Raw genomic sequence first — 206421 nt, 5'->3', positions numbered from 1 at the left:
TGCGGAAGGTGTTGGTTCACCCCTAATGCATGATGCACGGCCTCTCCAAAATGCACATCCCATCGGCTCTCAGCATCTGCAGTGTTATAAAGCAGTTCAGAAGAGAAAGGGAAGAATAACTTCTCCAAATGTAACTAGAGAGAGAAGTTTGAGAGAGCCCTGGATATAATTACCTGAGCTGGAGTCCAGCCAGGAGAATGCTGAGCTAAGGAACAGTAAAGTCTTGACTCTGCACAAGGGACCCAGACAAATTTAAAAGAAACTGCAATAACAGAAGTGGGATTTGAGCATCTGGGAAGACGTTTGAAAGAGTGAATGACTACAAACTAAGGCCTCTGGGGAGTCTGATAGGAAACAAAAGGAGCAAAATCAAGAACAGAGTCTATTGGAGACATAAGTGGCACTGACTGTCTTACTCCCAGTCAGTTCTAGCTGGTAAAACTGTATTTTGTACATGACCTAAGAGAAGTAACTTCCCTAAATTCATTTAACTCTCCGCTGAAGCCAAACTACATGAACAAGAATGAAAATAAGACAAGTTCCCTCTGTTGGGTTCTTAAATAGCGATGAATAAGAACTGAGTCAGACCTGATAAATATGGTAAATCTTTAACGTAACACCAGATTAATTAGCCATCTTTACATGGTGCAGGAAGGCTCATGCAGGAAGAAGGATTTCTTTCTGCTGGACTGCTCCCCAGCCAAGGAGACCTGGTCTCAGCCTGGAAGGATTTTACCTTTCATCCCAAATTCCTTAAAGGGTAGTTATTCTAGCACTTGGCCACTGTTTCTTGCCAGCACTGGTATCAAACAAGCCTTCAAATTTTCCTTCATTCACACTCTTTTACAAAGTCTTCACAGCTGCAGAACCAGCAAACAGATGTGCCCGACAGAAGGATGGTAAGGGGTGTGCTATCGACTACCTTTCATTTTAAGGCGCTCTTCTGTTTTTCTTTGTATTTGCTGGGAGCTAAAAGCATGCTCAGGCAGCTACCATTGATCAGACCCTGCACAAAGCTTTTTGGTGCTTCTGGACTGTTCTCATTCAGGCACTCTGAATGGTTTATAAGGTCTGTCAAGGAGAAGTGGTTTAAAAAGGAATGTAAATTAAAAAGCGCAGAGCTGACGGATGAGAGCAGGGAAAGTGGTCCAGGAGGCAATGTGAAAAAATGGAAAAAAGAAGAAAGAAAAAAAAAAAAGAAAAGGAGGGGCTGGAGGGAAGGTGGCACTTGAGGAAATCCAAGTTGGGTAGCATCCGGGATTTGAAACAGCGTTCTTCCCACTGGCAGGTCTTTTCTTACTTTCCCTTAGCTCTTTCTTTTTTTCACATTCTTTTTCCCCCAGCTTATTTGTGTTATGCCAAGAGGCTTATTTGTCTTTCCTGGCTTATTTGTAGTGCATCTGGATTTAGGCATCCTGATAAATCAGTTCCTCTGAAGACTGTGATCTAAAAATGAATGTTGGGATGGATTTTGAGCTAATTTAAACTGATATACGTCTGACAAAGTGAGATTTAACCATGCAAAATTCTACTGCTTGAGCAAGTGCATAAACAATGAACATTATTCCCCTTCACTGTGTCAGAAAAAGAAATCATCTGCTCCTTCCAAAGAGATTATTTTAAATTTGAAACACGTACCTATAAATGTCTGTATTTTGCAGTTTTGAAAATCTAAGCATGGAAATGTATTATGCTAACATATATCACACTTCAAGAGATTGTTTTCCACTGAGCACATTATTTTTGAGAAGTGGTAAACCTGTCATTAGTTTTATCTGCCTGAATGTATTGGTTTAATTGTGTTTTATTTGTTTCTATAATATCATGTGTGCTTACTGTGCTCTAGCAGACAAATGTAAGCAGGGGTCAGAGTGCAAGCTCAGACAACAGTCTGCAATTTTCAGCACCCTGCAGGATTTGGCATTTCATTAGTATTTTTTGGTTTTGTTTTATTTTATTATTAAACGCAGAACAAGAGCACCATAGAACTGATTCATCTTGGTCACTGTTCTTATACGACTGGCTCAGAATTGAAAAAATATATTTTAGAGACAGCTTTGCTTCTGATCTTAGGAAAGGCGCTGATGGGAATTAGTTAGGCTCTGCTACTTAAAAAAAAGACAGATAATTATAATCCAATTTTTAATCATGCTGCCTTTGAAAGCAAAACAAAATCAGCAATAACCTGAAATCACGTCCCTTGCCACTTTTCACTTTAGTCAGAGGATGCCCGATTCCCACTGATGCCAAGAGCATCACTCCATGTTGAGAGATGAGCTCCGGTGAATTTTGCTGCAGCAGCTACAGAAGTCACTGCCCCAGGCCTCCCACCCTGCTGCTTTGCTGGAGGCTGCCGCCACCCGAGCGACATTGGCAGAAAAGAGCAGGTCACAGTTTCTTCATGGAAAGCCTGGTCGTCTACTTAACATTCACCTCGACTGGGTTTTTAAACTGGTATTTGCACCGGTTGCCCTGTGGAGGTGGAAGCACACGCTTCCTGCTGCACGCCCATGCTAATGGAAACCTCTGTTAGAGGGACGGGGTGGCTGAGGGCCACCCTGATGTCAGACAAGGTCCTGGGGACAGCTCACGCTGCTTTGCCACCAGCTGGGCAGTTTGAGCAGAAAGGACAGAGGATGAGCAACCCATGGACACCAGGCTGTAAAACTGCTTACAAAATGGGACAAATGATGGGGATAAGCAGAAAAAGGGTTGTGCTTTTATTGTCATGTGCGTGAGGGCCAAGTGCCACCACACCGGTGGTGCTTAGGCCTTTCATTGTCTCTGAAGACACAAGAATTACACTTGGAGTGAAGTGCAAGGACACGGTGGCCCTCACCGGATCTACCACCTACCATTAGAATTAAAAGCTATCATCAACTTTAAACATTTGGACTTCAAAGGCACAGGCTTGCCAGCCCTAAATAACTGATAGTTCCTGTCCTGTAGTCCAACGGAGACCCAATGTTTAGACATCTAATGCCTTATTTCATTATTCACCATAACCCTGACTAGAAGCAAAATACATTTGTCCAGCAAACTGTGCGCAGTCGCTCTGGGAACTGCTGAGCTCCTGCCTTTCTGGTGTGCTGTTGAAAATCAAATTACATAGCTTTAGCAAGAGAACTATAATTAGGGTCAATGGAAAACTGTGGGTAGGATAATATTGTGGATTCTGCAATTTTTGTCATGTTGCTCCATAATATGCTAGAAGCCAGTAGTTTTATCGCTCCACAGTGCATTAGCACTGTCAGTGAAACATCCCCTGCTTCCTGACGTGGAACTGGCCCTTCTGTGAGCATGTTGCCAAGGCTGGCATCCATTCACAGTAATCTGCAACTGTGCTCCTCCTGGAGTCGATGGCAGAGCTCCGGTTAACTTGTGAAGGAGCTGGGCAGGCCTGGGCAGGGAAAACAGGGATGGGATGAGGAAGATGATAGAGCAGAGCTGAGGGGAAAAGAGGGCATGCCATCGTGTTTCATAATCTCTCCAGTTATCGCTGGATCTCATACTGATATCACCAGGAGGTTTGTTCATAGATTAAAATTATGTTGCAACTAAAATTTGATTAGTACTTACTTTCCTGTTCTCCACCACACTCAGGAAATCACTCCTCTAGGCTACTGCTGCTTCTGCCTCTGGGCTCTTGAGTTCATCCTTTTCCTCTTCAGATTTTTTTTCCTTATCCCTCATCCCCCCTGCACATCTTTCTTCCAGACTTTTCGCGATCTTGCCTCTTGGGGGGCTTTGTTCTCTCCCCCTCCACCATTCCAACCCCAAGATAATCAGCTGTGGGCAGGCTAATGACTGCGATGTGCCGTTGCTGGCCCTTTCAGCCAGGAGAATACACCTCCTGAGATCACTTTTTCAGGATGTCAGGAAACTCGGGCTAATGTTACAAGACTGATATCATAGTTGACAGGCTGCCCAGAATAAAGTTTTTATCAAATAATAATAAAAAAAAATAATAATCAAGCTTTAGCTCTTGTGACTATTGAGGTGGTCTGAAGACGTAATACAGGTTCAAAGAATTACAAAGATAATGCAAGATCCAGGCTCAAGCTTCGTTCTGTGTGACAGAAGAGGGAAATAAAAACGAAGGGGAAAAAAAGTGAGCTAATTGTGAGAAAGAAGCGCAGAAACAGAGCAGGTGGGAAGGAAAACAGGGATGGAGAAATACAGAATGCTCTCATTTTACTGGAAAAGTACAAAAAAACCCCCAAACTAAAAAGAAATAGAAGCCTAAGGAGTGAAGAAGGAAAAAAAAAAAAAAAAAAGGAGGAAGAGGACACAGATCAGTGAGATAAGCTGGCGACTGGTTGAATTCAATTTGAGCACTGCAGCAAAAAGTTCCAGCTATGGAATTACACTCTGGATTCTTCAGATTGCAAAATTGTCCTGAAGACACTAGGTCTCCTCTGTGCTTACACAACACCCACCAACTTAGGGACTACCACCACATGAATACTTACTAATGCTAATAATAAAAGACTGAAGTAATTCTTGTGCGCCCGATGACTTGGAGGAACTTCTGCATGAGGCAGCAGAAATAAAGACAGTATAAAAATGGAAATGGAAGTGATCAAAGCAAATGAGCAATTGTTGAGCTCCATCCAGTTCTTGTATTCTTGTATTTCCTGTTTTCTGAATACACTGACTTTACAAGTTCCCTTCAAACTAGTTTATGTGTGTATATACATACACACACTCACATACACACACACACACACACACACATATAAAATAATTTCTTAGCCTTCTAGGAAAGGAAAGTTGATGTCCTTTCACATGTTACCAGATTTAGTTCCCTTTGTATCCTTGGAAGGGCTGGAATTCCAGATCCACAGATTGAAGCAGAGCTCCACGGACAACTCTTACTATGTAGAAGTGTATCATCCTCCGTGCAGGCTGCAAGGAGACAAGGCATTCACTTTTTTAGTGGATCTCAGTAGGAAAACCAGAAAAATACTGCAGGTCAGAAATGCTGGGTTCTGTCCCAGATTCTGGGAGGAACACACCTAGGCACAGAGTCAGCTCTTAACGCAGCTCCTTCTTACAGTCCCAGTTCCTGCCCCTCCTAGCCTAACCTCTCTTTGGCTCCATCCCTGTTTCTCAGTCTCCTTTCAGCTTCGCGTTTTAGTCCTCACCATTGCCACGTTCCAGCTGTCAGGAGCTAATTCTAGTCCTCGCCCCAGGCTCCCCTGCTTCCAAGCTCCACAGGTCGGTGCCTGGTACTCCAGGTATGCCCTGGTACCTCGCCACGGGGCTGCTCCCCCCGTTCTCCCACCCAGCTCTCTGTTACCCCACACAAGTCTGATTCGAGCGTGTCCTTTCTTGACTGAACGAGGGCAAAGCAATTTTCAGAGGTTTGGCCAAAGGCTCATGGTACGTACAGCAAAAGGTGCCTCCTTGATACCGGTGTTCATCACCCCTTCCTTCTTCAGAGCGAGGATGGGCTGGGGTTTCTGCAGAAAAGCATGTGAATATTTTTAAGGCAAAACGGTATCTTCTTTCTGGCCTGGGACACTTTGGCTAGAATTATCCAAAAGTATTCAGGTGAGGTGGGTACCCAGCACAGTAACTTTCAGCCATCATAGTTAGCACTTGCTAATATTATTATACTGCAATTCAGCTAGAAAACAGCGACTTAAACAGAGAGTGTGAAAAACCCAGCCACAGGAAGCCTTATCTATATTACCCATAATGTCTACTTCACAAAATAGCTACGTCTACTTTGAAAACTGCTACCGAAGAACTCAGTCCACCTTAAACACATGCACAGTCTCTCTCAGCCTTCCTAGGAGGGGGAAATTGTTACCACAGAGGCAGAAAGGGAGGCACAGATGCATTGGAGGGTGGTTTCGGAGTACCACGGGGGAACAGGCGTCAACTGATTTAACAGATTAAGAGTAACTGAAGCATAGTGTGTGCGTTACAGGGGTGCTAGGAAAGCGGCCAGCAGCGAGGTCTTCTTGAGCTCTACACAGAGAGAGACAAACATTTCTTTTCCCAGAGTTGTCCACGACCTAGGATACGGTTTGCTGCTCTATCAGTTATGCCAACAGTTAATTCGTGTGTGACAGAGCCCAACCTACTCAAAGATCCTTATGACTTGCAGGATCATGGCTTAAAAAATTAAGTTGAAAATTAACTCATGACAGTTTTTTGCTGACTTCACCTCACCAGCTTATTTATCACTTAGCACATGACCGTGGCTGTCGCTGATTTACATATGAAACATAAGAGAGGTTTTTTTCCCAGATCCTGACGTCCGAAGGCATTGCGTGTGTACATAAAATGTATATAAAAGAGAGGAGCTCCATTTTCCAAGTGTGAAAAGAAAATTGTTTTAACTTGAGACAGACGTCATTGGCATACCTTTCCCTTTGTTCCCAAACATGGTAAAGAGCAATAAAGTTGTTTGTGGACTATAATGTGACGTCACATAAGAATGCACAGTTCTCTTTTTTTTATGCATATATGTATATAACAATCTCAGTGTGGGCATCCAAAGAATTAATGGTTATGAAATCCTGAGCGACAGCAATGTATAAAAGGTAAATGACACATAGCAAAGGAATCTCCCTTCAAATCACATAGCACATGAAACCATTCTGGACTGTGACAGCTACACCACTAGATTTTTTCCATGTTTATCCCAAGTAGCTTAGTAAGCATATCATGCGTGCCATGCACTACGTCTGTGTACCAAAATACAGAGCATGATGACCCCAAGCAATGTCTGTAGCGCTTGTAAGCTTGTCGGAAGGGGGGACTGGCTGATGTTGCTGCTGCTGTGAAGTATTTCTTTTAATTATTTTTTGAGAGAGAAGTGACAGATATAGCTCTCATTCTACTACAGCTATTCAGCTGTTACTTTGGTGGAATTATACCTGTATAAATATCTTATAAAAAGAGGTAGGAGTTGTGCACATGTGAGCTAATGAGACTTCAGAAAAGGTTGTCAAGAAGGGCACAAGGCATATCTATTATTTTCGATTCAGAGTCAACCCATTTATCTTTTCTGCTTGCTAAAAAGGGCAATTTCAGGGTTTTTCTGGTGACTGAAAAAAAAAGTAATGCTAGATGCAGGCTTCCTTCTGTCCCATATGTCTTAAGTGTACAAAGCTTTTTTTAGAGAATAGCTTTCTTTCAGGGCAAACCAGTTCTTACTAAAAATACTTCTTATGAGATCAGATAAAATGAGAGGAATGTTGCTGGCAGATCCTGGTGCCTTATTTACAAAAAATAAGGCTAAATCAGCCTAATCCCGGCCTAAAATACAAGGAGAGGGCTGAAGAACCTTCCCTGTTCCCCAGGGCCGTGGCTGATGGCCTGAGAGCTATTTCGGTGGTTGTGGTCAGAGGATGCAAAGGGCCCATAGGGACACCCCTGCTCTAGCCTTAACCCCGGGGCTGGCCCACAGAGACGGATACAGCCACGTGCTGTGGGTTTTGAAAAGGTGTAGGGACAATCTGCATGCCCATCCGGGGACCTGCAGCCACAAAGCACAACAGCATCGCTTAGACTAGTAGGGCCTACCTAGATATGCATCTGTTTAATTTTAAAAATTCACGTCTAGCTATGACAGAGCTAGAAATACAGCAAGGGCTGGCGACATGCATGGAGATGATTCTCCCTCCAGTAGGTCTTGAGGTGGCATCTGGTATGAAAGTAACACTTTGACGGCATTTTAGTATTAATGTCCTCTTGGCTTTGAACTTCACAGTTCTGTCTCCTCTTCCTTCATCCAATGTCTTCTCTCAAGCCTCTAGCACTGAATAGGGCCAGCCCCCCCTCCCCCCCCCAATTTCTGGTGGTGTGTATTATTTTCAATCTTTGTAGCCCATCACTGAGGTAGACAGCAAGCCCCTGAGGCAGGGGCTTGTGTCATCTATTAAAACCCAAAAGCTCAGTAATTATTTATGATTCATTTGTGGGATGGGATGCCAGTATTTGCTTACATTATTTAATTACATATACGGACCACCCTGTTGAGCAGACAGAAAGACCGGTACCATCAGGAAAAATGAAGGTGATTTTGCAGATTGCATGTGTCGTCAAATGCCTACGTCAGTAGACAAATCTACTGCACGTGTACGTTCAAATTAAGCCAAAGCACACTAGTTGCCTTTTAGTTGCTTAAATATTTGTTCACACAAAGCATTGTGACTTGCTTATCCACACAATTACGTGAGACGTATCAAACTAGCTTACGTGTAACTGTGTGGTCTGGTTTTACATCTAGCTTTCTTTAGTCTTCATTTAAGAGCAGAACTGAAAGGTCTGAGAGGGGTTGGGGTCTTTTTCTCCCAATAATGCATTTCCTTATAAAGAATTCATTAACTTACTGTGGTGAAAAACTGTCCCTCCATCAGGTTAATTTTATTTTCGAACTAGAAGAATCCCAGGATCCAGTTGTTCATTTATAATTCAGCACTAAGCTAAAGAAATGGGAGCAGAAAATGCACAGTTGTAAATCACGCGAGCAGCCACAGAACAACATAAAGCCGAGCAGCCATTTTAGGTCTTGGGTTGCTTTATGCCCTTTCCACATAATGAAGCCTGTTAAACAAATCCTTATGGGAATCATTCATAAGGTTTGCGTTTTGTACATGAAATTCCAAGTACAAGAGATTAATTTTGCAAACTGAATAGCTTGAGTTCTGTAAAAATTAGTTCAAGGCACTTTTTTTTTTTTTTTTAAAGGCTTCTCACTTTCTAGGTGTAACAATAGTATTATCCTTTTAATAAAATGTAAACCCATTCTCCCTGGAAAAAAAAGAAAGAGATTTCAGTGGGATTATTTCAGTCAGAAGGAATAATGTTGGCAAACACAATTCCTGGTGTATTTTATTCAGAAAGATTCCTAGATAGCTAGATACATGGACTGCATCCTACCTTCTCCTCTGTAACAGAAACCTCTGAAAGAAACAAACTGCTGCCATTTCATTTCAGTCTTCAAAGTGAAGCCCGAGCAGTGGAGTAGAGGCTCTACCTGGTAAACGTGTAATTCTAGCCCACTTTTTTTCCTAATGCTTTGCTGATGAATTTACCACTCTTTCTCTTCCCAAAATTTGCTTGTGGATAGATGTATTATTTTTCTCAGTGAGAAATAAACCAGGTGTCCATTCAACCCAAAGGCTGTGCATTCATTATTTCTATTTAAGTCAATTAGAATGGTGCAGATGCCTCTTCTATTTGATGATTTGCTTCCAGAGAAAGATTAGAGAATTAATTAAAATACACAATCTAATTGACCTGAAATCATAAGATTTTGTTTCTAGGAAACAACTTATGAATACAGATGAATCTAAAGTTGTGCATTTATAGCTAAGTATAGAACCTATCATTTCAAGCTGCTCCACCAAAGTTTGAGCGTGAGATTAGTTTTCAGACGGCGAGTCTAATTTAATTTCAGAATGGAGAGTACAGCTTAAGATTCCCAACACCCAGAGACCTTGGTGGGGGCGTGGGGGGGGGAAACATGTGATTTTGGTTTCAGTTAATTTTAGATTTATTTCTGTTTATGAGATGAGTTGTCTATTTCTAAAGTGTTTTCATTTTGGCAGACTCCTCAAATGAAAGGCTTATTTCGAGACGTTTCCTATTGAGTAACTGGTGTTGCTGCTGCTGAGAGGCAAAGGAAGACACACAATGCTGAAGGGAACGTATGGCAGTGTCATGGTAATGACAGGCATGAAACCAAAGACTGCCAATATCTTTCCTTCCATCACAGAGGAGCTTAACAGGCAGCGCAGAGGGAGAGCACAGCATATAGCATTAGCAGATCTAGCCCTCCAACCTTTTGGGTGAGCTCTACCAGCCCATGTATTCTGAACACGGATTATGATTTGTGTTTCATGCGATCATTGCTTCTAACCCTTTCCTTTTCTTGTAAAAAGACTCACAGTCAGCTTTGCAAATCATCTGGTTTTGGAGAGCATAGGTGAACACAGCTGGGGTTAAACCATGACAGCAAGGATTCTTTATCATTTATTTCCACTGTGCTAAAGCCACCAGAAGCCAGCAAAGCAGAATTCTGCACGATACTCCCATTTGGACAAAGTGACAGTTAAGTGAAATAGCGGCAAAATTCTGTCTTTTGAGGTGAATATTCAAAAATCTTGGCATTTTGCTGAATTCTAGAAAACCACTGTTCCCAACTAAGCATTTGGTTCTGTCTTTGCCTCCTAACAACCACCGTTGTGGAATTACTCTGTAGTTTCTGCACCCATCTAAAGCTCTTATCCAATTTGACTGCTGTAATAGTAAATGCAATATTAAACAAAGGGTTTCTTTAAGTAACAACAGGAGAAGAGACAATAAAGATGCAATACTGGACAGTTCCGATGAATCTTCTTTTAATTGCCTTGTGGTTGTTCTGCTCTTACATTTGAGTCCTTTGAATACACTTAGACAAGCCTTGCCCTGGTTCTTACAGTCATCAGAACTCCCTCGTAGGGTTGCAGTAGCTGGATAGAAATCATTAAATGAGTGAGGTCAGCATCTCAGGAGAGTATGTCTGCAGAACTTGATAGGTAAAAACTAGGTTATGGGAAGTTCTTAGCTTTTGAGGAAAGCCTGTTGTAAAAGGTTTTAGCAAATGTACGTAGTAGGAACAGAAACACACATGTGGCTGCTAGAGAGCCCTCACAGAAACGAGTACAATGTGCAAAAGGTGATTGTCAGAGAATTTGGGGGAGAAATGCTTACGAAGCTGAGCTATTTTGTGACTTACAGCTAACCTCACAAAATTCTTAGAGGAACCAAATCTGCAAGGCAGTCTCTTGTGTGCTTATTTAGTGTAATTAATTAATGCATTTGAACTGCTTTTTTTGGTGCAAAGGCATCTTGATTACAGCATAACGTTCAGATGTAACTGATGTAGAAGGTCTTAATGTAAATGAAAATACACTCTGCTGTGTTTGAAACCAGAGGGAAGAGGAAATGCCCTGTTGTTAAGGCCACGTATGATGTGGGTCAGAGTCTCATCTGATTTGCATATGCTAAAGGTCCAACTCACAGAGAAAGCAACATGCTGAGATACTTGGGCAGCATATAAACCAGCATTACGTTGTCATGGGCGAGACCGTAATGCAAAGATAACGAGGATAATTTGCTTCTTTCTATGAATCACAAGATCCATTCCAGAATTTGCCTGAAAATACTACAAATGAAGAGCTTTGTGGAGTAAGGTCATTGACTGAGCTGTGCTTAAGCAGAGCTCCTGGGTCCAAGACCTTTTTACAGCCTGTACCAGGTTGACCTTCCTGAAAAAATCAGCCACTTTGGGCTTTCCTCAGTGATCCATATGCAAGCAGAGGCAAGAACACCTCTTTGTTAGTTAACACATAAGTGCAATCAATATTTGTTTACTAGAGTTGAAATTTCCTACACCTCCATGCAAGTCACAGATGACGATTCAAATGCTTTTAGTCTCATTCCGCTCAGGTTTGAAGGCATCACTTCTAGTCATGGTCTTTGACCTAATATGACCTGATTCACTTATGACATGTCCTTAGGATTCCGTTGGCTAGTTCATCTTCTGGGCTTTAGCTAGCTCCCCTCCCTTCCCAAGCATAGCCTGCAGCAGCTTCCAGCCTGCTCCGAGTCACCACATGCGTGGTCAACCCAAAAGAACCGTTAGAAGCAGGAATCCCTGCACTTTGGTGGGATGGGGGGCACATCTCTCCTTTCAGCTGTCCTCCAAATGCACCATCTATTCCAGATTGTGGAGAAGCAAGTGAAGTGAACAATGATTTTTGTCAAATGAACCTTGTAATATATCTTTTTTTAAAACTACTTTTGAGATGATTAAATGCTGATTAATTCCCACAGGGTTTTTTTAGTATTGTAACCTCACCACCTCTTTGCTAAAATAACACTTCTTTTCCTGCTCTTATTCTCAGCCATTGCTTCAAAGGAACACAGAAGGATTTCCCTTGCTGCCCAGTTTTAGGAAGAGGCTTGCAAATCTTGCATTGCATCTCATTCAGTTCTGCATTTTTCACCCTATCAGTCACCTCTTGTGGAAAGGGACAGACTTCTCATCTTTCTAGCATTTTTTGTCTGAGCTTGTTCTCTCACCACCACATCGGTTTGTGTTACTGACGATTTTATAAATACACCAACCCTATCAGGTGCTAATGGTTATAGTTGCTATCAGCTTAGGGTGGTTCTAACCCATGAACAGGTAAGAGATGGAAAGCTTTTTCTTTCTTTGCAGATATGCCAGTATCCTAGTTGGACGGTTGTTTTAATAACAATAATTTCAAACATTACGAAGCTGGCACTTGCCCTTCACTCACTGGTGTAGTCACAGCAGAATGAATGGTTCATTGTTGTAAGAGTCATTTCACTGCACAAAGCAACCTCTATTCACAATTAGGAGGTTAGAAATGTTCAGCCAGTCGTGACAATTAAATAAAATGATTGTCTGAGCATCCCTTAGGGTTATAAATCAGTCTGTCTTCTCACAATTGATGCTACCTGTTTTTTATCCACAGAATATTTTAGAGTGACAACAACCCTAGTGGAAATAGTGCCGTGAAAGGTGATTTCTGTTTCCATGTTCAAAGCAGTTGACTGCACCTGGAATAAAGACATTAGTTTTGTGCCCAGGACTAGAAAAGCTGGAGACAGCTTAGAACAAAGCTACAAAACGATAGTGGGGGCTTTTGAGAAACTGAGCTATGGGAACATCAACAAGTCTTGTTTAGTGACATAGAGCAGTTTATGTTTTAGGAATATATAGATGTCTGACAAAGCCCATGATAACATTTACAGCTATTTAGAAGAGAAAAATACATGGAAGGTAGAATATACCTAAGTATAGTAAGCCTAAGAGAAACAAGGAGAGTTTTACAAAGAAAAACTTCCCAGCAGTGAAATGTACTCCAGATAATATAAGGATGTTTTTTAAACAAAACTCTGAAAAAAGTCTAGTGAGAACATTTCTTCATTGTTTTTTTCTACCTCTATTTATTTATGTTCTCCAGAAGAGCAATGCTTTCTTACTAGCCGGTTCGACACCCCAGCATTCAGCAAGCATTTGAAAAAGTCTATATTCCTATGAAAACCTTTATTTTTTGAACATAGACTCTCCAGCAGTACTTTTTAATGAGCGGTGTGCTTGGAAAGCAGTCAGTTGACCATAGTATGCAAGTTCCTAACTGCACCATTGCCAGTCAGCGGCGAACAATCGGTATGAGTTGTTTAGAAAGAATTGTGACATAGGAAATAGGGTACAAGATGGTTCTGTTCTGTCTGAGGTTGGAAGGAGCAGGAGAAAATCCATCACTGTTTATGTGGTTGTATTTGTGAAACATGGGGGCTGAAGTAACAGAGGAAATGGAGAATGAATACTCATCAGAGAGAGTGATTATTGTTAGATACAGATCCCTAGTCCTGGAAGCGTGACTTAGGGCCAATTGCAAGGAATTCCTTCTCATTGATTTTATAGAACATATCTTAATTTTGAAATTGTTGCTAGCTAGTTATAGTAATAATAATGGCATGTGTTAGTGTTGTAATCTCTTAAGAGCTCATTTCTTCACGTCTTTTTATAGAAACATTAATTCATTTGGCAAACATTTTTGTGATGTTCTTTCTAAAATACTGAGGAAGAATATTTTTGCAACTGCTGCTTTGTATATTTTGGGTCTCATGCATGATTTATCACTTACTAAATTTGAAATCCAAATTATGGAGTTGGCTATAGCTATTGCCAGAAAGCAAGATCTGCAGTGCTGGAAAGGACTAAAGAGGTTATCATCATCTTACTAAGCTTCTACCTTTATTGGAACAATATTTGGATTGTAAGTGACTTCCAGCTTTGCAGTACACAGGTGCTCACTCACAATAGCAGAAGTGTTGTCATTCATCTATAATCAGGGCATTATTTTTACTGTAAGTTATTCCAACTTTGCAGTCAGTGGAAACTAACCAGCTATAGTAAAAGTGTTGTCATTCATCTATAACTGGGACAGTACTTCTATCGTAAGTTATTCCAACTTTGCAGTGAATGGAAACGAACCAGCAATAGTAAGCATGTTGTCAGTCATTTAAAATAGAATGGAAGAGAAAGGAGAAAGATGGTCAAAAGACAGAACATATTTGCAATGGAGTCAGAATAGAATATTCACAGGGTTTCACAACATGTTTTGCAGTTGTTTGGGGTTTGGGGCTATTGTGTCTATTGAAGATCAATTAAATCAGACATTTGGTACAGGCTTCCAGCTGAAAGGCTACACCACCTCCTTTGGCATCTGTCTACCTAAACTTGGACAGAACGAAGGGGTATATGTGAAGTGAACACAGTGTGGTAAAGTCAAATCACTGCCAGTGTTGGGGCCAAGAAGTAAGATGAGCAGTTGCTTGCAGAGCTCAATGTAGTTTCAGCTAGAATGTACCAAGTTAACTAATACCAGCTAACTAAGTATTTTAAAGCTAGCTCAGTTATGGAAGACTGAAGTGTAGACATCTCCTTAGAGTAATAGCTCTTTTAGGCAAGAAGCCTGTCCTTTTTTTATGCTACAAGTGCACTGTAGGCACTTAACAATTATTAATAATAAATAATTAATAATGGCCCAAATCCTTGGCTGTGGTTGTGGAACTTAAAACATAACTCATCTGGAGTTGTAAGATGGCTCAAAACAATCTTAACCAGATCCTGGGCCAGCTTTGTGCCTGGACTTTCCTCCAGCATAAGATAAAGCAGCAGAGTACAATTTGTTCTAAGACATTAGCAAGGGAGAGCAAGGAACATAATGAATAAATTTTATTGGTAATGCATAAGAAGAATGCAGGCTGGTGGCAAATAAGACCATTAGGGGATAAGAGTATAAAATTAGATGGAAAGAAAGAGATGAGATTGGTTTATCGCAGTGGTCCTAAATCAACATGTCATCTCAAAACCCACAAAAGTCAGCAACTGGGTGGAGGTGAATGAAAGACAAGGGTCGAAACAATAATCATAATTTAGCTAAGCATCAGAAAAGCATTTTTACACTTAATACACAATGCATCAATTTACACTTGATAGACAATACTTACACAAAAAAGAGACTTCAGCCCTCACTGAATAGCCTGCAGCACAATACTAAATTCTTTTAATGATAAATCCAGGGGAAAAAAGCAAACCATTTTTATTCAAGGAATTTTCACTTAAATATTTGAGTCTACTGGGAACAGGCTAAAGACACATACCATACTCCAGACTCATGTCTACAGAGGCTTGTGGTTAGGTTTGCTGATGCTATTTGAAGTATGAGGGGCACTATTAGGAACCTTGGTGGAAAGATGCACAGTGGAAAGCTTCAGCTGTTGTTTTCATTCCTCTTCAGAGGTGCTTGATGGAAGATCTATGAATTGTTTACTTGTGTAACAAGGAATAGGGTATGCTGGCAGGAAAACCGAGCTTCGCATTCAGGAATCAAAGGTCTGTGTTTGATAACAAAAAATTTGATTCCTTTCCTGGTGATGTTGTTTTGCCTTTTTTACAACAAAACAAAAATGTTATTCCACTAAGAAAAGACCTTGCTGGCTATTGTTGTGGTTATCTGCTGAGTCATGCCAATAATTGTTTGTTTTAGCATTCTTAAAGAATTGTAGAGATAGTTTGCTTCCCCTCCCACAGAAGCTGGTTGAGAAATGCTGCGTAATTTCATAAATAAAATAAAGCCAAAGAGTTCTTGGTTGAAAGCGTTTCCTTTAATGGTCTGCTATGCGACACTTCAGCAGTTGGCTGACTCATGGCAACCTGAAATTGAAAATGACTTGGAGGTGAGGGAAAGAAAGAAGAGGCCAGGAAGAGTTATACTAGCCAGCATATTTTAACTGTCTATAGAGTAGTCTGATCCTCACCTTGTTCAACTAACCATGACCTCATGGAATTGGTTCAGGTGTCAGCTCTGTGTCTGGTCGAGAGCAGAAGATGTATTTAGGAGATTAACGTAATCAGTGATAAGAATAATATATTAAATTACTTATTTCACTTCTGTGTTGATAATCTTAAATGCTAACAGCAGCACACTGTCTGAGGCATTTTCTTTTAGTCCACCATTTTTGGAAAGCCCTTCGCTACCGCCAGAGAGAAAGCTCCAGCTTTGCTTTTGCAATTCTCTCACTTCTATTACATAGTAAATTGTATTTTCTTTCTCTCACTTCCATTATATAGTAAATTGCATTTTCTTTCTATAGTAGTTCTATGGAAAATTATCCAAACAAGTGAAATAAAAAATCTTTTCCTACATAGTCGAAAACCAGACTCTAGACACATTAAGTAAAAAGAACAATAACCTTCAAAAAACCAAAACCATCAGAAAAACCCACTTCCCCCGCTCCAGAAACCTCTCCAACTGTGTATCCTGCATTATGCTATTTGCAGATCATCAGAGAAGGCCAAAGTCATCTTGCCTAAGTGCTGCTGTCCTAGGACACTGCCTGTAGTAAGACACATGAAGATCTCAGCTACTTGTTACTCTTAAATACAAAACCGACTTTCCAAAGAAACAAAGACCGCAAAGTGGGAGATTGTTTCAGGGAAGACGGGGGAAATCTCGCTGTGAGAGGAAGGATAACTTTGCTTTTTGAAGATTTTGGATTCCCTGACTGACTCCAGAACATTAGTCATGCATCCTCCTCATGACCCTGTATTAAGGGTGATCCATGCTTATGAGATGCAATGAACCCGGCTGGGTTTGCTCAGGAGTAGCCTGCCAAGCCTCTTGTATCTGGCTGATACTAAACAGAAACACATTCTCTTCTGGTTTATGCCTGGGTGAGCTGTTCCTCCAGCGTTCAAAAAGCCTTCATTAGTTGTGTTATTTGGAGAGGAGACACACCGTACTCCTCAACCTGAGCTGGCTTAAGACATTGGAAACATCTGAATGCCAGTCCTCCGTGGCAGCTGAGCAGCAGGAAATGCAAGAGGGAGGATACGAAGCGGCTTTGGGGTATTCTGAGCTGTTTGGATCCGGAGGAGGGAGGGCACGAACACAGTCCTCCGACACAGATTTGAAGAGCCATTAGGTGGCTCTGCCTTGTAAATTGTCAGGGGCCTCAGGTTATTATCGTGACACCAGCAGCTATGAAGGCTTTCTGACACATTGCTTTTGTCGTTGCCAGAAGAAGGGAGAGCGGTGGGAGGTGATGCAGAGGGCATTTACACCCACGCTGTGCCGCTGGAGGATCCCGTCAGCGAGAAGGATAACGGCAGAATCACACAAAATAACTTGGATACATTGAACGATTAGAGCTTGGGAACACACGGGCCTGCTGCAAGAGATTACAGATTTCTCAATGCATAATTCAGTATCATAAACATGTACATGACACTAACTCATTCTTCTGCTAGACTACTTTAATTTCTTGACAAAAACGTCACTAAATTGACCTGGAAAGAAAAAGGCACTCAACATTTATCATTGATTTGTGCCCTAAATCATTTTGGCTCCCCTCCTTCTTGTGTAACTGCTAATATGAGCTACTGCAGATTTAGTATTTTGTTACAGATTAATTCAATGGGATTTTTGACTAAACTAGCGTCCAGAATGACTTTGCACTTGGTGACATCTGTGATGCCAGCATGCAAAATGATTCTTCTGGCATTTTTACAAATTCTATTGTACCACAGAGTATGTCCTGAGAAATCCAGCTATGACCATATCTGATTTGGCTAAGAACACCAAGTAATATAACACAAATAACGATAATAGTTATTTTGCGGGACTAACAGCTTCTGGCTATTGTCATTCCCTCTCAGGCAGACTTGCAGCCCAGACATCCTTTCAGTGTTTTTTGCATACCCGTCACAGCCAAACCTCTTTTAGATTTGACTAATATGACCAAACAGTTGTATCAGAACAGTCACATTATGATCCTAATTTCTTCTGGTATAGGACAAGTGGGATCTTAGAACACATTTCTTCTTCCAACTGTCTCTGCCATTCCTTCTACTGATATAGCTGCTGAAGCCCGTTAGATATATATTTTAGATATATCTATTTAGATACACAGATGTATTGGTTACATATAGATCTTAACATTTATATTTGGCTGCCTTCAAGATACTTTTCACTGTCAGAATGGCTTCCTTTTCAAACCTTTTATTTGGAGGATTTTCTGGTGATAGGAAGTCCAGGTCTTAGAAAGTCTGTGATGCTTTAAGAACTGAGGTCCAGTGTCAAGTTGTTAAGAGTCCTTGGTATTTGCTGGAAACAACTGAGGTAAATTTATTTACCAGACTCATTTGCGTCCCCTTTTTCAGTCTGCATTTACATTGTTGTCAAAGGTACACACTTAATTTTTAAGAGTGTGATGCTGCTTCTCTTCTGATTACTCATCTGCATTTTGTGATTCACCTCTACTGCAACATTTTCATTGACATCATCCCTATGCCAGTAAAAACATGTTAACATTCTTACTAAACTGTTATTCATGAGCTTCAGTTTCAAAGCCTGTCCTTCTTCCCTGGTTTAGTATTTTCTAACAATTGACCATTTTTCTCATTGACTGGGTCCTCTCTCACCGTGTTCCTGACACCATTAATTGGTGGTGGATGACCCTGCCTCAGACACCACACTGATCAGGGAAGATGTTGTATGCATAGCATCAAATAACTGAGGTTCATGGTAAAAACCCTTAGATGTGCGAAGCCCAGATCAGAAATGCATAAAGATATTTTTTTTTTAAATTATTTACCTTTTTATATCTCACAGTCTAGAAATTTTTAAAGTATATGTATTTGTTTCTCACGCACAACACATTTTTAACAACTAAACCCTAGAAAACACGGGTACTTGTTAGGGAAGAATGAAATCAGAGAGGCAGAAGCACTAAGATGCCTCAACGTCATTGGAAATCGCAAAGATCCTTGCTCATCGCTTCTGTTAATGGAGACAAGGGGAACGGGCATTGGGAGCTTGTCAGAGAGGAGCTGAGCAGGAGCTGGCTTAAAGTTCGGCATGCCGTGTGCCGGATCCCCGGGGAGTGGGAAAGGCCAATGTAAACCTGTGCACAGAATAGGCGTGGGGCTGGCGAAAGATGCAAAGCTGAAGTGAGACCCCTGCACCCCCGAAAGCACGCCTCAGGCCCCGGGCTCCGCGGGGCGGCGGGGAGCGGAGGCCCCACGCAGACCCGCAGCCGTTCACCTGCGGACACAGGGCGGTGCAGGGGGCGCGTCTGCTCCCCACGCACAGGCTGCGGCGGGGCGGCTGCCCAGAGCCGGGCACTCGGGCCGGCGGAGGCCGTGCCGGGGGGCTGCGGGGCCGGGCCGGGGCTCTGCTGGTGCAGCCCCTCACGGCCGGCCTCGGCGAGCCCCAAGCCCCTAGAGGCGCCCGGCTCCGCCGGCCGGGACGCAGCTTCCCCGCCCGCCGCCTCCCCCGGGTCACGGCGCGGGCCCCGCTGCCGGCACTCCCGGCTGGGCGCACCCGAGGCGGACCCGGTTCCGTCTTCCCGAGGGGCGGGCCCGGGAGCAGGTTCTTCCCGCGGTGCCGTGCCGTGCCCCGCCTGCCCCCCGGCCCGGCCCCGCAGGACAATGGCCCGGGGCCGCCAGGGCAGGAGCTGCCGGGGCGGCCGCTTCCTCTCAGGGCGAGCTGAGGAGCCTCTCCCGCCGCCTCACCTGCGGACGGCCCGGCCCCCCGCCCGCCCCCACGCGGGCCCGCCGAGCCCCATTCAGTCGCACGGGCGGCAGCGCGGCGGTGGGCGCGGCTTCCGCGGGCCGCCCCTTCCTCCCGCCCCCCCGCCGCCTCCCCTGCGCGCCGCCGCCGCGCCCCCCGCCCGCCGCCGCTCCCTCAGCCCCGCCGGTGTCTCCGGCCGCCCCCGCGCTCCCCCCGCCCGCCCATTCTCCTCCTCCTCCTCCTCCCCCCCCCCCCCCCCTTCCCGCGCGTTGGTTCGCTCCTCCCCGCCCCTTTCTCCCCCACCTCTCTCGTCCCCTCCCACCCCCCGGCTCCCCGCGGTGGTCTGGCCCGGCCCGGCGGCGGAGGGAGCGGCGGAGACGGGCGGGGAGGCGCTGGCGGCCGGGGCTCTCGCTGTCCGTTGACGCGCCGGCCCCTGCGGAGCGGCGAGGAGCCGAGCGGGGCGGGGGAAACAGCGGAGCGACCGAGGAAGCGGGAGCGGCTCGCCGACCCCCGGCAGCACCATGAGGTGAGGGGCCGGCCCCGGGAGCGGGCGGGCTGGCGGGGGGGGGGGCTGCTCCGTGTCTCCCGCCTCTAACGGTCCACAGCCGTGAGCGGGGGGGTGGGCGCGCTCGGCCGGCGGAGGGGGAGGGGGCCGGACTGAGGGGAGCCCCGCGGTGGGGGAGGGGCCCATTGTTAGTGGCGGGTGGGGGAGGGGCGGCCCCGCCGTCCCCGTCCCCCGCGGCGGCGAAGTTGCGCTCGCGGGGCGGCAGCGGGGCCCGGGCCGGGGGGGGGGGGGGGGCGGCCCCGCTTCGGCGCCTCCCCCGGACTGGCCGCTGCGGTTCGCGCCGGCCGGCGGGAGCGCGGGTCGCCGGTCTCCTTTCTTTCTCTCCCGGTGTTGGTGTGGTGTATTTTTTTTTTTTTTTCCTCCTTCCCTTTCCCGTTAAGGCGCGTGTTGCATTGCAGCAGCAGCTGGGCTTTTCCCTGTGTAATCAATAACGAGGCGCCGGGGGCGGGCGGGGGGGGATCCCCCTCTCGGCAGCCGGGGAAGTGTCGCGTTCGGAGGTGTCGGATGTAAACACTGAGGTGGACGCGGCGGGGGACCGGGGCCGGGGGGTGCCCCCCTGCCCGCCTGCCGGGGACTCCCGCGCCCGCCGCCTCATTCATTTGAAGGCGATTTTCTGCCTCACTGGCCCGTCCCCCCTGCCCCCCCCCCCCCCCCCCCAGCTCCGTTTAGCGCCTGTTCCGTTTCCATAATCTCCTTGCTGGATTGCTGCAGGACCCGGTGGGAAACGCGGCTCGGTGGCCCGGGCGCTGCTCGGGCTCTGGGGGACGTAGTGCTCCCTGTAGGCCTGTCCCTCGGCTAAACCCCGGGGGAGCCCAGCTACTCCCTCCGCCCCCCCGCCGCGGAAGATACTCTGCCTTGCAGTTGGATTTGAACCTTCTTTGTCTTAAAGATGACCGTAAGTCGTGAGTGAGGTCCTTCTGGAGCATGGGTCGGCAAGGTGTGTATGATGAACATCAGCAAATTCCTCTCCCGCATAAAACTAATGAGCCCTTAGAATTTGCTGTAAATTACAGGAAAATCGTAATTACGTTATTTTTTTTTTTTTAACTTTAAGGGTTCCCCCCGCCTGACGTGTGTGTGCCTTCAGTGGAAAGGGTAGCCTTGCAGCGGGAAGCATGGGAACAGTCTCCCTGCTGTTTTGTTTAGAATTGTGTTCCTGTATTTCCCTCTAGTTTTCTTTGTTAACTGTGGGTATTCATGTCCGACGTTATTTTAAGGTTTCCTTTGTCTTGTGATAATTTATTTTCACATATTCGTGTTGCTCATGTAGAATTCAGATACCCTGCAAATAAAAAGTTACAACTTGGAAAACTTACACTTTGTATCCAGAACCTTTAAACAGAGGTGATTTTGTTGTGTGTTTTTTGTTTGGTTTTGTTTTTTTAATTATCTTGACAGTCTTCAGCACAATGACTGCTGTTAATCTAGCAAGAGCTGGCATAAATATTTGGAGAAGCCCGGTAGAAATTTGGTTTTCTTAATAGCAAAAAGTACTTTGATTGTGTGGGTGATGCTGAGTGAAGTAAGCTATACAGCAAAACTGCTCTTTCACTGATGTAACTGTATGCGTGCTAGGACTTTTGCCAGCTTGGAGGGAGCACAAATATTTCTCTTAACCAGCATAACAGGAAAGTGCCTAGGTTGAACCTACCCTTAGGTTGCTTATTTAGATGTTTGAATAGTTGACTTGAAGCAGTTAGTAAATACAGGCAGATGACTGAGTTATAGGTCTGAAACTTCTTACCTGCTTATGAGTGCAGAGCCTTAAGCTAGTAAGAGGGAAATGTAGTTGCAAGTTGGATGGTCGCTCTGTGAATGGTCATTGGGTATTTCAGAGAAGTCTGACTTTTGAGAACGCTTGGTTCCAAGCCTTTTGAAAAAACAAGCAAAGTGGACCAATTAAACTACACAGTCTAAGAAAATGATGTGGTTAAAGAAGTATTTTCTCTCTATAGAGGCACTTAAGTTGACTCAGTTTTATTTAATTGGTCTGACTCCAGTACAATGGCAAGCTTTCACTGCATGCTTGCTCTTTGGACTTGTTTAGACTACTATTGATGGTATATTCCTGAAACATGTTTAAACAATATCTTCACGCTGTATGTTGTTTAGGCAGTGTCTTTTATTGTGTATTTGCTGGTCAAGACAAGTTGTGATGGGGGAGGAGTGACAAGGTGGATGGGACAAGTGATCAGCGTTTATATATAGTTCCGCTGTGTGCAAGTGGTGGTAAATCTTAGCAGTTAATACTAAAACCATACCTTAGATATGATGTTGATGGTCTCTTGGAATGCATAAACTGCATTCTGCCATTGCTGCTCTGCAGGTTAAGTATGCAGTTGGTGCTCCAAAGAATAGAAAAATAAATAAATAGAAGTAATTTTGAGATGAGCTGGGGGGGGGGGGAGCCCTCAGTTTCTGTTCTGTCATTTGGCACATACATGTGTGAGAGTCTATTCTTCAGCTGTCATGAGCCTGAACTAATTCTGATGATTCCATATTAAGATCTCTCATCTTGTCTGGATGATTAGCTGGTCAGTTATTGAAGAGCAAACTGGTTTTCCTTATGTCAAATAAAACTAAACATTGTAAAGAGCATCTTCTTATTCTAAAAGAATCAGCAGTTCAGTAAGACACAAACATCAGCAGTACACAATAATTAATTCTTGCAGAAGTCCGTTTTGTATTTGAATTAAAATTATATGCTATTTGAGTAGCATCTGTTAGGGGTTTTAGGTTCCTGGTAGACTTTGAATATTAAATATCCCACTTAAATGGTCTAACCCTAAGTATGAAGTTACTTGGTTCAGGAGCCAGCTTGAATAGGGCTTGTGTGTGTATCTCCCCCCACTGTAGGTAAACAGTTGATTCCCCTGAACACCTGTTGCTCTTACTGTGTTGTGGTTAGCTAAGTATTACTCTTAATACAATTTCCTGAATGCACTTACTTCATAATAGGTATCCAGGAGTAGTCATATTCAGAGAGGTTTCCATTTACTAGCTGACTTGAATATGGTGGTGGGGAGAAGGTAGCCAAGATCTAGGTAACAACACAGTTTGGTGCTCCAGTTCTAGTAATGGCGTAACCTCATCGTATTTGTACAAGAACACGTGTGAACAGACTTTTATTGAAGCATATGTTGAAATCTCTATTGCAGAAGCTGATAAACATAACTACTGCTGGAGCTGGGACTCCACAGTGAAGGTTAACTGAATTATCTTAGATTTTTATTTTTTTTGGTATCTAGCTCATTTTGTATGCTAACTCCAATAAAAATAAATGAGCTTTCCAAGATACTGACTTTTTTTTTTAATCAAACTGTACAGCCTTCTCTTGGGATTACTACATCCATTTCTTTGTGTGGGAAAGAATTGTTTTTCATTAGTGTGCTAGTCAGAAAGCAGACCGCTTAGTCTGGTTTCATTACTCAAGTTGCAGAAACCAGGAAAGAAACAGTATTTTTCTGACTTTTAAATTCTAGTATTTCCAGAGTCCGGTATATTCATTTGTGTTTATGATGTACACAGTTGTGCTACAATTCACACATATGCATATCATATGTGTGAATGTTCACTCTCTATTTAGATATAGCAAGCAGCTAAATTATTACAGATTTTGCCTTTTTAGAAAATCGTGTCATATCCTTATGTGTGTGTTCAAGGTAGAAAGATAGCTGAATTGGTGGTCTCTAAACCATATTAAAATTTGTGCGTACTTACATTCAGCGGCTTTTCTGCTCAAGTGTGTTGCTTTAGAATGTAATTCATGTTACCATCTAAAAGTCAATGTATTTTGTGCCTGAGTTAGTAAGCCTTCATTATATTTTAAACATTGTGCTGAGAAATCCGATACCATACTCAATGATTTTTAATGTCTTCAATACATGAGTGAAAGCCCATGGCAGAAGTAGCAAAATGTGTACCTTCATTAGGACTAGGAATTCTTGAAGGAACCCACACACGTTTCCTAGGGTTTCCAGAAAAGCGGGTATACAAGAGCATTGTATTATTAATGACAGTAGTATAGTTCAGTCTACTGCAATAACTGCAGTTATTTAAGGTAGTAAAATACCAGAGTAGCAAAGCCATTAGTTACAATGGTGGCATTAACTTGTGTACATCAATATGTAGGGTAGCACTTTGGAATTGCGCCTTTACTTTAGTTTTAATACTTGCATGAATAGCATATTTGAAGCAGAAAGCTTAATTTAGTTGAGAAATATTTGACAAAATGTTGGAAGTGCAGGCATGCAGTTAAATTAGACTGGATACGCATAACTGCAACCGATACAGTTCCTAAAATTGTTCATTAAAATTGGTGGTGTAGGCAGGGTTGGTTTTTCTTCTTTTTCAGGTGGATACAAGAATTTAGGTTACTTTCCTTGTTCTTAAGTAAACTAACAGATGGACTGAGTCATCTGTCTGATAGAAGTACAGTCTTTAGCTAGCACTTTATTTGTGACAGTTGCAAGTAGTTTTAGGACGGGTTGTTTCTGCCCACCTGACATGGAATCTGACAACTGTTTTGCCCTCAAGGTCTCTGGATAGTTCAGTGAATTATTTCAATAGTAAAAGTGTAAGTCTTTAAAATATTACTGTGTGAATGGAGGATGCAAGAATCAGAATATTTTATTTTATTTTATTTTTTTTTTAAGAAAAAGCTATTTATGACCATCTTAGCAATTATGTTGTCAGCCTCTAAAAATTAGAAACAGTCTGGGAGTGTGTATAATTCAGGAATGCTCTCTGGAAGGGTATGTACAAGTTTTTTCTTGACTCTGATTCAGGGCTTTGTGTTGTTTGTTGTTGGAGGTCAGAAAATAAGACCGAGTTAGTGTCCTACTTCAGACCACGGTAGCATAAAAGCCTTTTTTTCTACACTTCCATAAAAAGGAGAGGAGTTATTCTTCCAGCACCTGTTTTGGCGGGTGCTTTGCTAGCACGCTTATGCCCGAAGTGAGGTATTTCTGCGCTGCCTCAGGCATGTGATTGGAAATACTGTGTAACGAGGACTGCTTGCCATGCCAGTTTCTGCATTTCATGCAGAACTGTTATAGAAGTAGGTTATTGAACCACTGGATAGTCATTTGCTTTCATTACTAGAGAGTGAATGTATTTTGTGAAACAGATATTATTGCCGCCTTTACTTTGACCTTTCATCTAGAATTGCTCTTGACAGTTCATGCCTGCTTCCACTCAGCAGTGTAGAAATACATGTGCCAGCTCTCTAAACATCCAGACATGTTTGGGTTTTAAGAGTGCTGTGGTGTTGAGGGAAAGCAGAAGATATGTGCTTTTTATGTTTGATTAAAAAGAAATACAGAAATTTGACTTTTAATAGTAGCTAAACGTAAATCTAGCAGAGACAGAAGTCATGCAAGCCTTGTTGAACAGCTTCAATGTATTTTAATTTTTCATGGTGCCTGCCTCACTGCCTCACCCCACCCCTGCTTTCCCTGCCAGTCCTTGTGAATTCTGTAAAACTACCTCGTGTTCTTGGGCTGTTGACATCTCTCTTGGGATTAATATGAGAGAGCAAAGCCACTTTTGTATCTGTCAGTATTTAAACCTGCCAGATGAAGAGCCAGTGTTGTGTCCCTCCTGTCCCTCCCCTGCCCTAACGTCCCATGTACTGTCACAAACCTGGAAAAGAGCAAGGCTTGTTGAAGAACATACAGAATCTATTTTTTTCCCTTTCAGAAATGGCTGCACTACCTTATTTTAACTTTCAAATTTTCTAACTTAAGAAATAAAAACATATGTCTAAGTAGCTGAGTCTGAAGTAATTTTGCCTCATTTTGAAATGTTCCCTAACAATGCAGGTTTTAGAGGAAAACATTGAGTTTTATTTCAGATACTCCCAATTAATTGTTGTAATAATTCATATGCCTCTCTCCTGTTGGTTATTACAAGTCTCCTTTACCATAGCTGTTTCATGACTGATGTTTAAAAAGTTCCAAAAAAGAATGTGAAAATCATGCTTGCCACCTTTTGACAGTGTTATGCATGTGCCGTTCCTAATATTACGGTTCTGTAGACACTTACGGGCAGCTGATGGAATTGCTTCTTGGGAGATGATGTGACATTTTTCTGGGTTTACTGCCCAAATGCCGGTGACAGCCGGGTGGAGGAAACGGAGCTGTTCAATGTGACGCGAGATGAATTGTTGATCTACTTTGGATTAGTCTTTCCAGTTGAACTGCTAGTAGCAAGCACATGTTCCAGGAATCAATGCACAAGTTAATGTGAGGAGTTCAAGTAAGATTCTCTTGCTCTCTGTGAGTAGAGGTTGTTAAAAGAAAACATGGTCAATAGGCAAAAAAATACCTGTTCTTAGTTTTTCACGTATTGAAAATTCTCCTGGTGAAGCTGGCTTCTATAAAAGAAGAATAGTAAAACCTGTTTCAGTTTAGTCCAAAACTAGTATGCTTCTTTGCTAAGTGTATAGGTTGGTGTTATGGGTTCTGTTCTTTTTTTTTTTTCTTTTCTGTTTTTTAAATTATGGTAAAGAAAGGTGCTGACACCCAGTGAAGTATGAGGGAGAGCAGTGGAAACTGATTGCACTCCAGAGGGTGATACAAAAATGCTACTTTGCTGGACTGGTGTGCTGCCAGAAATAACTGTCTAAACTCCTAGTTCGCAGCACAAACAAGATTGGAAGGATTTTGTATCAAATGTTCTCTTATTCTTTTGTTATTTTTCACAAATCTGAAACTTCTTTTCTGTTTCCTGAATCAGATTACAAAGCAGTCTATACTTATTGCAGGTTCCATAAGGAAGGTCAGGTAAGGTGGTTGTGTTTAAAAGAGAAAAAGTTTTAAAATTTGGAATTCAGTAGAACAGTAATGGAACAGGATTAATCATTGGTATAGCTAAAGCCTCTATTGTGCCTTAGTTGCAGTTTTATAGCAACTAGAGAGATACTTTGATTTTCTTTCAAGAGGAAATCAATTTCTATGTATGTGTCATTCTCCTTAAAGCAATTTCCAAAAATATAGTTAAACACTTAAAATGGTTTTTTTAGGCGATGGACTGCTGGCACTGTATTGCAGGTTTCTGTACTGTGGTACCAGGTTTTTAACTGAAGCAGTGAAGTGCATGCAATTAAGGGAGTGTGTTACTGTGGTCTCCTCTAGCTACTGGTAAAAGCTTTTATATTTCAGTTGTGTAGACCAGTATATGTCTTCATCCATGGTCATATCTGCTAGAAATATCTTCCACCGAAGTTGCATTTTTTTTCTTATTGGATGGGATTGAAAATGCAAATACTAAATGGGAAGATGATTCAGATTCTGTTGCAGTTCATGTATTTCCAACAAAACTTTCAATACTGCTGTATTAGTGGTATTTTTACTGGCATTGGTGGAAAGAGGTGGTTGGTATTTTTAGGTTCCATTCAGCTTTCTGGTTGGCTTTGCAAATCTGACTTAAGCATATGCTCTGAGTAAATCTGGGCCTTGGACCTGGTAGTGTTGCTGCTTAAAATTGCTAGCTCTTGAAATAGCTTTTGTTAAATGTAAGTGGTTTTCAGGTACCAAGCTTCCAACTCTAGGGTAGCAAGAAGTTTTCTTTTCTAGCTACTGTAGATGTTAATGCCAGTAATGCATTACAGTGAACAATGTACACTGCTACTTAATTTGAAAACTTGTTTTCTCTGTATGTTTTCCTGTTCTATAAATCTTTTCCCTTTTTTGCTTTCTTTTAAAAGCTTGGAGTCATTTATAAACAGTGCATAGTGATGTGTACACCTTTTATTTCCTCTCCTGTCTTGAACACTTGTTGGTATTTGAGGAAAGTGTACGATCCTTTTGGCAAACCTCAGTCCGTTAAACAGTGCTGACTCGTATAAAAGTACTGTCTAAGTTAACGGAACAATTTTTTTTTCCTTAAGATTGAACACAGTGAAGCTTTAGTAGAAAACTTGTACTGTGTTCTTGAATGCATTTACAAAACCCATTTTTAGAAAACTGCGGTTCGCTACTGTGGACTAAGTTAAATGGACTTTATGACTTGAGAATAAACATTGTTATCTATTGTCTGAAATAGATGTTGTGGCCAGACTGACAAAATCATGAAACCTAATCCAAATGAACATAATTATGGCAGAGATAATAAATCAAAGTAGTAAATGACAGCACTGGTATGAATATAATCAGTGCTGAAGCTCAGCATTTGTATATGTAGGTCTAGTCACTGAACGTATTACTTAAGAGCGGGTGTAGTTCAGTTGTAGTTACATATTACTCTAGCAAAAATGTTGAATTTACTTGGAAACTACTTTTTTTTTTTCTTCCAGTTCAGAATATTCCTACTTCAATAGAAGCCTCTGAATATAGTCAGAACTCGAGAAGCTACTATTGTATTTTAAATTATTGTTATACACTGAGGTATTTAGTTGAATCACTGCCGGAGTAGAACGAGGAGGATGGTGCAAGGAAGTAGGTGATACTTTGTGTCTCCATTTGTGTGTGTATGTATATGAAATAAGCACTTTTTCAACACAGGACTCCCTTCCTAGTCGGATGTGAACCATCTGATCTGAAACGTAAGTATGGAGACAGTAGTCACAATTATGGTAGTCACTGCTTTTCTGTTAGTTAGAGCCTGCTGTCTGAGTGAAGATGAGCAAGACCTACCCAGTTCTTTTGACCAAGAGAAGACCGAGGAGATAGAATCATAGAATGGTTTAGGTTGGAAGGGACCTTCAAGATCATCTAGTTCCAAGCCCCCTGCCATGCCAGGGACGCCTTCCACTACACCAGGTTGCTCCCAGCCCCGTCCAGCCTTGCCTTGAACACCCCCAGGGATGGGGCACCCACAGCTGCTCTGGGCAACCTGTTTCAGTGCCCCACCACCCTCACAGTGAAGGATTTCTTCCTAACAGCTCATCTTAATCTACCCTCTCTGTCATGTCGCTACAGGTCCTACTAATAAAGTTGGTCCCCATCTTTCTTGTAAGTCCCGGTTAGGGTCCTGGAAGGCCGATATAAGGTCTCACTGGAGCCTTCTCTTCTCCAGGCTGAACAACCCCAACTCCCTCAGCCTGTCTTCACAGGAGAGGTGCTCCAGCCCTCATCATCTTTGTGGCCTCCTCTGGACTGGCTCCAACAGGTCCATGTCCTTCTTGGGCCCCCAGAGCTGAACACAGCACTGCAGGGGTGGGGGTCTTGAGAGAGCAGAAGGGGAGAATGGCCTCCCTTGACCTGCTGGCTCACTGCTTTTGATGCGGCCCAGGGTACAGTTGGTTTTCTGGGCTGCAGCGGCACATTGCATGGGTCATGTTGAGCTTTTTGGTTCACCAGCACCCCCCCAAGTCCTTCTCCTGAGGGCTGCTCTCAATCCATTCTCCACCCATCCTGTATTGATACTGGGGGTTGCCCTGGCCCACGTGCAGGACCTTGCGGTTGGCCTTGTTGAATTTCAGGTAGGTTCATCTTAGAAAGCTAGCAGGGAATCCACGTCTAATCATGAGTAGAAGGAAAAGCAGATGAATAGCCAGAGCACTTTAGGAAGTTGTTGCTAATAAACTTAAACAGAAGTTGAATCTGGTAATTCAGCTGTTTGTTCAGTGTTATGTGTTTTGGAGAGTAATTGAGAATGAGTTTTTTTGTAGCATTTCAGTAGTCTTGTTGGGTTTTTAGCCACCGAGTTGGAAATGCAAGTAGTGGGTTTCAGACAAAAATTTGGCTTGAGACTGAGGAAGACAACCAAAGCATCAAATACATAGAAAAAGTAAATTAAAAAATTCAGCACACCTAAAATCTTGTGCTGTAATCTTAAGGATGCTGGTAGTAACTACTGTTCTCGTTTCCACAGTAGTGTGATGAGTCTAATAGCCCTTAAGTGATTAGCTCAGTTAACTGCATCATATGTTGAAATTAGTCTCGAGAATTGTTACTGCTGAACTTTAGTCTGACCTTACAACTTAAGGTGTGAGGTAAGGATTCAGGGACTTATTTTGTGTTTTGGCAATATCTTCAAGTAGGCTTTTCCTAAAGTTTGGAAGAATAGCAATCTTGGGCTTCTCGGTTTGGCATGCTATAAAGGCAGCTTTGAAACCAGAGGGTATCTGTATATCTTTACTTGCTGTACATTTCTTACTCACTAATAGAACAGTTCTTGTTCATGTAATTGCCACCGTTTCTAATAGTAGCTAAATCCACAAATGGATGGCAGTAAGGTAAACAGAGGGTGCTTGCAGGTATGAACTATTGTTGCTGTGGCTGTGTTGCTCTAAGACTATAAACAAGACAAATGTTTATAAGGAGAGAGGCAGTATCTTTTATTAGATCAACTGCAGCAGTGATGGGGAACAGGACACGGGCAAGCATTCAGACATTCAAGTACTGAGTTCCTGAGAAAGTTATTCAATTCTTTGGAGACACCATGTGGAGATTTTGTACTGTGTGGATTGTTACAGGCACGTTGCAGATAAAGGTAAATGTTGCTGTGTGGTTTATTTCTTATAGGTAGCCCCTATTTTTGGAGTCTGACCAAGTAGCAATATTTGGCATAATCCTTATTTCAAGGAATAAGGAATTAGGTGCTTCAAAACAGGTAAGCAGCTATAAGATACTATTTAAATTACCATTTGTTTTTGCATTACTCTGCAAAGATGATGTCTGCATAAAAGAAGGGGAGGTTGCATTGCGAGAAAAATGTCAAAAAAGTAAATCTCTAAGAATACTTTTCAAATGTTACTGTTCCTGTGTAAAGTGTGAAGGTGTATTTTCCTTTGAAGCCATCTGACTGCTGGGAATCACTGGGGGGGGGGGAAAAATGCTCAGTTCCATGTTTGAGAAGCCCATCTGTGATAATTTTGTTGGGACATGGTATTGGTCAGTAGTGTGGCTTGTGTATAGTAAATCTGTAAGATGCAGATAAAAGTGGGTTGCATTGAAAGGGTTACATCTCTAGACATGACTAATGCTTAATAATACTTAATAGTAGGATTTTATTTTTGCCTTGTTGAAGTCCTCGTTTAGCCATCACAGGACAGAAGAGTGTACAGTTAAGCCATTTCTGAATACTTTGAATATCTTGCCTTTGATTTGTGTGTGTCCACTTCTTAGGGCAGATGGATGCAAAACAAGCAACCTCTCCTCTTGCACATCTCCCTGCCCCAACAATGTGAAGAAAACACTTTCTGATACAAGCCGTTAACCTCAGTGTGCTGCCTGTGTGTGAGGGTGTTCACCTGTTAGGATTCCCAATATTTGATGCACAGTCTGCACTTACGATCAAGTGTCTTGATGATTTCTGTCTGGGCCGTTCTGTGGTTCACTAGTTGTGAATAAAGAGGGAGAGAAGTGACTGGTATGAGAAATGCTTACCTGTTTTGAGTTGGGAAGTGTTTGTGAGCTTGTTTGTTAACAGTATGCTTACTGTTATCTAGGGCTTATATAGTAAGGCCTTCAGAACTTTTTTCCTTAACTTGTTCTTCTGAGTAAATTGTGCCTGTTTTGTAGGTGGTGTTAGGATGAAGACTGAGCTGTTAGTGTAACTCGGGAATGCTTTCAGGTTTGGTGATTTATATAGTGGCAATCTCAGTATTCAACATCCTGTATATTTGAAATTGTGCATATTTTCCTTCTGAAGTGAACTGAGCTCCCTGTCTTCAAGTGTGTCTGCAGTTGGGGTGGGTGTAGGAGTGGACTCACCCCAAAGCAGAGTCATTAGATATTTTGGTACCGTGGTCTTATCTGGGAGCAGGGTGTGTGTGTGTTTAAAAACTACTAAGAAACAAAAAATTGAGAGGATTCTCCCCAGTTTGGTTTTGCATATTTCATATCACTTACGATATATCAGTGTATCTATTTCCCAGCCAGCTGAGTGATCATAATTTTCCCATTTGGGGAAGGGGGAGAAATTTTATGCAATTCATACTGTCTTGCAAAAGGCTGTCTCTCCCATGTCAAGGAACACAATTTAGATGTCCACACATAGTTTAGCTTCAAAATTCGTAACAGATCTTAAATTCAAAGTAGTTTGGGTTGGTACTCTTCTTGTAAAACAAAACCAGCCCCCCAGACAAACACGCAGAACACAAACATAACAAAACAATTTAGAAATAAAGCCATAGGCTTTTCTTCTAGAATTTTAGAGCTTTATTTTTTTACATAGTATGACAAAAATCTTGTATAAAATAATGAAAGCTTTCCACAGTTAAGAATGGGAATTTTATGCATCTAAGAACTTTTTCTTGGCTGTTTCTATCAAATTAAAATGTTGCTGTCCATTTGCACTGTAGCAATGAATTTTCTCTCAGCAGCACCATACCCTACAACCACTTAAATATACAGAATCATTTTAATGTAAAACAGGGCAAGTGTTGGACAATAGCATCTTTGGTTAGCTTGGTGATGAGGGTAATGTTTATGCCGTGGATATTCTGTTTCTCAGGAAGTCTGGGGTTAATTGAAGCTTGGCAAGTTAAAAAAAAAAGTTCCATATTGTTTTTCTGCAGTAGATTCCTGTTGCTATGCAACAAACAGAATGTCACTTGGTACAGGATATATTAAATTTGTATTCCCGGCACATCCCTCTGCACGTTCATTTTATACTTTAACAGGAGGGTATGGTTCTGACTTCCTGTAGGACTGTAGTATGAAGTATATATTTGGGTTTCTATTCTGGTGCCCGCTGTAGCTGCGGTGACGTCAGCGTACTTGCAGAGCCTTTCTTTGTTTTCAGATGGATGGGACACCTGTGCCACACAACCAGACAAAAAGGGGGTGGTGGTTATCTTCCCCGAGGTGGGATGGTATTGCCAAGCAACACATTAAGACTTCAAAAGGGATAAATTTGTTGTATGGAAAAAAGTCTTAAGCTAAAAATTCTGAAAAACCTTTAAATGTGATGCAGAGAAAGTTAATGCAGATGGCACTATGTGAATCTTTAAACCAAAAGACCCAGGTAATTTTTAATGATTAGAATTGACTTTGATATTTGAATTATTGTTGATACCTCCCCTCCCAACCTCCCTGTTCCCCCCAGTGCTAAAACCAACCAGTATCAGCATCCAAACTCTGCACTTGCTCTCGATGGATTCTGGAATAAATGTTTAGGGCATGTTTGGGAAAATTACCTTCTGTGGCTCTGGAACCAGTAATTAAGTAACGGACAAATGACAACATTTGGTAAGGCATTATTTTATAATCTAGTTAGACTTCTGTAGTGGAAAAGAAGGCAGAAATATTATTTGAAATCTAGAAGGATGTTAGTTTGATCTTTGCTTCAAAGGCTGTCATGCGATATGGATAACTGAAATAGAGAAACTTGAAAGCTGTGGATTTTTAATGCTGTACTTTTAAGAATAAAACGCGTGCATTGTGTCTTATGTGCCGTGACGCTTATCCTGGATAATGATCAGTCATATTCAAGTAGTCCTGTGAATTTTATTGTGGATTTCAAACGGCAACTTAAGAAAATCTATGCTAGTTAGGTACTAAAATTAAGCAGGTACTTTTTTAAGAAATTTAAGAAATTAAGTTAGGTACTAAAATTAGCAGGTCAAATACTGTTGCTGTTTCTGTTCTTAGACAATAGCATATTTCAGTTTAACATCTCTTTAAACTGTCACTCTGAAGCTGATTTGTACATAGCTGGGTTTTTTTAAATGTTACTGTAAATTTACTTAATGTGTGGCTTCTCAATAAAGCAGAAGTCAAAAGGAAGAGTCAAAATGAAGTTAGAAAAGATTTGAAGTATCTCTCAGTACTGTTCTCTTGCTCACTTTGCCAAGGGGATGCCTTTAATGTATAAAGCATCATTAAAGGAGCAAACAGCTTTTAGTAATACCATTTTCTTTCTTGTATTCTGCTGCTTAATTCAGAGCTCAGTGCCAGAGCCTTGTGTGCCTGTTCTCAAGCAGACCCAATGAAAAACGTTTCTCTGTGTACACAAAGAGAACCTAATGCAACCTTAAGAAACAGTTATGGCGTTCTGTATTTGGTGAACTCAGACCTGAGCTCTGTTACAGAGAAATGATTTAAAGACGTGGATGGGGATGATTGGGGGCTTTCTGCTTTCTCTTTTGAGAAGATGAATCTTTGCTTCTGTTGCAGCACTGTTTGGCGAGGATGAGAATACTGCCTGTGGCTTTCAATGCCATGACGACTTGTTTTAATGGTATCTTTTGGCACAGGAAACAATAGGAATTTGTAAAACCACATTCTGCCTCCCTCCTCAGGAAGAGAAGGCAATTTAATTGTGAAGCTAATGGTTTTATCTGTAACTTTAATGAAATGAACTTATTTTAATGTGTAGAATGGAAAAGTTCTAGAATATGCATAGGGAATTGGGAAATTTGAGATGCAAGTTAAAAGTAGTCTGTTGTTAGGCTACTTGGATAAATCTTCAAGGAACTCAAAAGTAGAAAATAGATGTTCTAAAAACATTCTGGTTGTAGGACAAAGAGCATCTGAAAGTTAAATGCTTTAAAATACTGATAAATTCATTTTTATGTTCTATTTGTCTAAACTATCCCTCCACTTTTAGGTAACTGAACTCTAAATCCAACTATATTGTTGCAGGAGTAATCTCTTAGTTTCTGTTAATCGTGTAGCCCACCCTCTCCTTTTTCCTCTAAGTCTGGTAACAGCTATAATTTTGCTGACAGCATTCAGGGCTAAAGAAAATCTCCACAGAGATTTTCCAAGGTAACTTTGGGATGGAGAGGCAAATGATAGAGAGCAAAGATGAACTGGTAGAAGAAATGCTGTTTAAAGTATTTTTTTCCTTTTGTTTGCACTGATCTTTACTTTTTTACTTTGAGGGGTTTGTACTGTTATACATTAATGTATAACGGAGTAGCAATGGAAAATGAGCAAAAAAGATGGAGCAAGTAAAGCAACAATCAATTTGCGTGTTAATGGTTGCCAGATGAAAATAATCAGTGTATGGGTACTGCATACTATCTTCATTCTTCTTATTATTTTTTTAAACTCATCTGCTCTGCTGCAATAAATAGGGCTATTACAAAACAGGCAGCTTTTCATATGTATCATTTTCTCCCCAAAGTTAAAAATAAATTGGGGCAAATCCTGTAGATCTGATACAAGTAGTCCAGCTGTTTAGCTGTTGAAAACAAATGAATACATCTTTGTGTACATGTGCTTAGTCACACTAGCCTACCAGCTCTTGGTCATTAATTAATACCTGTATGCATACACTATATGCAGAATTATGTAAAAAGGGTGTTGAAGCATGTGAATGATTATGTGCTATTTTTCCTTCCTTACAATAGAGGCTGGATTCTAGTTTGCAGAAAGAATTTGACTGTGGTTTTAAGGCTGCTTTTTGGTTTTGGTTTTAGGTTCTTTCTGTGTTGCAGAGGTTGGAAAGTCTCTAATGAATAGAAGGGTAGGGAACTGCTTGAAGAGCAGGTGATTTCATGGTCTCAGCTCAGTGTTTTCTGCAAGAGCTGACGGCTTTTTATTTTTCAAAGAGTTTCTGTCCTTTGGTTCTGGGGTGTTGTTCAGAGTTGTCAGGGATGTTCATTAGCTATGCCCCAACTTGTTTTCTTGTTGACTAACTTAAGACTGTGGGCCTGATCTGTCAAAACATTAAATTATTCAGTATATACCTTAATCCTTCAAAACACAGGGAACATTATATGGCCACTGAAGACAAAGGGCCCTCGATCATCGTGGATTAAATGATCAGCATCAGAAGGTGTGGTACACCAGTTATTGTGCTTCAGCTCTCCAATGGAGGAAAAAACTTGCCATCTGTTTCTCCTTTAATTTCCAACTTTTTCTAATTTCTTAAAAATAAGCATGTTCAAGTTTGAAGCTCTCAAATGCTGTATTTTGACACCGCTTAAACTGCAAAATCTTCTCAATTTGGTATTCAGAACAAGTTTTGGTTAATGTGCAAAAAACATCGCTACACATTGAAGAAACCTATTGGCTGTTCATTTACCCCTCAGTTCATCTAAGCCAGAGATAGTTTGAGAAAAAAGGTGGGAGGAGTGAGAGGAGTAAGTATATAACCAAGACTTTTTAATGGTTGTACAAGCATAAGTCACTCCTTCCTCTCATAAATAAGCAACCAGAACTATTAGTTGTTCTTAACTCTTGTACTGGTTTTTAACTCCGAAGGTTATATTTTTTTAAACCATATTACAGTGTAATTTCTGGTGTTCTTTAAAAATTGAAATAATAAGCCAAATATAATGTGCCATGATATTTGAAATACTGATAGATTTGGAACAGCTAGATTCTTAACAGCATGTGCTACCAACTCCTGGCGGTACTTGTCCTGCTGGTAGAGCATGCATGTGAAGGAGACAGAAACTGTGATTACAACAGTGTGTGCTTACCAGAGAGGAACGCTGTAACGCCAGGAATCTACCTGCTGATCATACTGTGCTTAACCAGAGTTGCTAACTTCAACCAAACTAAGATCCATCAATATTTATCTGTTGGGTTTTATGATAGGACTAGGAAGATCCTTGATGCCTAGCTCACTGTTCTAGTGTTTGGTGTGGATTTAGACCATGTGGCTTTTCCTGAAGATGCTCTGTCTTGGTCTGTGTTGATCTCTGCTTTACTGTATAACTAAAAGACATGTAACGTTTCCCTGTCTTATATATGGGAGAGTCCATGTAATTGACTCCTTTTAGATACTCGGGGGTGCAGCTGCTCTGTAACGAATGATGTAATGGGTTACTTCTATGTCTTTCTGCTACATGGCAGATGCAGGCCTGGTTATTAAGGAGGGAGATGTTCTAGTACCCTCTGAGCAGCAAGGAACAGGTTTTCAAGATAACTGTACATTCTCTCTGGCTGTATCTTGGGAGGCTCTGGGGGAAAATGATGCCAGGAAGCAGTCTGGGCAGACAGATTTTTCTTGCAGACTCTGTTCTGTAGACTGCAGTTTGGGCACATCAGTTAAATGTATCTTTAATCTGAGATGGTATTGCCTCTATTGGGAAACTTACTCCCATTCTGATTTATCCTTGGAGTTTTTGTTTCACTATGTGATTTAAATAGTTCTTTCTGTATATTAAGGATTCTGTACTCATTATCTGTGGACAGTGGAGGATAGTTTATTCTCTTGAAGCTACCTCTAGTGTACATGAGGCTGTCTTAGGTTTCTCCTAAGTCTTTTCAAGATTAAAATCACCACTTTCATTAATTTTTCACTGTGGGCTGTTTGCTTTTTTTAGACCTCTTTCAGTTGTTACTCTCCCCTTGGTCTACATCATTTGGAAGCCAAGGCTGATTGTTGTCTGGTCTGTCCCGTACTGATTTACATCTCTTCATTGGAATATATCTAAATGTAGACCTGAACTTTTTTTCTCTCTAGTCACTTTTCTGGTGTTTATTCAGAATTCTTCTGGGGGTCTGTCCTCTCTGGTGATAGCAAGCATACTTGTCCATCTCTTTACGGTTCTGCTGCAGCACAGGCATTGAGAAACCACACTCAATAAGTTTTCTCTGAATGTGGCATTGATAGCTGCTATCTGAATACAGTTTTCAAAACTCCTTTGCTCTCCTTAGAGTAATTTTTGCATATATCTTTCTTATGAAAATGCCCTGTAAATTCTGTCAAGAACCAAGTTGTACTACAGCATTTGCCTGTTCCCTATGGTAATTGGCATAGGACTCCAGAAGACCTAGAGGAAATAGAACTTGCTTGACATGATTAGTTATTAAATAATGTTGAAGGTGTATTTGTTATCTGTTAGCAGGTTTTTACTAGTTTGTGCTGCTGGTTTTGTTAGGATTCAAGTTATACATAGCATTTTATAAACTTGACAGCTTGCTTCCTTCCCCATTCAGAACCTCGCATCCGCTCTGAGAGATAACCACTGGGCCACAGGCTTCTGCAAATCTGATTGACATCCCTCCATGGTCTGAGGTTCTGAACACTAGCTGAGAATACAGTGGTGGTAAATTCAGAGAAAATTTTGCGGAGCCTCCCCTCAGCTTGGAATGGAATCTGTTCAGTGTAAGCCCAACAACTGCAGTCTCCTGAAAACTGAGACTTGTAGCTATGACATTCAAGAGTTTTCTCATGGGGAAAAAATCCATACTAAATGCAGACACAAAGTATACAAAAATGTCATCTGTTGTGGTTGAAGCTTGCAAATTTTTACGCAGTTGAAAACGTGAGCTTTGTAAAAAGCAGCATGGAGCAATCTGTTGCTAGCATCACTAATAGTATTTGCAGAGAAAAGACTAAAAGATAAAGAGTGAAAATGGTACGCGATTGCCTGGTAATGTTCAAGGCATCGTCTCAAGAAGGATTACCCTCTTTGGGATCCAAGCAGGGTGTAACAGTTCATGGGGTATGATGTTGGGCTACTGATAATAACCTAAAAGAGGGGAGGAGGTTGGTTATGCAGGAATAACCCACTTTGTACCATAAACTTGTTTTGCTATAGTTACACAACTGCAGTATGCTTCAGATTTTGTTCCCTTACCTGTGTGTTGCAGGTGCCTGATTAAAATCTTTTCAGTTTGACCCAGGCTGTTGCTCGCTGCAGTGGATTGTAGCAGAGTAGTGAATCTAAAATGCTTGAACTTTGTATGACTTTCAGGAGAAATACAGGTTTTCGTCAGAATGAGGTATATTGTCGTAACAGGAATCTACATAGTTTAAAAATCTTCAAGGAAGTCTGACAGGGAGCATTTTGTGACTTACAGTCAGTATGTTCTTCTCCTACAGTACAAGTTAATTTGTTTTTAGAGCAGAAGTGTTTTACTTGTAAATAAATCACTGAAGCTGTTTTGTTTTGTACCATGGGAGTTAATTTTGCTGAGATGTAATTAGCAGTAGTCGTGGCTTCTGCACCTTGCAAAAATACTACCTGAGAAGACAGGCACAGTTTGCTGCCTTTGTACATGGCTTATTTGTGTTCCACAGCAGCCTGACAGTGTTGGAAATACTGCTACACAGTGTTATCAAATACTAATTTTCTGTGTAGCTAGTTGGTGCACTTAGGGGATAAGCTGTTAAACTGGTAATCATGTATTACTTCTAGAAACTAGCTGATTTGTCATTAAAAATTGTCAATATGACCACTTCTGTCTGCAAAATGGCTCAGAAACGTAGAAGCCTTTTCATTTTGCTTTTCTTTTGTGTTGCAACAAGCTTCTATTTGCCGTTACGGTCTTTTCATGGAGTTCCTTTAATCTACTGTATACTGCAAAGTACCTTTAGGTTTGTGAGTAACTTCATGCTGCTTGTCTCGCTGTCGGATGTTAGGCTTAAAACGCTTCATAGATAATATGGAAGAACAGATCAGAAGGGGAATGGGAGTGAGGAGAGCGTCCAGTCTTATTATCTAGCTCTGGTGACTGCAAGTACAGAAAGAATTTAATTTACCATACTAAGTTAAAATCCAGAGTGCAAGCTAAGTGACCGTTTTTCTTAGCCGTACCATCATGTTCCTTTCGAAAAATGAGTGCCTGCTTTTCACTCTCACCTGTACGTCTTCACCAGCGGGGCCAGAAAAGGCGCAAATGAAAATCTGAAATAGATACTTGCATTTTAAACCTCTGCCAGTGGAGTTCTTAATGAAACAAATGCTTTCTCTGTTCGCTTGGCAGTCGGTGTCTTTCTGTTAGCTGAACCTGCCAAGTGTGCTTTCCAGATGATTACTGTAGGGTTACACATATCTGTAGATGGGATGATCAGGAGAACATCCACAAGGCCATCTTTATAGCTTGGGTTTGTAGCCCAGAGGTTGTAGAGCCGCTACCAAAAAATTTAATAAAGAGGATTTGATTTGTAGTGGAGTTTTCCAACTTGTGTTAATGCACATAGCTATTCTCCTTGTTTTCCGTGTTTTACTTCAATAACTTAGCTCAGTTTGGAGTGTTGGAACTTAATTATGCTTGGTCAAAATAAATGTTGTTTATGAAGCTTATCTGATCTGTGCTTTGTCTAAACTTCAGTAAAAGCTGATGAGTGATGCCCAGTGCTTGCTAAAATTGTAGTTCATTGCAAGCTTTGTGGAAATCAGAAGCAGAATCCTATTTTTTGTCTAAAACTGTAGATCTACTTTTTTGCCATTATTTTTGTCTTTAAAATTTTTGAAGTTAATTGGACATTATTTTTTTGTAATGTGACATAAAACTATTTTTAAAAATGCTCTTTTATTCTTACAAAGATCTTTTTTCTTTTTTTATCTGTGATTGGGATTAACTGGACAAACTTCAGTTGAACTACTAATCCTAAATTTAGTTTGCATTTTGTACATTTTTTTATGTGTCTGGTTTGCAAAATGGCTTCTTGTCTAAAATGGAAGCTTTTGTTTCCTAGCTTTAGAATGTCTTGATCTACAGTTTTAGGCAAGGCTTGGTCAGCTCAGACCACTTTAGAATCTATTCACTTAAGCTCATCTTCAGCAATTATTTAAAAAGCCATTTAAAAAAGTGGCTGCAGGCTACAGAAGCCCCAAGATATTTCCCCAGTTTGGGGAGGACTTTGCTGACAGCCTGTGTACTCCGTGTGACCATGGCAAAAAATGCTGGGATTATTTGCAGCTCTGTTTGATGCGTGGAATGCACCGCATCTATTGTTAGCTCTCCAGCTGAAGCAATAGCAGGAGCTGTTTTTCTTTTTTGACATTGTCTAGCCAGACCTGCTGCACTGCTGTACTGGTCTTGAGTAGTGACCGGTGATAATATTGGCAGACTTCCCATCAGGAGCCGTGGGGAGCTGAGATGTGGGAGAGCATAACTTATGTGCCTGGTTTTGCTTTTACATTCTTAAGATGACTACAGGCAGTATATCTCTAGAAGCCTATAAAGTTCACTGTGTTCAGCTTTCCTGTTCAGAGTCTTTTGGAAGTCTAAACGCCCTTCCTGGATAATTCCTTACCATGGAGATTAAAAGCTCTGTGTTTGTGATAGTAATGAGGACAACATTGTTCACATCTAGCCTGTAAGTGCAATAGCGTCACTAACCCACATAATGCATGCTTCTTTGCTGTTGCCTGTTGCAGAAGCCATCATTTATCTTTTTTTTTTCTTTTCCCTCTTCCCCCCCCCCCCCCCCAGCATAAAATTTGGATACTGAACTCTTCACAGTTGTTTTTGGTTTTGGGTTTGATTTTCTGTGGAGCACACAGATGTGTTCATTGTCTCAAATTCAGTCTTAGTCTGCATTGTACTTCAGTGTGGTGTCTTTTTATATTTGTTACATCTGATAACATGCTATTAAAGGGGCATATAGCAATGCTTTTGTGATGTTGCCTGATTAACTAGCGAACAGGGCTTTTAAAGACTTGGTTTAGGTTGATTGGTTTCTTATGAAATATTACATAAGAATATATCGAAAGTAGTGTAGCAGCAGATCTCCTATGGAATCATGCAAATAGTTTTAAAAGCTGTTATCTCGAAAATTGATGTCAGATTTAAAAATGAAAGCTTGCAAAGATTTCCCCAGTGTTGATCTTTGGGCAGTGTGGCTGTATATTTAAACTAGGACTTCCTTCTGACTACTAAAAACAATAGAAAATGACTCTTAATCTAAATGACTTTGCTTCCTATCTTAGATTTAACTCCCTTGATAACAAAACAAAGAAAACAGGATGTGTAGTTCAAACAAGAGAAATTTCAGAGTTCTAGGATTCCCTGCTGGTGGAAGGAGTTAGGTTTTGTGTGGACTAGAGAGATTTCAGTATTAGAGTAGCATTAAAAATTAGAGAAGTGTCCTGTTGGGGCAGACCAGCGGTTTATCTAGTCCCGTACCCTGTCCTGGAGAGTAGCAGTAGGAGAAGCTGCTTGGAAAAAACCTACCTGCAGCCACTTAGTGATCCCTTTTCCTCCCCCTCTGCTGACACCTTAGAATCCATTGTCTGTTTCTACATGTTTTGGAACATGCCTGTTGAGCCCTTCCCCTGCCCCCCCCAAGAACCCATTATCCCTGAAATCTTCTAATCTCTTTTTTTAGCCTGCTGATTTTACCTGCCTCCATAACTTCCCATAGCAACAAAGTCCAGAAATTCAGTGTTTTTGTATGTAATTTATTAACTTTTAGGGTGGTAGGGATTGATGTTAAGTCAAATAAAAATTCTAAATTTGGCAGCTGGCTTCACTTTTCCTTCTCATTGTGAGTTCTGCTTCTGTTAAGCAATCTGTTTTATGGTATGTAGTACAGTATAGTAAATATATTTCTTTGCAAGTGAAACGAACAGGAGGAGCAGTCGTGTTGCTTGTGCTACTCTAAGGCCAAGAGGGCATTGTTCTTGTTCCTCAGCATGGATTAAGTTGATACACAGATGAAGTACTTCAGACTATCCAAATAGCACCTTCCAATTTATTCCTTTTAGCAAAGAAAGGTCTGCACTAGTAAGGAGAGATCTTTCTAAACATTTTGACAATTTTTTGACAGGTTACTTTAGTGATTGCTCTAGCAGTTTGTAATATTTTTATGAAACCATTTCTATAAAAGTATTCTTTGAGTATGTAGCACAGAGGCAGTACATGTTGCGTAATTTTTTATGGCTGGAGGGAAGAGCTTGAAAATTGTACAACTCCTGTGTGTGATGTACAGTATGCAAGAACAAGGCTTCCTTGCAGCTATTGCTTCAGGTCACTGTCCTGCTGTACCTCATTTGTTACTCATATTACAGGTCAGTACAGCTTTGCTTGTTTTTCTTTCTTTGTTTCTCTATTTTTTTTTTAACTATAGCTAGGTAACTGTATTTAGAACAAAATACATTAAACAGAAATCGTATGACACAGAAGAATGTTATATTTGCAAGCTTAGTAGTAATGCAGAAATGCTGGTACGAAGTCTTTCTAAAACTTTAAATTTACAGAACCCTTGTATGTCAGGAGAAAAGTCAGTAGATTTTTATGATGTGGTAGTATCGATTGACTGTTCCACATTCCTTTTGTCTATCTTCTTGTTATGAGAGTTGTAAAACCAAGCTGGAGAAAACGTGGTGACCTCAGAAGATAGTTATGGTGGCAGCACTCTATATAGTGTGACTTCGATAGAAGTGTTTTCCTTGACACTTGAGGGTTTCAGTGTAAGCATTTATTGCCTGGAACACCCAACCCCCACCTACTTTACTGTGTCATGGTTAAAACGTAGTGAAATGCTTCAAGTTACTCATAAGTTGTATGCTGGCTATGATATCCTTGTGGCTTATATTTGTGGGTTGGCATATTTTGTCTATCATCAATGTTAGGGTTACTCTGGGAATTTTAACAAATTTCTGGGTTTTTTTTTTATATATTTTTTAAGTCTTAATCTGACACTAGTGAAGGTTCTGGGCTTGATTTCTCTCTTACATCCTCCATTATGAACAGGAGTAGCACTTAAGTGACAGAAGGTGGCAATTCTGTGGGCTTTGGATATTGAAGAGGTTAACAGTCTGATGTTGAAGTACATACAAGAAATTGATTTGTCCTGGGGAATCTGAACTGCTGTTTACAAAAGTTCATGTCTAGTATACACAGAAGGTATATTTACTTTCAGCAATATTTTTTTTTGTCTGACAATTGCGGCCTGTAAAGAGTGAACGTAGCTGTATGTAAGAAGACATAGTTGTGTTCTAGTTCATTCAAAATTCTGTTAAATTTCCATGTCAGGACCAAAAGTTGTCTATTTACACTTGTAAAGCTCCTGTTGAAAGAAGCGGAGGTTATGTAATTTAAATTTAGGCCAAACTAGGTTCTTCTGGATGTTTTGCAACAGTGAATGATGCAGAAAAGGCCTTATTTATCTTGTATGTTAGAATTACAAAGGGGTAGCACCTAGTAAGAATGTAGGCTGACCACAATGAGGTGCCTTTATAAATAGCTTGCACAGAACTCCATATTAAGGTGGGTAACTTTTTTAATACATAAAAATTCTGCCTTATGTTTCCTTTAAGAACTGTTGTGAACTTAATGAATTATCTCTTTGATCCAGTTAAGGTGCCAGACTTTGTAGTTAACTATTTTCTTTCTCTGCAGTATTTTTGCAGGCAGCTAGCTGCAAAAATTAGAGTGTACTTTGCTGTTTTCAATGTAACTTCTTTTCATGTTTGTTTTTTTTCCCCTAGGAAATTCAACTTCTTGACTGAGAAGGTGTTCAAAGTTTGACTGATTTGATTTCTTTTTTTTTTTTTAAATAAATGAATGGGCTGTAGATTTTTTTTGGATAATTGTTTTTATAGACATATATAATAATGTTACTTAGATTAAAGTACAAAAAACTTGAAATTCTGCAATAAATTGGAATTGATACTAAAGTTGTAGTGACAACAAATTGGTAATGAAATTCTGTGTATAGCAACTTGCTATTATTATTTAATCATTTGGTTTGAGTTTTATCACAGCAGTAACCAAATTTGAATATTGATGAAGGGTGGACATGATTCTGGCTGCTCTCACCCCATACACCTTGCAGAGAACAGCATTTCTTGGCTGTTGTAATTCTACATCAGTGTAGAGAAAAGAAACTGAACAGGAAGTGTTAAGCAAGAAGAAATATTTTTTTCTGATAAAAATAAAAATGATGGGATTGTTTATTAAGTGTAAGTATAGAGATTTCAGGTGAATTAAATCCAGGCTACATCAGCTAAACTAAACCTAGACCACAGTACTAATCATTACAGTACGTGTTAATTTAACGCTATGGCTGCCTCTTCAGAGAAGGCGCTGGTGTATTGAAATTCTCCTTTGTAAGCGTTCTTAGCTGTAACAGCAGGCTCTGGTTATCAGCTGGAGAAGGGGTCTGTAGGGAGCTTTTGGCACACACAAAAAAAAAGCTTCACCTCCCTGTCAGGAGTTTCAGCAGATTCTGCAATAATGCACTGCTTCAGTAGACACCACTTAAAACAGTGCAAAATATGGTGAAATGATAGAGTCAATGCTTTGGCTTCTTCTGATAGTGAAGGAGCTTCAGAGACATCGGAAACAGAGTCTTTAAGGTATATGGTTTATGTATGGGAATTTACGGAAAGTTGTTTTAAACAGCCACAGATCATCAAGCATGTGGGACTTTGTAAGGCAGTGTTTTTGTGGCCAAAATTGTATGGTTTGTAAGACTGGAGACTGCTTAAGAATAATAAGTGATGTTATGGTTATGGTATCAAAAAGTATTTGAAGTACTTAAAAGTTTGGGGAGAGAGAATTTTCTTTATTTCTTCAAATTAAAGATATGTTTTTTTCCATTAGAGCTATGGTCATGTAAACTCAGACAGTATTCACTGATTCAAGCTAAAAATTGGTATGTGAAAAATGAGGACCTGTTGCCTTTCTGATTGTGCTTTGAGTCAAATGATGTGCATAGGGCAGGAATTGGAGCAGGCATTCTGAAAACAGACCTTGTGTACCTTCTAACGGGGTTTTTTTAATCCCGTTTGTTAAAAATGTAATCTTTATATATGCTAAAGTCAAAACTTTTAAAACCATAAATTTCCTCTATGTGTTTTGATGACTGCAAATGTTGCTGATCTATAGGCAAAATTTAAGTCTGTCTAAGCTTCCATTAACGAGTATTTCTAAAAATGTGAGTTTATATACAAAAGGGGAGCAGGGATAGCAGTAACCTGCTTCTGGGACAAAGAACATCCATGCAAACTTTCCTACACCATTTTCTTTGTTTTGTTGCAGCAGATTCAGACCAATCTATTACAAAAAGCAGAAAAGGAGGTTCTGTGTTTACTTTTCATCCTTTATACATATTTATGCATCTAGCATGAAAGGTTGTTCACAGTGCTTTGGAGAGCAAATGGCTTATTTCAGAAGCAGCAACAAATACCACAAACCTGAAATGCTCAAACTTTTTTTAGGAAGAGTGAGTTAATAGTTGTTTAACCTTCAGCGGTCAGTTGTTTGGATCTAATTATCAGAGTTGTGGCAGTGTGTTAGGATTTATCCAGATACGGTAGGATTACAGAGGAGAACTGATGCCTAGTTTCTCAGGGACATTGATAAGATTGATTGCTCAGGCATTTGTTGTTACTTATTGCTATGGCAGTAGTAGCAGCTAGAGGATAAACATCTGAAATTATTGATAACTGAAATGAAATGAGACTTAAAAATATGGTCAGCAGCATCTGAGAAGCTAATGCATGTATGCCTCTGCGGCTGTGCTGCAGAGGTGGTGTAACCTCTTCTTAAGGTGGTGAACAGATAGTACCATAGTTGTCATTGCCAGGCACCTGCAGATGCTTGTGCTGACTAACATCCCAGGACTTCTAGAACAACTCAAGTGCATTTTAGTATCAACATTGACAGTTCGCTGCATGTGAAGAGAAGCTCTACATGCTCAGGACTTTTGGAACCATCTGTACCCCAAAACTTTTAGAAGCAGATGAAGATCCAGACTGTCTGAGGGAAAAACATGTATTTTCTTATCCGCTGTAACAAGTACCATTTGAGTAACCACAGCGGAATGAGTTCCACCAGGCACCTTCATAATCTGAAACAACTGAAACCTAATTTTGTTTTTAGTGTAGTTCTACTTATTAGTTTTATTATATGAATTGTTGGGATCTGCAGCTAAGAGTCTGTTCCTAGACAGTTCAGGGATTAGTTATTTCATATTAAGGAAAATTATTGCTAAAGGTTAATTGGTTCTAGGAATGATGTTGATTATTCATCCTCACTCTTCTTTTTTGCCAGTCGCCCATAATTTGTGAGGACCATCTCTAAGGATATATTATAATGTCATGTGGAGTTTCTCCTGGTTCTCAGAACAGTAATGTAAATGCCTCTTATGTGAAGGTAAAGGAAGGATATCTGGTTTGTTTTTTCCTCCCAAAGAAGTAATCTCTACATATATGCTACCATACATAATATTTGAAACTTGGAATTTATCTCTCAACTTCCCTGAAATCTTTAGGACAAATGCTGCTTTTTGACCTTGAAAACATACAATTTAGTCTGTCCATCAGCAGATGGGAAACATTTTGATTAGGACCATTATTATGCAAGTACTGCCCTAATTTTTTTGAGGGGGGTTGTGTTGGGTTGGTTGTCAGCAGCCCTGAAAGTCTTTGGTATGTCTTTTGGAAGCCTTGTCTCTAAGGAGGTGGAACATTCTGCTTTAACCGTAAAGGGCTCATTCTTTAATTTGTTATCCTGGGACTCGGAATTAATCATGTGCCAACTCATAATTTACCAGGAACATTTCTAGACATGACTGCATTTGAGGGACTGTTTATCCTGGGCAGATATGCCAAATACAAATCAATTGGAGAAGGGTGAGAACAAACCAGTTAAGAACACTTACAAGGATATAAAGCTCTGTCCCACTTGTGTTGATGAGGTATTCTGAATTCAGTGTGTATTTTTCAAGACGACCCCTTTCCATTTCCTAAACTACTACTGTGTGAGCATTTAGATCCTTGCTTACATGTTTGTTACATGTAGTTTTGTCTCAAATGTTAAAGGAAGCTGGGTTATTCTGGGCATCTGTGTTTTTTACTGCCACAGAAATTGAAGGCTGTGATGCAGAGGCTCAGATGACACAGCATGGTGTTTTGGTCCACTGGCTGGTGCTGTAATTGCCGATTAGTTGAGCCGTAGCTTCAGATCCTAATGAAATTATGCATGCTCCTTGGGTGTTGTGCAGATGTGGGACCAGAGCCATGGTCTGGGAACATATGAGCCAGATTAATTTGGCTGATTGATTCTTACTCCATGCCTTCCGAAACAGCATCCTGTTGATCTGAAGATGGTAAAATCGGTACCTACGGAGTGCTGCAATACATTCGGTAACTCTGCTGGATCTTGACCTTACTTTGCATAAAGCCAGTGGTGGTCTTTTCTGTGGCAGGGTTCCTCTGCAGCAGATAGCTGAGTGTGCTGGGGCGGCGAAGTCTCTGCCTGGCATTGACAGGCATTGCTGCACAGGGGGGATCCGTACAGCTGGGTTCTGTCCCCTCCCCATGGAGGTGTCAGAAAGGGGTGCATGCTACTGCTGCCTAGAAGTGTGCTCCGGCACTGGCAAGGCTCAAGGGCTGCCTACACACAGGGACACTTCTAAACCACTGAGTTAACCAAGAATCAAATAAACTTCTCTTGACATGTCTAACTTTGTCAGGATCTTCCATGAGATTTCACAGCGTTTCTAAATAGTCTCTTCTAGTATTTAATTTCTGTAGCTGTTAGCTGTTAGGGGAATTTTCCTATTACTCGTTCTTATTTATGGTGGTTGTTGTTAGTTCCCAGGTTTTCTCCCCTGCACTGAGTGGTTAGCTGTTTTATTTTGTAATTCCCATGTCTTTTTTGATGCATTTCTGCCTTCTGAAGTGTTTTCCCAATTTGTATGTCAGCTGTAGTTCAAAGCATACTTTTTGCTCATGGTTTTAGAAAGCTAATCCATGTTACTTCTTCCTTATCCTTTAGTTTTTACACCTACCTCCATTTTACTAATTTATATAGTAATGTTTTAAATACCAAAACCATATACTTAGTGTGCAGTGCTTTTATTTATTTGCCCCCCCCCCCCCCTTCTTTTTATGCCCCAGAGTAAGTTGGGTAGTGATGAAAGGTAGTGTCCGTCTATTCTATGTGGTCTTTTGTCTTTCCTGGTAGCAAGGTGATACTTTGCTTATAGTCTTGTATGTGCCTGAGCTACCTGAGCCAGATTATCACAAACGGTTCCCAAATGACCCCTAACAGTTAAATGCTTTTTTTTCCCACATGCACTATTTCATGATACTATTTGGATTGTTTTGGCTAAGCCAGTGTTAACATCTCTAGACCTTACAGTATGAATGCTGGTTACTTAATGGAGGTGAAGAAACTGTTTTATACACCTATTTTTTATTCCCTATTGGCTTCATATATAGAAGACTTAATTCGTACTATCATGAGTCTGCTCCATAAACTGAACCTCTTTCCCTGTCTTTCCCTGACACCACAGTAGTCTGGGTTGTTCAGGATGCTGCTTCACCCCTTTGAAGGCTTTTCTAACTGTTTCTTTAGGTGAAGTAAATGCTGGTGCTTATGGTGGGTCCCACAGTATGCTGTGCTTTTTGAGGAATTGTGAATAGTACATGGTTCATACCTAGAATTTTCCAGTTGCTTTGTATGCTCACTTAAAATGTGTTGACTACTTTTCTGACTGTTGTTAAGCAGGAAGAGGTAAGACTGCAGCTTGGTGCTTGTTACTCTATTTTTTAATGTGGATATTTTCTTTAAATTGACTGTCAAAGTTTTGGGCTTTTTGTTTGGTTTTGGTTTGGTTTGTTTGGGGTTTTTTGAGGATTCTTGTTCCTGTGAACATCTGTTTGTGTGCCTACTTGATTGAACAGGTATTAGTTGTTCAATAACACTGCCTGAAGTCCCTGCTAGTGGAGGGAGCTGTGTTGCCATACCAGGATTTAAATAAACTTTGAATCCTGCTTTCAGTGCAGATGATGCTGTTAGTCTGACCGAGTACCATAAGGAAAACAGCTACTGATGTTCAAACTACTGTATTTAACAAGGCCTGGATTTGATTAGAGTGCCTAGGTCACTGGCAGCCTTTGATCACTGGAATAAAAGCTGAAGTAACTGGTTTCTAAACCAAACCAGAACTTTGGATTATTCAGTGGATTGTGCTGATGGGGTAGCTAGCCAGTTTGCTGGAGCTCCTTTTCTCCTGCCGTCCAAAATAGCCTTTCTGTAGCTTTTTTTCACTCATTGCTGGCAATCAGAACCTTGAGTCCCCCTCCTTGTTTTTGCTTCTTGTGAATCCCATTTGTCTCAATTATAATTTTGTAAAAAAACCCAAACCCAAACCATGAAGCAGTTCTGAGGCAACTTGTGTGAGGATGCAGAAGCATAACAGCTGCATGGATAGCACATGCTTCTAATAATTTATGCTTACATTATCCTCGCTGGCATGCTGGTAGATGGATTCGGAAGTAGTGTGCAGTCTGACAAAATATGATTAGCCTGCACTTATTGGTACACATAGTGTCTGGGAAACCCTGATGTAAGTCTTGAAAGGCTTTATCTCAACAGCCTTGCTTGACAGCCTTAAGGAGGTTTTTTTCCAAAACAAATGACATGCAGCCCTGAGGTGCTTCATAGATGCGATGAATGCTGTTCTTTGTACATTAGAGGACAGAGAACAAGGAGTTTACCTCTTTGCTTTTAAAGATCATGATAACATTTAAAAACAAAACAAAACCCTCTCAACTAATGTGCTGATATAGGAGAAAACAAGGTCATAATGGAAAAAAGTTTAAAGTATGTAATTTCTGAAGTCTATAATAAGCTTGTTAGTGTTTTCTGGAACATTACCTTTTAAATTTATGCATGCAGAAGTGTAAACTTAAGTTCTGTTGACTTTGTTTCATGTGACATTAACTGAATTTTATTGTTACATTTCATCATGTGCCTTTTAAGAAGCGGGTCTCAACAATTGAATGTACATAAATGGAAAATGGGTTATACAATATCAGGGACCAGCTAACTGAACTGTGGTTGTAGCCTATGCCCACGTATGGCATAAAACTGATAAAAATCCCTTTTCTCTGTGTCTGCCCACTTTAAGTTTGGTAGTGCAGTCTGCCTGTTCTTGTTTGCTTACCTTAAGTTTGCAGCTGATTGCATAGTGTATTTCAGAATATGTATGCCTAGGTAGTCTGAAAATGCAGTATTGTGTTTAGCCCCTTGGTTTGTACGTTACTTACCTCAAAGAGTGCATTTGTGGCGCAGGTAACGACAGGAGATGGAACTAAGTCTCATCGTGTGTGTAGCTGGTGTTACCAAACTGATGTGTGCTCTATGGCATAGTATATGACTGTAGGTTGAGTTAAACACCCCCCTTCCCCCCAAAACAAACCAACCAACCCCACCAAAAAAACCAAAACCCAAATGAAGAACCCCAAACTACCTCAAATCTCTTTCTTTGCAAGCAGAAAATAAAGACCCTGGTTAGAGAGTAGGATTCCCAAAGCTTCTGTTAAGAGGGAAGATGCAAGACACTCCCTGTGTGGTTTAAAGATTAAACTTCTGAGTGTACCTTTTGTAAGGGTGTTGTGACACTGGAAAAACCCAGTAATAGTAAATAGTGTAAATAGCAGAACTTTGTCCTGTGGCATGAAGCTTGGGATATCTTAGCGCTGAAATGACTATCGTAGACAGTAACATAATATATTAAAATGGTGACTAAAATAATGCAAGATTGCCTGGAAAACATGTTTTTTAAAATGAAGTTACAGCTGGAAAGATAATACAGTGGTTGGATTGTTGATCTAGAGTAATGAAAGCCATGCTAAATTTCTAGCTCCGTGACAGCCATCTTGTACAATGAAAGAGGCCCATGGGATGCCAGCTGGATTGTGCTGCTTTTATACTTTAAAATAGCATTTTCCAATAATTACTGCTGGATTAGCTGAACTAGTGAAAATCCCTGTTCAGATAAAGCTTTCTGGCACTTGCAGTTAGCACAAACCTAAACAATGGATATGCTGATAAGGAGTCTTAATTTTCCAGCGTGAGCAAAATCGTTCTTCAACTCACCTTTGAGTTAGTTATTCCACTAAATAATGTATTAGCACAAATAATCAGTGACTACAGAATTATGCTTTTAAATATTCTTTTTCCGGTTGGAGCTTACAAATTTTTTTTTTTGTAGTTGGAAAGAAGTGATTAGTATAGGTCTCTATCTTTTTCTTCCTCTGATGTGTTTTTAATACTTTTAATATTAAAACTGCACAATTAAAGGCTTAAATGGCTAGAGCTGCTGTTCTGTTTGGGCTGTTTGTAGTGGCGCTTTCTAGACTGAATTTTTGCTTTCAATTTAATGAGAAATATTTGCTTATGTAGAAACTTAGGTAAGGAAAGATTAGAAAAATTAAGTACGAAGTAGTAGTAACCTGTGCACTACTTTCAGTTCAAATACTGGGCTTTCAGTGTGAGATAAGGGTATAGTAAGTTACACTCCTTAAAAAGGAGGATAGAGGATAACTGACATGATTATAACTGATATTACAAGAAAGCATCTTAACATCTCTTCCAGTTTTTATAGTAATGTTTTACAGTAATGTAATAAATGCATTCTTATTAGATTAGGGTTTTTTTAATCTTATGTTTGTTTTTAAAACTTTATTTTCCTGTTTTTCTAGTAAAGGAAGCCAGTAACTACTTTTCTCCCTGCCCTAAAAGGAAAAAAATGTTTTTGTCAGAACTTTCAGGGACTTTCCAAGTAGTGCTGATAATACCATTGTGTATATGAGACTTATACGATGGATATTTTTTTTTATACAATGCATTATGTATACATTATAACATACACAAATACAAAAATCTGTAGGTTTTTTTCTTTAGAGGAACGTTGTCTGCAGATTTAGCCCACTCTGGAGTCAAATCATGTTCCCAAATACTAATAAAAATTCAGATGTAAAGGTTTGGATTTGTTGAATGATTATTTGTGCTTGTCCATGTGGATATAATTAAGTAAGGTATGAATTGTCATGTCTGTGAAAGTTTTAAAATGAAAGAACTCTTGTGAAATACAATCTCTTTTTGCTGCTATCACCAGTAAATATGATGCAGTTTGTTCTAAAACGTGGGGGTAGAGGTAGGTGGTATTGTAATTGAGCAGAAGTTCTCCAGGTGAACACAGATATATCCCTATTATTGTAGATCTTAGTGTTTAACAGGTTAGTGTATTTAAGATTGAAGTTATTGTGAAGTGGAGGTGATGTTCCAGTCTTAAAATTCAAGTTTTCTCATGAAACATGAGCGTTTGCAAAGCAGAGGGAACTGGGGAGACAGCTGAATTGCCTAGGAATTGAGATCAGGAAACCAAGGCAAACACAGTTTCTTTACTGTTTAACTTGGTAACTTTTTCTGGTGTGAAGGCAGATCTCTATGACAAGATTTAAGAAGCTAACAAAACATCTAAAATGGGGAAAATTGCAAGTATTGTGATCTTAGACAATAATTACATTGTCAAGAGGTTTGAAATACTGAAGAGTTAGTCTCTGCAAAAACAGTGTATAATGTCATGATTATACAATGATATGATATATATAATTTATACAATTATATATGATCAGGACGATCCATTTTATAGCTTATGAACTTGCATCATAATTTAGTCATTTCATGTATGTGTTGATTGCTGTGTTATTTTCACAGCGTAACCATTTTTGTAGAGTTTTGATAACACCTATTTCAGAGAGGCAAGATACGTTGATAAATAGTTCTTGTTTTAATCATTGAGATGACAATTCAGATGTCCATTTGTACTAGCTACTCTGCGTGGATAAAACCCCTTCAAACAAGTGTTTTGACCACACTGCTGCAATGGTACACTTTAAGGGCTGTGTGTTTACTGCCACTTCACGCTAGCCGCTTAATTTTTACGGCAAGAGATGCATGAAATAGCTGATGTGAGAAAATCGAATAGCTTCTACTCAATGGTTCATGGTGCATCTAGCTCATCTCTTTTTCTAGGACAGAATGTTAGTTGTAATGAATGCACAAATGTTAATTATTAACTAGATTGAATTAGTTACTGCAGTCGTCTGTTAGTGTTCAAAGTTAAAAGTGGGTCACCGAGACTCAAAACACTTCTGCAGTGAATTCTAGCATTGATTTTTGTATTTCTGCTCCTGCTGTTTTTTGGTTACTAGTTTGGAGAGGAAGAGTAGAACACTTCAAGCCTTGTGCGTATAGCCTCGTTAACGTAAAGGTAATCTGCCCCTTCTGTTAGGTTTACAGTAGCACATACATTACAGGACAGAATCATCTGAATCACTCCACCAGCTGAAAAAGGATTTTCTTTTTAAATCAAGCATGGGTACCATAAAACAGTGGTAGAATTTTCAGATCAAATCACCTTTACTACCTTGTCATCAAAATCATTAACCGATGAAGCCAAACTTCAGACTTTGTTAAATGTGTAATTTTTTACTGTTTGTTGTTAAAGAGCGTTGTATGAAGGATATTCAGAGGAAAAATGTCCACAGATCGGAATGATTATAGGTTAATTTAAGCTGCGTTTAATAGAAGAATATATGAAAGTGGGTTTATACCTAGGGGACTAGATTTTAAAGACAAGCCCTAGTACACTGAGGGAAGTGTATTAGTGAAAATTGCTGGAGGAGGAATTGGGGTGGGGATGTGAGGTGGATCAGGACTTTTTTCAAGTTGGAGGCTAAAATCTTGACTGACTTGCAGTCAAACTTGGAAGAAGGGCTTCTGCAATAGCTGTGTAATCACTTCAAGAAAGATACTACGTTACTAATAAGTAGGGCATAGCAGGAGTGAAAAAATAATCGCTTGTTTAAAGTGATATTTAGAGATTAAATGATGTGGGAAAGAAATCAGTTATTCAAAGTAAGGCTGAATTGGACTTGCCAAAAAGTAATTTGGATCAAAGAAGAGAAGAGTGAAAGAAAAAATGTGCTATTCAGTGAGTAAATGCAGTAGCTTGGCATGAAAGTTGAATTCATTTTTTAATAGAGGTGATAACTTTGACTGTGTTCAAAGGGAAATGTAAATAAACTGTAATTGAAGTGGAAGCAGAATGCTTCCAGGTTGTGTCAACTTGATGATGATAACCTCTCCTTGAATTGTGGTGGAATTTGTACGTGGAAACCCGTGCTCAGAAAGAGGAGTAGAGCTCTGCTGTAGGTAGGTGTGTAAGTGGAAATTTAGTATTCCTTTGTTTTACAGATTATGGTAAATGTCTGTCCTGAATACAGAACATGAGGATGTGCATTAGGTCTTCCTTTACAAGGAAGCAGTTGTAGCTAGAGTAAATTTTTCCAGATCAGTGCTTGTTTACTACGCTGTCACTGGTCTTTGGTTGCTTAAGAATTTATTTGGTTTAGAGTTGCTTGAATAATGCCTATAACTTTGCCTTATCTTGGAGCCCTCGGAAACGAGGACAAGATTTTCAAGAGGTGTGTTTATATTTGAAGTATTTTGTAGTACAGACTCGTTATTTCAGAAATTCATTAATCAGTCTTACGTGCTTTGTTGGGAGGAGAGTATGCAAGAAATAAGGCTTGTTGCACAGCAGGTTACGCCTTTTTGTCTTGTTGACCAACCGTAGGTAATTTTACCACGATGCTTTTCGCTTTTTGTTGTCTCAGAAACAGAAACTTAGTATTCAATAATTACTTAACTTGAATTTAGCCTAATTTTTTCTACTACAACTCATTTAGTGTTATCAGTTACTCTTAACGCTAATATTTCCTAGGGTTTTTTTTAAGGTGATTTTCGTGTATGATACTAAATCTAAAAATGTGAAGTGTGTGTATTGAAAATCTCTCACACATACACGCATACATGGAACTGGCGTGAGTATTAGAACAGTTCACTGTGCTGCTGTGGTAAAGTGCCACGTTAGGAAACTTACTTGTCTTAAGTCTTTGAAGAAGAGAATATCGTTGCCTCTTGCATATGCTTTAGAATACACGCATTGCTTTCTGAAGAATAGTAAGATGGAGTAGAATAAATATGGCAGAAGACTAAGCTTTTAGCAATACATTTATTTTAGGGAAGAAGGTATTTCAAGTGGAGAAAATTGAGGGATTGCTTTGTCTCTACTGCTTTTTGTGAAGAATAGAAAATAGTTTTGTGCTAGATACAGTATACCTTTTCAGAATATTAAGATTACTGACATGACGGATACTTCTCTGATTTTGTAGATGCTTATAAAAATGTTAGTTTCAAGTTACTGAAACAAATAGTTTACTACCCTGGTCGTTTCTTCTAATTTTAGAAAGGTTTTAGAAAATGCTGTTAGTCTTTGGGAAGAATCTTTGTCCTCATCATAAGCACATCTGTAGTGTTTAGTTAGTGTCATCTAGCCTCATCACTTGGAAACTGAGTTGCGAGTAGGATGCTCTCTACTTTTGAGGTATTCACTGGGCTGGTTGGTTGCATGGTAGAAAGGTGTTTGGGATGCTTATCAGGCACTGCTGTTCAAACTAAAAACTGAGTTTAGGTGTATTTAGTGGAAGGTGGCCTCGGTGAGCAAGGGGTGTGTGTGCTGACTCACCAGGCACAGTATTTGTGAGCACTGAGGTATTTAGTTGCACAATATTATGGTGATGAAGCCAGGGTTTTTAATTGGAGATGCAGGTTTTTTCTTCATTTAAAAAGAGTTAATAATAACTTTTCAGTATCTCAGTATTGTAAAAAGGTACGCTGACACCTCTTTTCTGCAGTGCTTAGTAGGTGTTGGCTGCTGTGTCAAAGAAATCGCCATGTATAAGGCTAGTATAAGTGTGTTTGGTTTAGAACGTTTCTGTGTCTTTCCTGTGAACTTAATGGTAATGCTGTGCCCTATGAGCCCCTTCTGTGTGAAAACACAGACTAGCCATTGCCAGTTTTTACAGTTCTTTTTCTGGCAGGCCATAAATCAGGTGAGTGTTTGAAGCAGGCAGAAAAAGAATACTATACTTTGAAGTGGGCCTTCTATTGTCTATTGTTTTTACATCGGGGGAGAGGCACCTCTCTAGGTAGTATTTTCTCCGTGCAAATAAGATGGGTGCCTGCCTGCAGTCTGTGCCTCCAGTGCTTCTGCCTTAGGCTGTGCAGCTTGATTCAGGGCCGGTGCAGAACGGTGCAGCTTGTCTTGCTGCTGGTCATGTGTGGTGAGGTGGAGATGGGTGAGACGGGGAAGCAGTGACACCGGTGAGGAGCCAGGAACCAGTGGGTTTGGTTATGAGGAGACGTGGTCTCGCCTGGAGGAGTGAGAATGGTACCTGTCTGGGATTAGGGGGTTTGAGGAGTCAGTTTTGTTAACCAAGGGCAACGGAGTGAGTGAAGTAAGGGCAATTGCTGCGGCAAGAAAATATAAAGAAGAGGGAGGGAGACAGGAGAGAGGAGGTGAAAGTGTGAGGTGGTTGCAGCAGGTGGCACGCTGAAAAGGGAAGGTATCGCATGAGGACAGAAGGAAAGGGAAGATGTGAAGAGCTTTAGCATACAGGAAAGCTGGATGATCTAGTCAGTGTTCTCTTGGAGGAGGGAGACCAGTAATACCGCCATCAGCCTTGAGAGGTGTTTGTCTCCTCTTTTCTGGAAAAAAAACAAAACAAAACAAAAACCCTCACACGAAAGGGGATTCTAGCAACTCCTTTAACTGTCCTGGAGCATAACTACAGTTAAAATTAATTTCTTCTATTATGTGACCAAAATTTATTCTTAAAGCTTTTTTCTTCTTCCTTTTCTTGTACATGGAAAACAATTCATTACCTACTTCATTTAAAACTACGCTTTACTTTTTTTGTGCCTCGCTGCAGTGCGAGTACTGATTTTGATTCCTGTCTATGCATCTGATGGGTGCTTAAAAACGGGGGGTGAGGAGGTCACGGTAGGGTTTTGTAAGTATTGCATGTAAGATGTTTGGAGTAATCCTTCCGCTTTGCTCTGAGCAGTGGCCCAGTTGAAGTAACATGCTCAGATTGTTCTCTCTCTCACTTTGCTATGCCTCTGATAGTTTCATGGAGTGTTTTGGTTTTCTTAACAGTAGAAAGAATGATGAGAAGTTTTGGAAGAGCTACAAATTGGTGAAGACTGAAAACTTAGTTGGTTTGATCTAGAAAGGAAGATATATTGAGGGGTTTGCATTCTCCTGGATTTCTTGCTTACCAAATCCTTGAGTTCAGTGGTTTCTGTTTTGCTCTCCCTTATTCCATCCATAGTTCAGAACTGTAATGTTTTGTTTTTCTTTCACAATCAATTTCAGCCAGTTACTCTGTTAATCATAAGAATCTAAAATAGCTTAGTAAAACAGTATTTTAAATATACAGACATTTATTTTGTAGTACATGTTAATGATATAAATACTATATCGTTTACTTAAACCTCTTACTTTTAGACATTGAACATTAGAAATACTACTACTGTTGAAGATCTTTATAGGCTACAGAAGGAGAGGCTGGTTGAAACTAAATGTGAAAAGCATGTTGTTACTTTTGGGAAGAACATTCCAATAAAATGAGATACTAAGGCAGTAATTGTCATAAATAAGGTACTTACGTCTGCAATTTGGTAGGATCTTCTGAAAGGAATTTTACTTCTTCTAGAGCCATGGAATAATTTAGGCAAGGTGGGAGTTTTTGGAGTTAATCTGCTCCAGTCCCCTGCTTGGAAAGGGCCATCCTCTAATTTAGGTTGGGTTGCTCAGGGCCTTGTCCAGCTGAATTTTGAATTCTCCAAGGATGGAGATTCCACAGCTCCTCTGGGTAGCCTGTCCCAGTGTTTTGCTGCTCTCTTGGTGCAACTTTTTCTTATCTGGTTGAAAGGATCTTTTCTGCCACTACTGACTCCTGAGAAATTCACTAGTAATAGCTGACCAGTCAGACATCAAACTGCTTACTGCAACCCTTTGTTGAGCCTCTGGCTCCCTGAACCTTGGTTCTTGCAGTGTTGGAGGATGGTTCTTGCAGTGTTGGAGGATGATCACGACATTTGTGTTTTCCCAGCTGTCAGGAACATGTCTTGGTCACCTTGTAAAAGATACTAGAGTCACCACCTAGCTGCCTCCACCCTTGTTGAGTGCATACTGGTCAGTTCAATAGAGAGACTGTATCCAGTGTATCAAACAGGAGCCCCTAACTTCATTTTCCTCTACTGCAGGTAGTAAGTAGTATGTTAGTACTCATGCAGACCTGGGAAGTCTGAGAAGAAAACTTGCCAGCAGAGATGAAGGCAAAGACATGTAGCCTTCTCTGTGTCCTTTGCTAGATGACCTGTCTCGTTCCTGCAGTGGACCCATGTTTTCTGTGATTAATTCACGTTAATGTCAACTTGGTGGTTTAAAAACAAGTGTGCAATTAACAAAGTAAGATTTTTACTTCCGTGTTTTTTCAGGTGAAATTCAGTTTCAGAAAGAAGTTTTGCACAAGAATCTTTCTTGTAATGAACTGTGAATTGTATATTCATATATTAACACCGGGGCTGTAATGTCTTAATCAGGGATCAGCCACATTCCCTTTACACAGCTCTCTACATCAGAGGCAGCCATTATATTGAATAGGTAATGTGAAAATACTACTATCTTGCTATTCCAGGAGGAGCTGGCCATTCTTTATCTGAAAGTAAAATGAGTTACATGATCCACAGCGATGGTAATGTAATGACGGGTTCTGTTGCAGTGTGTGTTTGGGAACTAAGATTGCCTGGGAAGTCAAGACTCGGAAGCTGTGATTTGTACCATGTGTCGAAAGCTTAAGAAATAACATAATAAGGTCACTTTTTGTTAAAACTTGTATAGAAGATAGGAAATGTATGTTAAGTGGTTTTTCACAGGAAATCATCAACTGTCAGTCTAGTTGCTGAAGATGATGATCTGCGTGCCCACTTAAAAAGGCTTTCCACAGTATGACTGGGCTCACATTCATGGGATTGTAGCAAGGACAGCAACAAATGATCAACAATAGACTATTTGTAGGAAAGAAGTCGTGTATCTGGTTAGCTTTTGGCCCTGGCCTTTAAGACTTCTAACTTTTAAGTTAAAAGATTTGAACTCCTAAATCTGCCATGATTGTTCCTGTTCAGTAAAGGTACCAATTTTATAGCTGTTAACTTTGCTCAGTTCCAGCGTACCTTGGTGCTTACAAATGGGTTCGTTCCCAGAGTGTGCTGTAGAGCTTAGTTTGTCTACCTTTTGGCAAAGCTAATGGAAAAAGAGAAACTGAATTTTGATAAAAAAATATCTGTCTGGAGATGGATGGAAGATCATGGTAGGAATCTTTAACTCTGTTTTACTGTTGAGTAAAATCACCATCCAGGCACAGCGTTAGACTTACTGTGGCAAAACCTTTGGCTTGCAATGCCACCGTATCGAATCTGCATTGAGGAAATGTAATCTATTTAAATTACTGCATAGATTCTGCGTAACCTTTTAGTATAAGTGAAGTAGTAAATGCCCTTGAGAAATATGTTTGAAGAATCAGTGGAAAAATGGATTTAATTTTAACAATGTAGTATTTTAAGGAAAAATATCTAGATAAATTACCAAAAATGCCGTGTCTAAGAGAACACCCTGTATAAGAGGATAAAAGAAACCAAGAATACGGAAGAGTGCATGAAGGAAGCATAAATTGGGTTATCTTATTTCATGGTTCTATGAAGTCTAAATGTTTAAAGACTTTTATTTTACCAATATAAAAATAATGGCTAGAAAGATATTCCCACACCACCATCCCCCAGCCCCCTGTCCAGATGAATTATAACTAAATAGCCATCCTCTGTGTAGTTCTGGGGTTTTTTCCCTCCAAAACATCTGTTGGAAAAAGGTATTTAATGAATCATGATGATTTTTTTCCTGTATTAAAAATCTAGACAATTCTAAAAGAAACTGGGAGAATTGCTGTTGTCACTTGCAGGTTGCTTCATTGAAAATCTGATCTCAAAGCTAAATAATGAAGGTTTTTAGTAAGTTATTTCCATGAAGTTATCGCCAGATTTTTATACAAGGCAAGGAACAAATCTTCTGTGTAAAATTCCAGTATATCCAAGCTCTTACTTCTTCATCTTATAACTTTGAATTTTAGGTAAACCTCGTATTTTTTTTGATGGCAAGCTTTGGGCAAACTTTGAACAAACTTTATAATGTCTGATTCTTCAAAGCGAATTCTTTACTGAGATTTAAAACCTCATAAACCTCATGTTTTGTTGTAAGCATCCAAAGTGTTGTCTGTACCAAGGCTGAGCATGCTTTTTTGGATATGTGTAACATATTAATGCTGTGGGTTTTCAAATCCGAATTGTTTAAAAGGAAAACCTTGAATGTGAAGTGCAAGTGGTGAAAAATTGTTCCTCTTAGACAGAAAAATAGATAAATATCTGGATAGTACAGTAATACAAACAAGTAAAGGAAAAAAATTCAAGCTTAGCAGGTAACCTATGGAAAACTAGGTGATGGAGGTGAAGTCCTGAGTTAGATCATGGGTTTTTTTAGATAATAGTTTTGAGCATGTTTAGTTTTATAGAGCAATGTGTACTATGGAAGATAAAAGTAAAGAATTTTATTGTTCCTTTTCAAAAAAGAAAGACGGCAAATGGTCATTCCTTTTGTCTGATGAAGTAATTGCTTAAAAAACACCCCTTCCTTTGTGCTGTAAACTATTTTAGTTTCTGTTCCTGGTTGAAAACTGATACCTGGTTTTGGGTAATCATAGAATCTCTTTAGTTTTTTGAGAAGCGAATCCTTGTACTGGTTAAGTAGTTCCTTGCCTGAAATTTATATGTGCTAGGTATCTTAGTATCATCTTCAATTTGAGATGAAAATTGGAAGGTTGACTTCAGAGACCATTTATGAATTTAAGATTAGGATGGAGACTGTAACTAAATATGATTAATCACATATAATAATATATTAATAACATATTGTTGCATATTTTATATACCAGTTAGCAATCATTAGTGTAGCTAGCTTCATGTTATTCAAAATCCATGGTTTTCAGCCTGCTATTATTAATTCCTATCAATCCTTTGTTTTTTTAAGGTTTGTTTCTGTAGCGTGGGTTTTTCTTGGCTTAACTGTTGTCATATTCTCTCTTAAATATCCCTGATTCCCTTTAAGGGAATGGGTGAATTTTTATGTGAATCAGTGTATGACAGTTCTAGAGACAATATTGAATTGCCAACTCAAAATTACTTTGTCCAATGTATGAAATACTCTTACATTAAATATGTCCTGTGAAACAATGTTGGAAAAAAAAATATCCTGGGGTTATAAATTGGTAATTTTATGTGAAAAGCAGGCTTCCATTTGACATCAAGCTGTTCTAAATAAATATTTCTTTTTCTGCCTGAGTGTCCTGCAGTGCTTTCCTTCACCTGTTGGATATTCACCTGCTGCTGTGGACTGAGCTACAATAGCAAATTGTGAAGGAACAGATTTATAGCAACAAGAGAAATTTATTCTTTAACTTGCACTTGCTCCAAGAGCAGACTGCTCTTAAATTAATGTTAAATGTTTTTATACATGAGATGAAAGCAGTTTTCTTTGTGGAAGGTGCTCACTGAGTAAAGAAATTATGGCTTCAATAAACTGTACCAGCTAAAGCCCTGGAATGGTGTGTTGCAGAATTCTGTGCTGAAAGTGAAGAACCTTTCCTAATCCCAGTGTTTAGATTGTTTCCCCTGCTCCTTGGCACTAGCAGTTTTTATTTCTAGTTGGGACTTTCCCATGCAGGATTTCACTCTGGTTTTTGATGTTGCAGCTAATCTGTATTCTGAGTAATTCACGAGAAGAAAAAGTGGGAGAGATGAATGAATCTCTCAGTTAGCAATCAAAAGTTTTCTAGGCACAGGCAAATACTAACTCGCTAGCAGGAGAGCTGTTAGTGAAGCAATCTGGAACTACTCCCTCCGCATTCACCTCCTGTTTGAACAGCGACTCTTTTGAGTTTGACAGGCTAGAAGAAATCAGCAACCACTCTTGTCCTCAGGGGGTTGTAGTGCCCAGAGAAGAATCTGCATGAAAACCAGTCAGGTAAATCAGCGGGTTTCAACTCGGTCTTTTTCTAAAACCTGAATAGCAAGTAAATTCTGTACTAGCTGAAGCGTTGGAGTGGGCAAGCTGCATTGTTTGGAGTTGGATACATTAGCATAGCACGGCGTAGTTCCTTCTGCTTTACCAAGCACATAATGTTCCTGTGCAGCAGCCTATTCACCTAGGTTTAGAAATGAAGAAAAAGTTGAGGTTCTTAGCTTTCAACTGAGGATGAGTTACAGAAAATTAATTTATTGTAAAACCTATGTTAAACCTTGCCTGAGCCCAAATGGATTATTTTTTTATGTCCTGTTGATGGTGTGGATGCTGGTCTAGTGGAAAGGAGGAGATGGTAACTGTTGTACTGGGCTTCCTCTGAGATTTGGTTTTTGCCTAAAGTGCAAAAGTTCAAGAAAATGAATAAAAATTAAAGCAGTAGTTTTAGGAGTTAAAAACTTGTGACACAAAGTTGTTCATCACCCACCCATCCCACCCCCGCCAACAAATCCAAACCCCATCCCCTAGTCCCAAAAATAAACATTAATCTGTGTAGTTCAGTCTGGTTCTCAACAGACCATAATGTGAGGAGCATAGTTGCAGGCACTGGAAACATTTTTATGTTCACATTTAAGATGCTGACAAGTAGCTTAACGATTGAGTTAAGCCAAATGAGCAGCTTAGAATGCATGACAACTTTGTCTACAAAGTGTCTGGTTTAGGTAATAGAAAGGGTGGTACAGTACACAGTATGTTGTAGGTTTTTTTTGGGGGGGGTGGGGTTGGGTTTTTTTAATAGTGAGGTTGAGAACACACATTTTCACTGTGATGTGCCAGTCGGGGTTCAGGAACAAGCAGGGAAAATCATCTTACAAAACATCACCACCAAGATACAAAACTTGATATCTGGACCAGCATTTATCTGCTTTTTAAAAAAAATGTATATTTTTAGGTGTTATTATTGGAAACGTTTGGAGTTTCTTTCTATCTTTGTGCCACGTGGTCTGAAAATCCTGAACAGGCGTTTGATGAATCAGCGTCTCTTTCCATTCCTTCTGCCCCACAAAAACTGCACATTTAAGAGCATGTTGTTATGTTTCTGTAAATTGAGAACATAGCAAAAAACCCACCCCTGAATCATAAGAAGAAACGGTAGCAGGATAAGGCTTTTTAAAAACCCTCATTGTTACATCACTGACAAAAATGCTGAAGGTTGAGAATCAGAACAATCACAGCTTTCCCTTGCTCTTGTTAGTATATTTAAATGATCTTTTCTGTGGCTGCGATTGTGCTATTTTCCATATGAATTTGATCATTTAAGTCTGTTTATCCTTTTTAGTTCTTGAGGGAGGAAAACCAAACATCCACTTTTTGCGGAGAGAAAAAAAAAAAAGGCTTAGGTCAGCAGACTGTATATTGGTGTCACTGTGCATTGAGCTTAAGAACTTGGGACGTGAAAGAATGAATGCATTCCATCTGGGCGAAAGAATGGTGTCTGTTAGGGTTCAGTTTGCTATGGTTTTTGAGCTTTCTGTATGATCTCATCACTGGAGGAGGAAAGCATATTCTCCCATAAGAATAATCTTATGATTCATTACTACTGTGGGTTTTTTGTGTGAGCCTTTTGAGTGCCAGACCCTCCCCCTACTCTTCCACCCCAAATAAAAACCAACCACCCTGTCTTTGGCTTTATATGGTATTGCTGTAGGTGGACTGATCAAGAATAATGGTTGGCTTTAACAATCAGAGCCTTACACGTTTGTCTAAAGAACTCCTAACGTATACCTATCCAGATATTTGTCAAGCTTTATGTTTTGGGAAGACAGCTTGTACACTTTGTTTCCTAAGGTTTGGTAAGCATTGTTTTGCCTGAATGTTTCAGTTTATGAATTTTCCATTTTCTGTGTATAATTCCATACATATAATTTGGTACGTTTACTTGGGAGAGAATGATTTCTTAATTTTTCTTAGTTAATATTTAGGCTGTTGCTTTAGTTCCCCAACCCACTGCCCTAATAAGTTAGTGATCAGTTCTTTGAGCAGCTGTGTGTTTTGGCAGTAGCATTTGAAGCTGGAGATGGATCCTTTTGCTTACTCTCCTGCATCCTCTAAAGAGCTCTTACACTGAGAAGGTGCAGGCTAATCCAAGTGTAATGCTTTCTGGAACTGTTACACCAGTACAGCGCACCAGAAAAAGGAAAATGTATAGACAGGCAAGTAAACCCTGTCAGATGCGTTTGAAGACCTAATGACATGGCAAATAGATGAAGACACTTCATCTTTTCTCTTGCAACATGACAGTGGACTATTTATTTATTTATTTCCCACTAGTACTAAAGTAAACTGACCTTAAAAAAAACAAAACAAAACAAAAACAAACACACCAACAACCAAAAAAAGCTTTTCTATCAGACCAAAGTGATTCTGGTGTGGTGAATGAAGTCATCCTAGCATCTTACAGTCAGTTCCTGCAGTCTGAGGGACATGTGTGTTACAGAAAACCCTGTGGACTGTGAAGAGTTCATGTATAAGTACTGAGATCAGTGAAGACCTGCTTCCTGTTAAAGTACAGCAGGGAAGTGTCATGAGCTTGAAAAGCAAGAAATACAATAAATAATACTGTTCTAATTCACTTGACTCTTGTTCCTTTGAACTGATAAGTTCATCTGTATTTGTAGAGGAGTACAGAGGGCACTGGCTCGGGTTCTGGTGACTGTATGTTAAACTCAGCGTTTCCCTAGAAGGCAAATCACAGAAAGAAAACTAAACCTTGAGTTTTGTTAGACCCGTCAAAGATAGTCATGAGCTAACAGCATAGATTTTCAATTTGGTATGTAGCCCTTCGAAGTTAATGGAGTTCAGGTATGCCTCTTACTTTTTAGAAGTGATGATTTTTTTGAGACTTACTTTATGGTGTCTTAATTGCTGTAATGTACTATATTCAAATATTAAATAATCATTGAAGGGCAGACCTAAAGATGGACGTCTTTGCTGAAGCTTGTGCCTCTATGCTTTTCTTCAAAACAAAATGTAATCACTTCAGAGTGCAAAACTTTGTTTTACAAAGAGAAAGAAATAGAATTAATCTCCCTACATCTAGTAATGTGCAATTGTTGAACCCTGGAAAAAGGCTAGCACACGGTAATGGTTGGATTTGTTTCTGATAGGGATAGCTTGTTTTTCTCCATCTTACTGCTGCAGTCTGATAAAGTGATGGGTGGTGGGGAGCCTTGGCAGGAGGGGAGTATGTCACCTTCCAATTGGTACCTGGATATGAAAATTACAGACTTGGGACATGAAAATTTTAGTTATAAGATATGTGTGAAGTGAAGGGAGAAGGCTTATTGTGTAATGAGTGAATAGGTTGACTGGAAATTGTTTGTATTTGTCATTTTTGAAGTATGTGAATCATCTTGTATCTTTATATGGGTAACAATAATCCCCTGCTATTAAGAAAATTCTTTTATTTTAAATGGAGCATGAAACATTTGAGATCTAGACTTGTGTAATATTTTCAGTTATAAGGCATAGCCCAAGAAGTAGAACTAAAAATAGTTTTAACAGTTGTTAAAGAAAAGCTAGAAATTCTACTCAAGGTCATCTTATTTGTGCTTAGGAATTGTGCCACTTGAATACCAATTAGTTCTAAAATGAGTAGGTTGTGGGTTTTTTTTTCTTGTTCTGTTAAATAAAATCATGTAAAAACTTCTATAAAACTTAGGCTTGTGAAAGGACTATGGTAGGGCAAAGAGTGAGAATGGTCTGAATAAGAACGTCTGAACTTTGATGGTCTGTCCTACTAATTGAGTCTTCTGATCCCAGTACCATTACTTAATCACACTCTGGTTCTGCCTGCATTGTAATTGGAACATATTAGCTTATACTCATAGTCTCAATTTTTAATAGAATCTAAATTATTATTTTTTTAATCTGACACATGATGGAGAGGAAGTGATTTTTTGGCAAGAACTCTGCAAACCACATGGCTCTGCTTCCAGATCAGTATCCAGATCCTGTCTCCTAAGGTTTCTCATGCTTGTGATTGATCTGAAGTGAAATGTAGCAGAATTTGTTGTGGGTTCTGAAATTTTCCAAGTTTTCTATAGTACTGTTAAGCATTTTAGAAAAACCATTACTGTTTGTGAACAGTACAGAATGTTTCTGGGTTTGAACTTGAAGATAGTTGTATGCCTTAACACTCTAAGAATAAAGAAATCCAGTAGGCTTTTGCATTGTCCCCTTCTCAGGTGAGGGAACCTTCTTATTTACTTGTGGCATGTTTTTAATGGGACTGTGAAACACCTGAAACTGTAATTAATTTTATTTTCTTTGCATCTAATCTTTCTTCATGGATCAGATGTGGTCCTTTTGGTCTAAACTGTAAACTATGCTTAGAAAGGAAGCAATGGGTGTATACGTATCTCTATATATTACAGGTTTGCTATCTCTATATTGAACTAATTTGTGGCTAGAAAAAGGGTGGTCTGATTAGAAATTGTTATCCCATTCTGATCTAGTTGTTGAATAGGTGGTGAGACTAGAACACCTGCGTTTTTAAAATTAAGAATATATTTCCTCATCTGATCTTGAATCACATGTGTAAGAGACACGATCTCGGTATTCTGCCTTCGCCCCTAGCCTTGAAAAGCATCCCAGCGTTGAGTGCTTTTGTCATTGTTGGAGTGCCATGGAAAGTGTGATAGAAATTGATGCTATGTTTGCTCAAAAAAAAAAGTATGTATTGAGAATTAAAACATCTGGATACACTTCTGAATTTTCTTGTGCTGCGAGGTGAAAATAAGATACTGGGAAACTCAGTGTGGTCTTTTAAAAAAAAAAAAAATCACAAGAAACACCCCACCCGTGCCCCCCAACCAACTGACAACAAGCCACAAAAAAAGAACCAAGAAAGATGGGGGGGGGGGGGGGAGTAGTCATTTCCCTCCTTCATAAAATATGAAGAAATATTTCATTGTACTTCCTTTTGTAATTGGTGAAGAATGCATGTCTCTTCAGCCGTCTCAGTTTTCCAACTGGCAGGCTACATTCCTTGCAAGCCAGGCATCATGTGCTTTCTATAATGTTGGATGTGCTGGAGTGGTATGTTCAGAGAATTTGACTTACTGATAAGAAATCATTCCTTTCTATTTTTATTTCTTGTCTGCATCTGGACATATTTCCCGTAAAGACAATTTGTGTACTGTTTCCCTCTCCTAATAAATAGTGTGCTCATGGTATGTTCTGCTTTCCTGTGTTTCTAATATGATGATGTTCACGATACGTTCCCTTTTAACTTCAGGCTGTACCTTAGTTTCCAGATGACTGCCATAATCAGGATTAGCTGCTGACAGCAATCTCCTGATGAAATTGCACTTTTCAGTGATCAATATAACCTTTTCTCAGGGAGAAAATGTTACATCTAGGTGTCAACTGTTGTAAAATATGTCAAAACCAAGAAGCATTTCATTTATGAGCAGGTGAATTTTTTGTGCTGAACTTGATTGTGTGTGTGTCTGTTTTCTTTAATAGTCGTTTAAAGGACCCAGGGTCTTCCAGTCCTCTTTTATTGCAGTAGTTGCCACTGAAAAATGTCAACTGTGTGAAGCTAGGGCAACTCTAGACTCTTTATTCTTCAGTCTTTGCAGAAAAAATGGTGTATGGCTATAGCATTTCATAAAAATTCATGGTTGGCGTTGAAGAGAAAGAAGGGGGGGGAAGAACCTGCAGCGGGGAAAAATGCAAAAAAAGGGAAAATATCTCTTCTTGATTCCTTTCATTCTGTTTGTCTTGACCACAACTTTTCAGGATGAACACCTTTAAGCAAAATGTCAGTGCTAGGGGTTTTGTATTTAGAAAGGTGAATGTTTCAGTAAGTTGCAAGGAATATTGCTTTAACAATTTGAGTGGGGATCTTTTTAAATGTTAACCAAAAAGATGGTGGTTTGCCATAAGTAATTTTATGTTCTACTCCAAAATACTTGTATTTTAACAGTGAGCAGAGTATCTGCCAAGCACGGGCTGCTGTAATGGTTTATGATGATGCCAATAAGAAATGGGTACCAGCTGGTGGATCAACTGGATTCAGCCGAGTTCATATATATCATCACACAGGCAACAACACATTCAGAGTAGTGGGCAGGAAGATTCAGGATCATCAGGTAAGCAAACCTCTGAAAATTTGGCATACGTATCTTAAGCTATTTTTGTGATTCCTTTTAAGAGTAAGGAATAAGTCTTCAGTAACATTGTGGGAGCTGTAAATAATAAATTTAATTTTCTTTTTAACCAAAGTAGCAAAACTGTGTTATGGCTTTTTCCTCATAAACGAAGCACTTTACATACTCCAAGGTGATGTAGTTCTTGTGCACTCTTGTACCATTCCTTTCTACAGATAGATAGGTGTAAAGGCTGGTGGTTTACGCAGAAGTCATCTGATTCTCTTTAAGGCAAGGTAGCTACCCAAAAACGTTCCTTCTTCCCTACTGTGTGCTGTTGGCTGTGGTCTGTGTAGGTACCAGCAGTTCTTTTGCAGCCCCTTTCTGTTTTATGAAAAGTTGGATGCATATCTCACTTCCCCGGATCATTTCATTTAAAAAACCTCCTGACATTTGATAATGTTGATCATTACCACTTCGAGAGACTGAGAAGGGAACAACAGGGGTTACATCTTAGTTTCCTTGTTGAAGTTCTTAAATCTTGATTAAATGGCAAATTTAGCACTCTGTCCTGAAATGTGCTCTGCCTTGTGATAGTTGGGGTGGGTTAAAAATCTAATATTTTTGTTTGAGGAAAGCGTCTGTATCTATTTCCTTCTCTCCCAGCATTTCATAGAATACTTTTGGTTTGTTTTTTGTTCATTTCTCACACACCTGAAGCATAGACTGATAATCTCCCATGTGTTCTGTTATTAAACACTTACTCCAAGTAACAAATGGTCTCTGTGCATTCATCTGAGAATAAACATGTGGGGGTTTTCTCCCATTATTCAGTGGAAAAAGGTGAGGATATAGTTATCCAAGTGCAGTGGGATCCTCTTAGTGGATGGCTTGTAAGAAATGGTCATCCTACTAGCCAGAAATTATCACCTTTTGTGTGAGCCATAGCAATCTTGCAGAACGGTACCTTGTGATGCATAGTAGAAGTCTGTGTAAACTGCTGCTGAAAGCACTGCAAACTAGGGGTGCAGCACCCACGGGGAAGGTGATAACTTGGGTTAAAAAAATTAAATTCTAACAAGTATTCTTTTAAGTTAATGGAAAACTGAGTTTCTGAAATGCAAATGCATATTCATGTCAAGTACTCTGCTACTAAGTCAGAACTGTTGATATTAGTACATTGCTGTTATAAAACATCACTTGCATCTTTTGAAACAAGAACGCATAAGCTGTAAAAGTTGATACAAAATATCTCATTAGTCCCCTTGTGTATTCTCAGCACTGATTTCATGGGGCTTTGGAATTAAAATTAAAATGGTTATGTGCTTCAGCATTTGATTTTACAGATTATGGGCTTGAATTAGCTGACGTGGTTAAGGAAAAAAAAGTTATATAAAGCTAAAGCTTGTTTATAATTGTTGTTTAATCACATAATTATTTTTTTTATTTTAATGATTATAGGTGGTAATAAATTGTGCCATTCCGAAAGGGCTGAAATACAATCAGGCTACACAGACCTTCCACCAGTGGCGTGATGCTAGGCAGGTGTACGGTCTGAATTTTGGCAGCAAGGAAGATGCCAATGTCTTCGCAAGTGCCATGATGCATGCCTTAGAAGTATTAAATTCACAGGAAGCTGGTAAGACTCTCTCAACTTTTTTTTTTTTTTTTTAAAGACTGTTCAAATACAGGGATGGAAAAAATTCAAATGTTTATGCTTAGAAGTCAGTAAGTCTTGTTTCTAATCATTCAGCCTCTGGCCAGTTTAATTATTTGGGTGTTTTGTCTACCTAATTACTGTTTCTTAATAGTGATTCTCAACTTGACTGCCACCTGTGTAAATACAATTCCTAACAAGTAAATGGATTTTCATGTTATCTATTACATAGAGATACTTGCTGACTTAGCACCTTTTTTTTTAAGGAAGCAAAACCAAAACACTGCACCAAGAAACTCCTCATACCTCTTGATCAGGGCATTTTTCAGAATTTCTAGAGACATCCAGTGTTCAACATGTGTATTGGTGTTTTTGCTTCTCACTGAGTACCTGTTTATTGTGAGAACATTAGGTTTATTCCCTCCGAACTTTGTAATTCATGTCGTCCTCTTTGGCAGTTCTTACCATAGAGTTTTCTAGCTTGGAGACCTTGGATCCAGGGGCAACATTCTGATGAGCACACATAATTTAGATAACAGGTCCGTCATTTAATTTGGTTGGAGAACAGGGTGACATAGAGGGTTTAAAACATCGGTGGAAAAATCAGTGGCTTTGTTTTCAGGTGATACCTGTAATATATTCTAGATAGGCTCTACAGCAAATTGATCAGTATAACACTGGGCCGCACACAGAGTGAGTTTTTAATTTAAAAGACTAAAAGAGACTTCTGTGTTCTTGTAACCAAATAGAATTCTTTTGTCCTCATTAAACTTTAAAGATTGCCTGTGTAACAAGAGAGAGAGTACTTGTGTGCCAGTTTTCTTTTCTGCTGTGTAGAAGAGAGGCTGTAGATGACCTTACTAGGGCTGTCTCAACAACAGCAAAAAAGGGGTGACTTTATCAAGTTGCTTTTCAATCTGATAGTTGTTTCAAGGCTTACCTTTTGAAACTAAGCTATCTAGACCAAGGATATAGGCTAGACCACTGCATTCTGCAGTGCTTGTGCTGTTTTATGCAGCATGAGGCTAAAATAGAAGGAGTAGCTAAAGGCATACAGTTTTTTTGCCAGCTAAAATAATCCAGTTGTGTATCCCATCCTCCTACCTCTCAGTTGGATATTTTCTCTTCTAAATCCCTCAGTTCTCCTTTCCCAAAGGGTTGCTTGATTGTAAACATCTCATGTATTCTGTTCTATCTCCTGACCAACATGTGGGAACACATGAAGCGTTGGTTTCTACTCAATTGATATCATGTCAGGCCTTTTCAGACTTTATAATACCCACAGGATTGAGGTGTTTATGTTGTTTCCCCATTACCTGTACTTGAAGAGTTTGGTATAACATGTTTCAAACAAGTGCGTGTGTGTATATATGCATATATATATTTTCTTTATTTCATTTAACTCCTCTTAATGCTAAAACTGAGCTACTGGAGAGGCTGAAATGACATAGGCAGGCATGACAGTGCTAATTTTTTAATTGGTCAGTGTGCTTGTTTTTTAATTTCATGGATTATTGTGATTTGTCTAATGACTAGTTCTTTTTATGCGAATTATATGTGGGCTAACAGCTATGTTGTTATATTCTTCAGTAGTAGAAACTTTGAGCTAATATGCCACTTCAGTTTGTAAAGACTTGGATAAAACTAAAATGGTGTTTAGGGGTTTCTTATATGCAGCTTTAGTAATACAGAACATCATTCGAACAGTAGCCTAGAATGAGCGTAATTCCAGAGGAGCAAACAAAGTAACTCTTTCCTGTTGCATCACTTCAGTAATTTCTTAGATGGGGAGGGGAGCTGAGTTTTGCAATGAGTCTAAAAATCACTGTACTTAAAAATCAGTCCTCTGCTCATTCCATATCATGAATTGTTCCAGATCATTCTGCTGGTAGTCTCTTCATTGATCTCTGAAGTCACCCTTAAGTTTGAGTTGGTATGCTTCCTTCAATTTAATACCAATTAATCTCTGATGATCGAGGGGTTGTTTCGTCTTCAGATGGATTTTTGTGTGACTCCTGAAGCGAGTTGAATGTGACGGTAATATGTTCTGGTTGCTGGCTACAGTCTACCTGGTTTGTTCTTAAGAGCTTTGAGATATAGGTCTGACTGACGAGGACATGAATTAATAAGGTTTGTAATGAGGTTTGATAGTGACTGGTTGTAACCTGTAAGTTTTCTGAATTGTAAGATAGTTGCTTTGTTTCTCCTTCCTGTGATTTGACTTGGTAGTAGTAGATACAAGTTAAAATGCATTAGTCACAAACTAATGGTGCACACCATCCGCAGAGGAGATACTGTCAGTTGAGGAGGACTCTGGCTGCTTAAGATTTGCTCTCACTTAACTTTTTCACAAACAGCTCTAGCTTCCATCAAGATGAAATAAAAAACAAAGCTTGATGTTGTCAGTGTTGCCTCAGCAGATGTCTGAAGATAAGTAGCTTTGCACTGATGCTTGTAAAAAAAATTCGTGATTATGCATATGGAATTGCTTTGTAAGCCTGTTACCATTTCCAGACAATGTTTATAAAGATAAATGGTCATAATGTATCTGTGTTAGAATATTGTCAACAAGTGTTCCTAATTTTTATCAGCTGGGAGGTTTGTCAGTGTGTATTAATTTTTCTGACCTGTATCAGTTTAAGAAGTAAAAAAAATAAAGTATCTTTCTGAACATACCTGCTTCAGTAATGCAAGTAGGATACTAAGTAGCTTGCAGTTTAGAAACAAACGAATTGGGCTTTTTGCTTAAAGTTTTAATTTCCTAAAAGTGTAGCTAGAAATTAATTCTTGGTGGTGGCTTTGTGGTGTTTTGGGTTTTTTTTCCCCCTAGCATCTCTGACATAGCTGAATATTTATTTTGACAAGTCACTGGCTCTGAGGCTGTAATATTAACTCTTCATTTTAGGAAATAGATGGCAACTGGGTCCATCCCCATCCTGTCCTGTCCCCCCCCCCCCCCCCTTTTTTTTAATAAACAAGCCTTTTTTAAAAGGAATTTGTGCTAGTATGTGAAGATCAATATATTATACTTTTGATAGTTTTGTTACTTTGAATTTATCTGCAAGACTTTTAAAAATTTGTAACACATGCAGTCCTAGTTGGTGTACTAATGAAACTGCTTCAGAAGTCTGCACCTGAAGAGGACAACTTGTCTCTAACAATTTATGTAAATTGCTCGGTTTCCTAGTATATCTAAACCAGCATATAGCATCTCCAACTCAAGTAAAATAAATCCTATATAGATACCTCCCTTTTACTCTAGGATTGCTTAGAATTAAATTTAGAATTAGTTTAGGATTAAAGTTTGATTATTGCAGTATCATTATTTTCTGCTGTGTTCTCTCATTTTGGCAATTTCTTTTATTAGCTTGGTTATTTTAAGTTGTATGTTATTGATAAAAGGAAAGCAGATTTAATGTTAGTAAAGCATACTGTTCAGAAACTCATAAACCTGTAGGCAATTTTTTTAAACTTTATGCAAAGGTTTACAGAAATCTAAATGCTTCTGAGGAGTATTAAAGATTATTTTGTGGACATCCTTTTGGCAAGTCAGCTGTTACTTATGCCACTCTTTAAAAAAAAAAAATATTATCCTTCTCTTGCATGTATTTGAAAAATGTCATTGATCTTTGCTTGCAGTTGGCATCCTCAGCTGTTCTGCTGGCTTAATTTGAGGTTGTTTAATTTAGGCTCTCCCTCTAGTGGATCTAGAGAAGCCAAGGGGTGCCTGTATGGCTGAGCACTCAGCAACGGGCTTTTTGTCGATCTGATGAGTTCAGAATGCAAAGTGAAAGTACTTGGAGTAAAGCCTTTACTGCAACTGGCATTTTTCTTCTAAAAAAACAGTACAGGTTTATCTCGAAGAACTCTGAAGTACTGGCTACCTTGTCAGTGAAGCTGTTTGAAATACCCTGCATGTCTAGTGTCTTGGGGGTTTTTTCTCCTCCTGATTTACAGTGCTGCTCATGTAATCATCCTGATTTATTTTATGCTTAAACTCGGTTTATTTAAATCAATGTAAAAGTCAGTGTTTTCGCTCTGCTCTGGTTCAAATGACTGCATTAGCTAGTAGCTATTCACCCAGGCCCTATTTTCCTGCTGGCTAGTTGAACAGATTGTAGACCACATGCAAATCCAGAAGAGAAAGACAGCAACACAGGGCTGCGCTTTTGCCTGGAATTTTAAGGTATACTACTAATGCTGCAAGTTCCTGCCCTATACTGGTTTAGAAGATGGATTAAAAATGAACTAAGATTTGTTTCTGGCACTCATTAGGGAAAATTTTGGAAGACTTATTCATTTAATTAAATAATTGTCTGAGGTGGTCAAAAGTTTACACCTTCATCAAATTACAAGTATGCATCATTAGTTTAAGAGGTCATTTGAAGAGGAGTTCTGGCTTTAAGGCTGTGTGCAGTGTGTTCAGATATTCAGTAATTGGTCTTAATTGTCTGAAGACGACTGCTTTCTGCAAAGGTTTTGCATTGCATTATGAAGAAAATTTTCACATCTGCATTAAACAGAGTTCAGTGTTGCAATCAAAGTGACTCTGGAATGAGAGAAAAGCCTCAATGAAGGGAAATTGGATGGCTGAGAAAATTCTCTGATGTGTGAGAAAATGGATTATTCCTTTGAAGGAATAAGGGCAAGTAAGGGATGTGTGTGTTGGGCAAGGGGAGGAACAAAGGGGTACCACATTCAGTTTTGCTGCAAAAAGTACCTTCTAGTTCAGGGGGAACTGGCATTCTTTCATGTGGCAGCAGTATTCAGCCTCAAGAAAGCCTTGCTTAGAGAATAAAAAACTTAAGTATGAGATTTGTATATGTGTAATATGCATTTGAGGAGGTACTTTGAGTTGTTCATTGCAGAAAATGAAAGTGGCAAAAGAACTGAAGGATGTAATGCAACCGTAAACAAGCCTATTCTAATTCTTTCTAACAGAATTACATGTATGTAAGATTCATGGTGGGTTTTATACCAATCTTTAACAGTTCTGTATTGGTTCCCAAGAAGATTTTGGGATATTTTGGGTATAGAGGCAAGGGATAGGAATGGCTTCAGTGAAGCTGTGCTAATACTGCTTTCGATGACACTTTAATTAATAGGAAAATGGGGAGGAGGAAAAAGAAACAGAGGGGTTTTTTGTTTCCAGCGTCTCTTTATTTTGTTAGTCTAATCTTGGAAGAAAAACTGGAGGTTGAAGTTCTTTGAAATTATTGGGACCCCTAGAAGTTAGGTTGTCCAGTTATTAAATAATTAGACCTTCACGGGGAAAAGGTGCATGCTTTCTCCACAGCTGTATACTGATGTGCAGTCATTTCTCTTACAGCAGAGATGGTTCATTAAATCCTTGCTGATAGGAGAATGCTTTTACTTGTATGATAGATTGAATAATTTAGTATCTTTGGGAAATGTAAACAAACAAAAATGGGGGTTGCTTGACTGGAATATGTGTAGAGACTATAGGAGGCTGAAGAGAGAAATGTATATGCAGGGCTGGGGGTGGGGGTGGGGGTGGATCTCAGATGTTTCTCCTCATGCTGTTTTGGTTCACATCATGCTAAAACTTGTTTTGTGAGAAGAATTTTTCTACTGTGATGAAGTAATTATGCTATACCTGTACTGCTGGCAAACCTCTGGAGCAGGGTGTCAGCACCCCCGTCAGAACTGGAGTAACGTGATGCGGTATTATTACCTGTGTTGTCAGAAGTTAATATCTCGGGTAATAACTCTGATTTTGCTAGCGAGTTTTTTCTTCTTTTAAAAGTGAGATTGATTAAAGATTTTTTTTTTTTTTTTCAGTTACTAGATTTTTTAATAGCTAATCCTGATCAACTAGTCCTGGTTTATATGCCAAAATACTGACCTGAGAGAAGTCCTGTTTATTGGATATAATATTTCCATTTTAATTGCACATAAGATCATTGAAAGCATCATCAGTGTTATACTTGTGGTATTTGGAAGTGAAGGGGGTTGCTAAGTTTTCAGAGTTATACTCACTTTTAAAGTTTGCCTGTGTGGTATTACTGATTTATGTGATTCTTCAGAATTAGTATTGTATCAGGTGAAAGCATTGAAGTTTGGGTGGGCAACCCAAAGAATTTCAGTAAAATTTGGTAGTTGGTCTTAACTGCATGGCAAACATACACAGAAGTACATTAATTTTGTGGTTAAAGTTTTGAAGTTTTGCTTAATAAACGCTGGGGAATGTTAATACATTTTTCTCTTGAGGGTTCATATTGTTTTACAAATATTACCAGTAGAAGTTGTAGCTATATTAAATCTGCTGCCTTTTGAGAGCAGGATGTTGTCATAAAATCATGAACATAATTGTGGAAATACAACTTTGCTGGAAAGGCTCATTTCTGTAGTATCGTATGCAAATAGTGACAGTCATAATCTACAACATTGCTATTAAAACGAATTTTGGCAGAACTGGAGAAAAAAGCATAAATATTCTGCGGTATATGGTATTGATACACTTCCTATACTTGCTTTTTTTAAGACTGTGATACTGTAGATTAATTAAGTAACCACACGACTGTACTGCTGAAGCATTGTCTCCATCCCCCCTGTATAAAAGGACTGCAGAGAGAAACTTCAAACCTGCTTGCTTCGGGTCACACGGCAAGTTGTGCTGAGCCCAAGCCTAGCTACCCAGGGTATCAGCACTCTGTTTCCAAGGCTCTGCTGGCATTGATAGGAGGCTTATCTCAACTTAAATCCAAAAGTATTCTAATATTTTTGTTATTCTTGTCCCCTTTTATTACCTTGATCAGGTAAAAGTGCTTGTGCAGTGAAATGGAAAGCATTTACTTTCAGTATAGAAGATGCAACATAATACCCACTCTGCCAAAATAAGTGATGAGTAAATTCAGTCAGCTGAAGATACTTAAAAAATGGTAGCTGTGTATGGAAAAGCAGATACTTGAAAGAAAGAGAAGGCTTAGCTGGAAGATGATTCATTCCAATAGAAGTACTAGAGAAAAGTTCTGTCAGTTCTTAATGACCTAATTTTTTACCATCTTGGTCTTGCATGTAAATCCATAATCAGGTCTCAAGGAAGGTGCTGTTTTGCTTCTGCTCGAAGCTAGTTAGCAAGTCTCCCCAGAATTTCTTCTGTAATGTCCTGGAGCCGGACAGGCTGTGAATGGGACGGCAAGGAGCTGGAGACAAGTGAAAAGCCACTTCAACATAATAATTTTTCTCATTACTTCCTAACATAGATCTCTGAAAAAGCCTGCTTTCCACTCATTGTGAAAACCTTGAAGTATTCAGTAGAACACTTCTTTAAAAGTTCTTATATTCTATCATGTACATCTTTTTGCTGTGGTTTTGAACTCTTGCCTGGGGTCTGTTCTTTGCTTAGCAAAGGTGTACTCAGAAACTGTACTTGATGAAAATGTTTTCTAAAGATTATAATTAGTCAGTACACTTTATAGCGTATGCCTGTATAAATTAACTTGATGTCTGCTTTCAGTCCGTTCTTCCTTTGGAAAGTCAGTCATATTTTTATTTGAATATCAGACTGTATAATTAGAATGTTGCTTAGTTTTGATGCTGATTACTGAGAAATGAAAGAGTGGGAATTCTTAATTATGGAGTTGTTTATATGAACTGTTTCTCTGGGGGAAGAAATGAGATCTTCACCTCAAACTAAAATTCTCATGTGTGATAGTTGATCAACTTTTTCTAAAGGTACTAGATTTTAAAAAAAAATTAGATTTGTGTCTTTTAATGCTGTACTCTGAACAGTACAGTAATTGCAGGAGTGGGGGTTTTTTGTGCGTGTTTTGGCTTTCTTGAACCGTAGGGCATGTGGGGTTCTCAGGAAGATTTCATGTGACCCTGACTGCCAGCAGTCCTCAAAAAAACCACTTTGCCGATCCTTAGGTTGCCAGCTCCCAAGCAAACCTGTCCAGCCAAATAAAAAATATGCACTGTAACTCATTGCATAACCGGTAGTACATGTATTGCTCCAGTCTTGAACAGTGGATCCTTGGGGGTTTTTATGGCCACTACCTCATAGGAACGTGGGGTCTTCAGTGTCAGCCAGGTGCTATGTCAACACTGTTAGCATAAGGCAGGTGACATAGAAAGAAGTGGGGTGGAGACTTCGGTGTGAAACTCCAAAGCAGACAATTGAATTGAAAGACTGAAGGCACTGATGAACCAAAAGACACCAAGGGAGGAGAAACCACTTGTTTCCATTCCAGCTGGCTAATTATACTTACACAGGGTTGTGTAACCTGGAATTAATTCAATACAATATGTTACATTGTCCAACAATAAACAGGAATTAATTCAGCACCTGAATGGAGATAGAGAGGTAAGAAGTCAGTTGGAGGTGAAAGTTAAGGAGTCTGATAAACTGCAGCTCTGGTTGTGGTTTAAAAAGGTGGTGTTGGGAATGCTTAATTTGGTTCAAGCGGCCCCCAGCAATCTGGTGGCACTTTAAGCTATGCTAGCATAGTTGTCTGTGACACTGGGTGAAGAACCAGGACTGGTTCTGATCTTGCTGGTGGAAACACTTCTTGCAGGCTTTTTTCCCCCTGGGATTTTTAGTGCATTGGATTTCCAGTCCATCTCTTGCCACATAGTTGTCTGAACTGTCATAAGAGGAAGGGTGATGCAAAGGTGAGAATGAGCTGAAAAACAGAAAGCATTGAAACTGGAGCGGCTGCTGAACAAATTAGTGTGAAATAATATCCTCTGTCTGAGTGTGCTGTGGAGTGCACCATCTGTGCTTTCTTTAGAAAAAGAAAGATGTTATGTTTTCCTTAAAACTCAGACTGAATATACCATTCGGCCTCATCTTACTTGGCTTGTACCGGTCTCTGAAGATGAAGTGATCCTGTAGAAGGATCAGACTTCTTTTCCAGGCAGTATCTGTGAATAATTCTCTTGGGGGTTGATGTTTCTGAAGTATCTTGAAATGTTCAAAAGCCTCTGAGAGTGTTTTTTATTAACTAGCTCCTGCTTATTTATTTATTACACCACCTGTCCCACTATCAGACAGTTGTATTTTAGCAGTGAAGCGGTGGTCTTGGCTTGCTGTAATGAATGTTAGAGGGTAACATACTTTTCCACCTGGTATATACCTTTAACTTGCCAATGGCCATTAGCATAGGGGTTGTTGGGCATCTGTGCTTGCAGAGAGGAATTTGTCAGAGAACAGGCCACATGACTTGGTAGCTGAACCTTTATTTCTTGAAAGCCTTCAGCATACTCGGGAGGTTGTGTTGCCTTATGGCAAAAATGTGTGAGGAGTACTAGAACCGTGTCGGTTGTTAACAGCTCCCTTGCATATATAGCTGTGACAGAAGCACGTAACTTACTGGAGGAGGTTGGCCAGGTTACACCAGCATGGCTTGCTGACGGTTGCATTCTGCAGAATTGATGGAGAACGTGGCTTTCTGACAGTGCACTAGAACAAAGTTTGAGGCTGTGAGAACGGGCTTTCTGAGGGTTAGGCTGGTTGGAATAGCCAGTGCAAGTGAAGGTAGGTAGTTTCCAGTGATGCTAGCAAAAGAAAGAGTTAGGGGGACGCTAGTAGAAAGGTTGTAGGGTGGTGGTCAGCACTCAGCTACTGCAGCGTGATAATACCTTGTTGAAAAAAACCTGTTAAATACTTTTAAATTAAATGCGTGGAAGTTTGACGTTTTCAGTACAAAATAGTTCCAGTTGGTAAATGGCCATAGTATGACCATTTATTTTTATTTTTGTTCTTTTTTATCTATTTTTAGATCAATGTTTTTCATACTGAGAAACGGCAGATCTGAGGAAAGGGGGTACATTAGATGTGGCAAGTGGTAGTAGTATATAGCACTGCTGGATGGTGTCTGCTTGTAAAAGCCCATGAAAGGATGCAGCATGGTGCAGCCAGCAAATACCCTGGCTGCTTGGGAGCTGCAGTCATGCCTTAATGGGCATAAACACCTTCCACCTGTCACACAGGGGAGATGACAGAGGAGGACATAGGACTTCGGAAGTTTTAAAGTAGAAGAGTTTTCCAGATGAGCAATGTGACAGATGTTTCTACTTACTGATAATTATTATCATTGCAATTGAATCTTTTGCATTAAAAATAATACAGATCTATATGTGGGTATCTCTTGGAGATACTCCAAGCAAAAATAGTACATCCAGGACAACATTTTGTACTTGGGTACAAGGACTGAATGTTTGGTGAAAAGAATCAGTAAGGAGGATGCAACCTCTATAGCACACTTCCTGCTTTTATCTTCTAGAATTAAGTTTTCACATTACTTTTTAACTGTAGGGTGCAGTAGGTAGTATACACTTCTGTAATTTTCAGGATTCATTGTTTTTATGACCAGAGTAGAAACAATACAATGTTGTTTAGAGTAAATGAACCTTTCTGTATAGCCTTTAAACAGGGCAGTCTCCTGTCCTCGTTGTCTTAGTATGTCACACATGGTCCCTTCATACTTTTGGACGACTTTAACAAGTTCAGATGGCAAACGAATTTTACATTTTGATATTTGAGATGGGAGAGATCTCGTTACAACTCCATCACTCTTAACTAGTTTGGTGGAATCTCAGCAAGAAGTTACTGTTTTGATTTGGGACCTTTTCAGAACCTGATAATTTTTTTGTTTTTTTTTTTTTTTAATTCTGCTTGCTTATAAAGTCCATAATCTAAAAATCTATCTGTAGTCTAAATTTCCTGGTTTACTGCCCATTTTTACAGAAACAGTGCATTTGTGATCTAATCAATTCCATACTTCTTTGTCCTTCACTTCTGCTAGTTCTTTTTAAATAATGTTGTGCTGTAGATATATTTGTGAGAATATTGGAAAAGCCTCTTTGTTTTTAGAGGATGTATATACATTTATTTGAAAGGTGTATAATTTAGAATTGTCCATCAGTAAAAGTCGAAGATGAATTTGTGTGTCGTTCTCTTTTGCATTTCTTGAGCTTAGCAGAATGCAGTTTGTACATTGGTTATATGCCTCTCTCTGTTCTGTTGGACACAATACCTTCCTATCCAAAAAGGGAGGTCTTTGATTCAAGTTGACGAGCTAAACTCTGAGTAAATCACGGTGTGACCTGTAGAAACATACTTTATCTTCCTTCTCTTGATATGGTGATAAGCTTCTGATGTTTTTTCTCCTGTTCTTCTTTCTTTTCTTTTCTTTTCTTTCCCCCATTTCCAGTGTTCTATTTAGGTGAGTGTTTTAATTTTTTGAGCCTTTTTTGTTCCTCCAAAAGTACTTGTTCATTGTTTTAAGAAAATCTCAGACTTGGAGCGCTTTTCAGAGCTTTTGTCAAGTTCCATCATATATAAAGTTTATTTTGGTTTCTGTGAAACTTTTTCATCCATGTGAAATAAAACCATTCTGTAAATACATAAGGTAACATTTGTTGCAGTTTTTATTTGCTGTATGATGTTGTTGAGCTTGTTTGGCTTAAAAAGCAGAAGTAAACCATTCTTACGTGATGGCTGGTCTTTTCCCTTGATTTTGTGCTTTCTTGTATAGTAAGGGTTCAACTCAATAATTTATGATCTGTCTTCGCTTTTAGGTCCTACATTGCCTCGGCAGAATTCACAGCTCCCCTCTCAAGTACAAAATGGACCATCACAAGAAGAACTGGAAATCCAGAGGAGGTATGGTATTAAAAGCAAACAGCTGTTCAATTAAAGAATGTAGTCCTCACTAATGATGAGAAATTAAATGTCAAGCACTTAAAATTACTCTGTTGCATTAGGCCAGCATTTGTGTGCCTGCAGCTTTCCTGTGTAACAACTTGGTAGCTAGATCCCTTTTCCTGATCTCCACCCCTTCAAACAATGCAATTGCTATTGGCCTGTCATGAAAGAGTTGAAGATGAGTTGGGAAGCCTTAGAAGATTTCACTGCTGTAATTTTCAGCCAGACTAATTAATTTTCCAGTGGCTGTTGTGTCTTCAGTTTTTGACACATGCTTATGAAAGCAGCAAGGAAGGGAGGAAGTTTTAACCTTTAGAAGTAGAGAATTAAATCATCATGGAGAAGGACAGTTTTTCTTCCTGAATGTGGACGCACTAGATCAAAATACTGTATTGAAAAGCTTGTCCACCTTTGTACTCTATTAGTTCTTTAGCAATGAAACCTTAATTTTCTGCCTTTAGTGTATAAATTTATGGAACGTTCAGTAGTTTAACTTTCAGCTGTAGCAATACTAATTATATCTGTGCTGCCCTCAGGGAGTAGTCCATGTTCCCCTGACCAGTGGCGTTCCTCCAAGCTAAGCTGTTCCCTTCAATGTGAAGCCACTGTACTCTGTCCCATGCCCTGTGGGATATTTTTCTGACCCATAGCATTTTTAACACGTGAGGTTTTTCAGTTTCTATTGCTACATATCGATTATGTGCCCAGGTTCTGAGGACAAACTTTCTAGTTGCTGTATTCCTGCTTTCGTTGTGTGGCGGTATGAGTTACTGCTGTAGGCTGAGTGTCTGGGATATGGGTACGTGAAATGGCAAAGTCTTCTAGGATAGCACCATCAGACTGGGTTAAGTGAAAACAGCAAGACCTTGGGCTGTTTCAAGTATGCTGCCAGTGGTGCAATCCTGGATTATTTTACCATCAAAATACTCCCAAGGAGATTAGCTGTTCCCTTTCAGCAGGGATGCTGGGAGTGATTTAGGTCACATGCAGTACAGATGCAGGGAACAGGCTCCTTGAATAAATAGAAAGTGGTCCAGATTGATGGTGTATATGCATTTAATAGCTTTCAGTGGTAACTGAAAAAAATATTTTAATACATTGGATCTAGTTGGGACTGACATTTTCTCTATTTTGCATTTAGTTCCTTTATGCAGAGGTGAGCAGAACCAGATTGCTAATGTTGGGATAACTCATAGATCTGACAAACTAGTAATACATATTGAACAAAGATTTGGCATAAAAATTGATCGTATTTGTCCATCTCTTTTCTGCAGTGTGTTCTTAAATCTGAGCAGGGATCACTTTATTTGAAGGTTCCCTTGTTTAAAAACAAATAGCAAGAAGCTCATTACAAATCTGCCTGTTTGATGTGTTTATGTGCAAGTCTGCCGTCATGATAAAGGTCTTTTATGTCACTTCTTTTGACAGACTTTTAAAAAGCTTTTTTCTTTTGATATTTTTTCTGTTCCACAGTAGTGGCTTTTAATATGTTTATTTCCCATCTGTTCCTTTAGAAGCCTGCATTAATTGAAACTTAGAATGCTGAAATACTTTTCAGAGAAGCATTGTAGGTAGAAGTCGCTTCAGAAAAAAGTGCTGCCCTGTATTAAGTGCTCTGCAAGTCTCTTGAAATTTTTGTGTGTAGAGGGCATATTGGCATTCTTATAATTTCACTTTCTCCTTTGATCAGTCTGCTCTGCTTGTTTTCATCTAACGTAACGCCCTCTTCGAAGCCTGGTCCTGGTTTTAGTTTGTTTTTCCCCTACAAAAGGACAGCGAACTGGAATGAGTTGTTTACTCATGTTGCTAGCCAGATTGTCTGTGGAAAGACTATTTCTGTTGTGTCATTAAGCCTAAGAAGAACATGTAATTCCGTTAAAACGTTTCACAAATGCGTCTCTGGTATCTTTACTACTGTAACTGTATGGTTATAATACAGTTCAATTAACTTCAAGCCAGAACTTCTCTTCTGTAGTAACTGTCTTTCAGTTCTCAGACTGTAATAACGATAGTCTTAATACCATAATGTAGAGAGTAAGTAAATAGTTGGGAAGAAAAGGCTTAGGAATATATTACCACTAATACATCTACAAGTGACATTTCCACTCTCACTAAAGGGTAAAGGCAGTGTGGGCAGAACTGAATGCTGTGGGGAACGGTAAGACTACAGGGAATGCAAAAGAAGGGAATAAATGTTACTGTGTAGGAAGGAACACGGGGCCTGTAACGGATCGGTGGAAAGGCAGGCTTTGCTGAGTCTGCCCATGAAATGTGTCTCCGGGGTGGGGGTTTTGTGTAAGATGTGGCTTGGTAATAGTTGTCTTTAAGTGCTGGTCTCATAGCCCTCCCCTTAGGTGTACCTGGATTCAGTAATGTTTGACAGACTGCCACTTAAAGTTCAGGAAATTTATTTTTTTAAAAAAAATTATTCTAAGCCTGAGAAAAATGTGTTTACATAAAAACCAAAGTTGAAAAAGGCACTCTATGGAGGTCATCTAGTCCAACCCTTTGCTCAAAGCAGGACTGATTTCAAAGGTAAATTATGTGGCTTGTAGCTTCAGGGCTTTCCTAGGCACAAATGGAAATGTTTCTTCTGAAGTGTTTCACCAAAGGAGTGACTGGTGAAGAATGATATGTTAAAGAGAGATCTGATGTTTTCTTTCGCTTTTATAATCAGTGTTCAAGAATCTTGGGAAGATGGGGAACTAAAGAAATAAATCAAATCATTGCCAACTAAAGTGTACTATTTTGGTTTAGAGATTTTTCTCTATTTTAGAAAGGATTTAGATGCCTTACATTTTGTGTAAAAGTGCTAAAGTAGTAATACTCCTCTTTTATTTTGCTGCAGAGCTTGTTACTTGAATATTTGCATCGTTTACTGTGCAGTGAAACAATCTGTAAAATCACTAGGACCAGATGTACAGTCTGAAACACTGAGGTTTTTAGGAGCCAAGATCACACAGGTGGTGATCAATGAAATAATTTTTTCTGGTGAATTGGTAACTTTGTTGCTGTCTCGAGAAACCTTAACACATGGTATATGCTTTCCTTCTCAGTGAGTACTTGAAGATAACTGTAATTTTCCTTAACTTGCACTCATTTTAAGTACAGTAATAACAAGCTTAGAAACACTTCAGCTTCCATTTCCAATTCTCAAAAATGAAGGGATTTTTTTGTTATATGGATTATTTTTCATTTTGTCAGAGCGGTAGTCAGGCAGTGTTTATAAATTCCACTGATTGTTTGATAATGAGCCAACTTAATTTGACATATGTATTTGTTAACTTCAGTTACTTAATGTCAAATACCATTTTTAAATATAAGATTAGTTCATGGCATGCCTGTGTGTACTACTCGTGCATGTAAATTTACCTTCTCTTCCAGCCATGACAAATATATTGCCAGAAATATGAGTCACTGAGTTGGTATCTAATATGACACTTGGGAATTTAATGAGTTAATGTTTATAAATAACTTCAAAATCAACACTGCTTTATAAATAAAGAGACCAAGAACACCAGAAACAGAGAAAGCATATAGATTGTAAAGAATAATGAAGGTATACAAGCCACCTGTTGTCCTTCATGGACGTAGCGGACCAAAACTTGACAGACTTCTGTCGTAAGTACTCGAGAGTGTTAGAAGTTTGCAAAATGCAGGTGGAATATTAGGGGGGTTTGTAATTGTTAAATATTTCAAGTTTGCTTACACTTGTGGTTTATTTCGTGGATTGGGATGATACCATTAAAGAAAACTTGGTGTGTGACTGTGCTAGAAAGTAGTATTGATACGGTGTGGTTTTCATTGTATCTTTTGGAAGGCTTCTTAGTTTTAGATAGTGCAAATTCAGAGGCTGACAAGGGTAGGAGTTACGCAGTTATTTAAGCAGGAATGCTTTTTATTTCACAGAGTAAAAGTATTTTTTCTGAGATTTGGCTAATTTAATTTTTTAGCTATGGTACAATAAACCATATTCTCCCCCCCCCCCCCATCAGTAATTATTACATACATAATTCCTGAACTGTTTTTGAAAATGTGTGGAAAAACTGACAGAAAAAAACCCTGCATCACACAATTCAGTAGCAATGTAGCTACAGTAATTTAAAGGAAGGAACGTTTGCCCGTGACTTTCTGTCCCTGGTAGCCTGGTTTCTACCGACCTCCCACAGCCTGCGACCTTTCCATAGTTAGTGGCCAGATGTAATGTTTCCAGTTTTCCTTTGCTTTTGAAATTGTGCCGTTAATCCAACAGTTTATTTTGAGGAAGCAGGGTTTCTTTGAAAGCATGTGGATTGATTATAACTAAGCAAACAGTTCTAGTCTGTATCTAGAGATACGCCTGTAAATATGGTACAGCAGTTGGCTTTTTGGTTTAGGATGTAAAAGTGCTCAGTAGAATACGGTCATATTGATTGTTTTGTGTGCTGTGTTACAAAATCTGCATGAAGGTCTCATCCCAGAGACGTGGTTTAGATGGAATCAAAGGGGTTTTTTAATGCCTAAGCTAAGGGTTTCCAGCAGATCAAAGTTAGATCAGTGTAAACTTTTGAAGTTGAGCTTGCTGAGGTAGTTTCGTGGGACAGCCTGCAGCCTCTTGGATGTTTCTAGCATCTGCATTGCATACTAGAACAGGAGACACGGGGAGCCAGAAGCAAAAAGACCCATCAGTCAGTGTTGTTTGTCTCATTCTAAAGACTTAGTGGTTTTTTTACTTGACCTCATAGTTTCTGGAAAACAAAGTTCTGGTATAATAATGACCTTTTTTTTTTTTAAGTGCCTCTCCTTTTCTTTCCATTCAGAGTTTCTTCCCATTCACAGTAAAGTTTTCCTTAGTTTTGTCAAGTCGAGCTTTCAGAGGGTTAATAACTGGCTTTATGGAGAGGTAATGGGTGCCGGCAGATGCTGGGTAACAGTGACATGTTTAGCAGGCTGGGAAGAGCACTCTTCCGTTAAGCAGCCTTGATTACATTGGCAAAATTGCTTTGAAATCTTAACCTTTCTGCAAAATTTCATTTCTGTGGGGTTTTTTTCTGTTTAATGCAACACACGAAATTTGGATTAGAAACATTTCTACAGTTTTCCAGGTTTCTGGTTATTGTGGTGCGCTTTTATGAAATTAGTTCTGTCCTGACCGCACTCACTGGAATATACCATGGAGAGGGAGTTGCCAATGAAACTAGTGTTTTCTGCTACTGAAATTCTTACTTTTTTTCTAAAATTTTATGTGCACGTATGACTGCCTGCAATCTGCCATCTGCCAGAAAAGTTCCAGTGTTCTGTTAGTTTACATAATATATTGAAAAGATCAAGGTGAGGAAAACTAGGCTTGATGAGATTTGATCAAAGAGCACTAATAGATCCCTTTGTTAGAACTGCTGTATCTAATAACCTTTAGGTTTATGATTGCCTCTTCATGTCTTTATCATGGTGACTGGTTACTAGTTTTTGCTTGATACCTTGTTCTTTTAGCTTTTTATTTTCAACTAATGCAGGTTGAACTTAGAAAAGCTTGTTAGACCTTAAATCCCTTTCAATCAAGGAAATGAGAGCCTGTTAGTTTGATTTTGGTAATGTGAAAAGATTTAGACTACTTTTGAAGGAAAGAGTAATTAACCAGGTAAAACATAGCACAGTAAACTGTACCTAGATTATTTTTTTTTTTTGCCAAAGCAGAAAGGCTGTTTATGTGGTATTCCTGGGCTTTAGTAAAGCATTTGACAGATACCAAGAGGGAATTTCCTAGTTAGGGTGGAAGGGAAGAGATTGCTGTGGATGTGTGAAGAGCATAAGAGCAGGCGGTTCCTCCTGCGTCAGTGGGGCTGGGAACAATCAAATTTTATTTGGTGTTTTGCTGAACAAAGCAAGTCCTTGCTGCTGATGCAAGTTGAGATACACGCATACGAAGGAGAACGGGGGAGTTGAATGATGTTGCAGATTTTGATGACCAAAATGGAATGAGAAATAATAGGTAGCAGGTGTCCTGGTTTTAAGCATCTTCAGGGGAAAAGCCATCAACCTGTAGACCAAATACTGGTGTTCAGGATGTCTTAATACTAGATTACGGGGAAAAGCAAATTGACAGTGGAAGTGTTATACCATGGGAAATGGCTAGTATGACTAATTTGCTTAGTGTTTCAAAAGCGTGGTACATGTAATCAGTTAAATGCCGTTCTAATTTTGCATTAAATTAGCTGTAACGTGTTCTTTGATACAAATTTTTTAAAAAGACATTATTTGAAATAGTCTCACCTTTCACTACTGCGTAAAGAACTGGAGGGCCACCTCTGTTGAAGCTGGAAGTAATTGTCAGTGCCAGAGCATATACATAAACTCACTTCACAAACCTCTTGCCTTTTGAACTTTTGCAGATCTTCAAAGTGTCTGTTTCTTGCTCATTTTATCAAGTTGACTAGCTCTTGTCTGGGTTTCTCTGAAACGAGGTACAGTATGCTCAGGTAGAAGCTGTTGGGACCATCTAGCACTTGAAAAAAACCAAAGCTAACTTGGTGAGAGTTTTAGTAAGAGCATATAGCAAGAATTCAGTTTAGATGATGCAAAGTGAAGTTCATGCAACTGAGAGCACTTAGGAAGATATGAACAGGTTAATTATTGATCACTTCTGCTGAAGTTATGTTGTTATGAGGTTATGTGAATCAAGTGTACTTTTTATTCATTAAGATTCTCGGTCTCAATGGAGGCTGCCTGTGTTTGATGGAAATTTGCAACCTGTATTGACATTATTTAGATTGTTTTCTCTTTGTAACTGAATCAAGAACTTTGAGGGGTGGGTGGTGGTGGTGGTGTCTGTTCATTCCATGGTACATAAGTATTAATGTGTAGGCCCTTTGGTTACGTATTCAGTAGATATACTTGACCATACAAGAGAATGAGCTCTGTGGTAAAGGCTGAATTTTTGAATGATGAATAAATATTTAATATTAGAGATGGAAGAGCAAGTTTGACATTGATATTCAGTTTTTATTATTCAGATAAGCTCCTGAAAATTTGAGGTGCCATAGCACACGCACCTTTTCCTTTTCTGAACTTGTGCAGAAGATGATCAGAGAGGATTAAGGCATTAAACTCCAACTGGCAGCTGAGTTCAAAACAGCATGTTATAGCACTTTTCAGTTTTGGGTTTTTTTTTCCCCTCCCATAAACAGTTTTGACAGTGATAAAGTAGGTTGACTGTATTTAGTTAAATTGATGCCCGTGGAGTGCGTGCCATTCCTTGCAGTCACAAGGTAGCTGCTCTTCTGTAGACGACAACGTGCTTCAGATGGAGCTGAGGTCACCCTGCATCTGGTGCTGGTGCCTCTAGCTCAGCTACACATTGTGTAGCCTGTTTGCAGCCAGCTGCTCTGTTTGTTGCAGTGACTCAGTGGTGGGAGGAGGAGAGCCGTCATGTGAGATGTATTCTAGTGAGTAGTGACTGTTGGATTAGATAATGCTATCTGTGCCCACATGCTGGGGCATGGAAGAGTGGTGCAAGTGCTCAGGGCAGCCCTGAAAGCCTAGGCAGACTGAGGCACCAGGACTGGAATACTACAGGCATTTTCTCATAGCGCTACTCGTTGCAATGCAACTTTAAAAACTGGTGACTGTATTTTAATGTGTGAACTTACTTTTAATATTTATTTAATTGGTAAGCGTAAGTTTAATAGCCAGACCAACAACACAGTTTGAACAACTCCATTGGTTTGGATTGATGAATCCAGATGTAATTATAGTTGCTATTATACACTTACCTTCAGATCTTTGACACGGTAGCGTTATTCCTAGATTTCTTCTTTGTGCTGGGTTATAAAACTTAATTTTATTTTTAAAAAAAGTGATGCACAGAATGAAAGATGCAGACGTTGTTGAATACTTTCGTATCATCACATTTGGTTTCTTATACAGAATGTCATAATGGTAACTTGCAGAATAGTTAGTGCAAAATATATTACTGTAACACTTTAAGCTAGCAGCAGTCTAGCAACCTTTGTGTTGCCTTTTGGGTGTCATCCTTTTGTCTGTCTTCCACCATCCCACTACTGTTTGTTTTAGAATAGGTAACAGCATAAGCAAGAAACTATTTTTCAAAAAAAGCCAAGAACACCATGTGAGAGACAGACCTGAAAATCTCCCCTCAAGAGAATCTCTTTTGTGATTTTTAATTCCATGTTATTTTTTTAGTGGCTCAAGTGATGTTTTTTGGTTCCTCTTTCAATATACTCATTAGTGATTTTTTTTCTCCTTCCTTTGTGATGGTGTATCTTTGAGCAGACAAAACAAGGTTAATATTCCTATTGATCTTTGAGTGATTCGATGCCCTGCTTTGACACTTAAGTTTTTCAGCCAAGAAAGAACGGAATATGACATTGGTGTGTTCATAAATGATGACTAACAGCTGTCAGATACTATGTATTATCTGCCTGCAGCTGATCAATGCAGTAATTACTTCAGTCAGGTCTGTTCCTCAAGGTACTTTTTCTGCAGGCTTTGTCTTGCATCTTTGTCTTCTACAGTGAGTTTTAAAGTTAAATACTTCAAACGAGTTTCTGTTCGTCTTGGAATGTCTATCAGCTCAGTGCCTGTTGAATTTGGATATGACACATAGATGCTTTTGTCTGTACTGATCATGGAAATACCTCCATCTTTAATGCATCTGGCTTCATGACAAGAAGCCTTTTGGGTTTGTGGCTGAATTCTGTTATTCAGTTGATATATGGTCGTCTTGGTGCGGTTTCCTATCATCTTTTCAGGAAAAAAATTAATGGCTTGATCTCACATCCAAGAGAAAAGCAAGTCAGTGTTAGAATTCTGAAGATTTATGTGAATGTACTGAGAATCTTCACTTGGGGAAACAAGGTGACCTGCCAGAGCAGACAGCTATTTGCTTTTGCAGACGGTTTCAGCAATGAATTTGTTAACTTTCAGGGTTTTTTTCTCTTGGTGCCCTTGTCACAGCACTCTGTTTTTTGACACTGAGAGCTGCTTAATGCTGAGGCATACTTTCTCTGGTGGAATGACAGTCTTTCTACAGAGACACTTGCAGTAACTCTTCTGCAGACGACCAAGGTACAGGCTTAAATGTGAGTAAGTGCTCCAGAAAAGGACAGGTTATCTCTGGCTGCTATGCCTGCTCTGACAGAATATTGTTTTACCAGTAAACATTGAAGTTTCTTGACCTAGTTGAGATCTTTGTTTTCCCTTCAGCCCATGTAGTAATGGCCATATTTTAAGAGAATTTTTTGAGGTTTCAGTTCTTCAGATTAACTGTGTCTTTAGCAACCAGAGGATCTCTGTCAGTCATTCACCTCCAAGAGCAGAAGCTAAAACAACCGCCTATTTCTTCCCATTTGCCTCCCACCTCCAAAACAACAGATCTAAAGGGAATGGATAGTATTAATTTGGGATGGCTTCCTTGTTGCCTGGCTGGCCAACAACACTTGTTGAACGTAGTGGTGTAACTTGCTAGAGGCATAATAGAAAATGATCCCTCTCTACCTGTGGTATTGGCTCATTTCATGTAACATCAAGAGCTGAGACAGTAGCACTCTTGAATTGTTACACCCTTTTATGATCTGATTCAGAACAAACTAGGAAGGCTTTGTGTGTACCTGGGAAAATTAACTGCAAATCTGGTTTCTTGTCGTCATGTATGAGAAATTCTAAACATTTCACTCACAGAGCGTGGTTTGGTGGTTGTTTTTTTTTTTTTCAGCAGGGATGCAACAGTGTGTACTTAACTCTGCTCATATTTTTTTTTCTTCTTGTGTTATTTCCAAGAATGTGGTCATGCTCCTGATTCTTGGCTGCTCAAAAAACTGCAGGATTAATGCTGATAGTTAAGTCACAAGTTAGTATTACAAATATGATTCTTTCTTCATCCTCTGACAATACCTCCTCATACCTTCTTAACTGCACAAAAGTGTAAGGGCAGGAGGGGAAATAATTTTAAAAGCTGCAGTATTAAATTGCAATATTTTTGTTGCAGTATTGAACCCACACACACACCCAAAACACTCAAAAGAAATTTCCTAAAATACTTTTAGCATGAAACAAATTAAAATCCAGAAGGTTTCACTAATAGGATATGTGATAAAGCTAGCAGCTATTCTGAAGTTGACTCTTTGAGTCTAAACCCATGTCTTACTGCCTTGAGTATGACTGACGTGCTGTACAGTTTTATAGCAGTCTCAGCTGTTCAATGTAAATTAACTCTTAAATTCTAGTAATCCATACTTTTAAAATAATTAGACTCACTTTGCTTTAACATAATGAGCATTTCACTATAAGCCAGCTTTCTGGGGCATTTTCAGTATGTCTAGCTCTTTCAAAAGTTGACTCTTATGTACTGGGCTTTCTAAGGCAGAAAGATTTTCATGTATTGCTTTCACAATGGTCTTGAACATTCCCATGCTTTAGAACATGCTTTAATTGATGTGTAATGACTCTTCTTAATCTACTAATGCTTTTGCATAATATAATTTTGATCTCTAACAAAATTTTAAAATAAAATCACATTATCTAATGCTAACTAAACAAAACCAGAGGGATTTATTGCAAACAAATTTATCCTTTTTTTGATAAACACATTAAGTTCTCAATCTTTTTTAAGCTACAGCTCTAACACTTGTTAAGCTGTAGTTCTTTCTTAGTTTACAAAATTCATCCTTGCTCATTAAGTTGTGTTAAAGCAACTCGATTGTGTTATGGGCATACTGATCTTTTGACCTGTGTCACTTTTGGCTTTCTATTGGAAAGGATTGTTAAAATGACTGTAAAAATGTAGTGGGTTGTGGTTGTGTGGGTTTTGTTTGGGTTTGTTTGCTTTTCCTTGTTGACAAAGGGATGCTTCAGCAATATATAATGAGAATAAGCTTAAAATTATTCTCGGCAGTGGTGTATTTAATCTCCTGTATCTTACTGCATGGAGATTTCGTATAAGATAAATGTTTGGAAGGTATTTTGCTGCCCTCTCTTGGTAGAGCGTTTGCATTGTAAGCAAAGTGCTCAACTTGTTCATAGTTTTTATTTGCACGTATCAAAAAATTCTGGTTTTGTTCCTTTATTTCCTTAAGAAATAGAAAATGAGGGTTCATTTACAAAAATACAACGTTAAATACTGAGTCACTTGATATTTATTTAGTAATGAGAACTTTTTTAATTCAGGCCCTGTGTAGGTTAAAGTGGTTATCTCACTACAGTCTTTTATCTGTGTCTTAGCAGGTGGCCAATACAGTTTATGTTGATTGACTGAAGTATTTTTTGCTTCAGATTAAATTTAAAGCATACAAACACTTAGGTACATTTTGTTATGACAGGTGGGTATTGTGTCTCTCTGTGGGTCTTGGAGGAGGAGAAAACCCTCCAAAAGTCTCACATATTTATTGACACATATTAGGAGAACTGGGAAGTCCCAAGCAAACAGTTTGATTTAGGTATATGTCATGGTTTAACCTCAACTGGTAACTAAGTACCATGCAGCTGCTTGCTCACCATCCTGTCCCACCCCCCGCAGTGCAACGGGGAGGAGAATTGGAAACAGATAAAACCCATGGGTTGAGTTAAGAACAATTAAATAATTGCAATAAAATATAATAATACCAGTAGTTGTGGTGAAAGGGGGGGGGGGGGGCAGGAAGAGACCAAACAAGTGATGCACAGTACAGTCGCTCGCCACCCGCTGACCGATGCCCAGCCCGTCCCTGTGCAGTGGTCAGCAGCCCCCGGCCAACTCCCCCCAGTTTATACACTGAGCGCGATGCTCTATGGTGTGGAATATCCCTCTGGCTAGTTCGGGTCAGCTGTCCTGGCTCTGCTCCCTCCCGGCTGCTTGTGCGTCTGCTCACTGGCAGGGATGGGAAACTTGAAGAGTCTTTGATTTAGAGTAAGCACTACTTAGCAACAACTAAAGCCATCAGTGTGTTATCAACGTTATTGTCACACTAAATCCAGAACACAGCACTGTTCCAGCTACTGAGAAGAAAACTTAGCCTGTCCCAGCTGTGAAATTAGGGCAGTATACATCTTGGGCTTTAGCTAAAATTGCAGGTAATTACATGCCATATATAGAGAGTATATATTTATGTACACTCCCACCCCCAATTCCCCCTGTATGTCATACATATGTATAGACATATGTGCACTTAACGCCTCTCAATAGTTAGAAGAGCTTTAGGTAAAACTCTTCTGGGCCAGGGCAAACACCTGAAATACTTCCTTCTGCTACTCTCCCATCCTCTGGGCATTTTTGGTTCAATGGCTTCTTGTGCATGATGCAATTTCTGTCTTCTAAATGAGCTCCCATGATTTGCTTTTTTGTGTTTTGGGGTTGGTTTGTTATTGTTTTGTTTTTCTGCTGGGGGCTTTTTGCTGCTTTTCTTTTGAATCGCTTTGGCAAGGCGTTCCATAGCTCATCTGCTTGATGCGCAGAGGTGTTCTTTTGTTTTGAGCTTTGCTGTCATTAGTTGCACCAAATCTTTCTTCCCACCTGTTGTGTTAGGATGTCCTCATCACTCAGAATTTTATAGACCTCCAGTTGCCTTGTCCAGAATGCAGAATTCCAGCTTCTTTAGTTTGTTTTTTTTTTAATGGAAAGTGTTTGGTACATTAGTTCATAGCATTGCTGCTCTTTGAACCTTTTCAGTTCTGCTATTTTCCCCATTTTGAGCTGGGAACAGAGAATATGGGGTTTGTGAAACAAGGTGATGGTATTTCCTATACTGTTCTGTAATCCCTCCTAATGTGTAGCATCTGGATTATGTTTTTGAACAGAACACGTCAGTGAATGAATGTTGTCATAGACTGTCATAACCCTAATAGCTCACTCCTGAGTCAGTAGTCCACTTGAAGTCCAGCATTTCATCTATGAATTCCGCAGATTTTCCTCTCTCCCCTACATCACTTCAGTTATATCTCAGTTGGATTTTTTTATTGCCTAGTTACTTGGAATTAGAAGATCCATCAGTACTTCTTCATAGTCTGCCATCTCATCCTTGCAATCCTAAATAACTTAGTATTAAGGAGCTTAGTCAAGAGCACCTTGCTGTTTCTTTTCCAGGTTGCTTATGAAGATATGAAATGGCACAGCTTTTGGTATGGCTTATTGCAGAACTGCTTTGGTGACGCTGCTCTTACGCTAGAAGTGACCTATATTGAGGTTCTATTTCTGTAAAGAAGTGAAGAACTTAAGAAAAAGAAAATTTAAATATCTGGCAGCTGCTTCATGTGTTGTTAAACCCAGTGAATTGATACTTTCTTGTTTTATAAACTAAATATAACACGAAATGTTTATAACCTCAAATGCCTTATCTACACTCTAGTTTTAGGATCAATAGCGTGTACATTTCTAGGTAGAATATGTGTATTACTGGCATATGAATGAAAAAGAACGAACAACAGAAAGCTGCTTTGGGGTCTGTAAATGTTGACTTTTGTTCTGAATGGCCTTTTAGCTACAAACATATGTGCATCCACCTCTCCTTTACAAAAAAAGAGCCTAAGATGACCAAGCTGAAGTTAACCATGATGAAACACTGCTTTCCTCTAATAATAGATTTTATCTGAGGGAAAAAGAACACAAAACTAATTTTGTATAACACAGAGCAAGCAAAAATGTAATACCAAAGATCTTTTTAATATCTCTTTTGGGGCTTAAATTTTTGTGGGTTTTATTGTATTCTCTTGATACTTTGTAGAAATCTTCTACTGATTCCAAATATGTATCAGTCAATTACCAGACTTTTTGGTGGACTTCAGAAGCTAAAAACCCAAACATTTAGCAAGCTGAGTTGCAGCCCTGATTGCTTAGTGACTGTCATTACAGCTTTTTTATATGGGAGAGCAGGAACTGAAGGGAGAACTGATGCAGGAGCAGAATTAATTTGCTGCTTCTGGGGATACTGGGTAAGAAGTTCAGTAGGAAAAAGTCCTTTTGCTGTATATAACCAGAGCTTAATTGCTTATAGCAATTATGAAATTTCAGTATCTTACCAGTACTGGGTTGGGTTTTTTTTTTTTTCATAAACGAAAAATATTGGCCTGAAAGAGGATGGACTTCAGTAGTAACATTGCATGGGCTGGAGTTTCCAGTTCTGCCACTATTTTCTGGATGCGAATGGGAGTGAAATAGCTGGTTCCCTTCATTTTCAGACTTCAGATTTATATGGCTCTAAGCATATAGTATAGAATTACCTGTGACCTTTTCAAATAAGATTGCCCAGTGGCAGTCTATAGAAAACACATACCTCGTGCCTTAGGATGTCAAAATTTAGGTCTCCTTTTTGCTTTATAGTTAAAAGCTGGCTGTGCTTTGTATTTGTTGAGAAGCTATCTTCGGTTTGCATGTGAAGCTTGACAGGAAAAAAAATGGCTGTGCACTTCATATACTAGTTTTCCTTTTTAAATGTCATGGGTTTTTTTTGAAAATCAGAATTCAAACAGGATGATAACTAACTGCATTTTCAGTGAAATGTACTGACAGGAACATACTGGCCACCGCTTTGAGGAGGATGTGCTGATTTTTGTGTTAGTAGTGAGTTCCCCAAAGAGATAAAAAAGCTTTGAATAATCAAAAAATGTATTTTAGCCAACTTAGAAACATGTTTCTTTTTCTAAATACAACTTAAAAGAAACCCCAAAACTAAAGAAAATAGAAACCAAGTTGAGGAATAAAAGCAAAAGGGTTGTTTACAGCCTTTCCCACTGTATTATAGCAGGAAAGTCTGTCCTTTCAGCCAGCCTAGTGGCTTTGGCAGCAAATTTTGCATGATTCCTTCTTACTCTTAGAAGTTCTTTATATTTTCTTTGCCTGGCTTTTACTTGTTTTCCTCCTTTCCACATCTTCCTCCTCTTTGCTTTCCTTTGCAAAGACTCCCATGAGATGGAAACTCTTCAGCTCCCTGCACTGTTTCCTTGGCTGCTGCCCCCTGGTTTTTTTTCTGACCTGTCCTGTTTTCTCCTGCCATCAGGGTGTTCCCATCTTGATACCAGTTAAGTTATGTGTGCATGTAGTATTATGCAGGTGGAGAGGGACATGTGTACCTTTTGATGCTTCTGTAAAATTTGAATAAATACTAGCTGACTCTAGTTCATCCAAAAAATGTAATTTGTTTGAGGATGGTCTTTTTCAATGAGTATTTGTGTTACTGTTATTTCACTGTACTTTTATTCGCTGCCTTGAGTATAAAATACCATGCAAAGAACTAATGTAACTCCATATCCTGAACTGGGAAGATTGTATCAGTCAGTAAGTTATCAACAGCAGCTTTCTATTCTTACCTCTTGAAAGCTGTCTCAGAACGTTAAATTAGTTAAGAGGAAATTGGATATATGATTCTTTTTACTGTAAACATAATAAAACTATTATCCAGCTCAGAAAAATGACATGTAGAGTTAAGAGTTTTTTGTAGGTACAAATGCTGTGCTTTTGTTCTTGCTGGTGCAGAGATTGTTGATTAGTTTCTCTTCTTGTCCTCTAACGGTTGCTTGATATTTCTGGTTTTCACTTTGCAGCTTAGTCTTTTTCCTTTTTTCACGATTGTAGACAGTTGCAAGAGCAACAGAGGCAAAAGGAGCTGGAACGGGAAAGGCTGGATCGCGAAAGAATGGAACGGGAGAGGCTGGAGAGAGAGAGGCTAGAAAGGGAAAGACTTGAAAGAGAGCGCCTAGAACAGGAGCAACTGGAGAGAGAACGGCAAGAAAGGGAACGGCAAGAGCGCCTAGAAAGGGAGAGACAAGAGAAGGAGAGGCAGGATCGAGAAAGACTTGAACGACTTGAACGGGAAAGGCAAGAAAGAGAACGGCAAGAACAGTTGGAAAGGGAACAATTGGAATGGGAGAGAGAGAGAAGAATTGCAAATGCTGGTAAGAATTTCAAAACCGAGTGTATTCAAGTACCAGACTACTCTTTATGTGTTTGGGTGATGGAGTGGGAGAAGCAACAAAGGGTAGTGAGTACAGTTGTGTAACAACAGTCAGTATTGCAGGCTTCTGGAATTGCTGCTTTTTCTTTCTTTTTTTTTTTTTTTTTTTTTTTTTTTTTATGGCAAGAAGTCCCTAGAGCTTTGACTTTCCTGTCATTATTTTTCATTAACTCTGAAATAATTTTTTTGGCACTACTTGCTCACTCCATTGCTTGAAGAACTTGAATCGTATTGGGCACGTCCAACATTGGTTAAAGTATGATGAGTTAAAATTTCTAAATGTCATATCATTGTTTGCTCTATTGAACAAGATGTATTCTAATTACGCAGTTTGGGGGGAAAAGCTGCAACCTAAACATATCAGGTGGAGTGTGTGCATGTAGAAGGTATGTAACTATATAAGGCAAAGTAATAGTGCGAGAAATGCCTTTCAGTATGAAGTCTTGCTTAATTTATCATTGTAGTAACATTTCAGTGAAATGTATTGTATGTATTTGTAGGTAAGATAATGCACTGCCTGCGGAAATGTGTCCAGTGATAACTGAAAGCTTTCTCATTTTGGTAATACCATGGAACATTAGTCAAGCACTTGGTTGTTCTGTAATAACAAACTCAATTTATGTAAGTCAGGTCATGGTAAAAGTCAAGGAATACTATGTAAGAGCTAGTCATTTTAGAGCAGAGGATTTTTGGTCTTTTTATTCCCAGTACTTTGAAGTTTGCGATGGAGCTTTTTCTGGGGAAGAGAAAGATGATATTTGCTGCCTATGGTATGAGGTTTTTTTCATGGAGTTGAAACAAATGTTAAGATCACTACACTTGCTTGCAGTTTGCAACCAAACAAGAAGATAAAAGCTGATAAAAGTCTGATTAATCAACGCTATATCTAATCCATCTCAGAGATGGGGTTTGAGAAAACTTACTGCAGAACGTACTTGTAAATTCAAATGTTGGCACAAAAATAGTTGTTAAAATTTTAAAGCAGCTGTGGATAATATGTAAAACTTTCCTAACAGTATTTTCACTTGTGCCTAATCCTCTGGTACTAACTATAGTCTACATTTATACATTTTGTTTGAATGCTGGTTTTGTTGCTTCATTAGCTCCCTTTTTCTCTTTCTCCTTTTTTTATCCTGCCTTTGCTGCTGCTTTCCATCTTCTGTCCAGCTCCATCTTTCGACAGCTCCCCGTATAGCACTCCACTTCCTGAATACTCCAGTTGCCAGCCTCCTTCAGCACCTCCTCCATCATATGCAAAAGCAGTCTCGGCACCAATGTCAGAGGCCACACCGGAGTATGCTGTAGTGACTTCTGCACCACCGACTTCCACTCCCCCTACACCGCCTCTAAGGCACTCTGCATCACGTTTTGCTACATCTTTAGGCTCAGCTTTCCACCCTGTTCTCCCCCATTACGCTACGGTTCCTCGTCCGCTGAACAAAAGTTCTCGGCCCCCTTCTCCTGTCAATGCCCTGGCGACTTTGCCTCCAAATACAAAGCCTGCTGCCTGGTCCGCGCCCAGTTTTGCCCCCCTTCCCCCGTCTCCTCCAGTAATGATAAGCAGTCCACCAGGCAAAGCTACTGGTCCAAGACCTGTCCTCCCAGTGTCAGCTTCTAATCCAGTGACCCAAATGTCCACGTCTCCTACGGCTCCTAACGGGCTTCCTGAAAACCTGGCTTATCCGGTTCCTTCACCTTCTACCTCAGGTCCAACTCCGCCTCCGCCACCTCCTCCCCCCCTACTGCCTTCCTTTCCGCCTCTGTCACTGTCTGGACCTCAAGCTTCTCCTTCTCCCAACTCCCCGAATGCCTCGACTCCCTCATCCAAGCCTAGTGTTCTCCCTTCTCCCTCTGCAGCTACCCCTGCCTCTGTTGAGAACTCTCTAAACTCTGTGCTGGGAGACTCCTCTGCTTCTGAGCCAGTCTTGCAGGCAGCCTCTCAGCCGATTGAACCTACGACCCAGCAGGGTAAGGCTTTCTGTTATTGCTACTAATGCACTAATCAGGAATGCAGTCGAAACCAATTGGTATCAAAGCCCGTAACTGCCCTGAAGAATTAATACAATGCTTCCAAAGTTGCAGTGATCTTAATACCACAAGGAAATACCATTTGGAAAACTGGGGTAAGGGAAACTTTAAAGCTCCGTGGGTAACAGCTGGCGTTCCGTGGCCTGTCGTAAGTAAAATTCAGATTTCCTAAGCTCTCACCTGTTGAGAACAGAGCTCGTTGAATACTAGCTTGGTAAATCTTGCACTGTTAGTTTATTTGGAGCAGGCAGCATTGTTAGTTTCCTAATGGCAGCCAACATGGAGGAACATATATGTGGCTTTGGACATGTGAGTGACCTTAAGTGAGGAATGATCTGAACCACTTTGACGCTCTGTTTAGTTTCAGATTTAGAAAGTAGTATGTAACACCTACAGCATTTCTTTCTTGGACGGTGGTTGTATTTCGATACACGGCTGTACACGTGCATATATGTAGAGGCAAGTCTTCCTGTGGTAGTCTACCAGCGTAGCAGAAAAGACTTTAGAAAAAAAAAAAGTTTGGTTAAGCAGGTGACAGTCTTAATGAACACTCTACAAATAGGATGGAAATGTGTTTTATGTGGGTGTCAATGTCTTTGTTAACCTGAATCCTGCTTTTATACTGATTTAGTAGACATAAGTCTTAGTCCGTAAGTCTGCAGTAGGGCAGCTAAAGGTTTGGGCAGAGGGGCTCCTGGGGGATGAGCAGGCAGCGGCTTCATCGCACACAAGCCATGCAGAGTAGATCCTGTTTATACCTTCTTGTCTTCAGTGAAGGCGTGAGCTACTCTGGGATGGAGTGGAAAGAGGGTGGCCTCACCGGTATCAGCGTGGAATATAAGTGTGCGCTTGGGTGGTGAGTGACGTCAGGAGAGTTAAAAAGGCTTTTTTAGATTTACACAGTGCTTAGCGGAGTAGGAAGCCAGGAAGACTCATGTATGCAGTTCCTGCCTGTGGACATTGTTTAAGGTAGTTGTGCAGCATTTTTAGTAGCTTATGGCAGTTTGGGCGAAGCAGGGGGGAGGATGTGTGGGGCTGTTTTCTTAGTCACAATTTCTTAAACTGTTCCTATAATAACAACACGGTGATCATCAGAATATTCTTTCTTCAGAACACATTTTGTGTTGCATATCAATGTGAATTTAAAGCGTTATAGGAATCATAGATTAAAAAAATAGAAGAGCTTGTTCCTATCCGCTTAAAATACGTCAGTCTTCTAACTCACTAATTAGTGTTTTTCTTAAATTATTGGAGTTGATTCCTGGAATGTTTTTAAGAGGAAGGTTTTTTATACACCTTAGAAATTAGCATTGAAACTCAAACAATTCAAGGGTTCATATATTTGGGTGGAGTGTTAAATGCTCGTTAGTACAGTTTAGAGTCATGCTGTGTTTAGCACCGTTTGGACACACAGTATTGTTGCTGTGCGGTATGACACTCGTGCCTTACTTGGCTCTCTGTAAAAGTTTTGCCTGTTTCCCGGTGTAAGATTCTTCTTGGTTGCAGCACAGAACCTGACTGGAGGGGTTTTGTATGTAAATGTCTCTGAAACTGTTTGATCTCTCATAGCACGCTATGTAATATTTTCAGTGGATTTAATAAGAATGCTTCTCTCCTCCTGAAACTTGCCGTGTTTTCTTGCCTATAATAAGGACCCTTACCAGTATTAGCGTCTCATACACTGAGCAAAAGAACCAGTATTTCAATGGAAAGAAGATTTCCTTTTCTAAATCCTTAATAGGCTATTTGTTTTCTTTTTGATACTAGGTGTTGTCCAAGGGCCACCTGCACCTCCTCCCCCACCCCCCCTACCCCCTGGCCCAGCTCAGTCTTCAGTAGCAGCCCCACCTCCTCCTGGCCCACCACCACCACCTCCGCTTCCACCTTCAGGGCCGCCACCGCCACCACCACCACCTCCTCCACTTCCTAGCCAAGCTCCTCCTGTTCCCCTTCCGCCTCCTGCTCCCCCCCTCCCTGCCTCTGGATTTTCAGTGGGATTTGTGCCCGAAGAAAATCGCCCTTTAACTGGACTTGCAGCTGCACTTGCTGGAGCCAAACTTAGGAAAGTCTCACGGGTAAATACAACTCTTGTTTCTTTTCACAATTCCTGTTTCTAAATCCTGCATTCCTGAACTGCTTGTAATTTTTGTTCAAGATGAATAGCAGTATCAAGACTTTTGGGGTACACTTAATTCATTAATAAAAAAGCTTTACAGGATGTACTACCAGCCCATCACATTCTTTATACAGTTTTTTCTTTCTCATGTGAACTTTGCTTCTTCCATGAAGTCGGCTATCATTTTATTTGCACTTCTGCTGTTATTTTGTGTATTATGAAGGGTGAAGACTCCTCCAGTTCAAGTGGAGGAGGAGGAGGCTCTGCTTCATCTAAAACAGACGGTGGCCGTGGAAATGGACCACTTCCCTTGGGAGGCAGTGGGTTGATGGAAGAAATGAGTGCCCTGCTGGCCAGGAGGTAAGGAGCTGTTTCTACTATGCTCCAGCTGCTTAGTCATCATAGAGGTAGGATTTTGGGTGCCAGTTTGCAGCTGGCTAAGGATCAAATAAACATCGGCTTGCTCATGTGGTTGCTTTGTGAAGTTGATAAACTGGCTATTCATAAAATGTTTACTTGAGTGTAACTCAGTACTTCTGTGTAAGTCTTTGTGCTGCAGTAGGGGAGGGGGTATAGACTTCATGAGGAGAAAGAATTACACGCTTGCTTTGGTGGGAGGGCTTTGTCCCTGAAAATATTTTGAAAGTACTTTTTAAAATGCTAGTTTTCAATTATCTAACTGTCTTTAATGACACTAAACAACATTTTCACATCTTAAAGCCGTGATGATCTTGGTAACTTTTGCCTCTGCTTATAGGAGAAGAATTGCTGAAAAGGGATCAACAGAATCAGAGCAGAAAGAAGATAAAACTGTGAGTTGAGAAATATTATATACTTTACAATATTCAGTACTAGATTATGAGAGAGATTCTAATGGTGTACATGAGAGTATATTTATACTTTACTCTCTCTGTATATATATATACACACACATAACCACCACTTTGTGAAGTGCCTAGTGCATGCACATTTTCTACATACAATTGAGCAGAACCATGTAAATCTATATAAAAAGTGAAATAAATATGTAAACAGTTGAGATTAATCTGTTAGATTCACAAGAGTCAAAGGTGGTGTTTTTTTCTCTCCCTCCTCCCCCCTTCTCCCCCCTTCTCCCTCTCTCCTCCCTTTTAATCAGGAAGAATCAGAGTCTTCAGCTTCTAAGGTTTCTTCAACAAGCACACCTGGTAAGTAGCACAGGTTTGTGAACTCTGACTCTGATGCTGTGCTGAATTTTGGAGCCTCCTGCTCCTGCCATGATTACAGCCCAGCATTTTGCTGTAGAATGGTTCCTGGTGCAGAAATGTTTCAGAAGATGGCAGATAAAATGAACGTTCACTGGAACACTGCACTCTGTATAGGGTCCTCCTGTGTCGAGCCCATGGGGCTGATGCATAGAAAGCAGTTGGTAGGGAATGTGAAAGCAAGTTGTCTCAGTCGTTGCAGGACACAAGTTGGGACAGAAGTTTATTTCCTTCAAAGCAGATGTACAAGACTGTCAGGCAGAAACAGTTGCCCCTTCCAGGTATTTTAGCAAAGATTCCCTCACGTGCCACGGTCCTTTCTGGATCACTGTAAGTGCATGGAGCAGAAATGCTTTAGCCATCGTTCCTCTGCCGCGGTGTGCTGGGGGCAGTTTGCAGCTGCGTGGCCCACACTTTTCCTGCGGTCAGTAAGGAAAGTTTACATCTCACTGGTTCTGTAGTTGGCCAGGAGGTATTGTCAGCACGCGTACGTATTCATACTGAAAACGCTTGTGCTTACAAGGACTCAAGTGATGCTCCAGACTTTCTTTTCCTGTCCTCAGTAGTACCTTCTTGTACTGCCTTAGCTTCCCTGGCCAGCTCTCGCTATGTGCGTAAACAAGGGGGAGGATGTAGCATATAACCTGCAGTTTGCCATCCCAAAAGGTACTGGGATGGTATGTACCAAAAGGTACAGATGTATGACCCTTGGATAATGTTGCTCTTTCAGCTAGATCAGAATTATCACATGGTCCTTGAGCAAGTGGCAGCCTTAGCAAAAATTCCTTAATTTTGCAGATACAGCTAAAACAACTGCTATGGCAGAACAAGTCTTGAAGCATGGTATATCAAATTAAGCTTCACCTTAAAACAACTTACTACTAGCCCTGGCAGCCTGTAGTTGGCTGGGTCACAGGCTGTGCTAGCAGACTTGTGCAGTTCAGACCCTGTTGTTACTATCTAGCTGCGTCCCAGCGAATTCGTGGTCAGTATGGGACTCTGAAAGGTCATTTCTGTGGCTCAGGTTGCCCAGCTTAGCAGAACTGAGCAACCAAACAAATCCCAAATCTGAAATAGAGACCGATAAGGTCGGTGGCACACTGAAATCCTGAGTAAGTGGTGATAGCGAGTAATAACAATTCACACTATGGGAAGATTGAACGTGTACACATTGTAAGGAATGAAAACCTGGTCGATCCGTAAGGAACGAAGCATTATGGTGACAGGTATGTCCTGAGGAAGGCCTCAGGTGAGACCGCTAAAGGTGCTGGTGATGGTGGGGGATGTCATTCACCATGCAAGAACACAAACCAAACAGTCCTTAACTGAATCGTTTGCCTTGTTTGGGCTGTGGTTTCTGTCTGTGTGCTGTTGACAAGCCAAGCTGCTCAATAAAGCTAGCTTTCACGTGTGTCTGGGTCACTGTAATAAACTCATGATGTATAGTCAAAGTTTATTGGAGAAGTTTCTAAGCAGAACTGAAAGCAGGGCCCGTAATGGAAAGTGAAGGCTTTTTAAGCTTGACTGTAGGTTAGACCCTTGTGCCCATAGACTAGGCCCAGCGTGTAACGAAGCGCTTGTCCGTAGAGTCTAAGCTGGCCAGCTGGGAGAGGAGATGCACAATCAAACTTTACCTAGTGTCACAGGTGGTAAGTAAGCTACGATCTCTTCTGGATCCCAGGGCAGTGTACCTTTAGTTTTGAATCTGTATTATTTTGGAAGGGAAAAGTGATGTTTTGCAACTTTAAAAGTATCTTTTTGGGGACTAGGCTTTGGAAAATAGACACCTTGTTGCTGAGAGGTATTCTAGTTGTGTGAGGTTGTATCATCCCTGCTGTCACTTTGTTGAAATCAAGGCTGAATTAATTTTATGTAACTCATTAACAGCTCAGGAAAGCTCCCTAGTTTAAAAACATCTTCCCCCAGTATTTGAAGCGGACTATATTGGGTTATAATTCCAGAATTCCACGTTTCACAACTGAAGCAATCAGGTACATGAAATGTAGACAGACTTTTTCCCAGTTGGATTAGGAATCAAATGGCGTTTACATCATCTAGAACAAAAGTGAGACTTTAGGATGCTATCCCAACATAAACGGTAGTATGATCAAAAATAAGATGGACACAACTTACTTGTAGTTTAATATCAAAGAACTAATGCAATGTAGTACCAAAAAGACCCCAAGACCAACAGCTGACTTAAGTTGCCATGTAATTGGAAGTTTCCTCACATAAATTACACACAAGTAGAAAAAGACAGGTTTTAATCTTCTCTCTGTGTTTTTCAGAACTAACAAGAAAGCCTTGGGAAAGAACAAATACAGTGAATGGAAGCAAGTCACCTGTTATCTCCAGGTACTCCCTTCTATACCAGATACCTTTTCCTTACATTTGCTGTTGTTGCTCATGCTGCTAAAGCTACTGGACTAAAATAGCAAATATCACTTTAATAGTATTAAAAGCGAAATGTATGGGTTTAAATTTACTGCTGTGGAACTGCTCTTGGCAGGTTTAATTAGGAATCAAGAGTTGCTTTTGGAGAATGCTACTAATTGAAATTTTTGATAATAAAGTCAAAAGTAAAACCCCAAAAGATTTCTTAACAATTGCTGATGTGTAACTCCAATTATTAAGGTGTATGTTTGCCTACAGCAGTAATTAATTCTTTCTATTTCCTTATATTTTAATGTCTGAAATTTCTTGCAAGGGAAGACCAAATTCAGTGCTGTGACTCCTATATTCAGTAGCAAACCTAGTGGATAGGTTTTGTCCTCTCCATTTCTGTACTGTGCATAGAATGGTTGTCTAGATACTTAAGCCACCTTGGTAGGATTTGATTCTTTGATAATTCTTGGGAGCTGTCTCACACCAATCCAAGGACTTCCATCCTAGAGAAATGTGACAAGTATTAAACATCCTTCACTGCATTAACCGATCTTTGGTAACTTGTCAGCTGGAACTTTGGTAGGCAGCGAGTGTTTCAGTAGACATTTCAGTAATGCAAAAGAGTGAAATGGCTGCTTTAGCAATTCTTCTTTTATTTTTCGAGGTACATTTAAGTGCCATTCACCTTAAGCAGAAGGCTTGTGGTTCATATTAGAATTACTGTATATTCTATGTACAGAGGTTAAAGGATTCTGACCTGTGATAATTTGTCACAGTTACCCGAAGTTCTTGAAAGAACATGTTAAACTTGAGGGTGCTGTGTTGGAAATTTCTTGAATTCTCCTTAAAATTCTGGCCTGTTGGATACAGCTACACAAGATTTGGTGATAAGAGAAGAAAAACCAATTATTCTCTAAGTGGCAGGACGGGTGGTTGAGGTTGCCATTGAGGTCTTCAGTTCTGAAATGCAACACTAAGCACTCTCAGCAGGTACCAGTATCCTTGTCTGCCGTTCAACTGAGTCCAGGAGCTTAAAATATCTGCAGCCTTCATTCTGGTTCTTTGCTTTGGTTTTTGTCAAAAAGCAGGTGACGTTGGTGGCCATGTCCTCTCTGCTATACTGTCAGCGTAGCAAAATACTGCTTTACCTTTAGCCTTGACTTCCCCCAGCTTCGTCCACTTCCCTCACTCCCCAGTAGGTCTTACCTGATTTAACCAACATCTCTCTGTTTTCAAGGAGCTTGAGGTATTGATACGTGACATTGAGGGGGAACCTGTCACGGAAATAATTTGTGTAAGGAATCCTAAAGAGCATTTTAGATTTCATATTAAGACAGCTGTTGACCTGGCCCTTTGGCTATAGATACTCTATGGATAAGCAATTGAAGAAAGGAAAGCGAAAGCCTTAATAAATAGGGCAGCCCTTCATATCAGACCCCTTTGGGGAGTCTGGGATGTCCTTAAGTCTTCATTCTACCTGTCCCTACAGCCAGAGCTTCCTGTAAATGGGTTTGTGCATTCTATTTCATTGATCTTGTTTCAGCAGGTGAAATTTAAAGATTTCTGAGGTCTGTTTAAACATGTTTTCTGAGACTTTGAGGCATACAGGAGTACAGAGGAGTTTTGAGACTTAATTGAGACCATCTCTCCATCAAGCCTTTGTCTTCAACCATCCAATGGAAAATGTTGATAGAATTCAGGTTGATGAGGGCCTCACTGGCTGTATACTTGAAAAGGACTTCCAAAATAAGAATTCAGTGTTGATCAAACATCAGTATTATTTTCCAGTGTGGCCGTATCCTGCTGGAAGGTGTCATAACATACATTTTAAGACTGCTGGTACAGTTTTCTAGTCAACGTTGACAGTTTGCCCTGCCAGGATGAGGGTTGTGTCATGGACCAAGAAAGAAACAGTATTAGTAGAAGTCTCTCTTGACTGTCCCTTACATTTTCCTTAATTCCCTACAGTTGCCAAGCGTATCTTGCAAGCAGCTTGTTAAAGTAACTTTCTTTGAGTTAAAGCGTGCTGCTGTTTGAAACATTAATACTGTTTGTCAAAAGGGGATCTCTTTCGCCTGGTAGGGACTGGGAACCTGCTTCTGAGCTCTACAGAGAGGATACGAGTCATTAACAGGGACTAAACAAAGTGTACCTAAGAAACTGGCAAGGAAGCAAAATTTTCTTTTCAGAGCTTCCAAACAGGTAGACAATGAAGGAGTTGTTAATTCAGAATGAATGTTCTAAGTATTTAAAAATAACTAGGGTCCTGGTTAAAATCAGGCTTTTTTTGGCAGCAGACTTGGAAAAGACTGAAGCTGTGTGCCTTTAGTATTTCTTGAAATGTTCAGGTAGAACCCTTGGAACTCAACTAGTGGAACTCCGTGGTATTTGAGGTACTAAAACTGAACAAATTAAGGCCTATTATAGCTTGTTAAGGTAGTGTTTCTCCCCTTCGTAGACGGGAATCTCCATGGAAAAACCTGCTTGGTTCTGAAAACAGGTTCTATGATTCATTAAACAGGTATCATCCTGTTGGGATTTGAGACTTTGTAATAACCATTTTGACCAGTTCAGGGTTGGACTTTTTCTACATGGATTGGTAATCACCACATGCACCACCAGGTTCCTCTTCACATGTTGTTTGTCCAGTTGAGCCCATTTTTGGACTGGTTAGAAGCAGATGGTGTCAAAGCCAAATTGAGATGGCTTAAGAACCCGCTATGAATTTGTATTAAGTACTGGTTTTCTGGCAGTCACCACCTGCAAAGGTACAAATTCCTGTTGGATACGCAGGGATTTAGTGAACCACTTGCAGTGTTTTGAGAAGCAGGTTTTCAAAACTGTAGGTTTACATACACAGGAATAACAATTTTCCAATTAATTTTCCAATTAATTTTCACATCTGCTTTTCACAATTTAAGTAAAGATAACAAACAGATTTTGCCTGACACAAACATCAGAAAGGAAAAAAAAAAACCCAGCCCACAAAAGGACTTGTTAAACATAAATTAGTGGTTCTGTTGGGAACATATTCATAAGTTAGAATTGACATCATGTGTATTTTAAGCTGTAGATCTCAGTTTTGCTCTCTGAAGTGGTAGTCATAATAAAGTGCTGACATTGGAAGCCTTCAGCTTTGAAGAGCTTTCCACAGGTGAACGTGTTACAGAGCCCCTTGGAATTACCGAGTCCAGTTCCAGCCTTGTCTTTCATGAAGGTGTTAATTGTGGTGACTACTTAATCCTTTGTATGAAAAGTTCCCCTGATAGCTACTTATCTTGGGTGGTGTATTCTGCATGTTGGCATGAATAAAACCTTTATCTTGCATGCTTGATTTAAGGTGTTTTAGGGACTGTCGAGGTTGCCTCGCTGCCCTGTTAGGCAATGCTATGAAAAACCACACGGGAGAGCCATTTAGCCACCTTGGGATCGAATGGCTAGGATTTTCTAAATTTCAGTAGTTAAAGGTTTTCTTAATGGCAACTGCGTTCACCATTAATCTTTCTTCCAAGCAAGCTGAAGAAGTAAAAATAGGGTAATTTTGCAGGGAAGACAGCTAGATTTGCCTGAGATTAGAATTTAGCTAGTTTACAGATTGCAGTGTCTCATATGTGAATGAAGATTGTCTTGCATTTTGGAAAGCAAAAATGGAATACATTCTTAAGACTGAGTGGTGGAGTTTATAAAGAGGCTTTTCTGTTCAGATTTTTGACAGATAGCAGGAATATATAGTATATGATTGCTAGAGCTGTCTTTTTATTCTAAAGATCTGAAACAAAAGAAACATTAAGTAGTCTGTCTGTGGAGAGCTTTTCTTTAAAGTATTGAAATATTAGACATAAAAAATTTTATTAAAATATTAAAGTATGCTCTTGCTTGGGTTCTTCCATTAAGGCAGCTAGTAGGTGCCTTAACTGCCAGGAGCTGCATTTGAGAGGACACTGATTCTGTTTTCAGTCGTGTTGGGTAAAGGCTGTAATGCCGTAGTGTACGGGAACAAAGCGATAGTCAGTGGAAATGATCAGAAACTTTAGATGGAGAATTTGGGGAAAACTCAAGCTGTTCTGCTTGGAGTAAGTCTGTGTTCACAGTTTGAGGTGTAAACTGCAAGTAACGCTTTAAGTATCAGGTAGGTAATGAAGCAGCCATTGCCAAAGATCTCAGCTTGATGAATGTTTCAGAGCAAGGAGTTCTTTCATAACGAGCTAAGCACTGCCTGTATCGAAATAGTTGTGAAAGATCCTGAACTGTGGTTTGTCTTCATAGCATTAGTGCACGCTGCAGATTTTCTGGTGGTTGCAAGGCAAATTCTATTTTCCAGCTTATTCCACTATCCAGTTCTTGAGTATTTTGTTTTCTGTCTTACTCGGTGGATCATGTATTTCATTTCGGTGTGTTTCAAGCAGTAATAATTTTAGCAATTTCTCTCTTGAAACTTGCATTTAAGCAGCTGTAGACTTGCATCTAAACAGCTGTAACAACTCAGTATTGTGATCTCAAGTGAAGAACCGGTAACAACACGGGATGTTTCTGCACCTCTCTGCTTTGATGCAAAGTCTGGCAGCAGAGGGACAGTTAATACAGTCCCTTCTGACTATTCGGCATGGTTAACTGCTGTCAGGTTTTCCCTAAATGGGTGCCACAAGGCTTGAAATAACTAACTTGTCAATACGTAGAAATAGTTGTGAAGCATTGAAAAAATTGTCAAGAGGTTTCTACCAGGTGCGCTGGAGTTACTGCCTTTTGAAAAGATGGATAGGCTGGGGTGTACCGATTTATAACGGCCTGTCCCAGAAGGAATCATTAGCGATTAATATATATATATATATATATAAAGGTTTTCAGGAATTTTTTTGAATGTGCCAGGCTCTTCAATGACACAGGCATGCCCCATTACATTTAGGGGCTGGGGGAGCAAAAATAGGCAATTTGTGTCCCTTGTTGTTTCTTAACGTTTTTCACACTAGGGACCTACAAGAGGTAAAGGCATCTGCTGGAGAGCACAAACCTGAGAAAGTTCCTGTAGTATCAAAATGACGTTTTGGTGGTATGCCCTTTTCTGTTGAGTGTTTTCCTTCACTTAGCAAGTATGAAAATAGTCCTGTCAGATTATAAAAGTCATCAAAACAATCCAGTATGAGACTCATTCAGTTCATACTGAACAAAGTATAATCCAGTAATTTCTTCATGGATGAGCTGCTGTCTTGTAAGGGAAGATGCGTGGAGGCTGAAGGCAGTGATTTTGTAAAAACAGGCCAATGAAGAAATACATATAGGTTCACTATTCTTTTTCTTCCGAGTGAGAGCACAACTTACTTTTTTTGTTAGCTAAATTAAAAGTACATAAATGGAAAGCCTAAAGCAATGGGTATACTGCTTGTCCCTCACACATTCTGCTTTATTCTGATAAAAGATAGTTTTATGCTGTATATCTGAGAGAAGGCAGAAGTGCAGAACTGTGCCATTCCTACTGGTTTGTCTTTTTTTGTTCCTTACCGCCTTCCATTGTAATAAATGAGGCTGCACCTTCAGGCAACAAATCCAGAAAAATGGAGTGTTTAATGAATTCCTGCTTTGTAAGAATTTAGAAGTGAGACACTGAGTTTAGGTCAGGCTTTCTTGTTCAGTGATGCCACGCACACACAAGGGCGATGAAATAGGGCCCAGTTTAGTCTGTTAATACCCTGCCCTTCCTTAACATTAGCGTACTGTGGTAACCCTAAACATCGGGGAAACCTCTTGACATGGAGTGTCAGCAGTTTCATCCACAGCCTCTTTTTGGCTTAACATTTTATAGAGTAACGGAGAGAGAATGTTAGCCAGGATGTGAAAAGCAACTAAGAATAGCAGAACATTCCTCCCTCTGTGGCCCACACCACCTGTAGTCCATCCCTGCTTTGAAAGAACCATTTTTGTGTTCCCACAGTTAGCATCTAGGTTCTGTCTCTGCTCATACCTGTAGGTGTGCAAGGCCCTGCGGGAGTGTAGTAAGTGCATGAGTCTGAGTTACACCTTGTATAAGCAGAAGGGATCAGAACAAAGAAGTGAGAAGGTAGACAGCCCACTTCTTCTGGAACGTGTGTTAAAAATGCAAGATGATGTGGTAAGCAAGTTTTTGGTATCTTGAGAGAGTATTACATAAGCAAGCATTGAACATGACATAGTCAAAACCACTAGAACTTTCTCTCAAGTGTATTCCTATAAATCTTGCAGCTGTTGCTTATTTGCTTTCGTTAGCTTTAGAAAGCAGTTGATGGAATAATTTAAGTGGGAAGGGAGTTAGATAAGGCTGCTCAGCCGTGTCCTGTCAGATGTTGAAAATCTGCCAGGGTGATTCCACAGCATTCACACAGGTAGAGCATCAACACGTAGTCACTAGCAGGAGTGTTTCTTTGAGAGGGCCTCTTTTGTAATGAGCAAGCGGTTGAAGAGGGAGAAGGGAAAGCACGTTTGAAGGTGTTCAGCTTTTCATGCCTATGACGAAAAAATCGGAAACCACTGACAGTGAAATCTGTCTGCTACTTGAAAGGTTTTTGTTTTGAACTAATAACTTATTCTTATGGAAATTAATATTTTCCAGTGTGTGGAAAATGTTCCTTCTTGTTGCTTTCTACTGTGTGGTGTTTTGGGTCTGCCTGATATTCCCACCCTCCCACTCGCAACGTTTCTTTTTTTTTTGCATTCTGATTCTTTACTATGATCTCAATAGATGAATGTTAGCAAGTTTGGCGGGGAAGTCCTATGTGCCCTGTAATAATGAGTGACCAGTAATTCATGGGTCTGTTTTTGTACTGCAGACCAAAATCTACACCAACGGGGCAACCCAGTGCCAATGGAGTACAGTCAGAAGGTCTGGATTATGACAGATTGAAGCAGGTATGTATGCAAGGCTTTCGTTAGAAAACTTGGGTATAAGGACCTGTAGCTGTCCGGTGTGTGGTTTTAACTGTTTGGTTAACTAGTTCCAAATTTAAATAATGATTTTGTAATTATTAGTCATTCTTTTTCCCCAGACATGTTTGAGTATTCTGACGAGCTGTAAGTGTAGGATGGCAGCTTGCACAGCCCCATTACTTTCTCACAGAAGCTTGTTCCTGCTTTCGCATGAGTAGGGTGTCGGTACCATCTATAGATGGAACTGGCAAAGTGGTTTGCCTGGAAGACCTTCCCCAGACAAACAAGCCCTCAGACCAGTGTTAGCAGAGCAGGTATCACCGTGTTTTAATAGCAGGTGTGACCATCCGTGGTCATGAGTTCGGTGGTGAAAGAGCATCCAGTGATACCACCTTCTGTGTAGCTGTCCTGGCGAAGAGCAGAGGAGCAGCTGGGAAGGGAAGGCGTCAGCAACTGCATTTTCTTGGATGAGGACAAGACATAACGGGATGCTTTGGAAATTGTTCGGTAACAGTTACCTGTAGGTGATGGGCCTTTGTCAAGTACACTTGCCGAACAGACAAACTGGTGCCACCAGAGGCTCGGCACGGGATCTCTTGTGACTTGTATGAAGACAGGAGCTGTTGGTTAGGAGCACTAGTGATCTGTAGACTGAGCAGACGTTCCACGTTCTTAAGAACAGGAGCCCCAGAGGAGCAAGTGAGTGTAAGGTATTCGTGTTCCTCTGACTCCTGAGAAGTCCCCGGCTGCTGAGGAGGCCCCAAGATGGAAGGAGGCCCCTTTGCTGCTGCTGTAGGTGCTTTCAGTACAGGTGTCCTTTTGATGGCAGTCGTTGCCTGAGTCGTTGGGCTGATGCTGGCCTGAGCAGACTTGTGTAAGGTCTTTGGAGTTGTCCACGTGCAAGAACGCTACCGTGTGGTTTTGCCTTGTTGTGCTTCGTGGTGCATCTGGTAATGTTAAGGGAACCGCGAAGCCAGTGTGCGGCAGGGAGGCCATATTCCTGTGCGTGAGCCCATTTCAGCATGCTGTTGCTGGTGTAGGTGGCCACCTTGAAGAGGGGTGGTGTGATGGGGGTAGCTGGCCTGCTGGTGGCTTGCTGAGTGACGCTTGGGCAAAAGTGATTTTGGGGAGTGATGTGCTTTCGCTGTTGCCGGGGGGGCTCTGCCTTCGGGAGTCTGTAGAGTGGTGGTTGGTTGTACAGCGAGTGGGTTCCAGGCTTGGTGGGTTCGGGGGGTGGGTGGTTGTAGGGCCGTGGCGGTGGTGTCGGCAGCAGTGGGGTTTAGTGGTGTGGATTGTGGAGCTGCCGGTGAAGGATCTCCCTCAAGTGCTGTTTTGATGAATGGGTTGGTCCCCGAGTGGAGAGGGAGGTTCTGGAGAGTGGGTTGCAGCTTGGTGGTTGGATCTAGAGCAGGTTCCAACTCTGTGGTTGGCTCCTGGAGCGTGATCCCGCCCAGTGACTGGTTCTGGATTGGGTTCCTGCTTAGGAGTCACTTCTGGAGTGGGTCTGGCTCTGTGGGTGGTTCTAGATCAGGTTCTGGCTTGGTGTGTGGTTCTACAGTGGGTTCTGGCCTGGTGGGTGGTTCTGGAGCATGTGGTGGGTGGTTCTAGAATCTAGTTCAGGGGGTACTCCTGGCATCTCCGGAGGGTTTGCGGTACTCTTGCTACAGCTTCCATGAAATGCTGCTGCTGAGCGTAGTCTGGCTGCCTTTATTTTTCCCTTCTGTCTTTTTTTTTCTCTTCTTTTTTTTTTTTTCCCCTGGTGTACAGGTGCTTTTTGTTTTTTCTTTCTTCTCTGTTGTTCTTTTGAGTTGAAGACACAGAGGATGGGGATTCTCTCATCCCATAGAGCACAGCTCTCCCAAGTTTCCAGCACACTGACTCTTGCTGCCTCTGATAAAACTCTTTTCTCTGGAGGCAAAATAGTCTCACACTCTATTTCTGCTGGACCCATGGCAAGCTCTTGTTTGCCACCGCCCTTCCCGGCAGCTGGTGGCCACACTCCTGCTCCAAGGCTTCTTGCTGTTTGTCCAAAAGTCTTGTCTAAGACTTGGTGAATCGGGAGACCTGCCTCTGCAGCTTTGGTACATGCTCTTAGGCCAGGAATGGCTTTGGGCAGGGAAGGTGTGTCCATGCATGTGTCTTCCACCAGCAGCTCGTAAAGGACTCAGCAAGCACGCTGGGGTTGCAAACAGCACGCTAACCCCAAAGCTGAGAAAGAAACAGCTGAGATCTGCTGGGTGAGTTTCCTGCTGCCTGAAGATCTGGCCAGGAGGGGATGGTCTCCTGTGCAGAAACAGACCCTGCCCCCACCCTGCTTGTAAAAGCATCGTCACCAAGTCATCAGCTAATGTGGCTTAGACAAAAGGATGGAGAAAACAGCAAGTGGGGGGTGGCACTTCACTCCAGCACCTTCATTCCTTCACGTTCCACTTGGTAACTGGGAATACCTTGATAACTTGATATCCACACACCCCCTTTTTTTCCCCTGTGAATATTTTCTTGGGTTGCGGTTTTTAATTAGCTACTTCTTGCTTTCCACATCACACTTCATCTGTAGGAAAGCTCTCTTATCTGAAAGGGATGTGCCAAGTATTTTTCTTTTTCTTTTTCTTTTTTTATTTAACAATGACATTAGTGTAGCATTCTAACTTCAGTATGTCCCTTCTCTCATAAGTTCTACAGGAATCAATTTGTAGGACTTCTGCAGAAGGTTTTTTCTTCATTGTACCTGCAGTGAGAATGTTTTAGGGATGCTTTAGGTTTTGGGGATTAATTTGGAAGCTAAAGAGCAAGTTATGCATTTCAGAAGGGTTAAAGGTTGGAGGAATTTCAGATTTCTCTCTGCAGAAAACTACAGGTGGTAAAACTAATCTATTATTTATGCTCTGACACCATAGGACATTTTAGATGAAATGAGGAAGGAGTTAACGAAATTAAAGGAAGAACTCATTGATGGTAGGTACCAATTTTTTTGCTGCTGCTGTTTACAGTAAGTATCTGCAGGTGCACAGCAATGTAAATATGTGTTTTGCCTGAGAATGGTGCACTGGTGTCACTTTGTTCTTAGTCTGGCGGCATACTTCCATTTGTGCCAGACCTGCTCTGATCGATAGGCTTCAATGTTTTCTCTCCTGTGTGTTTTGTTTTAATAGAGTATTGACACCAGCTAGCCCCTTTTAAAAGTGGTTGAAGAGTTGCTGTATTGGAGGGATTTGCAGAAAAAGGAGGGGGGGAAAGTTGCATTAAACGGATACCACTGCTGGTAAAATATCAGTTGTCATCAGCTGATGTCGTAGAAGGAGCTGGCTGCTTTGGGGCTACGGAGAGCGCAGGGTTTTCCCCTGTGTTTTGACTGTGCTCTGTACCACAGCCCTTTAGAACGGAACAATGCAAACAAGGAAGGGCCCTGAGGCTGCTCTTGAAACAAATAAAAAAAAAATTAAAATAAATGAGCCCACACACATGCTCCTTGATAATCCTAGTGGTAGTAATAGTCATCAGGTAAGGTCGTAGACTCGCAGAACTGAAAAATAAGATACTGATAAAAATTTAAGAGGAGGATGGAGGGTACTGCCTGGTTGAGAATGCCATTTGTCTGAAGCCACGTGAAGCTGTCTTACGCGCAAGTTATGTTACGGAGCAGGGTGAGCTGCCCTTAAGGGCTCAGTTGTGTATTTGGGCTTTCTGCCTTGACTTTGACTATTTGATTTGTTAATATCTCTCTCTTTCTTTCCAGCTATCAGGCAGGAGCTCAGCAAGTCGAATACTGCATAGAAAGACTAGTACTAAGCCGATGTGACTCTTTAACTTGGTATAAAACTGACTACGTTTTGTGAGCTGTTAGAAGAAAACGGAGACAGACAAACACTTGGAAGGAGGGAGAAACAACCTATTCTGAAAAGCTTCAGACACGTCACTCCGGTGATATGCTATTCCCCTCCTAGTTTGCAGCTTTTTTCTGACCTTTACAGCAGGGTGGAAAAGACTCATAAAGTTACTGTAATGATTATGCAGAAATTCCTACACCTATCAGACGAGATCACAGTGCTTTGAAGTCTACTCATGTCAAGATAAAATTGCACATGTTTCAGAATTTGTTGTTAAGACAAAAAACAGGGAAAAGCTTGGGAAGGCTTTTCAGAGAGGTTTTCTTTATTAATGAAGGAGTTAGCAAGTTATACTGTTGTACTTCAAATGTATCTCAGGTTTGTCTTCCTATCATATCTGATATTTCCATGAATAATTTAAAAGATCAGATGTGTAGAAGTTCAGTTCACAAAACATGGAACAATTAGAAACGCGTGCTTTTAAAGGGCAATATTTGTAAGTGAATGACCTAGACAGTGATGACATATCAAGATTTTGGAATTTTATGATAGGAAGCCTCTCTAGTTAGCCTTCATGCAATTTTATAGGAAAATAAAAAAAGCAAATACAGTCCAGAGTTTAAAGATGTAGATGCCTTCCTACATTGTTACGATGCTTTACCAAATCTAAGACTTCTACATAATGCGAATCAGCAGTCAAATGTAAATCATTAGTATGTTGTAGATTTACAGTAGATTTTGGGGCTTTTTTTAGATTTATGCATGTGGACATTTTTGTAATGTAACACAACACAGCCAGCTTTTTAATTAAAAGAAAAATTGCATGTCACAGAGTAGCCTTTTCATTTGTAAGGCTTAATTTATGCCCAGAAAGATGCGGGATGAGGGAGGGGGAAGGTGACACATTTTTATTACTTTCTACACTTTTCCTTCATCTTACATGCATGTGTAATAATGAGGAAAACATGACTTTTTATCAGTAACCATGTTAATGGAACCAGGTACTTAGTCCTTTTGTATCTTTTTTCAGTTTTCTATTTGAAATTCAGTACTACTTCCATAATGGTTCTGAAACTCCCATGGGAACCTCACTCATTTCTCGGTGAGAGAACAAACGTGTAGGCATCCGAGTTACTGAGGATGCCCCTATGTAAGTGCATTGTCCTTTACCATTTTATCATGGTCCTCTGCTTCACTCTTTTGAGACTCCTTTTTTGATTGTTTAATGAAACGGGACAGCAGTTAGCTACCTTAGAATGACAGAGCATCAGGTCACAGTAAATGGCCCCATCTCCTAATTTATCTGCCACCCTCCTTCCAAAAAATACAAAACCAACAAAAAAACCCCCCACAGCTCCACACAACCCAAACCCTGAAAAACAGCAGTGGTGTATACCATTGGTTTTGGTCAACAGCTAGCGAATCATTTGTAGGGGAGATGCCACCTTTCTGTTTCCCAGGGTTTTCAGATTTTATGCTTGTACGTAATTTTTTTCCATTTTTTTTTTAACGTGGTACAGTTCAGTGGGATAGAAATTCTGTGAACTGGATCTTTAGTACTTCGGACAAAGAGTATGGATCAAAATCTTCCCTTTTCCTTTGCACTGTCAATTTTTCTGAGCCGTAACAGTGCCATGTTTGCTTTGGGGTCTGTGCTGACCCAAAAGAAAAGTTTACTTACAACTTTTGGAGAGATTAATGTTTCAGCTTAAAAGTATATGCAGCTCCATTCGTAGGACAAATGCTTTTAATACCATACTGTCTCAAGTGCTGAATACCAAAGCAAAACAGCACTTACAGCTTTGGAAAGGCTTCAGTGGGGAAATTTTTCTCCACTTCCAACATTTCCTGTTTCTATAGGTTCAGATTTTAAAGAGAACACTACAGTGGAAATGCTACTTAACTCCATTTATTAATTTTTTTAAAAGAAAGAAGAAACATTTTTCTGCATGCATTTATTGAAGGCATTAAAACCAATCCATAGTAAGCTTGTCAAGTACTGGTTTTCTGAAAACAAGAGGAGGCATTTTCATCTTTGTTGATGTAACTTTTTGTTTTACATGGACTTTTTAAGCATTAAGGACGTTTACCCTTGTCAGAAATCATGTTGGATTTGTTTCTAGGAGAGTTCAGGAGTAGCATAGTGGAATAGCGTGAATGGGTGTAAGTGGTCCAAAATTAAAGGCTGAACTACTAGATTGTGCAAGGAACTGGCTTATGCACTAAACGTTTTGTGCCTTGGTCTACAATTAACATGATTTCTGTTTAAAAGAAAAAGGAACAGATGTCGTCTTTTGTGCTGCTTCTACGTACATACTTTCTGTAATCCCAAACTGCCGAATTGGTTCTTTCCAGAAAATCGGATTGAATTAAAGATTACTGTAGACATTTCCTGTCCTACTGACAGTTGCACCGTTTCCAGAGATTTCAGTATTGAAAATGAACTGCAGAAGCTAAGATTTATTTTGCTTACTGGTTACTAAGTTCTTTAAAAACCATATTGTGGTGGTTCTGTGCTTTTGTACAATGGATGTCTTAAGCTGAGGCAGTTTAAGGGATCCTTTCTCATGCCAGGAAGGCTTTGCTTTCCTCAACACTGTGATCTGACCTGTGATAAACCTGCACTATAGACAAGTGGCTACCAAGTCAACTGCAAACCAACTGAATGTAAAAATCTTAGTGCTGGTGCTGAAATCTCTTCAGATAGTCATAATGATTTCCAGTTCATTGTTTTAAAAAAGTTACCGAGCATCAAGTGTCAATCAAAGACTGAAGATGATCACTAATGAATGTTGACTTTTCATGCATTTAGGTTTACCTTCTTTTTAGTTCCTCAGTTCATTCTCTGCTATTTTTATCATATTGTGTCATTTTAAATTTCTTACATGCTAACGTTTTGTTTGAGCGAATGAAATAAAATTGCAATATATACATGTTGCCACCATTTATTTCTGGAGCTTCATAGAAGACTCTGGGGTTTACTACTAGAATTCCTAACATTTTTAATGACTGTGATCATTCCTTACTCCTTGATTCCACCCCTCCTTTCTGTTTCTCCATCAGAAAATTCAGTAGAGAAAAATAAAGACTTACCTTACAAAGAATGTAATTGCAGGGACTGTGTAACATTCACGAATGGTAACTGCTGTACGTAAATTAAAATCCATTTTAAACATACAATTTGATTTATATTCTCACATGGCATACGCTTTGGTTTCTGTATCCATGGAGGACTTGAAAGGGAGGGAGGAGGAAAGACTGGAGGCAAAATAACTGCAGTTAGTCCAACTTTTGCTGCTCTTATGTTCATGAATTATTTTCAATACTCGTAATAAAGAAAACCTACCATGAAAGGTTAATGTAGCTTTCTGTACACTAAGGACACTTTTGCTCAATTTGTCTTACAGCAGAATATTGAGAGTAGCTGTTCAAATGTCCTTGACTTAGCATCCTGAAAGCTGTACTTCTCTACTGTTGTTGGTTTTTGTTCAGAGGGATAATGGGATAATCCTGCTTTTGGCAAACCATTGGACCTAGTGCCAATTTTGGCACCAAACTTAATGAGTTACAAAGGGTTTTTTAAAATAAAATTATCACTAGATTCTAAAATGGTCTGCTATTATTGGGGTAGTGGTTAGGCAACAAGTATGAACTTTTCTGGTTTGAATTTCTGAGCAGTGCTACTAAGCGTGCCCGTCAGTGTCCAGAGATGAACGGTACCTGCTTTTTAAAGTTGTGTATGACAGAAGTGGGAAGGTGGTGGCGGTTGATCAAACTGGTGATTATCCGTACTTTACAGAGGCTCTTCTGAAAACATTTACTCAAGCTCAGTTCCACTGCGAAGTACGACTTGCCAGCATGTCTCTTACAACTCGTCGTACAAAGCTTTGCAAAATCAAGAGTCTCTCTGGTGTTGGTCGGTGAACAAGGCTGGGCTGATGGGGAGCAAGGAAGAAGCTTCCCACCCCGGCGTAGTACCCCACACTGACAGTTCTTGGGGGGACTAAATTTTCCTGACTGTGTGGGCTATTGCTGGGCTGGGGTTGGCAGAGAGGGTGAAAAGGGAAGGAAGGAGTTGGTGATCTCCGTGGCATCAGGGCCAGTGCAAAGTACTTGAAGAACAGGCTAAAGTTCACTTAAATCATTTGTCTTAGGGGGTGATTTTCCGGTGTGAAAAAGCTGAGGATTGTTTAATGCTCGGTTACAATGTTATCTAGGACAGTCTTAATGGAGAGAGAAGTACTAAGTCTGTTAAATCAACTCTTAGAATATATATTTACACATTCAAAAGACTGTATCTCTGAGTCAGCCCATACGAATGCCTGACAGGAGTTAATAGAGACGGTCACCAAAGCCTGTTGAAATTGATATGTCAGAAAATATATTAAAGTTGATTTAGGGTTATAATCTCAAGAAAATGTGTAGTTGGACTTGGCAAAGTGCCCACGATAGGGAATATATAGGAGGTATAGTTCTGGATGTTGGGAAGGCTCAGCAAAACCGTGGTCACAGCACTAGTGTCTGCGTGTTGCCTCATACCGGCACCTTGGTTCATTGCACAGGGGATTCTTCAGGTACTTGGTTGTCACGGTGATGCTGAAAGTCAAGGAGCTTTGTCAAATTACCTCCATTTTAATGAGCTCTTGCTCATTATATAAATGTGTCTATTTCACAGAGCTCAGTGTCCTGAATCTTGCTCGGTGAGTATTCTTTATCTGCTGTCCTACCCTGATAAACTGCTAAATGGCAAAGATGTGGAGCAACTGCTGCAGGTAAGCTGTATTGCTGCTCTGGCTGTTGCAGCTGTTGGCTGACACTTTCTCTGTTGAGGTGCTTAATTTTGCCGTCACTATTCAGTGAAGTGGACTGCCTTCTCCCCCCTTCCCAGCCTATATCAGAGCTGTTAACTGGTGCGATTTCACTTTCTTTGTGACTGCAGGTCTCTTCTGCAACTGCCTAAACACAGTAGAGTTGGAAGTGACCTCCCATCATCGTCCTATGCTGACCATCTTAAGTGGCATTTTTTTATCACCAGCCAGCTGGAGCCACTCAAGTCCCTACCTACTCTCTGAACAACTTTCAACTCCGCAATAAAATTCTTTATGCTAACTGTGCTCTAAGTGTGCCGACCTATAGCCTGGTTTTCTTTGCAGAGCCTCTAGGAGTTGGTCTGCAAGCTGCCGACACGGGCAGAGAAAAACAGAACGGTAGCAGGGAAGTGGGTGTAAGAAGAGAAAGCGTAAGGGAGTTCTGGTAGTGTTCAGTGTAGGCTGATACCTGCAGGGAAGAAATAAGTGCAGCTGCAAAAGGCCTGGAAATTCACAAACAGGTTTCGAACCCCATCCGGATGCTGCTGGAATCAGCAAGTTGAGGTAGTCAGCAGAGGTGGCTTTCTGAGCTATCTGAAGGCTCCTTGCTCATTTAAAATACATGTTAAAAAAAATAATAATTACCTTGGTGTTGAAGGTGAGTTATCTGCTGGTTGACATTTTTCTCCAAAGGGGAGTCTGATCCTGATGGAGTTGGTCCATCAAGGGACTTCACAGGGTAAGTGAAAAATCCTTTTCCTTGTTCAGAGCGATCATAGGAACGCAGTCCTGAGGAGTGCTGGCTGATGCTGCGGGGTGCCTGCGATGCTGGAAAGGCGCCGGCATTCGTGAAAGACTGTTGGCAAGTATGCTGGTCTCAGCAGCAGATCTTCAAGAATAACTAGAACGATCTGCATTAGTGCAATGCTCCTCATACCCTGACCTGAAGGGCAAAGCTTCGCGTTTTGCGTATGTTGTGGCCTCCAAATGTTATTTTCAGATGTTTGCCCGTGTTGGATTGTCAGAGGTGAGAATCTTTCTATATCCTACTGTTACGCTACATGTTACTGGTTGTATGGGAATAGAGCTCTTGGTTACGGGGCCACTTCATGCGTTCAACCTCCCAAAAGTGACTTTTGAAGTAGGAGTTAGTCACTTAGCTGAAATTAGCACTGTTACGTGCTCTGATGGAGTGCATGTAAAGAGGAGGTGAACATCGCATCCAGAAGTGGGAAAGCTGAGGAGCTCGGTCTTGTCAGACCCCGGAAGCTCAGGTGCATCGGAGCTGCAGTGCCTAATAAATACTCGGTGCCCAAAGGGAGAGCGCTGCTCGCTAGGGATGCGTGGGCTCAGGCTTTGGTGGTCAGGAGGCCTTATTCCAGCAAAACATGAGCTTCTAGTTCTTTACTCTGATGGCCTGTATTACTTGGCAAATGCATTTCCATCTCGTTCCACTTGTGTCGTACATGGTGAGCTGCTGCTTGCTGTAATAATTTATCATGAGTCAGCAAGATGCTGTGTGCTCTTGTCCTAGGGTGAGCTGTCTGACCTGGTGTAATGGGAGCACATCTGACGGGTCACCTCGAGATAGAGATCTCCAGAGATGAGCTTAGGGGTGGGAATGCAGTAGGTGCACCCTGAGGGAAGGTAGGTAAAGAAATCACAAGCCCACAGCAGTGGTAGGCAAATGAGAGGACTCCAGAAGAGAGGGTTTCTCACGGCCAAAAATGCAAGTTCCTTCCTTGAAAATGAAAGAACAGAGTTGCAAAAGACTTTGAAGATGGCAACACGTTTAGCGTGGTCAAAGTAACGAATGTCGGTTGGAGCATCTGTGTTTCATGTGTTCCCAAGCCTTGCGTGTGAGGAAAACCAAAGATGATGTTAATAATTGTTAATAATCAAGGGGAGGGGAATGAGGATTTCATAAAAGTACTGCCTTTTCTTGCTGTGTTACTACTTCTCCCTTACATGCTTTTATTTTTTCATTAAAAGCATAGAAACATAAGGTGAAATACACAACTGAGGTCGTGCCTTTTAGGTACTTGACTAAGGTAAAGAGGAGGTCAGGTCTGAAACGCTGCTCCCCAAGCGCAGAGCTGCGCAGCGTTACAGCTTGAGGTCTGAATGTTGCGCGGGCAGACCCAGCGCAGCCTTGAGTGCAGCCAGGGTCTGCGCCAGCAGTAAAGTCTTGGCTTTTTCATTGCATAATAAATTGTTAATTATACTTTATGTATCTGCTGAAGGACAACTTCATTGCCATTAAGTCCTTGGTCTTCTGGGGAAAAAAACATGCTTTCGTCAGTCAGTCGGCCTGCAACCTTTAGAGTAAATAAGCCATTATATATTTACCCTCTTCATTATTCTAAAGGCAGTAGGATTTGTGCTTTGTTTAATTTTTGTCAATGGCAAATGTTTCTTAATGCTCTCAGCTATCACAAATAAAAATGATGCACATCTTCAAGCCCCCGAGTAGTCTCAGCTTCTCTGAAGTCAGTACACATGGTATTAGTTGGGTGGGTTTAGTCTGAAATGCTTCCGGCCATCAGATGTAATTGTCCTGTATTTATACAACCTAGTGAATATTGCCCAGCAGATTTTATGCATCTATGAAAAATTTAAGCAATAAAACAAAACTGAACTACAGGAAACTTTTTTTTTTTTTACTGGAGGTTGGGAATCCTGCTTCTAATACCATTGGGTGTAACAGAATGGCTCATAATTGCTTACTTCTCATCTATCTGCTCCGGAACAGCACGCCTTTCATGTATGGTGTTGCATGTTATCGGTGTCCTAGTAACTTGACATATTATTTTTATGACTACGCTAATAGCAACTGTAATGTGCTGTGCGTAAAGAATAAAAGGCATTTGGCAGTATTTCTAAAATGATTTGCAAAAATAACTCACATGCAGATATTGAATAAATAAATAGCAATTACTGACAAGTGACGTTTCCTTTTTGAGTAAGGAGCTGGACAGCATCGTCAGCTGGTGCAGTTTGGAGCTGGTGTTACAAGGTGGTGCAGCCGTTACAAGTGTCAGGAGATTTTTCTGAGCTCTGCTACTGAGTTTCAGTAGTACAGAATTTGCTAGAGGTAAGGAAAACAGCTGTTAATGGAGAAGTTCCTCATTCATAATTCAGAAATGGCTTAGATGTCTGCTTTAAAAGGAGCAAAAATGAAAATGTTCCAGTAACAAGTTATCTGAGAGTCTCCTTGTTTGGTTTTTTTAGATGTCATTGCCAAGGCTAATGTTCCCAGAAGGGAAACTTCAGTGCAGTGCTGCAAAGATGCATCATAGCTGGGTTGAGATTCTGTATTGCAAGGAGTGACTTAAAAAAAAAATGCTCCTTTTGTATTTTATGAACTGCATATAGATTTCAAGTTTCTGTTTAAATTCAGTTCATCCTCTTGGAAAAAATGTTGGTTTGGAAAGTGAGGGAAGCTGGTATTACAAGTTTCTTGGTGACAATGGATTAACTGTTCTTTTCCTCCTCTTGTCCATGCTTTCCTGGTTAGAAGAGGTGTTATTTTGATGCGTTTCTAGCAATGGATTACAGATTTTTCTGATACTATGAAAAGGTTATTGAAGTGCTTTGAGAGAGGGCAGAATCCAGAAAAGTCTCTGTGATGGCTTTTAACAAAAAGATTTAGATGCTCCATGTGTAGAACAATGAGGAAAATCAAAATAGATTTGTTTGATCATCATCAGTTTCATCTAGGGGACATCTCACAGTGCAGCTGAAGTGTTGCTGAGCCGTTAATTGAACTGTTCCCTTCAAAAGCTGGAGAACAACTTCCTTCAGGTGTTTTTAGTCTTAAAATAGCTTCAGAAAAGGCAGGGGATGACTGTTCAGCTGTGGTCTTTTTAGGCTTAAATTAATCTTTAAAGGTAAGACACACGGATATGGATTCATGGGCTTCCTCCAGGCTTCCCAAAATCTTCTCGCTCATCTTGACTGTTGACCAAGGTTGTCCTCTCCTACCACGAACGTGGCAGAGCCTGAGCTGGGATTTTGAGGCAGGAGCAAGGCATTTTAGTTTCTCCAGCCTCTTTATATATATATTATTTTTTTTTTAATTTTGATTTTTTACCTGCTTTGTTTCTGCTAGCTGATCTGGCAGCTGGTCAGCCCCAACTGCCAGGAGATGGGAATAACCTCTAACCTCATTGTGATCGGGCCTGAGTTTATACCTTGTGAAGCAAACCTTAACCTTCCTCCCAAAACCTTAGGCCTCCAGATGCCTGATAAAATGCTAAATGTGAAAAACGCTTTCTTTCCTTTGTGAACTTTTATGTCCTTTGTCATGTATATTCATCACATGGAGCTTATTTCAGGAAAATACGAATTATTTGCCCCATACTACTGAGGGAACAACTCCAATTTAACGAAAAGAAGGATCTAAAAGCTGAAATACTGCTGCATTTTTGCAGAGGTTGCAGTAGGAAGTAATTATAATAGTCGTTCTGGTACCACCATACGGAGCTCATCAGCTGTTCTTAAACCTGCCATCATCCAGCAGTTTGAAACAGTACAGCCAAGTTTAACAAAACCCTGTTTATGGCAGCTGCAGAGACTAACTCTGTAAGCCTGAAGGCATTTTTATTAAAGCTATAAAGGCTTTTTCATAGTTAAAAGGCATTTTTTGCAAAGTACGTCTTAAATTAGTCAGCTGTGGCTTTGTCAACTTAAATTCTGTGCTGCAGTTGTTGTCTGACCTCACCTAGGAAACAGTATTGTGTCAAGGATGCACAATATGGATTCTGGATTGTGCTTCAGGCTTTGGCACAGCATCCTTCCCCAAGCTACAGCAAGCTGGTTATGCTTAGTATTTCTGTTGCCTTGACTTCTGTAATTGGACAAAAGCAGCTACAGCACCTAACAGTTTTGCTGGTGATGGTGAGCAGTATTACTAGACTGCTGGTTGGACTCTGTTTTCATGGTTACTCTAACCTTGTCACGTACGAGAAAATAGAAATTGGATGTGGCTGGTTTCTGTGCCAGCTCTTCCTCCGAACTGCTTGTGTTACACACAATCTCGGTGTTTGGCTGCAAAGAAAACTCACAAAGTGTGAGCAGAGAGCTGGCAGGGAGGGCAGAGTGTCTAGTGTGATGCTGAGGGTGAACTGCCCCTTTCACGTCAGCATTTTGCCCTTGTCGCCTGCTTGACGGTGAGGGTTGCAGGGATCTCATTTGGTGCCAAAAGACATCACTTCAAGACTAGTAGTTTTGAAGTGTAGGAGCAGAAATCTTTGTAGCCATTGGTTATATATTTGAAATGTTTCTGGAAGTGCAAACAAGGATTCATACAGGTTTGTACAAAGAAAGGGGTCTTTGACTCAAGAGTTGAGAGACACTTCTACAGTATGACCATATATACAAGCTTCAGAGGCCCCTGCCTGCCCCTGCCTGCCTCTCCCAAGAGCCCTGATCCTCGGGGGGATCTTACTGCTCCCTAGAACTACCCGAAAGGAGGTTGTAGATCGGTGGGGGTAGGTCTGTTCTCCCAGATAAAAATCATCAGGACAAGGGGAAATAGCCTCAAGTTCCAAGGCCCTTGCCACCTGCAGCTATGGGGGAAGGGGGAGGAGGCAGGTGATGTGGACTATGACACTCTTTGCCATTTAAACAAGTAGAAAAAAATACCTGAGGACACAGTAGAAACACCCAAGGATTTACTCCTGTATCGGGAATGCAATTTAAAAATAAAAGCCTGTGAAATACACCCCCCACCCACCCCCCAAGAATGCTCAAACTGGAGTGTTACTAATGTGACTGTATATTAACGAGCAAATGATTATTTGCTGTGAAATCACCCAGCAAAGGCAGCAGCTGGAGTAAATTGCAGGGCGGTTCCACTCCAGATACAATGCCCAATATTGTGCTGTGTCATGGGAAACATGTAAAAGAGCTGAAGCCAATGAAGAGGAAAAATATGGTCTGTGGGAACAGAGGTATTGATTGTAATGGGGGGCTGTGTGTGTATGTGTTTACACCCTGTGAGCTTCAGCAAAAAATACAATGGGCCAATTAGGAGATGTTCTTGCATATGATCCTTGTTCCCAAACACACCAGATTCTGTTTAAAATGAAAAAAAAAAACAAACCCAAAAAAAACCTGTACGAAGATCTTTCCAGGATCTCGGGATATGATGGAATTGATGAAATGGCAGTCTGCGCGGAACACGGAGAATCAAAAGTATCACTGACAAAGCTGGAGTGATACAGGGCTTGGGAAAAAAAGTCATCAGTGGCAGAGACAATGTCATGGAACAGTAACTGGGAAGCATTGATGGAAATGTTTGGGAGTTGAGGAAAGGGTTGTACCTGCCTGGGGGTGAGCCAGAGGAAAGAAAGGGAGGTTCTGTCCTCCCAGCTGATGTGCAGCTGCTGGGACAGCAAGTATGGCTCCTCCCTGCCAAGGGGCAGGTGGTGTTGGTCAGCACAGTTCTTCATTTTCAGAACAAGCCCTGGAGTAAGGGCTGGCGATTTCAGTGCCTTTTTAATCCTTCTGTTTAAGGTGGCTAACTTCTTACTAGCAGTTCCTCTTGACTACTTGCATCTATGTTTGTAATCTTACTTTCTTTTCCTGATTATAAGTAAAAGTAGAATATTGCACTTCAGTTCAAATGCCTTTATGCTTTTGGGAGGACCTTTTTGAGCGCCTGTTACCCTGCAGAGGCGATGATGTGGTGTTGAACTACTCTCTGGTTTCTGCATTGCCCCCAGAATTGTGAAGTAGGGTATTTCCACTTGTGGGATTGTTATTCCTAATGAAGGTTAATTGCTGTTAATAATGTGGGGTTCCCAGAAAAGAAACAGCTGACTTCGAGAAGCAGGATTAAAGTTTAGGACTGGCTATTGGAAGAGTCACCTCTTAGTTTGTAAAATAAACAAGTCATAGAAAGATCGATGTGAGAAGCATGACGCTTTACAGTCCTCTTGTAAATCTCCCCCGTAGAACAGCAGCACTGTAACAGCAGTAAAAGTGTATGGAAAAAGAGGCTTTTCTAAGGCATGGCAGCATTCTTGAAGAAAACATTAACATCATTGAAGCTTCATGGCCCCTTTGTCTTGCGGTGTGCATTTGATAGGTTCCAGATTGATATTTGAATGTAAATGATTGCTTAAAGCTCTGCCTGTACCAGCTGATTTCGGTAACACAGTCTGCATATGAAAAGAGGGTTGAAAAAGGACTGAAGGAGTTGCAGACACATCAGAATAGCTTTGATCCACAAAAGATGCTGAAATTATTAAAACGTGTGATTGTAAGTATTCAAAAAGTAATTTCATTTTAAAAGAGAAAAAAAACTATTGTGGATTTGAAGAGAACAAACAATTTCCTTGAATGAGGTTATATGCTTAGTTAGTAAGGAGGAAGAGATCAAGATTGTATCTTAATGATGCTCTGAGAGTGTCCCACAAGACCACAAAAGGGAGTTAAAAGTGTAGCCCAGAGCTCGCTACTGTTACAGTAATGGCTCAGACTGGTTTGGAGGAAGAAAGGAAGAAGATGTTGCAAGGAGATTTATTTCCCTGCCCAAATGGAGAGAGAACAAGGTGTGCTGTCAAGTGGAATCCAGATGAACATCTGTCCTTGACTAGCTGCTTTGAGTAATTTTAAATAAATGAACGAGGGTTCAGAGTAAGTCTGATAAATTGAAGAGGTGACCTAAAATCTAAGTATGACATTCAGTGCAGATGAACTGCAGAATACTTCCATGCAAGAGAGGCACACAGACAGGGTTGTGTTACGTTCACCTCACGCGGTGGGTGGGGGGTTGAGCTGCATGGGATGCTGCGGGAAAAACAGGGAGTAAGCCGGGTGTCACAACCAGTGATGATGTAGTATTTGTTGCAAGACAAAACAAAGACCCCTGTGAAATAATTGAGAGGTATTGTAAAGCGTAATGCGTGGGTGGCATGAGTAGTATTTGCTCCACCTTACCTGGAATGGGGGAGGAGGGGAATAAATTAGTTAAATTAAGTCAAGAGGTAAGAGAGGTGGGAAAGCTAGAACAACCTCCATGGAAAATCAGAAAGAACTGGATATGTTGATTCTAGAAAAGTCAACTGAGAAGGCACACTGGTCTTTCAATATGCGAAGTTTCTTTATAAACATATGAAGATCCATGTTCTCCATGGTTGCTTTCAGTAAGATCATCATCTTCATTAGATGCAATGAAGACCTAGGTTACTAAGAAATATCTTAATTTAAAATAACGTTAATTTAATTTCTTCTTGATGGGTTTTTTCATGTATAAGTCTTACTTAACTTAAGCCCACAATTACAATGGCTTCCACTTTTTTTCAAGAGCAGAAAAGATGCAGATGAGTGGACTTCATGTTTCTGGACAGCAAGACTTAATCTGCATGTTTAGTCTGCTTTGCCCGTGGCCCAAAATTAACATTGAGCATGCACAAATACTAGGTTGTATTACAAAAGGAGCAGTTAAGATGTCAAGTGATGATGGCAGAGCACCAGCATATACCAGTAATTGGTAGGGGGAAAGGGGAAGAGGTCTGCATCTGCTGCTTCAGTTCTGTCAAATGTGCATGCAGTTGGTGCAAATTAGTCATGCTTCCACTCAAGTGCATTCATACTTCGAAGTAATTCTATTGAAGGATTCTTCCATTTCTTTTGTTTTATTACAGTGATTGAATGGCTCTTGATCTCGGCCCTTGGTGTTATGCTCGGGTAGAATTTTCCGATTCACAAAAATAATCATCTTTCAAACAATCAACCAGAAAAAAACCCCATGCATTTTACCTTCTAAGAAAAATCTGACAGTGATACCATTGTATTTCTAAAAGCTGACCCAAAAACTTGCTGCTAAAACTGTAATTAAAAAAAAAAAAAAAAAGGAGAAAGAAATCTTGGTTCTGCAGTTTGAGTTATGTTATTTCCTGGCATGAGGCAACAAGCTCATGTGACGTAAACATACAGTTAATCTAAGTTCACAGAAAATTGCCTTTTGGAGAGCTGCTGATCCTGCCGGTGTGTTCAGAATGGAGATGTACAAGTGGCACCATCCCATGGCCAGTGGAGTTTGAGGCTGGTAGGGCAAAAAGGCTTTGGTAAGGTAGTAAAGCTAAGAGTTGTTGCTGATAGGAGCCTGGAAATACCGTTTAGCTGAGCATTGGTGCTAATCCACAGTGGTGTGTGTTGTGGAGCTCTGCATCCTCAGCACCTTGATGCAGAACAGATGCCATCTGCGATCTCCCTAACAGTCTGCTCTGTCTGCAGAGAGACAGGGGATTACCTCGGGAGCGGTGCTGAGGCATCCTCTTTTCCCAGGTGTGATGGGAAGAAATCACTACCTCTTGGGAACAGGTCAGGAGTGTTAACTCCCAAGGGTAGTGCTGAGAGCCCTAAAGGAAACCTACAGCTTCAGGAATGATTGGAACCATCTCAATATTCACACCCAGATTAGACCTTCAACTCTAAGCTGCTCAGCCTAGATAATAGTTGATGGAGAGAAACCAGCATCTCTAGAGGCTCTCTCAGGCTGTGGCTTGACAATACAGGGCCATTGGGGCCATAGTTGCTCAAGGATCTCTTCCTTTTGGCTCTTTCTCTCCCAAGGAATTTGTTCCAGTCCCCTGACTGCTGCACAGCTGGTGGTTTGGATGCTATTGTAAGTAGGTTTCTGTCCTTCAACTTGAGATCAGTGAGACCACACAGGAAGACAGAGACTCATTAAACAAGGAGTGGACTCCTGTGGATGTGCCTCCTTCCCCTAGGGCATCATGAGTGGAGAAATTCCCTTCCAAGAAACCCAGAAGCCCAGGGGAGACTTTGTCGCCCCTGGGAGGAGAGTGCTTTTCTCCTGTGTTCCCCTCCATCTCTCCAGAAGCTGGTGGGCTTCTTTAGTTCATAGGATGTCCAGGAACCATGTAAATGCCATGTTTTTTGTTTAAGAGTCTGCCTTGTTCCTACTGCCCCTTCTAAGTAAAGCCATTATAGATGTGTTTTCTTGCCTTCCTGTGCATACCACAGCTGTCTTCAGAAGTGGTAATACCTTAACTGTTGTTCTGCGATTTGAAGGTCCACCTCCATCTCACTCAACCGTTCTTATACACGACCCACCGTATGTGATCTCCCTCCCACCTTCTCCATGTCACCTTTGTAACCATAAGTTTCATTTAAAAAAATAATCCCAAGATCCTCAGGCAACTGTGGGAGGTCAGGGTGTGGTGTTGTGCCTGCCTTGCTGCTTTGGTGAGCTGCTGCTTGGATAAGTCATAAGCCGCCACTGTCGGGCCCCAGCATGGTGTGTTGAGCCTTATCAGGTGTCTCAGGCTGCCTAACTGGCAGCTGGTCTTCTATCTCTGAGTAACTGTCTCTAGCTAATGTAAGCCAAGAAAAGCAGATGGGTTCTTCCACTGGTTCCCCACAGCCTCTTCACGGACAGACATGTGTTGTCTGGCCAGTTTTCCAGTAATAGCACTGCTCTTTCCTTGTCTGAAAAGTGTATGGATGTTCAGAAACTGAGCACCAAACAGAGACCAGACCAAGAAAACATTCCAACTGAGGTGGAGCCTGATCTTCCCTGAACATGGCTGCTGGTGCTGGCTGATTGCTGCCTTTCAATGCCTCTGCCCAGCCAGGCTTCTTCTATCAAGAAGCAACGGTTTATGGTGAAACTTCAAAAAGAAAACCCAAGCCCTTTTCTAGTCCCTTCCTTATGGACTCCATAAGGAGCATCTCTGCTTCAGCACCAGCAGGTCTCTGCGGGTTCAGGCAGTGCAGACTGCGGGCAGGATGCTCCAAGTGTGGCTGTTGCTTGAGGTTTCTGTCGTGCCCCTCAGTATCTGCCAGGGTGGGTTACAGCCAGTGAGTGATCAGTATCTGCCCCGTCCAGCCTTTCTGCTTCCATCAAGCAATACTTTCATGGTTTGCAATGCTGTGGGTTTGTTTCTGTGCTAACCCAAGGAAACTCAGTCCTCTGGGAGGAAAGGTGGTGGTGCAGGGTTTGGGGGATTTTATTCCAATGACCAGCTTCTGATTTAAGTGATTCTGTGAAGTTGCTGGGTAGGTACCAAGACATACCAAGGAAAGAAAAGTCTTCATCTTGACTCGTCCATGTATTTTATAACACCTTTCCTGTAGTGGCATCTGCTGGCAAGGTTTACAGCTGCAGCGTTTTCGGTGATAATAGATGGGCTAGCTGGGTACTCGTGCAGGCGCTAAAGAATGTCTTACTGACCTATTTAAAATGCAATATCAAGGACATTTAAAGCTCTGAGTAAGTAGGCTTGACCTTACAGCTGACCCCGGTTTGAGCCAGAGGTTGGATGAGGCACTCTTTGGGTTTGTTCCAGCTAGAATTTCTCTGTAATTCACTTTACAAGTTTAATTCTTTGCTTTAAATATCATGGAGTAAACTCACTGATTTTTTTTTATTTATTTATTTATTTTAAGGATTTGTTTTCCCTGAGTCAGTGTCAGTCCTAGAACATCTCAGCCCTGCTGAAGTCACCTGTCTTTGTGGTCTAGCACAGATGAAAAATAGCTGAACCACGTGAACATGTTTCCCTAGTCAGGTCCGGTAATTTCAGTATTTTTCACTGGGACGCTGTCAAAGCAAGCAGCATGTCCTCAGCAAGGAGCAATGCAAGCAAAAGGAGATATCTGAAGAACACCAAGCACATCTTCAGCTGCATGTGTGTTTCCCTGGCGCTCATCCATATGTGTGCAGCCTCTCAGAGGTTAAAGTCATTGATGCGGATGCATAGAAGAGAGAACGGGTGTAATGCAAAATCACTCTTGAACCAACGCTGCTGTGAAAACCCGTCAAATAACCATGCAAGTTTGGAGAATTGTATTTCACCACTGGGCACTTGGCTTATTTTAACTGCTGAAAGAAGATACTTTTTAGACTAACGTTCAGTGATTTAAGCTAAAGAAGCAAAACTCTGCTTTGTGCTCCCCAAAGGCTCCCACCAGAAAAGATACAGGGTTATCTGAATTTCACATGTCATGAGAAAGGACACAACATCTGCTTTTTAAACATAGAAGGGATTCACTCTTCTGGAGGTAACGTAAAAAGATACATTCAGTTAAACATTCCTTCATATACAATGTCGGTGATAAACGAGAAGCAGTTGTGTCCGTAGCTGTTTTATCATAAAATTCAAAGCAGCACTGTCTGATGCTGATGTCTTTTGAAGACCCAAATGTGCGCACTGCATATTTTATCTAAAATGGCATTAAATGTATTATGTATAATAAAGCAATTGGAAAAAAAAAAATCCACTGGGAAAATTTTAACTTGGCATGGTAGACCTGCACAGACACTCTTTAGGTTCACTGTTTCAGATCAGTATAGCAAATATATACATAAATTTTATAATTATATTAGTGAAAGACTAAATTAGCTAGATGGGCCTTCTGCTGTACTGCATAATAATTTGGCAAGTAAACATACCGTTGGTGAATAAATCAAAGCCGTCATAAAAATGCTGTTTACCTTTTATCTGTGGAGTTGCAAGAGCCATTTGTACATGTAATTTATTCTCTACAGCAGGAAACGATAAAGACATTATACAGCAAAGAGCTGACAAAGCTTTGTGAAACCTGTTGCACGTGGTCTTGGTGATACATAAATGAAACGGTTTCCTGTGTTATGTTTCAAAGCTGCAGCAGCATAAACCCTGCACAACTCAGACTATTTTAACAGACCAGAATTTGATCCTAAGTAGCGTCTGAGTTTTTTATTGAGGTAACTCAGTAGGACTGATGCTCTGATATAGTATATTACACTTTGGGGACGTTACGCCAGGATCTGTTTTGGAACAGAGGAACAAAGAACATAAAGGAGCCTAATGTTGACCTAAATGATCCAATATTTTATTTTAAACTAACTCTTGCTCTACCGTCTGGGCATTTGATTCCTGACAGCTTACTGAAACTTCATTTGTTTTTGACAAAAATCCTTGCTGCATGGCAAGCACTTCAGCACTAAACACGGAGAAATTAACGGGCTGACTGTGGCAGCACACAGGAAACGATCTGAAGCACAGAAACCATGCTGCTGGGACAGCAAGCTATGTACTCTGCCAAAGGCTTTCATCTGCTAGAGCGTCAAAAAAAAAAAACCCAAAAAAAAAAACCACCAACCCACCCAAAACCCAAATAAAAGCCCTGGCCGTTTCCTCCCCACCTTTCAGATGCTACCAGCTTGTCTTGGGAGCGAGCAAGAGCTGAATGAAGTTGGAAACGCCGCTGCAAACCTTTGCACCGCGTCCCAAGCATGGGCATCTGCTTGGCACAGCCTCACAAACCCCAGCTAAATCGTTTCTTTCCGAAAAGGGCTTGACTCCGCATTGTGTCTGGCTCCACCTGGAAAACTAAACTGGTGCTTTACATGAACTCTTACTGAACCTGAATCGCAGTTTCCATATTCAACATCTCTTCTGCTTTCAGTAGTGAAGTCCTTTTTAATCTGGGTCCTGTGGAAGACGGTCTGACTTCGCACAGGCCAGCAGCCCAGGTGCAGAAACAGTGTGGGAGTCCTGGGTGTATAGCTGGTGCCCATGCGCAGGTTAGCGGTGCGTTTGTTACGTCCAGTGTCCTGCCCAGGTTCCACACATGCTGTGATAGGGAACGATCTGAATTTTATCCAACTGACTGAACTCGAACCAGAGATTTTTTTAAGTTTAATTTAATTTTATTTTTTAAATTGCATAATACTTTGGACGGGAAAAAAGCCCTGTTGCTGGGAAGATCCTGCCCTCGTTGTTGGAATTGTAAGAATTTAAATACATGGCATCAAAGTGCATGCTGCTTATTTTGAGGGAGGGGAGGAAAGCAAGCAGTAAATGACCATAAATCTACAGAGGACTGTAGGTGTTTCTCCACACAGAAAGTCTATAGGGATGCCATTATTGTCTGTTCCTTTTTTATAAGGTAAGTACTGCAAACAGCCGATGCTTGTTTTCTGCATGTTTGTCTAGGAGTATCCACTGTAAATGGAATATGATGAAAGCTGATGGGCTTCAGAATTTAGCATAAAATGCTGCATCTCACCCTGAAATCAGAACATGCACAACTTGCTACCAAGTGCAGTTGATGAGGCCACAGGTGTAACGTTAAAGCGATGCTACTAGTTTTTTTATATATAACTTCCAGTATGTTAAAACTTTCCATTTTCTGAAGACTGTCAATACTTTAAAAATCTCCTATAAAGTATACGTTTCAATAATCAAGTTTTAAATCATCATTCTGCCCCTTGGGTCTAAGATTCAATCACAGCACTAGCAACACAAAAATGGTCTACAGAAAATCTCACTTTTGAACATGTTCAGAACTTTATATAATTTCATATTTTAAAATATTTCTAGTGAAATTGAGGTCTGAAGTGATATAGCTCCATTCCATACATGAGGCACTGTGCTGGGGCGGGGGGGGGGAGGGTGTCTGTTGGTAGTCTGAATTGGGCCTAACCCTGACTGTATAGATTATAGCTGAGGTTGAACTGGAATTAAAAGAAATGCCATTTTGATTCCCTCCTATCTGAGTTGATCTTTCTATTCCTTGAAGCATATTTCAAAAACCCGCTTGTTATCTTCCTCAGAGTTACCGTATCCATTATTGTTCTTATCTATACGTTCAGTTGATTATGGGACTGCCTTCTGAGCCTGTCATCGCTGTCACTACTTCATAATGCACGTAATTACTTCTCTGTGGGCTGCCAGACCTGCTAATGATGCTGCGTCGGCTGTTGCTGCTGCAAGAGGCGAGGACTGTGCGCTCACTTCTGCGGACAGTGATTGAAGCTGCAGCACGGCTGGTAAGAGCAATGTAGGTCAGAGCAACCTCAGGATCACTTTGTTAGGGGCATTAATGGTGGCTGGGGTTTCTCCATTGAGTTCACAACAACTCACTCTGTTAGTGCCCTTGGAGTCTCCTGGACTTTCAGAAAATTTGTATTTTATACAACATTTATACGGTAGCTTTTGACTTGTGCGTCACTTGCAGCTTCTGATGAGATCTGCTCCCTTGGGGTCCCCAAGGTTGGTGGTTTTATGAATTCTCTCCAGATTAAAACTTATCTGCTTGTTCACAGTGCAATGCTCAGAACTGGATGCTCTTTCCTGATGAAAGAGCGTATCCAATTAGTACCTCTGATTTACCAGGCAAAGCAGCTTTCCCAGCTTTCTGCCTTATCTGGAAGCTGACAGTGAATCTAGTAAGCACAAAATCAATCTTTTCCGTGCTGCTCAGTGTCTTCATATGTGAATTAGCCTATGTGCAAATAGCAACTTTCATAATGCTGAACTCACAGATAAAAATCAAGATCTCTTATTACTGCAGCTTGAAATCAGTCTTGTTAAATGGTAGAGAAATATTTTTGCATTTCAGTTTATTAAACTCACATTGCAGAAGTGTAATATGGTTAATAACATACCAGTGCTGTGGCACAGCAAGTGCAGTCTTTGCTCTTGGAGGCAGCATCAGGTACAGGTCACAAAATGGGGAAGGAAGAGACCACAAAAGAAGCATCAGATCAAGAGATTAAGTTATTTCCCACGAACAAGGGTGGGGAGGGAGAGACAGCAGGTATGGGAACTGCCTCAGTCTCAAGATTTTTATTTTGCACAGACTCTTTAAAACCAACATCAAGTAAATCAGGCCTGGGTTTACTTGGGTAAGTGGGGCATAAGCCCAAGAATGCCATCTAAAGGAGGCCAGGACAAGGTCACAGCTGCATGCTGGGGAAGACAGCACAGCTCCTGGCCACCAAACACACCTGTGTACGCAGGCGCACACACACACACACACACACTCATGCTCTCTCTGTACTACTCACCTCACTGTCTCTCACCCTGTTTTCATTAGATGGGGGCACCCGCAGGCTCCTGGCTTTGAAATTGAGCTCAGGGATGCACTGGGAGCCACTGTGGGGAGGGTATCCTGGGCTACACCTTGGCGGCCGCCACATCAAGCTGCTTTGTAACGTAGTGTTGCCTTCTCAGCCAATGAACCTTGGGTGATCTGCCAGCGACTGCAAGAAAAACACAAAGGAGAATGAAGAAATGTGAGCCTTTTGTTCAGAACTCTGTATCTTGAAGCAGTGGCTTGTACTTCCATTGAAAACTGGGGAAAAAAAGTTGAATACAGTGAGATATAAGCAAAGTCTAGCAAGTTGCTGGAGAGTACTGTATTTTTTTCCCCTCCCCCCTAGGAAAAGTCAGGGATAGAGGCTTTACAGGCCATTTTTATTACAGATAATTGGCATGCTAATTGCAATGTTTTTAATACACATCTAGTGTAAGAGTTCAGAGCCTACACTGATTGCTTTGCTTTCCTGAGGTCTAATTGCAGCGCCTCAAACCAGAAACCTCGCGTTCACAGTGCATGCTCTAACATGCATTTACCACAGGGAAATGGTCCCTTGCGCTCTGAGTGCATTTTCCTCTCTGGTTTTGTATGTGAGGTTGCTGTGGAGGAGTGCTGCTCAGGACTTTTGTGGATAAAAACATGATTTACCTTGAACTCTCTCAGTGCTGTGTGGTATTTTGACATAGAGGACTGTTAATGGTGCAAAAACTTTCCTTCCCACGGCTCTGAGGTTTACAGGTTGGCTTCATGCATACACACGTGAAATGCTGTTTCAGCTGTTTGGTTTTTTTGTTGGGTTTTTTGTTTTTTTTTTTTGAGGGGAGTGAATCCAAGAACAGAGGGAGCACACCCCTCGGCCAACCTGCTGCTTCATGTGCCCTGAAGGCTACTGCGGACATTGGGGTTGGAGACAAACCCCCTTGGAGCCCATCTCTTGTCCCCAGGTACATCTTTTAAAAAAGCAAACTCTGTGGCTGTTTTAACACTGAGAAGTACCCTTTAGATAATAATATATCTGTAACACTGGCACAGGGCAACCTTTTTTAACTCATGCCAGGACTGTAGTTATCAGCTTGTTAGATGTGCAATACAAATAAACCCTAATTTTCAGCTAGAATGTGGAAAAATAGGTTTACCAAGTATTATCCCCCTGTGTGTGTGTCTGTCTCAAGGGTGGCTTGAGATGGCATTCAGATGGCTTCCTCAAAGCAGAGAAGAAAGAAATACACGTATTGAGAGTATGGTAGATGCAGGGTTCAGAAAGCATATTGTGCAGTCATCTCACTCTGGTTCAGATAAAATGTAAATTCTGCAGTCACTGAATTGTGTGGGTTTATCCAGTGATAGACATTTTCCTGCAAGGATTAGTAATGAAAGCTTTTTGGAGGGAGAGTTGGAATGGCCACTGAACCTGTAACAGACTGAATTTGCTGCTGCAATTTCAATAGGCAAAATTTACAGGAAACTTTGTGTAAGCACTAGATAAAAATAATTTATCAAGCTCGTGAATCAAAGCCTTTTTTTTTTTTTTAAGTCAGAACAATTCCTGGGGTTGTCAAGATACCAGGACAAGTAAACTGTGGCATAAATGTTTTTCTTTCTTCTGCCTCCCTGAAAGATATTTTCAAAGGGGCCTCAGAAAGCACAGGAGAGGAAGAGTTGGCTGCAGCAGTGGGAAGACGCCTGCTCAGCTGGATCCTAACATCCTCCCCCATGCCCAGTGAGTCCTCAGCTCAGAGCCATCAGTTCGGGCTTGCAAATCACTCCCCTTGGTCTACCAAAAGCCCCGTAACAATGTGCTTCTGCAGAGTCCTCCAGTTTGGTTGGGCTGAAAACTGTGGAGGTGACTTAGTTGTCATTGTCCACTACAGGATGTTCTTTTGGGAAGGAGCACAACACTGCACTCATGCAGACTGGACTGCCACGCATGCTAGTGCTTTGCATCGCCCATCACTTGTCAGAGGGCTTAAGTACAGAAGGGTGTAAAGGGACAGCTGAGAGGAGTAGCTTTGAATGAAGGAAAGGGAAGAAACCAGGATAACTTCTCTAAGCCTTTTTTTTATGCTGTGAACACTGTGTTGGCTGTTCATCCCTAAAATAAGCTCCTGGCCTGGAGTAGCTAACGTCCACAGGGAGCCAGTCAGCATGGCGGGACTTCAGTGTAAGCACTTAAAGTAGATAGGTGAGGGGGCTGTTGGTATCTACCTCAGTAATAATCACACATAAACTATAGCATTTGAGATATGTACTCCACAGGAATGTGAAATTATAGTAACACCAGTGAGGCATGGAGTAGCCCAAAGCCTTGGTGTCCTATCAGATACAGTTAATGCTCCTGTGTTTCTTGCCAGCACAACAGGAAGGACACCACCTTCCATCAGTTTAGATGACGGTCTTATTCTCATTACTGAAAAAAGAATCTTCCATAATGATCTCTGTATTTGTTGTTTTTACCCCTATTTTGTTCTATATCATATATACCAGACAGCAAATACATCATAGATTAGATGGTATAGACTAACTAGACTGTAAGGGTACTACAGCTGTGAATAACCTAGCCGCATTTTGTACAAAAGATGTATAATTCACTGTAGAGTTTCTCCTCTCTGCCTTGTCCCATTTCCCACCACCCCACCCCCCATACAATCCTGCAGTAAACCTGAGACCATAAGGTGAAGATCAGAGGCAGCTCACCGTGATCTTAGTGTCAGTGGTTTCTTTGAGAACATTTCTAAAAGGTATTTTAACTGAGAAGTAACAGGCTGCATTGAGGAAAAACAAATCTCTTGTTAACGTGTGGAGCCTCCAGGCCCTAAACAGATGGTCCCGAATCCAAGCCCCTCAATACTTCAGTGTGGAAACTAGTCTGTATGTTTGCGGTGTGGCTGCAGTAATGCTGCTCTGGGGGTGGCACAGTGCTGCTTCTTCCCTCCTGATGTCCCCTGCTGTGCCACGCCGCCAAGCACTTACACCCCGAGCCAAGCACTTACACCCCGAGCGTGAAGCAAAAAAACCCCGGGGTTTGTTTTCCTCCCCACATGAAGCTACACCGATCCAAGCACAACATCAAAGCTCAGCTCCACTCCTCTGCCACTAATGTGGATGTTAGGCAAGTTTGTCTACTTTGTTATGGGATAAAGAGGCGTGGGAAGAAATTTGCAGACGAGCAACAAAACGAGGAAAACTGCTTAAAAACTAAAAGCTTGAAGTGCTTTTCTTTCTTCCTTCTTTCTTTTTCCCTTCCTTTTTGTGTGTTATTTTAGACCTGCACTGTGGCACATTCTCAGATGGGTTAAATTGCAGCAGCTTAGGAGAAAGGACTGCTGAAGACCGTATCTCAGAATCGGCCTTGCCACAGCAGCTGCTGAGGATGCCTGCAGTACAATACTTTTCCTGTCTGAGGAGAAAAACAATAAGGCCCACACACGTTGCTTCTGGAAATGCTTGTTTATAGGTAAAATTTTTACACGTTGAATGTGCTGAAACTATAAACTAAGATTTTAACGGTGTTGTGTAGATTTCAAGCAAAAAGTCCTTTCCAGAATTGCAGAGAAAGCTCATTGCTGGCTTTACCAAGTAGAAGTTTTATTATAAAATTTCTGAAGTGTTTCTATTATGCATATATTATAAACGGGATTTTAGATTACAAATGCTGTAATTATAAATTATAAAATTGTGCATAATTACATGGTTATTAATTCTATATTGATTATATATTATGGGTTAGTGCAATATATAGTCCATATATGTTTGCACTTAAAAATTTCTTATGTATTTATAAACAGTTTCTTACATGTTTATAAGCCTGTAATCTCCGATTTGTTTAGCATCATTTGTTAACTATCAAGTTGAAGAAGACTTCTCTCTAGTGTACGACTCAGTTCCTCCCTGGCCCTTTGGGAGGTGTGAAACCGTTTATTTGCAGGCACACGAAAAGCAGTACTGCAAAGCCAAAATGGAACAGCTCAGCACATGTGCCACCTCTACTGTGCTAATAAAATATAAGGTAAAAGAAATAGGATAAGTAGGCATAAGTCTGTAGAGACTAGCAGGGCTCTCATTTTGCAAAGGAAAGTCAGTGGAAATCACTGGTGCTGATTTATTGAGAACTGGGGAGTGAAGAGGGAAGAAAACCCAAGCCAGGCTCACTTTTGCAGTTAAGAGCTGATGTTAACTCTTCCTCCCGGAAGGTCTAAACACCTACAGTTAATGAACAAAGCAACTGAATAAATGCAAAGAGGCCAAACAAGTTAGCAGTTAACATTTTTTTTGTCTCCTGAGAGGCTGCATAACAATAACTAGGGGATAGACTGGGGTGTGGGGAGGGTCTTGGTGCTTTGAAAAGCGGAAATTCCCCTCTCCCAGCGAAGGAAATGTGCTGCCCTTGAGCAGGCTCAAGAAGCAGTTGGCAGCTGTGTGCAGGAAGAGAAAATCATCTCATCTTGAACTTGAAAGCAAAACCCAGCTTCAAGGGAACGCTAGAGCAGCAGCACCATTGGCAAGGTTTACGGTTTGGGTGACCTATACAGTTTCTTCATCAAAATGTAAACATGTAGGTAAGAAAGCATTTAGAGAAAGGCCTTTCCCTGAGGTTTCCTTTTGAAGCAATATAAGAAGCCTCCCCAGATTCTGTGCGTTTATCAATTAGACTTTCTTAGATTGAGGGCTGCAGGGGGCAGGTGGAACTGCGAGCGAGGCTGGTTCAGTAGCTGTCTATAAACAGGCTTTAGTGGCCTGAACATTTAAGACGTTTCCGGATACCTTGAGTAGGAAAGTTTTTTCCCATCCCACCCTACTCGAAGCCTCTGTGAGCCACTGGAACTACTGAAAAAGATGTTTTCACATCAGCTGATGCTGGTTTTATGCTTTTCTGTTTGCATAGACAAAAAAAAATATCTCCTCTTTAAACTTGAAAATGTTTTAAAACCTCAGCTTTGAAGCAAGGCTTGAGGATGCAGTGCTGACCTCCTGATTTCTGTTTAGCCTTGCCTACAGCCTGTCTGCTTCAGCCTGCAAAAGCAGCCCCAGCTTTTTTGGCCATCAGTAGCTGCTCCATGACTCCATCTGGGGTTTGTTTTTTTTTTCTCCCTCTCTCGGGTGAAAGCTCACGCAGTGTCTCAGTGCTGAAGCGGCAGGCAAACACGGGGCAGTTGCTGCACCTCCACAGAGCCTGAACTCGGCTAGTACAGGAAATTGCTTTACAGCCAGCTGCCTGGCACCACCACAGCTTCACCAAAAGGCCAGCGCAATGCCGGCAAAGGTCGCAACAGGGGAAATGTGCTCCGAGTAATGTTTTTATATATAGCAGAGAGGAAAGGAACAGAGAAGTAAGAAAGCAAATTGGTTATTTTTTAGATTGCGGTGTGGTTTTCAGTCTTGGTTCCCCAGTCGCCTTCGCACTGCAAGGTCCTCCTGCCACGTGCCATGTGCTTTCATCAGGAGTATGTGTGTGTTTAAGATGAGTAATGCTAACACTTCACAGGAATAACCTCTGAGCCACACAACAACAGCTTCATCTTAGAGAAATGAAGTGAGAAAAAGGGAAAACAAGCACTGCTCAGTTTTACACACTGCTGAGGTCTGTGGGTCTTCTAGTACGTGGGTTTGGGCACCACTGTGGCTCTGGATGTCATAGCAGGAGGGATCCATCCAGACCAGGTCAGTAATGGAGTAATTTTGAAGGGAAAGCATGCTTTAAAAGTAAATAGAGTCATGTTGCCTGTTGGCATAAATGTAAAGCACATGGGAACATGAAACATCTTTGGTTTTGTGGACAGAGAGGGTGCTTTCAGGTCAGGTTTTTAGTAAGGTGCATTTTTGGCCAGCGAAACAACTGCTTGCTCCAGCAGTGAGACTCTTGTATCTGGCAGGAGGGAAGCAATTTCATGCAGTTTAGTATCAGGTACCTGAATATATATATATATATATATATATATATATATATATTATTCAACACTGTATTCAGCAACAAGGAATCTTAAACCAGAATCCTGCCATCTACTGCCCACAAAAATGCCAGATGTGTTGTGTGCACAGCAGTATAATTCTGGCCTTAAAAACCTCGTCAAAGCCCTCTGGGACTGGTCAGCTCTGCACAGGCTGGGAAAAATATTTGTGAGCTGCCTGAATTGCCCTACCGGAACTATGAAACATTAACGTACTGATGTCTTGCAGCAGCGCTAGCTTTCTATGAGAACAAAGTGTAGTTTCCTTTTGTGTGCTGAACAAATAAACATTGCGTGGGAATTAGTCATAACAGAAAAACTACTTTCTTTTTAAAATATCTGAGTCACTTGTTTCGGAACACTGACCCATTTATTGCTTGGGAATGCCCGTGATTTCTATCTGAACCTTGAAAATTAGCGAGGTACCCATGGAGGGAACAGATGACTATTCCAATAACACCAGCAATGATTCTGCATTTAAAATGTAGCATAGATGAAGTGTCAGAAAACTGGCAATCTGCCTAAGGCCAGAATTAATTATGAATTCAGTTTTCAGTATAGTTTAGGCTAGAAATCATCCTAATTATCCTTCCTGCTTTAATTAAATGACATGTCTGCCATTAGCCTCTGATTCCCATAACTCCTGGTTTGGACTCAGCTCATCCTGCCTGGCGAATGGGAGAAATGGAGACAAATGGGGGAGAGAGACAAAGAGAAGACTTGGAAATATGCAACTGTCTTTGCCACTTATCTGTCTGCAGGTACTGGCTCACTGAAATTTTTCATGTTAAGTCTTTCACCTTTTGTGTTCCAGCTGTTAGCTGCTAACTGCTTAACCAAGAACCTGGAGATGAATTTGTTGTCATATTATAAATGATCCACATATAAAGTGATGGCCAGAGTACAGACAGATTTTTAAAATGTAGGGAAGGAAAGTAAGAGAGATTCATGGAAATGAATAATGCAAATTCTGCCCTGAAGGGTTCTGATTAATTTACTGAAATTACTTCTAATGAAACTAACTTTATGTTGGTATTGTTTGTAACAAGAATTTGAAAAGTTGAGCAATGAACAATACCTAGGGAGGATCACACATACACATTGAAGCTGTGCTGTAATACTACTAATACTTCTGAAAATGCATAACTCGATGAATATTGATGAATATATGCTAGTTGGTTTTTAGAAATCTTTTCTCAAGAAAGAATGCCACATCTGAATGAATCTTCCATTTTTTGTTTGTTTCTTGCCAGGATCTGTTTAAACCCTCGACCTTCATAAAACACAGTGGAAAAATTTAGTACATGTATATATTTTAACTTGTTAATAGCAATATAGCTGTTGAAGTTCAAAGAGTTAATTAACATTTAAATGACTGTATTTTTTTAAAAAAATTAAACAGGACTAGTTGAACAGGTTTAATCAAAGAAGTCAATTTAATTGACAGTAGATATGCAGCAATACCAGCTCCTAAAGCCAAAGTCTGTGAGCTCATCTTTTGTGAGATGCATCAAGGTGATTTATTCATTCATCATTTCTGGTTTGGGCCTGCATGCTTTAGTACTTTCCCCACGCCCCCACCCCCCACCCCGAAATAAGACGACAAAAGGTGTGAAGCTAGCAGGAGCACCACATATAAGAGACTGAATATGAGCGCCATGTTAAATAAAATAAATTTTTTTTATGTCTGCTCTGGTAAGAAACTTATCATCTATTCTATATATCCCAGCATTAGAAATATGTTACAAATATTTGTCAAAATTTACCTGAATTACATTCCTTAAATATTCCCCCTAGAAATACAGTGCTTTCCCTTTTAAAAACTCAATTAAGACCATTACAGTGAACTTTTAATACAGTTTTTCAAACTGGCCATGGGTACGATATTCTACCTTGATGCAGGGACTTGTGTGCAGCTGGCCTGGCCCAGCCTGCAGCCCCGCTGCTGATCCCTGCTGGGCTGAGCAGCAGCGAGCAGCTCTGCTGCTTGTTCACTCTGGACCAGCAGTGTATGGCCCTCTTCAGCTTGTATTGCAAAGCCTCTTAGACACTAGTTTCAGCTACTGCAGGGAGCTGTGCATACTGCCAGCCACAGGCATAAAAATCATGAATTGGTTATAAAAATAAGGCTGTAGAGCTCACATTTTTGTTCACTCTTTATACATATACATATATGTATATATTATATACATATATATGTATATATTATATACATGTATATATGTATACGCACATTTGACACGTGTTATTTGTTTGGGTTGTCACTTCAAAGCCTTTGGGTTCTGTCTGTTTTGCATTTGCCACAGGTTTTGTTTGGGTTTTTTTCCCCCAGATACCAGAGTGCCTTCATGATTCAGGGGTGTAATGTTAACATGCTATACCTGGATACTGAGGCCAAGTTTCTCCCTTTGTCCAGGGCAGGTTGTCACACAGGAACCAGGGGAAGGTATGTACAGCATCTGCAATGCTGCAGAGATCCCAGGTGGCTAGTGTCAGCTGAAGTCACTCTTGCTCTGTAACTTCTTTCTGAAGACTAGAGGACACTGGCTCATACGCCAGAAGCCTTCTGTGAAACTGCTTGTGAGTCAGGGGGCACCTAGGAGGCGAGTGGCTTTCCTTTGTATTTTAAAGTAATAAAGTCTCTATATTCCTCTAGAATTAAAACCACTTTCTGCTTAAATGTTTACAATTCTTTAATGCACATACCTCTGATATGTCTTACAAATACTTGGAAATATTGCAACCTGTGTTTTCCTTAAGCCTTCAGAAAATCAACTGTTTCAAGGGCTTACTGCTGGAGTAATTTAACAGTTGTGCTGCCAAAAATGGAAAGGTAAGCGGCCCAGCAGAAGATACAGTAGCCAAAACTCTTATCTCAAGACCCATTGCTTGGAGAATTGCATCAACTTCCCTTAGTCAATAATGAGTCTTATTTATAAATTCACATACAATACAGAAAGGAAGCTGATTGCACTATTCTGGAGATCAAAGTTTCAGTGTGTTTCTTTCTCCTTCTCCTGTTTAGAGTACTTAAGTCAGTTTGCATGTATCTGTATCCCTCTCCTTATTGCTGAGCCTAGCACGGTTGATAGGCTCGGACATTTTTTTTAAAGCTGTTTCTAAAGATAAACTTTTGAAAAAATTCCCAGAATGCAAGTGCTCAACTTAATTTACCCAGAGCTGTACTGTTTGTTAGCAGGCTATTCCTTTATAGGGTGTTTTAAGTTCCAATTTGATGTATCATAAAGTAATATATAATGAGAAACTACTTCTTTGGTCATCAAGGGTGGAATTCCTGCCTTACTGAGATCCGTACAAACAAAACCTCTATTGATTTAGTTCAATGAAATTCAGAGGTTAATCCCAAATCCTCAGCTCCTTTTTTTAAGAACCATTCTTTGAGGGAGAAAATATGAATAAAAGTACATATACTAATCAAAACAATCCCCAAAGTGCCTGATCACTCTCTCATTCTTTAATCTTCACAACAGCTTTAAAAAGTCGATGGTCCTTAGTTTTTCAATGGCAGTTTGAGAAGCAGAGAGGAGGCTTTTTTTGTCAATGTGCAGAACTCAGCCTGTCTTTTTTCCCAAGTTAAGCTTTGTGATCTAAAATAGACACTGCATACGTTCACCACCATCTACTTGGCTACAGTAGACAACTGCTTGGCTGCACGTTGTGAAGAGAGCTGCCAGCTAGATTTCTTCTTCTCATGCAAACAGTAAAGGTATTCTCACTAGATGGGCTAGGATGCTTTGATCATATATAATACTAGAGAAAAGGAGAAAGAGAAAACATACAGTGTGTATATATATACACACACACCCCAGTAGCCTATATAGTATATGCATATATAATATATACATACAGTACACGTGTGTGTATATATATGTACATGGGTTTTTTTAACAGACTAAAAAAACTCACTACTACCCAACACCTTACTATGAGTCTTACGGGTGTTTTCTTTCACCGAAGCGAAGGGCTAATCAGGAGAGGAAATAGAAGCAGATTACCCCACCCACCTCTGAAGCCTCTGCTAAAGCCATTTATCATAACGTTTCCCAGCCTTCTTGGGTTGGCAACTTTATAGGAGGACTCGTTTTTGCTACCTTTTTACGGCACCTATAAAAAATAATGGTAAAATAAACCCGAAGTAATAAAAATACTTGTCTTAAGCCCAGAGATGGCTAGCTATGGTATGGATACATGGGAGTTCCCCAGACAGCTAGGCTGTTAGATCAAGCTGTGGTACTGAAAAAGATCAACTTTGACCAGAAGTGTTATATTTCAGAGCTAAACAAATTTAGGAGAGTTCACGGCCTGCTCTTCTGGCTGCAGTGTGTCAAGGTTGCATTTCCTGAATATTAGTTTGTGAATTTAAAGTGGGTTTAATTCTGTGAAAGATAAATACTGGTATCAGAATTTTTTTAAACATTTATATTTTTAAAAAAATCAAAATCTGCATCTTACTGCATTAAAAGAGGTAAGTAGATGGACAGAAACAGTAAGAACTTTATTTGGCTGATCAATGAGAATTTAGTTAATTTTTTGGTCTTTATACTCTATTGGAATGAGAATACTTCTGAGATGGGATTTATTTTACTTGTTAGGCACAAACATACTCGTGTAAAATGATAAATAGGAAGAGAAAAAATGCAAGGTAGACATTGACTATGCCAACATTATTATGTAACAATAAAAAAAAAAGGGCAAAGGATTTGTAGTGAAATTGAATGTTTCAGAAAGTGTTTACAGATCATTAATTAAAAGAAGACAGGTTGGATATAACCTGAATTTAGTTCCATAGACTTGACTTATCTGAGGGCTCTACTGTGAGACCTGAGATTTCATATGGCATTGAGCAAGTATACGGTTATAAGTCTCCAGATGTGTTAGCTTAAATATCAGTACACACAATAATGCCCGTAATTCATAATATCACAGGCAGCAATAATCTGGTTAATAACAATTCAGGGGACTAGAATGGTCACCAGTTTTTGTCTTGGGATATACAGTTCAGAACTGGTGACCATTTGAGTCCCCTGAATTGTTATTAACTATTAACTAGAGTTAATATCCCAGTATTTTTTAACATATCTTCTATTAAATTAAAGATAATTTAGTATCTTGGGACACTAAACTCAGTGGCTCCAGTCTCAGAGGGGTTCAGAGTTTGGTGGGAGGTCCTCTGTAAAGCAAACCTGTTCTCCCAATGCCAGTCAGTACAACTGAACTTCCCAGGACTACCTAATTATATTAACACCATGCAACTAAGCATAGCCTGTAGAGGCCTTTCCAGCTATTAATTACAGCCATTTGAGACTTCGGTCCTGCAGAAAATCTCCAATTCCACTTTCACAACACTCAGATGTTACACTCAGATTATTCATATTAAATATCTACATAGCCAACTATATTTTCTCTAACACTTCAGCACTTTTTATTGCCAAGTGTGTGTCCTGAGGAGACTTGAGAATCATAACCTACATCTGAAGTATTTTTTCCTGGCCCTTGCTGGAAGAGAGTAAAGTAATCCCATTCTTGGTTATCAGCGCTGTTTTCCACCATCCTCCTGAGCCTTGTCAGAGTTAACACTCACTGCCCAGTGCTTTTCTAATGGCTTCTTCCCAAATCCTGCCCCTCTTTCTGTCTCCATGCGAAGAGTATTTCAGAGACAGGAATCAGAGAAGGAAAGGTGACAGGCAGCCTTGGTGGAACCAGTTCCAGCACCAGAGCCCTCTGACACTTCTTACTGATATCAAAAGAAGAACTGAGGGATGAATTTTGACAGATCAACATCTTACGGGGACACAGCGGTCATAGCGTTCTCAGTTAGATATGATATCGTAGTGCTTAATATTTATTGAGAAAATGAAAGCCTGGAGAATTCTCAGTACTGTGTTGTGGGACTGAGATGCTTTATGCATACGTTGGCAAATTTCTCTGCTTCTGAGTCCTATACACAGACACTGAAAATCTAACTTGCAGCAGTGCACAGGTAGTATCATATTGACAGTGATGGTCTGACTAGATTTCACATTTGTCCCATTTAACAGTCGACCTGTGTTAGTGCCATAAACACTTGCAAAATAATCTCTCAAGTGTGTACCAGTTATCAACAGGTTCACTGGCAGAATTTCAATAAACAGTTCTTAATGGCCCAATAGCTTTCTAATCCAGGTTCAATAAACAATCCTCAAAACAAATCACTACTCTGAAGGTATATTTACTCTCTAAATGAGATTATAGCTGAAAAACTTCATATTTAAGCATATTAATTGTAGGCATCTGTTGCCAACAGAACGAAGCAGGCTCCTTTCAAGTATTGGTTGCCATAATTAAGACATCTACTGAAAACAGTTCTTCATAACTGTAAACTGTGCAACTGTAATACAGCAAAAATCCTAGCTGGAATCAAAAACATCCATTATCTGAAGCAGAAATGAAGCTTCAGTTGCATTGTTTTGCATAGTAAGTTATTAAATGTCTTTCAGATAAAAGCTGATTGCCTTAACCAAACAAAAATAGAAATTAATTCGAACTGCATATATTTAAATCTGTTCCTAAACATGACTCTGGTTTGATGGAGTAACTTTTAACCTCATTTAGATGCCTCTAACTGTATCATGTAGTGAAAAATACAATGAATGCATAAGGAAATACAACCTTACCTATTTGGTATAAAAAAAGGGGAGATACGAAGCAAAATTTTTTAAAAATTGCTTGGGAAAATTAAAAAGTTCAAGGCCAAACTAGGCAGAATAAATAGTAAAATACATTTTTTTACATATGAAGGCCTATTTTCCTGCACTGATTTACATAGGTGAAAAGTTTGACATGATGCTCTTACTTCAAACATCATAGATAGAAACTTAAAAAAAACCCAAAAACTCACAAATTTGTGAGCAAATAAATAATGGTAAATCTCACAAGTTAAGCCCACCATTACCATAGGCCTTATTTATGTCTGTTCATTTTTGGTTGTGGGTTTTGTGTGGCACTTTTGTTTTGTGGTGATGATGTTACAGGGGTTTGTTTTTTGTTTTTAATCTGAGATTTTTTGCTGTGTCTCTGTGGTTTTGCCAGTCTGCTGCATGTGAAAACAATGGTCTTGTCTTTCGGGAATATTCCTTAAGTTGGGAACCTTTATTTGGTCAGAATATGACCTAACAGCTTGTATCCAAATTCAGAGTTTGAGAGGTCCATAAAGATTATACAAACACGTCCATATTTCATGCTTAAAGGACTTAATCGTTAAGATCCAATCACTTGAAAAAACTTATTTTAAATTAAAACTCACTGTGCGTGAAGACTCGTTAGCTTTTTCACAACCTATTTTTCTTCTGCCTGCTAAAGGTATTGCTTAGATTTCCTGATTTCAAAATCTGCCAGGAACTTGAATGGCCCTTCTGCAAAAGTTGCCTCAGAAGGACAGCGGTCACCACCCACCGCTGCTTTTTTTGCGCTTTTTAATTTTTTCTTTCGGCGAGAGGGTGTTTTTTACCACATTTCAGCCTCGCTGGGTGCCGGGGATACACGGCTGCTCGGAGCACAGGCACTTGTTCAGTCAGCGCAGGAGCACCCACGGTCCCGCCGCCTCAAACACCGCCTCCCGAGCGAGGACCCGAGCGCTCCGTATACAAAGCCCTCTTTTTGTTTACCGCCCAGCGGTGGGGCCTGTGTGGCGCAGGCGGCCTGAGGCAGACGCCGCTATGGCGACGGCGGCCTCTTACCCCCGAGTTCTCCTCCCCTCCGCACCCGTTATCAGCCGTGAGGCGGCCAAGCCGCCCCGCTCGTCCCCTCACCGGGGCGGGGAGGCGACGGGCCTCGGGCGGGAGAACCTCGCCATCGAGCGCCAGCCAATAGCGTGTGGCCACCCACGATTCAAACGGCGCGTCGTGGCCAATGGGCGCGGTTGGCGGGCGGGAAAGGGCGGGGCGAGGGGGCGGACTGTCGCGCTGCCGTAACCGTCGCTCAGGGCGGTTGGTCCCCTCAGCGGAGAGCGCCGCGCTGGGGCCCGGCTCCCGCTGCTCCGCGGAAGCGCCTCCTTCCCGGCCCGCTGCGGGCGGGCGCCAGGTAAGGGAACGGCGGCACCGGGGCAGGCTTGGGCCGGGTCACAACCCTGCCTCCGCGGCCTTCCCGGGGGGAGCGCTCCGGCCAATCGCCGTCGCTGCCTCTTCCCGCCCCCGTGAGCGGGCGTCGGGCCGCGGCCCCGCTCGGGCCCCTCTCCCGGTGGGCGGGCGCCTTTTTCCTCTGCCCACCCGTTCGCTTGGGCCGCGGGGTGGTGGGGCTGGGCTCCCCCGCTTTGTTCGGGACGCCGCCAGCGCGGAAAGGCCGCGGCCACCCGGTGTGGCGGGGGCGCGCCGTGGGGGAGGCGCGGAGTGGGCGGCCTGGCCCGGCCCGGCCCCTCCCTTCCCCCGCGGCGGAGGCCCTGCGCCAGGCCCGGGCCGGGAGCGCGGGCGGGGCGGCGCCTCGGGGAGCCTGAGGGGCTGGGCCTTCCCCGGCACGTGGGTCCCTTCCTGTCAACGCCGCGGCCTTCGCCCGCCGCCTGTAACGGCCCTGCCTGGGGAGCTCCGGGATCCTGGCGCTTTCCCTCCGCTTCCAGCGTTCTGATGAGAAGCCTTTTTAAAGGGAAAAACCTCGTTTCCCTGCCCGAGGATTGACAGGGTTTTATTTTACCTTAAGGCTTATTTGCACGTGTGCTTAGTGGTGAAGCTAATGTGGCTGTTCGGTGGAGCCAAGCTTCAGCAATCATACGTGCCTCTCCACCATTATGGAGGTAAAGAGCTAGAAATGTGGAACCAGTAATGGTGATCCTGAAAAGATCCTGCACAACTCGCTTTCTTTGGTGAATTTCCATTTGGGAAGCTGTGTCTTGTTAGTCTTGGCTGTCAGTATTTTCTTTATTTTCCTGCATTTCTTCTTGCATTCAACTGGCTCCCTTCTCTGATATACATAACATTATCTGCTGGTGGTGAGATGTCACAATTAGTAAGTAGAGTCACTGGATATGCATGAGCTTTGCTTTTCCAGGAGGGAAAACTTTCTTTAGTCTTTTTTTAATTTATTTCTTAAAACTGTGCACCCAACTTACGATGATGTGGTATGGTCTTCTAGTGGCTACAAGCTAGCAGCCTTTTTCTTCTCATTTTTTTGACAGGAGTGAAATATCTTTCCACATACCCACTGAGAGGGTCATTAAGAAAGACCAGAAATAGATGTATGGGGCAATAGGTTTCTCTGCCATGTTTCCCTTTAATTGTTTTGTTCTTGGTTGAGTCAGCAGTAACTTTTTTTGTTGACCAACTTTTAAGCTCCAGGGAGTTTCGAATTAATTGCCTTGGCTTGGTATAGGATACAAAATCCTTTTGAGCCATTCCCTTATAATCTGGATTCCTAAAGGAAGATCATTATGGTGCAGAAAACACAAATTTCATCTTGGGAGTAAGTGAATATATACTTGCAATCATGTATCTGTACAGTACAGTGTTCATTGTATGAAGTAATTTTCTTTTGAGGTTGCTTGAATGCGTATTTTGAAGCCCTGTAAATTAAAAACTTTGTGTAGGACTATTGTGAATGTGATGCTGATGCCAGCTGATACCCCGAAAATTATGTGGGGTGTGTGTAGAGCTTGAAAGAGCAGGAAATTAAAAATGTAATTTCTAAACTTTTTTTTTTTTTAAGATTTCCTATATTTATTTTTCTTAATGCCAGTGATGAGTTTTGTTACCTGAACAGATGAAGGCTGCCTTTTAAAGGTGTAGCTTTTTGAAGTGGGATATGTGGAATGAGGATTGCAAACCGCAAACCTCCCTCACAGGAGGCACAGGGGTGCAGAGCAAGGTGGTAATTTTTGATAGAGTTATTTTTTTAGTGTTTAATGTTTGATATCATTATTAAGCTTTAATATTTAAGGGAAAAAATGGAAAAATAAGTAGGTCTTCCCATTAGTAAGATTCTTTGTTACTTTTGATTCACAGGAGAATACTTCCACTTGCTTAGCTTTATTGTTCTGGAATTTCATATTGTTGATATCTACCTCAGGCTGAATTACGCAATGTTGATTTAGCTTCAGGTCCTTCAACCACATTTTCCAACCTCTTAAAATAACTTCAGCTTTTTTTGAGAACAAGGTTGAAGGAGGGAGGGGTTTTCTGCCTTTAAAAAGAGTTAAATCATCAGGTTACCTTTTCTTTGGGCTGTCTTTGTGTTTGTGTACAAAAATGCTGGGTTTTGACGTTTGGCAGAGAATTGCATTTTATTATCCCGATGAAATTGTATCTAGAATTTGAAGTGGTTGTTATAAATCATAAAAATCAGTTTACACATCCTTAGTAACAACCGAGTTGTTTCCGTTTTTCAAAAAGGACTAAAACTTCAAAGATTCCCTTTTTCACAGTTTTGTCTTAGGATCTGGCAGCTTTGTCCTGCTCAGGCTCTGAGTTCACAGATGATACCTGAGGTGTTGCAGGTTAAGAAACAGTTGGCTGGAGTGTAGGAAGTACAATAGCAAGGAGGAAATGAAGTTACGGGTCAGGTTATGACATCTGGGGCTTGGTGGTGGACCGGTGTTTAGACTGTTTATGGAAGAGGAGGAAGAAGCTGGAACTGTGTGAGAGACTGGGGAAAGAGCAGTAGTAGACGTGGATCTCCTAAAGAACTGTCTTCTGGGAGAGAAAACTGGGCAATGAGACAGATGGGATTGAGATCAGATCTTAAGCCCAGAGATGGCAAAGAGGAACTGGAACTTGTTTCGTGAACAAGGGCAGAAAAGGCAGAACCCTCCCCAAGGAATTGAAGGTGAGTAAGGAGAGAATGGAGATGAATTTGAAATGGAAATATGGAAATTGTATTTAATGGCATCATAAGAAACAAGGCTATGAATTTGAGGGTGTTAAACTGACTGGGATAAAACAATGCCAAAGAATGGGAATTCAGAAAGGGTGAGAAAGTAACAAGAGACTGGGACAATAAACAGGAGGTAAAGACAGATGAGCTGGAAGAGCATGTGCCTGTAGGCTTAGACCAGAACTCCAGTAATTTTTCTAACTGGCAAGTATCAATGAAACCAAACGATAAAACTTACTCTTTTTCCTCCTTCAAAGCAAAGGAGATGGCTAGGTGTTCCTGTTCTGAAGCGATTAGGTAGATTAGCAGTAAAATCCACATGAGGGAATTTTGCAGGATTTGGTTTCTTCTTTGACTTGGAGAGCTACACAGTTGTAAAATCCAACAGCAGCAGCAGCTTCCGGAAATGCCAGAAAGAGTTGATGGAAAAGCCTCACGTAGTCCCATCCCCTAATGCATTAAGAAGGTCTGTGATTGCATATTAGCAGTAGTTTTTGCCAAAGAATCTTTTTACTGAAGGTTAGTTCATGTGTAATGAATGAGTATCTAAAACATTTGTCTTCACCTCAATTTTTGTGGCTTCACATCTTTCAGCAAACAAGTTATTATACTTTGAAACAAAAGCATTCACTGGTTGGTTTGGTTTTTCTCCCCTCTATTCTAAGTTTTTATGTTAATCATACAAATGGTGATAGTGCATGTGATGTTAATATGTATTTTATCTTAGACTTTTAAGATACCCTCACTTTATATGTTGAGACTTGAGTTACAGAAGTTCAGGTTGAAAGTATATTCTGCTATGTATACCTATTTGCAGAAGGCAATAACATAATATAAGGCACTTCAGAGAGTTGTACAGGGCTTCACTTTTAAAAACATAACTTTAAGTTGCAGTTGTCATTTCCCCAGCACCCAGGTATGGTGGACCAAGAGTGGTAGTCGCTTAAATCATGTTTTGTCTATATGAAGTAAAAAACCTAATGGTGCAGACATGGGGATAGAATTTAGTTTTTCAGGATATTATGTGATTGCTCTGATGCTGTACTTTGTTTTCCTATAGGCCCCTGCAAAGGGCACTAAGTGCCTTGTGCTAAATAAATGGAAAAGAGAAAATATTCAACCCAAGCAGGAGCCTAAATCCTGGTGTTTCCTAACTTTTGAGTGTTTGGCATAATAAGTTGAAGAAAGTATGTAATGTGGCTGTGTGTATTAAATAGATTGGGGATGTTTTATTTTGACATCTAGAAAACATCACATCTGTAATTTTTATGGAACCACAGGAAGAGAGGGTTAGAGGACACTTGGATACCATCTGATTTACTCTTTTCCCCTCTAGATAAGATCAACTGTATTATATAATTTGAGTCAAATATTTGCCTGGTTTTGATGGTCTGTGATTATGGAGATTGTGTCTTCATAGTTGAATACTGGTGTAGATGTACTATTAATACATTTGAACACTTCTTTTATAACATTTAACTTTACTCTTTGCTCTATTTTAAGATTATTTCTTCTGTCTACTGTTAATTTGGAGAACAGATAACCGCTTTTTTTTTTTTCTTATCAGGCAGCTTTTTACCTATTTAAGGTGAAGAGTTGTTTACTTCGAAGTTTCTCTGTTACAGCCTAAATGATACTGAAAAGAGAGTACGGAAAAATTAAGCCTAATGTTTAGCTGTCATATGTATTGATTTGTTTCTTTTCTAGGGATTTCTTTTGGAAAATGCCAAACCCGAGGTTTGCTGATGGTGAGGTGGTGATGGGCCGTTGGCCAGGAAGTGTCCTGTACTATGAAGTGCAAGTGACTAGTTACGATGATGTTTCTCATCTTTATACTGTTAAGTACAAAGATGGGACCGAACTTCAGTTGAAGGAAAGTGATATAAGGGTGAGTACACGTTAGTATTTCTAATGGAAGATTATATTGATTTTGTGATGCTGATAAACATACAATCTGTATCTGGATAGTGGCTTTGCAAGTTTTCATTAACTGTGTCTCCAAGGAATTGGTGCTACATAATAGTTTTTTCCTATGTGATGTCTCAGGTGGAAGTTCAGAATGCTGACCCTATCTTTAAAGAAGTGTGATTGTTTTGTTTATGTTGGAAAAAAAATGTGATACATTTTGGGGAAAAAACAAGTCTGATCATTCAGGAACTCTATGGCACGGTTGTTCATGAAAAATTGTTTTTGGTTGCTTCTAAAGCTAGTAATCAGAGGGTTGTTACCAATTTGACTTTTTTCCACTTCTAAATAAGAAAATTTGAAAATGAGTGCAAGCATGTAGCTAAGGATCACTGTAAATATAAATAGCACATACCTAAAACATCTGTGATTAGCTTGTACTGTTCAGGTCCCCAAAGGTTTCATAAGGTGTTTTGCTCTGTGGCAATCAGGGACTTGTGAAAAAGTTATGTCATATGTATATGAGCACATCCTTTCCTCTTTACTCATCTTCATTATTTAATTTTTTGTTACTAATAAAGGCCTTTAAAACTGTATACAAGTTTCTTTTCAGTTTAAAATGTGATTATTTTGTATAATTAATGCATGAGACAAAAAGCTATTTGAATGTTTGCTGTAGTGGATTGTTAAGGCGTGTTCCAAAACCTGTGCAAGTTCAAAGCCAACTTGTGTGTCTTCACATGATCTGTAGTTATGCTTTTGGTGGCAGTGTACGTGCCCTCTAACTGGCCTTTTCTTTTGGGACAAGATGGTTCTGCCTTGAGTTAGACAACCATTTTCACTGCTTTAAAGACTTTCTAACTGGTTTACTTAGTGCTTGCAGGTTAGCAAACTCAAGCTCAGAAAATACCTTTCTTTGTCGTAAAGCATTTATGCTATATAAAAGTCGTGTTGTGGAAATTTTATGTGGGGAAAATTAGCAGTGTAAACTTCACAAAGTAAAATGGAATACTTTTGGGGAAAACTGTTTATGAAATTGGTTACCACAATTAATTTAATGATTTAGCTGATTTGAGGGGTTTTTTAGTATTGATTTGAGCTGTGTTGCCTTGAACAGATCATTGCATCTTGATATGCCAAAATGTATTAATAAAGCTAATTGAAAAGACAGGTGTCTCTTAAGGCTTAAGGGAAGGCTTTCAATTCATTTACTTATGCAAAGGATTAAGAGGGTAGTATGCTTAAGAGCTTGGTGCTGACATTGATAGCTGATGCCTATATCCTGATTCCTGTAGCTTTGAAAAGGATGCTCAGCAGTTGGACTTGGGACAGGATTGTTTGGGTATTACCAGCTAAATGACTATGCTGTAGTTTCTCCTTCTTACAGCCTTTGTACAGCATCAGTAACGGAAATAAGAGACCATTCCGTAGAACTATGTGCCAGAGTCCTCATCACAAAACCCCCAAGTTTCTAAAATTGTTCTTTGGAACATCTAAGATAAGGCTTTGCTTTCTTTCCCTCTTACTTTTAGTCACAATCATCGTTCAAGCACAGGAAAAGCCAGTCCTCTTCAAGTTCTCCCTCCAGAAGAAGTACGAGCAGATCTCGATCTAGATCTCCTGGTCGGCCAGGAAGAGGCAGACGTCGCTCTTCTTCCCAAAGAAGAGAACATAAGGATGACAAAAAGAAGACTGTTCAGGAAACCAACTTAGCTCTACTGGTATTAGTTTGTTTGTTTGTTTTATGTGTAGCGGTCTGCTGGATTTTTTTTAAAAACAAATTTTTGCTATTTGCAAAAGATTTGTTTTATGCATACTGGGTTTCATTATTGTAAAAGCCAGCTGTAGCTTATGTTCCCAGAACAACATAATTAGTTGCAAAAGTGTATCTGAGAACTGCCTTTTTTCTTTGAAACTAGGCTTTCTAGCTTGCAGAGTTGTGAGGAAATTCTTTAAATGTAAACTTACGTCGTTAAGTTCAATTTGGATTTGGCAGTACTGTGAAGTCCTCAGAATTCACCAAATTCTTTAATGTTTTAATACTGAAGTCATTGTTAGCCATAAGCTTCCACTCATGAAATGGGGCAAAAGAAGTCTGCCTGCTTTTAAGATGTGTTGATCAATACATAGCAGGTAGGTATTACTTGAAATAAAATTAGTTCTGCTTTCATATACAGTTCATTGAATTAGTAATGGGAAAATGTGAAGTTTCTATGGGAGGATTGCTGCAAAATTCAAGTGTTGAGAATATATATATATGTCTATATCTATATCCTTGCTGATTGATAATATTGCAGAACTGTTTTCTTTATAAAAACTACACTGTAGGCATTTTTTAAGTTTATCAGATACCTGGTTTTTAGGTGAAATTTATATCATGTTTGTTCTTGGCCTTTTTGTGAATGTTATATTGAGTATTAAAAATGGTTCTGGGTGTTCTTTAAGCAAAGAATAGCAGAGGTGATGTTTCTCTTAAGAGACAAACTTAATTTCTTCTGCCTCTTGTGCCCTTGAGACAGCTTCAAGTGATACTTGTCAGAGACACTATCCCTTGAATTGGAAATGCCTTCTGCTGATCTACTAAAAATAGATAGGATTTAATTAGGTTTCAACTAAACTAAACCAAACCAATCAAAACTAAATAGGTTTGGTTTAGTAAATTGTTACTACTAAAAGCATTCTTTGGCACCAGAATTGCTGTGGTTTTTGTTTTGTAGTGAACTACTTTGAGCTGTGTGACCCAGTGCATAGCCTGTGGACCATATGCTCATTTCAAGTAGTTTGTAGCCAGCAGCTACACTTCACTTTAGACAAGAAGGTTAAAATACCTTTGGTGTTTTTCTCCTGGCTTCTAATTGAGGAGTAGGATTGATCTATTGGTTGTTGTATGACTGGAATGACTTGGTCTTTTTCTACAAAGCTGAGATTGAAATAAATGTCTTCCCAGAGTTTGTAAGCTAGACTCATTAAAAGAATTTTAATATGACCGTTTATGTCTTAGATATTTGATGGAAAATCAAACTTCCAGTCCTGCAGAGCAGTCTCATAGATCGGACACTGAAATTTCCTCTCCTTTCCTAATAGAATTACTAAATGTATTTGTACTTGGTAGTTCCTTATGATGAATTAAAAATAACTCGGAAGCTGTATTCTCTCTTAATTTCACTGTTTGTAGAGGAATGAGGCTGGGTTAATTAATACTGATAACATACAGGCTGGCTTCAGGGGTGGCGGGTTGGCTGATGTAGATAAGGTGCACCCACTTGTTTGTTTGAACCCACTTGTTTTCCTGTGGAGAAAACTGGAGCAGTTGCAGTTGACAAAAAACTAGATAGTTCATTATTTCATATTCATCAGTGAATTATTCATTATATACTTAGACTTAATGTAGCTGTTATTTTCAGAAGGCTAAAACCTGTGTTTTTTCCTTTAACCAGAAACTGAGTGAGAACAACACCAGAAGATACAATGGTGAACCTGACAGTACAGAAAGAAATGATACGTCCTGCATAAGCTTGGAGGTATGAACATTGTATTTACTCTTAGTCTGCCTTAGATTTCTCAGAAATCCCTAGAAAAGGGCGAAAAAATAAACGAGGAGAAATAGAATGCAATGTAAAACTCAGGTCGAGTAAGTTTACTGTTCAGCTAAGTTCAGGGGGGAGGGAAAAGAAGTTGTCAGAAGGGGAGAGTACTAGAGCTGTGTAATATTCATTTTTCTTGTTTGTTTATTCCATCAAACCCTCACTGGTTACATGTGTTCATTCCCATGCTTTTACAGTGTGAATGTTTGGCCATAGAAGGTGATTATTTTTTATTTTAAAGGTGTTTTTTTACTGAGCCAAATTAGTTCTTTACCCCTGATTGTTAACTTAATGCACAGAGTTGTGGCAGAAAGGAAGGGAGGAGGGTGGGAATGGATTACCTGTACTGGAACCACTGCTGATTTGTTCTCACGGCCTAAGTGGTCACAATGAAACTGATTTTAGCAGTCTCTTCATATACATGCATAAACTTAAGCACTGTATAAAAGTAGAACACATTGTATATTGGTGGTTTATAGTGAACAATGTCCTCCTAAATGTAAAATACTGGAGTAAAATAAGGTAAAATCACTGGGATTTTTTTTTTGTTTTTTAGTAAATTCTTTGTATTCATTAACAGCAAAAGTTGAAACCAGACCTGGAAATAGAGCGTGTGCTTGAACAGTACAGCTTGCATCCAAGAAAAGAAGAAAAGAAAAGAGAAGAGTTATATTCCGAGATAATAAAAACAGCTGAGAAAGCAGCATCTAAAACAAAAGAACTAGAGTTTGGAGGAAGAATTGGTACGTGTGCAAATTGTCTTAATAGTTGAAAATCTGTACTTTTGTGTTTTTTTACTTATTGACCATAGTGTCACATCAAGAACTGTTTTTCCAGTTTTTGGATCCTGGTTGCAGAATCCAGAACTGTATGACTGCAGTCTGTGCTGGTATTGGTGGCAGTCAAAGAACTGCTAATTACACTTGGTTCTCTTATGAAATACAGTGAAGCCTTCCCTGGCACAGTAAGAGTTAAATATTCCCAAATTAAATTTAAATAAGTAACTAGCAAAGTTTTTATGTGTTCAAAATCTAGGCGCTTTGAACTCAACAGTAAGTATCCTTTATACAGTTGTTTTGAACGGTTTGAAAGGGATGCGGTGGGTGTGATCCTTCAGTTTGGTTATATGAGCTCGTATGGGAGTGAGAAGTATGTCCTTGTGTCCCATTATGTGACTGAGGGATTGCTGCTGTCTTGCTTCAGGAATAGATAATGACAGTCTCTTCTTTGTTACTTAAGTTAATATTGAGTTTTGTTAGTGGGATTGAAACTTTTTTGGTTTTTCCGTTTATCTTCTGATATGGCGTGATGTCTGTTTACAGGGACCTTCATGCTGATATTTTTTCTGCCTGCTGCTGTATTCTACTTGCTGTTGATGTGCAAACAAGATGACCCCAGTCTTATGAACTTCCCTCCTCCTCTCCCAGCACTTGAAAGTCTTTGGGAGGCTAGGGTGTTTGGTGTTTTTCTTCTGTGGTTTTTCCTTCAAGTTCTGTTTTCCTTACTGCCAATTGGCAAGGTAAGCTGCTAGTAGCAATTGGGTCTTCACATTAATTTGTGTGATGGGATGGAAGGCAGGGTGTGTTCTTAATGCACTGAGTTTGAAAGCAAATGCATTTGTTTTCCATTCTAAGCTGTAACAATGTTACTGCAGATTTTTGTATTTTATTCTGCTCTAGGTGGTGGAAGGCTTGACACTTTCAAACGGAAGGAAACTGCAGTACCGGATAAATGGTAAGCAGGTTGCAGTTGCTTGTTCTTAAGTTTGGTAGTGCTTTCTGGTTTGCTGTGCTCAGTACTGTAAGGTACAAATGACGGAAGATACACTTTATGGTCAAACTAAGTATCTGTTGTAAATATTTCATAAAATAGGATGAGCCTTTACTTGGAAGAAGGAGGTTGGTAATGATCAGGAACTAACTGCCCCAAGAGCAAGATATTACAATGTACAGGGCACCTGGTCTGCATCCAGTTGTGGCTGGTGACTCCTGTCAATTGCATAATTGCTAAATGGACAGTTGCCTGTCAGAAGTGTTAGTTACACTCGTGTAACGGGGCCTGTTTTTCTGGAGGTGTTCAGGAGTGATCTGAAGAGATCCTATGTGTGTAGATCATCTTGGATGCTAATTTACAGACTAATAAGAAGCATGGTTGTAATTGATGTAAGATGTTCTTATTCTTGCCTGGCAAGGAACAGTCCTGAGTCCTTACTCAGATCTGATTTCCTATGAATAAGGCAAGTTTCTCTATGGTTTAACATACTTCATCAGTTCTGCTTTTCCAGGCTTAAATAGAAAAGTGTGGTTTGGTGCCTCGAGGTGTTTCAGGCTACCTATTTGATTAAATCAGTTAGTCAGTTTAAGGACACTTCTGGTGGTAGTGGAATCCAATTGTTACATTAAGAAGTTAAGTGGGGTTTTGTCATATGCTGGTAAGATGCACCATTTTTGAAGTCGGAAGCAGAGTGAATTACGTCCGGGGGAAGTGAGTCATATTGAGCCTGCCTTGTGACTTCTTTGGTTTTGGACTTTTGTCTTCAGTAGGGGCATAGTCCTGCAGTTTTCTGTAGTCTGATAAAGGGAAGAAACAAGCTACATAATCTTGATGGTTTAAAAAGGGAAGAAAAAAAAGCCGTCTTCTTGTACCTTCAAAGACTAATTCTCAAAGCAACTTTTAAAACCTTCTTGAGGAAAAGAAAAAGGCCAGTGACAGGACAAGAGGGCAGTGGGCACACACTGAAATTCAGGAGCTTGAACACCAAGAAATGCTTTTATTTTTTTTTATTGTGAGGGTGACGGAGCACTAGCCCAGGTTGTCCAGAGCAGCAGTGGAGTCTCCATCCTTGGAGATACTCAAAAGCCATGTGAACGTGGTCCTGGGCAACCAGCTCTGGTGGTCCTGCTTGGCCAAGGGGGGGGTCCATGAGCTCCAGAAGTCCCTTCTAACCTCAACTGTTGTGACCCTGTGAAAGGGTCCATAGAAGGTACTTAGGAGAGAGCTGTGTAGAACTGCCAGCTTGCTTGCATTTGGACATCTTTCCATTCTGCATGATTTTATATTCTCAAAGTAGAAAAGTTTTGTGTTCCAGTTTTGACTTGATAGTTATTTTAATCCTTGAATTACGGCAGTCTGTATCGAGGTGTGTATGCAGATAACTTGAAGAAGAAAATACGGTTATTTGAGCTGTCCTACAGATAGGATTTTGTGACCTGCTGTCATTATTCAGTAGTCGTGTCGGTGTCTGTTTTTCCACTGACATCTGAAAGTGGATCCTACGTTGTAAAAAATGTAGGAGTGCTTGGTGTTCCTGCCTGTTGTCCTTTTGATGAGGAGCCCAGGAAATTTCAGGGCATAGATAGAACGGCTTGGGTATATTGCTGTGCTCTAGAAGTTTGAACCTCAAGAGCATTGGGGTGTGTAAGGCATTGTTGGAATATAGACAGATCTTGGAAGACGTAAAAATGCAGAAAGGCTGGACTGAGTAGGTTCTGCTAGGATTTTTCTTTCTTTCTAATATGTTTTTCTTCTACATTCTTCAGGGTTTTATGCTTTTATTCTGACCGCTGCAGCTATTGGAACTCTGTTATACTTTCAATTTGAGCTTCATTATTTGTATGATCACTTCATGCAGTTTGCAGTGGCAGCTGCAGCTTTTTCTCTGGTGTTGAGCATTTACCTGTATATTCGGTCCCTGAAAGCACCCGAGGAAGAACTAGCACCCGGTGGAAATTCTGGTGAGTTATAAATGCTTTGAATAATTTCTTTCCAATTGTTTGCTACAGCAATTTGTAGGAATTAAAGGGTAGATTTAGGGCTGGTTATTCTAGTAGAGCGACTTTTTCTTTCTGCTAATGCAAAATTCATGTTGCAAGTGAAATGGCAATTTTTTTTGTTCACACTTAGATACTGTAAAACACTTAAAATTTTATTTGGATTATCTTGAATAGTTTATACAAAAATATCTTGGCTGGTCTAGTCCCCTAGCGATGAGAGGACAGTTCCTTTTCATTTTCAGCATTTGTCTGGGAGGCTTGGCTAGTTTGCCTCATAGTGCCCCTCTGGTGGGTCTTTTCCTGAAACGGCTGGGAATGGAAGGAAAAACTGAAAACTCTAGACGTTTTACTGTGGGAAGTCAGGCACAGAACTTGAAATTACGATGTATTTCTAAATTTTTATTTTGCTGTGTGCTTTTAAATCTGCTTGGATGAATTGAGTTTTCAAAAGAAATTTTGATACAGTCATGAGACTGCCCAAGCCAGTATCAATTATATGCATATGTTGGACAAAGGATAGACTGAGAAGTCGATTAGCATTACATATTAAACAAACTGCTTTTAAAGATGATCATAGGGTGACTGAGAAAGGGAGTTTATGAACAGAACACTGAATGTATTAAAACAAAGTGTTCAAATATCCTCTGTTCCTTTGTCAGTGCAGCGTGTATGTTTGTGAAGGGAAATAATAAATGATCATAAATTGTTCTTCTCTTTGAAAAATGCAGTTCTGGTCTTGTTAAGTGGCATAGTAACATTCTCTAACTGTTCTGTGAAGTGCTTGTTATGTGCTAGCTCAGTGCAGGGTATCTTGAAGTCAAACTAATGTTTTATTCTTCTTGTCCATGTCTCTTAATGGACAGAGAATTGTCACAGCTAAAGGAATTCTTGCCTCCAGAGAAGAACAATGAAGTAGGAGGAAAAGTAGAATTAATTAATACCATGACCATGTTCATGGAAATTGTGAGGTTCAGGATAAGTCTGAAAATAAAGAACAAGTGTCAAGGAGAAATAAGCCTACAGTAACATATAAAGTGTTTAGACCTCCAGATAAAATAAAATATTTGGGCTTATTAAAGTATAAGCCAGGAGGGGTTTGTTTTGTATTTTGCATATGCTCTCACATTTTTCTTGCCACTCTAAAGGCTTTTATTTATAATGAGAGAATTTTGGTAGACAGTAGGAACTTCTTTATGGGGGGGAGTGTAGTGGCAGATAAAAGGACGAATATTGCTAACAGACTGTGTCTTATCTGCAGGGCATTTCATTTATGATTTTTTTACTGGCCATGAATTAAACCCTCGTATTGGCAGTTTTGACCTCAAATACTTCTGTGAGTTGCGTCCAGGATTAATTGGCTGGGTAAGTCAGTAATTGTAGTTATTTTATTTGCTTAAATATTACACAAATGGATTTTAAAAAAACCCCCACATATAGAGTGAGTTGGTATTGAGGATACGCTATATATTTGTAAACAGGAAAAAAGCACTTACAGTTTCATGTTGCCAGATTTTTAATGGCCTTTTTTATTCACTTTTGGAAAATTCCTACATTCTAGCTTCTTTGCTCTGTGAGAAATGAAAAACCTTAAAGTATTCATGTGTTGAGGTTACACAGCTCCAGAAGTGTAGTTGGTTGCAAACTGTGGCTTGTGAAATAGGTTATTATTTCCTTAAACTTAAACTTTGGTCAAAAATATCTGTATTAAATGTCCTATAGCGTAATAGAAAATACCACTTTTCTTTTACAAGGAAAATTTCTAGTAAAATCTTTTCTAAACTAGGTTGTTATAAATTTGGCAATGCTCTTGGCTGAGATGAAGATACACAATCAAAGTATGCCATCTCTGTCCATGATACTTGTGAACAGCTTTCAGCTTCTGTATGTGGTGGATGCTCTTTGGAACGAGGTAAGTGACAATTATATTGAATCGTTAACATTTCTAATTACAATGTTAAATGAGTGAAGCTTTCTAAACTCCTTCCTCTTTGTTTCTAGGAAGCCATTTTGACTACAATGGATATTACCCACGATGGGTTTGGATTCATGCTAGCGTTTGGAGATTTGGTGTGGGTTCCGTTCGTCTACAGTCTGCAGGCCTTCTATTTAGTTGGTCATCCTACTGCAATTTCTTGGCCTGTTGCTGCTGCAATTACTGTTCTGAACGGTAAGTTACAGTAGATGTTATTGTTACTGGTAGTAACAATGTAGGCCTGATTTTGGCTCTTGAGTTGTGAGGTGAAGCTTTAGCTAAGATACGGTGATTATACTTTCTGTCTTACCGCAGCTGATGGATGCACGTGTCTGGCTACTGTTTGACGCAAAGACAAAAATCAATTCTCATTTTATTAAATGAAGGGTAAATGAGACTGGGCACCTAATTGTTCAGTCAAGAGGCACCTTTAGATGGAAGCTGTCTGGAGTTGCAAAAGTGACTTAAAACATTTTGAATGTAGCAGACACCTTTTAAAAGTCAGACTGGGGGCAACTCTTAAGTGACTGGGAAGTCAACAGCTTGTTGGCTATGCTTTATTTAACCTAGGGAAAACCAGGTTTTGTTGTTTAACAATCTGTATCTCCTTCCCAGATACCCATATTTACAAACTCATGTCAACAGAAAACATCTCATTTTTTCTAGCTGAATGCTTAGCCGAGCGCTTAGAGAAAGGATCTTGCATTTTTAGGTGCACTAAATTTGCACCAATATGGCCTTGTAGTTTGTCACTTTTATCTTAGTAAACCTAGAAGACCTGACAAAGAATTTAAACACTTGGAAAGACTATGAAGGTGTATAACTTAATATGTACAATCCTGAGAAATGCAGCATCTTTTTTTAATTTGCAGCTAATATTTTTTTCTTCTTTTTATTAAACAACTTTATTTGAAGTATGTTGTGATTATGTTTTTCAATACAGCCTCAGAAAAAAACAAATTCAAGCTGCCTTGTGAAAATGATGGGTGAAATGAATTTCAAACCCTGATAATAATTCATCATCTGGTTCTTTTAATACTGTGAACTTGTCAAGAGCTGGTCAGTGTATGGAGTAGGCACTGCAGCAAGTAACTAGGCTGCTAATAGAGCTATAACCTTACAAACCGCAGCGCGTCATCGTATGTGAATTTAAAACTCAATTTTACATTAATAAACTGTAAGTCAGATATAAATGTCAAAATAGATGTAAAAATAAGGTTTCTTCAAAGTCTTTAAAAGTTAGTAATGTGTAAGGGCATATGGAATGCAGATTTCCAATAGCATTTCTGTCTTGTTAGAGCGCTGAGAAGGGGAGAATATCTGTTACGCCTCTAAGGAAAAGACTCTGATGTAGTAAGGGAGAGCGTGTGAGTGCTTTTGTTGAAGGAAAGAAAATGGGAGCATACTGAAAATGCAAAATAAATAACATTTGTATTTTCAGGTATTGGGTATTACATATTCCGTAGTGCAAATTCTCAGAAAAATAACTTCCGAAGGAATCCATCAGATCCCAAATTGGCCTGTAAGTTGCATTTTTTTCATTTGTTCACTTGCTATACGATGTCTCTTTATACTATTTAAATACACATTTCGACTGTTGTATTGACTACAATACTCTATTCACAGATCTGAAATTTATACCCACTGCAACTGGAAAAGGGCTTCTTGTCACAGGCTGGTGGGGTTTTGTTCGTCACCCTAATTATCTCGGTGACATCATCATGGCTCTAGCATGGTCCCTGCCCTGTGGTAAGTTCCTGAACTAAAGTGGATTTTATCAAAAATGCCTCTATGCTTTGACATCTGACTGGGTTTGAAATGTAAAGCGATAATTATTTGAGATACTAAAATCTGTAACTAATTGGCAAATTTCCGTGGTGTAAGCTTTTTTCGATACCTGTTTTCTCTTACATCTTGTCCTTTATATCTTACTTAAGATTTGACATATTGTACTATAGATTTGGTTCTTCTTTCTGACACTATCATTCAATAACGATGGGGCTTGCTTGCTAAAAAATTGTTCCTTACCTTTTTGAGGTTAGTGGCTGTGCTGTAGCCTTTTCAGAGGGAGCTCCCAAAAAGTGGGAGTTTGCTTGGAGTCAAGGGCTACTGCGTATAGAGATGCAATTTAAGCAAAATACATTTAAACACCTCCCCCAGCCAACTCGTCAGACACAAATGAGTGGAATTCTCTGTCAAAGTTTTTGTTAATGAATACTTCTTAGTTTTCATGAAGTTTACACTTGGAGGAAGTTAGGGAGCCTTTTTGTCCAGTGGGGTTTTGTAGTCCTGATTCTTTGCAAGAGCTTAGGAGGAGCAGTGAGAGTTTCAGAAAAGACATCTCATCACCCTCTTATTCAAGTCTGAAAATGGTTTTGGGTTCCCCCCTGGCCTGAAGGAGTCTCTCCTGTAAGAGCACGTAGGGGAGCATGACACGTGTCCTGAGGCACGTGCTCTGCACCCCATGGCACAGCCTGGCTTTTGCAGGTTGTGGGACACAGGGAGTTTGGATCAAGCGGGACTTTGTCATCAAGTGCTTAGAGCATCAGTTGAGAGGAGCTGGAGTTTAGGTGTTCCTCCAGGGTTGATTTTAGTTTGGATGTTAATTGAAAGTAGACAATACTAGATTAGCATATACAGTTGTAGACCGAATCCCAGGAAAGTCGTGAAAATGAAGGACTCCAAATCTTCTTCAAATCCTCTGTCAGTGTCGTTGTGGCAGAAGGGGCAGTGTTGCTGTACGTGTGTGGGGTGAGGATGGGGTGGGGGGATCGTAGAATCGTAGAGTAGTTGAGGTTGGAAGGGACTTCTGAAGGCCATTTAGTGCAGCTCCCCTGCCATGGGCAGGGACATCCTCAACCAGATCAGGTCACTTGGAGCCCCATCCAGCCTGACCCTGAATATTTCCAGGGAAGGGGCATCTGCCACCTCTCTGGGCAACCTGTGCCAGTGTCTCGCCACCTGCATGATAAAACGTTTCATCCTTATATCTAGTCTGAACCTGCCCTCTAGGTTTAAAACCATCATCCCCTGTCCTCTCGCTACAGGCCCTATAACAAATTCTGTCCCTTTTATAAGCCCCCTTTAGGTCCTGGAAGGCCACTATAAGGTCTCCCTGGATGGAGCCTTCTCTTCTCCAGGCTGAACAACCCCAACCCTCAGCCTGTCCTCACAGGAGAGGTGCTCCAGCCCTCTGTGGCCCTGGACTGGCTCCAGCAGGTCCACGTCCTCCTTGTGTTGGGGGCCCCAGAGCTGAACACAGCACTGCAGGGGGGGTCTCATCAGAGCAGAGCAGAAGGGGACAGTCGCCTCCCTGCTCTTGCTGCAGCCCAGGACATGGCTGGCTTTCTGCGCTGTGAGCGCACGTTGCTGGGTCGTGTCCAGTTTTTCATCTGCAAGCCAAGCGGTGTGCTCTGAGCAAGGCTGGAGTTGCCATCTACAGCCAAAATAGAGAAAACCTTGTGGGGCTTGTGTGGGGCAGCCAGGTGCTGCAGAGGTTTAACTACTTCTCTGGGTTTGATAGCTGAAGAACTTAAAATATGTGCCAGCTTTGCACTGAGAGTGAAGCTGGTAGATTTGAGACTCTGAATTTTAAGGATTGCTTTTTTGTTTTTGTGGGTCTTTTCCTATCCGCATGTAAACATCACAAAATTGTCGCACTATCCTGTTGAGTATCTGATGGTTTACAATGAAAGTAGAAGATGCTGCACTCTGTAACGAGTATATGTCACTAGCTTAGTACATGCTAATAGCTACCATTTCTGGATTTTTGTGCTGTATCTAAAGACTTTCACACTTTATTCTACAGGTTTTACTCACATCTTACCATATTTCTACGTGATATATTTCATCTGCTTGCTTGTTCATAGAGAAGCTCGTGATGAACATCATTGTAAGCAAAAATATGGCTTGGCATGGGAAAGGTATTGTCAGCGTGTACCGTACCGCATATTTCCGTACATTTACTAGAGCATTCCAGATGCCTGATGTGCAAATTACTTCTAAAGTTAGTTTCTTTGCAAATAAAAATATACCTCTTACATTTGCACTTGGTCTATTTGTTATTTAGGCTTTTTTTTTTTTAAAAAAAAAGTGACCAAACAGTGGAATGCATAAACAGGCATCTTAAGTACATGAATTACATGAACTGACTGTCTGTGACTTCAGTGTTTAAAAAATTGTGAATTTTAAAATGTCTTGGAGCCCTTACTTTTCAACTTAATTTTTATCTAGAATCCTGAGTTTACATTTTTTTTTAAAATTGCATTTAATTAAGCACTGTGATGTAAAGTTTATTTTCTTAATACAATAAATACAGAAGTTCCATCCAGGTCATTTTTTGGTGTTACTTGTACCATCTAACTTCAGCTGTCTGCCTTAGTTGCCTGAACTGGAGGAGCAGCAGGGTTTTTGGAAGCAGAGGGTCTGACCCCCATGAGGGGCCCGTGCCACCGGCAGCGCAGCCCCAGGCCCAGAGCTGGCACAGCTCAGCTGGTGGCTGCCTTGTGGCTTGTCCTTGACAGGATTTTTTGGGCGGGGAGGCTCGTGTGGCCTCTCCTGCCCTGTTGCCTGCAGGGATGGGACTGGGAGGAGAATCAAAGCGACATGACTGTCCCCTCTGCTCCCATCCCAGCGTTCTGGCAGCAGCTTCAGCAGGGACCAAGGGGGACGCGGAGCTGCGCCTGGCAGCGCCCCTGACCCTGGAGAGAAGCCGTGCTTCTGGCTCAGGCTCCTGAAGGTAGATGATACAAACACTTGTTTCAGCTGTGAAAGGGAGCAGTGAACCCTAGTCCTGCACCTAGCATTGAATGCGGGGTAGCGAAAGGTGCAGAGTACGCGTATTTGACAGGAAAGAAAAAAATGACCACAGTTGGCTTATTCTGATCTTTTGTAAATGATGTCTTAATGTACCATAGCGTTTACCGAATGTGTATAATAAAGCCGCCACGTTTTTGCTGTACAGTGTTTAGATTTGAAAATGCGATAGCTTTTTTTTAGAAACTAAATCCATTTCCAGTAATTTTTTAAAAAAAGTTCACTGAATAAAAATTTTTGTAAATTAATGTATTAATTCTTGAAACAATTGAAGTGTTCATTTAAATATTTGTATTGACAGATATGCTACGAAAATGTAGGAAATGCTCCTCAATCCAAAGTTGTTGTTTTTTAATTTGGCATTGCTACCTCATGTAGGTTTTGCCTTTTGTACTTTTGCAGATAGAGAAAATAGCTATTTTTTTGCTACTGCTATTTAAAACAACATTTTTTTACATAAGCCTGTGGCTAAACGCGACCACTTTCTAATATATTTTTGTATATATTTGACTTTTAACTAATGTATGTGTTCTAGTCACTAGTTGTGTTCTTCATCTGACTGGCTGTAAATTAGAAGTTCTTGCAGTATTTACTTCGTAAGTAGAATAATTTTACTGAAATGATCTTGCATTAATTAACGAGCTTTTATTCTGTTGTCACAACTGAGAGCTTTTCACATATTTCATACATAAGGTATATAGCACAAATTGTCCAGAAAAACTTACTAATCTTAAATATAGTGCTGGTACCTCCACACTTGCTAGTAGGAAGGTTCCAGATAAATCTGAATGTTGCTATTATTCATGAATTACTTACCATTCTTTTAAAATGTTGATGTAATTGAAATCCAGCATGTGATTTTTTTAATGAAAGAACCCTCTATTTTCTACACGGGCATTTTTTTTAAAGATAGTTGTACATTGGAAGTGTATATAATGTAGCTTGGTTGTGACAGTCTTCTCCAAAAATAGCTCTGTTGGTGTTGGAAATGTTTTAAGACAAGTACTTTGATTCCTGGGAGAAAACAGCAGTGCCTGTAACCACGCTGAAGAGCATTTACTCCTGTGAAGGAGCAGATTAAACTGGGATACCTTTTTCAATGGTTGCTCGGTGGATTAATGGGAAATAGAGCAGTGGCTGAGCTGCACCAGTGCGCAGCCGGCGTTTACAAATGTACTGGGAGGGCAGAACTCCTCAGCGTGGCAACTAGGAGGTGCTGCTGCCACCCCAGTGTCATCTGCTGCCACCCCAGTGTCATCTGCCTGCGCGCAAGGCTGTTACAGTGTAATTCAGAGCCCTTGTCTTTCAGAAACAGGCGTGGACTGATGATAAATGCAGTTTATTTACGTGCTGATCTTCTGTGAATTCGATTTTGAAGTAATTGTTTTTAATACAAACAAGTGTATAAACTAAAATAAAGCTTTTGCTTAAAAATTAGTAGTGCTTTTTTTTTTCTTTCCAAATCATGGTGGCGTCTGGAAACAAAATGACACCGATGTATCTTCTGAAGTGTAAAGGTGTAAGTTTGCTCAGTTCCTTTTGTATCTCTGGTTGGGGGTTGAGTGTTACAGGCTCATGTGTGGTCCTTCTCTTAGCCTGCCTGGGAATTTTAAGGAAAGGAGGTCTCACCGTGTACAAGATGTCTGTCTCTGCCTTCTGCTTCTGTTCATGCAAAAGTTCACGGCTCCACTGGCAGCCGGAGAGCAGGTTTGTTCTTTGAATCAGCTCTGTCCGTGGCAGCTACTTTGTTTGTCTGCCTGGACTGAAGAAAAAGTGCTAAGAAGCAGCAGCTGGCATGGCAGGGGAAGGAAAGCAGGCTCCGGAGCTGCGGAGGAGCAGAATACCCATCGTTACATGTGACTGAGAGCTGTCGGGCACGGAGCTGGCGCAGCAGGGCCCCTGCTCCCCTGGCAGACTGGCCGCTGTCACGGGGGGGACCACTGCGCCTGGAGGTGACGGTACCCTGGGTCTTCAGGGAGTCTGGGGAAGCAGGCAAGGTGAGTGCATTACCTCTTTTTTTGCTCTTCGTTCCATTAATCAAAAAGTAAATTTAACTGTAAAAAGACAGAGCTAACGCTTGGTTTGCCTGTACTAGGGTGTATTTCTGCCCGCAGCTTCTATGAGACGTCAAAACCAAGCAACGCCGCCACGTAACGGTGGGGTACAGCCTAAGGGGTGCTGCTCAGGAAATACATTTTGTGCTCGTTTGACCTAATGTGATGAAGACTCTAGTGGGAATAGGGTAGACGGCTGAAGCAACAGCAAGGACAGTTTTGCCTGCTGGAAGTTACCACTGGTAATAACAGTGATTGCTTAAATTCTATTTACAATAGCTCATTACAGCCTTACCAGCAGCACGGTTCTTGCAGTGAAAGCTGCTCGGGGAGTGGGTGTAAAACCTCTGCAGCGTGCGGATGGAGAATGTCTTGTACCGTCTCTATAACCAAAAACTCCAACACTCACTTCTGGTGGGGAAGTTCCCTACAATTAGCAGGCAATACTGTGAGAGTGCTGTTAGGTTTTTAGTATTTTAGAAAAGCTAAGCAGTGGGGTGGGTTTTCTTGGGGGGGAGGGGGGAGGGCAAGATACATTTTAAAACATTAGTCCTACCTTTTTTGTATGTAAAAATGTAAGCAATACCAGTTACGGAGTACCATGAGAAACGTATTTCATGCCCCATCCACAGGAGTGGGGAAAGCTTTTGAAGAGAAGACTGAAGGTGCCCAGTTGGCACCGTGTGTGCACAGTTGTCGTATCATGTCAACGTACTATCAGTCTTCCTCCTCATAGGACTGGCCAGTGCCGCTGCAGCCAAACGTTTCAAGGGATTTTCCTTTTGTACCTTGAGCTAATTAGTTCTGCCATCTGAGCAGGGACAGGAAATGCCGCAACGCATTTGCAGTCACAGGCAGGCGGACGACAGCAAAACCTTTTTAAGTCTTCCACCGTGCTGCAGATCAGGTTACGCACGCCTGGTGGAGCAGGGGATTTACTAGTTGCTTGTTACTTCACAGCATTGGCTCCGCATGCTCACGCTAATATGAATAGCGCGCCTTACCGTTGGAAGATGACATTTTTTGAGCGCACCCTTCTGCTTCTCTGCTTGCTCTCTGCATAAAGGGTTGCAGAGGGCAGCGGTTCAGAGGGGCCATGGATTCTTCAGGTCCCTCCTCGGCCGAAGAAAGGGAAGGTGAACATGCAGCGGTAGCGCCATCAAGAACAGCTATCAGAGCAGTAGCCCATCCTGGGGACCTGTGTGAATTGTGAATGGGGAATTCTGAGCCAGTAATATCACCCTTGTAAAATAACTCTTATGGAAGATGGAGATGCCAAAAGAGTTTCAGTCACTCCACGCAACAGCCATGAGAAACGTCTTTGCAATGTTCAGGAGAAATATTTAACAGAGATCCCAAGGGTGAGAAACACAACTGATCATATATCCGTCGGTAGAAACCTGCTCTGACATTTGAACTGGGATACATGTACACACACACACGCTGCTTGTACCTAATGCTCATGTGCCCAGCCTGGCTCGAGATCCCGGAACTGGAGCTGTGCACACACAAGCTTCCCAGGACTCGCTTTTACAGTGCTTGTATTCCCTGTTGGAACTATATTGCTAGGTTTAGTCAGCCCGACTAAAGGATCTTCTTGCTCCTGTATTTCAAACTGTGAAGGCTTTTAAATGTTAATCACCTGACCAGAAAGAGAATCCATCTAAAGCTTACAATCAGACGAAGTAAATTCCTGTGAAAAGCACTGTAATACCCTGTAGATGCTTAGGAATATAAATGGAAATTAATGAGCAGAGAAAGGTGAAAAAAAGGAAAAAAACTTGAATTCAAAGCCACATTAAAATTCAAACCATTTGCTATTGGCAACACAGCTTTAAAAAAACCACCCCATACTGTAACTGTTAATAGAAAAACCTTACTACTGGTGACAGAAATAATGCTCGTGTGAAGTTGTTCAAACAGAATAATGATGTACAGAAACAAAGCAGAACTACTTCATGCTCGTTTCTACTTGTGATTTCACAACCTCGTCAAGACTCCTCTGAAAGCAAACTGCTACTGCAGACAAAAGATAGACGTCGGAATCGTACGGCAATTTCTGTACGTGTTTGTATCTGCTTATCACAGCCTTCAGGGAATGGAACTTTGCCAGACTAAAAATCCTCTATTCCCACCAAAATAAATGGGAGTTGAAAGTCTTAGCAGCGAGGAAGACTGGGTCTGTGAAAGTGCAAATCTGAAAGCGATGAAGGACATTGTACCTGAGCATACTCTGCAACAGTCCTTGTTTCTCCAGGTGTGGTTTCTTCATCTTACTTAACAAGCGGTCAAATCTTGTTTGCAATTAGTGTGTCTCTCAGCAGCTTCTCCAACGTCTCCTGCTTCAGAGAAAAAATCTTTTTGGCAGGAAAACACTTCCTTGACAGAATTTCAAGAAAACACGACAGTTACTCAGTGACTGACATCTCCGGAATGAGCCAACAAGGAATGTCGGTGGGTTTCACTGTGACTGGATCTCTGCGTGGCACACATGTAGCTGCACACACATGTAAGGAGAGAGTTCTCGGATCAAAAATACAGAGGTTTGTATATGCTTGTGGTTCTTTAGCCATGAAGCGACGGGGAAAAGTATTTTCATTTTTAGGAGCAAGCCACAGATTTATATATAGGAATTAGATTTTGAGGTGAAATATTACAAGATGATGCTGAAGATATGGAAAGATACTGAATAAAAGCAACAATATATTTTGACCTATCATTGATTTTTGTTCTATTTGAAGACCAAGGATAAGTAACTCATCCTCCATTTCTGCCACCAAGTGTTGCTTCTGTGTTTGGTTAGACCATTATGGAAACAATCCCTAAAAAGAAAATTAATTGCAATGTGCATTTCACAGCTGGATTCTTTTAAGTTTGCTGTTGGAAAGGAATAGTCTGGATTCATCTCACTGCTTTGACCGGCTTTAAGGCTGGATAACACCTGTTGGCAGGCTGAAAGCTGAGGCTCTGTGACAGTGGAAAATTGGCAGAAGCTCCCCTCCGTCAGCTCGCAGGACGTCAGTCACCAGCACACGTGCAGCATGGCCTGCAGAGGTAACCGAGGGCGTTCATCTACTGCAGTTAAGGCAGAGCTATAAATAATGGTGTGTGCCCCTGCCCTTGTTAAATTATAGGGAGACAGAATTTACACAGGCTTAGCTACTTCTCTCTAACAAATGCACTTAGGCTGTTTTTAATATCATTCCCAAATAACCCTGAATAAAGAGCTGAAGCAATGGTTAAATAAAAGATGAGGCTTTGGGTGCTTTAAGAAACAAGCAGACATGGAACTTGTGACCACGGAGGTATTTATATTCCGTAGTTACCTGCAGTAAACAGATGCTCCTCCCTGCTACACGGTGTTGGTATACGTGTGCAGGCAGGTTTCACGAGCAGAGATTAGGCTTCTACACAGACCAGGCTTGCCTCCTGCCGTGCCACGGGGGCTCCACGCAAAGCGCCTGACAGGTAAATGACACTGGTTTGTCGCCTGTTACACAGAGTTTTCATTTCTGCAGGCTGTAGTCCTCTTGACAAGGTACTGAGGATCTTCTGGGAGCGAATTAGTCCCACCTTGAGGTGCTGGTCAAGTGCTTCTTCATTATTCTCAACAAGCTTCTGCGGGTTTCAGCAAATGCACTTACATTTTGGACTAGAGTACAATTTCAGAAAGAAAAAAATTAAACCCGTGTAGTTAAGGCTTTAATTAGATATACTTTAGATTTAAATTTAAGTGATACTGTTGCATGCACTGAAACATGCTATATTAACGTTTTCATTAGCCACTTTTATTATAAAGGAATACCACACCATTACTGACAAGAGGGTTAAGCAATACAGATGGCTGAATTCTGCCTCCGGTTACAAAGTGATAGAAGTGAAGCCAAATTACACTAGTGCACTTTAAGGAAAAAACCCCTGAATTACTGAATTTAATAATACAGCTTTGGGTAAGACACGCATTGATGTTGCAGAACAAAAGTCTTTTCATCATGAGTTTTGGAAAACATAAAATTTCACTTTATGCCAAGTGTATGTTGGTTAAGTTGTCCTTCGATTAAAATATACTTATCGCACAAAGCTGCTCTTTAAGTAAAAAATATTTTTCAATTAGAAGCAAGAATATCTTTATCCTGACCTTTTTTTTTTTTTTTAAATGACTGACTTTTTTGTATTAAAATCTTGTATCCTGTGGGCTGATAAATTTCCCTGGTTATACTGAGATCACATTACTACAGCCACATTGATTTCCATGGAATCATTTCTGATTTGTACTCATGTAATAAGGCCAGGAAGAATAAAATTTTCCATTTAAACCATTTCTTAATTCAGTTGTATATTTTAATGTGCTTCTAGATCCGAGTTCTATACTAACCATAAATGAGAAAAATATAACTGTAAAGAAGGAAAGAAAGAAAATACAAGTTTTATTTATACCACCTCATTTTGATTAAAAATCAGTCATAGCTAAGGCAGGATTTTGCAACATGCAGGAGCTTTTCCAGGCCAGTTCTTATAGCAGTTACATACAAAAGCATTGGGTTCAACACAGCTTTTTAGCTGCCTTTGAAAGTATGTTAAATTTACCACTTTTTATTAGTGTTTATTAGCATTTTACAAAATTAGGTGATCATTTTTAAATCCTGCACTCTCACTATGCAAACCCATGGTTCGAAACATTAACTAAAGGAAAAGCTAGGCATGCTGAGGAATGACATGCTTAGCTAAACGCTAAGGAAGGTTTCCTCTTACAGCATTATTTAAACCTGCAGCCCCTACATCGGCATCATTCTTAACTGTTTTTCCCTATTTGTAAGACTATTAGGAATTCACCTCAGCTATAGTGGAAATCTGTCAACAGACCACCACTCTGTTCTTCTCATAAAGATAAAGCCCCAACACCTCTACATGAAATGCATCCATACTGTATAAATACCAAGTGGCCCATGCTGAGGTACTTTTCTGGGTACAGCAGTATTAAACTTCCACTTTAAAAACCAGAGAAAACTGACTCCAGACACTAATTTTCTTTTGAAAAATTACTAAATGCGTAAATAGAAGTTTCAACACTAAATAAGTAATGTTTAACATACAATCTTCAGAAAAATGAAAATAATAGTTTACCTGCTATTGATCAGCTTTTTCTGCAACAGCTGTAAGATTCACAGCAGCACCATCCAGCCCCTCCTTCTCAACCACATCAAGCACTTCTCCAAAATTCAGACTGCAGCTTACATCTAGAAAACATTCTTGGTGAAGGACATCAGTTGATCATCATCCCACCCCTGAGAGCATCAGGGCAGAGAAACCTCTGAAACAATTTGGCATATTTAAAGAGAACAGTGTTTTGATGAGGGAAGGTCTTGTCCTGCTACTATGCAAAAAGGAGAGAAGCCAAGGCTATAATCTCCAGGTTTGGTTTTCCTAAAACATTTTTAGTGCTTAGAAAAAGCAAGAGCGTGTCAGGAGGTACCCTGCTTGAAATGTGAGACTTACGGAATGAAAACATTCCTAATCAATTTGTAACATTACTTAGCACTAAAATAACTTCCTTTAGAATACAAATTTCAGCTTATTAGGATGAAGAAGCTAAAGACTTTTACATTAGCTCAATTATTTTAAGATGCACTTACTGCAGACTGCAGAGAGGAAGACAGCTTGAAGTAACCTTTATCAGAGCACATGAGGATTATAAATGAAAAACTGTTCATAGGGATCACACATTTGTCCTTTTGGGATAATTCAGAAGAGACTCTTTTTCTTGCCAGCACCTGTAGTGACCTGGCTGTTGAAAACCCCTTGCTGCCTCTCTAAACATGTTTGGCAGCTTCCACGGACACGGTGGGAGTCTGGGATACAGTAAGAAAACTTCATTCATTCTTTGAGAAAGCAACCACAGGATAGTTGTGGTAACTAACTCAGAAAAAAGAGATGAAATTGGTGAATTTATGTAGAAAAGCTGGAAGGGACAGGCCATTCTTGTTTGCTAAGTTAATCAAAAGAAACCTAGGTTTTTATTTCTTCTCCCTTTAAACCTCTTGGTTTCTTTTTAAAACAGTGACTTGTAAAAAACAATTCATGGCACAAATCCTGCACTTTTTTTCTGTTCCAGGTACTGAAGAGCCTGAGTTTCCCTTGCTTTTGCCTGTCACAGCCTCACTGATGCCACCAGCGCTGTGTAGACTCTACACAGATTACAGGAGATGTTCAGCTGTGCAGAAAGAGAGGCACATGGACTAACAATAGTGCAGGTTTAGAAAATTTTTAAACAACACAATTCAACTTTTAATAAGCTTCATGGTGTTAAAGTGGGTTAATTAGTAGGATTTGTGTGTTATTTTTTAATTATCCAGATTCTGAGTAGTGTCATAGCCAGTGCTGGGCTTGACAGGTCTTCTGTGATCACAAGTCTCAAAAGCCCAACCACAGATTTTAGGACAATTGGAGCATAAACCATGCAACAGCTGCATCTGCTTGAAGTGGCCATAGCAGGATCTACAGCTAGAGTGGCAACGTAAGTATTTTAGCCACATTTCTGGCTTCTGGATCTGAGGCATGCAGACAAGTAGCCTGCAAAGAAAAGCCGTCAGTCCTCAGTCAGCTTCAGGGAGTCAACTATAGCCCAGTTCAGATGCCTTTCGCTAGATCAAGAAATTACCTGAGCCTTAGTCGAACCTAGCGATGAACCCACAGCTCCTCACGGTCCAAACCAATAAGCCACCACAAAAGAGCCTCAGAAGTTCATTGCAACCACCCTGACACTAAGGAAAACGATCTGAGGTGCCTTCCCCAAGTCCCTAAAGCACAGTCCACGCTGCAGGGCTGGTCATTTCTCCTTTAAGTAAATGGGACCCTTAAATTACGAAAATCATGCAATGAATGTTTATTCAGGGTACCAATTAATTTTCTTAACATTTTTGATCCTTTAGACTGAACAGCTGTAACTGTTCCATAGATCCAAAAGTGCTAATCCAGACATCAAAAGTGCCAAAGCTGCAACTTCTTTCTGTTCCTTTTAATCACGCAGTGAGGAAACAGAAAGTCTTCAGCAGTGCCAGAAGAGGTAAAGTTTTGTACCAATGTCATTATCATTAATTTTTTCTAATTAATTCTGATCACTAATTATTATTAAGCACAAAATTATTATTAAACCTGTAATCTTTAGATCTGTTTGTCCTGATCTCCATTCAAAAGAAAAATTCCACCAAAGACCCATTTAGCCCCATAACCAGCGAGGGAGAGCAGGTGTTACAGCTGGAATGGTATGTCCCCAGGGGTATCTGTTTGTCTCCAAAAAACTCACGGTCCAAAGGCTTCTGAAATGGAAGACATTTTCTTCGTATTTAATAGCACTCAGTAATTTTTTCTTTAATGCGTTTTCCCAATCACTGTGTGAATCCGTATGAACTCCCAGTCATTGTACTTTAGCGAAGTTTGAAGACACACTGGAGAGAGAGCGATACTCTTGAAGTGAGCATCATGCCAAGACTTCTGAATCATCAAAAATGAGATATTATCCTGTTAAAGCATAAAAAAGATCATACAGTGCCTTTATTTTATATAGTGAGAACAGCTGTGCTCCCGTTTAAGTGACAGCACTTGGGCAGCGTTGCCCACTCATTGCAGGTGCCCAGCAGAGGGCTCTGATATATCAAAATTTATTCAAAGGCAGCTTTGAGCAAATCTAGAAATCGCAGCTGGAGCAGCTCTGAAACCCATGCGGCAGAGCTAGCGCGAGGTGCATAGCTCCTTCTGGACAAGTTTTTACTTGAATCTTTTTTGGCTGCTTTCTTAAGTTTTGTGTAACGTGACAAGCGACACCAACCTGTGGGGTTTTTAAATCCAGGGCATGTCCGTGGAGGTCTGGGGTTCATCTGGGTTCACACCTGGGTTCATGTCCACAGACTTACTTTGGAAGTCCATCAGTGCTCCTGTCTGTGGGTTGAAAAGCAGGCTCTGTGTGTGCGCGCGCGCACACTTTTCTTAAGCACAGGACTTGCTCAAGCAGTATTCAATGTCTGTGGTCCCAGTTTCACACATTCTGTGGCTTCCTTGAGGGCATTCCTGAAACCTGAAAGGTTTCTGGGTCATTTTGCTAATCTCAAGTTAAGGAAGTAGAAAGAACAACATAAACCTCTCCTCAGGTTTAGCTCTTAGCATATGAGAGCAAACTATAATCCTTTGTGTGTGCATACATAATTATTAATATTACCTAAATAAATATTGAAAAGTCTTAAAAAATCTTTTTTAAAAACTTAAAATCAATTTCACAGATGAATATTCTTGTTAAAAGCCTGGAAAAATGATCTTTAAATAATTAGCTCCTTTGACAAAAGTTCCAACTGATGTCTTTTCATTTTTGCACATGAAAAAAATGTGAATCATATTATTTTTTAGAATTACCACGTAATTAGTGATGTTATAGTTCCATTATATTCCATTTTTGCCAGTACAGTTCTTAACTCCATCAAAATAAAGGTTAGATACAACTGACCCCACTAACAGACAATCACATAAACCACATGCTACTATAAGGATTGAGCATTATAACCATCATTTGAGAACAGGTATATTAAAAATATTTCTGTTCGCTTCCACACGCTGGACTTGACTAGGGAGCGAAAGCTCCAGCTCAGAAATTGCCCCAGGTCCTATCATGCCTGCCTACGGACAGGACATCAGGAGTGCTGCTTGACTAGGACTCGGAGGCAGAACGCTTACAACAATAAGAAAGGTTATTCCCACTCACCTCGTGTGCTCAGCGGACTCTCCGTGGGGCAGCAGCTTATTTCCGGAGCCTTCCCACCCTCCGTTTTCCTTTTGCATTTGGTAACACGTTTTGAACAGCTTTTGAATCGTGGAAGTAGAATTACTGACTTCTGGGTTTTCCTGTTTAGTCCACACACAATCCAAAATATTCTCACATCATTTTTGAATGTTTAGAGTGATGTAGCATATCTGGAAGAGATTTGATTGATTAAATGTGTGATAGCACTTAGCTGGTGCTGGGAGCATGTTGTGAGACATTCAGCTAAATACAGCTATGGATGAAGATGCTGGTATATCCTTACATCTGTGAACCTCTGGGAAAAAATCTATTGTTATAAAGGTATGTCCCCAAATTTACCTAAAGAAATGTAGATATGTTTCTTAAATATCTTTATTAAAGCAAAACAAATTTGTAGTTTTCACCATTGTTTCAATAGCAAACCCACAAATTCCTATCTCACTCGTTACCTCCATGCTTTACCTCATATTTTCATGCGCTCTGTTCCTTTAATGCAGTTGATATTTTATAGAGTACTAGCAAATAAAAGGAATTGCTTAATGTCCTCAGATTTTCTGTCAGCAGCATAAACTGTAGTGTACTACAAACCTCATTAACTTTTGAAGTAAGGGCTTGATTATATGATTTGCATCGCACTAGCTGTACCTTACCAAGTTCTATGCTTTTTGGCTGCAGTGCTCCTCCGATTGGTATTTCATGGTCCACACAATTTACAGCAGCTTTACCTATAACAAGCTATGATCTGAGCTGTAAAAAGTACGCTAAATAAACATATTCTTTCTCAAACTGCTGGCTATATACATCCGTAATGCAAAGGCTCCCCATTTATCTACATGACTCCTTAGTTGTAAAATACGTACTCTAATTACATTCATTACATTCATTAATATTTCTGATAACACATGTCTGTATTCAGAGATGTAATTATAAAAAAGAAAGGTAATATAAAAATGCTACCTATTCCTTTATAATAATTGTTTTATTAAGTGTACCTGGTATTATTTTATGCCATTTAGAAAATGGAACTAAATTAAAGAAAAATAAGTATTTCTTAATGGCGTTATGAAAATTCACCATTTACATTGAAATGGTAATTATGAGAAGTTCCAGAATTTTATACAGAATATATGAGAAGTTACAGAATATTAGATTAGTGATGCAAAGCTCCTCCATAAACGCATTTGCCTAAAATTTCTTCCATAAAATTAGTGATGTGTTGTGCCTGTGTATCTATTACAGAAATACATAATTTTCACAGCTTCTTCCAAGTGAAATGTTAAGTGAGAAAATAAGAAAACAGGAATAAAAAAATCCCATCAACAAAACCAGCTTTTAAGTAGTAATGGATTAAAATAGCAGCTGGCAGAGAACGTGAAATAGATGCTGAAATATTGTATCTGCCTCATCCTCCCAATCTTCCTCTCCTCATAAATGTCTTTGTGCCCCACACCTAATTTGTTCAACTGGCTTATTCTCAGCTGCTCTGCGAGGGAGCATCCAGCAAGCTTCCTCCCCCTTCAGGCAAGTATCACCACAGGCCAGGCCAGGAATACGATTTATGCTCATGAAAAAGAAATTGAAGTAGGTCTTTCTTCATTCTGACTAAATATAAATTTATCACTGGGTTTGTATTACTGTAATAGCCAATGGTCTCGCCGTGCTGTGAGAATACACCTGTAATAAAAACATCAAAGTCTACAAGATTTTGTAATCTGAAATAGACAACAGATGACAAAATCTTTCATCCATTTTTACACAAAATGAACGTTAAAGACTAGAAAAATTGCTGTCAGTCTCTGTATGCCCATGAAGATGTGCCATTCATACAGACATGCCCATCCTAATACTTCTTTTATTGAAACAATGCAGCAAGGAGTCCTGCGGAAAGCTTTTTTACTTCATAAATAGAATGATTTGGCACATGTGGCACTGAGGAAATTAAATTCTGCTGGAGCTGTCATGGTATCAGATCCAGGAAAGACCACCAGCAAATTAATTCCTGACTAGGGTAAAAATTCAGAGTCCACTGTAGGGAGAAACTAAGGATGCATCCTGGGAATAACCTTATCCCAAAAAAGCAGATCAGCAACAGGAGCCTGGATTTTATTCTTACTGCTTTGGAAGAGGCAGCATCAAGAAAGGACACTGACAAGTGAGACAAGAATGAAGGGCTTCCCCACGCTGGCTGAAAGAAGTGAATGTAAATTTCCTGCGAACAGATCCTTAACCAGGCTGTGTGATGAGCAAGCCCCCAGGGAATCCCACTGTGGTCAGATAAAGTGCCACGCTGGATCTTCAGGCAGGTGATGAGCAGATGTGGCTGTGAAATGTACCTTCATTCATTGTACGTTTCATTATGTAATGACTTTGTACATATGGACTTACATTGTGCGTATCATAATGTACATTCAAATGTACCTTAGCACAACTAATGAGCAGCCGCCCCAATTTTAAGTTGCTGGAATACATCTTGAGAAGTGACAGAACCTTCCTGAGCATCCCACAAAACCTCTGTGTGGCCAGTTAACTAGGCTTCTGGGATTTCCTGGTGTTATATAGCATTTTCAATCATAAAACAGAGACAAAGTGGTTTAACATTGAGAATAAGCCAACACGCAGGCAGGCATCAGAGCAATGGGTAAAACTGTACTCCTGATTCCTGTGAGTTCAGGTTTGGCTTGTTAAAGATCAGTGGGATCATATTGCACATTAAGAATTAAGTGGCATTTCAAACGGCTGCTTTGCAGTTTCCATCTGCAGGCATACTCCATTAAAAAAAATAAAATCCCATTTTTGCCTGAGCTCTTACTGAATGAGCTCTGGCTGTTGCAGAGGATTCCCTTTTAATGATCTCATAACATGTTTGCACAAGTCAGTTATGCCAGAGAGAAATTTTCTTTAATGAAATATGTAAATCTTAGGGCTTCTCAGCATCTGACACTAAAAGATAAGGAATGCCTTTAAAGGATTTTGTCGTGTTGGCATAAAAAGAAAAAGCACAACTAATACTCAAGTATATGACAGCAAGTTCCTGCAGTGGATTCACACGGGTTTGGAAGAAATCACAGGCAAATTTTGTGACTTGCTTGGGATACATGCAAGTCACATGCAAGGTGCTTGGAAGTGTGCTGAGAGGTACTTCATACTCAAAAAAAAAAAGCCCAGAATAAAGAAAATCAGCTATCAGAGGTTTGATTTTTTCCATCTCTAGCAAATAAAATTGCTAACAGAAAAACTAATGAAGATGGGAAAATTTTGCCAGGGCTATAGTGGACTTTCCTATTAAGAAGCAAACAGGATTTCCCATAAAATTGAAGTCCCATTGGTGGACTGGATTAGAAAAAATCTCTAATCAAACTCCTCAGAAATGTACCATGAGGAAAACAGGACAGTCTTCAATCTGATCATAGAATCACAGAATGGTTTGGGTTGGAAGGAACCAATTTAAGATCACTTAGTCTCAACCCCAAATCTGGAGATACAAGGCTGCAATCTACTGGAGACATGATATTCCCAGGTCTAGATGATATTTTCAGTTCTAAGAGAGTTCCAGAGTGGAAGACATGAATGATAATACAGAAGAACGTGACTGGTTGTAAACCCTGCCATAAACCAGTTAATTTGACAAAAAAAGTTTTTTCAACAATTTTCTAATTACACTAGCATGTTGCTAACAGGATTATGGCTGCTCTATGGTAAACCCTGGTGGTGTCCAGCACTCAGGCCAGAAAAAGGAGAAAACTGATCCTGATGTTTAAGCTGATCTAAATGTACAGAGAAAGATCTGGCAAAATGCCTCTGGAGCACTTGAACTCACCAACTTCTGAGTCCTGGAATGAAACCAACCTGGGCCAGGTGGTGACCAGCTGGATCAGCAGTTTGCTTTGGTTTGCTTTTTCTCCTGATAGGAAGCAGAGAAATCTGAATAAACTTTCCTGCCATGGGATCAAGAACAGATCTAGAGAAGGGAGTGACTCTGGAAAATAGTTTTGTCTGTCTCCTACTGACCACTGAAGAAAAAAGCTTGATCCTGAAAAACCTTTAGTTGTAAAAAAATGTTGAAAGATCATTGCAAATTTCCATTCATGACATGGCAAATTGTTGGCCAGAGATTTTGGGTCTCTGTGATATTGATTTGATTAAATTGATTTCTTTTAAGTTCCTAATAATTTGTGAATGTTGGCTAAGTAAAAGCTAGTAATTAAGATATGCTTAGCTGAAGTGACTCCAGTCTAATGCGGTTAAATGACACCCAAGATTTTCATTTCTTCACACTTTTCATCTTTCTCTCTGCTCTTTCAGTTGAGTTCCTCATGCGCAAAGTGACTTTGGTGTTAAATCGGTACAAGCTGCAGAGGGGCTCCGTAACATTTATGCACGGGTGCAGCTGAATGTTTTATTAACATCAGGACACAAATCCAATATAGCATAAAAAATTAATCCATCTAAATTCCTTCCAGGTGACAGTCCAATTTGTGTAGCGCATTTGGCTTTGTAACTCACAGTGATTGATGTCATTTCGGCTCAAGATGGGATATAGTTTATCAGAAACATCAGGAGCGCAGTGAAATGTGCGTGACCAAGCACAGCTGTGGCAACCAAAGAGCAGTCCACATACGCTATTTCAACCTTTTCCAACATTTTGGCTTAACGAATCATAAGTCCAGAAATACATGTAAAATCAAATGATTTTCAGGACAATAGGTCCTCAAACTTTAGATACCTTTTCAGTTTCACTCAAAGAGAAATGAAACAACTTCCAGTTTTTAAAATTGAAGTTGTTTTCAGACTTTGAAGTCTTTCTCAGTCCTGAGGGGCAATTTGTATCAGAAAATTTTCTAACAACTGAGAAATCCTGATCTGTTTTGGGGAGATACTTGAATGTCTTCCTGTGTTTTATATCCTCCAAAGTTGATTTCTTAATACCTAAAAGCCCTCACTCTTTATTGTACAAAGCGTACATACAACTTCAGAGTGCAATACGAAAAAGAAATAAGCTATTCTGCTCAGAGTGTTACAGAGTATTCATTCTTTTTTAACTACTCATCTAGTGTGCTGATTCCTCCAAAACATCTGACTTATTACTGTAAAAAACATATTACAAGGACTGTAAAGAAGGTGGAGGGAGAACTCACGTGCAAAATTTCTTCCATTGCTTGGAGAGGCACAGTCTGCACCCACAGAAACATCCTAAGCCTTCCATGGATAAAGAAAAAAGAAAAAAAGAGAAACTTATACAACTGAGCCAATATTTCAAAATAAAAATAAAATTTTAGAAAACAAAATGCAATTACAGCTTCTACTTCTCCACTTTTAAATCTTCTTCTTGCTCTATCCGGAATCAATGGAAGTTTATTTCTGAGAGAAGATCAGAGAACAGCTTTAAAGTATTGCCTAAAAATACGTAAACTTTGGATTAGATGAAGGAAAGAAAGAAAAGTGCTTGGACATAATAAAACTGTTCAGTAATAACTAAATAATCTCACTTTATTTTTCAGAGCAATTAAAAAATTCAAATCTAATTCTGAATGCAGAAAACCATTAATATTAACACAAATATTTATGTTTTGCTTAAAAGCTAATAGTAAAAAAAAAGGATCTACGAGGAGCAAAGATAAAAAAAAGCCAACTAATTATGTGACATAACTAACTTCACTTGCCAAAAATGTCTGTTTAGCCAGCTGACTTCTGTGCCACACGCCAAGTTAAAAGTTAAAACAGAGCTGACATAATTGATCTTACTTTCTTCATTATTTTATTATATCCTTCGTACTCCACTACCACTATTTTCCTAACTGGCAAAAAAATCCAGAAGTCAAAGTCTGTGTTCTGAACTCTGTTCTGATTCTTGCATATGGTTTCCCAGACAACTAGCAGGTAGTATTTTACCACTGCTTTTACAGTAAGCGTTTTGAGTATATTCCTTATTAAAATTACTGTGAAGTAGAAGTCAATTTTTAAATAATCACTGGCACTACCATTTGCATTGTCACCCCCATTAACTTATCTTAAAAGACTTACTGTAAAAGAATATTTCTTAAGATTTCCAGTTGTTATATCATTCTGTGATAAAAAAACATACAGCCAAATCAGCTGCCTGCCAGAAAGAAATTATAGCAATTCCAACCTTCACTATAAACAGTCATGTTTTTCTCTTTGTAGATAAGAATTGCTTCATGTCAATTTGTCATCCACGTTTATCACTTTTATTTAATCTGTGCCAAAAATAAAAATGAAGCTGTTGTTTCAGCTGATATTTTCCCTCTAGTGCTGGACAAAAGCAGATCAGGCAGAGTCTTTCAATGGCCTTCGGTATTTACAGTCCTAACACTTTGTTGACTTGTCTGTGACTGGCTAGATCAATGAAATAGTCTCTATGCTTTTGCTCTCTTTCAGTTCTCAGAGATACGCAGGAGAAGGACATGAGTTAACCTCTCAGGTAACCCCAGATTTCTCTAACACACAGGTGTCTAGGATGCTGCTCTCAAATGCCGGCTCTAAATGTCCATATGAATAGATACAAAAAACTGCTTACAATGAGGAGCAAGCACAATACAGATGATGCTTGCTTTATATTGTAAAATAACATTGACCACAGTGCCATTGTGGTAACCATTTGACAGGCGTGCCTGATGAAGAATTAAATTTCCAAGATGCTTAGATGTGTGGCACAACAGCACTTCATACTAAACCTCTATAGAAACTATTTGGTCTGCTAGCAATCTCACAAATTTTTATATTTTGAAATGACGATAGGGCATAGTCTACCTAGTAATATAATCTCATATGATCAGTTTTGGACTTAAACCCCAGATACTTAAAGAAGTCAAGTAATTGATAAACCCATGATTTACTTACAAATTTAAACGCAAGTGTGATTGCAATAGTTGTAATAGTCTTTGAAAATGCGGTTTAAAACCCAAGTGTTTTTCATAGCTTTTGCTGACACGAGCATTTTATTCTGGACACATTAGACTACGTGAGTTGTTAGGCACAACCTGTAGCAAAAGTTATTAGAATTCAGTAATCTGCTGCTTTATGAAGGATCATCAGGTCACAAAAAATACCATTCAAAGTAGAAACCGTGGCTGATATAGCCTAATGGTCTACTTTTTCTCAGACACACTGTTAAATTGAATATAACTGTGTCTAATCCTTGTAATGACCGACATGGTTTGTGGAAGATGATCTGGCACTGTATTTGAAAAGAGAGAAAACTACTGATTAGATTTTCTTCTTAAAGGTACAAAATCATACTCAAATAGGTGGCTTTTAAAACCAATGGTGCATATTAATTGAAGGTTTTGGTCCTGAAAAAATTAATAGCATAACAGAAACACAATAATATCAATGAATGACATGTAATATGTTTCATGTACAAAAAATATGAAGGGGTGGTTCTCCTTCAAATACAACACGTGCAAGATTATTGAAACTGGATATTATTCCTGTTATTTTTACAGAAGTTTCATACAGGGTGTTTACGCTGAGCAGAGTCATCATAATCATTCTCTCATCCCAAAACACCACCAGCTGCCAAAGTAAATGCACGTATATGAAGCTTCCCTGATACTGACTGCAACTCGTCAGGACCCATTTCCAGAATTATTATTTTTTTCTCCCTGAAATGAATGAAACGGAAAAAAAAAGTCAACAATTTAAGCAGATTATTATCATCTTCAACTATTTCACTGCAATAAACTAACATGCATTACAACTTTTCAATACATTTTGCATGGTTTTATAAATGTATACACTAGTTGGCTAGCATTTTCATTAGCGCTTGCTTACTAGAAGCCAAAAGGAGCGTGAAATATTAAACCACTATTAAGAGTAAGAGGGTAAGTAATTTTGCAGTACTCTACTGGAATTCAAAATGCATGAAATATGAAAATTATGGTTCTAGATTTATACTGCTTTATGAATAACTGTTCCACATTTTCAGGTTGGGAAAAAACTGTAATTACCCTGCTAGCACTCCACTATAGGTGCACAGGCACCTGTGTGAGGCTGAGTTTTTTTCTGGTTGGCTTTCATTTGGTTTTGGTCCCACTAGTGCCTGCACGGTTTATGTGTGTTCTGATTTTCTATGTGTTTTCCTAAGATTGTAAAGGATCATGCCTATCATCTGTTGTGGTTTTGGCTTGTTTTTTCTTTCCCCAACTGGAGCATCCCAGGTTGTATCAACTGTCATGGAAAACCAGATGGGGTGGAACAAACTACAGAATGTGCAAAGGTATCACTGTCTCAAATAACTTTCTGGTCAATAACTTTTTATCTTTCAAGTATTTGTCCTGTATGTATGATACATGTAACCCATGGGTTACGATATTAATTAGGATCATTAAATATTAAAATATTAATTATTAAATATTAAAATATTAAATATTAAAATATTAAAACAGGATCATTTTCCCAGATACAGAATCTGATCTTCAAACTTCTGTAAAGTGGGAAAATACAAGCAGAGGTCCAGGAGCAACAGAGTTCTTCAGCCTGTGTGTGTGGCTTAGGGTGTTACAGAATGTTCTTCAGCCATATCTGGGCTTCACCTTTGCTATCTGCCAGCACATTTTACAGTTTTCAAAAATCAAGAATATCTAGAAGGTGAATCTTGAATGAAAACTAGATCGACTCAACCGAAATTACTGGATTGTTGACGGCGAGGGAAGTCAAGCGGGCAAACTCAATATGAGTGATAAAGCAAGCTTCGATATATTACGGCGCGATTATGTCTTATATACAGTTCCAGTTAATTATGCCTACTAGTCATCTGCTGATTGGTTAAGCTCTAAAGGGTTACATTTTCATACGTCCTCCTACTTGCGGTTTCTGCGGTTAGCTAGCTACGTTTTTTTTTTTCTCTCTTGTCTACGCGAATTCCTCAAAGTTATTTACAACATTAGGCACAAGGTCAGTGTGTTTTTCTCAGCTTCCTTATCAGCATGCCTCAGCATAGCTGCAAGGCCTGCTTCAGCTAACTTACGCTAACTTTGTTTCACAAAGATCTTCAAGGGAGTCATGGCCGTGATCACACAGCCATTCTGCAACACTGGATACCATGGTTAAAACTACCCCAAAAAAGTACATTTCTTACACAACTGTTAATTAGATTACAGAGCTCATTTACTTTGCCCACAGGATGCTGTGAAAACAGAAAGTACAACTGTCTTCTCAAAGAAATCAGACAAGTTCCTGGAAGATAGCTACATCTTTAGCTGTTTGCTGTGATGTTATGGATCCATCTCCAGCTCAAGAAGTATCCCTGTGTTGCTAAGGTCGGAACAGTGGGCAGTAAGGATCCTTGAGATAAGGGCAGTTAACGCCATAATTAGAAGGATATATTTTCTTAGATGATTTCACTGCAGAGTAGAGAGCAGATATTGTTATGACGAAACCCCTCCCAGTTTAATAGCAACTGTTACACATACCTCCACCTATAGATTGGCATGGAAGGCTAATTAATTCCAAGCAGCACAAGTCTTGTCTGTGTCCACATAAAATCATTGTATACTGTCAGCAAAACTAGAATGGAACAGAAATACATCAAAGTCTGATTTCTTCCTGAATAAAGTACAAAATGTAGGTCTTTACATTCTTAAATTGAAAGCAGCTCTGAACAGTCAGTTAGCTGACTTCATTTAATATTTCAGTTTGCAGGCTCAGCAGGTTGCAGCAGCCTGTGTATCTTTGAGAAAACTCTACAAAATATGGGGGAGGTAAAGCTCAGTTATGCAGCTATTTGGTATCTTGGGAAATTTGGAACAAAACAGTAGAAAACCAGAGGTTTCTCTTGAAAGATAGGAAAGGGACTTCATAAGCCAGTATTCCAAATGCCAGCCTGGTGTTAATCTGAAGGGTGCTTGGACAACACATGCCATAAAAACATGCTGTTAAAATAGTCAATGCAGTAACTAAACTTCACCTATTTTAATGGCACTAATATAAGCTTAATGAATTATTTTTATCCTTCACTGATAAGAGTTCACTGCAACAGCAGGAACTTTCCTAAAGAATCACATCATGGAGACCCATCTTAAAAATGCAAGGCAGCTCCTGATCACCACGGTTAGAAGGAAATTACTTGTTTACTATTTCTTTAATTTTTCCAACACCACCATCAGATATTCTTCACAATACCCTTCTAATGCACAGAAATGGCTGCATTTTTTGTGTTTATACAGTAAGTTTCATCCTTTTCCAGACTTCTTTGAAACAAACTTTTAAGCTTCTGTGTAACTATTCTTGGAACTTTTAATAGACTTTTAATAATGAAGGGTTCCCATCCTTATTATTTTGATTCTGTTAATGAAAAAGACTGTGTATTTTTCATTATATCTTCAAATACATTTATACTCTGTATAAATACATGAATATAGTTAAGCTTAATCTTGCTTCCTTTGAAGTAAATGCTTATTGTTGTCAAAGATTCCAAAAAGACCATGAACAAACACCAGTAAGTAATTAGACACCAGTTACTCAAAGTCACTGCATTAATATTTACTCCTTAGTTTAAACTAGCAATTGGAAGAAGAAATTGGCAGGGATCTAGCTTTAATCATGCTACCCCTTTGCTACAACGTTAACTGTCCCTTAGGGCACATTAGATTGCTTTTTATAGAGAGTAAACAATAAAATTGCTGCATTATTACACAGTAAAGAAAAAGCATGACGAGAACTGCAAGACAGATATATGTCCTTGAGTGACCATGTTGTCTCGTGCTACTTCTGGGATGACTGCTTCTACATTTCATCTTTGCGGCTTTGGTGATAGTTATGCTCAACCTAGCAATGTGAACACAGAGTCTGCAAGTGTAAAAATGTAGCAGCAAAAGAGATTATTAAATTAAAAAAAACCAGATGCATGTATTTGTCAGAGTAAAATGACACGTTGCAGAGAAAGTACAGAAGTACAAAAACCTGAAAATCCCATTACATCACTAATTTTACCCAAGACTAGAATCTTGGTGTCTCTTACCACCTTAGTGTCTTGTCTGCCTTTTACTTTTAAAATAATAAATTTTAGTTTAAAACAAGAAAAGCTTACATTCTTACTGCAAAAATGATTGCATATCTACTAACAGTAAAAGTACTGGCTTGAGAAAGAAATCCCACTTCAAACATCATTCTAACTCTCAATGGTAAATTTTATATTTGTATATACACATACACTGTGTAAATATTTGAATACACACCCCCCCATATCACAAATATATGTGATAGACACTAAAAGCTCACAAGCAGCAGAATCTGTCTATAAGACATCAGTCTTTTGGGTATTACAAGTAGGATACAGATAATTCCCCCTTACTAAAAATTTCTATTCTACCAATCACTTATTTGATAGCTAAAAGAAGGTACAGAAAAACATGCTTTTATAAAGCTACTTCTAGAGAAAAGCATGCCTTTAGAACGCTGCTTCTACAGAAAAAACACTTTTTTCTAATGCTGTTTTAAATTGAATGTCAAGTCCTAAGAGAGATGAGAAACATCATAAAATAAAGATGTCGTATTTGTCTCTGTGAAAAGAAAAAAACGTGCATTTTAAAGGTTTAAGGACTTTAATTTAAAAATACACTTGTCAGAAAAAGCTTTTAAAAAAGCAAATGAAACCCTCCTGCTGGATTTCCTGCTTGACAAGAGAATTCAAGCTTTAAATTTAGTGTATGTGGTATTACAGTCACAATCAGACTTTTTCAGTTTTGCTTTACTATTGTCTATAGAAGCTTACTATTGGAGCCAAAGTCTATTAACATATTTGCTGAAATACATGTTTCCTTCTAACTATTATTTTTACTGGTAGTAAATTTTATAGCAAACTTTATTATAAATTTTCTTAATTTTGGACTCGATGTTTGAATAAAGCTGCAAAAAAGGACAAAAAGAGAGCTATTGAACTGCTAAATCAAGTCTATTGTAGGTCTGCAAATCAGTAATTTTAACACTGTCATCACTGACAGAAAGGACATAACCATTCTCAAAAACTGCAGTAGGTGGAAGGGGCCTTAGAAGATTGTAGGATTTGTTCTTCAGGTAGAAGCACATCTACCTATAATTTTAAGAAGATCTTTTTGTCTCAAAAGTATTTTCTATAAGTAGAGGTTTCCAACATGCCTGAAAAGAAGAGTTGTAGATTACAGTAGTAGCTCAAACGTAGTGCCCAAGAATATGAATATAGTTATCTGCTCCTTGTAATGGGTTATTAGTTTCATATTCAACCATCAGTTTCTGTTAAATTTCTTCCAACTCTAAGAAAAACAAAAACTTCCACAACGTGCATCTATCTGTGGAGTAAGTTTCTAATAAGTATACATAAAGCCAAAGAAGCTGGTCTTGAGATATTTGTGAGATGCCTGGTGTTTCCAATTTTATCTCAGCAAAACTTCTTAAGCATGTACAATTACAGATTTTGGCTACATCATTGTGGACAGAGGAGGAAAAGCAGCAGAAATGAGCTAAACTCAAGTCAATTTATTTCATTAAATGACTGACATTTTTTCCATAATTACTTACGGGCAGCTATGATGACTATAAGCAGGGTCTGTTGCTTGCTTGCTTCTTGCAGTCACGATGGCGTCAGCCTGACCTAGGGTGCTCAGCTAAATGGCAGTACTCAGTGGTGGAGCACTATGAGAGAGCTTGCAAATTAAACATACAGGCAAGGTATAAAATACAGGATATTTAAAACATGAAACCTCTTTTTATCAATACCCTGAGTTTACCTACGTACTCCTTTTGGGTGCTCTGATTTTGAAGGATGGTGGAACACAGGCAGCATTTGGATCCAAAAGGCTTTTTGTCCTGGTATTAATATAAGGGCACATCCAAGCCCTTTCCGCCACCTTGACATGTTTGATACAGCTCGGAGTTACCTTAACTTCTAGATATTAAGTTACTCTGAGCACAGAGGTTAAGAGAAAAACTGACCTGCAAAACAGAAGGGAAGGAGGGATGAAGTGTAAGACTGTATCTTTAAGAACTCCAGCTATTGACAATAACTTTCCCTACTCTGAGTAATACTCTACATATTATTATTTATTATATTACATATATTTAATCTATATTTAGGTGATACCAAATGCCATAAAGGCACACTAGACTACAGGAAGATCTTGAAGCTCTTCATACAAACACAAACCTTGACACCTTTTCGGCCAATACAGTCAGTCTTAACTCTGTAAAACATACTTATTACTTGAGGGGAGCAGAAATCCAAATGGTTCCTCTGAATATACTCAGGAAAGGACGATTCTTGGGCAAGAATGCTGATACAGCTTCAACTCTGTGGGGTGATTATTTGGAAATAGATCATGATATAAGTAGTAGTACATAAAACAGACTTTTGTCTGTATTAATAACAGCTCTTTTACAAACATAGCTTGGATCTTTAGCAATTAAAAGATTTGGGGCAGCACCTGAAAGATTTCACCTTGGATGTAAAATTACAAACTCCTCTTGATCTTCACATTGTGCAATGATTTCTCCACCCTGAAATTGTGAAGTCTGGAGGAAAAGGAAAAAAAAAAGCTGTAATAATTAACACCTTACTAGGAGAATTAAAAAAGGACATAAAGAACTACTTCACAATAAGATATTTGGTGAAAGGAAACATCCATGCAAATCCTAATGTGGCTGAAGAAAACTGGAACGGAGAAGAAAAGAGGATATTACAATCTTACTAGAGTACTAGTAGGGAGAGGTTTTTGCTAACTAAACACAGTCCAAGCTCAAGGACAATATAAGTTCTTCCAGCCCAAGCTGGGGTCTCATATGAGAGGAATCAAGATCTAAAGCATGGACTTAGATTTGGTAGAACAATATCAAAAGAAGTTATTTCACTCTACCCAGCTCATTATATCTAGTGAATTGCTTTCTACTGTCAGTAAACACTTCCATTTATGCATGAGACTTGTTAGGACCCAAGATTATTAGCTATAATATTACAGACATAAATTATTAAGTTATAATGCTGAGTCTTCCTCTCTATGTTAGCATATCTCATGGAAGGAGCCGTCCCTGAAAATACAATTGTTTTTGAAAAAAATATCCCAAGAAACATCCTCCCTTATTTTCTGCTAATGATCTGAAATGAGCTCAGGCTGTTTGTCAATGTGCTCCGTGCTGCTGGTGAAGCAGGCTATTGAGAGTCTAAAATTGAAACATCACCCAACAAACCAACAGCTTTAAGCCGAGAGCAATCCTTCTTCATTTAAGCTATAGCAGTATGACAGCAGTCATGACTCATCGGTTGACTTCTCAGTGTTCTGAGCTGGGGAAGAGACATTAATAATATTAAGGGTACTGGACATTAAGGGTCCTCTCCTCTATTTCCCGTGTGTCCTGGGTTCTCAAGCTGCCTGTGTGGCACCCAATTTAAAGACCAAGGGATCAATCAACACTGACCTGGATGAGCAAGAGAGGGCTGGGAAGACATGGCAATGCATAAATTGAGAGGGTCTCTCCAGTACTGTAGAGTGACAAGGTCTCTTGGAGAAACCACTGCATTTATGAGGCACAGAAGATAATGGCAATAATCACACCTTGAGGCAGGGAAAGAGAAAGGTGAGAATTAACTAAGGCAGAAGAAGCCAAAACATGGTGGCTTTCATTTTGCTTTCTCCTTGAAGTTTCTCATGCTAAGAGGGTTGTGATGGCAGAGGTGCCAGAAACAAAAGGTATTGCAGACATCTGAGTGTGAGGACACCAACAGCAGGAAATAGTTCAGGGTAAGCGGCTTGCAATTACTTAAACAGGATCATTTGATTTGTTTTGTCACTGAAAAAACTCAGTCCCTTAGAAAGGACAAGAACGGTCTGCAGTTTTTCAAGAACCCTGGGAGAGCCAGCCAGACTTGCCAGGTATGCAGCTGTTACCTCCAAGACACAAGAGGCTGTAATCAGCATCAATCACAGCCTGAAAGGGAGTTTGAAAAGAAAGTTAGGAGAGCTGTCTCTGGAGGTCAATGGTATGACCTTAAAATGTCATGACATTAAATTCAGATCTGACAAAAAGCTTTTGATAACTTGTGAGTCTGAACTTAAGAAATCAAAAGAATAAACCCAGTGCATTTCATTGCCTGAGTCATTCTCAGGTGACGTTGACCTTTCCTTTGCTGCAATTACTAACCAAAGTGAGGGGAAAGCACAGGAAAGGAAAAATCAGTAATTTTCACAGAAATCCGATATCTGCCATCCAGCCTCTTGGCACAGAGTTACAGTAGGTAGCCTGTGAAATATGTTGCACAGTTTACAAGACAGCCAGCTTTGTGCGTCCAAGAAGACCTAAACTCATCCTCTTCTGGAGAAGGGATACTATTTCCAAAGCCAGAACATACCAGCACACAACCTCCCACTGGATGGCTGTGAGCACAAAAGGAAGGACCAAGGCATTGTTGGCTTCGTCTAAGAGCTCTGTTATCCACTTTGCTGCCGGGTAGTGCAAGTCTGGAGCAAGTCTTCTCTCCAATATATTTGCAGGAACTGCCAGAGCTCACCAGCTGCACACTGCAGAGACTTGAGAAAACTCTTTTCTCAAACAGTACAAAGGCACCTGTGGTTAGAATGGACACATGTGCCAGGACCTGAAGACAGAAAGGTTGTGCTCTGTCCCCATTAACCATGTTGCTGTTAACCATCCTGTGTACAATTCACAATATGCAAATATTATTTAGAAGAACAGGCTGCAAAGTCAAACTTTTCTGAATGTCTTATTTTAGCATTTTTGCCAGAAGTATTTTCCCTCATCTCATGGGCTACAGCTGTCAAAAGGCAAAGATGAATAACTGTTGGAGGTGGAAAAGGTTATCTAGTATAACTAGGACTGCTAACATAGGCCTGTAAATAGAATCTATATTTTAATAGGAAAAAAACCATAACAAATCAAATTGTATTACTCTTTGCAAACAAGTTATTAATTTTAGTTAGACAGTGCTTCCTCTTCCCATATGGCTCAAGTAAGCTCTAGCATATTTACATCAAGTCATCATACATGCACAACTGTATGGTCAAATAAACATTCTGCAAAGGAGCAAGATGCAAATAAAGATTTAATTGTAATCTTTAACAGTAATTTGATTTTTAATTTTGATGAAAGCACTGTTCTTTTCTCCATATGCAATTGTTTAAAAATTTGACTTTCAAAAAGATGTGTCACACTTTAAAAAAAAACAGCACAAAAATCGGTAATTGTAAAACATAGCTCTAATGTCCAGGCTTGAGGTCCCATTACTAGCAACATAAAAAAAGTTCATCATCAAGAAAAGTTATGGGAGATGTATATATTTCTCATGGTCAGACACTTCAAAGTTTTCTTTCTGCTGCATAAGCTATTAGCTCAGAATTTTGTACCTTTTCTAGAGATCTCCTTGAACACAGCAGTAAGCTGAAAAGTACTGCCTAGTGCTGACGTTTTCAAATGATTGAACAAGGGGAGTTTCTTATTCTCATTCCAGTCATTTACACCAGACAAGATGGCTGTGGCAAGCAAAGGATTTATGTTCCTAACCTCAGCTGACACTCGGAAATTCCCCTGTGGTAGAAATAATACAGTCAAAACCCTTTTCTTTGAAAATTTTTATACAAGTTTTGGCAAAGGTGACCTGATGGAGCAGAACAGGATTACCTGGATCATGTCTACAGATCTTGGAATTTTAGGGTCCAAAAAGCACAGCAGACTTTGGGGAGGCTGATAATTAAATTATTAGGGGGCATAATTAAAACAGGCTCTCAAGTCTGAGATCCAGCAAGGAAACAAGATGAACCCTTACAGCCATTCGTAGCACTCCCCCCCAGAAAGCAGAAACATTTCTAGATCCATTTTCTGCAAGAAGCAGCTGTCCAGATGTCTAGGTACCTGCAATGCCTGCATCCATGCCTAGAAATGTACAATGCCACATGAGTCAGGTACCAGCAGCTTTCTGAAGATGAACTATTGATTTCATTCCAATAAATAATAAAATTGCAATAAATCTTATGTGACACAACAGGTTAATTTATTAGATTAACTTTTTATTTGGAAGAGCAACTTCCAAAATTGTTTCATACGATAGCTGAAAACAGATTTAAATTGATCAAGCTTGTAAAATTTCTATAGCTAATCCAGTTAACAAGTCAACATTAAGTCATGCAGAACTTAAACATAATTCTTAAGAAAATAGCAGCTGATTTCTGTTAGTTTTATTTTCATCTTTGCTGACATTCCAGAAAAATGGTGTCAGAAAGGTCTGAACAACTTCATTGACCGAAATGCCAGATTTTGGTTTTTTGCATGCAGGAAAAAAAAAAAAAAATTGACAGAAGTTAACCTTCTCTGTGGTAACAAATCTTAATTTCACCTTCAAATATTATGAAAATTTTAAAAGGGAAAACTTAGAAGAATCCCGATTGATAAAATCATATAAAACAATTTGATATTTCTATTTGTACTGTTTTTTTCTTATTAGCACTTTCTCTTACTAAAGAACTCTTATTTGAGTTTTTATTTTTACTTGTAGGACCTTTCCTCTTATCTGGGCATGCTCTTTCTGAAATCTGAAAGTAGCTGTCCTCTCTTTCTGAAGAAAGGGGGTTGTCATAGTAACATGGCAATGTCTGGTTAAGTTCCCATTAACGGATGATCTAGTTATCCTTAACTAGAAGTGAAAGTAACATCCATTAGTTAAAGACTATCCACAACGCATACTTCCAGAGCAGGTGTTATTATACTAGCCTTGCAAGTATGCAGAACTGCTCTGAAGACAGCTTTCTTGCATTTATTCATCTGAATTACACTCCTTCTAGATCAGTGCCTCTTGGCTGGCAAGGAAGAAGAACAGGGTCAGGATCTAGTTTTTGTTACTGACATAGTTCTTGCTAGCTGGGGAGTTGCCCTCATGCCCTAAAAGGATTAACACCAACACTGTGTTACCAGGCTACAAATAATTTTAGATAAGAGCACAAGAGAGCTTAGCACTGATACCGTAAAAAAAAAATATCGCTGATGCTCATTAGTAAGTCCTCAGGCCAAGCAGAAAGTGGTTGATTGTGATACTACAAGGGAACAGCGACAAATTACGGATGTCATAGGAAAGTACTGGAGCAGTTACTACAAATAAGAACATCTAGTAATAACAATGGAACTAGCAAGGCTTAGACCACTCACCACGTTTGCAAGAACCGCAGTCAGTAGCAAGTGAGCACTCAGATACCAAATGATGTCCTGGTGGCTTTTATCATTAGCTGCTGAATGGGTCCTTGTTGAGCTACCCTTCAGGTCAGTCAGGCTGTAGAACATTTATGGACGTTGAATCTAAAGGGCATCAAGGGAGATGGCTGGGAGACCAGTGTTGCTTTGGTTCTGACATTCCTGATATCATTTGCTGTCTAAAGCTTTCATTTTTTTAAAAAAGGTGATGACCGGTTTTTAATACTTGTGAAAATCCTTGAACAACTAGATACAGCATTTTTTCCTTGAGACATAATCTTATGTTCTACTCTAGCAAGTCCAGAGAGCTGCTAATTCTTCTAGAATATTTGTTTTCTTTTTATTTTACATAAGATTCCTTTAAACTCTCTCTACCTTTTGAAAATAATTTATCTAAATCTTAGACAGTTTTTCTGGATTAACATAACCAATTGTTCAATGCATAAACAACTGAAACCATGAGGAATCCAAAACCTGAGAGTTTAGGACAACTAAAGTGATTCCAGTTAGTTTTATCTAACAGACATCTCCTCCATAATAACACCATTAAAATACGTCACACTAAGTACTTGTAAGGTGATGAGTAGTGGTGCTGAGTTTTATGCCTTTGGCTGATAGCACTGGGATATTAGAAGGGAGGGTGTCTCTTCAGCAGATGCTCCTGATAACAAAATCTTATGTTCAAGTTATGTGGGGGAATACACAACAAAAAGGAGTGCTATAACGGGCAGAATAAATGTATAAGTGTGCTAAGACCACAACCTCTTGTTTTTGACAACAGAGCCATTATATGGTCTCGAAATCAAAACATAACACTCCGAGGTTTCTTGTGTTCTTGTGATTTGTGAGAAGCGATGGGCATGCCTTTGTGTAGAAGACAGGAAAGACAGCAAACCGTCAATGTGCAGTTCAAATGTGTTTGCATTTCACTGTCTGTTTGGAGTGTTCTTTTTAGTAACTTTAAAATAAGGAATAGCATAACCAAATGTATTTATTGCATGAATAAACGTCAAAGAGCTTTGCTCCAACATGATGTTTAAGAAATACAAAGAATTTGAACAAATCCAACAAAACAACATTTCAATTGCTTTTCTTAACATAGAGAGATCTAAATAATTTTAGGAAAAAACAGCTGCATAAACAGGCTGTGTAGTCAACATAGCATTAAAAGTCCTTCTGTGATTTCCTTTTGAAAAAGTGTCCTGCCTTAACCTACCTATATGAAGGTCCAATAACTTTATGTGAGCAGCAACATACCGAGAAATAAGACCAAACCCAAAACCTCCACAAAATGAATTTATGGACTCTGTAGGGACTACACTCCCTTTCACCATCTTTATTTAGAGGAACAGTTCCCCCACAGATTTGTTCAAAAGCTTAAGTGTGGAGACCATCAGAACTACTACCTAGTTTATAAGAGGGTTACAGTTTAAGGTCGTATGATTTTAGGACAAAAGCATTTCAAAACACAAATCTGATTTTGACATAACATACCAAAAATATTCTACAGTCAGGTCATTTAAAGTGCCCTAACTGAATTTTGATAAACTTGCCACCTACAAAAAATCTGCTTTTAGGGAAAGTGCTATGTATCTGTTAGGCATTAATGTATGAATTAATGAAAGTGTCTCTGACTAATGCCAGGCAAAGAGAAAACATGATTTTTTTTTCAGAACCTGACTCATCATATATTATTTTTAATGACACATTCTATAAATGACAGTTTTCAGATTTTATGCATTTAAAAACCCTGTTTACTTGAACACCTTTCTTATTTCAGTAACTTTAAAATTAGACAGACAAAGGACTATCTGACAGTTTAAGCCTTTTCCACTTGACTGTTCAAATGGAAGCAAAAGGCCATCAACTTTTCCCAGTTCCTTACCCCTAGGTACAAATGAAAGATCTAATCCATATGCTCTCAGCACAACACTAATAATTTAGATTATTTGAAAACCCAGAAAGAAATCTCTTCCATACACGAGAGCTAATTAAAAACGTTTTTCCATAAAAGGGGGTGAAAAAAATCTCTTCTGAAGAGTTAATGTCTTTTTCATCATCAAACCTACACCATATGAATATTATTTACATGTCAATAAACGATGGCCTTATGGAGAATAGATGAACTGTGATGGGATTTTGTTTACTCACCTCAACATACAGACTGAATTCCATCTTCTCATTCAGCCCATATTCAGCCTGGACTTGGTGAAACCATTCTCATTTAACAAAACAACAGTGTATTAATTCTTATTTTCATTCCATTTATAGCAAAAATCCCTAGTCATAAAGCGGAATCCCACTGTGCTTGGTACTAAACAAACATCAAATTAAAGCTCAGATTTCTCCAGATTAAAATTCCAGGCTCCTTCACAGCAAGATAAAAGTAACATAAAAATTTTATTAGAGTAAGTCTTCCATGCTGTTATCAATAGGTAATCTGGCATTTGTATAATGGTCTTTGTCAATTTGTGAAGTATTTAAGGAAAATAAGATACAAATTGATAAAGTGTACAGCAGGAGATTAAATATTCTTTAATTCTTTTCCCATGAAAAACTTACATTCAAACTGACTTGGTCTCGTTCATCTTGCTTCTTCTAACGTCGATTTTCCAGACTAGAAAGTATCTCTTCATTCTAGAAGTAACAAAAATAATTATTTATGCATGTACATTTTACAGATTGTCACACCTGCTGTCGCAACAGCTCATTAACAGCACTTACGCTGTTGGGAGACAGATGCAGATCTATTTAGCCAATTTCCACTTTATAAACCTGCTCCCAAACATTGCCCCCACACCTCTTCATTTATCTTGACAGATGTATGAAAAGTACAGCCAAAGCTGGCCACAAAAGAAAATGTACACTAAGCAAACATTAATATTAACTTGTTTTAAACCCAAACAGAAGCATCCTTAATGTAGCATAACTGCATAAGCATTTTTGTGCCCAGTAAAAATAGTATTACCACTGCCAATGATAACCCAGAAGCTTTAGCTAACGTTGCCTTATGTTAACTGCACCAAGTACCAGTCCTGGCCAGTTAGGCTTGTTACCAACTTGTTCTGAGAATTTCCTGTGTAAACTGGACCTTGGTATGAAACATTTCTTGTTGGGATGCAAGTTAAGCACAGGGTAACAGTAAAAGCCTTGAAGAGACAATGATGGGTTGAAAGCAAAGGGTCCTAGAACCCAGTTACTGGGCAGTGATAAAACGCAACCCCAAAGATGGGCAAATATTACTTTTGCTTTAAGAAAAGAAACAGCAGCTAAGGAAAAACAACACAGAAACAAACCAACCAACCAACACCACCCAACCCAGCCAAGCTACAGGATGATGCAACTGCTGCAGCCTGGGAAAGTACTCATTAGGCTTCTGCAACAACTAGCCCAGGGGCAAAGGCCAATTGTCTAGAAACAATTATAAACACAATACATTCATAAATGGGTAGAATCCCCAACGTGTTTGGGTGGGGAGAAGTGCAACACATTCATTATCCTTTCAGCTTCCCTTGGTAGACAAGTTTTGAGTCTCATCTCCTCAACCTCAGTGCCAAGGCAATCAAGAACCGTGCCATACAGCCATACACCGCATCAGCTCCTGCTGCCGCATAATCACCAACTGATTAAGTTTCTTTTCTTAAACATAAGTAACATAATCAGAGACTGACTGATAGAGATTAGCTGACTATGGAGTGATAATGACTGATAACGGATATAAACTAAGCATTACTATAAAGTACATAGTTATAGAATGTCAGTCCAGCAAAATTTTGTTTAAAAGTTTAAAATTGGCTTATCCATCTTCTAAACATTCCCATCGCAGCCTCTTTAATTCTTTAATTGACATATATACACATAAACTCAGTAACAACAACTGTTACCAGAATTTTGTGGAGCAATGTAATGAAATCAGATCATCATTACTTTGGTGGTTAATTTTTATATGTGGAACGTGGCACTGCCAAACATAAAATACAATTTGAAAAATATGTGAAATTTGTGATGGCATCATTGTGATGATTAATGCACATACAAAAAAACTTCCATGCACAAATCCAACATGAGACACATGGTCAAGTGCCAAAACTGAATCACTTAAAATCATAGGATCATTTAGGTTGGAAAAGACCTTTAAGATCATCAAGTCCAACCATTAACCCAGGATCGCGAAGTCCACCACTAAACCATGTCCCTAAGCACCACATCTACATGTTTTTCAAACACTTCCAGGGATGCTGATTCCACCACCTCCCTGGGCAGCTTGTTCCAGTGTTTGACCACCCTTTCAGTGAAGAAATTTTTCCTAATATCCAAACGACACCTCCCCGGAGCAACCTGAGACTTGCGCCCCAGCCCCTCAGCGTCCCTCTGGCCGTGAGGGGCCCAGCACCGAGCCCAGCATTCGAGGGGCGGCCGCACCGGTGCCGGGCATGGGGGCACGACCGCTGCCCCGGGCCTGCTGGCCACGCTGGCTCTGACACTAGCCACCCACGTGCTGCTGGCCTTCGCAGCCCCCCGGGCACGCCGGGGGCTCCCACCCAGCCGGCCGCCAGCCAGCCCCTCCGGCCCTTTCCCACCGGGCAGCTCCCAGCCGCTCCTGCCCAGGGCTGCCGTTTCCAAGATCCTTTTTCCTCCCTCCTTGTAGAGGGACATCACACTGGCCAACCTCCATCTGCGGGGCCCTCCCCGGTGAGCCAGGGCTGCTGGCACATGATGGAGAGCGGCTCGGCGAGCAACTCCGCCAGCTCCCTCGGTGCCCTCGGGTGGATCCCGTCCGGCCCCACAGAATTGTACATGTCCAAGTGGAGCAGCAGGTCACTGACCATCTCCTCTTGGACTGTGGCAACTTCATTCTTCTCCTCATCATCCTTGTCTTCCAGCTCAGGGGGCTGAGTACCCTGAGGGTAACTAGTTTTGCTATTAAAGACTGAGACAAAGGTGGCACTAAGTACCTCAGCCTTTTCCTCATCCTTTGTGGGAGTGTTCCCTGTCATGTCCAATAAAGGATGGAGATTGTCCTTGGCCCTTCTTTTGTTTCCAACGTATTTGTAAAAACAGGTTTTGTTATCTTTTACAGCAGTGGCAAGCCTGCATTCTAGCTGGGCTTTCACCTCTCTAATCTTCTCCCTGCATAACCTCACCACATCCTTACAGTCCTCCAGAGCTGCTTGCACCTTCTTCCAAAGGTGACAAACTCTCCTTTTTTCCCTGAGCTCCAGCCAAAGCTCTGTTCAGCCAGGCCGGTCTTCTTCCCTGCCAGCTTGTCTTTCGGCACGTGGGGACAGCCGGCTCCTGCACCTTTAAGACTTCCTTCTTGAAGAACGCCCAGCCTGCCTGGAGCCCTGGGCCCTTCAGGGCTGCCTCCCAAGGCACTCTGTCAACCAGGCTCCTAAACAGGCCAAAGTCTGCCCTCCAGAAGTCCAAGGCAGAAGTTTTGCTGATGCTTCTCCAAAAATCAAAAACTATCATCTTATGATTGCTGTGCCCAAGACGTCCTCTGACCACCACATCACCCACCAGTCCTTCCCTGTTTGTAAACAGCAGGCCCAGTGAGGCAACTTCTCAGGCTGGCTCCCTCACTGGCTGTGTCAGGCAGTTCTCTTCCACACACTTCAGGAACCTCCTAAGCTGTTTCCTCTCCGCTGCATTGTATTTCCAGCGGACATCCAGTAAGTTGAAGTCCCCTACGAGAACAAGGGCTAGCAGTCTTAAGACTTCTCCCAGCTGCTTGTAGAATATTTCATCTGCTTCTTCATCCTGGTTGGGTGGTCTGTAGCAGAGTCCCACCAGGTTATCCGCCTTGTTGGCCTTTCTCCTGATCTTTGCCTGTAAACATTCAACCTTGTTGCCTTCACTCAGCTCTCAAAACACTCCCTATCATACAGAGCTACCCCACCACCCCTCCTTCCTTGCCAATCCCTTCTGAAGAGTTTGAACCATCCATCGCAGCACTCCAGTCATGTTGAGTTATCCCACCACATTTCCGTCACGGCGACTGTGTCAGTCTTCCTGCTGCATGATGGCTGCCAGCTCCTCCAGTTACTCTTATTACTTCCAGCAATATTCTATAGATGAAAGCCAAAAATAAACCAGAAACAAGCATCTCCCACTAAAAAATAATAAAAATAAAATACCAAAACAAATGTGTAGGAGATAGATGTATAATATTTGTTGTTTAATATTTGCCTAAGCAAGAGGTTAAAAGTCAATTATCACGTTTTTACTGACGTTTCCAAAACAGCCATCCAGAATAATGTGACAATTTCACCACTAGATATTTTCTTCTGTTTTAATCTACATAATTTGCTTGAATGCATCCTATATAAGGTGAACAGTACTAGCTATTTCATACGGTCTACATAAATAGAAAGAGAACAAAAGGAAGAATTAACTTGCCTCCTAAAATTTAGTGCATAGGAAGATATTGCTAGAGATATTCTCACTTTAACTTATTGTTAAATAAACAAAAAGAAACAAAATATAAGAAAAAAGAGAGGATGATTAGTTCCTTTAATGATTTACACATAAGAACAAAAACATTTTGAGCAGACTTTAGCTATTGTAATTCTTGAATGCCTATGCAGGAATTAACGCTGTGTTAAGTTGGCATTTTATGTGCAAAGATATCAAAAATTATTATTATAATCAGTTACCTTCGATTTTTTTTTTTATTTCCTTACCTGAATTTGGAAAAGAAGTTCAAATTGAGTAACTTATAATACAACTGTCTTTCACGTAGCCATTGTGGAACTGGTGTTATTTCTATTTTTCCTAATTTATGGCCTGCAGAAAACTACGGAAAGAAGTAAGAAAAAATTTACAAGTCCTTTTTAAAAAGAATTTGACAAGCATTACCGAATTTTTGTTATCAAAGACAAAAAGCATGAATATTGATGACCTCAGTGGAGGCAAAATTGACTATGTTTTATTTTGTCTACCAATGCAATTTTTGTTTATTTGAATAAGCTTACAGTTACTACATGCTTCTATAATTTTAAATATTAAGATGTTTCTATCATTCAAAATATGTCATTATTGCACATACACACTATTCAGGAAAGTACATGGGCAGATGTCTGAGTCTCTCCCTATTTAGGAAAGCCGCTTAGTACATTATAAGATCCATTTATTTAGGCTTACTGAATACCTTTATTGTATAAAAATGACTTATGTCACAGAAAGGATGTAAGAAGGAGAAATCTGAATGTACTTATTTACTGTTAGCAAGTAGAACTATGGGATATCAATTTCCTCCCATCACTACATGATGCAACACTGAATTAGAGGAAAAGGGAATCAGATTTGTGGAAAGATTTCCAGTACAATGCAGGCAGATATACCCACCCAGAGTGGTCACCATAACACCTTCTGGCAGCAAACTCCAAAAAACCTTTTCTTGAACCTCTGCCATATCTTTCAGGTAGGCAAAGAGCATCTTAGAACC

General features: G+C 40.1%; 2 protein-coding genes and 4 long non-coding RNA genes across 16 annotated transcripts; 4 read left to right on the top strand and 2 right to left on the bottom strand.

Moving 5' to 3' along the window:
- Positions 1-19950: 19950 nt before the first annotated feature.
- On the top strand, positions 19951-119381 carry ENAH (ENAH actin regulator). Of its 10 annotated transcripts, none has more exons than XM_037405315.1 (15): positions 19951-20148; positions 68549-68714; positions 70173-70350; positions 81916-82000; positions 97578-97897; positions 99124-99924; positions 101752-102059; positions 102324-102460; positions 102858-102912; positions 103239-103287; positions 105633-105699; positions 108188-108250; positions 112527-112605; positions 115521-115578; positions 116360-119381. In XM_037405315.1, the coding sequence occupies exons 1-15, from the start codon at positions 20144-20146 to the stop codon at positions 116395-116397; spliced, it is 2409 nt and encodes an 802-aa protein (XP_037261212.1). In that variant the 5' UTR covers positions 19951-20143; the 3' UTR covers positions 116398-119381. The 10 variants fall into 10 exon arrangements, with proteins under 10 accessions (XP_037261212.1, XP_037261218.1, XP_037261219.1 ...); XM_037405322.1 differs by having other exon boundaries at positions 19957-20148; positions 99814-99924; XM_037405320.1 differs by lacking the exon at positions 19951-20148 and adding an exon at positions 20886-21124.
- A 1005-nt stretch (positions 119382-120386) lies between these two features.
- LOC119156038 lies at positions 120387-121562 on the top strand. Its single transcript, XR_005106954.1, has 2 exons — positions 120387-121222; positions 121390-121562. It is a non-coding gene; the product is annotated as an uncharacterized LOC119156038 (long non-coding RNA).
- Positions 121563-137933: 16371 nt separating this feature from the next.
- Positions 137934-146839, top strand: LOC119156383. The gene is made up of 5 exons (XR_005107107.1): positions 137934-138048; positions 140368-140558; positions 143674-143810; positions 144452-144564; positions 145523-146839. It is a non-coding gene; the product is annotated as an uncharacterized LOC119156383 (long non-coding RNA).
- A 4146-nt stretch (positions 146840-150985) lies between these two features.
- LBR (lamin B receptor) lies at positions 150986-171386 on the top strand. Its single transcript, XM_037405376.1, has 14 exons — positions 150986-151128; positions 155611-155791; positions 157341-157529; positions 159246-159329; positions 159973-160135; positions 160715-160911; positions 161072-161126; positions 162932-163126; positions 164424-164527; positions 164949-165074; positions 165164-165332; positions 166579-166659; positions 166764-166886; positions 168946-171386. The coding sequence occupies exons 2-14, from the start codon at positions 155627-155629 to the stop codon at positions 169104-169106; spliced, it is 1812 nt and encodes a 603-aa protein (XP_037261273.1). The 5' UTR covers positions 150986-151128; positions 155611-155626; the 3' UTR covers positions 169107-171386.
- Positions 169209-178013, bottom strand: LOC119156055. 2 transcript variants are annotated; one of them, XR_005106960.1, is made up of 5 exons: positions 177131-178013; positions 175580-175658; positions 175333-175467; positions 172563-174348; positions 169209-172433 (listed from the first exon to the last, which is right to left on the bottom strand). It is a non-coding gene; the product is annotated as an uncharacterized LOC119156055 (long non-coding RNA). The 2 variants fall into 2 exon arrangements; XR_005106959.1 differs by having other exon boundaries at positions 169209-174348.
- A 15935-nt stretch (positions 178014-193948) lies between these two features.
- On the bottom strand, positions 193949-195329 carry LOC119155963. Its single transcript, XR_005106924.1, has 3 exons — positions 195198-195329; positions 194210-194297; positions 193949-194076 (listed from the first exon to the last, which is right to left on the bottom strand). It is a non-coding gene; the product is annotated as an uncharacterized LOC119155963 (long non-coding RNA).
- Between the last annotated feature and the right edge of the window lie 11092 nt (positions 195330-206421).

Source organism: Falco rusticolus, chromosome 12 (assembly GCF_015220075.1).
Source record: "Falco rusticolus isolate bFalRus1 chromosome 12, bFalRus1.pri, whole genome shotgun sequence".
NCBI lineage: Eukaryota > Metazoa > Chordata > Aves > Falconiformes > Falconidae > Falco > Falco rusticolus.
Note: the sequence above shows the minus strand (reverse complement) of the source record. Positions and strands in the feature narration are given on the sequence as shown.

Bases quoted from the DNA above. Each gene is read 5' to 3' on its own strand.
- LBR (XM_037405376.1), top strand. From the start codon at position 155,627: ATGCCAAACCCGAGGTTTGCTGATGGTGAGGTGGTGATGGGCCGTTGG. The intron at 159,330-159,972 runs GTATGAACATTG...ATTCATTAACAG, and splicing joins CGTCCTGCATAAGCTTGGAG to CAAAAGTTGAAACCAGACCT. The intron at 165,333-166,578 runs GTAAGTTACAGT...TTGTATTTTCAG, and splicing joins TGCAATTACTGTTCTGAACG to GTATTGGGTATTACATATTC.
- ENAH (XM_037405315.1), top strand. The intron at 99,925-101,751 runs GTAAGGCTTTCT...TTTTGATACTAG, and splicing joins TGAACCTACGACCCAGCAGG to GTGTTGTCCAAGGGCCACCT. The intron at 103,288-105,632 runs GTAAGTAGCACA...TGTGTTTTTCAG, and splicing joins TTCTTCAACAAGCACACCTG to AACTAACAAGAAAGCCTTGG.